We start from the raw sequence: 288,358 nt of genomic DNA, 5'->3' as shown, positions 1-288,358 counted from the left end.
TTATTTTTGTAAATAAGTATGATACTTTCTGGAATGAGCAAATCATGTTGTCGGCACATAAAATAAAATCCCTCTTAATGAGGACCGAACAAAACATTCCTGCAGCCTGAAACATTATCTTTAGTCATCAGATCCTCAGGCAGCAGGAGCTCTTTGCAGGTGATCTTGTTAAAGCTCTGCACATTGTCAACATTCACACTTTTCAGTGATACAAAGCACAGCATCGCCTCACAGAGAGCTCCTGTCTTTGAAAAGCCCCAGAGAATACTGGGAGCTGAACTGAGGCTGACATTACTGAAATCCATCAGGCTCAGAAAGATGCAGCTCGTAGTATCGGCCGGTTTGGGATGCTTAGACATTGTCCAGGGATTCTCCCTTCAAAGAAACAATAGACGTCCACTTTCAGTAAATATAACACCCTGCCCTGTGTTTTGAAAACCTAAGCCTGCTGTGATAAAAGCAGATTTAGTTTGAGCTGCAGTTTGAGGCAGAGAGACATGATGCAGAAGTGTGCACTCACTGTGAGTAGAGGGTCAAAGGTGAGTGGACAGGCTGTCGGTCCATTGAGTCGTGTTGCCACAGTTGTGATTATAACCTTGTATGTGAATCTTTTGGCCATGTAGACCTTTACCGTATTAAATCATCTTTTTTTCTTAAAGGGACAGTTCACCCCCATATCAGAAATGCACATTTTCCTCATACCAGTAGTGTTATTTACATATTTAGATTGTTTTGGTGTGAGTTATATTGGCTGTAGAGATGTCTGCCTTTTCTCAAATATAATACAACTAAATGGCAGCTCCAGAATATATAAACATTTGAAAAACTCAACAGCAATGTCTCTTTCCAGAAATCAAGACAATCCACAGACCTTGTTGTGAGCAGTTTCATGTAGGAACTATTTTCCATCTACTAAACTACAACTGCCAAATTTATGGCTGTGTAGAAGAACCCAAGCATCTTCCTCTACCTCACTTAGCAACACTGAGCAAGCTAACATCACAGCTCAGCTGAGGAGGACGCCATTAATGTTAACGTCTTACACTTTCACACGCACAAGCCCTTGAGTAGATTCATGCATCTTTCTGCGTGGTGATTTGGTTCGCTGGTTTACTTAGGTAGTAAGAAAATAGTCCCTACATGAAAACAACAAGGTCTGTGGATTACCTTGAGTAATCAGGTCATGATTTCTGGAAGGTGACTTTGCTGTTGAGTTTTTCAAAAGTATGTTTTTTATCCATTATATTGGATAGGGCAGACATCTCTACAGGTAATAGCTTAAAAACTTGGCAACTCACACCAAAACAATCTAGATCAATAAATAGCAACTGAGATAAAAGGAAAAATATGTATTTTTGATTTTGGGGTGAACTGTCCCTTTAAATCCACCATCATGACAGCGATATTGACCACATCACTGTTGACATTCGTGTGACAGCAGACTGTTTATTTCTGCTGGGAGACACTGCACTTGGTATTCAGGAAGCAAGCCAGTGACAGAGGGACACTTAACCAGCTTAGACAAGGTCCTCAGCCACAGTGAAGTCCATCACCAGAGACAACACTGAGACATCTGACACAATGAATCAAACTGCATTTTTCTGTTTGTTTGGTTTTTGCTGCTGGTCAGATTTACACTCAGGTTTATGGTTGCAGTCCATAAACCTTATTAAAACTATGACTATTATCAGCATGTAGCGTAGGTTTGAAAGGGTATATTACTAATTTAACTTAATGGAGGTGCACAGAATATAGCGATGATTAATTTCATTAATTTGTTACTGGTGGGTGTATTGATTTAGCTTTTTCATTAGCTCCATCTCCATTTTCCCTGGAGGAACTTTAAAATTACAATTACACGTTTCTGTTTACTTTATTAAAACAAATGTTTTATAGTATTGAACTTCGAATTGTAACCTAATGAATGTGCTCTGAGTTTACCGCTTCATCCATCAAGTTTGGTCGTTATTGACATCATGGCATTTTGGCCATTTACGTCATGTTTTACTTTTAAAACAAAGTCTAGCCAACTTCTAATATGAAGTATAATTAGCCAAACTGGAGTCACCCTTCTGCTGGTATTTACTTTGACCTAAACTTGCATTTGTCCTTGAGTTAACCTGTTCATGCATCCTGCCGCGTGGCCACTTGGATTGGCTTTCTCTCTGATTCTCAGCATGTCCAGATAAATCCCTTTTAAATTTCTCCTGTCACTTTTTCCATACAAGAACAGCCACATCAGCCTCCAGCGAAGGAGCCAAGGATCACTTAATCAACCTCTGACTTCAAGGTTTGCAATCTTGTCTGTCGTCAGTGTTTGTTTAGGAAGGTATTGGGGTCTGCCAAGCCCAGGAGCTACCACAGAAGTTGTACGTAAAAATCACCTTGGTATTTTTATTGTTTGTGAATTTTAACTTCTGGAGACCTCAGAATTATTTTAAGCGACAGTCTTAAAGGAGGAGAGAGTCGCTACAGAGTTCAGAGAGCTTGTAGGGCTGTTTCCATTAACCGTCACCACAAAGGACATTCTTTTGGACTGTAACAAGACACCTTGTCAGTTGTCTTCATCCTTTATTCAAGGACATCTGTGTCTGTGTGTGCATGTGTGTGTTTGTGTGTTGCATGTGTCTTAGTAGTCCCTAGACTGCACCCCCCTCTGGGTTATCTGCACTTGCCTGTCAACATGTCGCATCCCACCACAGCTCTGTTCCTGGAGAGCCAAGGCTGCAGTCAGTGCTGAGGGAGTAGCTTTCCAAGGTGTGTGTGTGTGTGTGTGTGTGTGTGTGTGTGTGTGTGTGTGTGCATATGTGTATTTGTAACATTGAGAAATTGAAATATCCTTGCATTATAGACATTTGCTGGCGATGACCCAAACAAGAGGCACAGTGGTCCACATGCATTCAGTCTCTAATATACAAATTTAGTGCAATTAGAAAAACAGACATTTCCTGTTAAGTCCATATATTTAACTAACACATGTATATTTAAATAAAACATTTTAAACCTCCGTCATTGATCAACAGATTTTTATCCTAAAACTGCGGGTGACCTTGTGGAGCTGCAGTTTTTCCTCTTGACATTACATATGACTATTTAATGAGACATTGTCCTTGGACTCGTCATTAGGTGTCACAGCTTGCTCAACACATGAATAAATAAGGCACGGAAACTGCTTCAGGGGAGATGACAATGACATGAAAATACAGAGGTAGCACTTGAACCAAATGGACTTTTCATGAATAAAAAAAGATGTCTGTGGGTAATTTAAAGTGTACAGGCAAAAGCAAATATCCCATCAAACCTTCTTCACCTCTGGTGGTAATGAGAGGCTTCAACAGCTTCAAGGGAAGCTAATCCAGGGCTCTTGATCAAAAGCAGCTAGGTCACGCAACCCAGATTTTGGCTGTATGAGCCTTATCTCCTCCAGAAAGGCTCTTCTTTAGTGTATGTTATCAGATTTTTGTGTGGAGGTATTGATAGTGAAAGGAACGATCTGAAAGAAATCTGTAATTTAAACCTGCAATGACACGGATATCTGGTGAAGTGTGCCAGACAGCAAGATTTGGTTTCCTGGTGGAGGCAGGAAAAATTTAGCTACAGCCAGCAGGCAGTTATCTTAGCTAAGCAAAAAGACTTGAAATATGGGGACTGCCTAAAAACTTAGTATTTCAATCTGTGATGGTACTTAATGTTTTGCATCGTGGAGTGTTGTGTGCCTGTCAGCTTGCATAGGGTCATCTTGTTGCCTTTGGATAAACTAGCAAAATCATAACCTAAAAAGTTATTTATTAACCCAGTCTTTGCCTTAAGTCCAAGATCAACCCTACGGGAGACCTGACACCTCACTGTAGCTTCAAACTGTGATTTAAATGTTTTTTTTTTGTTGTTGTTTTTTCAACTTATTGGCATCAAAGCAAAATAGGTCTGGATTTCTCTGCAGGAAAGCAATTAAATATATTCCCCAAAATGTCATACTATTCCTTAAATTTGACACAAGCAGTCCAAAAGCTGAAATGAGCCTGAAAAAAAGAGTTGTGGAGTATGTAGATGAGTGGTTTCATGGGATGAAATGTGGAGAGGCTGCAGTGCCAGCCAAACATAACCTCTGACAAGAGTATCTGTGTGATTCTCTCTGTAGTTTCACTTTGGTTGACAGCCATCTCCACCTTTCAGACTCACTATACGTATTTAATAATATTGGATTCCTTCCCTCACTCCTTCCTCCTTCTGACCTTTCACAGTGGTTACATCACAATTCCCCGTCACAGCCTGACATTTCCTTCCCTTCCCTCTGTGTTTCATTACAGGCCTTGTGGGAGCTAACAGCAAGGCCCGGGAGTTCAGGGGCCAAAGCAGGGGGTCGGCCTGCGTTTGAACGGTGGCGTTATTGTTAAAGGAAAGAGGAGCATCCGTTTGGCTGCCTGGGTTTGTGAAACTCTCTGACGCTCATGTCCTCAGTGGACGGGAGAACGCAGGATGACAGCAAGACATATAGATACAAAGGCCACTTTAGTGGCGACCAGCATGTCCAAAAGACTGACTTATGTGCGTAACCTTTTACTGCCAGTGTGATTTAATGTTAAAATAACATATGTGGTCTGTTTACAGAGGGAAGGGGTTACTGGTAATGAGTTATACATACAAGCTTTAACCCTTTGAAATCTAAGCATGTTGGCTGTCTTTTCAAAAACATGAGAAGAAGGCAATTTGCAATTTTATAAAGAAATGACCCCAAAATTTGCAATAAATTTTTAAAAAGTTACAAAAAAATAATCAGAAAATTAGCGACAAAAATAAAAGAACAAGAAAAAGAAAGTAAAAAAACAATAACAAATGTGACTTGAAAAAGTACTTAAAAACAATAAAGATTCTTAAGTATAACTTCAAATATGCTAGACTGATCATCTAAAATTTAGCTTTTGGGATTTTTTCCCAGCTTAAAAAATCCCCAATGACTAAAAAAATATACCATTTCTTGCAATTTGTTATGAGTTACAAGAAAATTAAGCTACCTAAAATTTAACAACAAAAGAAAAGGAAAAGAAAGCATTTAAAAACAAAAAAGGGTAAAAACAAACAAAAAAGAAATAAAACAAAATAATTAATAAATATTCAGATAAAATACTTAATAATAATTACTATGAAGATAGTTTTCGAGACAATTTGGCCCCTGGTTTTAGTTTTTTGTTCTTGAAATTTGCTGGACATCTCTCACCAAATTGCTCATTGCCTTTTGAACCAATTTTTCAGAAGAAATCAAACCAATTAGCTGCCTTTGTTTCAAAGGTTAAATGCATGTGGAAGGCATCTGAAAGAGGCACAAGAAAACTGATGTTGTTCCAGGTTTCAAAGGGTTAAATATGGCCAGATTATTAAGTTCAAACATTTTTAAATGTACTTTTACATTCATACATTTTTGCACCACTTAACAGCACAGATGGGAGATCCACCATTTGTGGGCTTTTGGCTGATTCTGACGTAAGTTCAAATATGTTGTTAAATGAGTCCCTGGCTTTGCACTGCTCTATTTTAAGCTGACTGTATCTTGTCAATCAGGACGTTTAACAGCTTTAGTTAACAAAACTGCATCTCAAACATGCATGTAAACAACAATTTAATTCTAACACATACTGCATTCTGGTTTTGGAAAAAGCTTCACATTTTATACATTGTCTGGCTCACACTGACTGAGCTGGTGTGACAGATGGATTTAAGGCGGTTACGGTTTGAGGTCTGATCACTGAAAACAAAAAAGTGTGTCTTTAACTTGACCTCACTTGAACAGTCATTTGGTACATGTTGGATGAAAAAATACCTTTGTCAGTTTCTGTTGTGGTATTTTTAAAGTATTTTACTACAGATGAAAACAAGAAAATCCAGTCAACACCAGCTTCCCAGTATGGAGGTGTGTATTTCTTTAGGAGCTCGGCACTTTAAATGCATAGGATCTTACTGCATCTGTCTGTATTATCACTCGTCTGGGAGTGCCTCAATCAGGGTTGTGCTGTTTCTCCCTTAGTGAGCTATTCATTTTAGCAAAAACACACATCACTGAGCCACTCAAGGTCATACTGACTGCATTTATCATCAAAATATTACATGATGACCATTTGAATCAGGAGGCAAAGCTGGTGTAGTGGCAATGATATAAAAACCAGATGATCAGTTTTTTGATAATGTTACATTAAGGGCATGCTGCTCTTTAGCTGAATTGAAAATGTAATTTTGATGACGCATTTGTCCCAGGCAATCATGATTGCTTTTTTTTTTTAAATAAGCAAGAGGGATTTATTCATGTTCATCCTTCCCTCCGTGACACTATCATGACAAATTCAAAGTATAATGCTAAGTCAATACAATATAAGATAAACAGTTAAAAGTAAAACTGTACAGCCATGTACAGTACAACAGGTAGTGTGTTTCATTCACAATCCAGACTTACTGTAGTTTTCAGTCCTGAAAAACATTGCGTTACCTACCACAGGTTTTTTAGGCTGCACTGCCTGCCTAAAGTTAAATACAGTTTGAATATATGGAACCTATAGAATAACCTTTGAATATATGAAATGAAAGTTTAAGTGTATAGAATGGAAGTTTAAATATATACTATGAAACTAGAATATATGGAATGAAGGTTTGAAGGTATGCAGCAAAAGTTTGACCTTGAATATATGGCGTGAAACTTCAGTATATAGAATGAAAGTTTAAATAAGAGCTGTCAAACGATTACATTTTTAATCACATTTTTAATCACTTTTTTTCAGTTCCATTATTGCGTTTCAAAACAGTTATAGTTCATAATGACAAGGCAAAGAAGTTCTTACTAGATTGTCTTAATCAGGGATCAAATAACAGCAAAAAACTGCACAGGACTACCATAAAGTAGACATGTCTGTAAAGTGGAGACTCCTGGGTACCCATTGAACCCATTTTCACTCAGATATCATGGGTTAGGAGGTCAAGGGACCCTGTGAAATGACCATGCTGTTTTTCCATCTGCAAAATTTAGCCTACCTTTGGAGCGTTACTCAGCTCCCTGACTGAAAAGCATGACATGGTTGGTACCACTGGATTCCTTTGGTCTTCTTGTTTCGTATGATACCAGTATCATCACTCAGCCCAGTACAGTCTCTTAAAGACAAGAATTTCAGCTAGTAATTAACATGATAAAAAAAATAGAAATAAAAAAAACTGGTTATGGACGGACCTTAATCGCATTGTGATTAACGCCTTAACATTGACAGCCCTGGTTTAAATATATAGAATGAAAGTTTAAATATATGGAGTGAAAGTATGAATATAACAAGGACCTGGTGTTGTCTTTTCTTTTTCGAACATTAGATAAAATAGGATGTTTATGAAAGAATTCATAGTATTACACGTGGTAACAAATTGGATGTTAAATATTAAAACAGTATAAATATTACAACCTCCAAATATGAACACATTGATAATTTGACTTTGGCGTGCAGCTGAAAATGCAAATGAGCCGGTAAGTATTTCCCTCACTGTGTCCTCAGGCTGTCGCTGTCCTTAAATGCACTTTGAAAACATTCTTCTGTTTATTTCCAATGCTGAGTGGTTTTGTGCGCTGACTTGGTACCAAAGCTCGGCTTATATTTTATGCCCTGTGTGGTCCATGATAAGGGTAAGAAATTTGAAGAGCTGATGGGATATGAGGCATGTCTGGAGAGAAAAAAAAAAAACAGCTCCAAAAATCACTCACGTCCTGTCTCTCTCTCACACACACTCACATAAATTTATAATGCATACACTGGAGCACAGTCGTACTATCTTGAGGAAGTCAGACGCTGAAGTGCTTGATTTGCCTGCAGTCTTCAGTGTCTTGGTGTCAAGGGTCACTCACTCATCCTCTGCGATAGACCAGAGAGAAATTGTGCGTAGCCGCTAGCTTGTAATGAAAAGATCAGTAGGCTTAGTGATAAGGGGAGTGTACTGAAAAAGCCAAGAGTATAAAGCTACTTTACATAAGGGCATAAGGTTACCAGTCATAAAACTTCATGAATTGAGTCGTGGTCCTGTGATGAGTTGGTTGGTTTAATATATATAATCTATGTAGCAGTACAAGGTAAAGATTTGGCCCAAGATAAATGGGTCAGATTACTCCATATTAACGTTTGATCCTTTTTTCTTAGTTAAAATGTAGATGCTCTTTGTGATTATCTGTGCCACTTTCACACATAAACACGGTTACATTAAGCACATGCAAAGAGAGCAGAAAGCACAGAGCCAGATGCTGTAGGACATTTTCAAATCTGATTTGTCTCTCTGTAACTCACTTTACCTTATCCCCAGTGTCTTACAAGTTTTTGACAGGCTAAACAAACAAATACACAAACATGCTTAGACAAAGGAGGGAGCACCCCTGGTATAAGCTCAGATTTGATGAACAAAAATAAAGCAATGTCAAAAGTCATGCTAGCGTCTGTGAGGGAGTCCTGTGGCACAGTGGTGCTTTAGGCTAAATGCTTTGTCATGTTAATCATCTAAGTTGTAGCATGGCATCATGCTAACATTTGCTAATTTGTACTAAACAAAGTAAAGTGGAGGCTGGGGATGTAATTCAATTTAAATGTGTTTGCTCATAAACCAAAGTATTGGACAAATTTAAATTTTGAACTGATGATGTGGTGTTTGATATGGAAAGTTATTACCAAAGTTATTACAATTCATCCTGAGTGTGACATGACTGTGTGCCAAATTTTAAGGCAGTCCATTCAATAAATGTCGGGACATTTCCCTCTAAGGAAGTGAACAGGGTGTAGGATTTAGTAGCATCTTGAGTTGAGGATTGCAGATTGCAACCAGCATCTTTCGGTTAGGATTCCTAACACTGCATGTTCATTTTTTCAGGAGGTTTTTATCTAAAATATGATAAGATAAACACTTTAGCCACTAGTGTGGCATAAAGTACACGGAGAGCAGCAGCTCTGAGAGCACAGAGATTGGGGTGAACTCAAAGGTTGGCACTGGATGTGCTATTCCCACAGAAAAGGAGAGGAACTCATTGATGATATTAACCCTCTGAAACCTGGATCCACATCAGTTTTCTTGGGCTGTGTTCAGACCCCTTTCACAAGCGTTTAAACCTTTGAAACATGAGCAAATTGGTTTGATCCCTTTTAGAAAAAGGCAAGCAGCAACTTGAAATGTCCTGCAATTTGCAATTTCTTGTTACATTGCTCATTGCCGTCTTTTAATGTTTTTTTTTTAAATTGAATCCAACACACTCACTCCAATATAAATGAAAATGAAAAATGTTCCTGAATCCTTAAAAGTGGATAACAAAAACAGTCAAATCGGACAGCACTCTAATTGAAACATATTTTTATTGCCACACGAATGTGGCAATAAAAATGTGTTTCAATTGGAGTGCTATCTGATTTGAATGTTTTTTCTAGAGAAATCAAGCCAGATTGCTCGGGTTTCAGAGGGTTAATGAGTAAAACAAATTAACATTTTGAAACGTCTGATGCAGTGATTCAATAATTTTCTTATATATATGAGCAGTTGGAGGAAATCTTGTCTTTGATGATCCTGCATCTGCAGAAATGTTGCAGTCCCGAACACTTTAAAATATATGTTTCTGGCACAAAGCTGTACACGTATACTTGACCGTACAACCAAGATATTGTTGCACTTTTCACTGTCTGCAGGATTCCGACTGTTTGGGATGTTGAAAGAGCCACAATGCCTCGCTGACTGAAGTGAACACACCACATGAAAAGCTATTCATTTTCCAGCTGAGTGGTGCAGTTAGCCTCCTGACAGGCCAGTCATCCACATGGTTAGAGAGAGGCTGAGAGCTGCAGGGCTGCACAGAGGTGGAGAGCCAGCAGGAGAAAACACAGAGAGAAAGCAAGAGAGGAGAGACCTCAGCTGAAGGGTTAATGAAATCCAGCAATCCTTGAGGGCAGATTACTCATCTCTTAACGAGCTTGCTCTCTCACCCCCGCCACCCCTCCATCACAACCCCCCCTCTCCTGTTGACTCTCAGTACCACCAGTCACAACTGATTACTGTTTCTGAGTTTACCGCCTCAGGTACCCAGTCTTTTGTCAGACTCCACATCCATAAGAAAAAGTCTGATAACTTGTGCTGTGTGGAGAGAGTGTGTGTGCAGAAAAGCTTAAAACGAGGAGGTTATTCAAGGCAACATTTGCTTTAGGTCTAATAGAGCTTTAGCTTAACTTTTAAGAAGGTGGAGAGGTTTATGGCCATTACTGTGACACCCTAAGCCCTGAATCTGCACCTGAGATGATTTTGGTGCCTTTTACAGGTCAGACAGTCGCAGAAAGTTTATTATGCCTAATCATTAGTGTGTGGCTCAGGAAGTAGAGCACATCGTCCACTATTGAAAGATTGGTGGTTCAAACCGCCTCCATTCTGCATGTTAAAGTATCCTTGGACAAGAAGCATTTTGAGAAGTCAGATGACTAGAAAGGTGGCGTATACTGTAAGTGCAAGTCCATTTACTTGTCCCCCATCACCAATATTTATGATTAGGACTGATGCTGGTTAAAAAAAACTCAATGAAATCAAACATGGCAAATAAAATAAGACCTCCTGATTTTGAAAAACGCATTTTGTTTTTAGAGTGTTATGAGTGTGAACATTTGACACTGCACAAAAAATAATGCGTAAAAATCAATGCTGCTACTAGTCATTGGTATATCCAAGGCTTTGACAGTTAAAAAAGTGGAAAAGTCAATTTTATGTGTTGTATTGGTCCTTTAAATTTGTTTAAATAAGTAAAAGGGAGTGGGTGGGCTATAATCTTTCAAAAATAATACTATGAATGAAATCAAGTCATTCTGAAACAGCTATTCAGTGACAAAATAAGCTGCAATCACTTTGTGCCAGGTTGAAAAAGTGCATTTTACGTGTCGTATTGTTGTATTAGTACACTCACACAGATAAAAAAAAAAACTCATTCATGTCACCTCCCGGGCTCCGTAGCTTTTGCTGCTGAAGCGGCCCGTTTAAAGCGCCAGTACCCGCCCCTCTGGTCCGCACTGTGGCAGCTGCTGCTCTCCTGCTTCCAACACTATTATGTCGCTCTCCAGGAGGTTTTGTGGAGAAATAATTGCTTGGAGTTTTATTTTTGGCAATTTGGGACCTTGGCTATTTTTTCCACAGAGGATTTATCTTCCACTAGACGCTGAGGACAACCACTGCCGCACTTTGGCAAAGTAAGTCTCTGCTAACGTGCTAACATGCATATTGAGAGTGTTATGTTTAGCTCTGTTCAGTCATGTTTAGCAGGGTTAGCTAACTAGCCTAGTAGCTGTACATTTGTACCAGCAATGTGGCTGCTAGTAGTTTTGCTAGTTGGCAGTGCCCTGGCTGCTAATGCTAGCTCTTTGCTGCTGCTGTCAACAGGTGAGCATGTTTCACTTTGCGGCTAAGCTAAGTTTGTCTTTGCTGTCTGGCACGCGCAGTATGATGCTAACCTGTGTTGTGGTAAAATGTGAGTTGTCTTGTTTGAGCATTACACATTGCTCATTTTAGGTTGTTGCTTCTTTGCAAACAGGTCTGTATCTTGTCAAAGGGTAATATTGTTTGCTGTATTCAAACTCAAAAGGAGTATTGAATGGCATTCAGCTACCAATACACGGTTTTGGATTTTTTCCCCCCAATATCCAATATGCCAAGCAACAGGCCTAATTTTGCTGACAACCCCCCAACTTAACTTTAGTGATCATTAAATCTTTTCTGTAGTCTTATATCATATTATGCATACTCTTATTGTGATGCCCCAGCAGCAGATGGTGTCTCCATCTGCTGGTAGGTTTGATGTTTTGTACATGTTCACTTTGTCAATTAAAAAAAAAGAGATATTGGTTTGTGATATTGGCTGAAATCAGCACGTTGGCTTATTCTGATATTTCATTTTAAAGCCAATATTTGCTGATACTGATGGCATGCTGATATTATTGCGCATCCCTACATTAAAACAAAGCATGGATGGCTTCATGCACCTATAGGACATGTTGTTCCCATTTTTTCCACACACAGTACATCATGTGCAGCTACGTTTATGTAACAGCTTGCCTTCAAATCATAATAACATCTAAATTGCTGAGCTCCTATTTTATACTGTGACGTTACGCTGCTGCTACACTCAGTCACTTTAATCATCAACCTCAAAATCACACCCATGATGGTCATGTACTTATCATACCATTTCATAAGAGACTTTCTGCCCTAAGGCATGGATTTTTGGTGATTTTAATATGCTCAATAGCTGAATTGTGTCTCAGCCTGCTGCTGCATATCAGCTGGATGGCCTGGTTTATTTATTTATTTTTTTAACCTCTTAATCTACTAGACTAGAAGATTCCACATAATAGCTGGCATCGCACTCTGTATCTAATGTGATTTTGACGGGGAAGTTGATTATGACCATCGCTCCCCAATCTCTGCTGTGCTGAGCTCGCTGTTTGCTGGAGGGGTCAGAGCCTCAACACCAAATTTAATCTCAGTATACACATTCTGCATTCATGTAATAAATCTGCTCCCTGTCAGTTGGTTTGCTGAAATAGTGAAAGACGCAAACAACAACACACCTTATTTACATCCATACACAAAGATAGAGAAAATATTGTTTTGTAAAAGATCAGAGATGAACAAATATGGCTTCCTGCTTTTTACAGTGTGGTTGACAGAGGCTATACAGTATGTTCTTTCTTGAGTGCAGAGAAAACGTCCTGATAACACAGTGTTTTCAGTTGTCTCTTCTAGGCTGTATGCTACTTCTTTTTCCCAAAAATTGATGCCCCCTTACTTGTTGTTTTGCTTTTGCAAGAGATGACAGAAATTAGAGAGAGAGAGAGAAAGATGCTCTTTGGAAAGCCAGGAAGTCACCACGACCTCTTTCCATTACTTTTTGATGTTTTATAGATTAATGAGTCTGTTAAATCAATCAGTTAAACAGTGCTTTGATCCAGCTCAAAGCACCATCCTACCTTAGACCAGTCTCAAAGAACGGCTAGAGTGGCTGTCAATAAACCCAACCTGATCCCATCACCACAGTAGTAAGTAGTTTCCCATGAGTTTTCTTTTCTTTTCTCTTCTTTTCTTTTACCAAACATGGCCATCTCCTGCATAAAACTCATTTTCCTGTTTCTGGTTGTTAACATGTAGACACGTGTGATGCTAATATCTCACATTTACCAAGAAGAAAGAAGATCATGAAGGCAATACCCCAATAATCTGCACAAAAGCAGGGGTAAAGTGTTTTGCACCATGTTAAAAAACAAATAAAAATGACTGACAGACATTTTTTTTTAGAAAAGCTGCCATGAAATCAGGCAATTTAAACCACAACACCCCCCCCCCCCCCACCTCCCCGCTGTTGCTATACATAAATATGAATAACAGAAAAAAATAATGCATAATGAAGAGTGCATATGTGTTTATTTATTTAAAGCAGCAAACAGATGTTCCTTAGTGTGGACCTACGGTTGTTCTTTTGTTGCTTTAACTGTGCAGCCACAAAAAAGTGCTTCAACTGTAAAACATATGAAAGATGCTTAATTCCACTTTGTCCTTGTTGTGGTTTCGCTCATAAATAAAGAGATTTGTTTGTCTCAAGGAGCTAAGAATGACACTGGGCAGTTTTTCTCTCTGTGTGTGTGTGTGTGTGTGTGTGTGTGAGTGTGTGAGAGAGAGAGAGTCACAGTAGATATTCAGTCATTATAGAAAGACTTTTGTCACTCCCTCACACTGAGAGACCCTTCTTTCATTTGTATTTTCCTTCTTGATGTGCTCATAAGAATGGTATAAAAATGAGTATGTACACAAACAGACACACAGTTCATTTCCCTGTATATTTGTTTATGCACAACATGTTTTTTGTACTGCTGGGCTTGTCCTGGTTTTTTAGAGGGTTAGTTTTCCTTCGCTTGTTTTCACAGCTTGACCCAAATAAGCCATAGAGCTGCTGGAAAGGTTTACTCAGTGTATGTTGCTCTGTTACGGTCAAAATACATAAAATATTTAGGCTATGTTTGGGGTGAAAACTGTGTGGTTAATTAGCAGGCATCAGGGGTGGAAATCTATGCAAGTCATTTTCCTGAGGAAGGGCAGAGGTTTACAGAAGCTTGTTGAAAAGATATACTTATGTAGACTTTTAAAAAGTGTTTACAGGTGTTTTTTCTCACTTTGGATACAATTTTGATTGAGAAATTGTGTTTTTCAATACTTTTTATTCTTCCCTAAATTCCTGATACTTCCTTGAGCAAATGTTGGCTCAGCGTTAATCCGTTAAAAAATATCTAAAATGCCATCTTTGGGATTTTGGTCTCAGAAGACTATTGTTTTTGGAAACAGTATTAAGTCACAGTCAAAACAGTATTCAGTTAATTTAACTGACGGAGGCTTTGTGTTGTATTCAGGCCAGCAGTCATGACACAGACTAAGCTCCAGTCCCTCCTTTCTCTGGATGGCAGAGAGGCTCCAGTTGCTGGATTTGTGATGAAATCCTCCGCACATTGTGAGGAGATTCACAGTCTTGATAACAGCTAACAGCTTGCATTTAGTCCCTTGGCCAGCTACTCTGCCAGCTGGATATCTGATGATTGTGTGTCTGTCCATGCGTGGATCTTGTTCTTTTTATGAAGTGACACTTGAGTAGCTATTGTACTCTGGAGGAACTTGCATGGTGTAATACTTTTAGTTGTGTAAGAATGTTATTTTGCCCCTCTTTTCTGGCATCTGCTTATACTTTCCTAGTCTTGGCTTCATCCTGATGTCATTGCTGGATATTTTCCTGCATAAACAGGATGCCACAGACACAGCATTTAGCCCCGTGAAACCTGGAGCGACATCACTTTTCTTGTGCTGCTTTCAGATGCCTTTCACAAGTATTTAACCTTTGAACCCGGGGTGAATTGGTGTGATTTCTTTCAAAAACATGAGGAAAAAGGCAATAAGCAACTTGGTAAGAAATTTTCAACATATTGCAATAAATAAATAAATAAATAAAATAAATAAAAAAAGAAGCTAGGGAAAAACTATATTTAAAATGATCATAATTACATATTTAAAATTCTGTTACAGAATTATTTTATATTTTAGAACTTTTTCCAGGTAATTTCCTTGTATGTTTTGTTTTAATTTTCAGGTAATTTTCACTAATTTCTTGCAAATTTTTGGGTCATTACTTTATTTATTTTTTATTTATTTATTTATGATCTGTTCTTCCTATGTTTTTGAAAGAAATCAAGTCAGTTTTTTTCACTGGTTTCAAAGTGTTAACCGTTTTGTGGTTTCTCTTTTGGTTTTTGCTCTCTCTTGAGCTTGTTTCTCTAACATCTGACATGAACCCCTTTTCATTCAGGTCACAGTCAAGCTGGTATGACTGTTATATTTTTGAGTTGGAGTATAGTGTGACATGTCATACCCGAGGACCCAGCTGTGTGCGCTCTGACAAGAATTTGAACCCAGGCACTTATTTTATGTACAGCAGGGTGTAATGTAGATGAAGAGGAAGAACATCACAGTGTGTGAAGGAGCTAGAGTCCCATTTTTGTGGAAATCATGAAAAGTGTTATATTTGCTTTTAATGCTCACTGCAGACCAAATCTAAATCTTCTAAAAGTCCCAGGAATTTGCTTCTTCCTGCGCAAACTAGTCATTTTAAACTGCAAAATGTTGTCTAGACACTTCTGCTGCAGTGTGGAACAAAATGTGTTTTAACTTGTATTGGTGTGGTGTCTGAGCCAAGTATGGGCAGCCTGCATAAAGAAAATACTGCTTTAATGCTTTGTAATTGCTCCTTGGACAGGATTTATCTTGTGGTTTGTCACTTTTGGGAATACCAATCCATGTTTCAATACAAAAGGACAAAACAGCATGGCTAATCCCGTGCTCCCTGCTGTGCACACCAGTGTGTGAGCACATGTTATAAAACTTTATTGGGTTGCCTCTACTGAGACCAGTGTGGGCTTATTGAGAAAAAAGCCTCTAGAACCGCAGACCCACAGGGAACGCCGACAGCAAGGTTAAGATGGGCTGTACAAGGTCCACGGAAAAGTCAAAATAGTTACAGAACACTGAACTGGCATCTCAAATATTTCACATCTTTGGGTATTTTTGGGGGGTGGCAACCTGCCCAGCTCTTTCATTACCATGTAACTATATCACTTTTCTAAATGATACGAGGTATCACCCTGCTTTTGAGGCCTCTACATAACATGAATGAACTCACTTATGGCCATCGCCAAGGTCAAGCTCCACCGTTATCTGCAGTGACTCGTTTTTTTCCCTTCTGTCTTATCCTGCGAGTGAATGTTTCTGTAACCAAGAGGCTTTGGGCATTTTATTGCTTTATTATTGGTGTGTGCCTGTGCTAAGTTGTATCCTTACATGTATGGTTCTCCATCACATGAAGAATTCTTAAGAAAATTCTGCATTTGAGTTTATGAATGCAAACATCTGAAACTGTGTCCAAGTTATTTGTACTGCCTACATACTAGAATTGTTTCTGAATAATTGAAACAGTTATAAATAGGGCTAGGCATTAGGCAATATGGCTATAAAATAATATATTTTAATATTTTACACGATATATCGATATTTTTTTAATGTCCTCTGAACTAATGTTAACTACTAAAATACAAAATTATTGAATGAACTGCAGTTACAGTAAAGTTAAATGAAGTAGTTACTGTGATATAGTAAAGTTGATCACATTGCTGTTATAGTAACATTTAAACAAATATGGTTATAAGGAGGTTAAATAAAATACTTTCATAACAAAATTTAAAAAGTATTGTTATCATTAAATAAATCAAAGCGGGACCCATGGTGCTTTTATTTTGAAGAACCTGGCTCGTCTCAGGCCGGAAGTGTCAGTGTTTTGCTGTGTGCATCAAGTGTTCGGTCAACATTTGGATATTAGCATTAGCATACCCCCCCCCGAAGTCCTAGTATCGTGACAACACTACTACATACAGTGATAATACAACATACTGTATATGCTTGTACTACCTACCCTTGGCAGATCATCACGTGACCTTTTTTAATACCCAACAAGCAGCTAACAAGAGATCACCTCTCAGGAGACAGGTGCTGCTACTCTCGCAGTCTGAGGTGAATTATCAAGCTAATTAATTTCAGCTTCCCTGCTAATAACTCTATCTGTATCCTGCACAGTGTTGTTTTTTTGTGAATAAAATGTCACTGTTAGACAGAAAGCAGGCCAGCACATCGTACAGACTCTCTAAATCGATGGTTAAACTGTGTGAGCTGGCAAATGTATTCTATGTTAATGCAAATGCTCAAGTATTTTTGTGTTAACTCATTGTGTAACACTCAAATGTCAAATCTGCCCTCTGTTGTTGCACTCTCTTTTTGTGCTCCAGTCTTCACTTTCTGGTCTCTCTTCTTCATCTAATGCTTTCTGCTGTTTTCCTTTTCTCTTTCCATTCTTTCCCTCTTCTTCACCTCCACTTTAGCTCTCCCTAAAGCAACACTCTGGCTCATTTCACCTTTTGACTTGTACTCTTAAGAGACTGCTATTTCACAGTGTGAGACTGCAGTGAAGGAGAATTCACTGCTGTGTCCTTAGCAGAGTTGAGCAGAGATGGAGGATTGATGTGGCATTTAGATTTTAGAGCCTTATCCATTAACTTGTTCCACCTCCAGGACGCAGCAGTGACTTCTTCTCCCTCTGTTCTCATCACTGTGGCCTTCATTTTCTACAGAAAAATGTCACGAGAGATCACACATTATAATTTGAAGTTAGCTCACAAAACACAGTTTTGATAAAGGCTTTACAGGTATTAAAAGAAATATGCTTAATTAAATATTTCCAAAGAATTATCAGAGATTGATTGAGTTGGCACCTGCAGCTTCCATCAACATTTCTGTCCATGTTGCACTCAAACTTGCACCATTTACATGCTCGTGCTGCATACCACCAGCCTCAGCACAGAGTGACCAAGAGGCCTTAGTAACCTTGCATACTGTGAGGATGTATGGGCAGCTTTTGAAGCATTTTGCGATAGTAAATGGACAGAAGCTGTTAGCTGGCTGGCATGTCTCCAGACAGTCTTATCATCAGCCACTCAGAGAGCCAGTTGCTCAGTGGATGGATGGCACATAACACCTTCTCCTAAAAGTGTCTCGTGATGAATGTTCCCAATTACGGCCATGACCTTCTTCTTTGTTGCTCACTCTTTCTCCTTGATTCCTTTCATACAGTATGCTTTCTGTTGGTCTGATTACCTTCCTCTCTCTTTCACACACTCGCTTTCAAAGATCCTGCTTCGTTTTGTACCTCTCCCTTGCTCTTTATTTCTATTTCACTTTTTTCCCGCATTTCCCTGCGTCTATCTCGCTTGAGCCTCATCTCGTGAACCTGGTTTTGCCCAAGCTATAAAATTTGTTAAAAAATCTGGAATGTTCCTCACAATATTAAGAGTAGAATTGGGCTGGTGTAAACGTTTTCAAATCAGTTTGATATTAAGAGCCAGAACAGACTGGTTAATGAATTTTATCAGGTGTCACACTTGACTCAGCAGTCACTCACGAGTACAAAATAATCCCACCGTATCCCAACAGCAAGTTTTCCGACTGTAACATTGCATTGCATAACCTCGATTTTTATTAGTGATGGTCATTTACCAGAAACGTTTAGCTGTCTGGCAATCTCCCTCAAGCCAGCTGCTACCTCATGTAGGCATTTGGGATGAAATAAGGAGGTTTTTTACAGATAATTCCTTCAACTTTATGAATCAGCCGTTCTTCATCCATTGCAATGCTCAAAGTGAGCGATGCATGAATAGAAAAACGGCGTCCCACAAAAGTTCTGCTCAAAACAGCTCATCATATCGCCCATGGCCACTTACAACACCTCTTTCATAGGCTCTAAAGTCAAAATAGTGTCATATTGGTGCAGCTTTAGTATTCTTTAGAGACTAACTCTGCCATGTTTCCTGTCACAACACAAGAACTTTCTAGTAAACAAACACAACGTGCACTGCTCTACAGACATAATATTATATGATGCAAGTTGTCATATTGCTTATTAAAACAAGTTGTATTTAGCCCCATGTTGCCAATGACTCTCCTGGCTCTCCTGATGTGTGGCAAAAAAAAAGCAAAATACAAAAATATAAATAAAAGCCACATTTTTAAAACCAATCATATTTTCACCTATGGTTTCCCTTTATAAATCACAGTGCTTCCCTGACAGCGTTTAATCTAAGAAGCACCTCCTCGCTGGTTCACTTCATCCAAACAGTTAAAGAGGAGCTCTGCTCATTAACCCACACAGGAGCAGTTCACCAGTCGCCATCCTATCTATCAGTCCAATTAGCCTCAGCTGTAGCGCGCTTATTTCCCCTCCTAAAGTTTGATGCTGTGTAAATTAGAGGCAGCTGTTGTGCATGTTGGAACCATATGGGCCATTAAGCGGTCATACTTCTGGCGTGACCACTAAAAAAAGTGGCTAAAAGTGACCGTGTGTCACAGCAGCAAGTTCTCATAGCCCTGAGAGTCGAGACATTTTAGGAATTAGGAAAATGTCAAGAGGTATCAACGCCAATGACAAGACACGTGTTGCTGACCAGTGGGGGTCAGGTCACTGGAGCTCAGTCCCCGTGCACAAATGTGTGGCTTCAGTAATAGAAAACTGCCTTGTCAGTTTTCCCATGGAGGAGAATGTGACTGCGGCCAGGCAATGAAAAAACCCACTGTGGATGCAGCAGTACAAAAGGCTGCTGTGTTAAGTTACCTTCCAACAGCCTTTAACGATTGAGCAATTTTATATGATTAGAGCAATTTTTTGAAAAGAAGAATTTTTAACATTTCTTGCCCTATTTTCTGAGCTGTTATTATCATATCCAGTACCAGGTAATTTCTTTCCAAGAAGTCCTTCACGATGCATCAGAAGTAGCGTGTTCAATGACTCATACAGCAACACCGAGGATTTGTTTGGAAGAAATAATACTGCAAATTGATCACAAAGAAAAGTTTGTACAATCAACAATACATGCCATAGCTACTTTAAAACATTCAAAACTAGAACTACTGCCTCCTGGTTGTGTGCCTCCACACACCAGAGAAGTTGCACTTATATTTACATCCATGCCTGTAAAATAAGGATGCTTCACACACACATCTTGCACTTGGCAGCACAGAAGACCTATACAACCTGCACAGTTTCAAGGTGTGCACCCAAGATTAGTGTCACCAGTTTAGTATCTGACCAAATTTTTCCCCTTCTGTTCCTGAGATATGATGTTGAATCATGGCCAGAAATGTGTTTTTGCAGAAAATGATCATGAAATTTGGCTGTTGACCTTTTGGATATAAAATATCATCACTTCGTCATTGTCTTCTTTGTGTGAAAATTTGTTATAATTACCTTACGAACTCTCAATTAATGGCCGAAAATATGTTTTGTGAGGTGTCAGTTACCTTGACCTTTCACCACCAAAATTCGAATTATTTGAATCTAAGTGGGCGTTTGTGCTGAATCAGAAGAAATCCCCTAAAGGTGTTTTAAGAATATCACATTCATGGTAATGAGACAGATGTAAGGTCACATTGACCTTGACCTTTGACCACCAAAATCTAATTAGTTAAATTTTCATTCTGAGCCAACATTTGTGCCTAATTTGAGAAAAACTCCCTTAAGGCGTTCTTGAGATATTACATTCTTTAGAATGAAATAGATGAGGTCACAGCGACCTTGGACTTTGACCCATGACCACCAAAATCTAATCAGTTCATCTTTGAGCCCAAGTGGACATTTGGACAATTCCCTAAGGATGTTCTAGAGATATTGCTGTCACAATACTTGGACGGACAAACCATAAACGTAATGCCTCTGGAAACTGCTACTGCCGGTGTGGAGACATAAAAACGGCTCTGAACTTGTGCAGCGCAGTGCAAAACCATCACAGCATCAGAAGTAGTCATTTAGGGCATTGATGATATTTGTTACACTGGCAACATCAGCAAAAAACGGCACATTGAAAAAACAGTCGTCCTAATTTTCATGTTTACTGCTTTCTGCTAATTTTATGTGCACTGTGCATAATTCTGGATTAATTTACAGTATGTGTGAGTGTGTGTACCCAGCTGCATTGTTGTGTTGCGGATGCTCTTCACCTTCTCTCCCAGTACTCAGTTGTCTCTCCCTGTGCTTTCCTTGTTTCCCTCACTGTCACTCCCTTAACTTTTCTTCCTGTGTGTGTTATCCCCCCGGGTAGCAGAAGACAGATGTCTGATAGGTTTTCTTAACAGAAAAAGACTGCGGGTGAGGGCAGCAGGAGATGAATTAGGCGATTGAGGTCGAGGAGTGTTTTGGTCTGAGTGTGGCTGTTTTCAAATGTTTCCTCCCCCCAGATTGACAAAAGTCATTCTTATTCCAAAGAAAAGAAATTAGATAAAAAGCCCGTCTTTTAACTCGCATGTCTCTGGTGAGAGCGGATCAATCAAATATCAAAAAAATCTTAATGGACCTGTCTGGTTAGATAAAGGGGGATGAAATAACAGAAATACACCTCCTTTGTGTTGACACATGCTCCCATTTGGATTGTCAGATAAGAGCGCCACCACCATGAGTTGTGTTCGTTTTGGAGAGATACCCTTTTTAGAGGGCGCCAGATTTTGGAAATATGATCTCTTGTCCTCATAGAGTAAAACCAAGGGTGTCAACAATCCATGCAAAGTCACCTGGGTGACACATGGCACCCTATCGGGGGCCAGATTTGGCCCGGAGGCCATAAGGCGAGTATTGCTGCTTTAGGCTATGCCCCTTAAATCTGTTCTTGCCTGATTGCTGGATGTCGTAATCCCATTAAAACAGCAAAAGAATCTGCATTCATCGTCTTCCTTTCCTCTGGCTATTTGGTGTGTGTGCGTGTGTGTGTGTGCGTGTGTGCGTGCGTGCGTGCGTGCGTGTGAGAGAGAGAGAGAGAGAGAGAGAACAAATATCTGCATCACTTTATGATGGTGAGGACTTGAGGACTAGACACACAGAGCAGCATAAATAATGAATAAGTATTTAAATTGTGTTTGTTCTTTTACATTTATGATCAGTAATTAGCAGTAACAGTTGCTGATTCTGATCCTGCTGCAGTCTTTTATTTTTATATTTTTTAAATATCTAGACATGGAATTGTAATAAATGAAGCCAGGCTTTTAAGGCAGCAGCTGAAGTTTTCTGATGCCCAGAAAACCCAGCTGCTCACAGGGCCAGGCATATGTGATAGTGGTAGGTAGCCCCCGGGTGTTTGTGTGCGTGTGTTTAACCCATCTTCACTCACTGCAAATGCGCTCGCAGTCTGTTGCTGTTAGTCAACAGGCCGGGTTGATCGAGGATTGAAATAGTAGCTGGCTTCTCTTTCTTGGGAAATCTGATAAATATCACATCATGTCCGCTCACAAATGGAAAACAAACAAACATCTGAAAACATAAGCAAAGGAAAACAATCGAGGTGATGTTATGATAATAGTTTTGGAAGCAGTTCATATTTGGATGTGTGAAATGATTGTACTGCTTGTGAACTTCTATGTTGATGTGATAGCCCCTGCTGTTTTTGATATCAAATAAGGATTTTTATGTGTTTGCAGCTTTTTCTGAAGCATTTGGTATATTCATGCGGCTCCTGTGTTGCTGCAGTTTGCTGTTGCTGAAGAGGTCAGATGTCTTCTTCAAGGACACACTGACGGGTGTTGTGAGAGCAGAAAGCTCTGCAGGTTCATTTTGCCAAGTCTGCTGTATCCTTTAGGTTATCACCATCCCTAAATGCATTAGCAGAGTTTGGCTCATTGTCAAGCTTTTTTCTTGTTGTCCTGCTCTGTTGGCCTCTGTGTCAAGGACTAGTCCTGTTAAGGGCTCATCATACTGCCCACTAATCTACTTAAACCTTTGTTTTGTGTGTGTGTGTGTGTGTGTGTGTGTGTGTGTGTATACAGTATTTGTGTGTTTGTATACAGTATATGTGTGTGTGTCTGTGTACAGTATGTGTTTGTGTGTGAGAGAGATTTTGTGTTTTTTAAGAATGTCTTCATCTGGAGTGCAGCTGGAAAAGAAACAAGCTATTGTTTACATCCTGTATGCTGACGTCCTTTACACGTGTAAAAATAAAGTGTCGTCAGCAGACTCTGTTCATGAGAAGAAAAAAAACGAAATACATCTAATTAGCTCCATTAGTATTCAGTTAGCTTCTTTACATAACATATAGTTTGTCTGACCTCATGGTGGCCTACTCTACTGTCCAACCATGTGTTTAAGCTGCCTCTGCTCCACCATGAAGAGCAATTAAAGGAAGCATATTTAGCAGCACTGAGGTTTCAACTCTGCCTCCCAGAAATTATTTGCATTTTACTACATTGCATTCATTGTTGTAATTGTGGTGAAATTTGCTTCCAGGATTATGTTCAGAGACAGTTATTTGAGTTAATACAGTTTTATCTTTTTCCAGGTTACATTTATTTTTTCATAAATTCTGTGTTTTCCATATCAATTTTTCTGAAGAGAGTGTCCTATCAAATTTCAACAACTCAATAAGAAAATGTTAAACATTTAATTAACATCAATGCATTTGATGCAAAACAGCACTGCACTATATTTTTCATTATTTTCTTCTTTTTTTTATACTAGTTTTTGGGCATTTTCCCTTCATTCATATACAGCTTAAGGGAGACCAGAAAGGTGCGTGGGTGGGGGAGCAAAGGGCCACAGGGTGCACACTCTACCAGGTGAGTGAGAGATCGCCCCATTTTTGCACTATTGTCTAATAGTTTCCTCACAATTTAGTGGGATTTCTTAGTAATCTAAAAGGCATGCAGGTAAGGTGTCTTATACATAATTTGATATTTATACTTGTGTAAATCCTTCCACTAATGTTATTTTCAGCAACATATTTGCACTGTATTACCATCTCATTTTGAAAAGTGCACATAGTATATGTGTAGCGGGGGCCGTTTAAATGCATTTAGGTGTCAGAATATGCCTACAGGTACACAGTGCACTCCCAACTTCAGTTGCACCTGTGGGTATGACCACGCAGATGTGAATGACTTCTAACATAATGCAGAATCAAAAGACGCTGCCTATGGATGACCCGAGAAGCAAAAGAGGACAGGATTTGACATTGTTTGGTTGACCAAGAAAAAGAGGGAGAGAATGGACTGACAGTGTCCAGGACTGTGGCACCATAATCGCGGGTTTTTGTCCAGACTTCTGTCTGTGGTTTAGGCAACAAAAGCACTTCAGGTTAGGGAAAGACCATGATTTTGGTTATATGTGAGTAAAAAGGGTCATGACAAAAAATAATGCTGTTGTCACTACAAGGAGATAAAGCAGGGTTGCATAGATTTACTTAGAACATACATGACATAGAATTACTTTTACTGACATGGCAACACTAAACTGAAAGACTACACTTTTAGACTGCTTATGGCTTAAAAAGACTGACAGTCAGCCCACTCTGCTCAGTCTCAGCACACAATGAATGTATGTGGACAGGCATGGGCATTAATTTGCATCTTAAATTAGTGTGATACTGTAATTATTAAGTATATGAGTTGATACTCACTAAAAGGTTTGCACTTGAATACAGAGAAAGGAGTGATACAATCCTGCAGGAAAATGTGGGCTACACAGCTCTAGACAAGGGCTATTTCTCGATTACTCAAGTAAATTAATTGTGCATGCGAAACAGTAATGATTCTGTAATGCTTGATAGGTTTTTAAAATGCTTAAAAACTAACGAGGACCCTTGCTGTCTGCCATCATATGCAAACAGGCCACCACCACAAAACAAATCCCAATTTAACCCCTGTTTTGTGTGTACAATTCCCCAGTGAACATTTGCTGCCTAGCACCCACTTTACTCAGCAGGGATTAGGCACACTAAGACACACATACACTCAAGCCAAATACCCTCTTTCCTAAGCCTCAGTGAGAGGTTGTAGCGATAGAAGCAGTGGGAGAGCAGGGACTGATTAAAAAAAAAAAAAAAAAAGGTACCATTTGTTAAGAAACAGAGATCGACCCTCATGAGCGTGGTGAGTGCTTTTGGCCATCTTGTAATAATACCTGTTTCTGTTTGATCTGCCTCCTACTGTCAAGGATATCAACAGTAATGTGGGTGGTGGGTGTGTGCATGTGGCTTTCATATTTATGTGTGTATGGTGTGTGTGTATTTATGTATATGAAAGGGTTTTTGTGATCAATACTGAGATTACTTATTTCTTCTTGCAGTAGTGACTTGGTTTAATTTGAGATATACAGGCAAATACAGCTTTGTTCAGCTTGAACTGATTCACATCTCTGCTGCATTGGTGTTGTGTTGGCGTATGTTATGCCAAACCTCATGGTTTTGCATGGTTGCATGGTCACAAAATGCTCCGTTTGCTGCAGGTCTAAAGCTGGATCAAAACACAACGCATGTTTTGTGCTCAACACCTGCCACAATGTACCTGAGTACCTTTGTTCCTTTTTTGGACATTATAGTTTGGTTTTCTTTGTAGATTGCAATGCTGTGCAACAGTAGTGGCTTCTATGCATAGACGAGTGCCACATTAAGTTTGCAGAATCAGAGCTTGTGAGACAGGCGAGCAGCTATCAGTCATGCTGATAACTCACTCTCTCACCCTCTGTCTCTGTGATAGATGTGGACATGTGGCGGTTGGAGTGGCGGCAATCAAAAGATGAAATGGCAGTGGTACTTCCCACACCTAAAATGTACAATCAGACCATCAGACATCTTCTACCACACCAAAGAGAGATAATTTCATCTTTCATGGTACAGATTCTAGTGCTTTATAAGAAATCTTTCCCAGTTTTGTTAGTATTTTTGACGCTGTGATCCATGTTGGAGGCATACTTGGATTGCATTAAGCTTAACTAGCAGTTTATTATTGTGAGTTTTTACTTTGAAATTTCTGTCTGAGCTTCAGTAAGAGACACAGACATCTTTGGCATACTAAGTAATACTCTTTTTCCAATCTTTATCTTTCACATGTGCTTTTTGCCTCTTGAGTCTTGTAGTGCTCTTCACAGATACTTGCAGGCTAATGAGAATAGCATTTTATCGCATAAGAGCTGCACCACAATTTCATACAACATACAGAACATGATAAACAAGTTTTGATTATATAGTTTGTTTGCACTGGAAACTTAAGTCCAAAATGTCATTGTCAAATTTCAACAAAAAAAAAAAAGCTGTAGGCCTATTTTACACTACTATGCCACAGGGCTGTGCAATATGACTAAATATATTGTCTGATGATAAATATCTATTGTTTCAAATTAATCTATATCATTTATTTCGTTTACGTCATCTGATAATGCTCTGAGTCCATCTGCATGACTGAGGGGGCATCTACACACTGCACGGCACCAAAACAAACAAACATGGAAAAGCTGGAAATACTGAACGTGCGGATTCAGCACAAGATACTGAGCTCCGATCGCGACTATTTAGTCACATTTTGCAACCACAAAGCACCAGTGGGACATGGAAATCTTTGTGAAATATGAACTGGAGAGCTGTAAGTTTGTTTCCAGCTCTCAGTGGATGAATCCTCATCCTGCGGTTACAGTTTAACTGTCTGCTAACGCTAACATGCAACTGTTGACCAGAAGCTTCAAGTCTGCAGCAAAAACATCAACACTTCTGGCCCAAGACGAGCCAGGTCCTACAAAATAAAAGCACCAGGGGTTCTGCTTTGATTTATTTAATTCTAACAATACTTAATTTAACTTTACTAAAAGAATACTTGATTTAACTTTGTACTTTACTTTATTAACATTAGATTGTTGATTCGCATCCCCATTTGTTTTTAGAAGTCTGTGTGCTCAGCTTTCAGTTTTTATGAAGCTTGAATCCGAATCTCTGCGGTTTGAAGTTTAGTCTCTCTCCTGCGTCCTGTCTGTACATTCAGATATCAGCTTTACTTTTACGATTTCTTGTTCACTTTCAGCTGTATCGTGTTAAGTTACTGTTGGTGAAAACCCAACCTTTCCTGATTTTGCTGCTTAATGATAAAGGCTATTAAATAAAAAATAACAGGGGCCTTTTATTGTGAAGAATTTATAGGAATTAGCAGAGCTTTCTTAGCAGCTTTTCCTTGATAGAAGTAAGTCTTCTAATGCCGCAGGGAGGAAGCAGAAATAGCCACAGTAGGATGTTGAAGAGCTTCGGAAAACATACTCTTGTTGCACCTCTGCAAACAACTCACCTCCAGCAGATGAACTTATATAACCTACCGTGCTGTGCGATGGAAAAACAAAAATAACAGAGCTACGGATCATTAAACGTCATTGACTCAAGACGAGCACGTCATTAGTTAAAGTAACACCTTTAGACTGGCAGCTCTGTTGTAATGGAGATGCAAATCCCTGCTGTGCTGATGCACTACGTCAAACCAAGCCAACACGAGTCCAAAAAACCCTATTACATGCTCACAATGACGGTGTAAACATGCTGATGTTTAGCACGTATAATGCTTGTCACATTCATAGTCAGCCTGTGTAACCATGCTAGTATTGGCTTATTTGCACTAAACACAAAGTGCAGCTGAGGCTGATGGGAATGTCTGTTTTTTCTTTTTTGTCTGTTATTTGGTCATAAACGGAAACACCGGACACATTGATATTTGGCACAAAGTCAGTAGGACTCATCGTCTGGGGTCCACCTTGTAATTTTATGGTACTATTATTGCACCTTCTTTTTTCATCATACTTGGCACCTTGTTTTTTACTATTCAATATTTTTATATTTGTAATTATTTTTTACTATTGTATTATTTTAACCTGTACCTTAATAGCTGCTGTAACAAAAATACCCCACCGTGGGACTAATAAAGGATTATTTTAGCTTATCTTATCTTGTCTTATTTTAGCTTATCTTATCTTATTGCTACATAATTTGATCTATCCAGTTGTTGTTGTTTATACAGTAAATGGGCCAAAAAACATTGCCCATCTTTGACTTTAAAGGTAGTTTCTTAAAGTCAAATTTAGTGGCCAAAATGTGTAATTACACAATCCCATGATGCCCTACAGCCCCCAAATACATTTAATTTACACAACTTACCTTTTGACTAACATGTCAAAAGAGATGCCTGTAAATTAGTAGATACATTTGTTTGTCACAGCAACCCTGAAATGACTCATTTCACTACTAAGATTTGATTTGGTCTGGCAACATTTCGAAAGTCTAGAGGAGCCGCACAAATAAATAACTTTATCCTCATTCAAATTAGTGAAGTGCCAAAAGGGAAGTTAACTGCTCAGACTGCGGAAATTGGCCACTTAGCTGCATTTGGTTGCTGCAAATCTCTAGTGCGCATGCTGTAAGGACCACATGGTGTTAATCATCCTGGTATCATCTGGATAATTTTATATACGACAGTTGAACCATTTTGCCTTCATGCACCACTGAATGAAGGAATGGATGGCGCCTCACGTTCAGTGCTATATCCAGTTATCTCAATGCATCGATGCAAAGCATATTGTATGTCTGCGCTGTTTTCAGGGGCCTTTGCAGTGTCCATGTATGACCTGAGAGGAGAGTGGATTGAATGTTTGTATGGCTGTTGACTGCTGTAACTATTTAGCACAAAGAGGAATTATGGGGGAGCTAACTGGATTAGTGTAAGGCGGTTTAGCTGGCTTGCTGCGGCTTCACAGGAGCAAACGCAGACACTGTCTTTTTATCTGCCTGTTTTTCACTTAAAAAATATTTTAGCTGTAACAGTAGAGGAAAAATATAATTATATTCTGTAAGCCTATTTTATTCAAATAATCTGCTCTGTTTAGTCAAAAAAAAAAAAAAAATCGAACATCATACAAAGAATGTAATACGTGGGGATTCGAAAAGGGATTCAGAACGAACGAGGCTACATCAAAACAAATCACAGTTGCATGATGTTGCAGTATTTTAATATATTAAATATTTTACTCAAGATGTGGAACGAAATTGACAAAACAATTCACGTAGTCAGAGGAAAAGAAAGGAGTAAGAAAAAGACATTTATTTTATGTTATTATTTTATGACAGAAAGCAGGAAAAAGGTTGTGATTGGCCTTTACTCAGCTGCCACCCACAGGACATCAGTAACACAGGGAAACAAGGTGGGGAAAGAGCTCTTTTAATTGAAGCTCCAAAAGGCCAAAGGTTCAGCTTGTTCACTTCAGATTGCCAATATTGTTCCTGTGATCTTTATCCAACCAAGGATTGCTTAATTTGCTGCCTCACTGCTGCTTTAGGAAAACTTCATTGCTGCAGCCCGCGCACACACAAACAGTCAAACACAGGCACAAATGAAATCTGACACCACAGAGTAAAATTAAATAAAGTACAGGCAAACACTATGGCTTATGACACACATCTGAAATGTACACACACACACACACACACACACACACACATACATATATGTTTATGTTAAAGCACCTGTCCACATCTACTTTCCAGCAGAAGATAGTTTGAGTTAGGAAAGCTGCTTTTCTTATAATTATCCTCATGGACTGCCCTGCCAAGCTCAAAATAAAGAACTTACTTTATTTAATTTCACCATTGTTTATTGACATGCTAACAACAGAGTGCAGACAAAATACTGCATACAATTCTGCGTCCAATAACGATGACTCTGACGCACCCAAAACATTTCTTACCTGTTCTGTTGAGGAATGTATATTTTGTCGTGGCAGAACAGACAAAGTTTAAAAGCATAATCCTTAAAATTTCAGTTGTGGTTGATTTTGCAGCACTTGTGGTAACTGGTGGTGATGCTGATAGCATCTTAAAAAATACAAGTCCCTCAGTTCTGTTTGAAATGAAACTGAGAGGGTTGTTTCTCCATTTTGTGGATCCTTTGTGCACATGCACAACATTTGAATCAGGTGCAGGAGTGGCAGAGTCCACCACTGGCAGAAATACCAGATAGAGGGGTAACAAATATTCGGAAATATTCTATTAACAACAGATTAATGTCCACAATGACAAAGATAAAAATGAGATTTGATTTGACAAGAAAATTTAATCTAATCTTAAAATCTAAATATAATAATTTACTCAGTAATGCTAAATATTGAAAACAAAAAAGGTTATTACAGATCACAATGAGAGATGCATAAATTGGATGATGTTCAGCCAACATCAAACTAAGTATATATTTAGCACTAATTTCAAAGTCCAGGTTTTCTCAAGTGCAGTTTTAACAAATAGATTTTCATCGAGGTTAATGGGTTGCTACTCTGGAAAATGATATTTAAATTTGGGAGATCTCTCAAATATGAATTAGATACCTTAATATAATGTACATAGTTGTTTGAAATATCAAGTTAATCATCGTATAATTTCAGTGCAGTTTTGCCATCCTCCTGTTTTCTAATACAATATCTCCAACTATTTCTCGCAGTATCAATATGAGTCAGTTGTGTATTAAGTTTTAGCCTCTTGTAACTGTGTGTTACACAGCTCTGTTTGTCTTGTGGGGTGTTGAGTGTGGGCCTTTAAACACGAGGATTTTGTTTTGCAGTGAAAACAAGGTGTTTGAACTCTGAGTTAAAGCAAGTTAATGTGTCTGACAGTGTGTCAGTGAAGCTGTCACTGTGAAGCTTCATGTTTGTGATTCTTGTTTGTATGTAATTGGTGGTCTGATTTTTGCGACAATCTTATGAATCATAACTTCAAGAATGGGGCTGGAGCAGCTTTTCCATGTGTCGGTTATACACATGGAAAAGCTGCGATTCAATCATCCAAAATGTGCACATAAATGGGAAGAAGTTTGGAGTCCATTTTTACAATATTTGGACTCAATGAGTGCATCTGAATGAGGACTCCATCTGGATGTACATATCAGCCGGGTGTTTTTGTTTTTATTTCCTTTTTTTGGTTTTCTTGCATATCCTTATTTATGATGGATTGTGCCTAATAATCACACATGGAAGATATGAACTGTTGTGTTGTATGAAATGTGCTTTTGTGTTAATAATCCTTAATTATGATGAATGCAGGTGTTAGGACCCCCTGTGTGTGTGTGTGTGTGTGTGTGTGTGTGTGTGTGTGTGTTTTGGTTGGGTTTGGGGTAGGGATTTTTGCATTGACTTGTATGTCAATATGGAAACATAAAATTATCAATAAAAATAATATTGAAAAAAAAAAAAGAATGGGGCTGGAGATCATTTTCACAACAGATGAATTTCCTGATTATATTCTTGGTCAATTAAGAACATTTTATACAAAATGTCAAAAAATTCCACAACACAGTTTACTAAAACCCAAGATAATGTAATCAAACTGCTTTTTATGGCTCTGTTTCGGCGATGGTTATGGCCGGCATTATGTTATAGAGTTGTCCGTCTGTCCTTCTGTCCAATTCTCGTGAAAGCAATATCTCAAGACTGCCTTGAAGGAATTTCTTCAAATTTGTCACAAACATCCACATGGACTCTATAATGAACTGATTAGAATTTGGTTGTCAAAGGTTAAAGGTCACTGCGACCTTGCATCAGTCTCATTCTCGTATGTGCAATATCTGAAAAAGGCCTTGAGGGAGTCTCCCCAAATTTGGCCCCAATGATCACTTGGACTCAGCAATGAACTGAGGAATTTGGTGGTAGAAGGTCAAAGGTAAAGGTCTCTGTGACATCACAAAACATGTTTTTAACCATAACTAAAGAATTCATTTGACATTTTATATACGGAAGTTCAAAGGTCAGCTTCACTGTGACATAATAATATTCTGCAAAACACTTTTTGGCTATTATTTAACATCATATTTCAGGAACAGAAAGGGTGACAGTTGATCAGATGCTGAACTGGTGAAACAACCCTTGGGTGCTCACCTTGAAACTGTAATGCTTGTATAGATCTTCTGTGCTGCTGGGGAAGATATGTGTGAAGCATCCATGTTTTCACAGACATGGATGTAAACTGTAAGTGCAGCTCGAGCTGTTTGTGGAGGCATACAGCCATGAGGAGGGAATTCTACTTTTGTATGAACAATACTCCAAACCTCAAAGATATTCAGTTCACTATCAAATGAGACAAAAAAGAGCGGCAAATCCTTACAATGAGAGGCCTAAACTAGTGAATGCTCTTTTTTTGTGCTTGAAAAACAAAAAGATTAATCAATATTGAAATATTTGCAGTAGTAGAAGACAGGGTTGGAACTTTGCTGACTTCATCATCACTTCAACAAATCTCAACGGCTAGTTTGCTGAACAACCTATTGATATCAAATAATTTCCCAGGTTTACATACCCCATCTACAGCACATTTGATTGACTTGGAGATTTTATCTACTCACACCGATGAGGACCAAAGGCAGAAAATGAGAAACCCACTTGCAGTCATTCTCACAATAATTCCCACAGTTTCACAAATCCCTACTTCACGGTCCGACGGCTCTCTCTCCCTCCAGTCTTTCTTTTCTTCATCTCTCCCTCTCAGTAACTAGTAGTAGTTCTAATCTTCACAGGAAGCACTAATATGCAAGTAGCTTAATGAATATCCTGGCACAATTATAGAGCGGGGAAATTACCGAGTAGGCCAATAACATGCTACAGAACAGGGTAATATAATGTGCCCTGCAGATCTCAGGAACAATGAGTTAATAATAGTTAGGAAGCAACAGCATCTACATCACCAGTCCACCGTCTCTGGCCAATTTCTGCTCTCTGCTGCAGCGCTCTATTATTGTTCTCGACAATGGAGGATAATCACGACAAGACACAACAACCCAGGACTCTTTTCATCTTTGTTCTGCTTTGTCTGGCACTGTTTTCGTGTCAGAATGTCACCCGCTGATGCTCTCGTCTGATTTCTCCCTTGTTGCTCTTTCTGATTACTTATCTCTATCCTCTTCTCTCCCTTGCAGAACACACTCTCACACACAATACTGGAGAAGATGGGGAAATGTGGGGTTTTAAATTATTCAAACTCCTGGCAGAAAGTGTCACCATCAATGAACACAAATGTACAAGCCTGTATTTACAAGTGTTCATTTTTAAACTTTTCGGGACCCAGTACAGAGGCCACGGCTCAGATCATTTCCTGTCCACTCTCATAGTGTAAAAGATGTTTTGATCCGTTTAAATAGCACTTAGAACTCCTCAATATTTGTAAGGAGTTGTCGGTGTTTGCTATGACTAAATTACTAAAACTGCACTGCTTTGATCCAGATAGCTACTGATTACACTAATTTGTGGCAGAATTATTTACATGTAGGCCTACATATTTTACTTTAGACACCTTTTGTCATAATTTGCATTTTTATTGTTTACAATGGCACGGATTAAAATGCAGTGCAAGTGATATGCTTCGGCTTTAGTATTTGTGCAAACATATTGTTTGTAAATTAATGTTGTAAGACATGAATGTTGTCCTATTTTTAAGGTGCTTTTAAGGAAAAAAAATGAAGTTTTGCTCCCTTGGCTAATTGTGACTCTTGCTGTATTAACATGGAATCAGGCAGACGGTAGATGGCAGGCAGACAACAACTTCTGGACGGCACTGGAAAAACAAACATTTCAACAGTATCGCAGCACTGTAAAACAAAACACGTATTGGTGATGCCGTATTGTTTACAACGACTAAATACAATACTTTATATGAAATAATTTTGTTTAATTATACATTTTTACATGATGTGGCTGTACATTTTTTAAACCTTATTTTAATGGAAAATAGGGTAGAAATGGGACAGTAGAAAACTTTTTTTCCCCCCAATTTTTCATAGAACAAATATACACCTCCTCATCCTCAAAATGACATTTTAAAAGACAAAACAGTAGAGGGAAACAAGCAAAGGCCTTGTGTTATGCTGTGAAGATGATTACAGTGCCGACGTGCTGCTCTCTAATGAGTACTGGCAGTATCCGTTTCCATCGTGTTATATCAAGTTATGGCTGGTAGTGCTGCTCCTCAAGCGAGCAGGGCTCTCTGTGTATTATAACGCAAAACAAATAGTGCCTCCAACAAACATGGCAGCACTGCAGAGTACTGCTTTGCTTTGCAGAATGAAGTTTATTCAATGACAACAAACTCTGTAGACTTTCTAACAAAAAGGCTCAACTGAAAACACGCAGTGTTTCCTTCAAATCAGTATTTTTAGAAACCAGCTGGAGGTCATCTTTTTATCAACCACCACTGACAGCAGTATGTTTACCACGCTCAGCATTCTCCTTGAACTCACCCCCATTACAACAGAAGAAAGCTGAGATTTTATTTCCATCTCTCTGTCACGCTTCTCTTAAAAGCAGAGGACGTTTTCATTTGCCATTAGATTCCCTGAGGTTAATTTTGCCGACTACCCAACAAAAACAAATCAATTGTGCTGCACAACTTCTACAGTTCTGCCCCCTCCATCTGTGATTATCTTTGTGCGTTCAAACAGCCAGCGATAGAAAACCACCAAACCAACAGAGATAAACAGCTTTCCAGATACTTAAAAAAAATTATGCCTGAAGGAGACTGTTGGCAATGCAAGATGAGAGCCCACATTCTGCACAAATATGTTATGGCTTGTGTCAAAAGAAAAGCTCACACAAAACTGCTTTCACAGATTTTTCCAATAATCTATTGAATTGATAATCGTTCAATTGATTTCAACGTTTCTACATAATAAACCTAATTAGACCTTTTCCATTTGACCCAAAGGAAAATCTAGAAAAACACAACTATATGAGAAGACAGCATACAAGTTCTCTCAGACAGTTTAATAGGTATTTACTGTAGATACATGTAAAATAAATATGGATACGTCTTTCCACGATTTTAAGAGTTTTGTCCGACATCAGCCTAAGAAACAGGAATCAATATTTATGTTTTATTTCAAGCATTAAGACCCACATCCAACAATGGTAAACAATAGGCAGTGATACAGAGGGCAGTTTATTTTTTTGGCAGCCCCTCAGAAGGACACATTTTTCACTGAAATGTTGCCAGCTGAGCATTATGTTGCTCAATTCCATGGTTAGTATAATCTGTCTAAATCCAGCATTTTAACAAAGCTGTATGGCTGCCTGTCCATGAGAATAGACAGCTTATTCCCTCAGGTATTTCCTTTGACCAGGAAGCTAGAATAAGCAGCACATATAGCACTGCTGGGATAACATTTTTTGGGTAGGCTGTAAGTAAGTGTTGCCCTGGTTCCCTGATCAAAAAAGCCTGTGGGATTTTTCCTTTGGATTATTGCAGAAAATAAACTGTGGCAAACTAACATTAATGATACTTACAGATGTTGTTCGGAAAGATACTGGTAATCCTAATGAATCACTTTTTAAATTTTGAAGCGTAAAAGCAATCACCAGAAGTAAGGCTGCCCCTAAAAACTGCAGATTTCAATCAGTTGTATATTCCTCAGTCGACTGAGATTGATTCAAGTTAAGCAGTCATTTTTTCTTTTTTTGTTTAGTTTTGTTTTTCTATTACTCGTCAGTGTGCTGCGCAGTGTGCTTCTGGGAACATTTTGGTCCCCAGATTTTGCTGCAGTGACTGCTTTTGACTTTTATGCTACTCTACAAGCAGCTGCGTGCATGATGGAGTGAGACAGAAGAAGAGAGACTCTGCACTGTAATGCTCGGAGATCACATTATGTTCTCTCTTCTGCTTAGAAGTGGTGGATTTAAATCTCACAGCAACTTCATACAACACAGTCTGTGGCTTTTGTTTGATATCTAGTGTCGCCAAAAGATGTTGCACATATCTGATCTGCTGTTGGCCCTGTTAGCTTGTTTACAATAATACGTGGATGCAGCTGTCACATTGAACGTCCTGCTGAACCCTCGTCAAACTTAAAGGCTTTATATGGAATAAAAAATAATTGTTGAATATTCAAATCTGATTCGACCGACTTACTTCTGAGTTTGGTACTGCCCTAACCAGTATTTCAGGCATCTAACCAAAAACCTCTTGTCTTTAAGACGAGGGAACAGGAAGTGCTAAAATACTAACTCATTTCCAGGACTTCCTCATACACCTTCCTCTGGGCTGCAGAAGTAGAGTTAGCTGCTAATGCTAGCTTTATGGTAGTATTGATATAATCCTGCAGTTTGATGTCAGTACTATGTTGTGTTTCAATACCATGGTGCTTTTTTACACATTAGAGGTGAAGTTCGTGTTGATGTCAGTTTTATTGTACTATACGACGTTTTGCACAGCGTGTGTGCACACAAGCAGTAAGCACACAGAAACTAATTTCTTGACAGCCACATTGATTTTTTTGTTGACAGATTTCTTTTTGAATTTGGTGTGCATGTGTGGTTAGCCAAGGCTTGAACTCCTGTATTGATTTTCTGATTATGCATCAGTTAATCTATATATGCCAACCGCCCAAGCAAAGAAATAAGATTCTGTGTAACTCCCAACTCATTGAATTTGACCAATTACTCGAAATTATTATTAATGTCTTATGTCATCTGTCATGCGGTTGGTGTGATTTTAACCCAATATCTGGTCTGCACATGAACACCGTATCCTGGCAACTGGGGGGAGGAGAAAGAAAGGGTGCGTTCAGAGGTGAAATGGTCCCTCACTGCACCATCCATCATATGCTCAACCACAGTTGGGCAGGCAGTGTGTGTCAGCAGCATATGTTTGTGTGTTACTGTTATGTTATGTGTCAGTGTTTGACTATCTGTGCGCCTGCTGGGGGCAGCACATTGCACAGAGGGGGCTGGGATTGTGCACGATGCTGTCAGGACAGTGGTGAGGATTCACCAGTATGAGCAGCAGTTTGACAGCTGACATTCTCCAGAGTGCAGGCGACTGGATAGGCAGGAATCAACAGGATACCAGCCCAGGCATGGTAATGAAGCATGAGTCTTAATTGTTTCGGGTTTACAATGCGCAGTATTAATTCCTGTCTCAGGCAAAAATAGTGCGCAGTAATGATGAGGGTTTTTACTCTCTGACTCATCCTGCATGTGGTGTAATAACCCCAAAAATAAAAGTATCAAAGGTTTCTGCAGAGGAATAATCTTAAGAGTTTATACTATTTTGGAAGCAAACAATAATTTCAAAAGTTATATAAATATAGTTATAGAAAATTAGATGTTAAAAAAATATATTTTATAAGCAGATATTTCAAATTAAAAGCCTTTTAGGAAAATATATCAAGGATATGTCCTGTGACCCAGAAAAAAGCTTTTAATAGGCTCTTTTGATATGAGCCAGTCCTGCGTAGAATCAATTACCAGTGATTGCTGCACAGTGCATGCTGGTTATATTTGTGTCCGACTTGATCCCAACTTACCCTGACGTCATGCAGATGTGGGCAACAATAACGTTTTTTTAGGGATGTCCTGAGTCCCAATACAAAACTTTTGTTTTCATAGATAATACAGCTGCACAGTTCACACTTTAAGAAGGCTTCTTCAAAGTTATTTAAAAAATACCTGTATCCAAGCTGTTCCTTTATGTTTTTTTTTAAACGTATTAGCCTAATATCTATTAATAATTAAGTATAAAATGACAAACCCTCCCTTTAATCTTGTTGGCCTCCTCACTGTCTCGAGAGAATATCTCTGTCCCTTTAAGAGAGCAGTGCTTGTTGCTGAGGTGCAGCCTGTTTCTCAGTAACCTGAATGATCTGTTTTCTGTTGAGTGTTTATTTATGTGGTCTCCACATCTTTTTAGGGAGGGGTTAACCTGCATTTATAAATAAGCCATGTTGGCTTTTTGCTAGCAGAGCTTGCATACTTGCAGTGGTGAGTGAGATTGTTGTCAGCTCTGCCTGCCGTCTGTCTCTCTTAGCAGGGCTGAGAAACAACGTGCGCTATAGCTGAAAGACAAACATGAGACTTTCACACTGAAAGTCATAGCAGGTATGAGGAGAGCCAAGGCCTGCAAAACATATTGGAGAACCAGAGAGAGGGCTGAAGGTCTGCTGGGTCTGCACCCACAGCCAAATGTCCATTGTTGTCCACCAGTGTCCACACACTGATGGATGTAGAGCCTCCAACATGCTCTGCAGACCCTGGCTCTCTGCTCACCTGCTATGACAGCCTGCCAAGCCTCAGTAAAAGCTGCCAGGTTTGACAAAACCAAAACATAAATGAAGAGTTTATAAAATATGATGTTTTGTACAGAGCTTGGGAGTTGCCATGGAGAAATAAATCAGGGTTTAACTAAATCAGAATCAGAATCAGAATCACGTTTATTGGCCAAGTTCAACAAATGAGGAACAAGGAATTTTTTTCGGGGTTGGCAATGCTCACAGTACAGGGGAGGGAAATAAGTTAGGGATAAGAAAAATAGAAAAAAAGACAGACATAGACATGTAATTGTATTTACAAAAGGAAGAGATAGAGAATATATACAAAATGTACAGTATGTAATTCAAAAATATACAGTATGAACAGTTTAGTGCAAAAACCACTGTGCATGAGGTAGTATAAATATATATATTTGTTGTTTGTTGTTTTTTGTTTGTTTGTTTTTGTTTTGTTTTGTTTTGTTTTGTTTTGTTTGTTTTTCTCTCCTGACACTCTGACTATTTACAGTTCATCAGAGTGACAGCCTGGGGGTAGAAACTGTCTTTGTGTCTGGTGGTCTTGGCATACAGTAGATAGAGCACATGAGATGCTATTGTGTGGCCTTTTTTTTAACTAAAACCTGGCCTCACTTTACTATATGTTGTGTGGCCTCATGATTGGCTAATTTATCCCCTCATTTTGGTTAAGTCATGCGCTCAAGAGATAATTCGTATTAGTTAATTTGTGGCCTCAAATTAAATAGGCTAATCAAATCATATACTTCCAACCACCAAATGCATATAAGGCAGTTTGGTTGATATCCAGAGACTAGTTTAGGGATGAAATTAGTTCGGGGGTCAGTTATAAAGACGTGTTGACAACACTTGCCTTGTAAATGATTATTATTAATAAAAGGCAACTATCGAGCTGGTGGATTGTATCGTAAGCAATATGCTGTCTTGATGGATGCTATTGTCTTTAACCGCAATTAACTTAGTTTCAGGTTGGATATTTGACATCTTCTTTACTCTGTTTCACACCGTGTTGGCATTGGAGGACTGTTAGTTCACCTCCCGGATCCTCATGTTTAACCACTTGAGGCTAATTTAGGGAATATCAATAATTTACCATGTACTTGATGCAATAATTGCAGTTTTTTTCAATAGCTTTTATATCATGTGACCCATTGACTCCAAATCAATGCTGAATTCTGTTTTACTACACTGGACAAATGAGACACAACTCTTTATCATTGCTTGTAGTGCTTCTTAAATTATAAAATTATCATACCTATAAAAAATAAATATGAAATATAATAGAATTCAATGAAAAAGAAGGCTAGTTTTGTTATAAATTAGCCAAAACTACCTACGATAGAAGCAGAAAAAGCTTTGTGGTTGTTTTTAATATCAACCCTTTTACACTGCCTTGTGAATGCATGGACAACTGATGAAGTAACAACCAATCATCAGTTCTCCCTCTCCCTTTCCTCCTGACCTTCCAACCCTAGTAAATAGCAACCGTTGTCATTTCAACTCTCAAAATTGACAGTCGCCTGCATAAAATGAGAAGCCTGCTTTTGTGGACCCCCTCTCTGAAATTAAGAGCTCATTAAAAAAACAAAACCCCAAAATAAAAGCCCACATATATGAGTAAAGAATTGATGTCCATTTTTAGGATTTCTATATCACAAGTCCACAGGGGATCATACCACACCCAGCATGTAGCCGCTGGTGTTCCCATTTCTCTTGTGCATTTTTGGTGCATCAACGGGTTGTTTATCCTGGGTCAGTGCTCCTGTCCCTTTGTCTGCCTCTGACTTTTGTATCGAATCTCAGGAGCTGACAGGAACATGCTGACAAGAATGAAAGGATGAGGAAAAAAAGAGGGAGAGTGTAGAGATGTAGAGGAGGAAAGGGAAAGAGGTTGTCTGGGAGAGAGGGTGATAAGAGAGGTGAATGAGCAAGAGGAGAAGACTGAGGGAGCAAGAGGGAGAACCGGAGGCATAAAGAGAGGCAGCAGAGAGAGAGGGAGGAGAGGAGGTGTCCCTGTAGTAATCCTGTTAGAGAGGGAGAGATCAAGTTGGCAGTTTGGTGCTGTCACTCTGAAGAGATTTCCCTCTCTAGTCTTTGAAAAACGTGACAACATGACATAGATTTCCTTTAATTGAATTCTTTTGCAGTGTCACTGTTAGCCTTGTCTTTATAAGCAGGTGTTTCTAAACTAATCTGCTGTAGCTCTCTGTAGAGCAGCATTTCTTACTGCAGGAGGAAAAGAGAAGAGACTTGTTGTCCTAAGACACTGAGTACATTTACATGCACAAAATAGTCAGTTTTTTGCCCTTATTCTGAAAAAGGACGATATTCTTACTAAGCTGTTTACATGTCTAACGAAAATGAATATTCCACTAACACTCCCATTTACATACAGCTCTGCAAACTCCAATAAACATACCCTAACATGTCGTGTATGATGTCAAAATATGATGAAGTAGAGCAGCTGGAGCTGCTTGTCATTTTGCTTCTTTGCTTCAAGATAGGAATTTTTCACAGTTGCTTACCGGTGGCAGACTTGTTGGACTATCTCTTTCCTTCGCCTTCTTGAAAATGTCAGTGCTGCTATATTTGTGCATATCCAAAAACCTACTGATATTGAAGTCATTTATAGAGTTTAAAAGCAGGTGTGTTTCTCCTTCCAAATAGAAATGTGGGATTTTCTTTTGCATGCAACTCTACCCCTCAGCTATGCAAAGTGTTGCTGGTTTGAGGTGGTTTGTGTGACATTATTATCCATGACAACACACATCGCAGACCGTTAACAGACATTAGGCCGCATGTTGCAAACTGAAGAGAAGAAAACCCCAGCTGAGACCAATATCCCGAATTGGCTGGATACATGTCCAAATAATGTTACCAAAACCTGAATAATACTGACATATCCCACATCTTAATCAGAAAATTCTAAATTTGCAAAACGGCCCGATTCTGAATATTTAAACAAAATATGCTGTTTGTATGACTGTATCAAAGCAGAGTATTTTCATATTTGTAATAAAATGGGAATATTGATGTGGATGTAACCTTAGCCAATGGCAGCAGCAGTGAAAGAAGATATCAAATAACCATATACATGAACCTAATCTCTCACCACAACTAAAACACTCCAAAATACTCCAAGACACTCAAAACAAGGGTAAATTAATAAGTTCCATGCACAGAAATTTGTATTTTAGGTGTATTTTATAAATGTAACTATATGAGTTTACAGTAAATGGAGATTGTCAGACTTTTGTTCTCAAAATGAGGTTTCAGTCCCCTTTTCTCTCCATTTCCTTCCTTCGGTCTTTGTCTTTCGGTCCTCTCTCTGTATTAAAGGATATGAGTGTGTGCAGTTTACGCTGAAAGGAATGTTTCTGTCTGTGACAATGATAATTTTGCGAGTTGGCAGTATCCCTCAGTGTGGAGACAAATGTATTTTCGGATGGCAGCCAGTGCATGAGCCTGAACCCCAGCAGGGGGATAACTGTGGCCTTATCATAGCCGGCCAAGGAGCCCCTGGATCCCCTGGCTCATCACCCAGCAGCAGATTACCTTTTCCCTGAATGTCTTCATCGTTTTCCATCACACTGAGGGGCCCACTCTGATAGAAGTGATGGAAATTAAAAACTCAAAGACAACAGGACTGTCAAATGATTCATTTTCTAAATTGCAATTAAATGTTGAATTTCAATAGTTGATCGGGATTAATTGCATTTCTTTTGCATGTTTACAATTCCATTATTTTGCATTTCAAAACAGTTTTAAAGTCAAGTAATTCGCACACTCCAAAATAGTGCTTTGTCAGCTTTGACAGTGCGGTTGCCCCGCTGGCATCAGTCTCATTAGCTGCGCCTGTCTGCTATGCTCTTAGGTTGTAGCAATTTCAAGACTGTTTGGGGACCCCAATATGCAGAAATAATTAAAGAAAAGAGGCAAAAATAACACATAACGCACAATAATATTTATCCTGAATGCAGAAATCTGCATGGCTTTTTGCCCAAAACTGCATGGGACTTGCAGAAAAATGGCCATGTCTGTAAAAGAGAGACTCATGGGTACCCATAGAACCCATTTTCAGTCAGATATCTTGAGGTCAGAGGTCAAGGGTGTCGTATTTTTAAGATAGTTTCAATTGTTGATCATAAAAAATAATCCCGGGGCACCGGTGGCTCAGTGAAAAGAGCAGGCGTCCCATATACAGAGGCTTGGTCCTCGCCGCAGCAGTCGTGGGTTCGTTTCCGGCCGTGGCCCTTTGCTGCATGTTGTCCCCTCTCTCTCCCCCTTTCATACTTACTCTCTGTCCTATCCATTAAAGGCCAAAAAAGCCCCCCCCCCCAATAAAAAAAAAAATATATATATATATATATATATAAATCCCCAACAGATATAATGGTTAGGTAAATGTTTATTTATTAAGACAAAGTGCTGAACACTGACTGTGTTCAGATACTCAAATGTTAATATTTACAGCTTTTTTGTGGTTTGACATCCCTGTTAATTGAATGTCTTCATGTTTTGGACTGCTGGTTGACAAAACAAAACAAAAGAAACGTGTTGAGTCGTGATGTGATATTTTGCCCAGCAAGCTGCACTCTGAATGTCGGAGTAGAGAGCAGGACTTTTTACAGTGTAGGCGGAGCTGCCTGTGCTTCTCCTCATTGCTTTCAGCTATCAGCTATCATAAGGCAGTGAGAGAGAGATGCGACCGAGGCTCTCACAAGTGTCCTAGATTAATGGATTATAGATGAATGGGATTTTTTTCACCACATTTGGTGATAAATGAAACAACTCATTCACTTATTGCTCAGTCCTTCTCTCTTGCACACAGTCTTTACCTCTGTGCATCACTCTTTTTCTGCTGTACTGAATTGGATTTTTATTCTTGTTGTATGGAGTGTGGTCTGTCCTCTCATGGATGACTGCTTCCAAACATATTGCATTAGGAAGGACTGCGGCCTATAACACCACGTTGGTGTTGGGTGAGGCATCGCACGCCGCAACTCTTTGCTGTTCTCACTTTTCTCATTGTCACCACCTCACCCTCTGAGGCACTCACGCTGTCACCTCGTCTCTCTCTTTTTATTCCCCGTCCTTATAGCTGGGAGACACCTGTCTGTCAGAGGAACATAACATTCAATTCTTACTGACGTGTCTGTGCTTCTTCCATGTCTAGCTAATATTAACTTTGGTTCAGTGTTCATTTAACCAGCCATTTTCACTGAAACATTCACATATAAATGATGAAAGAGTGCAAATGTGCTCAGAATTTGTTTCAGCTTCAAGCTGGGAAAGTTGACGTTTAGTTAATTTCCTTGTTTACAGCAACTAATGGCTATTATTTTCTCCATAAATGGATGAATTGTTTAGTATAAATGTCATAAACTGTCAATGTGCACACTTTGTAGACCACAAAAAGCAGTAAAACGATGGTGCTCAAACATGAATGTAACCATCAGCAGAAGAGTACGACTGCTCTTGAATGTAAAGTAGCAGCAAAGGAATTCAATTACTTCTGTCAAATATGTGTCTTCTTTCAGTATGCTTCAGGGCCGGGCAGTGTCCACACTCAGGGACTTGGGAGACATACTACATACACACATGCACACACACACACAACGTGTACAAAATGTATGTGTGTGTGTGTGTGAAGGGGAGAGTGATTGCCATTCTCCAGCTTCAATAGGTCAACAGCACTGAAGCTCCCACAGAGCGGAGAAATTGCTGCATTTAGCTGATGGGGCGATTGGAGAGATTGGTCAGAATGACGAGATGACAAGACCAATGTGAGGCCATATTTTGTTCCACAGGGACACACACGTTGCCCTCACATGGGACTGTTTACTGTCTGTCTTTTATTCTTTGATGAGAAAAAAACATCATGTCAGACCAAGAAAAATATATAACACATTGTAAATGAAAGTATGTTTTATTGCAACTTGGTTTGTTTTCTCAGCTCCAGATTTTGTTTCCATCACTTTACTTGCCAAAGTACATGCTCAGAATAAGTCCAAGGTGGCAACAAACAAGAGCACTCAGTCAAATTTTCCCAGAGCACATGGTGATATTTAAACCGTTTTTGTCGACTTAGAAGGTCGGGCTTTCTGTCCTGGGCCGTGCACGAACCATGCCAGTTGGTGATGTTTGCAGTCAGTATGCTTTCTATTGCTCCTCTGTAGAAGTTAACCAGGATCTTGCTCTGGAATTTGGCTTTCCTAGGTTTCCGTAGAAAGTAGAGCCTTTTCTGTGCTTTTGTAACCTGGGTTGTGATGACCAATATAGGTTCTTAGTGATAGTATTTCCAAGAAACCTACAGCTGTTCACCTGCTCCAAACTCAGCTCCACTGATGTAGACAGGTGTGTCTTTGCCTCCTTCTTTCTAAAATCAACAATCAGCTCCTTGGTTTTACTGACGTAATAGTCCAAAACTATCAACATACAGTGATATCGAACAGCCAGAAAGTGCATCTCCCCGCGTTTGAGTGGCTGAACCCAGCAAATATTTTACATTTTGGCAACAAAATTGTTATAATAATTTATTTTTTTTATATGCATTTAGGGGTTAGTTTTTTGGTGATCCACGACACCTGGACATGCAATGTATGATTGCTGTAGCAGTTGCAGGTTCGTTTCCAGCCTTGGCTCTTTGCTGCATGTCATCCGCTCTCTTTCCCTCTCCCCTTTACACACTTACTCTCTGTCCTATCCAATAAAGGCTCGAAAAGCCCAAAAATATCTTTAAATTGAAAAAAAAAAATCAAACTGAATTTTAGCTTTGTGGTAAGTTGTTTACTTTTCAGTGTACATGGAGAGCGAGTAAAGATCATGGCCCCTTCAGCTACTCCCAACTGGCTGTCAGATGTACGGATCAATTTTTGACATGTCAAAAATTTTGGGTCACATTCGTCAGGCTCACACATAGCAGAGCTAGGGCTGCACGGTGAATTGCAATTTTATCAGAATTGCAATATGGCCAAGTGCAATATGCGTGTTTCAGTGACTTCCGTTTTTTGATAAAGTGTTACTTCATAGCATTATAAATGAAGCATTTTGGTGCTACAAAGATTAATACAAATTATACTTAAGACTTACAGCAAAACGCTTGTGTGGTATAGACCCCAGCTAAAATCATATCATTATCACATTATTTTTTTCCATAAAATTAAAATGCAACAATTACCTTTTCCACTTAAAGTGGGACTCCTAAAGCTGCCACAATATTTGTAAAAATAAATGCAATATGCAGCCTTATGCAGAGGAACACGTTCTCCAAAACACACAGCTCGACTTTAACTTTCTGTATTAATCATTGATGTGTACACTCATGGTTTTGCAGAGCAAGGAGGGTTATCAGCAACATTATTGATACATCCATAACAGGTTTGTGTTCTGAAACTATTTTTTGGTTGAAACCAGTCACTTGGTGTGAAAATGGTGTGAGTCTTCTTATATAACTTAAAAAGCAAATTTGAGTATTTGCCTTAAGACAAAGTGACAGATTTTTTACAGTAAATAGCTTTATTATTCACAATCAGGAGTATAGCCTTTATGCTTGATGCAAAAATGTTGGCAAGTTTTTATTTTCTTTGCTAAGATGTCATGTATCTGCTACACAATAAATTTCAATTAAGAAACAACCTCAGTTAAGAGACAAATATACAGTACAGCAGTCTTCATATCCCTCTCACAGGACACTGAGGACTTAAAGAGAACTATTGTTCGAAAACGCGTTAACGTTAACATTTCTCTGCGGGGTTTATTGCCAGTGTCACTGCACAGGAACTGAGAGATGCAGATATAATATAAGTTTCATTCTTCGCAAAGGTTTAGAGTAATTTATCCTTTCTTTCTCTCTATCTTTTTTGTTCTTTTTCTCCGTCCTGTCTCTCTGCGGCATTTATGCTTCCCATAGAGGCGCGTACACTGAGTGGAGCAGAGGAGCATTAGGCTGGAGTGCATGGTGAAATAATGTTCATCTATTCTCCCGTGCATGAATTCAACAGAGAGGGAGTAAGCTCACTGTGGAGATTTATTTCAGATTGTGTCACATTATTTTCTTAGCCTTGCACCCGAAATAATAGCTCTCCAAAAGATTCTGGGAAATAATGTGTTGGAGCCTTTGATCGTCTTAGAGGCTGAGGGAGATTCTTTTGTATTAGGTCAAGCAAGGAGGAATGTTTGCCAAAATCAAGAAAGCAGATATTCTATGTTAGCAGTTTTAACGTATTTGCCTGTTAATTAACTAAGTTTAGAAACGTCCGCTTGGTTTGCAGTGACATCTGAGTTGTGTAAGAATTAGACGTTTGACCAATTAAGCCGTTTTCTCACATGAACTCATGTCAGGACATTGACCTGAGTTTCATTTCACACCTGCAGCACACAGCAGGTGACTGGCCATGTCAGACGTGCCGTACCTAGAGGAAACACGCTGTTTGGTTTAGGCGAGGGATCACACCTCAGAAAAGTGTCTAGGAGGCAGGACATGATGATTTAGATTACAATGCTGTCCCGTGTCGATTTGTAATTTGGTCATGAACAGCAGAGTCTCTCGCTGTCACTTACATTTGTCTACTATTTTGGCTTCAGTCCTTACCAACAGAAGTTCCCAAATCTATTTATCTGTAAATTTAGACATTTTTGTTGCCATTTTTGTGTAAATGACCCTTCTTCCGCGAGCAGCGGGATAGAAACATCATCAACATGCATATTAGGCTTTTCACACATGGGGCGCAGTCAGACAGCGTACTCGGGACCTGGCAGGGTAAAGTCTGAAATGTCAGATCCAACTGATTTGGACATTTGCGTTCTCACATTCACTTCTCTGGTTAATGTCAAGATTATTTCAAGCTTGCAGTGCATGTATGAAAGGGTATAGTTACAGAATATTGCTTGTTGTAGCTTCTTAAGTGTGTTATATAGTATAACTGCAGATAGAATGTTATAGAGTTTTTGAGTATTAGTTGGACAAAACCAAGTAATTAAAGATATCCCCTTTTGGCTGTGGGTGCTTCTGATGTGCACTCTTCATTGTTCCTTGACATTTTATAGATAAAATGAGTACTTGATAATTTGGAAAAACGAACATTGTATTAATCCGTAAAGAAAATCATAAGTAAGTGCAGCCCTAATGTATCAGCGCAGTTCTCACAAACTTAATGGTCGTCTTCTTTCTTGGAAAGTCTGCAGGAGTCATGTTAGTCTGTTTATAAGCTATTTTGGTGAGAAATAATTGTCTTTCACTATTCGTGGACTCACGGCAGGTAATTTCATGTTACACCACAGGAAGCTTGCTTTGCATTTACTGCCTGCAGCGTATTTGCAACTTTGACAAATTGCTTCAGTTACCGGTGTGCTAAAGTCATGACATAATGAAATATGAGCTATACGTCAACACTGTTTCTTGCTGGAAAGTGGCCTGATTTAGCCATGTTAGTAGTGCATTAACACCCAAGTCCACAGTGATTGTCATGTTTTTACTTTATTTGCTGTTTGAATTGGTTTGAATATAGTAAATGTTGCAGCTTTTTGATTGTTACTTTCTCAGTTCAGCTGAGTTGAAGAATCCTTGAAGATGCAGATTTCAAAAGAGTTGTTACTACATGTAGTCGTCTTCTTAGCAATGATGTTATTTCTAAAGGTTAAGCCCTTGTAATAACTGAGCAATCTGCATGCTCTTGGAGGAGTGAAACAAATGTAACTGCCATATCAATAGCTGGTGGTTCTTGTAGGACCATCACAGTCAAAGAGAATTAGGGCAGGCTAATAAGAAAACAAGCAAGCAAGAGACAGAGGAGACAAAGAGCAGACAGCGGCAGTGAATGTGCGGCTGATTGTGTGAATCCTGTAGCGCAGTGCTGCAGCACGTGCCACTGATCATTAATATGCACTGTGGCTCTACATGACAAAAGGCCATAGCAAAGGCAATTTCATTTCCTAAGCAGGGCCTCTGAGGAGTTCATTTCAAATGCCCTCCAACCACGACTCAGTCTGAATTGTATTTGGAGGGAGAAAGCGGTGTGATTGAGTTAAAAAAAAAAAAATCACACTTGCCACAAGTTAGGCAGAAATGACACGGCAACACTGAAAATATAAAATGTCATGAATACATGATTTGCCCTCCAGTGTGTACTCAATCTCTGTAAACCACGGCTCAATCTTTCCCTTCGATGAATCGTCCAGCCTCTGGCACTGGACATGGCTAGAACAAGAGCGTCACAACATTAGCTCCACTTGTTGCATTTTCACAAAGCAGACTTGTGGATCACATTGTTAGTGAATCCTGCTGCTGAAGTGGAATGAAATTAAGTGAGTGATTTTCCTTTTAGCTGAGCAGATGAGAGAGATTTCCCCATTTGAAACCTTAGAATTAATTCAAACACTGTCTTAGAAGATAAATTAAGCTCTGCATGTAGGAAATGCACATGTTTGCTTTTTGTCCTGTCTTTTTTTCCTGTCTGTGTATTCGGCACAGTGGAAGCTGTTTAGCCAAGCCTGGCACAAACATTGGAAGCAGAGGGCAGCAGCTTGCTTGGCTCTGTCAAAGACGCCTTTCATCAGCTCAAAATCAGTTGTAGTTAGTTACTCATTGTGTATTTACATTGTGCAAAAATAGTAAAACTAAACATTGTTTTTGGGATAGTTTGACATTTTTCAGGTTTTGCACATGCCTCCTCAGAGGACTTGTACTTATTGTTAGTAGCAGGCTTTGTGATTTTAGTCTGAACACAAACCAGACGATTGTTGGACATACTAGTGACAACATTGCTAAATTAATTTAGTATATTTTTAAAAAATTACATCATGTAAAAAGATTATTTTAAAAGTTGTTTGGAGGTATGTTTCTGCTCTTTTTACAGAGCTGCTCTCTTTCGACAGTCTTTGTGCTGAATTTGACAAATGATCTTATCTAACTCTCAATAATACTATGAATAAGAGACTTTCACAGTGTTTCAATGTTGGGGTATTCTTTTTTTGCCTAATTCAGATTTTAAACCATTCAGCCTACTTAATATTCACTACCAGCAAGAAAGAGCTCACTTGGCTGCAGACCTGAGCCAATATCTAATACAATCACACATTAGCCTTTGCTGTCTTTGTAATTATTCAGAATAATTATTAATATAAGTATGATCGTAGCACTATGGGAAAGTTAATCAAAGGTTGCCAAAATCATCAGCTCTCCTGTTGGGAGAATTCTTGTCCAGGACAAATTTCATTTTTGTCCGATCAAGGTTTTGAGATGCAATGGTTGTCATATAAGCCTAGTTTGCAATAGCTTCCCTCAACATGTTGTAGCACTTTCTGCTCTGAGCTGGGCTTAAGTCAAAGCCAGCTCACTCTTGATTGCTCTAATGAACTGCAGAAGATAAACTGCTAAAGGACAGCGACTCTGATGTTGAGAAGCTTCCACACTGTGTGCAGAGCTGGGTGCAGTTTGAAAGGGACTTAGGGGAGCAGAACACAAAAGGCAGCCACAGAGAGTGAGTCTGTGGAATCAATGGTATTTAATTAAATTGATATGGCGAGCGAACAATGCAGTAGATCACCGGAGCTGCTCTTCCTGCTGCAGATAAGCCGCCTTGCCTGCAACACAGGTCAAGAGCGGAGGTTGACTTATGTGGTCTTAATCCATCAGTCTCACACACACACACACACACTCAAACCCTGTCTCCTTCTTTGTGTAGTTTTACAGAATTTCACTGTAAATGAGTTTAACACATGAGTTTTCAGGCTGCACAGCCAAGATAGGTGAGGTATGAAGTGCTAAACAGGAGAGAATGAGGTATTTTGGCAATTACACCCTGTCTCTCTGCTTTACTTGGTCGCAGCACTCCTCTGATGGCAGGTAATCATTGCTCTGTGATAAGACATTGTTCAGTCAAATAAGAACAGCAATTGACAGACTTAGGATGTATTCACACCAGGTACGACTGATTCGTATCGAGTATTTGCCTCTTTAATTTAAGTCTTAAATGAATTGTCTTTTGCCTGTATCCTCTTTCCTTGAGATATTTTCTGAACCGTAAAATTAGCAACATTTACATGTATTTTTGGTGCAACCTGTCTAACCACCTGCCTTTAGCTTTCATGTTTTCCCATCCTGTCTGATATTAGTATGCAGCAGCAAAGAAAAAAAATTACCACCTGTCAAAACAGTCAGACAGCAAAGGAAATGCTATTTCTTTATTATTATTTTTTCCTTAACGTTTTTTTTTTTTCCTGAGACGAAGGAGGGGGTTTAGATGGGGGTGGGAGGTCTTGTTTGCTTGTGTGAGTGTGTCAAAGGAAAAAAAGAAACCAAAAGGCATGTCTTTTTAGTAAAAGGTCAGAGTGGGCTTTTCTCGTTCCCAGTGGATTCACCGTCTCACTCTGGAATAAAGAAAACAACAAACGCTCTTGGTATGATGACTCACCGGGCTTTAAAAGGAGATTAAATTCCTGTTTTTTCCTCCCTCCTCCCCTCCCTCTTCGCTGTGGGGGAGTAATGGTGCTATCCCCCTGCAGATGGGGGACATTGTCTTGGATGTCCTGAGGTGAGACCATCATCTATAGTGGGTAGAGGGACCTATGCATACAGTATATGGGCAATATTTAGGCACTGTGATGGAAACCCTGCAGTGTACTGTCATTTCTTCACTAAAAAGAAAGAAAGCATTGTGTTCCTGTGAGAGCAGCAAGGGAATCTTTTTATCTTCTTCATTACCTCTAACAGGGACTCAGATGGGGAGGCAAAGTAGGGTGGCGGTATATACACTGAAATAATGGTAACCACGTGGCAGAGCCAATACATAAAACAACAAGTTATCACCTCTGCCCATCTTGGCTTCTGGTCCAAAACTGATGACCCCAGCCTCGAGACGGAGCGTCTTTGGAAGCCTGAAGCCTCCAAAGATCCCCCGCAGATTGCTTATTTCACGGCCCATGTGTATGATTTCACTGAGGCCCTCGGGAGTGAAGGGTCTAATGTTAAATGCAGCTGGCTCCTCCATCCTCTGCCTAATGCTGCCTGCTTTCTGCCTCCCTTAACACAACCCAGAGACACTCACTATTAATAGCTCCAGCAGCTCCAGCAGTTACAGCGCTAGAATCAAAATCATTAGATCAATGTTAAAAAAGCATCAGAAGAAATTCAAAGCTTATGCATTTTTTTGGGGTAAAAGACAGTAAAAAGTAACTCTGAAGTTATTTCAAGCCCATCTTGACCCGTTCAGATTTAAAAAAAAAAAAAAAAAGAGTTTAGTATGCAAGAGCAAACTCAAAGAAATTGCAGTAATAAAGTCAGTTCATGTTCTGCAACAACACTTTGACAGATCCTTTATATGACACTCAATAGCGCCTCTGTCATTCCCACTCCATGCCCTGAACACGATGAGCACTATGAGTACTTTGAGCACTATATATGTTGTTGAATAAGTAAAATATTCCAGGAGGAGTGGGTAATATTTTATATAATGGGAAAACAACAGTAATCTGATAGCAGAGGGTACATCCTTGCCAATGTCTTGTGTTACCTATACATTTTTGCTGCTGGCCACAATATCATTTCTTTTTTAATTTTTTTTTTTACCATTTAAAACAGGTAAAATCTTATTTCACTGTAGAGCTGCGTGCACAGCATTGAATCTTCCTTGCCCAGCTCTTGCTCTTTCTGTTGACCAGACCACATATGTGATAAGAATTAAGTAGCTAGTGCACAGCGTGTACCCGCCATTTCACTCCCCACAGCTAGGAAAGTATTTTGCTGGGAACGAAGCAAGCAGCAGCTCCAAAGACGGACCTGAAGCCAGACATGAATTCAGCCAACGCAAATTCCAGCACCAGTGGTCACAGAGGGCTGGTGTCCGGTGGAAGGTGTAAACTGTGTAACAGCAGCAACAGAAAGTTTGCTGATCTCGTGGCGAGTCGGGCGGTCAAGGATCATACCCCTGCTGCTGGGGTTTGGTTGTTATTTAGTGTAGTATCACTCTGAAATTGTAGGGCTGCAAAATTACAAAAATAATAATTCTTGCATAATGTTGCTTTAAATTGGTTGGATTATTCAGTAAATCAATTTAATTTAACTTCTTAAAAAGTATTATCCCATACTTGCTGGCAATTACCAGTTTTGTATTTTACAGTATTACTAGATTATCATTTGATCACAATATATTAAATTAGATGTCCAGGGTGGTAATGCAACCAAACAGACAGGCATACTAAGACACCATTTTCCATACATTTGAATCCATCTATTAACAAAGTATCAGGCGAATTGTGTGTTAGTTCACATTTTCCTAAACTTGATTTAATGAAAAAATGACAGTCTCAGTGGCTGTGCTGAGATTCATCTTCACATTCTTATTTTTTAACTGAACTCATCATAAAAGAAGTAATTTAAATCCCTCTTCAAATCTTTCACACACAATTCATATTTTTTATTGTATATCTTCTGAAATAAATCTTCCATATGAGGAATGTAGAATTTTAACAACAGTAGAAAACTCTGAAACCTCAGAAAGAAGATAAATGTACTCTATCAACCATCTGTCATTTGAAGTCTTAACAGGCATTGAAAAAGTTCCCAAAGTTTAATTTAATATTTATTTGAGTGATGGTTAAATTCCATATAACATCAGAAGTCTCAGCCACCTCAACATAATTCCTCCGTCTGCATTTCAAACAACAACCAGGAGTCTCCACAGTTTCAGGAACTCCCTGCCGTCTCTTGAAGTTGTTGTCTTGTGGTTGTGCATCTCAATTAACGTCTTGTAATGCTCTTCATGCTCACTTTGTAATGGCTGTATCTGATGGGAAATTAGTACCTTGTTAATTGGTTAACAGTTGCTTCACGGTCTAACAATCTACTGTTAGACTAATTGTCTCTCAATAAAAATGAGCAATTGACAGTCAGAATACAGTGAAACAGCCAGTACCTCAGTTATTTGAGGCTTAAGAAAATCTGAGATTTTAGCAATAGATAAATGGTGCAAAAATGTTGTTGAGGAGTTCAGTAAAATCAATGTGCTTTTTCCTGTTCTCTGCAATAATTTCTATGCTTCATGACTCAATCTATTGCTTAGTTTTTTAGCCAGAGAGAGAAGCATACAAGTGACCCGTGCAGTACAGGTTAACTCTCCTAGTGGAGCGTGGATAGGCCAGTAAATTAGTTAATTTTCTCCCTTGCCTCTGCCTCTGAGGGGGGAATTGTACAGCAATGAAATCTGAGCATATGCTTCGTTTTACCATTAACTGTAATTGGCTTCTAGTTTCATTTTGAGCAGCTTGTGGTGACAAACATTCTTCCACCGGGAGCAAAGTAGACAGATGCTCTCATTCTCTCGTTCTGCCTTTGCATCTGCCGATCTCCGCTGTCTCTGCTCCCTTTCTGTCTTTCTCTCTCCCATTCTGTTTGGCTTTTTCCCACTTAAGTCTGACTATGCTAGTCATCTTTAGAGCGCAGTGACAGTAAACGGAGCGGATCATAAACTGTGCTGGAAACAGGGACGAAAATAAAGTCGATGAGGCAAACTTGAGATTTGGATTTTGACTTGTGACAGAATTTACTGTTTGCCCTTTGGTTCCTGGCAGGAGCTCCCTGCTGAGGGAAGACTGCATTAATATTGATTCTTTATTATATATTTATTGCAACAACTCAGATTAATGGCAAGAGTACTAACTGTAGTTATTTGAGAAGTAAATGTCAGACTGTCTGAGATACCATATTATAACTAAAACATTACTCATACAGCACAACCCAAACGCCAGAATAAATGTCTGCACTGTATTTTTTTATAAACCAAAGACATAAAACATTTGTATGTTTCATATACAGTATAGCTTTTTTAAAATTATTATTTAACCTTTATTTGACCAGGAATAGTCCCACTGAGTTTCAAAATCCCTTTTCAAAGGGAGTCTTGTCCAAGACAGCAGCATGAAGAATTTCTCATAGAGGACTAAACAGACCATAAAAAACAACAGCAAAATTAAAATTAGCAGCATAAAATTTCCACAAATAAAAACAGACTTAAAACAAACAGCCAGTTTACAACAAACAATTCAATTCAATTTTGTTATTTGTCATTTGTGTTGCAGCAAGTGTTAAAAAGCATAATTTAAAATACATAAAGCACAAACAAATAGACACAGAAACATATAGCAGATGACAGTAATTTGTACTCTGGGTTATTTGCATCTGTGCACATTAAAGCTCCATGGGAGCAGATTGATAAGTAACCACCATAACTCCATAGAGTCTATAATAATCCAGTGAGCATTAAAAATGACAAACCTCTCCAGATAACTTAACCATTTTCAGTGTAGTATACATCACCATCAACAGGTCAAAACAGTCACAATAATGCAGCAAATAATAGAAATTAGCAGCTTTCAGTAAACGGACATGTGATTTCAGTGGTCCAAAAGGCCTTAATCCTGTTTCTAAAATCTTCCAGTCTTATAATAAAATCTAAGGTGACTTGTAGCCAACACCAAGATGAGGGAGCAAAAACATTAAAATCATTTTTACTAAAGAAGAGTAATAACCTCCATAAGTTGTCGGCATGACAGAACTACTGATAGTTCTCAAATCAAGAAATGTTAAAGCTTTATGCTTCTTTACATTTCAGCTCATATATATGTAATCTAAACCACGTCACTGTAGAAATATTGATGACAGTGTGAAACAAATGCTACATATCCATAGTTTGCAAAAAGGTACAATGCAAAAATTTTCTTTAGGTAACTTGGCTGCATGCCAACACCATCCATTAAAATTTTTTGTTTGTTGACATGTAATCTGTGGTAGCACACTGTTTTAATAGTATAAACACAACAACTGACATGCATTCCCAGTTTTCTGACGTGAAAGTCAGACACTGATCGCACGCCCAACCACCTCTCCTCCCTACAACTTCTGTGTCTTTGTAGACGTCACACTTCCAGAAATAGAATAAAGCTTTGCCAGTGAACTTGAGTCAGGCAGCAACAGTCCAACAATCAAATGTATCTTCTAGGAGACAGTGCTGCACACAGACACGCTGAGAAACACTGACATTTCCATAAACACATACTGTGCATACTTGCACATGCACTTACAATCTAAATATAGTTAAAATCATTGCACTTTCGTTCCCCTTCTGTCTCCCATTTTTCCCTCCAAACAAATGCATCTTATTTCCAAAACCATGCCTCATTTGCATGCATCTGTTACGAGCGTCACAGCCTTTGATTTGTGTGTGCTACCACTGAAGTTGAGCAGTGCCACAGAAAGTCTAGTTTGCAGATCAGATGATAAGCGTGATCACAGTGTTTCAAGAAATAATTGAACAGCCCTTTCCTTGAGGAGCACACACTCACTGGAGATCTCACTGACAGTTTTTGCTCCCCAGCTAAATGCTCGCACAATTGATGAGTCAGCCATGATACAGAAATAGGGCATTTTTCACATTTTTCTTTTTCTTTCACTTTGAGCCAAACATCTTGGATTCATGCTCTGCACGTTGTAAGCGAGACACAAAGTGAGCCGCTGTCGCCACAGCCGGGAATGGAGAGGCTTTATTAGCTGTAATGCACATTTTACATTAATCATGCCATTTGTGATATAGCTTCATTGATATCTGTAATTGGGCCTCTACAAGTCTCAGCTGTAAATAGTGTAATTTAACTTGGATAACATGCTATTGTGTTGTGCAGATGGAGGCACTGATGGAGAGCAGAATAATAACTGTAGTCTCTACATACTGATTTCTGACCGCCTATAGTTTGGCAGGCTTTATAAAAATGAAGCTGATAGTGGATTTTAACTGGAAGGAGCTTCATTTCATTTCAATATGATGAAGAATTGCAACATCAATACATATCGTATCGAGACATGAAAAAATTCCTCCCAGTGATAAAAAAACCTAAAGAAAAGCAGATGAAAGCTCAATAAAAGCTCTTGCTTTTATTCTCCCACAATCATGATTCGTGATTTTTAAAAAAAATCTTTTCTCACTCTTTTTTTCTTCTTTGTAATTCTTTTATTTTTCTTCTCCTTTCTGTAACTCTTTTTAACAAAATTATCAAAGGAGGAAAAATGTTCACACATCACTTCACCCATCAATCATCGAGACCAAATAGAACTAATTGCATAAGGGGGGGTCAGATAAACTATTTTCCACTGAGAGTGGCAACATTTTGATTTTCCATTAGGGTAACCTTTCCCACATCACCTAGCTTGTATTGATGGGACTCTGGCATCTAATAAAAAACTGAGAGAGCAAGTGAGAGACAGGAAGTGAGAGGGTCCCAAGGGAGAGACATCTAATAACATCAATTTTCTAATGTGCCTTTGCCAAAGTTTGAAGCATAAATAAGACATTTTCTATAAAAATAAAGATTGAGATTTACATTTAATTCTGCGGCTTTTACACAAAAGCAGCATGAATGACTCACTAGTGTAATTAGCAGATGTTCCTGCTGTTCAGATGTCTGTCTTGTCACTCTTTATATAGTGTTTCTGTCTCCTTCTCCCTTTACGCCTACATTGCCCTTCTTCCCTTTTATCTTACAACCTGTCATCTGTGCCATCCCTAATTACAGCAGTTAATTACACAGTATTTCCAAAGACCAAATGGATTTGATCTGCACTGACCTCACATTATTTGCATCAAAAGACATGAGGGGAAAATCCGTTTTCCACACCGCCCGCTACAGTTGCTCTGCCTTTCTCTGCCACAGAGATTCGTCCATTTCTTATGCATTTAAACTTATAGATCTGACATCTCACACAGCGCTGTAAACAGACACTTACATAGACATGTATAATGCAGTCAGGGTACAAATACAGTCATAGCTATTTGCCATATTCACTTGCAGTCAGGCATAATTGAAGGCTAACATGGTTTTCAGCTCTCCACATGCAAACAGAATCAGAGGGAATCACATGAGTCTGGAACATCAATACAGATACAATCAGACACAGAATCTCCCTTTATAACAACAAGCAGGTACAAAACTGACACACACACACACACACACACACACACACACACGGTCAGAATTCAGGGAAAACTATGCCATCAGTAATATCAATATTACCTCGCAACTGGAGACAGGGGCCCATTGATTTGTGGGTAATGCTAATGTATGGGTTTGACTGGCTCCCTTCTGATTCACCTCACACACACAAATGCACGCAAACACACACGCATGAACGTTTAAGCGCACACACACACACACACACACACACACACTCATGTAGGGGAACATGAATACTGTGACTGAGTCATAAATAGAACAAATATCGGATGGGTTACACAGTTGGTGCCATGTTTCCTTTCTTTCTCATGAAACAAGATACAAGATTGTCTGCACACGATGCCACAAAAGAGTAGTCCAGCGATGACGCAAATATAGACGCCGGCCTCACTTAGGGTTAAGTGTCTCTAAATACAGTGTTGTAAATAATTTATGTAAACTACAAACTGTAGGCTTTAAAACTTTTATGGTCAAAATACAAATGGGTGTCATTTACGTATGGAGGAGTAAATTATACAATATTTACGGCTGCAACTAGTGATTATTTCCGTCAATGAGTAAACTTATTTATTTACTTATTTTTTAATTAACAATTAATAATTGAATTGTAGACAAAAGTGAGAACTTTGTTGTAAATGCCCATCACAAGTTCACAGGATCTTCAATAGCTTGTTTTTCTGATCAACAGTTCAAATGGACTGACTGAAAATGTATGGTGCTGTTATTTCACTGAAATGGCTTCTGTTAAAAACTGCAGTGAGGCTATTACACACACCATATGATCAACACACGTGTTTTAGTTACCAAAAGGAGATTTAACCACATGTATGATGCACAAGAAGTTGAACAGATTAGATTCATTGCAACATTAATCTGCAATAAATTATAAAACTTCAAAAAAGAAAGGCACAACTTTTCCTTTTACTCGAGTTCTTTAACTTCGTTGATGGTGGGGACACTAAATGCTTGAATAAGTCTTCATCATTGTCATTAAGTTACTCCATCATCTGTTCCCTCAGGTTGACTGGACAATTAAACTGCCATCTGATTAAATCTTGAGTAACCTCTGCTCATTACTCTGAAAAGGTACCTCATTAGGTACTCTGTCATTATAGTCCTACTAAAAAGGCTTTCATCGCATGGAAAGGAAAGGCCCAGCATGACAGGAATAGTGTACTGGTATTGATCTTACAAAGTGACTTAACGTGAATCATTTGAACATCACATTTTTCCAAAGTGCCCACTCTTACAGCTTTTTTTAATACACTATTTAGACATCTTTCTATTATTTTCTTTCTTTCTTTACTTTCTACTATTTCTGTAAAGCAAGTGAAGGGATCATCAAAGTTGCAAGTGGTACAAGACTGCTTGTACTAAATTTTTTGGCAATCTAATATTTGAAATATTTCCATTCATCCCTCCCAAGAGCAATGCTTATAGTGTGATTTAAAACTAGTTCAGAAAAGGTTAAGTACAGTAATAGTTTGGAAACTGCCTGGATAGTTTTTGGAAACAAATTGTTTTTGGACATGTTGAAGATCCATGGTTATCATGTTTTTCATAGTTAGCGATTTTATTTGTAATCGCAATGATTTATACATTAACCATCCATTGGCCTATCCATCCAATATCTTCTGCTTATCTGGGGCCAATTGCAGGGACAGCAGATTAAGCAAAACACTCCAAATGTTTCTCTCCCCAGCAACATTTTTCAGTTTTTCCTGGGGAATCCCAAGACATTTCCAGCCCAGATATCAGACATAATCCCTCGGGCGTATTCAAGGTCTTCATGTGGCCTCCTAACAGCTGGATGTGCCTGGAAAACCTCCAATGGGAGCCACCAGGAAAATATTCTTATTGGATCCACAAACCATCTCAAGTGGCCACTTTCAATGCAAAGGAGCGGCAGCTCTACTCCAAACTCTGGATGTCTTAGCTACCTTACCTCTCTGTAAGGTTTAGCCTAGCCATCCTATGGGGAAAACTCATTTCAGCTGCTTGTTTCCATGATTTCATTCTTTCTGTTAGTACCTAAAGTTCACGATGTTTGGTTAGGGTCGGAATTTAGATGGGCGGGAAATTGAAAGCTTTGCCTTTTTCCTAAGATCCCTCTTCACTAGTATTGCTGATACCTCAAGATACTTGTACTCCTTTGGTTGGAACAGTAACTCTCCCAATCCAGAGGCAGCAATCCACTGTTTTCTGGCAGAAAACCATGCCCCTATGGGGCGGCTGTGAGTCAGTCAATTGCTCAGTGAGTCATCCTCTAGTTAGAAGGTTGACTCTCCCGCTCCTCCAGTAAACAATTTGAAGTATTCAAGATACTGAACCCCAACATGATCCTGATTACTGTTCCATTGGTGTATTAGTGTGTGATCGGTTACTGAGTTGCAGGTGACACCTTGTACGGTAGCCTCGGCCACCAGAGTGCGAATGTTTGTGTGAATGAGTGAATGTTACTCGTAGCATGAAAGTGCTTTGAGTGGTTGGAAGACAAGAAAAGCGCTATACAAGTGCAGTCCATTCAGACTTGGAGGGGCCGACTCTTACCCAGACTGCTTCATACTCGGCTGTAAACCACCCCAGAGCGTGCTGGAGGTCAGAGGCTGATAAATCCATGAGAATTACATAATCTATGAAGAGCTGAGAATCAGTTCTGAGGTCCCCAAATGTAACACTCTCCTTCCCTGTGCTGTGCCTTAATATCCTGTCCATAAATATCACAAACAGCACGCTAACCACCTGCAGTTAAATAGTAAATGCAGTGAAAGCATAACTTAAATATTGGTCTAGTTTTTTCATCTCGCATGCATTTATTTCAGTTAAATTTGGATGTTTTACATGCAAGAATAATAGCTGACAATCTGGGGAAATTAAACAATCTCTATTCGTGACCACAGTGAAACTGCTTGTAAAGTATCGAGCTTAGGCGGTAAAGGTCTGCAAGGTGCAATTTTGGTCTGAGTTGCTTTGGGTCAGGCTATTTATTTATGTATTTATTTTAAATAGACTGTACCTGTACTTGATTGTATCCGTTGCCAAGTTATCAGTTGGAGAGAGAAGTTTCAGTTTCAGTTGTGTACATGGCAATGTGTGTGCTCTTTCAGTGTCTCTGTCTCCAAAATGCCAGATGATTTGCAATAGAAGCTTTGTAAAATAATTAAAATGACAAGTTTGATGTGCACATAAGTAAGAATGTTTCTGTGGTAATTTTTTGCAACAGTCTGGTGCTGGATGCAATGTAGGCAACCGTGTGAAATTGTGGTTTGATGGTGCAAAACATCACTCCAATCAGAGTCTGCAGGTGGAACAGACACCTGCTGCCTTCAGATGGCTGTAAAGAGAATCACCAGAGTAAAGGAAAGGCCTCCTGTATGGGCTACCAACTGTGATGGATTACCGAGCTTGTAAGAATCACTCATTTAGCTTCATTGGCAATGATCTCAGCTGGTTGTAAAATGAGCAAAACATGAACAAAAGGCTGCTTTCACCAAATCAAGTGACCATCGCAGTCAGAAATTTTGGGAAATGCCACTTCACCAGTGCGGCCTGAACACCATGAAAAAAGACCGAGGGCCATTCTGCGCTGCGCTGCTTCCTCTCTCTTTGTTGTGACTGTGATGGTCATGCCATGTCCGTCTTGTCCAAGTGTTTACACGGCCATATGATCTGTGTTCAGTGAAACTGTCAGTGTCCCTCTCTGCTTCTCGACACCATGTAAGAGCCTGTGACGGGCTAATGGGTTTTGACAGGGCAGAAAATTGATCAAGTGGCAGATCAAAAGCTCAGAAGCAGAAGGCTGTTAAGTGACAATCTAGGGTGATGGTCAGTGTGCTGTCTCAAATTAGAGCCCCAGTACCAAGACCAGGGCACAGTGTGGTGCACACTGTCAAAAGCACATTACATGATTCGATGTCCAAAATATAATTAGGTGCTGAAGGCTTGTAGGGAGAAGCTGGTTTTAAGAGAATCATAGCAGCTTTCAGAGGCAGTCTGGCCGTGTGTTTCGACCTCCTCATGGAGAGGGCAAGAAAACCTACGTGGGGAAGGTAAATTAAATCAAAATATTGTTTCAGCGGGTAAAAATGTTAAGTACAGTGGTCTTGTAAATGATGGATGCAAGTGCACAATATGTGGCTGGTATTTTCTTCAGCCGCAGACTGTGGTTGACGCGGTTAGCAACAAGAAGCAGTTCATCATCAGGAGGTGCGGCGGTCCCTGCTTCAAACGTGACCAATCAATTTATCTCTTTTCCTCCTCTTTATAAAAATAACAGTCCATTGTTCTCACATTTTGTGTTGGAATTGGGTGACATCCTGTCAGTGAGGAGATGATCACCTGGTTTGAGGTCCCTGAGGTTTGTTTGAAAAAATCCCTCTCGTTTACTGCAAAGTGAGGCTTTGAGTCTTTCCTGTGTTCCCCTTCATAATCAACCTCTGTGTTTTCCTATCCCCTTTGGTCTCAGAAAATGTGTTTATAAATTTGCGTTAATATCAGAAGCTTTGTATTTTAAATTAAGCTGAATATCTTATTGATGTGGTCGTGTATGTTTACGGTCACTTCTGTCAGCTCAGCTGAATTTGTGCAAAATTTTCGCTCATTTCCATTTTGCAAGTGTTGGTGGTGCGTTTTGTGCTTGGCTTTGGATGGGGGTGGCATGTGGTTGCGAGTCACTCATCACAATGAGGGTATCAACTAAACTGTCAATAAACTCTCCTTTTTGCAGCTAACTTGCCAGTTTAAGGTTTTCAAAAGTACATCAAGGAGAAGATGGGCATCAGCTGAACTACCATCATGCTAGCTCTTGCACAGGCATTGAAAATAGCTGCTATGAAGCTGCCATGTGGCCGTCTTGTTTAGATCTGAATGTGTGGACGGTTAAATCATTCCACAACCAGAAACCATAGATTACCAGAACTATCCCAAAACATGGACAATGATATAGCAACAGCCAGCAATGTAAGAGGGCACAAAAAAGGACAAAATTACAGTTGAAGGAGCTGATGGGATCACATTTCACTGGAGTTGTACCTTGCGTACTTTCATGTGATAGATAAATGATCGATTGACTGATTAATTGTACCTGTGTTAAATACACTGTATTACTGCATGTGGCCATCTGATATTCATAAACTGTTATGTAAAGCTGGTTTCAGTTGCTTTAATATGGTACATTTACTCCTGTTGTCTTTGGCTCGCCTCATACAAACCATTGGCCTACTTTATGGGAGGATTATGGGTAAAATTCCCAAGATGTTGTCACCTATTTAGCACTCCATTACATTTGGACAAGTAAAATATATATAGAGCTGATGAGCTATGAAAACGTATTGTAACATTATTCCCCCTCTAAGTTTGGAGTCATCAGTTCTGGTATTTCTCTCGATATCCTGTGGTTGTATCATTACACTCACATTTTTATGCTCGCTGTTTTTGCCGTCATGGGTGTATTGGCCTGCCTCACTGGTCTGATAGATATTGATCTGACTATACACACAACAGTTTAGTGGATCAACCTAAGCCTCCAGGCTTACCAATAAGAGATCTACTCAATGAATGTTTGTTGTTGTTTATGTACATAAAATTAACTTGCAAATCTATGGATTTAGAGTATTTAACGTTGTGATTGTTTTGTGGGCTTGTGTGCCGGCTGCTTTAATTAGGGATGTTGCATTTCTGAGGCCATTTTTCCTTTCTCTTCCTCCCCAGTGTTTTCTATTTGCTTCCTGCAGCACAAACACACGCAAACACACACTTTTGGAAGTGTTTACCCTTTCATAATTTAATATTTCCCTAATTTGTTGTCCTTCTTAATAATTTCCAGAGGGATGTAGTAAATCAAAGCTTGGTTTTACCGTCTTGCTTAGATGTTGTGCAGGGCAATACTAGGCTGCATAGCTCTGAAGGAGAAAACTTTAAAACACATGGCTTATTAATTGTCCAAAGCTGCTTCTTTTACCGTCTTACTCCTGTTTTTTAACAGCTCCTTAGGTGGCATTTTGTCATTTGTTGTTGCAGCTTTGGGCATAAATAAATCAGCTGTACAGGCTTTGATTCATCAGATCTTCCTGCTAATGCAAATGTGGCAGAATCGTCATGTACAAATGAGACTGCTGAGAGGTATGAATCAAAGTCACAGCTTTAATACGATTAATCCTGCAGCCCCGCAGCCACGTGTTATACAGAGGAACAGACTGTCATGTTGATACTCCTCCAACAGAGACCATCAGGCTGTCAGCAGCCTTCTTAAACTGCTATTAATTAAGTGGTCAGAGCAAAAGCTCAAGAGTCTAACTAAAAAGAGATTTGACACTGAGACACTTATTTAAACCTCCAGTGACACAGTTTATCTCAGAAACTCTGGTACATGTTAAATCAGAGATGAAAACAATACTTCCTATGGCAGCTGTGAATGTATTTAATCTGTTAAAACCATGGAAGTCCTGCCATTGTTTTTTTAAGCCATAGAGTTTGGCTCTATTTTTTTGCTTGGAAGACTCATTGTTGGCAGCAAAACAAAACTATAATTCACATTGAAACCACTGAGTTCCTTTAATTTTGGCTTGAATATATTGTACTGGATTAGTAACATTTTTTTCAAGTATAAACTGAGTCCTAAAAATCTTAATTTTACCCATCTGACAAATTGATTTAATTTTTTTTTTAAATCTAGGAAACCGACTGCTTTGAAAAAATGTGAGTAATTATAACTATAAGTCTTAATTAATGTTTACATTATATCTAATCATTAAGTTTATTAATAAGTTATACTTATTTTATTTTTGTAATGTTTTTGCAACATAAATATTAATATTACTGAGTTACAAATCTGTATTCTGCTGGTTGCAGAATACAGATTTGTTGTCACATTTATAGATTCTTAAATATGCTGAGAGAATAGTACTTGCAGATCTCCCAACGTCATCAATGGCAAAATCCTCTCTGTGACGATTAAGTTAGTCAGACTAACTTGGTTTACTGAAGTGGCCAGAACAAGGTAATTTCACTTGTCATTTTTAAGTTGCAACAACTTCACAAAATTTAGTAAGTGTAGCTCAATTTTAACTAAACTTAACACTTAGATACAAAGTAAACATAAATTAAGATTAACAGTTAAGTAAAATCAACTTGTCAGATTTTACAGTGCAAGTTGTAGCTTTCTTATTTTACATGCATGCAGGCAAAAATATATTTTTAGGTGTATGTACACGTAGTTTCCATTTCTATTTGTGTGCATCACAGCATATATATGTAAATGTATATTTAAAAATATGTGCAGATACATGTGGCTGGTGGTTTAGATGAGAGGCAGACTCTAGTGTAATATTGGGTTGACTCAATGAAGCAGCACGTCACCACAGAAACCGGACAAACACCGCGATGGAGCAATTAAGATGGTCCTTGACAAACCTTAATGAGCTGAGCCTGCGCTGCAGAGCTCGTTAAACCTCACATGTGTGGGCAAGTAGTCCGCTAATGAGCCAAATCTACAGTATGTAATCAATTAATCTCTTTGACGAGGGTACAGAGAGAGGACCATGATGCATTTGAAAGTGTTGGAGATGACAGCAAGGAATTACGGATTGTGTTTATCATGACACATTAAGTTGGAATAATGTTGACGTTGATTTTTTTTCCTCTGGACGCCATACAGAACTCAAAAACATGCACAAATGTGCAATTCACTGTTAAACCCTTTAAAACCTGAATTAACATCAATTTTCCTGTGCTGCATTCAGACACCTTTTCACAATAATTTATTCATTAAAAACACAGGAAAAACATAGTGAGCAACAACTTCATTTTGTAGCAACCCCACCACAAAAAGGAAGAAGGACTTATCAAAAGAGAGTCTAAAAGTGAGCGGGAGGAGAGCGGTCAGCAGCTTACAGATTTTTTTTTAAATGGCAGTTTCTTGAGGTTGTTTTCTTTTTTTTGTTTATTTTTTAATTTACCTTTTTTTCTTTTTTTGGGACATTTTATTGTAACTTCTCACTAACAACTTATTATTACTTATTATTACTTATTATTTTTGGGCTTTTTCGTGTTAAATTTCCGTGTTTATGAAAGAAATCAAGCAAGTTTGCTCAGGTTTCATGTTTGAAAGTTAAAGTTTTTAACTCCAGAGTGAGTGCACAGACCAGAGATATAAAACCTACATTATTTTTAGATAAACTTTTAAAGCTGGTGTAGGCACTTTAATTTTGGCAACTATTGCCTTAACTGCAAAGCAACCCCACCACAAAAAGGGAGAAGGACTTATCAAAAGAGAGTCTAAAAGCGAATTTGTCAATAAACAGTATTGCCAGTATTGGCAAAGCCTTTCTGGGACTGAAAGAAAAAGTTACCAGTAGTTCAACTTTCTGCTAGCCAGAGCCAAAGGCTTACAGCTGTGGCTTTATGTTCACGCTTATAAAGGCCAAGCTAACATTAGCAAGAGTCTAGAATCAAAGTGTGTCCTCTGCCTCACTTTCTGACACTACAGACCAACTCAGCGGGAGGAGAGCAGTCAGCAGCTCTGGAGATGGACCCCTGGTCAGCAGCTGACAGACATAGAGCCCCATTTTAAAATAGAGCTTAATTTAATTATGGTAAATGCCAGTCTAATCATAAAATTGTCAAGTCAAGACAATTTTATTTATAAAGCCCATTATCACAAAACAAAGTTTGCCTCAGAGGGTTTTACAGCATACGACTTCCCTCTGTCCTTAGATCCTCACCTCGCTTAAGGAAAAACTCCAAAGAAACCTCAGGAAGAGCGGCTGAGGAGGGATCCCTCTTCCAGGACGGACAGATGTGCAATAGATAGAATTGGGAAAACGTGCTCGCAGGACTAAACTGGCATCAATAAGCAAATACGCACAAACGCCCCCCAAGAACACCTCAATGCCCTCCTTTCAAGAATATTGCCTCCAGCGCCCCCAAATGTCCTCTGAATGCCCCCATGGAGAAACACTAAACAAACAGATTAGACCCTCTGTGACAGCAGGCTCTAGGGTGTTTGTGCTGGCTGCTGGCCCCTGACTGAAAGTCCGGCTCCTTCCAGGGAGGCAGTCCACTGCAGTGGGGAAGGAAGCGAACTGACAGTGGGGTGGCTAACATTAACTTGCTAAGGGAATGGGGCAAGGATGGGCTGAGTGAATGTGCTGTGTGCAACTCTACAACGGAGTAAGATGAAGTAAATTAATGTTTAGGAAACACTCGGCTACTGTATATGTAGCACGTGCATATGCCTGAGGGCTCTGGACAGAGAAGGAAGAGTTTCAGATGGAGGGTGTATTTTTTATGCCTTTTTTAGATTTCTGCCTACCCCAGCTTTAAAAGAAGCTATAGGACTTAGATTGGATCAACTTCAATCTGTCTCTGTCCTTCATTTTTATTCTCTCCCCTACTCCCCTACTCTATCGTCCCCTCTTCAACAGGCTTTTAAGTGATATTAAACATAAGCGCAGATTACTTTGAGCTGTTAGTATGCAGCACGCTGCTCTGCGGCACGCAAGTAATGGATATCTGTCTGTGGTTTACCGTCCCTTTCTGTCTCTCTCATCTGTTATCACTCATTATCAAAACACATTCTCACAGGTCAGTATTCCTTTTCATCACTCAGCCAATTTAATGCATCATGATTTTATGTGAAGTGGTCATCATATCCACCTCATTTAAGCTCAAGAGACTTGGAATATGCAGGATGTTGGCAAATGCAGCACGGATAACTGAGGTCAAATTCATTTCACTTCAGCCACATTAAAAAAGAACAAAATAATTCCTTTTTATTTTTTTTTTTAAATTGCACAATTAACTATCTCATTAAAATATATGGACAATAAAGTGCTATGCACTTGCCAGCAGCTCGATGCAGTTTGAAAATGGGTTTGAGAGTTAGAAATGAAACTTCTCAACTTGCAAGCAAAGGTTTTAAACAACAAGAGCAGGTTTACTTGAGGGCTGTGCTTGAAATTTTGAGGTGCTTGTAACTTCGCACTAAATTGCAGAGGAAAACTACCATTATGGGGTGGCTTTAATTAGCTTTTACACACAAAACACCCGTTATTTCCACAAAATGTGACTAAATGTCACAGATTTAAGTCATTCAGCGTTGTATAAAGTATTTATTCATGTACTAGCGACATCAAAATGCTTCTTACCAGATAACATTTTAAAAGAGGCCATTCTTGAGAGCTTTTATTTAACTTGCTTACTTTTCTTTTGATAGTTTTGTACATTATACTACTAGCCAGAGCGTGTGAGCAGAGCGGAGTGGAGTGATGAGAATTCCCGCTCCCCGTGCACTGAGCTGTACGTTCTGCCTGCTCGCCGATGCAGGCCGCTTCGCCAATTATTGTTCCACCCTTCACTCAGACTTCACCCGCTCCACTCAAATCGCTCAGCGCTCGCTCCAGGAAAAGAAAATAAAAATATCTGCCTTGTATTTTAATTTTAGCTTGTTTGACTCGTGAGAGCGCAGGTGGTCCCTCATCCTCCTCTTCCTCTTGTTGTTGGTTTCGAGCAGTGGTCTGCAGCAGGTGGTACGTGTCTCACCTTATCCGCCATCTCCTCCACCTCCCGACGAAAGTCAGGTCATACACTATGTCACTTTATAAATGTTGCTATGATATGTGTTGAAACTAGAGCTGTAGCCGACGCACAATTATGCCAGTGAAATTTGATTTGGTTGTTGATTACAAATATTTGAGTATTTATTTTGTTTTCCATGCAAAGTTTGAACAGGCTCTGCAGGAAGTTCAGTGTGACAACTGCATTCATGGGAAGCCAGTCGAACTAGTTGAGGAGTACAAATACCTGGGTACCATCTTTGACAGCTTGCTGAAGTTCTCCTCCAACACAGAGGAGATTCTCAAGAAATGTCAACAGCGGCAGTATCTCCTTAGGAAACTCAATTCCTTTGGAGTCAGCAGAAACATCCTGCAAACTTTTTACTACTCTTTCATTGAGAGCATCGCCACATTCTCCATAACTTGCTGGTTTTATTCAATCAGCCTCCAGAACAGAAACCGTCTGGAGAGCACCATCAGAGTCTGCTCCAAGATCACTGGTCTACCAATAAGAACTCTTTCCTCATTCTGTGAACAGCAAACAGTCAGGCTAGCAAACCGAATCCTGCAGGATCCCTCTCATGCACTCCATGCTGCATTTGAGTGGCTCCCCTCGGGACGACGTCTCCGCTGCCCAGGCTGCAGGACACAGAGGAGGAGAGCAACCTTTGTTTCCAAGGCCGTTCTCCTCCTCAACTCCTCCTAACCCCCCTCTCCCTCCTCCACACACAAACCACACGCGGACTTTCAAAGCTGTGGAAAGAAAAAGGGAAAGGGAAGGAAAAATGTCTACCTCCTCTCAGTCGCACCTTATCAGTGAACTCTATGTTCCTTTATTACTGTAAAATTGTACATACAGACATATTTTATTCTTATTGTATTTTTGTTTATAACAGTCACACACGCCACACAACATACATACACACAACATACACACAAACATACACAACACATGCACACACACACGCCACACGGACTTTCAAGCTGTGAAATTGTTTTTAAGCACAATTACCTCCTTTACATGCACCTTATTATTATTATTATATTATCATTATACTTTATTCACCTATATACTATATATACACAAATATTTAAATTATCTTTATTTTGATTTCTATTTTTTCTCTCCTTCTTACTTTCATCTTTACCTTATTGCTTGTCATGCTGCTCTGTGTGCCTTGAATTGCCCCCTGGGGACAAATAAAGTTTTTTGAATTTGAATTTGAATTTGAATTTACATAATATAGTAAACAAGCTAAATGCACAAACTCTGTGCTGCTGCCTGCATGTCTGCAGCTCCCTGTACTAAAGAGTCATGTTAAAGTCAAGAGCATTCAATCCGCAACAAAATCTGAAGGCCAAAACATCCCCAGAAGTACACTGCTCAGAAAAAAAACAACTGTGCAACTTAATTTAAGTTGTCTGAGGGTCTCGGACAGATAATTTGAATCTCACTCAAATGTGATTATGTGAATATTCTATGAAAGCACCTAAAGTCAACCCTACAGTATTGTCGCAATATCAATAACAAACTATTTGTTAAAAAATGCCTTGATATTTGATTTTTTTCATATCGCTTAGCCTTAACAAAAAGGAGAGTACATATTAACTACTTTTGATCTGAAGAAATTCTAATGTTGCTTTTTGTATGTTGGATATGTAAACTAGCTGAGGTGATTCTGTGCCAGTGTTGTGTTTTCAGCTTGTTGTGCTTTGCAAATACTCGGCGACAAACATGATAAAAATATACCACGCACTTGTCTTTGGAAAAATTGGCGTCTTTAGCTGCATTGTGCCGCAGCTCATCTCACTTCAGTTTATCAACTTCACTGACACAGATGTCAGAGATGTGATTCATATTTTTTGCATCCTGTTGCGAGCTGATAAGCAAGACCTTTTGCTCTTATCTGCTCATTGATTGTGCATTACTGTATTCATGTGTACGTTAAAAGAACAGCAGGGGAGCGCATTTAATCAGTGTAAGAGAGGAAGCGCAGCCCAAGCAGGGATAAATGTGCTATGATACAAAATGTAAGAGGGTTAGGAGAGGGTGAAACTGAAGGAAAGAGTGAGAGAGCGAAGAAGGGGCAGCCAGGGATTAAATGGATGAAGACACACACTAACAGCACGCCGGGCTGCTATAGTAGAGGCAGTCGGTTCCATGCTTATCCCAAAGGGTCAGACCGCTTCACTAATGGACACAGAGACGATTGATCTCCTACGTTTTACTGGAATGCGTGGCATCGGGCTGCCACACACACACACACACACACACACACACACACACACACACACACACACACAGAGGTAAAGATACTTACATACTTTACTTCAAAATGCATGCAAAACACATTGACTTACTCCACATTCAGTATTCATTTATGTATCCAGTCCCACACATCTGTCCGGAGAAAAAAGACAAAAGCAGCTGTCAAAGTATCTGGAACTGAACTCACGTGCGAGAAATCAGTGAATCTATCACAAACACTTCCTGGTTGCTGGCAGACTTCATTTAGATGCTGTATGTACATAATTCAAGGTGTCTGAAAATAGAACTGAGATATAAATAATGCAGAGGGGCCATTAAAAAAGGCTAAAACAAACGCACGGAGGGGGGAGGGGAGAAAGACAGAATGGATGGTGACAGGGGTGAATAGAAATAAGTGTAAACGTGTGAGTAGTTCGTCTTTTGAAACAGTGCATCTAAATGGATGAGACATTATTAAAAAGTAAAAAATAAAAACTGCCACTTTAAATGTATTTGTGGAAAAACCATACATATATCTATACATATATATGTATACATATATGATAAACTTGATGAGCTTGTTCCTCTTCAATATATAGGTTTAACCCTTTGAAACCTGGGCAAATTGGTTTGATTTCTTCTTTGAACATGGGAATAAGGCAATGGACAGCATAAGAAGAAATGGCCCAAAAATTAGCACAATATATAGAAAAATACAAGAAAATTACCCGAAAATTAGCCCAGTAGAATCAGCAAGGTCGGCATCTTCCAGATAGTCGGGAGCCTCTTAATAACATGCTAGAGGGCACTGATGTTTTACAAGTCAATACAAAAATTAAACATTGTTATGAAGCACAGAATCAAACATTTCTTTCTTGAAAAAACCTTCATGGTAGTGATCTAATTTATTTTTAATAAACTTTGTAGCACATGTAAGAGAGCAACTTAACAATTCATTCGAAATACACCATAAGTTGCAAGCCTACAGTGATAACAACAAATCCCTGACTCATCATTGAGGTAATTTCAGAAATGCCTAAAAACGCTGACGACCTCTGGCAGGCGTGAAGACTGACCTGCTGAGGGTCCTTTCAACGGCTGCTGTTCACTGAGCTCCAGAAGAGATGGAAAACTAGTGTTACATACTCCCATTGCCCTCCTTCAGGGAACAATGGCTGTCCAAAAATTCATGTTCCCTTTCATTGAAGCACTGGCACCACACTGAACTGCTGCCGTTTGAACTGCTGCCTGCTATCAGTGAAAATTTGAAAAAGTATTGATGAAAACCAGGTTTGAGCTCTATACACACATAAAACTAGCTCTAGCTCTCATTAGACCTTTTCAAGCTTGATTTAAAAGCAGCCAACTTGGAGGTCTAAAATAGACAATGCCAATGTTCTTCGTGCAGTGTCTGCTACTGCCATTTGCATTCACTCTTGCTTGTAGTATTTCCAAAGGGATTCAGTGTAATTTTCTGTCAAAGGTCCAGTGTTTAGGATTTAGGGGGATATATTCCCAGAAATTGAATCAAATATAATAAGTATGTCTTCCTTAGTATAAAATCACCTGAAAATAATTTTCATTATCTTCAAATGATCCGTTTATATCTACATAGTGAGCAAGTGAAAGAGACAAAGAATTGCAAACCAAACGCTGGCAGTTGTGTTTTCACATTGGCCACTGTGATCAGCAGCCCCTCCATGACGAGCAAACTCAGAAAAACACAGATTCTTCCACTCTGACACTTTTTAAAAAAAAATTTTATTTATTTTTTTTTACTAACTTAAATCCCTATGTCTGTTTGTTTGGGAGAGAAGGAGACCTCTATGGAAAATTCAACCCCCCAAAACTCTTCTAAACTATGAACACTGAAGGAATCCTAAGCGTTTGTTCACTCATGGCTCAAAGAAGTTTTAGCCTGTTGCAGTCTACAATCCACACTTAGAGATGCCACGAAATCCTACAAACTACCATCACCAGAAAGAAGTAGACCAAAGTGGACTGTGTGTCACTTAACTAACGTGAACATAATCAACCTGAGCAGGTCTACACTGGCTGAGCTAAAACAGGGCTGAATATTGCGCTCTGTATAAATAACCAGCTGAAGGTGACTTTACATTTAGCATATTTTACACAGCAATGTATTTGCATAGATCCAGTAGACTTTTTCTTTGAATAAAACAAAGGAGCAGAAGCAGGAGCTGTAGTCTTTTGTCAGTGACCACACTGTGTCCGTTTATGTAAAGTACTGCTTTGCAAAAGGATTGGACAGCAGTCACAGCCAAATACACCATCAAGATCAAAATTGGGAGAAACTAAACTTGAAGCTTGAAAAAATGCACAGTGTCATGTCTACCAGCTGTTTTGTTACAACTGTAGCTGGATATGTTTGTTCATAAAAAAAACATATTTGTTCTATCAGATAAAGATGAGACAGAAAAATTTAGCTGAAACATACTGTGGAGACAAGATGTAATTAGGGGTGAAATTGACTGGTAGAGAAATGCCCCTCGATTGTTCATTTTGTTTTTCGATTTCCTCCCTGATTAAAGCATTGTTCTCAGGCTTTGTTTGTTCCTAAGTGCCTCATGGACCTGTGCTGCTTAAGCCCCATGACCATAACCAGCAGATAAATACATCATCAGGTTGTGCTATAAATAGACCTACTGCTGCCTTTCAAACACACAAACACACACACACACACACACACACACCACAAAACCAGTGTGCACATACAGAACAGCATCTCACACAACAAGGAGAAGCTCACTTTTTGCACATAAACTGCTGGAGCAAAACACATTAATTACAGTTACACCTCCAGGGAGGGCAGAGAGCCCAAAATGCCAAACACAGAGTTGCCTTTTCTCCTGCCAGCAGATACACACAGTAAAACAGCCCGGCTAAGTGTCATGTACATTTGTATTAATGTGGACACGGCAGCTCAGAGGTATTCTGTGAGTGAGTGTAGTGATGGAGGCCCTCCAGTTTTTCACACAGATGCGCGCACACACGCACGCACACACGCCTGCATGCATGCACACACACCATCTCGATCACGCGTCTCTCGTGCTCTCTCGCGTCCACACCCTGCCCTTTTCCAGTAGTAGAAACAAGACTGCTGCATCCGTGTGAGTCACCTCAGTCCTCACCCACTGGGCACTGCAAGGTTGCACCTGACAGGCCACATCAGACAGAGAGACATTCATCCACCCATCCATCTGCACACACTTTCATTTGACCATATAATCACAAACAAACAAATGTGTGTGTGTCTGTTTGTGACACAACAAGAGTGCACGAGTGTGCGTGTGTTCATCCGGTGAACTGAGGTGACTCAGACAGATTGACACACAAATAAATGCTCCCTGACTGGATCAACTGAGTTTCCAGAGTTGAAGTGAACTCAGAATATTTAAAACATGTGAAACGTGTGGAAATTTCAATATCTTATTTTTAGATTTGCCATGAATCACCTCTCATTGCAAGTCACTGCAGGAAGTACAAAAACTTGCTGTAAGAGCAACCCTGAATTCTCTATTTACAATTCATTTTTATTGATTAGAGCTACACTCATATATGAGACATATCTAAATGATAGAAAAGGTTCTTTGCCAGTGACTCCTTGAACAATGTACATGACCCTTGAAGAGTACCAGCAATAGGTGCACTGTGCACAGTTGCAGTTTTAAACATGTAGTTAATGTTGTGAAACGGTTGCATTTAAGCATAAAAACTGCTTGGATAGGTTTAAAAACAGATCACTGTTTGGGTTAAGAGAGGAACATTTGTGACATTGACCTTTGGTTTAACACGGGACACAAACAGTGGTTTCATCTTTCGTTAAGTCTTCTGACTTCTTTCTCTGCTCCCATTGTTATTACGATGGCCACAAGAGGTCGCCGCCTTTAGTAATAAATATGGGTCAAAATAACCTTTTTTGTACAGACTACCGGTAACCTTTTTTTGGCTAAAGGAGGACAGAGTTAGAGCACTGATGTAGAAAGACCCGGATACAGTGTTGAAAGCAGGCCTGTGTTCATCCTTATGAAAGTGATTCAGTGGTGCATGAAACCAAAAAAGGTCAGAGCAGGTGCACTACAGACTTCCGCTGGCCGAGCCTGCTACTTCCAGTTTAGTGCTCTGCTAACTTGAATGGGGATAAAATGATTTAATTGTGCAGCTCTTCCGAATGGATAAAATGCAGATAGTGAAACAAGTTATTCTCAGGGCTTATGATGTTAAAAAAAAAAAAAAATAGATCCACTGATTTACAAACGTCCCTTTCACTATGTGTGTCTGGTAAAAAAAAAAAAAAATAATAATCTGGGGGTACAAAGCATCACATTGTGGATGTTAATACACTGTTGATTCTGCCTGTTGGTCTGATTCCTCATAGATTCCTTTATCAATTCCTGGTCAATATTCTGGGTTGAAAAAAAAAGTAGGCCTACACTATTATCTCTGAGACTGACCACAGTGTAGAAACAGAGTAGAAAAAAGGGCATGTATGTGACTCAGGTGTGAAAAAGCTCCACTGTTTTCTCAGTCAAAGAAAAATGTGCTAAGCCTGTCCGCATGGCACCAATGTTTCTAAAAAACAGGATATTTAACCTCTGTAACGGACACGGTGCTCAGTCAGAAAGCAGTGGTGTAGAGTGACAAACAGATGGCAAACCTGGCATTTAACCCCTGTTACATAGAGAGATTTTTCAGCATGTTGCTCTTCTTTCTAACCCGACTTGAAATCATCATTTTATAGAAATTACACGCAGCACTGTTGACATCCGTTTTCGTGAAATGAAGCCACATTTTGGACCATCTTGTTGCAAATTTCCAGCGGCACAGATGAGTTTGACATCAATGTTTTGCAATGTGCGGCTGTCAGAAAACATGCCAGTATTAACACACACACACACACACACACACACACACACAAAAAAAAAAAAAATAAGCTTGGAGGCATACTCATTCCTGTTGCGGTTTGAAACAGGTCTCAGCTGCACCCTGTTCTCGATTACCATCCATAGCAGGAAGGTATATCCGAGCACTAAATTATAATTGCACTTTTTTCATCTGAAAAGACAAATAGTTGTTACAGAGAGACACAGTAGATACACATAATTAGGGGTCGATTGATTGATTGATTGGTTTTTTTCAGGGCTGATACAGATATAGATTATTACTATTTAATTAGACCGATAACCGATATTTGGAGCCGATACGCATTTACAATAAAAATGAAAACATTTCAGTTGAAATTTAGAATTTGGAATATAACAAAGAATTATGCTATAATTTGCAGATTAATGAATAATGAAATTGTTAGTTTCAGCTCTGCTTATCACTAGCAACGCTTAAAAATGTCTAAAAAGGTTCTTTTCCTGGTTGAAACTTAGCACATTTAAGAGATGTTTTTGTTTGTTATAAGCAGATTTAGTGCATGTTGGTAAAATACAAACTCCTTTTTAGGGAAATGTGATATGGTGTAATGATGTCAAGCCCTGAAGCAGCAACATCCTTTTCAGACCAACTGTCTAGTTACATTGTGTCAACTTCTCCAGACATCCCAGGCTGAGCCAGCAAGATTTAGCTTAATCTTTAATTATTTCATAATTCAATAATGTCCATTTGTTAGTTGACTTGCAGTTTCAAGTAAACACTGACACTAAAAGTAACACCGAGCCAGCAGGAGCATTAGCTAAACAGTGTCTGTCCCTCCTCCCCGCTGAGAGAGTGGGCTGGGAGTGGGAGAGGAGATAAAGAAGCAGAGGAACACAGAAAAAACACATAAAGAAGCAAACGCAGGGCTTGTGTGAGTCAGAGTGTTGAAAGAATGATTTGTCATTGCATTCAGTTGACGTTTGCTCCTGATACAAAGGACTGAATAACTATGTCAGACACAAGACCTCCACCTTTCATAGACGATGCATCATTTCTGCAGTGATTTTGCTGCTTTAGCTGGTTTCCTTAAAAAAGTGGGTCTCAGTCTTTTGACCCTTGGTGATGAGCCGACATGCCTTGAGGCAAACTGCTGACATCCGAACCTACACATTTGTGACACGACACATTCATGTCCAACATCGCAACCGATGCACACATTTTTGTTTGATCACTGAAACAACATACAAGTTATTCCACAGACTGTGAGATTTTAACAATGTTATAAGTTTAGTGCAAGCTACACTGTGCAACATGTATCAGATAAACTTGGGTACAATATATAAAACAATATAATAAGAAAATATGTGTATATATATGTACTTCATTTCTGGCACTCCTGTTGCACATACTGTACATGAATATATGCCACGTGTATTGTATCCTTCATAATGTAGTGCCATTTACAAGACCTAAAACCTGTTACAGGCAGCACTTCTTTAAAACTTTCCCAGCGTACCGTTACCTCAGGTTGCTCCATAAATACATGCCCATTTACAGTCTGTCTGTATTCTACTCTGCTGCACTCTCCAGCCAGGAGCAGCAGTGTGTGGGCAGAGCGAGCGCGCACTCTGTGGACCATGGTAATGGGTGAGAAATGTCAGTGCATCTGTCCGTGCCCTCTACCTATCCTTCCCCCTGGCGACATCCTTCCTCCTTCTGTCCTTTTTGCTTTTTTCGTGGGGCTTTTCACAGCTGTTGGAGCCGTTTGCTCGCACCGAGATGGAATCACAGACCGTACTCTGTGACTCAGAACTCACCATCCCCTGACCTCTCATGCATGTTGTTTGTTTTTTCGTCTTATTTTGCTTTTTTTTTCTGACATCACTCTCACATACATATTTTTAAAAAATAAACTACCGTTTTTAGGTAGCTGAGAAAGCGATCTATGAAGACTCATTGTAAATGAGTATTTTCTTTTTGTCACTTACCTCCCACATACTTTTTCTGATAATAAGAGTGGGGAGCTGGCAATCACGCTGTTCTTTTGCATTGCTCTAATATGCAGCAGTAGCTGCAGTGGATCCAGTGTGTCTCTGTAGTCTCTGATAATACTTATGCAGTCACTCTGCAGCTTGCAGCCAATAATGAGCCTTTAACAAAACATCAGTGTGACAGTACCCAGCACTCCAAAGTCTGAGGAGTGACAACAAACAGCTTTATTCAGAACAAGCAGAGACTCTTCATCTTTCTATGTCTCTCACACATTTGCACAACAAACTGACAACGAACACACACTCACTGCAACTATACTGCTCCACACTGACAGGCTCAAAGGCTCCCCGTGCAGGTTAGTTTTCTATGACTCATTTGCCTGACACCATCTCCCCGCTCCATCCCTCCTTCCTGGAGCTACTTTGCCACTTACTGACAACCTGAGAAGATACAGAGCTGATTTTAGCACGTTACTGTACCACTGAAATCTCTAACGTAGCGATTGCAATAGAGAACCGGTTCCAGTTGAGAACCGGTTCCAAATTGTCTGATCCATCACAGTTGTATGCCTCCAAGCTTATCAGTTCCTTTTATTGATGCTGGCTGGTTTTTCTAACAGATTCATATTGCAAAACAGTGGCGTCAAACCAAGCGGCAACCTCCCGGTCTGAAAAATGAAGCCAATGCAGAAGTGCCAAAAAACTGCAGTTCCACTTGAGGTTGACTGCAAAAGCAAGTGAAACCTCATCGACCCTCGTGTTAAAATGCCCAACTTTACAGCAGAACTAAACATGTTTACAGCCCTGTACAGAAAGTATATCCATGATAATTGTACAGAGGGGTGAATTTTTGTATAACTCACCCCTCGCTCCTCTACAGCACCAGCCTCTCACCCTAATACAATCACTTTTTGCTTAAAAAAACAAGATCTCGATAGCCAAAATGGAAAACTCAAGGCTTTAAAACGGGATCAGGATGATCAGATGATCAATCGGAATCGTATGCCTCCAAGGTTATCGATTATCGCTCTTCCACAGCACCAGACTCTCACCCAAATACAGTTTCTGGCTCAAAAAAAAAAAACACAATACTGCTCCGCGAAATGCCAAAGTCCTCGTATCAGAAAGGTAGTCCACAAACCGGGGGGGTGACATCGTGGTGGCTACGTCCATTGTTTTTACATTCTGCGCATTAAACGTATTCATCTATATGGCTGGAAAGCTGCAAGGAGGAATAACGCTACAGAGGAAGACACAGTCCAAAGCACACTGTAAAGCCCTCTGAGGCAAACCATGTTTTGTGATAATGGGCTCTATAAATAAAATTGACTTGAATTGACCTTTATTCAAGCAGAGACATGACAATCATTCTGCTTTTAATGTTTGCAAAATTATAAATCAAGTTAAGGTGGAAACACCAGCAATATGCTTAAACATCTTTCTACCAGGGTTACCAGGGTTCCCACGATCATGAAAAACCTGGAAAAGTCATGGAATTTCACAATCACATTTTCCAGGTCAGGAAAAGCCATGGTTATTAAAAAAAAAAAAAAAAGAAGAACATTTTGAAAAGGTTGTGGAATTCTTAAAGTACTAAGTTTTGAAATTGTCATCCCTAGACCTTCCTTATAATGTAAACTAACATACATTCATACATTTTTGTTTTTCCCCCATGTTCTGTCACCGTCTTCATGTAAGCCAGCTAGCTGAAATCATGTTTGAATTAATTATGAATCTGTTATCTTTTAAAAAATGGCAGGCAAGTTTGGCAAAACAAAGAAAGTGTGTGGTAAAAACCTAGTGTGAATGTCATATGTTATAATAATATAATTAAGGTTAAAACTACATTATCAACATACAGGCAGGCTAAGCAGATTTTTCTTTGGGGCAAAAATGAAAACCAGTGCTACCAATATTCTTTCATTACATGATGCACATTGTGTTCAGACTGTGGGTTGTCCCTGAAAACCTTTGTAGGTCTACTCTTTTTCCACACAGAAAATTAATCAGGAATCGATGAAGAATCTGACTGATAAGCAGAGTTGATAATGGCATCGATGAAATCAGTCAGTACTCTAAAGTTGCCGACGAACATGAAATACAGTATGAACATGCCCTGACAGTCACTGATTTATGTGTCAGATGACAAAAACGCTGTCACTTGTTCAGTCTCAATCATCTTTTCTCAGACCTCCTTTTAGCCACTTTGACAAGGCGCTGAGTCTTGTTATTGCTCTAATAAAGCAGCTCAGTGAGGAATTATTAAAAATATAGCTACAGTTCATGTCACATACCGTATTTTGATTCATTTTTAAGCCAAAACAGCTATGGATCAATATTTGATTTAGTTTTAATTTAACAAATGAAACAATGCTGGAAATTAACAGAATGACGGATTACCAGTGTCTGCTCTACATTAAATAAATGTAATGAAGGATCATTTGTTTTTAGTAATGGTGAATTCGTAAATAGCAAATGAAAGCTACAGTGATCAATACAAATAACAAGAGAGAAAAAAGTCCCTTTAACTGTAATGACTGCATTTTCTGAATATTGCACACATGCAGAGTTTAAAGAGGCATCAGTATGTATAGGGCAGAAAATATCACAGTGATGTATGATTGTGGTTTTATAGGCGACAAAAAGAGCAGCTATGCAGCACATAAATGAGGTGAGAAATGAACGAGTGAGGCAGCGCACAGATGGAGGTGCATATGGAAATGTTAGCAAGGGGTAGAAAGGAGAGAAGATGGAGGGATAAGGGGTTATCAAACTTAATCAAGGCGGAGTAGTTGAGTCAGCAGAGGTTGCACAGCGAGGGGGGAGCCTTATCACTGGTGCTGTCAGTGGCTGGTGCTTTAACACATTCACAATTCACCATTCCCATTTCCATTTCCTTCCCCATTTTCTCTCCTTGTTTTCCTTGCTTTCATCAATTCAAACATAATGGGAGGAAAAGGAGAATCACTTTGATACAGGGAGAAAAGAAAAAAGGAGAGAATGTTTTTGGCAGGTACTGTAGAGAGACCTGGCCACATACTGAAGTCCAACTAGCACAAAAACTGCCAGAAGGGCTGCATGGCTGATTCTGTGACGCCAAGCTGCCATCCTGATTTCCCAGTGCCTAATGAAAAAGCAGAACAAGTGATGCTCACTGAAGTTGCAATGCCCCCCTGGCCCCACTTACCTCAAGCCCCCTATGTCCTCCTTAGTCCTGACAGAAAAATTATTTCAACGTAAATCTTAGTTTCCTGTCAGTATTCTTCATAGTCTTAATATTAAGATAATTCTAATCGTGCTATAAGCTATAATCACTTTGTAATTAACATTTACTGTAAACTGCATATCAACCTTAGATGTCCCATGTGACAAATTCTGCCCATTTGGTTCTCCAAGCATGTTAAAGCAAATTCAGAGAGCTATTTGCAGTTTCATTTCTTCTCAGCATGGTCTAAACGTCCTGTTGCGCGACTGCAATAAAACACCTGAGACAGACTGGGGGTGTCACGGCTGTGATGTGTGAAAACTCATGACATGAATAAGAACGTGCGTCAGTATTGTTGTAGACGGCTCTAGACAGTGAAAAGGCTCATTAACCCTGACATTTGCCTCGCGCTGAAACAATGGTGTTGTATCAGCTTTATTATGAGCAAGTGGAATCTGTAATCTTTCATTATAGATTATAGATTTGTGTTGTTATTGAAGGGCTAGTTACACAATCCCTGTATTGCCTACTTGAGGACTGGGGTGTTTTGCCTCCACAGGGATGTAAGAAAAAAAAACATGAATATGTAAAACCCTGCCATATGTTTGGTAGATCACGAGCCAGGTGTTGTCATCTGCGTTGGTGTAGTTACCAAGAGTATGTTTCAGATTCCACTTCAGCGGTCAAAAAGCTGAACTGAAGTGATTACCTATATTTTACAGACCTGCTTTTTAAAAAGCAGCTGTGCGATATTTTTATAATAATGCATCAAATAACAAGGTGAATGTTGAAGGACTCATAACAAGGAACTTTTTACAGTACATGTCACATTCGCACAGACATTCATACACTGGTGGCTAAGACATGCTATACAAGGTGCCATCTGCTATTCAGTTTTAAACAATCACATGCACCCACAATTTGGGATTAAGTACGGAGGATAGAACAGCTGGTCTTCTGATTGGTGGACAAAAAAACTGTACCTCCTGGGGGAGGCATTGTGTTTTGAAAGCCAGATAGACCTTATAAAATATTTCTTCTTTCACTTTATGGATGCATGCGCACACACCGGCCAATATAAAGCAAGTTCCCATCAGCAATGACACAGGATTCCCATACTGTACAGGACTGGCTACAGAGTACCTGCTTCCGAAATGTAACTCCTCACCTCAGCACCAGAAACCTCTGTTCAGTATCAGAATTCAACCATATTCTTACTCATGGCACAGCGACCAGCTCTGTTTCTGTTATCAATAAAACACACAGCTCAACTCAATATGAAGCCAAACATAAACATTCACTGACTCACTGATATGCAGATCTACTTTTTGATAGCATCCATTTGTCCATCTTTCCTGGTGAAAACATCAGTTACAGTGTTGTAAAACTGGTCTTTACGTGTGGGATAGCTGGACAGCAAGAGCCAATCTTCTCGTTTCCGTCCCATTAGTTGATGTAGCTTGGTTGAGGCTGTAGTCGTCCTCCCCATGCTGTAATTTGCTTTGAAAGTCCAATTTTGCAAAATCATTCAGTCCCGAGATGTCCAATGATAACACTGATAATGACATACGTTAGCTACAATGAGCTCTGACGTAGTGACGTTCAAATCCAGCTGTGCATATTTTCGGTGTGGCATGAAGGGCATTTGTAGCATATTTAGGTAAAAAAGCACAGACAAGTTCTGCTTTTAACATTAATGTTGTATAATACAGGATCAAAGTGTGCATGGTTAACATGCCCTTGTATTCACAGTGAAGGGGATTAAAAGCTTTGCCTTTCTCCATTATTTTTGTACTAGATGATGCGCAACTGCTACATTTCTCATTGCAACACCTTAACTATTGAATTAATACACAAACTAAACATAGAAATCACAAGAATAAACAGTAACATTACAAATGAAAGTTTATGTCATGACATTCACACAAAATGTGATTCACAAGCAAGACGGGGTAGGCATTGACTATCTTGCCTACCCTGATGGCACGTCATTGTTAAAAACCAGGAAGAGGCAAAACTTCCATTGTTAGGATATCCAGAATCTAAGACAATTTCCAGTCTCATATCAATAAAAATGATCTATCAATATGTAGCCCAGCCCTACTTTGATTCATATGTTGTACAGAAACTACAAACGAATGATAATGTTGCTCTGTAACTGCTGGATGTGTAAGCAATTGTTTGTATTTTCTGATGAGGCTGGCGTGTTTGTTACAGGCTCGGTGTGCTGCAGGAGGAGTGATTTGCTGCTGAGAGAGTGTAGATGCATTTTTAACACCTTCATCCATTGTTGGTAGAGTGGAGGCGAGGCCTGTTCTTTGGAATGAAAGGAGTTTGTTCTCTTTGTGCATTGATTTATGATGTTAAAGGGTCCAATAATGCTGTGTTTTTAGAAGTAGCCTTTGCTCCTTTGAGGAAGAGACGCTGGTGATGTAACATGTACTGTATGTTTTCCTCAGAGCTTCAATGCATCTCGTTCTTCTCAGAGTCAGATTAAACTGTCAAAGGTCCCCAGGGAAAACCTGAACATCCTGTTTTTCAACTCTCTTTGCATTGTTTATAGATCATCTGCGATGGTGTACTGCCTGGCCCCTAAATTGCTGTGTGATAATTTGAACACATTCATTCAGCAATATGCAACATGTAAGCTCTAAGCTAAAATAGGTTTTAAAACAACATTTTGAAAGGGCAGCTTTCTCCAAGACAATACTTCAGCTTGTCCTTGGATTTATCCACTGGCTATAAAAGCTCTAAGCCAAGCTGATGATTAAATTACCAAAAGGGTGAGCCATCTTGCTTCATTCTTATCTCTGTTGAGATTTGCACATCCACAGTGCTGATGGGGGAGTAGCAAGAAAATGTCGGTGAGTAAAGTTTATCAGCTGATGTGCAAACGAGCATTTCAATTATCCTAGGAACACAAAGTTTAGTTAGGTTTTGTTTGAGGATGTGGTCAAAAATCTATGTATTGCACAGTTTGCCACAAGTTTCAGAGCAAAGCGGATAAATCCTCTCGCTGTTTCTCTCCAAGTTTTACCGAGGGGACTCAGCTTCTCTCCCCACACACACACATACACAGGTTTATTTATTTGTTTTTATCAAGGATGTCATTCCAATCCTAATTTACAAAAAAAAAATAAATAGATTATGATTAACTAAGTTAATTGAACTCACATTAGTATGCAATTACAGTGTCATCACATTAATGACATAAAATGTCCTTAAAAATCACATTTGTTTATTTCAATTATTTGTGGCACAATAATTTCTTTTTTGTGGTGTGTCAGAGCTGTGGTTAAGACTTAGGGAAAGATCTGAGTTTGGGATAAGATAAGCCTTGTTTGGGTTTAGATGACTCCTTTAAGGTAAACGTGTATCATAGTTACGATGAAAAAACACTTGGTGAAGGTCGGGCATTGATCATGATCATGATTAAACAGCAGCAATGTTGCCTGTTGGTAACTTGTGTTGAACTAATACACTTTGATGCTGCAGAAAATGCATTCATAGAATTAACCAAGTTTGCATCCATCGTGCAGTCATCAAGAGGATGTTGCTTTACTGTGTAACAGGAAGCAATTAATGAGTGTGTGTGCGCGTGTGTGCGTGCGTGTGTGTACGTGTGCGTGTGTGTGCGTGCGTGCGTGCGTGTGAGATTAACTTAAGCATCAACACTAGTCTAATGACTTCATCATTGTGTGCTCTGACCTCATTAAAATGCCCAATAACTTCATTAATGTTTGTGGCAACCTCATTACAATTTGCCATGACCTCATCACACTGCTGTGACAACCACCGAGCTGTGCGACTGTGTAATCTGGAGTCACACTGACAAACTGAAGCAGACATGTAACTGTTTCTATGTGTGTTCAGTTCATTGCAGTTTTACAACATAAACTGCAAATCAAACATTATAGGTTTTTAAGTGAACAGTATTTGCATCTTGATGTCTGTGTTTTTGAACTGGTTTTGATACCATTGTAGCCATTGTAAGTTTTCTGCTTGCTATCTCGCAGTTCCCATGAAATCAAGATAGATATTTCAGTTTTTTTATTTATCATCACATATATCTTGTCACCTATATGCCAATATCTGACCCAACAATGACAAAAAGAGTCATTTTGTAGGTATTGATTGATTGATGCCTTTATTTTGAACATGGAAAATACAACAAAAACATTTGTTAAAAAACATATGAATGACAGAAGAAAGAAAAAGGACAATAAATTACCTCGATTTACGTGGAGAGGAGTAGGAAGAAGTATAAACTTATCTAATCCTACCCTTTTACATTCGTACTGGTATTACTGAGCTTTTTATTTCTAAGAAAAATAAAGAAAAAAAAATGTTGATGACTCAACATGTGACAGGGATCTAAATTTGCATAAAATGAACACCTGTAGCAGTGTGTTTATGTTTATTGTGTGAAATGTTTAATGTTCACTTTTAGACTATAATGTGACTAAAACTTAAGCCATTAGCTTTTCCAAATGATCCAAACTCCCATCACTCATTTTAAGCTTTATGTACACCTTTATTAAAAAGATAGACAATTCCGTTTTGAACGGCTGTTGACTTATACGAGCAAAATTATTGTTTTATTACTTAAAATAAAAGCATGTCCATCACATTTTAGACAAAAAAACTGAATACGAGCATGGTGTGAGCTAACAACAGTGTTCTAGCTTCATGTCCAGTGTGGTATGACCATGTCATGCATAAGGCTGATAAATGGAAAAATGTGATTATTTAATGAATAAAAACAACCATGATATGGAGCCTTCTAAGAGTGTCAGGAAAACAACCAAACAGTATTTAATACGAATGTCTTGACATTAAAAATATAACTTAACTCTGATGTATATAAGGGTCAACAGTTGACTTGCAAAAAGCAAAAAGCAACAAATTCACATTATGAAGTTAAACATTCAATATAAATGTTTCAAAATGTTTGTTTTCCTCTTTTGTTCTTGTTCATATTAAAGTTTAAGCCCTTGTGTCTTTGTGAGTTATAGTGGAAACTTAACAGAAGTGTATTGTTTGGCATTTTATCTAAATTGCTATCAAACACAACAAACAGGATCAGTGTTATCACCCGAGATAAGTCACATCTGTGCATTCTTTTCAGATGCTGTGTGTTTGATCGAGCATCACTTCCTTGCGCGTGCATGTGTGCATACACACTCTCACCTATGTGTGCGACTGTACAGTGTGTGAAGAAGAGGTGAAGACACACTACTGTGCTTTAAATTGCTTACATTTCAAAACACCTGCCAGATGATGCAGAGGAGAACTGCTGGACAGAGGCGTCCTCGAAGAAGAGCGGCCATCTGTTCCTACCTTCTGACACTGGCAGCGTGTGCCTGTATATGTGCTTATATAAGCCCTTTTATTCATTCAGCTTTCATTGTGTATTTCAGGTAAAGAACCAGAACTGATCACTTAGGCGGAGAATCGGACTGAAGATGCTGTCGTCACTGTTCACTGTGCTGCGGACCTTCACCGAGCTGTAAGAACTACACTCTCTTTTGTCAGTGTCATGTTATATATCGAACACCATGTTATCACTGCAGCTAAAAAGTGCTATTTTTTTGGTAAGAAATGATTTTGAAAGAACTACAAAATATGTTCCAAGCCTCATGATACTTTGTGTGAATTATGGAGTCCAGTTATTTTCTTCAAAGAAGTGTCAGCTACAGCTGTCTCCTCCTTTTCCCCCCAGTCTTTTCAATGAAATTGACCACAACCACAACATTATCCTGTTTAAGATGCGACAGACTGTATTTCCCCATCATTTATTTTACAAAAAGCTCAAAGAAAAGGGAAAAAAAACACAAAGTCGCACCAATAATTCACACAAGGTTTCGTGGAGCAAGGGGAAAACCGGATAAAGAAAAGCCTAACCTAGCCTTAAAATGAGCTATCATCGGCCATCAGCTCTTCTAAAAACTGTATTTGAGCTGTCAATGCAGTAAGTGGTATTATTACTATATCTTAACATTAATGTTAGTTAGGTAGCTCATGTAACACTGTTAACAGAGGATCGTCTACAAAGTAAACAACAAGCTTACAACAAGCCCTAACAAATGTTGAGTTTGTGCTTTTTGAATAGCAGTTATGTTTGATACATTGTGCTGTCTTGGCACTGTTGGCAGCTTTCATGATAAAACGACTATTATGGAGGGATCCGCAGTCACTTTTTCTGGTTGTAAAAATTTTCTGTTGAGTAACCCAGATGTTTAAAAAATACTATCCATTCTGCTTTTCTATTGTGTCAACATGCATCACCATTGTCTGCAACATACTCTCTCACATGCTCTACACAGGGATCATTAATTCTCAGTTTGCGTTGTCCAAACCCAACTTGATAAAAATCGCCATCTCTCGCATCACCAAAGCATTTCCTTCCCCACCACATAGGGGCACCCTTTGTTGCTCCACCCCACGAACATCTGTCTCCAGTCTCGGGGTGATTACAACACTTAATTGCAGCAATATATCATCGGATCCTCAGGCGGCGTCCTGGGGGGACCAATGTTAGAAAGAGAGAGCGGAAAATGAAAAGGCAAACACTTGTGCATGCACTGGGACTGCTGAGGCAGAGAGCTGGCCATAAAGCGCTAATGGATGCCAGGCTGCTGAGAGAGCACAGGCCTCTGAGAGACACCTCATCATCAGCAACAGCACCGATGTCTCAGCAGCATGGCCTGTGCTGTATAACAGGTGCCACAATCTCAGGGTCAGACAGAAAACCAAATGGGACAGATAGTGAAAAGAGAGGAAGCGTTGGGTGTTTTTTATGTAATATTAGAAGGAAGGTGGGAAGCAGAAAGACATAATTTGTTGTTGGGAACTTAACATTGGCAGTAGCTGAGGCTGAAATAATGTGCTGTGGGTTGTGTTGCTGTAGGTGATTTGTTTTCACTTTCTGGGGAAATTGCAATGTTCATTTCCCCCCCAGCTTTTTGTGTTATTCATGTGGGCCAGCAGTCAGATGAGAAAAAACAGAAAAAAGACTACAATGCATGTAAACATAGTAAAAAAAAAAAAGAGCATGAACACAGAGCATAGACAGCAGCATCTTGCAGATGGCTAGATCAAACTTCAGGGGAGCACTTTGAAGGACAGGGGTGATAAATGGTGGAGGGCATCAGAAACACCTACTTCAGATGCACGGGGTGATTGTGGATGAATCAGCTGGGACAGACTTAAGTAGGGCAGAAGATAATTGTGGGTCAAAATGTACTTTAGTAGAAGAACAACTTAGACAGAGTGGTTCATTTGTCATCTGCAGTCTTTATGTGTGTGGATGAGTCTTGGGCACATACACAATATTATGGCTGTAACCATTTTGTATCTGCAATAAATGTAAAGACAATCCATCTTCTTAACTCATGCACAGAAGAAAATCTGTCTGCTAACACATCAGGAATGCTGATATTTATAAAATAGTTTGTCTTCTTTTAAGTGACTGGCCCTAAACATTTACCGATTTTCATTTCTATTATTTACAATATGGCAAGTAAATATAATTGGCCACAAAGTGTTGGTAGGGTTTAGACTAGACTTTGCATTAGATTACATTTTGTACATCTTTTTTCTTTGTGACTGGTTACAGACCTCTGACACACCAACCCAATCACCACAATAGATGCTGAATTTTTTTTTACATTTTGCATTTCTGTAAACCACAGATATGCTACATTTCTATGTTTCATATGCAGTGTATATGTTGCAACTTGCAACTCCGGGACTTTTATTGGCGTGTACCCCCACAACATTAACAGTTTTTGGTCTTTTGGTCGCTTGTTGGACCGAGCTGTATCAAGAGCTCTATTGCTGGCCTTAGAGGTCTGTGGCTTTCTCTGTGCCATTCTTACCATAATGTGCTTTCAGACACCAACATTTGAGACTGTTGGATTTAATGTGGTACAGACATAATTCGGTCAGTACCCCTAAAATACTGAGTTTTCTACTCAACCCTTTTGGTCATAAACCAAAGTACTGGACAATTTAAAGTTGTGTCCTGTTATTGAATGAACTAAGGGATCACTGAGGGAAACATGGATGTGTGTATCAAATTTCATGGCAATCGATCCAAAAGTGGTTGAAACCGTGTGGCAGACAGACTGACATCCATACAGCAAGGGTGCTAGCAAGGCTAAAAACACAAAATACAATCCCACAAAAGCACATTTCAGACACAAGCAATAGATGTGCATTTCATCTTACTGTTTATGAGTAATGTCTGACACGCAGGTACCCACCACCCAGCCTCTGCTGCTGCAGTCTTAAAACATTTAAACCTTAATGTTGCATTTGCTAGCTGACCGCACGCTGACCCTTACCTGCTATGAGCCCAGGTTTATGGCACGTAAAGGCCTAACCTGCTGCACTGCCTGTTAGACAACACAAAGACAAGCTGTATCTGATGTAATACCACCAGCTAGACTGGAGTCAGCACTCTTTCTGTGTACGCAGCTTGAAATCCTGAGTCAAGCGTTTGGCACACAACCTTTGTGCATACACAGTCTAGCTTCAAAGCTGAACAGAAAGATGGTTGTACTCGGCAGTGATCCCATATCACATGACACTCCAGCTTGGTGATCTGGGAGCTGTCAGCTACCAGTGTTGGGGACAGTGTTCTCCCTTTGCCTTGTCATAAACAAGAAATAGTCTCAAGTCAAGAGCCCTTCACGCTAACATTGTAAGCAGGGTTCTAGTTGTTGCTTGTGTGCAGGTGTCTGGTGCTGTAAGCATGTAATCAGTGCTCAGGGGGGTTATGTCTGAAGCAGACTAATCAGAGGGAAGATGGGGCTTCTAACAGCAGGTGTAAATCAGCAATGATTATCTCTCTCTGTCTGTTTCTCCATCATTTTTAGCCTCTCTCTGTTCCTTTCTTGGCATGAGTGAGCTCACCATTAAGCAGAACAATGCTAATGGCCTGTGCCTTCCAATCATGCTGCCCTTGTTCGGCTCTGGCTTTATCTGGCTTCTTTGCGCTCAGCTTCTTATGTCCCTCCTGCATCTCCAATCCTGTCTCACTTGCCTTTCTCTTCGCAGTATATCTGGGTTAGAGTGTTGAACAAATGCATAAGAGTGAGATAGTTCAAGAAGTTGTATTTGTGTTTTTTCTCAGCTCTTGGTTTTACACGCTGTATTTCTGCACCCATGTCTACACTCTACCGTAAAATATTTTTCTCTAAAAAGGAGAAGAAAACATTGATTTTCAGCAGAAGGACAAATAGAGGGACTTTGATTTTTTTCGAGTCGATGGTGGGAGGTGAGGAAGGCTGTTCTGAGTGTTGTGCCAACATCACACCTCTCAGTTTGCCACCAGGTTCAAGGAAAGTGTTTGGAAATCGGAGCAGCAGATCAGATGAACTGAGTGAGATTTGTTTGTGTGAAGAGAAGCGGGGATACAGTGTCTTGCAGGGCAAAAATCAAGAATTGGCAGCCTCTCCACAGGAGAGGGTGAAGGGAATAATGTTGTAATTGTATTACATTTACTACCACGAGGAGTCTTGCCAGGCCAGTGGCTGCTGCAATTGCTCACATTTGCAGTCGTCTCTCACCTGTAACAAACTGCCAGTTTGGGGGCCTTTTTGAGCGAAGCAATGCTCACTAGGGTAAAATTGTGAAGGCAAGAGACTGGACATCAACATCTGGTCTAATAAAGAAAGACCAGGAGGGTCAAACAGCCTCACTGACCAACAGAGAAACTTGTGGAAATGGGTCTAGACTATATTAAATGAATGAAAACTTTAGCATATGTATATCTTTTTGCTTATGGTGAGTTAGGGGATGCATTTTTATCTTTGCCGCACACTTAGTTGACTTGTTTTTTTCCCCAACTGTCAGAATTTGTTAAAATCTTTTATTTTTAAAAAATAATACATCTTTGGAAAATGTCATCAAACTTGCCATGTAGAAAGGCCATACTTAGGCAGTCTGTAGCTCTGCATAAAAAAAATAATAAAATAAATCCAACCTACTTTTTCATTTGCATTGGGCCAGTCCAAATCTGTCACTTTTGCTCCAACTAGACATTAACAGGTAAGGTGCTTCATTAGCCAATCAAGGACGTGCAACTCACTTGAGCGCCTTTTAACGAGAACACTGTATTTCTACTGTTTATTTTACAAATGTGGTGAAATATAGAGTAATTTTCACTGTGATAATGAATGATTAGATCCTGTCATATAGCATTATAAACCTCTGTGCAGTGCTTTGGCATTCAGCTTTCAGATTCACTGATGTGTTGTTCAAACTGGAAGTCCTGAATTGTATTTCATGTCGCACCAGTACCTGGAGCAACATAACCTCACCAACACTGTGCTCTGTGTAATATGCAGTGACAATACTAATATACTAATGTTTTGCAAGTGTAATGTTTACCATAATCATCATCTTAGTGTGACATATTAGCATGCTAACCATGGATGTATAAAGAGAACTGGAAGCAGCTTAGTCGGTGGAGCCTATTCATTCTTCTGAAAGTTGCTCGGTGACGCATAACGCCAAAAAGGTCTAACTTTCTGGATGTAAAATTGCAAAGATGTTCTGCATCATTGGGCCCATAGAGCAAGCTCACTAGAGACCTCTGCCAACTGGGCTGGCTAATTTCCAGTTTGTTTCTTTTAAATGGCAATAAATTATTTTATTTGTACGACTCTCTCAGACTTTTGAAATGTTATCGGACTGAATGGATCAAATTCTAATAGTTAAATGAGTCATTTTAGGGGGTTGTGATGCTCAAAAAAAATCTATCAACCAATTTAAAAGTCTTTTTGGGTCTTTTGGCTTCAAAGCCCAGCACACTTCCTGGGGGCCTGAAGCTAGCATTTACTAATAAACATTAAATACAAAGTAGCAAACCTGCAAACCTTTGCAGGTATTTTTTGATAAAACAAAAAATTGTAAGAATTAAAAATGGCACTGAATGAAACCTTAACAATTCACCAAAGTGATTACATGTCATTCTGTAGGGTACATCAGTGTCAGTCATGCTTATCCATTCAATAATTGTTGAGATGTTTCACCCAAAACCACAAATGTGCAACTCATGGTGGCACTAGAGGAAAAGCAAAGTGATCATCAAAGTAATTGTGATACATCCTCCGTGGAACATGTGCTGAGCAGCAGCATAGCCCGAGCTTTCCACATGGAGGAGCAGAAATAATGAGATGCAGGACGGATGGTCATTAGAGGGTCTTTTTCGCACTGTTGGCTGAATGCTGCCATTAGAAGTTGCTTAGAAATGTGTGTGTGTGTGGTTGAAGGGGTGCTGTGTTCAGGGATGAGCAGGGGACAGATCCTGTATTTTTTTTTTATAGTGTAGTAAATTCATTAAGTTTATTGAGTGCTTATAGTGCTGTTCTGAAACACTTACGTTTTGTCCCTTCACTGCTTTTGTTACCTCACTTTCAGCTACCTTTCTCTCGTTTCATGTCCTTTGCTCTCACTTGCCTGTCGCTTCTCCAATTCACTGTCTTCTTTTGTAAGTTTAACCCTTTCTAAACCAGTGTGGATTGTCATTGAGTGGAGATTTTAATGTGTCTAATGTAATCTGCGTGTTTGACTAGGGGAGCATGGAGGAACATATGCACTTGTGTGCACAAACATGGGCATACTGCACATACTGTATAGATAATCTGTGCTCTCATGCATGAGCAACACGAAAAAAAAATGTGAAGACACACTACATAAGCAACAACACACCGAGCAGAATGCCTCAGCAGATGCTGTGTGGTTGTAGAGATCAGATGGACACTGTTGTATCTGTACTGAAGGAGACAACGTTGTGGTTGTAGACAGTAGGATGCCTGATTAAATCTGGCTTGAGCCATCTGTCCCAGCATCTCTCTGCACACAGACTGGCTCAGAGGCCGTTCTGCACACGGTTATGTAGGCATTTTGTTTATACAAGTTTACAGCACTCTGAAAAAATGCACAAAGTCAACAAAGTCTGAGAATTGTTTCATGGTTTTAGTTTGATCAAACACGCAAAGCAGCGTCACCACAGCTGAAGAGTTAGATAAAGAGATTGATAGTGCTCTCAGGTCTGTACAAACCGTTCATAGATTTGAAGCTACAGCAAGGAGGCAGTATGTTTATCTTAGCATAGAGACTGGAAGCAGTGCTGGCTGTGTCCAAAACCAGCATTAAAAACTATCACATATTAACTTGCTGTATCTTGTTTGTTTAATCTTCTTGTTGCTGTGTTTTGCCGTCGCCATGAGTTTGTCAGGTAACCAGCAGAGACTGCATTTCCTGCTCCAGACCAGGAAATGGTCATGTTACCCAAGATAAAACTACAACTTGTGATTTTTTTTTTACAGTTTTTGTATAGATTAAACTAAGATATAACATATTTTGTTTTAGAGTTGCTGACAGGTGTATTTGTTTTTTCACCTTTGAACTGAGCTGGCTATGTGTAGCTTCACAATTAGCATCTGGACATGAGAGTGGTATCAATCTCAAATGTGGAAGCTATGCACACCTTAAAAAAACGTGTGGACATGTGTGTAGGAGGAGATTTTCCATAGATGAAAACCTAGTGGGGGCCCCTTGACTAAACATGATGAAGTTCTGATGACCGAAACATTTACTGAATATTAAATGTTTATGCAAGTAATAGGACAGTGTGCAGGAAGTCTCCCTTTTTCTCCTCCGTGGTACCAATCTTTCCATTTAACTCTTGGCAATAAAGCCAGTTAATTTATTTCCCAATATGTTGATCTATTCCTTTAAGAGCACTTCATAAGCTGTAATATGTGGGCATGTCTGCTTGATCAAAAGCATTAGCACAAACTGTTAAAATATGTTAGTCATGTCACTTTTCCCAAAAATCAAGAGAGAGTGATTTTGAAATGGCGCACGGTTTGTTTAAATGAATTTGAATTGCCTCTCATTGTGGAGTGAGAGTCGACAAAGTCAACAAACAGGCTAGTTTTTGTTAGTTATATTCCTATCTACAGTATAGATCCCAAAACACTTCCACACACTGCTTCTAAGATGCGTTTGTGTCATTTCTGGCTTTACTCACCAGTGTTCACCTTTTCTGCAGCAAACTGCAATGTTAAAATCTTTGCTTAAGCTTCGTTTACTAAAAGGTCATGAGGACATGCATCAGGTCAAGCTGACAGTGAATTCAAAAGCAACTTTTGCTGGATCCCAAGGCATACTACCTTAAATAATTTGCTGCATTCATAAAATGTAAATTTTGAATTCAAACTGGTTATTACAGTTAGAAAATTAACTATCTTTGAACAAATGTTTAAACAGCACTACAGCCCGTTTCAGCAGCATCAGAAATTCAGAGCATGTGAGACATAGGCCTTTCTCCACATTAAACATTTAGGTGTTACCAATAACTTTAACTATGGCTCTGTTTTCTTCATGTGTCCCAGTAGTTATGACAATGTGACCAGCATTGACAATACCAGGACCCTGAAACTTTCGCAGCTAAATTAAATACGGCCAGCATTAACCGAATCATTTACGCCTGTGTTTTTCCCACTGTGACTTGTCAATGTGGGAAAAAGGCCTTTGACAGTAATTAAGACATGAAGACCTGGTGTGATGAGAGAATTGCAGTAATGTTCCCTCCCAATCGTATTTATAATAAAAGCTTCAAAAACGGTCATAACAAAGTCACAACAGAAAAAAAGGAAAAGTGCTGTGAAGGTCTCAAGCCAATTTAGTGAAACTACAGCTCAGAGAGTACCAGCTCAGTGCACCAGCTGACTTAGACAAACTGTGAGCTTACAGCCAACTCCCACAGTCATCTCATTCATGACCTTTCAAATGATTGCTGATTAGGAGCACTCAATCGCCTCCAGCGAGGGGAAAGAGGCAGCAGGGAGAGCAGAGGAGAGTAGAGGTGGAGGAGGGCCATCCTATCTAAACAACTGTGTGTGTACAGTGAGTGTTTTCATTCAGTGTTTGCAGTCTTTCCACTGGGCTGAACACACACTCTGCTGATAGAGAGGCATCAGTCACTCTGTTAAGTTTTTTTTTTTTTTCAGCAAACACTGACTAGTTCACTGTCAAGGTTTTCTCACTGCTTTATGATAAAAAAAAATGACCACTTGAAATTGTTTCAGTGGATCATTGTTGGTCTTCAGCCTAATATGTTTCAGAAAAAAACATAATTGCTGTGTGAATTATGGTCGGAGGCAATGTGAAGATTTTAGTGTGATCAATATTTTAAAAAAAGTAGAAAAGTTTTGTCAAACATAACAGTAAAAACGTGGCTTTAGTTGCCTCGATCAAGTATCATCAGATGAACAAATCAAGTAAATTGTTAATGAATGTCTCGCTGATAAATTCAGTGTGGATCTATTGCAATGTCACAGATATGTTCTTTTAAAAGTTCAGTGTTTTTGGATTTAAATGGACATATGGGCAGAAATGGAATATAATATACTAAGTATGTTGTCTTTTGTATTAATCACCGGAGGACAAGTATCATGTTTTTGTTCCCATAGAATGAGCCATCTGTATTTACATAGGGAACAGGTCCTTGTCTACAGAAATTGACATGTTGCACTGCCATGTTTCTGCAGTAGCCCAGAATGGACAAACCAAACAATGGCTCTAGATTGGGCCATTTGCGTTTTTGCACCGCCCGCCATACTTAGGGAGAAGTTTCAGCTGGTTGCAATCTGCAGTTTTTACATGTAAATATGACTAAATCCCCCTAAATCTTACACACTGCTCCTTTAAAACAGTTGACAACATGAGTGGCATTACTTTATTTTTCCAGAAGTATTTGCTTGCTGCTATATGCCAATATGTCAAGCACTTAAGTGTGTTAAGGTGTCTTTGTGTGGTGCATTTTTGCACAAAGACAAAGGAAACTCCAACCTGATCCAGTATCTCTAAACGAAAGTCATTCAAGAGTAACTAAACCCCCTAAACACTTTTTTCAGTTGAAAAGCAATAGATACTCACCGGCCAATTTTGCTAGTACTGCGTTGGCACACCTTTTGCCATCAGAATTGTCTTAAATCTTCATGGCATAGTTTCAGCAAGGTGCTGGAAACATCCCTTAGAGATTTTCTCCATATTGACAATATAGTATTATGCAGTTGCTGCAGATTTATAGGCTACCTATACCAGTTTGCAATGATTTGAGCTTTGTGACATGTCACATTATCCTGCTGGAAGTAGCCATCAGAAAATGGGTACAATGTGGTCATAAAGGGATGGACATGGTCAGCAACAATACTCATAGACTGTGGTCGGCTGTGGCATTTAACCAATGCTCAATTGGAGACCAAAGTGTGCCAAGAAAATACCCCCCACATCATAACACCACCACCACCCCCAGTTGATGTAATGCAGGATGGATACATGTTTTCATGTTGTATACCCCACATTCTGACCCTACCATCCGAATGTCGCAGCAGAAATCGAGACTCACCAGACCAGGCAATGTTTTTCCAAACTTCTGTTGTCCAATTTGGTGAGACTGTGCGAGTTATAGCCTCAGTATCCTGTTCTAAGCTGACAGCAATGGCACCTGGCGTAGTCTTCAAGGTTTGGCGTGTTGTGTCTTCAGAGATGCTTCTCTGCATACCTTGGTTGTAATGAGTGGTAATTTTGAGTTACGGTTGCCTTTCTATCAACCCAAACCAGTCTGGCCATTCTCCTCTGACCTCTGGTGCCAACAAGGCATTTTCGCCCAGAGAATTACTGCTCACTGAATATATTATCTTTTTCGGACCACTATGCAAACCCTAGAGATGGTTGTGGGTGAAAATCCCAGTAGATCTGAAGTTGCTGAAATACTCAGACCAGCCCGTCTGGCACCAGTGCGGGTATATGGGTATTTAGAAGTGCTTTTGATTGATTGAGGTCCAGCTCTCGAAATTTGAGCGCAAAGTACCTCACCAGCCGACTACTTTGTGTGTGTGCAGGGGGGCAGGAAGGTGCTGTGGATCAAGAGGCAGCATGATTTGATGACTGGGTGTGCCTTAGCCCCCCTTCCAGCCCTGCCCATTGTTTAGACTTTTTTTAATATTTCAGGAGGAGGCACTCGAGCCTGAAGTGGGGGATTTAGTTACTCTTTAAAAACACATCATGTGAGGCCACAGGTACACATTCTGGCCCTGTGACAACAGCACAGTATTATCTATAATCCTTATGTTTGCCTAAACATCATTATGAAAATGTTTTATGAAATGTGATTGAAATTTGGAAAACATTTGCAGAAAATAATTTCCTTTCCACTGGCAATGACATGCTCCATTTGGTGTGCGTGTTATATTTCCAGTTTATCTATGTTTTTAAAGGATGCAAATCTAGGATAAAGGCAAATAAAGAAGGCCAAACAAATTCATGCCAATACCCCAGATCTGATGTGTCTTTTTCATCCCTTTTATTTCCTCCTCGGCTCAAGGTAGCTGTTTTTGGACACACAAGACTTTACAAATCATAGGTAAACTTTGTGTGGGAGCATCAAATATCTGATCGCTGACTGGATGACTAACCCCTTTCCCAAGTGACGACTGTACAAACTACAGCCAAAATAATGTTATCATGATAATAAAAAAAAGGTCTCCAAGGTTTGCCCTCGTCCCACAACTGTGGCAGAGATGAAGAATATTGTACGCCCAGTAAGTGTTTACTGAAAGATGAAAGCACATTACCAGGCCGTATCAGATGGGAGCATTTAAAAACAAAAAAAAAATGGCAGAAACAAATGGAGCTGAGTAAAGAGGGTAGATGTGTGATGAAGCAGTGAGGAGGGGGACAGAAAGAGGGAATGAGTCAGCAGCAGTAGCGTTCACTCTCTCCCTCTCTAAGGACAGATGTTTGCCTAAGATTAATATTCCCGCTCAGAGTTTATTCATCTGCGTTATCCCCGTCCTCGCCAGGTGATTTCATGCCTCCTGAGCAGCCAGAAAGGCACTTCTTTTTTTACTGCAGCTGCGATGTCCGGCCTGTCGCAGATTTTGATAAATGATACTGATAACCCAGGCATGTGGGACAGAGTGTACGGCAGGGCTAAATTTAGCCCGCCAAAGAGCGAGCATTGATCACGCTGTTTACCCTCCTCCCCCCCGTGCCATTTATAGCTTTTCCATTTCTTCATGAATTTTTAAACGTTGGAAATCTTTACCATTAACGCCTCTTCCAGAACACTCATAATTCACTCATAGGTAGTTGTTGTGCTAAAGGCATACTATAAAATCTGACAAATAGATCTAACTTAAAATAGTCTTAGAAACTGACTGCCTTAAAAAAGTAAATATAATGATAGTTCTTAATTTATATTTGATTTCTGTCTAATTGTTAAGTTTACTTAAATTGTATTTATATGTACTTAATGTTGTCAAGTTATTGCAATTTGAAAATGACAAATAAATTACCTTGTTTTTTTAAGTATTAGCAAAATCGTCGTTGTGATGATCAAGTTAATTCAGACTAACTTGGTTTACTGAAGTTGCTAATTGCTAATGATTAAGTCAAGAGATCTGCAAGTTCTGTTTTCACAACATGTTTTTTAAAAAAAATAAAAACATGACTGACTAGTTTGCAACCAGCGAAATACAGATATATGGCACAGTAAACATAGTTACTGAAGTTGCTAAAACTTAGAAAGATTGACTTAATTAAACTTGTCATTTTTAAGTTGCAATGACTTCACAAAACTAAGCAAATGTAACTAAATTTTAAGTAAACAACGCACAGTTGCATATAAAGTCAACATAACTCAAGAATATTAGTCATGTTTACTTACATTTTTCAAGGCGCTCTGTTTCGTAGACCCTTTTAAGTAATATCAACTTGTCAGATTTTACAGTGCAGTTGTCACAGACAACATTCACTGTGGTCTTAAGTGGTCACTGATTTGATACGTTGCAATGAATTAATAATCAAGTTTCCACCGACGTCTAAACACGGAGTACTGTGACCTTTTTCTTAGTCCACAAGTAGTTGAGTGGATTTTAGTAATAAGCTGTGAGTCCATGATATTGATCTGCAGGAGGTCATTTCCTAGCTTCAGAACGGTTGATCAAATTTCAGTGTGCACACACCTACTCTACATCTAAGTGTGTGTGCATGTGGAAAAGTAAGACAGAGTGGTCACAGGTTAATCTTTAGTCATTGTCCTTTGAGGCTGGACCGTGAAATCCTTAGACTTGAATGAATCACCTATTGTCTGATAATTATCTTGTAAATCCAGATCCAGTTCTTGCTCTCACCTTCACCATGAACCAATTTCACCCACAAATCCTTTGTCCGGTGCCATCCGATGCTTCATTTAATTCCCTTCTAATTACCTTTTCCAACAAAGCTGAAAGGTTTTGTTGTCGTTCGTTTGTTTCCCAACAGGGTGCATGGAACTGTTATAAATGGATGTGGCATGAAGGTGGTGCTTTTTTGAGTAACTGGTGATTCAGGTCTCGAATTTTTGCAGTTATGCCATTTGTTTTCACATTTTCAGGTTGCAAAGTCTTTATCTGGCACTTCCAAGTTGGCAGTTAAAGAGCATTGGTGCTATTTTTATTGAATGCCTTTCAGTGTAGAGAAATTAAACTGCAATTGAACATCAGTGCCAAGGACATCGACAGCAATGAAAGACACATTTTATTTTTGTATTTGGATGATTTTACTCTGAGGCACAGTGAGAGGTATGGAGAGACATTTGAAAAGAAAACCAGTCATAAAAGCACCCTGAGTTTTATTAGCACTGACCTGCTACATGTCCGTATAATAGACAGATTGAAGACATAAACAAGACTAAGAGTCATGCTCGCAGGGCTGTGAGGCTCCACTTAGACACAGAGGTGTTTCCAGTTAACACTAACGTCAGCATGCTCACAGTGACAAAGTTGACATACTGATGTTTAAAAAATGTAATGTTATACATGATTACCACGTTAACTTCGCATGTCAGCATGCAAACTTTAGCTAATTAGCCAAACTCACAGCACATGCTGTATACATGTAATCAGAAGAATGAAATGTAAAAATTTTGCATATTGCAAAAACATACAATGCCAACATTTTATTTTGGCAACTGGGCTGAATTAGCACAGAACAAATGTGTGAATGTCATCAGTGTGATTATTCCTACAGCCACGCTACTGGCATAGCTTAAAGAAATTATATGCCGCACAATCATTTATGTTCATCACACACTGGTTCACAAATGTGGGCAGACATACACAGTAGACATTCAGTCATGAAAAACACACAATCTATTTTTATCAACATAAAGGTATTTCTTAACATGTGAGAGCATCTGTGAGTGTCATGATGATTAGATCACTATGACGTTTGTATCCTGTACTCTTGGCTCTGAGAGCTCCAGTCCTCCACAGTAATTATCTCCATCAGAGCCACATTTTCCTCATGTTTAGTGCCTGATGTTTCACAGTCCCTTAATTAGACAAACTCTGCCTGTTTTTGCCATGCTTATTAAACACTACCACTGATGACATAGTTAACCTTTTAAAGAGAGACCTTTGTCTCTCAATAATCCTCAGTGCTGTTACAGTGCATAGTGCTCAATAATTAAGGCACAGCCTTGACCTTCACTGAGTAGGTTGCCAGTAAGAAGCAATAATTGAATTGTGGAGTCACAGCACCTGGAAGTCCATTTGCTTTTCTTGTTAATTGTGAATGTTAATTAGGTTCTCTCTGTGTTGGCAGTGTTTGCTTTTTCTGTTTGTATCTGTACGGCCAATGGCTGCTGACGTACGAGGCTCACAGTGACCATTAATGACCAGGTTTGCACCCTCAGAGGCCTCAGTGTGTGTGTGTGAATGAGTGAGTGAGTGTATCTGTTTACCCACAACTAATCTTGCAAACTAGAGGACCCATAAACCTAATTTTTTTGTGTGCACATGTATGACTGTATGTTCAACGACCTTTTGCAGTTGCGTTAATTCATAATTACTGAAGTTATGAAAGTTTGTACCGCTATTGACTGCTGACTTCTCGGTCTTTTCAACGCACAGTAGTGGCTCAAATACTGATATCCATGGAAAAATTTGGTCTCATTTTGACCCAGAGCATCTGCAAATTTATTCCATAGCCGATATGTTATGATCCACTTAAGTTTGGCATGATATGGAACAAATAAGTCTACTACATTTGTTTTTGTTGCTATCATCTTGACTGCAATGGCGCCGGGAGGGACATTTCCACTGGGTGCAGCTGCGCCACGAACCGGCTGCAACCGGGTTTCAGTCCGTCCTCAACATGGTGTCATACCGCAGTGGGAGCATATCCGAAGCAGAGTGTTTTTTCCTGCCTGTTTTTGTAGACTTTTAGGTTTCGTTGATTTCATCTTCTTTTTCTTAAAATGATTTGGTTTTTATTTCCTACTTTGTTGTGCCGTATCCTACAAACAAAGTTAAAATCGTTAGAAGTCCAGCATGAATCAAGGATTTCTGGTTGTGTTTTACATGATAAAAATGTATTAATTTTCGTAATTATCATAAGTTCTGAATCAGCTCGGGCAGCTGAATACAGCCGCAGATCTGCACTTTACTGAGCGCAGCTTGCAAGGGTTTTAAATGAATCTGCATTCAGCAGCTAACAGGTCCACACACACATAGAAAATGAAAAATGGGTGACGCAGCTTTTCAAAAGAAAACTAAAATGTAGTGACAACTTAAACGAAGATCACAAGGGATAGATAGTTAAATACGGGATTTATTATCAATTATAAGTGCATAATTTGAAAGGTAATTAAATGTTGAACGAACATTTTATTGCAGTTTTTTAGTAGAAATAATCTCCATTTTATTAACATCCAATCACATAACTGTCAGATAATATTTAAGCCTATATTAGACTCAAAATGTCCTTCAAATATACATAAAACACTAATGAGTATTATTTGTATGTGTGTGCTCATCTTTGCTCTCCTCTGTTTTTCTGCCCACGAGATTAAAGGGTCTAAACAGAAAATCGGGAGGCCATTTCTCCGCCATGTGGGGAAGATTAGGGTGGACAGACGCTAATCAACTGCCAAGAGAGAGCAAAGTGATGGATGAAGATAATGAAAGAGAGATTTATTACATTCAGTGTGGGAGAAAGGAGGAAGAGTGGTACCGGGGCAAAGACAGGGAAAGAGAAACAGGGAGAGATATCAAGACAGAAAGGGAGAGATTATACTGAGTTTTCACAAAATCAATTCAACCTGCCGCTCAGGTTTTCAATGAGCTTTGCAGCTTAGTGATCTGACAGTGAAGTCTTGACTACAGCGATGTTGCAGTCCAGTACTCGATATAAAGCCACAAGAGGACATTGTGCTGCCTTTTCCAGCTTCTGTACATCTCATTGTGTTCAGATGTATTCTCCACTCAAGCTAAGCAAAGGTCACCTAAAGGAGTTTTTCCATGTCCATACATACATGCATGCACTGATATTCTCATCAGCATTAACTACAACTTATTACATTATTACCCAGCAGGCTTGTCACTGACTTGGCTTGAACAAGGCCACTGGCTGTTTCTGGTCCAAACCTGCAGGCATCCTCCCAGCAGCAGACCAGAGCGACAATCTGTCACCGCCACCAGCTCCAACTGTAGTACAGTGCAGCTCTGTGCCGCTATCACCACCTCTCCTGCCCTCCTCCATCTCTCACCAGCCTTCATCACTCCCTCCTACAACCTTCACTGCACCACCGTCCCATCATCCAACCTCCAAAACACTACATACTGCACAACCCTCTGCTTCCACACATCTTTCACGTCATCCATTCTCTTCCTTTTTAGCAGTGAGCCCAAGATTTACATTAGAATTGTTACTTATTAATGAAAGCAAGCAGCTAAGAGCAGTAGACCAAGAGAGTAACTAAAGAGTTAGAAACAGGACTTTTTGGAGAGACAAACTGAATGATGACAACAACAAAGATTTTATGTTGAAGTGACATATTTAAAAAGATGAGTTTTCAGTCAACAATCCGCCCTCCCTCTGCTTTATTAGATCATAACATGTTATTAAAATGCCACAGCAGATGGAAACGATGATATTGTGTCTTGATAGGCATTCAAAACACATTAAACCAAGTATTAGTGGTGTTTCACGCAATAGGCCAGTTTTTAGCTCATTTGACATTATTATTATGCCACGTCCTAATTGGTTATGGAGAGATTGGGGGCTTCAGAGTATGTCTATAAATCAAAATAGGGCTTAAAGGGGAACTTTGTGAATTTTATATGTTAAAGTCTGTTACATACAGGTCTAAAGGAGAACTACTGCATAAAAGTAAAAAAAAAAAAAAATCTTCTTGTAGCCTTAGAGGAAGATGTGTAAAAGTAATTATTTAACTTGAGTCAGCGTTAGTTGTCTCTGAGGAAGTTTGAAAATGAAAAAATAAAAATCTGGCAGTGTAGAGTTTACCGGACCTCTGTAGCCTGCTCCTCATCTCTGCTGGAGGCTAGAGGCTCAAGGTTTAATGAGCTAGCATTAAACACCTGACCTGGGCTTTCTGTGCTTAAGCTGCATTGTGGGTAACATAGGCAGCAGGTTTTGACATGGTGTAAGAGTGCACGGAATAAAAATTGATTTTCATACTTAAAAAAACAACGTAGTATATGATGTACTTTGATTGTGTGCTGAAAACATATTCTCGTGTATTTAAGGTGTAGAGGATTAAACTTTTAACTAGTAGAACATGAAACTTTCCCAGTTGATTACTTATAATAAGATTTTTTTTAAATTAAAATTTTCTGAAATTTTATGTTAAAGTGTGCAAATAAGTGATTATCTAATGAAATATGCACTTATTGCATACATGTCCACAACAGAAGTCTAAATAATAATTAAAATATTTTGGATTTTTTCTTTCCACTAGTCTGAGAGAAGACATGTAGGAAAGAAAAAATAATTAAAAGAATCTCAAAATAAACCAGTGCATGACACCTTATAATGTCTCCCTTAAAGTAAAAGCATTAAAAATAAATATACACATTGGTACACAAAACTGACAAGAAGTACAGATCAAAAGAAAATTCATTTTTAGTCTTAGGTGGAGCAGTACAGTAGATCAGGTTTACATAAAGGCACTTGAAGGGGTAGATCAGTGAGAAGTCACCACTGACAGCGAGACAACGCAGAAACATCACGTCTCATTTTTACTCTACACAAAGACAAAGAACGTCAATAAGATGTTAGAAATTGACTTAAACAACAGGTAATTACACCTGATGAATATGGTTGATTAGTATTCAAATAAAAGTATAACCCCTTAAATACTATGCAACACGGCATAGCCAGCAGCAGTCACATAGCCTCTTCTCTTACGTCGAGAGAATCAGTGTTTGGACATTAATTGAAGAAAAACTCCAGAATCTTGTAGAGGTGAATGTAGGAAAAGTATTAATATACAAACACATGAACACTGCAAAAACAGTCAGCAGGAGACATTTATTATGCTGATCAAGTCTCTGAAAAAGTTTTCCTCTCGATACAGAGAAAGCAGGTTTGCAGAAGCTGCCTCAAAGCTTGGCTGATGGGGAGTTTTATCCTGAATTGCAGCAATAATAAACATTTTATTATGAAATTGTCACCAACAGGTTTTGATGGGCAGGCTCCAAAGGTGAATAGGAGCAAAAGATTATTCTATCAGAATCAAATTACACTTACTGATGACAGGATTTGTGGTCCTCTTTATTCTGGTATTGTTCTAAATGTATACTGAAAAGAAAGCAGGAGCTCTATTAATTAGTGATGTCAAACCAATGACTTTGACCATCATTAACCTTTCATGCGATTATAATCACGATTCTTAATCATATGGTTACATTATGATGAGAACGCAGGTGGAAAGGAAGATAGATGAAAAGGTTAAACAAAAATAAATCTTGAATAACCAAGGTGAGCGGGGGCTGTGATTACCCTGATTAACAAGGCCATTACCTGTAATTGCTTCCAAGAACTGACTGTCAACTCGCAAATCTGCACTTCCTGTTCACAGCTGCCTCTCACTGTCCCGTTGATATGCAAGTGTAATTCTCACGTTTGGTTTTGTTATTTTTTTTCAGAATGACTCAGATCTCGATAGCTAGAATACCTCATTATCAGATTAGCGTTATTATCAGTGATCCATTGCCTTAAATAGGCATGTCAATAGCTTGATCCTTTATAAAATATACTAACATCAAGGTTCTGTGTTTCTTGGACGTCCTGTCACAACGTTTACTTTGTGACAGGATAATGCCTTACATATGCATAATGTATAATTATTTTTGCATCACACGACTTCTTATGTGTCTTTGACGTTCTAACACAACTGTAATTTTGGGGGGAAGAGCACGCAGAATATTTAGTAACATCATTATCATTGACCTGTTGCCTTATATGCACATTTAAACTTTGCGATTTCAGTAGCTTGATCATTTATGATTTATTGACATCAAAGCAGTTCCAGCGTGTCTTGGACATCCTGTTACAACTTTCACAGCTTTTAGTTTTTTTTACACAGTTCTTAGCAAATCTCATTATCAGTTCCTTAAATACGCACATTTAATGGTTTTAATTTCTATAGCTTCCTCATTTATGAATATATCGACATCAAACGACTTTTCATGTGTCTGTGATATTCTGTCGCAACGTTCACAGCTGTAAGATTGTGAAAAAGAGCCCTCGGAAAATCCCTTAACATCATTATCAGGTCAGCAGGCACAAACAGGCCATTTTCTCTGAATCTAGGCTTACTGGCACTCATTATGTAGGCTAACGTTCAATATTTTACTCATTATTTAGAACTACTAATTTCATTAGAAAGCTGAGAATTTTCTTTTTCTCACAGTGTATCACCTAAAACGTATTTTTATTTCAAATTAGATTTTTACTTATTCATTTTGAGGATATTCGAAAATTGGGGGATGTTACAATATTCCAATATATAGGGCCAAGAGTAGGTTAATCCCTTGTCTTCCCTCCTTCTCCACACTTCCTGACTGATGCAAATTGTGACTTAACTTCAAGCCAGTTGATGCTTTTACTTAATGCCAGCCAGAAGACAGGATTGTCTTTATCATCTTTTAATATAACACTCAATTAGTTTTACTCTCATGCACACAATGTTTTAGGCTGCTGTAACTTTTGAATATCAGCTTCTCTTGTATGTCTGAATTTGACCTCAGTTTGGCTTGTTTCAGAGTTTACTGGCGGAGTTTGGAGACTGGACACTGAAGAGAAAATCCATACAGTAGATCATATCTGAGTTTACCTCTGTTTAATCTAATGTATTTTTTTTAAATGCTCTATTCTAAAATAGTCTAATTTAAGTTAAAGATAAAATGTTATAAGAATACAGTCCATCCTTGTGTGATTACACAACATATGAAGCAGGTCTGATTATTTATTCTGGGATGACGACGAGATCTGAACTATTGTGATCCAGACATCAAAGCAGAGCTACAAAAACTCCAGACATGAACTGCAGGTAAAATTACACACTCCAACTTTCAAGCTTACCGACTTATTTTCATTTTGATTAGACCTGTTTACTTATTTATTAACTGAACCTTCACTGTGAACTCGCAGCCCTGCCAGCTCCGAGGTTGAACCCTTTTGCACACTTGATCTATAATTATCATCTCACGTCACAACCGCTCAGGTTCATCATCACATTTTCTTCTCTCCCTCTTCTCACGTGCCGTGTTTTTGTTTTGTAGTCGGTAACTAAATTAAAAATAGCCCCACTGAGACAGGGCTTTTGACAGTGAGAGAGAGCCTGTACTCCAGCTGATTCTCTCTTCATCTGGCTTTTTTTTCTGCCAGCTCCCTCAGATGTCTCTTCTCTGCTGATGAGAGCAGTCTGCACTTTCATCTCCACTTTACTTGTCCTTCCATCTTTTATTTTAAGAACGTGTGCAATGGATTAGTTCTCCCCCTGAAAAGCCTTCGGATTAGGATGTGTGGAGGGCAACAGAGTGGATGATGAAAAAGAAGAAGAAGAAAGAGAATAGAAGAAAGAGGAGGAGGAGGAAAGCATGATAAGGAGGAGAAGAAAGTAAGAGGAAGTGGCGTGAAGCGCAAAAGGGGGAAACACAGAGGGAGTTGAAGGAGGATAAGAGCATCATAATTTTGCGCGTCTGTTGGACTACACATCAGTGAAATGCGACTCCTGTTGGTGTTTGGCATTCAACATCTGTGCAGCTTCATGTGCAACAGTTTGTGTTGTATTTGTTGTATCTTATCTGTAAGCTGTTACTGGTTGTTTATTATCCGTCTGTCTGCCTCTTTGAAAAACACCAAAACTGACTCGCTGTTGCTATGCGACTGTTTGCAACAGTTTAAAACCAGTTTGAAGCCCTGCGATATTTTTGCTGGAACGCATGCTGAGCCTGGATGCTAAATGCAAGAATACCATGCAGAGCTGTCGGGAGACTTTTACTCTGTTAGAAACAAAGGCTGGAAGAAGTTGCTAGTACAAGAGGAACTCCTTTGTGAGCTGTCTATCGGTCCGTGATCTGTCAGTCACAACTGTCAGTGGTCACATCACATTGCGATCCTTTTTATACCTGGCGTTAAAATGCAGTCTGTATCTGGATACGCTTTAAAGAAGTGGCTGGAGTTCAAGACAGCGGAGAGAGGCCGTGAATTGAAGATGGCGGAGCACATGTTTGTACAGTCTCTCCCCACAAGAGTGACCCACAGATTTTTACCACTTTCAGAAATTGTCCTTAACATTTTTCCTATTTTCGTGACCTAATTTATGTAGTTTAACGTGAATACTAGGCCTACAGTATGAAGCGATACAGTAATACATTATTAAACACATACTCTCATTTGCGGATAAGCAAACTGCGAGCAATTGCTAATCTGCACATGCCAAAAGACCAGACCTGCACATGCGGGTACTTCCCAGAACATCAAGGCCACACCTCTTTTTGGGGGATAGAAAACCTTAGATCCTGAAGATGTCACTGCAGTTTGACATGTTTTGGGATTATAATTTTAAAAGTTTGTGTGCAGTTATTTCTTGTTAAACGTATCTCTTATGGACATGCGTAATAATTGTTTTGTGACCTTGTCTAAAGCTGAGCGTTCACAATACCATAATAAATAACATGGATTGCCATCATACCCTTTCAGTCTTTCCCCGTCTTTGTGGTTCAGTGACCCAACACAGTGGCCAGATATTGTTTATTCAGACATGTATAGATGTCTGGAAAATGACGCCTGGTGATTCAAGCAAATGTGTATATTTAATTGAATCACCAGCTATCGACGTTGTCTGTAAATAACATAGACTGTATAAAATAATAGACTTAGCTACTATGACATCGGCTATTGGCTTGTGGACGACTGTTTTGAAGACTTCGCCATCTTGGTTATTTGAAAGCAGTTGTGAGAATATTTGGACAAGAGGTTGGAGCTGTGGAGGAGTGAGGGGTGGATCCGACTGACAGACTGTAGCGACGCATCGCAGAAAATGTGTTATCAAAGCAGCCCCCACCTTAAATATGTGTAACTGTGGACCTTAATAAAATGTAAACAGATGAGTTATATAAAACTTCCCTCTCTTTAAAGTTGTCTTTAAAGGCAAAGTAAGCTATGGACCCAAAACCATTATTTCTTCCAATCTGTAAACATGTTTATTTCTGGTGTAAAGTTGGGCATTTTAACATGGGTGTCTATGGGAATTGACTTTTTTGGTGTCAGCCTCAAGTGGCCATTTGATGAACTGTGTATTTTGGCACATCCATGTTTGCTTAATTTCCACCCTTGTAGGTTGCCGCTTGGTAAATACCCAAATTGTCAATAGCAAACTGTTTGATAGGTTGTTGGAGCCGATAGTCTGATGCTGCTATGCTGTTTGATTGTTTCACTGTTTGATGTTACTGCAGCAGCCTCCCATTCAAGCTAATGTTAGCTATCAAACAGCAGTAACTGCCACCAGCATCATTAAGCAATTTACTACACTGACACCAAATATTCACATATCTTTTATGTGCCTAAAATCTCAGTGTGAAAACCTTGGTTAACCCACTACACAACAGCTACTCAGCATTTTCCTGTCTGGTAGATACTATATGTATCACATGATACCAATTACGTTTCAATGGTCAAACAGAGCAGCGCTATATTTTATATTTCATGTTTTGTGATTTTTGTGAACATATTTCAAACAGTAGCCTTTCTGTTAAAGTGAAACTGTGTCCAGGCCTGGAGAGCTGGTTTTCAGGTTTTTTTTTTATTATTATTTTAAAAAATTTTTCCAGGAATTTCATGACTGTGGAAACCCTAGACCAAGGTTGTTGTGTAAAGAATGACAGTAGTTTAAACTGTAGACAAGGCCAATCACTACAGAAAGTGACCTTGGTCTTCTCTGTAGGTGATTAACAAAGTAATCCACAAATTAAGTTCAAATCAATTTACATTAACCATGTCTATGTAAAATCAGTATATTCTACCTTGTCGCTGTGCAACTAATACAATTAATTATCTCTATTGTTTTTGCTGGTGATTAAAAGTGCTTAATCTTGTGCTGCATGATGCACAAAAATTACAAATCCGTGCAACAGTATAAAACCCAGCACATCATCCCATAAAAATCTCTGGCTTTGTGGTGATGCTGATATATTTTCTGCTCTTAACTCTGATCCTACATCTATATTTAGACAGTGCAGGTGATGAAGGGGATTGCATTTATATTCTATTTGGGTCACCTTTTAAGGTCACTCATGCACAACACCAAACAGCAAAAATCTGAGAGATGATGTGGGAGTTTCTGTTCTGCCAAAACCGAAACACTCTTCAGCTCCATACTTAAGATTTCTTCAGGTCTCATACACATGACTCTTATGCAGTTTGATCTAAATTTCAACTTGTAATATAACAGATCAACTTAAGTCAGTAACCTAATGATTTGATTTGATTGATATGTAGGACATCAGGAATATAAGGGCAATAACACTGCAGAGAGAGAGCAGGTTTACTGTATGAATATGGTTCATTTTATTTTTCTTACCCATTAACTGTCACACCGTTTTCCATGATATATAATGCAAGACATTTTTACATGATTAGGATGTGTTATAAATATTTTATCATTGCCCAATGCTGCAGATATATGTAAAAGTGTGCATACAGAACAGTGTGCACATGCAAGCCATGTCACATACAGCTGTTCACTGGTGAGGAACATCCTGTCAATGTTCTCGCATTTAAGGCAATTTTAGTATTTACACTCGATCAGAGAGTAAAGGCAGTGATAGCACTCTATTCAGTGCATCTGAAAAGGATTGTTAGACTTACTGTTATTTCTGAGAAACTGAAAACATGAGTGATTAAGTTTGTTACGTACTGCACACCAGTGCTTACACAATAAGTCTGGCTGTGGTGAGTCCGAAGCTTTTTTTCTTGTAAATAGTTTGATCTAAGTTACTCTTTTTTTTTCTTCGTTGTAGTATGATAACCTGAAGCTAGAGATGGCAATTTTGGCACTGAAGATCAAACTGTTTCAAAACATTTCGTCACAGGTTTTGAAACGTTTCGAAACATTTCAAAACATTGGTTTGAAAGTGTTGAAATGTGTCAAAGTTTCGAATTTGCCATTTCTACCTATAGCTGTGTTTTATCACACTTAAATGTAAAGGGGGTATTTGCTTTATCTTATGTTAAAGAATACATTTTGCTTCCCTATCACCTCATTTTTATCATTTAAAGAAGAAATCTGCTTGAGTAACAGTTTTCCTCAGCTGAGAAGCATGAAATTAGATGGTACAGTACATAACCACAGAGGGCATTAACAGTTGGTAAAAAAAGAGCTGGCTAATGCAGGACTTCTGCTATTTTTATCACAATCTGTTAGAGAGTTTTGGGAGAAACTGGCTGAGCTAGTTCTGTTCATATATGAGAACTTTGTAAATGTGCTTTTAGTCCATAATGCTCAAATATAATATGTATAAATGGGAAAAGGTTTTTCATCTCCATGTTATTGTTAGGCGAGGCCTTAGAAGTGTTCTGTAAACATGTGTTCCCTGTGTGTTGCATAAATACAACGAGAAATCACAGAAATTGGGTCTTGGTATTGTTAGGAGTTGATTGAAAGCAAATGGCATCCGGAGTGAGAGAAATCACATGGTACCTGATAACAGCATGTAAGAATATGTCTTCTCTGAGGTGCAGGGCACACTGAAAATAAGCATTCCCTTTGGAAGAAATGATCCTTTCAGCAGAGTGAAGGCGTACACTTTGGCCACCGTATATCCACAGAAATATTATTTCTCTCTTTATCTTGCTCACTCTCTCTCTCCCTCACACACACACACACATATATAGTTTTCATCATTCTCTATACTCTCTTTTCCTGAATATCCACCCCTTTTTTTTATTCTCTGCCCACTTTCTTCCCCCAACAAGTCTCACTGGAATGATAGAGAGCTGGAGGTCATGACTCCTTTTACCCCCTCCTGATTATATGTAAGTGTGCTATAGAACATAGATATTACTCTCAAGGCTCCCCTATTACTGCTAAGATGATGGAGATGACAGCTGTTTTGAGTGGCAATTGGGAATCTAGTCTGTGTGTGTGTGTGTGTGTGTGTGTGTGTGTGTGTGTGTGTGTGTGTGTGTGTGTTTCAGCATTTTTGCATATCTTGTATTTTAGCCGGTTTTGCAACAGTACCTGTAAATATATTCAACAACTCTACAATAAATGAACACGACTACCATTTCTTGAGTCGGTAGAGGTGTATATTTCATCATAAATACAACGTAACTCTTAAAGTGTATACTTAGTGATTTTCAGCCAGCTTTGCATCAAAATAATATGGACAGTATGTGTAGATCTAACCAGTGCCTAGATATCGCTCCGAAATCTGATTAAACAGTAAAACTAGGCAGTGCTGATTTAATATAAATAAAGATTATGTTACTTCACTGCCTATTTCTCACCTAAAATGTTCTCAGAGACGTATTTTAAAGCTCTGTTTTGTCGTAATGGAGAGATTTTGTGAACAGGAAGTGCCCGCCATACTGCTTCCTGCAAAGTGAAATAGAAGCTGAATAAACAGACATCAAACTATCAAACTAAGCAATATTGATCAGATGTGAATCAAGATTTGCTACAGTGTTGCAAGTTGCATGTTTTATCTTACCGTTTACCCGTAACACAACAGGCCACCATTGTAGCAAACGGACGAGGTCACTTTACGTCACCCACAAGTGGGAGCGTTTATTGGTCTGATGCATTCTGGTAGTTGTAGGTTTTCTACCTTCTGAGCAAAAGCAAATGCCACAGTCTTTTTGTTCTTTTTTCTCAGGTCATGTAGCACCAGTTTTAAAAGTATCTCCATCTTTCTGCTGCATTGATGGCCTAGTTTTATGTAAAGACTCTCTTTATATCGGCATCTTAAAGTTGCTGCCATCTGTATGGCATCTGTTTGAGCAGTTTACATTCCCAAGGGTAGCCGCACGATACTGTATTTGTATGGAGCGTCTTCATGATGAACACAACTTACTGACCATGTGCAACCACTAAAAAATCCTTTAATAACAACATTTAAGGCAGTATGGACTTAAATGTTTGGTAGTTATGAGTGTTTGTGCTAAATTGAAATAAAGAAAAACATACACGCTTTTATATTATGTGATATCAGTGTTGTACTAACATCAGTATGGGTGTTAAGAGTCCAGTGTCACCCAGGCTCTGTATACAACATGATTCATGTTCCAGTGTGTCTATTACTGTCACTCTGCAGACAGTTACCATGACACAATGTGACTGAACATTCAAATCCACTCACTGTAATTACACCAAAGAGGATACACTGATGACTTTGATATTTCCATGGAGACCGCTTAGCAAAAGTGTCTAAGTTTATCTCAGACTAGTGCAGTGCCTGCTCAAAACGTGGCTGTTTGGAACGGGCTGATTGCTTGGCTTACAATCTTTTTTAAAAACTGCTCATCCAAACAACTTCAACAACTCAACATTGAGTTTCCTTTGGTCCTGAGCAATACACCTGCCGTGACATAGTTGCATCCCATAGCAATGCTTTTTCAATGCCTTTATTTGATAGGACAGATATAGAGTGAAAGGGGGAGAGAGAGAAGGGATGACATGCAGCAAAGGCCAAAGCCGCACCCGAACCCACGGCCGCTGCAGCGAGGACACAGCCCCTGCACATGGGGCGCCCGCTCCACTAACTGAGCCACCGGGCGCCCCAACCTCCATAGCAATGCTAAAGTACATGTGTTATTTGGCTCACATGAACATTTTATGGCCTAAATGAAGTAAACGCCACGCTATCTCCGGAGAAGTAGGTATTCATTCCAAAATGTTACATTGAGTTTCTACAATGTACAATCCGCTCTCTCTGTCTTTATCTGATCTGGGTAGCTGCGGCTCAGCGGTTTAAAAGGGTCGTCCACTAATCGAAAGATTGGTGATTTGATCCCGGGCTTCTCCAAGCCGCATGTCTGCCAAGTATCAATCATTTACTACACATCATATTTAGTTTGTTCTAATATAATAAAAATATTTTAGGTTTAGTGCAATGGATCACTGCTCAAAATGTTCCTATGACCATAATTTTAAGTGGTTTTACATTACATAAGTGCATAGCCCAAATAATTTAATTGTAACACATTGAAAATGTCCATTTTTTAAACACTCATAGATTAATTTAAAAAAAAAAAATTGAAATGAAAAAGAAGATGTTTTTCTTCAGAGATTTCATGAGATTTTCAATATACTGTTCAGGACAACTCTGACTATGACCACGTCAAATTTTCTTGTTTACCTACACTATTTGAAAAATTAAAGGGGATGTCAGCTCAAATTGCATCATAACACATTTACATATGTTTACCCAATATTTGAACTGTTATACAACAGAAAATGAAGCAGCAATCTATGTTGGATTTCTTTAGGTTTGATCTGGCTGTGGCCATGGGGGAAGGGCTTGGAAAATACATATGCACCAAATGGTGCACTAAAAAAATAATGTAGTTAAATAAAATAGTGCATGCAATTTTAAAAATCACATGCACCAGTTCATGTACACAGAATAAAAGTATTTTGAGCCCTGCATAGACCAGGCACATCTGCTTTGCTCGAAAATAGGTTCTTAAAATGTACTGAGGGATATCATATCAGGCTTTACCTGCTTGTTCAGGGGGAAAAAAAACAGGTCAAACATAAAATCTGTTGCACGGACCTCATGATGTAACAAGAAGTAGAGTACCTGTCTGAACAACTGAGGAAACAATGAAAGTGTAATACACCTGAAGCTAAACAATAGAGACTTGCCCTATAGTGCCCTATCAGAGGGTGAAGGTTCTCATCTTTATAGATCATGTGAACACATTTGTTTCATATATGATGGATATGTTAATTCATATTTATTTATTAACTCAGTATTTCTCGACTATTGGCACTACTTTTAAGTGTATGTTTGAGTTTTAGGTGATCAATAAATGAGCGTACAGAGGGCAATACACTGGAAGTAGTTAACTTGGGTTTATAATCGGTGTATTGGTTGCAAAACATCTACGTCTGCGCGTGCATGTGTTTGTACACGTGCGTCGACATGCGCGCGCACTGTCCATATCCATGCCCTTGCCTGCGTCGTGCAGCTCATTACGTTTTGATCCACGCGGGGCTCCTGCGCCTGCACTCGGCACTCGGCACTTGGCGGAGAGACGCGCAGGGCAGGCAGTGGTGCTGCTGCTGCTGTTACTGATACCGCGGGTCTCACTTCATCACAGTCTTCCTCCAGTTACGCTGAAGCAGCCTGGGATTCCTTTAGTGCTCGGTCGGGGATGCGCATCTGGACGTGAGTGTCCCGGGGACAATCACGCGTCGAGGCGCTCCACTGTACCTCTCCCTGCCCCCACAGAGGAAATAATCGCATCGATTGAGGACAGTTTGGCTATTTTTGACAGAATGGCAGGCGCAGAGTACCTTCTGAAAACGCCGAGGTAAGAAACTGTTATTATCCCGGGAATAATAATTAAAAAAGAGCATATAGGCGCATATTCCCAAACAAAATCAGCGTGTCTTTGGGCACTTAAATTGTACGTTTGATGTGGTGAGCATCTACTTTACAGTGCTTTTTTTATTCATCTATGGCGCTGAGCAAATACTCCTATATTTCACAAATGGATTTGCTCTGGAATTTGTAGCATCATTTTTATTTTTTTTTCCCTCAAAAAGCACCGGGATATAATGAGAGTGGTATTTGATGTTGTACTGATTCAAAGCGCAGTGATCTTTCGACGGTTCAAAGTGTGTCAGTTTGTGTTTAGTGTTGGAAAAAGCTCACCAAAATCCACGCACAGTGTTGCAGTAGAGCCGCTTTCACAGTCGGCTGTCAGTGTGTCAGTGTGCAGTAAACAAGATGTTTCAGCACGCCTGGCATGAATGATAGAAATGAGTGGCAATGAAGAAAAGTGCCCAGAATGTGAATGTACAATGTTCACACCTAAATATGTTTTTAAATAAGCCGCTGCTTTTGTTTTGGGTTTTTTTTTAACTTCCGAGCTAAAATGAAAGGCTTTTGCAGCCCTCAGGACGCACACCTGCCGCATTTATTATAATGCGCAGGTGAACTCTTTCCAAAGACTGCCAACTAAAGTTGCATGTTTGTGCGCCTATAAATTGGCCCGCTGTCCTCTTAAGTCTAAGTCTTAACCGTCACAGTAAATTACAACAGTAACCGGGGGCAGTCCTTGGAAGCCAGACATTTCTGGGGTTAATTATGTCCTCTGTAACCGGCAGATGTCTGCTGGGTACCTGGAGGCCCCGGGAGCACGAGAGCGCACCATCCTGTCAATCATCAGCGTGTCGTGATGGAAAGGTCGTTAAGCGCAAAGATTAGAGAGGAGGTCGTGCGTGCTGAATCTGTCCCTTTGGTCTTCCTCAGTTTTCTTCAGGAATCTCTCAGCATTTACATGAACACCTATAGTGCAGGCTCTTCTTCTAATGTTTTTCACTCACATTTTTTTACAGTGTCCTTCACTTCCAATTTTCTGCATACATGCAATATATCACTGCAGGATCACTGCTTACGTGTGTGTGTGTGTGTGTTGGATGGGTGTTTTGAGGTATGCCTGGCAGATACAACAGCCTATTTAAACCACATCATATCCTTATTGCCATCCTTTTTTTTTTTCAGATTGTCCGGCCAATCAGTAAACTCGCTTTCCCTGTGACACAATTATTTACATCATTAACTGCAAATAGATACAGTTGTGTGATCCCATGGGGGCTTTCAACATGAAATGCTTTTTAATTTGCTTTGAAATATGTGGATTACAGAAAAAAAACAGCTGCTCCTATTTAAATATGCATCCCCAGCCTCTTTATTTTCCAAATTGATCCTCATTAATGCCATTTCAGATAAGCTTCGATTTGGCTTATCTCAGTCAAAGCATGCACGGAGGATGATGACGCCTTCCTGGGATTTTTGAGTTTGCTGTGTTGTGTTTAGGCTACTCTGACAGACATTCACATCATGACACATTGTTGAATAAATTTGTCTTATGAGTCAAATGAAGGTCACATGTTGTGTTTGTCTGTTTGTTCCACTGTAATCCTCTGTCGCCAGTCAGAATTTCATGGTTTGGCAAAGGGGCCATGAATTTTTTGCACTTGGTTGCATACAGTATAGCCTTCTGCAAAAAGCTACACTTTGCTGACGGGGTCCAACATACAATGGGCTTTGCTGTCATGCGAGAGAGAGTCTGTGTCATGAGTGTGTTTATCTATCGAGATAAGACCTCACAGAAAATCCCCAAAGAAACTTTTTAGCAGTTTCTACTATGGAGTCTCATAAATAATAATGTGATAAAAAGGTCTTGACATCCAGAGAGCAACACCTCAAACTCTTTGCACTCTTCAATAAATGATAGGAGGTGTCACCTTGATAGGTCATAGACTTGTACATTTTCTTGAATGAAATGCTGTCCTGCTGCTGCCTTGCTAGCCTGGAAATAGTCTCTGTCAGGGGTCAACAACCTTGGGCACACTGGCCACCATTGGCACACTATAGCTTAACTAATGGCAAATTAGCAATAAGTATACAAGAGAGTTTTTTTTTAAATGATTAAGTGCACTGTGTCTTACAAATCATTTATTTGTGGCTGCCCGCCACAATATCATCTGCCACCACATACTGATTTTCTATTTTTGGAGATTGAGCGTTCATTAGCAGTGCTGTGGGAATATACTGTTCAGTTGTTCATTGTATGTGTACTCTGGGCACAGAGGGAACAGCAGAAGTGAAACTTAACCATTCATCGCGCTGGTACTATGTTTTTCTTTAACTTGCAAGCTCCTCTCATCTATCAATCTGATCTCATCTCATCTCAAATATTCATCCTGTGATTTTAACTCCACAAACTGCTGCTAAGTAAAAAAATAGAGAACTCATGAAGAGATCCATCAGTGCTGTGTTCACAGATTTGCTAAAATGTCCGAATTTAGTGAGATCTCATAGAACGATACAAAGGGATGAACGCGCACAAAATGTGAAGTTTGCAACTTATACATCACGCTTGCTGAGAGCGTAGTTGTAAGCCTGAGCTCTGCCTCAAACAACAAAAGGTGAGGACAGGGCTGAAGTTGTTTCTGAGCATTTTTAAGAGCAAGGACTTGACATATTGATCGGGCACTGATTAACAAGAAAATTAAAAAATGGCACTTCAAATCAAAAGGTTGCAGCCGAGATGAAGGAATTAAGCTTTTGCCCAAGAATATTGACATTATTCTCCTGCTGTGGTGACAATAGCTGTCTGGTTGATTTATTGCAAAGGTGCCACAGCTGTTCGGTATAACCAAATGTGACATGCAATGGGGCTGCTTCCACTGATCCCAGACTTCTTTTTAAAAAACGAGAGGTGTTAAGCGCTTGACAAAAACTTGCTATGACAAACTCCGTACCCTTTCTTGCCTTGCAGTAACTTCCAGTCGTCTGCCATGTTTGAAGGCTCAGAGGTGGTGGAAGTGGACGGAGGCAGTACGGAGAGCACCGTTGGCTCGTCCATCAGCGCCTGCAAGAAGGTAAAACAGGATGGAAGTGTACATCTGTCTATCTGTGTGTCCCTCTGTCTGTCTTCTTTTTCTCTGCTCATCTGCACCTGTCAATCATATCTGCCTCCCACGTCAGTTTATCTGCAGTGCAAAAGATTTTCATTTCCTCCTCCTGGGGGTGCCTGTGACACCTAGGGGTTGTGCAATAAGAGGAACAGCCAGGCCTGCGGATCAGCGCAGTAGATTTATCATCCCCCAGCACCAGAGAGACGTGGGGGGGTAGCACAGATCAGTGGGCTGAGGTTGAGGCTAGATTGAATTTCCGTTGAAAGCGTGTGTGTGTGTGTGTGTGTGTATTTGTGCGTCCCTCACTGTGTGTGTGTGCAGGTGGCCCCACTCGTGTGTGTTCCTAATTAGCCCACTGCTCATGATCTTAACTAACTTCCTCTTGAGTGTCCTGTAGAGACACAAGGTGATGTCTTTCTCATAACCTGGCCCTGGGCTCCGCTGACCCGTGCCAGCAGCCTTTGATACCTTCGCTTTGGCGAGATCAGCTGAAGCTACGTCACCTTTACCTGGCCGAGAGCCTGCACAGATGGTCTCTTCCTGAGGGTGTGGGCATGAGGGGGCCTGTTTTGTCACTAAAAATACACAGTTAGGACACACGCAATATCTGTCATATGTCAAAGTAATTGCATAAGAATGATTTTATTTATAGCATGCCATTTTATTTATATCAGTAGTTCAGACTGAAATGTAGGCTTCAGGGATATCCTGATTGGACTGGAAAGATTGGTATCAGGCCTGATCAACGCATTTTTTAATTGATGGGGATCGGTTATTTTGAGCGTAAGCTCTGCAAGTTTTTTTGTTTATGTTCGCCGTTGCACAAGTGTCAGTACGATTTGCAGCAGATATTCAGGTTTTATTGTAATACTGCTACTCCAATGAGTTGATTTTTTTTTCATGTCCAACTTAAGCTGCGTCACGACTTTAAGTTGAATCGTAATTTTTGTTGCTCATTTTTAGTGACCTAAATTTACTATAGCACTATAATAAGCAGAATTGTAATGGATTTTTATTTGTTGTGACTGGGAATGTTCAGGTTCTTCTATAACGCTACTTTGAAGTGGAATTGTGATTACACTACTTATTTTTAGTGTTCTGTACTTTTATCACAATGCTACACCAAGTGGATTTCAGAGCAATTTCTAAAGACATTTAATTTGTTTACTTGGTTACTTTAGAAAAAAATTTTAAAATGCTGCATTAGGTCGGATTGTGAAATATGAAAATATCTTTAGTTAGTTTACTTTGTTATTTTGTAAAAAAAATAAAATAGAAACCCTTAGGAACTCTCTGGATTCAGACTTTTTTCTTCATTGCAGAGCTGTCAAACTGTCAAGCGAATACACTGGACTGAATTTCACAACTTTAAAGTACTTGAACTGTGCATTGTACAGCTGTATTATTGAAGTAAATACAAGTCTTGGATCGGGACTTGGTATAGGCAGATACTCAATATCAGGATCGGCATTGGGAGCAAAAAACCCTTGATCAGGATATCCTTAGTGGTCTTCTTCTTTTACAAATAAATAACTATAAATATACCACATGGTCATTGTGAAAAGCACCAAGGGAATCTTAAATTTAACTGAAAATCAATAGTTAATGACAAATGAGAATGCCAGTCACTGGGACGAAGACGCTTGTGTGTCATTGACAAAGCTGTAGGTTTTGTCCTGAAGGCTTCATTAAAATGGCCCTCCAGGGAGAAGGCAATAACTGTCGCATATATACTGTGCAGTGTCTGGTTAGCTGACAGATTGTTGATCCCGTGCAGTAGAGACTTAACCTGAAATAAAGGTCCTGGAGAAATGTCAATTGATCCCAACAACCGCGGGGGGGGGCATAGATGAAAGTGAATGTGTGACTCAGACAGCATTCATGTGTTATATGCTCCATGTATGTCTCTGTGTGGTGTGATTTTTCGATGCTGCTGCACCTGAGCAAAGGATTTGTCTGTGTGTTGCAGGTGCTATGCAGTAACAGTGTGCTGGACTCGTCAGAGTACTGGCTGAGGAATGACAAAGCTCTGTGCAGACTGGGCCTGCTGGACGATGACACGGAGGGCAGCTGCACCATGGTGAGTAGCATACTGTGGATGATGAAACACGCGCACCCTTTTGGCAACAAATATGGGACCAAGTCATCTGTAGTGTAGCGCCTCAAAGCTGCAGGACGCATGTGTTTGTGGCTTCAAACGACAGCGAGGTAATGGCTTGAAAAGACAGAAATGATGTGGCATGTAAATTTAAACTTTTTTTTTCAATCTGCTTTCTCTGAGTGGCTTCTGGGCATGGATGATTTTTTTTTCTTTTTGCAACATGCCCCCTTGCTCTATTTTAGTAGATAATCCTTGTTGTTAAGGTTCAATGCGTGACTTCCTACATGTTAAGTTGAAAAACTGGATGCAATTTAGGCTAATAAAGCTGTACTGTCATTACTAAGTCCTGGAATTGAAAGATTTTCTAACAAAGATATCACAATGGAGTGAAAATTTCACTCTTAACATGCAATTTTTTACTGTCACAAGATTTTTATACAGGTGATAATACTCTAGTAGTATAGAAGCAGACCACTCAACCAGCATTGAAGAAGTGAGAAAACAACATTTTGAGAGAATAGAGAAAATACAGATAGAGAATAGTGCTTCTTTCTCTAAAAGAAGCACAACCTTTTATCACTGTACTTATAAAGCATCATCAGCGTTTGTGAAGTGGTGCTTTGAAGATTCGAAACTTCAAAACCAGAGAAAGCAGCGAACCACTTATTTTCAGCCTGGTATAAAGCAATAAGAAATTTGCCAATTTTTAACACGCTATGTGTCATAACAATGTGGGTCGTATGTAGGGCCGCCCCTTTAAAGTTGGAGATTCAAATCATCAGTCGGAGACCCCTCAGTTGACTGAGATCAGCAGTTGTTCTTTTGGGGTTTTTTTGCTCGTCAGTGTGCTGTGCAGTGTGTTTATTGGTGCGGTGTGCAGTGCATTCTGGTAGCTGTAGGTTTTCTATCTCTTGAGCAAAAGCAAATGCCAAAGCCCTTTACTCTGTTTTTTTTCTGGTTATATAACAACAATTTTAAAAGGATTGTCTTTTTGATGCATAGACAGCCTAGTTTTACACAAAGAGCATCTTCCAGCAGTTAAATACTTCTTTAAGATGAAAATATTAGCATGCTTGGGTGCCAGGCTTGATCCCACAGTACAGTAGCGCTTGCACTGTGTCAACTTTAAGTACTGATTTGGAACGATTACTTTGAGTTTGTCCAAAATGTCTATTAGATAAAAATGTATTGTATGTATATATGTGTTGCTCATGGGTTTGATGGAAGATAAATATTGCTTTCAGTAACTATTAATTAATTCACAAATGATAAATCCATAAATAGTTTTTCTTCACATGTTGTCAGCTGGTGCTGATGCTGCCAGTTTGTATAATTGTTCCTCTTGCTGAGAGACATGTTTGCATTGTTGCCAGTTCTGTGAATGAGAGGAGGATTTGTGCCTTGTGCTCTGCAGTCTTGAAAATTAGTCGGAAAAGTACTTTTACATAAAATCATTTCTTACAATTATTTTGCTGTTTGTAATATACCATAGGATTTTGTTGGAGTAGATGCAATAAACTACAATTGCACTTCACTGAAAGATTTTTAAAAACTCAGTTTAGTCTCAGCAGGCAATTTATTAAGGAAGATGTTTTAGGCATCTCTTTTGTGTTGATTTTATCATGAAAAAATGACTAATTTCTGCTGTAACACAAACTCTGGAGGATTTCAGTAGTTTCACTCTCGCCTTTGATAATAAGAACTGATTGCTTGCTGCACTAAAGTCCTCCGTCTGCTCCACTTTCTGCTCTCTGGACTCTCAGCATGTCAGCTCAACTTCACATGGCCGTACATAGTTTATGCCTCTGATTTGGGTTTGACTGACAACTGGAAAACAACACAACTGTGCACATTTGTCGCTGTGGTTGTTAATGAGCCATTTCAGGCTCTCCTTGCCTTCTTTTTAAATGCATGCTGGGATAGATTTAGCAGAGATACAAATCTTGAAACACTGACAAAATCATAATTGTAATATGAGCTGACATGGAGGGGCAAACTCTTTCACATCCTGTGATCACATTTTATGATTCAAGCTACTGAGCTTTTTTTCTGTCACTATTAGGTTGCTATATATAGCTTTTAATCATGGTGCTTTCAGTCATTATGAACGCTGATCTACACAGTTTGTCAAAACTTCCTTTGCTTGCAGCATCATTTTACATTTCCGCACTTTACATGTTGTCATTACCAAAACACTTAGTGAGGAAAATGTAAAATTTTGAGGCAAATGGTGCAACAAAGAAGATAACATACTATAACTGGCTTTTAAGGGATTTCAGGGGATATATTAGCAAAAATGGTATAGAATATTTATATATTATGTTTTCATTTCTGTATAATCACCTAAAAATAAGAATCTTCATTTTTTGTTATGCAAGAAGGAGCCGTTTTTATCTACATATAGAGCAGATCCTCTTCCACAGAGTCCACCATGTTGTTCTACAGAAGCCCAGAACAGACAAACCAAACACCGGCTCTAGATAGGGCCGTTTGTGTTTTCCCATCAGCTGCCGTAGTTATCAGCCTTGGCACACAGGAGAAGTTTGAGTTTGTTGCAATCTGCAACCTCACCACAAGATGCCACTAAATCCTACACACTAGACATTTAAAAAACACACCAAAATATGTTAAAACTGAAAAAAATGATGGTAATTGTCAGCAGAAATTACTCATCTATATTCCTCCAAAAAATAACAACTGGATCTGTTAACTACTGAACACAGTACGTATTTGGATAACTAAGGACATGGTTGGTTGTTTAGGCACTTAACTTGGGGCTTAAGAAAAAACACCAAGAGAGAAAGCAAAAAAGTGAAAGTCTTTGAGCTGTAGAGGACACATGCTTAATCCTCTCTGGCACATAAGTCTGATGTGTCACCTTTGATCACTCACTCATTGTAAACTGCAAGTTAAGAATGAATTGCATTCATGATTTACATCTGTCAGTGGCTCAAAAGCACGCTATTGAGGTACAGCAGCTGTTCATTCTTAAAGTTTATTACTTCAAATTTTAGAACAGGAATGGCCAAATATAAACTGCATCACGCTAAATAAAATGTCCTAACACTGCATTGAAGCAAGGATTTTTATACAGAAGATATACTCCGCTCAAAATCCCAACTGTGGGAGGGCCTCATTAAAGAAAGTGCCTGAAATACATAATCTGTTTTCTCTAATAACATCTGAAATGTGGTCTCTTAAAATGAATGACATATTCACCCACGCTTCAGGAACAGCCTAATGATAAGTCTGTTTTTCATCCCCTCAGGGGTGTAATCAGTTTTCTCACCTTTAGCTGCACAATATCTCCTATGCTTCACTTTCTGCCATTTCTTGGGTTTTTCTGAAATTATACCTCTAGACTCTGAGAAGTGCTATCTTTGACCTACGCCTCACTGATCAGAGCCTCGGCGTACCAATCCAGCTTTAATTGCAAGAGCAGTGGGGTCAGTCTCACAGATCTGGATGAATGTTGGTCTTAAAAGTAATCTTCCCACAGAGAGATGCTGAAACAAGCAGTAATAATCACTTTCTCTGCAGACTAAAAGATGACTTTTAGCTTTAAGGGAAGGCAATCTCTCAACCTGTACTGGACAGATTGTCACTGAATTTGGTAAAGACATTCATGTTCCCCGGGGTGAAATGGACTAACTTTGATAATTCCTGAAAGGACTAATGTGTTGGATTTAGTGGCATCTAGTGGTGGGATTACAGATTGCAACCATCTTAAACGTCTCCCACATAGTATTCATTCAGTTACAGTTACAAATCACTGTCTCTTGGACACTATTTAGCTCGTAGCAATGGGCCACTAGCCCGGCACCTGCTATTGTGTTCTCACTTTTTTTCTCTGATAATTGAAGATCCCGATGTTCAAGAGGTTTTCAACAGGAGCCAAATTATCACGAGAGGTCTCCTCCTCTCCAAAGAAATGGATCCAGGGATAAAAACCAGTTAAAGCACCGAATAAAGTACTTCGATGTCAAAAAGCTGTATTTTTCCAATGCTGTTTGGTTTGTTGCAAAAGGGCAGCTAACTATGGTGGGTAACATAAACACATCAATTCTTCTTTTCTGGTAATTATACCCCCCAATCCCTGAAGAATATGCACTTATTATATTATATTATATTCCATTTCTTTCAATATATCCCCCAAATTCAACACACCGGACCTTTAACTTGGCTCTAGGAAAATTTCATTTTATCCAGTACTTTCACCTTTTCATCTCAGCTATGCTTTTAATTTAGGGCAAATTTTCAAATGATAGCATGAGAACATGCTAAGCTTGGATAGTAAACACGATACAAATATATCTGCTAAACATCAGCATGTAAGCTTTGTCATTTTGCAGATGTTAGCATGCTGACATTAGCATTTAGCCCAAAGTGCGCCTATGCCCGTGTGCAGCTTCACAGAGCGGTTACCATGGCAGTGGACTATTAGTGTTGTTTCAGTGCTTTGTCTATTTGTCTCTCACTTCATAGCAGTTATTTTAATGGGAGGTAAATATCAGTAATTATATATGAGAAAAGGGTGATTAAATACAGCAAGCTACCATAAAAGGGTTTTCAAGCCTTATTTAAAGGATGCAGTTAAAACTTCCCACAGTTTATCCTCACAATAATGTCATTACTTGAGCAAGAGTAACTTTTTTATATTTAATTCCTGCATTATGGACTTCGGCCAATTCGTCTTATGCTGAATAAATTCCAGTAACAAGCATAGTGTTTGGACATTTTTTTTCCAAACTCCTCCCTAAAACATGTCTGAGAATCATTACCAAGGTAACAGGAATAGCAGTAATTTAGCAGAGAGCACCGTTCTCACACACTCATGTCGCACTTTCCAAGTGTGAGCATTGAATGTTCCTGAAACCCCCAGACACCAGCTGTATTATCTAGGACAAGATGTACACAGCACTCAAACAACTGTGAGTTTTATCACAGAATGTTTTCTAATTTTTTTTATATCTGATTCAGCTCACAGTATATACTTATACTGTGATTATATGTTTTGGCAACAGTGCTTAATTATTACAGTTTGGTGGATTTTTGGAAGCCAATGGTCTGTGCATCAGCCCAACATGCCTCACCAACCATCACATTGAGTACTGTAGAGTGGATTGATGCTCTTTTCCTCATAATTTTTCACTTGAAATCCTGCTTGCAATGGCTGCCAACTTAAAAACAAAGAGACTCGCAAACATCAGTCTTTCCGCTTCCCAAACACCTACCTGAGTTTGGAATTATGCAACTGTTTTATCTTCATTGTTCTTTTGTGAAACTGAAAAGCAAAGCAGCCTCAACTTCACAGTTTTTGTTTCAACAAGACAATGGTCATTTGTTTTCTTGACTTTGTGCATGTTTGCTATGAATCAGAGGGAAGTTTAATGCGAGTGTGAACAGATGCGGCCAGTCATCCAACAGCATCGCTCTCAGACTCTGACGTGACAGATCGCTCCTCTGACTCGCAATTCTCAATTCAGCTTTGTTGCGACCGATCAATCAAAAGGGACCATACGATGGATGACACTGTGTGAGAAATAAATTCTTCTGTCCTGGCCTGAACTGTACGGGAAGGCGGAAAGGAGGCTGAGGGTCTGGAAAATGGAGAAAAAAAGTGAAAGAGGAAAAGGTAATGAACACTGATGCAAACAGAATTGAGAAGTGTAGCCAAACAATGGCACACAAACACTGAAAACCCCGTCAGTGAGGAGTAGTACAGAAAGATGCAGACCAAAGGGTAAAGAGGAGAGGAATTTGATTAGTTTTCTTTTTGCTGACTTTGACTTTTTAAGCTTTAATGGACCAAAGTTTTGTTGGCTGTTTTATTGTAAACTGACTATAAACTTGGATATGCAAATAAAGCCTATTAATCCATTAGGTTGAGTTTTCTGCGAAATGTGTGTTCGAGGGTAAAAAGAGTCTGTGTTTACATATTCAGGAGCAGGAATAATCCAAAACAGTGAGAGCAGAAGGCCAAAAACTGTGAGCTAAATAAAAGATAAAAGCTTTGGATTTCCTGCATTTTGCTCCATCACCCACCTCTGACTGCATCATGTTGTCACCTTTGATCACTCACTCATGTTTTAATGCATGAAGTCACAGAGAAATGTCATGTTGCTGTGATAGTCACACTGAATTTCATCACACCCCTGAGAGATTTAACAGGGTAAGCATTTTGAAGAGCGAGACGGCACTTCATATTTTTTCTTTCTTGAGGCAAATAGTTAAATAATCTCTGTGCATCTGATTTAGATGTATAATATCCTTTGATTGATCTGTGTTTCATGTGACACTTAAAGGTTAAAAAAAACAGCAGTTGTTTTGTAAGAATATGTTCCAATTTTTTTAAAATGCAGAAAAAGGGTTTTAGTATGCTCCCTTCTTAACATTGTCCATTCCTCTGGCTATCGGTCTCCCTGCTTTGAACCAGGAGTCCCTGGAGGCGAGTGATCCATTCATCATCCGGATTCAAACACTTCACACTCGGGTAGTGTGTTGTGTCCTGACCTGTCCCTTCCTGGCCCAGAGAGAGGGAGAACAGAATAAATATGCCATCAGGTGCAGCAGGAGCGCTGACTTACAGCAGGATCAGAGCAGGAAGATAAACCTTCTGTCTTCTCCTTTTACTTTAGACTGTCTATCTGACAGTATGAGAAACTACAGTCTTCAGTGCAGGGTTGTCCTCTAAAAATGAGACCTAAAAGCAGTAGCCTTTAGAAAGTGAATATCTGTAATTAGGAGAAAAATATGCAAAATTGGGAATCTACAGATGAGTTCATCATGCAGGCAGGGCCAGATTAATCTGTCCTGTAGCAATAATGATCTGTTGACCATGTGCACCAGAACATATTTTCACTTAGGGGTGCTGCATGTATAACTATGTATGTGCACATACTTACAGGAGCTACAAGAAAACTGCTTGAATGTGCTTTCATCAGTGGTTCCATCAGTCTAAAGAATGTGAGCTCACTTGTCTCAGACACAGTTTCTCTCAGGACTGCATGTGCTGAAATTTCTAGTATTTCATTGTAAATGATAACCTCTTTCCTGACATCTCACTCATGTCCCCTGGTCAAATCATAACATTACATCCGTTCGTTGTCCACTACATCATTAGCTGCTATAAAACGCCATCCCAGTGCTGTGCCCCTGCAGTGGAAGTCCCTTACATCAATGATATTTTATGGATCTAGAGGCTCCAAAATCAACTGTCATGGCAATTTTCCCATTTTTCTCAGCTTTTTCATCCTTTCTGCCCTTTTGATCAAATCCAGCGACCACAAAATCTCTCAAAATCTAGCTGACCTATGGATGACCCCAACGCTTGCTCTTTGACCTGGCTTAAAGACAGTATCATGTCAGATCATTTGAATAAATTTAATTCTTACATTTTAACCTTCGAAAACCTGAGAAAAATGGCTTAATTTCTCTCAAAAATATGGGAAGAAGGTAATGAGTAAGACAGGAGGAAATGACCCAAAATAACAAGAAATTAGAAAACGAAAGTGTACGAAAGTGACCTGAAACTTATTTTTTATTTTTAAAAAATAATTTTAAAAACAAAAAAAATAAGACGACAAGGCAAACAAGACTTGTAGAAGTTCTTATAATTATTCATTAGTGTGATTATAAATATGTAAATATGATCATTATAAAAACCTCTGAATTTCTTTTCTAAATTTCTTGCAATTTGTGGAACATTTCTTACCAAGTTGCTCATTGCCTTTTTTCCACAGTTTTAATAGAAATAGCATCAATATTCTCGTCATTCAAAGGTTTAAAATGTTATGTAAGAGGTTTGAACACAATACAGGGAATGGGATGTTGCTTCAGGTTTCAAAGAATTAAACATCTTATTTTTACATTTCTGACAGGTACCTTGTCCTACAATTTTAAAAAATTAAAACAAATGTTCAGCCCATTAGTTATGGTAAATAGCCAACTATCTACACACTGAGTTGTTCCACCCCTAGTCGATGGATGGTGCTGCATGGAATAGATCAGAGAACCGTTTTAAGGCTTCAATTTAAAATCCAGTCAGTTTATCTCTATTAAAGAGCAATTTAGCAATCTGTTTTAGCTTAAACAAAACCTGTTCACAAATTATAAAGATGCACACACACACACACACACACAAGCAACTGTTTCAGAACACTGAACACCACAATCAGGGATATGAAAAAAGCAGTTTCACAAGGAAAAAATTTTTTAAAAATAACTAAAATAAAGGTGGAATTCTCCATTCTAGCTGCCTTTCTTTAATACCGTAGATAGGTAAAGGTACACGATAACTTTCAGTTTTAATACTAAGGTATACCGCTGCAACCCTAGTTACTAAGTGGCCATGGCCCCTTCTGCTGAAGCACAAATTTCCTATGATAGAGAAGCATTTATCGACATCAGGAAAAGTTGTGTGGGTCTTGGACTGAAAGCAGCAGACCGCGAGAGGATCTGCACCAACGGCATACGCCAACTGCCAGTCAGACTAGGAGGGAGAAACGAAACCGAAAACGCACCAAACAAAGAGAGGGAGGAGAGCCTGCATCAGGGCAAGGTTGACCCACCTTGGACTGAGAGCTGTTCCTCTACCAGGCCATCTTCTGGCTAATGCCCGGTCGCAGAAAAAAAAATGTACAAGATGCAATTCTCACAGCAAAAAAGCTGCCTTTCAGTCAGGGGACAGAGAGGCAGAACAACAGCTACATCAGGATGCTGTTTGTTGACTTCAGCTCAACATTCAACACAATCTCTCCCATGAATCTGATTGGAATTCAGTATAACGCTCTGCAACTGGATATTGGACCTCCTCACATGTAGACCCCAGAGGGTTCAGATTGGCAGTCACACCTCCTCTATATTAGTGCTCAACACCGGAGCCCCCCAGGGCTGTGTGCCCAGTCCCCTCCTGTTCACACTGTACACCCATGACTGCACTCCCAGTCATCAGGAGAACTCTGTTGTGAAGTATGCTGATGACACCACCATCATTGGCAGTATTACAAACAATGATCAGAGTTCAAATCAACAATCTTGCAGAGTGGTGCCCAGGGAACAACCTACTGCTAAACGTCAGTGAAAACAAGGAACTGATTGTTGATTTTAGAAAGAGTGAGGCAAAGACACACACACCCCTGTCTACATAGGTGGAGCTGAGGAAGTGAGCTGGTGAAAAAGCTATACGTTCCTTGGAATAACCATTAAAGAATTTATAAATAGCGTGATAAAGTGACTGTGCATGTGAATTAATATCACAACAAATTCAATGTAGTGTGAAGTCACTCTTTTAACAGATGTCTTTGTTCATATGCACTTCCCTCTGAAGATAAAGCCAAAATGTTTATTATGATAATGACGAGCATTAAAAATGAAAACATATATTCTCCAAATGTGGAAAAAAGCACATTAAAATGTCTGCATGTTAACAACACAGAAGCTGATCAGCATTGACTGCTGCTGTCCTGTAGTGTTTCTTGTTCTCTCATATGAACCTATTAACACGTTTTTGTCTATATTTACTGACAAATGTGTTCTCCCTTGAAAAATGTATACATTGATTGACCCATACGGTAGTGTATGCGCTCCTATATGCCTCGCTTTTAACATTTTCCATGACATATTAATTTTATTCATGTTGTGAGAAGAAGCAGAAAAGCAACGGCTTCTTGATGTTTCGTTCAGCCCGAGGCTCCAAGCTGAGCATCTCACAGCTATTCACTAATTGTGTGTGTGTGTGTGTGTGTACTGTTTGATATTCACTACTCATAATGCTGCATTTGTCCTGTTTCTGTGAGGAGTAGAAAGGCACAGACGTTGATAAGCGCACACTGTATAGCTTGGATAACCTTAATGTTTAGCATGTGATTTCATTATGTGGAACTTCTTCCTGTGCTTTGTGAACAGTCGCTGTTTTGCATTTTATCAGCACGTACTTAAATTTCTGAACACAAAATAAGTTTATAGTCATCAGCATGTGAGAGCAGCATGCCTTTCTTGTTTCTACAACAGCACTGTGTTGCTTGTAGGTCACCTCACAAAATTAATATGGCAGAGTCACTGAGCCTTAATGTTGTCACCCCCCCACCAAACTTCATTTGAATTACATTGAACTTAGAATGGATAATAATTAAAGTTGCCAACCACTGAGATAAGTCACAACACTTCACAATTGTGGGGGCCTTATTTAGTTTCATAACCTCAGAGTGAGAGTAAACCTCTATTTTTGCAGCAGCATTTTCATTTTACATAGACCTTCACAGGGGTTGTGGTGAAAGGCAGCAACTAAAATTTGTTCAAATAGCCATATTTTATTATTGCATTTTGGAAGAAAGACCACACCAACAAAACAAGTGAACTGTACATAAAGGACTAAATGTGCAGTGTGACCAAAAGGAAAAAAATGTGTTTCAAGTCTTGATAAAGAGCAAAAAAAGAGCCACAGTTTAAGGAAAAGAGGGAGGCAGAAGGAGTAAGAGCAGCAGCTGTGTGTGGGAGGATCAGAGTAGTGAGCAGAGAGGAAGGGCTGCTGAGGAGGAGTGAAGCTTTGATGGACAAAAGAGACTAAAAGGTTTGTAATGGTTTACTGTATTGACCACGTCTGTGCACATAGTGTTGTATTGAAACTGTGGCCCAGTATCTGCACAAGCTCCAGTTGGCGAAGTGTGTGTGTGTGTGTGTGTGTGTGTGTGTGTGTGTGCGTGTGCGTGTGCGTGTGCGTGTGCGTGTGTGTGTGTGTGTGTGTGTAGTAGTAGGAAGAGAGAATTCTGCCATCATGACAGTTTTGTATATCCAAGGCCAAATGGGATTTTATGCATAAGTAAGTTGGGACAATTGAACCCTTGTGTGTGTGGGTATGTGTCCGCATTGTTAGTCTCAGACACACACACACACACGACCTCCAACAATAAAAAGTGGCATCACTTTTCCTGAAGTGATATTGCTGAATACTGACAACCAAATCAGTTTTTTATGGTAATACAATGTCTGCATTATTAGGATTAATTTATGGCCAATGCACTCATTGATATTGGATTATACTCATCCTATGACATATGTATATGAAAATATTATGCAACAGAGGAGAAAGACAGTGAAAGACAGTTGTTTAACCAATCAAGCACAAGGTTAATAATGTAGGTAATTGCTGGGTGTTGGTGGGTAATCCTCATTTAAAATGTATTTTGTCTGTCTTATATAGAAAATAGAGTAAAGGCCCAGACACACCAAACCAACATAATAGACCTACCAGCGGCAAAGCTGACTGATTCGTCTTCTCATGTTGTCTGTGTCACGGCAAAAGAATTGCAAATTAACACACCGCAAATGCTACAACCAGCAGCCAACCAGCAAGTTGGTTTCTGCTTAAAAGCTAAATGGCTAAAGAAAACTTTCTGACCTTATATAACGAGTCTGTTTTGATCTCACTCCTCCTTGACTTAAGGCCTTTGTTTTACTTTCTTCAATTCTGTTTCTCTTCCTTTGTGCTCAATTAAACCGTCAATCAGATTCTGAATTGGAGGTAAAAAAAGCTGGTGACGGCCGACATTGGCCAATGGTGTGGGACACATGACAGTGACTATGGCGACAGATGCTCACCAACGGGCCAACACTGACCGACAGCCGACCATCAAAGCTGCTGAACTGCACAACATAGACACACACATAAACACTTGGCATGACATGACTGAATTGATTAAATCAATAATAACATAAAAAAAAACAATAGTTGCACTTAATAAAACCAGGTAAAATCAGGCTAGTTTTCAGTATTCTGGTCCCTGAGTCAAAGTGACTTACTGCTTTTTAAGTATCTTTATGAAGGATGGAATGAATGAGTTGCCGGTTTAATCTATAGTTTTCCATCTCTGTTTTAATTGAGCGTAATCCATCTGTTCATGAAAACTGTGTCACACAGTTGAAAGCTTGGACAGAGAAAAGTTAGGAAATGGACCTTGGGGGAGAATTTTCAAGGTCAAGAATGAAGTCTCCAAATTTAATCATAACCAGCAATAACATTGACGTGACAAAACTGCAGCATTTAACCTCCCTATATTAACGGGAACAAAAATACCATGGCAAGTGACCTATATGTTCTTTTCCCTTACAGGTATTTTTAAACTTAAACATGCTATATTACACTGCTGTCCTTGAGGCTGCTTCCAGATTTCCCTTCTGGTTATTGCTGCCCAGTTTGGTCTAAGCAGTCCATCAGCACAGGTGGTCAAAGTCACCCTGAGTTACGCTTTGGTTGGCTGGACTGATGTAAAGCACAGCTGTAGAGTTGCATGGATTGGGCAAATGGTGAAGCAAGAAGACACCAGGATCTCTGCTGCATGTTGACACAACATGAGGCTGTGTGTATTGCATCAGTTGTTTGTTTAAACAGCTTTAAAGTTATATATGTAATATATGTTATTGCAAAGCAGGAAGTATCATGGTCTTGTACTGCCGCAAAAGTAATCACAAGGATGTTTGGTTTTCAGCCCTTACCGCAATCCTTAACCTTAAAGGGGACCTATTCTGTTTTTCCTAATTTTGTCATGTTGTTACAATGTCGGATGTGTATATTTACAGTGACCAACGTTTCATATAATGACATAAATATATGTAAAAGTAATCCCTCTGAGTAAAAACCCCAGGCTTCAGAAAGTTCTGAATGCTTTGTTTTCAACAGTTTTCTCTACTTCTGAGACAAGCTGTCGTCAACTTGTGACAGATTTCTTTATCTGTTCATGTGCTCCAGGCAAGCTACTGCAAGGTTTTACATTACATACACTGCTACATGTGCTTCATGATAGGATAGACATTCTTGCTGATTTCGGGGGGGGTGAAGGCTACGAGGTGAAGGCCAGTGAAGATGGTGAATACTGATAGACAGTAAAAGAAAATACTGTTGCTTTTTTTTTTAATATTAAAGCAGGTAAATATGTTCTAAATAAAAGTATAAACCTTGCAATGAGCATAATTGGTCCCCTTTAAAGTGTGTGTAATAATTACTTTTACAGTGGACCACTTGTGTGTGAATGGGGTAGCTTGTAACACTGTATCCAGGGCTCTGCAAGCTTTACAGTGTCTTTCAGTTGATTGGTTTTCTGACCTGCAACTTACCTACTTTGACTCAACTCACCACTCACATAGTGTTTTTTCCAGATACAGCAGGCAACAAAGCTGCTGTTTCGGCAACATGCTCCAAAAAACAACCATGTGCTACCTGCTCGGCACCACACAGCAAACAGACAAAGTTAGCGAATGGCTGGTGAACATAGTGGAACGTTTTGCAGCTGAAAAGCCCGATATTTCTCTTAGGAGTTGGTGGAGGTCAAACATAGAGTTCAACCGAGAGTGAATATCAATCCTAGATTCATCAGGCGGACAAAGACATGACTGCAAATTAATTCTAGCATGTGCTTAATCTGTAGCAATTTGTTGGCTAACAGATTACAGTTTATTTATGCTTTCCCCAAGTGGCTTAACAGTAGTTTAAAGCAGGTTTAACTGTGTAGTTTAACTTAAACTTAAAATTTAAAAAAGAACATCAGTCAACGCTACTTCTCCTAACATTGTTGTGACTGGCTGTCTCTCTTCCCTGGAGCACTTTTTAAGCCCCTGAGTGTATCACTAGACTTCTACAGTATCAATTTATCCCCACATCAAACTATCACTTTCACCCTCTTTATATTCCTTAACTGTTGTTTACCTGGTCAGACCTTTCGAGACAGGCTGACGCACAAGCACTCTGTCGTCTAGTATGTCTATGAAAAACTGATAGAATCAGAGCGTGTCCCTGGGCTCGTCTCACACATGGACACAGAGATGACTAGACGGTCCTCTGCTTCCCAAATTTAGAACAACTGCCTCTCGGCTCTCACCGTCTGATGGGGTTAAATTGCTTCGACCCCTCTCAAGGACGAAATCACGGATCACTTGCCTCGCCTTTTGTCAAAACTGTGTGTTATTTGTAGGAGATGTGTTGGCAGGTGGGGTAAGGTGTCTTTCTCCGGGATGATTTCCAGTATCGGTGCAAGTGAATATTGCTGAGTTGCTCCAGCGCAGGGGCGCCAAACCTCTTATTTTTATGTTTTTATTTGAAACAGAAATGTAAAATTTAGTTTGATACCAAATTAGAACTCCATGCTTGTTCATGTGAACTAGTGTAGCAGGAAAGCCATAAGGCGATTCTTTTTTTCGTAGCATATTACCATTTATATAAAGGACAAACAGATACAGAACAAAAAGAAATCATAATTGTATCATTATTATAATTATAATATATTAAAATATACCATTATTCCAAGTATATTGTCACCAACACAAACAATAGCATGTAAGAACTCTGCAAAATGATTAAAAACAGAATTTAAAGGCCATATTTTTTATCGCAATGGGTCAACAAATGGGAATATCAAGCTATTGTATTTGGTTTCAGTAAATGGTGTAGAATAATGTCAGGTCTTATGTGTGTGTTATTGACATTTAACAGCTATTCTGACAAAAAGGTCCTCATCATGCTCACTAAACTGATCCAAACAACGACAAGCAAGTGGACAAACTGTTTTGAGTAGATTGCTGTTATTTTGAAAGAAAACTAACAAAGGAGTTCTTGGTATTCAGATAAATGTTATAGGTGACACACGTGGTGCATGAAGGGCAGAGGAGAGAAAAAAATGTAGGGTTTGATCAGGGCGAGACGGGAAAACCTTTTCAAATATTCTGTCATTGTCTGCTATGATTGACTTCTCATTTTTTATACTTGACTGACTCCATTTTCAAGTGCCAATTTTCATCACATTAGACTTAATAGTTTGGAAAATATTGTGTTTGACTGGAGAATGGCAGGTTAGAGGCGAGGGGGAAATTGGTCTGTTTTGAATGTGCCGCATTAGCGCTGCAGCTGAAGGATATTTTGTTGTTTCCTGGTACTGCTCCTTCCTAAATTAAGCATTTACTTAAATGAAATAAACCAAGATTGTCTTCTAAAGCAGTGGTGGGTCACGGTATAAAAATGGATTGTCGATCCATTCTGAATGGACTGCAAGCGACTCTCGAATGTGTCAATACAGTCAATATCCAACACAGAGCTTTTATTTTGAAGTGCCAATTCTGTTTATTATTGCAGTTTATTTTATTTCTCTGATTTCCAAGCCAACATGTTGTTTGCATTTTGTGAAACAGAATTGAATATGTGGTAATTTAAATGTGGACCATGAACTTATGACCAATTAAAAATCTGGACCCTGTGACTGGACCGCTTGAGAATCACTTGACTCTTGCCCAGAAATCACAATTTTCTGCATTTTGGAGAAATTTTATGCACTAAACCATAGTGTAAATGTCTATAATTTTGTCAAAACAAAAGCCCACTGCTACTTACATGAATTTATTGGGGGAGAACAGTGCACATGTTCTAAATCCTGAGGAGGAGGTGTCCCAGGCTCCCCCTCTCAAAATATACGCCACTGAGTATATTGACCTATTTATTGCAGCAGCTCTTTGCTTCAGTCTCAGACTTGCAGTGAGAAAACAGCCAGACATGACATGGTTATAGAAAAAGAAATAGTAAGGTGTACACAGTATGCAAAGATTGATGTTGGATCTATTGTGGATTCCATACCTTGACATGATTTTTTGAGAACAAATCCTGTTGAATGCAACACAGATAAAAAGGATGAAAATCATGGAAAGTATATGCTCTCTCAAAAGCGCTGAGGCTGTTTAGAATCCTAGCCCGATGAAACAAGCGTGTCTCAGGCAGTTCAAGGGAAATCATATCACGCAGCGATATGTGTCGAAATGTGAATATTTGAAACTGTATATATTTTTTGCAGGTTTAGAGAGGAGAGAGGGGAAGGGGGAAAGATAGCAGCAGGCAGAGCGGATATTGAGATGGCAGAGTTAAAAGAGAAACAGCGGGATCCAACCTGTGCGTGTTTTGCATTGAAAAGATCAAGACTGTCTCAATGACTCATGTCGGGTTTGATTTGTAAAAACAAGCACGGTAACATTTAGTTAGGCATATTTAAAAATGCATGTGCTCGTGACTGAGACTCAAATATGTCACTTCTCCCAAAGCACAGAGACATGCAGTTGGTGACGTACTCTATCCTTTTAGCCACACAATACTAACTTGGCTCTGCCAGCGTAGATGAGAGGCTGTGTGCTGTTGAGTCAAACAGCAGCCGGCGAGCAGTCCCAGGCTGCCAGCTCTGACACGAGGACTCCATCACACACCATTAAACCTGCAGCCAGAGGCGAAGGTGGGTTAAAGGGGAGGAGAAGGAGGCAGAGGGTGTGACAGAGATGCAGTGAAGGAGTGGGGACAAAAAAGAGAGACAGAGATGGAAAGCAAATGACTGCTGTTGTACATCCACTGTTAGCAGCCCCTGAGAGACAAGAAAGTCTTCTTACAAAGAGATCTGCCACTGAGAGACAGTGCCTTACAGTGGTTGTTCAGACCTGCCAGACTGCTGCTGTAGTTGAGTCACTCAGAAGAGGTTTCATTCTGTCTGTTTTGTTGGATAGTGCAGTTGAAAAGGTACTGCAGTAACTTTCCCTTTATAGTACTTTCACATCTTGGACACTTCTCACCCTACTTTTGTTCAGCTTCTTTGGCATTTTCTTTGTGTTAACACTGTCACTCTTATGTGTTGTCTTCTTTTTGTCTCTCTTAGATCTGCTTTGTCAATCTCGACCCTCAGAAAACGGACTATCGAGATGACAAAAGCATCAAGGTGAGCAGAGTTCTCTCCTTCCTCTCATCTCTTCTCTGTCCTACCCACTTTTCATCTACCAGAAAGTCTGTTATCTGTATTTACATATAATCACTGGTTCAATGGCCATGAATTCATAATCATTACCCAGAATTAGAGGGTTGATTTGATTAGATAATATGTTTTTCAGCCTTTTGCAGCTGGTGGTGGCATGGTGAGCAATCTATAAGCATTACATGGCTAAAAAAAATTATAATTATGTGTTTCTGAGATGAAACCACAGAGAACACATTTTGTCCACTTTTGAAGTTGATTATATATATATATATATATAGAAGTATAGAAATATAGATACGTTTGGAATTGTGGGATTGTCCATAAAAATTGGCATTGTCTCTGTGCTCGGCTCTTCTGCAGAAATTGGCATCGGTGTCTCCAGATCTGCCAAAGCTTGCTGAATTACTGACTGTCCACCAGCCGAAAGAAAATGAGATCCTGCTGCTCGGTGGCCTTGAAGCTTCAGATACTTGCCAAACACGACCGCTCTCTCCCTCTCAGGTGAGTTTCTGGTGATGTCTTCAATTCTATGCAAGTATTTTCAGCCCTTGAATTCAATGTCTGGGAAAGCGAGACAGAGAGTGCAAGCTGCTCTTCTGTACAGCAGCGTTGTACGATTAGATGTAAACCTTTTATGCTTGGAAAAATCCAATGGAGGAACCTCATCCATTTTACCAAGTAATTTTCCCTCATTCACTCCAATAAAAAACATTTCATCCTCCATAGCACAGAACCTTGTGTTTCAAACCAACAACAGTGGATGACTTTTATGAAAAACATTTTATATTTTCTGTTTCACTTTTTTAAGCTCACCAAATACATCATTGTATAAAACCACTGCTCAATCAATACATGGCCTGAGGAGCCTGCACAAACAACAAAACTTGCATGAGTGGACCTAATGAGGTATTGAATTAAAAGAAGAAAAACAGGCATGAGATCAACATAAATTCACAGTGTATCAAGGTTTCAGATATGTATAATATTATATCTCTTATTGTGTTACTGTATGTATTGTCCAATGTGTGTTCATGCATGTTTGTTGTTTGCATGCACAGGCTTGCAGGTCATTAAAAAGTCTTAAAATGTCCTAAATTTGATTGTAGAAGTATTAGGCATTAAAAATTATTTTACTTTTACTTACATAATGTAGTTTGTGGCAAGTGTTGCATTTCTTGCCAAGTTTGTCATTGCCTTTTCCCCTTTGTTCTTGTAAGATATCAAACCAATCTCCTCATGTTTCAAAGAGCTAAATAGCTTGTAAAAGACATCTGAGCACTGATGTCAATCCAGATTACAGAGGGCTAAAGATAATTTCAAAAAGGTCTTAAAAAGGCATTAAATGTAAGTGCCTGATACCTGTAGACCCCCGGATGTAGAACTTTGTTTATTCATGGCTAGTGTGTATTTATGTCTCTCTTTGTGCACATGCATAATAGGTATCTGTCCATGTTTCATTCAGGGTGGGCAGCAGCAACAAAGAAGTTCAGGTGTGTGCCTGGTTCAGTGTTCAGGGCAAAGACGCTCCACCCAACCGGGCAACATCATCTTTGAGATCAACAAGTTTCTGATTGGTCTGCAGTGGGGAAAAGAGCGACAGCTTCAGCAAGGCCGAGCAGCCCGGCAGCGGGTCGATGATGACACCAATCGCTCCATCTCGTCCATAGAAGAAGACTTCTTGACTGCATCAGAGCACCTTGGAGATGACAGTGAGGATGATGGTTTTAGAAATGGTGAGCTGAAATACCTCCACCGTAGAGGTTTTGTTTTCAGACACATTTGTTGGTTGGGTATCTGAATCCAATATAGCATAGTAGCACACAGTGTTCCTGTGATACATTTGCATTGACTCACAGCCCGAGTCACCACCTGTCCATTTAAATAGAAAAATTACCGCATACTGTGCAGCATCAAGTAGCTGTTTCAAAACATGTTTTGATGTGATGTGTCGGCGTCTTTCACAAGCAACTGAGAAAAAAGGTAGACCTGAAAATGATAGATGTTTGATGGGTGACCTCTACCTCATGTGTTCTTTAAAAGCTTTAAAAACAGACACACTACCGTTATCCACATCCATATGAAAGTATGTCCTCTTCTCCTTCATTGGGATGTTGCTTTTTTCTATTTCTTGTAACCACGATGTTTACAGTGCTTGTAGTGTTGAGGCATGACTGGCTCACTGTTGGTTAAGACTTTGCCTATCAAATAGAGATAGCAGTGTGAGTGATGGTAGTCCTACTATGCCACTTCTCACACAGGTACTGTGGAATTTTAAGTCTAGCAAAATACGTTCAAAGTATGATACTGTGAAAAGCCGTATCGACAAAGTTTTAAAAAATATGTTAAGAACTGTTACATTATTTATGACATCGAACTAGAACTCAGTATTTTATAGTATTTGTCATTATCGAGTGGATGTCAAATTTAAAAACAAATAATGAGTTCAATTATTTCTGCATTTCCTTCTGAGGTTGCAGCAACACCGCAGAGGCAGTTGTGTAGCAAGCACTGAAATATTTTTATAGTGTTTGAGAATGTATAACACAAGAAGAAAATATGTATTTACTGCCTTTGTGCTACCATGCTACCACGGTGATGAATGACATATGTTAGAGAATAATTCTCTTGAATTTTGTCAAAGGGGAAACTGAATGGGTCAAACAAGACATAACATGGCTTCAGTGAAGGGTAAAACAGGATAATTTTCTGCTTTTACTGTGACACTTTGGAAACTGATGGAGCTGCTTTTTAATCATTGAGGACATGTTTCATCCCCTTTCTGCCTTTTTTTTCTTGGTCTCTTCACAGAACCAGAGAGTGGTGACCTGGCAGAGAGCTTGGTGGAGGCTGCGCAAAAGCACTGTGTCAGACTTGCATGTCAGAGGGGACATAATCAAAACAGGGAGGATGCTGAGGTGAAAAGGGAAGGGAGTCAACGAGCAAGCCTCCATACGAAGGAATCGGCTGGTCACTATGCCACCAATCTGGCTGAGTCAGTACTGCAAGATGCCTTCATACGCCTCTCTCAAGATGAAACCTCCTTTGTCTCTGAGGCTGCTGTTAGCGTCTCCCTCTCTAGTTGTCCCTCCACTGCTACAGGTCGCTCAAAGACCAAAGAGCCTTCCCAACAGCGCACCTGCTCTTTTGAACTCCCCAAGATTGTTATTGTTCAAAGTCCAGACAGTTCTGAAGGGGCCACAGAGTGGCCAGAGAACCAGGTGTCTCATGTGCCTGACCAGGACACCGCTGTCAAAGCCAGAGAGACACCAGAGAATGGGACACAGGCGCACATCCCCCACCACAATGGAGGATGCCCATCCAAACATGTGGAGGTTGCTTTGGCCTGTGCTGCCAGTGTCATCGGCACCATTACCAACCCACAGCTGACAGAACAGCTCACTATGGAATCAGCCTCAGAGGAAGACACAGAGGAGGAGATGGCAGAACCAGAGGAGAGAGGCAACTACTCCTTCCAGTCAGCTATATGTGGCATGGCTCAGGTAGCTGGTGCTGTAGCAGCTGTGGAGCTAACAGAGGAGTCAGGGGAATGTGCAGATTCTGACGTCGATTCAGCCGAAGTCTGCACAGCATCCCGTGGTCTGATGTCTGCTGCCGAAGCCTCTGCAGCCATCACACTGCACTGCAGCGTGGCAGAAGGTACCAGTGTTGAAGCGTTTCGTGCCAACATTGCTGAGGTCCTACACAGGGAAGCAGCTGAGGTGTTGGCTCAGCCGCAAGGCTACAGGAGTGTAGCCCACTTACTGGAGACCACGCATAACAAGATAGTAGATGGCATTACTTGTCCAAAAAAATCCTACATGGATGAAAGAGAGGTGGATGACTTGATAAATGAGGTGGCAGACAGCCTATTCAAGCATGCTTTAGAGAAAGCAAAAAAGAAAAAAGAACTGGAGGGTACTGGAAAAGATGCGCCAGGCCTTCAGGTGTTTCTGCAGGACAGTGTTAATAATTTGCTCTTTGATATCCTTTGTCTGACACAAAAGAAAATCAGTCACATCTCTGTATATGACCAAGGGTCATTAGAGACTCAAGAAGGTGATACTTGTGCTAGGGAGCGTGCTACCACCAAAGAGAGCAGGGATCCATTAAGTCAATTACAGTGCTTAGTTGGCCATGGCCAGTCCACTAATAGTGAGAGCCACAGCAGCATACTACATTGCACAGATAAGTTTACCATGGTTCCTGGGCTGAAGGAGAAATATGTGCTTGAGGAAAGTGATCTCATTGCATCTTCCTCAACAACGCACAGCAGAGAGCAACAGCAGCAGCCATGCAGACAGAGTCAATCGATATCCAACTCTTTGCCTGCCAAAGACTCCTCCGACCACCAGCAGATCCAGCAGGGCAGTGGTGCCATCAGAGAACCTTTGAGTGAAATCCAAGTTCATAGCACAGACAGGAGAGGACGGCGAGTGACTGGCGGTGACAGTAGACAGTCCTCTCTCACGCCCCAGTCCTCCCTCACACCCCAGTCCTCCCTCAACTCTTGCAGTTCTCTGCTCTCTTGGAGAATGGATTCAGAGTCCAGGACACCTATTACTTGCTATGCTGATGATTTGGCTGCTACAGTGGTGTCTATGGCCACAGAACTGGCAGCTATCTGCCTGGAAAACAACACTGGGAAACAGCCATGGTTCTGTTCCCTTAAAGGGACGTCACCTGAAGGGCCAGAAGCCTACTTGATTCCTGCTTGCCGTACAGTGCTCAGGAGGAAAGAGGCTCAGGGCAGCAACGCTGCCTCCAAGAAACATCGGGCGCCACGCCTGAGTGAGATCAAGAGGAAAACAGAGGAGCAACCTGAGCTGATGGAGCGGCTTGTGAACCGTGTGGTGGACGAATCAGTTAACCTAGATGAACCACAGGACCCATTTGCCCTCTTTGCCTCTGAAGTCACGGCCAGGATCATGAACTGTCCCGAGCTTAACGTGGTGGATACCTCCAAAGCAGGCCAGCCACGCAGCAGGTTGCAGTGTGAGAGGTGGAGCCGTGGGAAGGCATCTAGTTATGAGAGTATTCCAGAAGAAGACGCAGACCCCTCAGGCACACCCAACACCCTGGGCCTTGGCAGCCGGTTAGGTCAGAACTTGAGCCGTGGTAGCTCGATCTCTAAGCAGTCTAGCTGTGAGAGCATCACAGATGAGTTCTCACGGTTTATGGTAAACCAAATGGAGACCGAGGGCAGGGGCTTTGACCTTCTGTTGGACTACTACGCAGGGAAAAATGCCAGCAGCATTCTGACTGCAGCTGTACAACAGGCTGCATCGAAGAAAAATGGTCACCTTAATGTCAGGACCTCGTCCTGCCTGTCCAAACAGTCAAGCACAGAGAGCATCACAGAGGAGTTCTACAGGTTTATGCTTCAGGACATGGACAAAGAAAACAGAGAGTATGGCATCGCTAAGACCAAAGAGTGGAGCAACAGCCTCTTCCCCCCTTCTCCTAGAACTCCATTCTGTATACGGCAGTCGTCTGTCCCTGACCGGCGCTCCTCAGACTCGCGACTGACTGTCAACTCACCCATTAAAGCCAACTCTTTTGATGGATTTGCCCGCAATGTGCATGGAGACACATTAAATATCTTCCCCACCAACTCAGTTTCAGCCACAGGACTGTGTAAGTCAGACTCCTGCCTCTACCAAAGGGGTAAGACTGACCAGATTACGGATATGCTGATTCATGAAACCTGGTCGAGCTCCATTGAGTCATTGATGAGAAAGAACAAAATCATTGCCGATCCAGAGGACAGTATAGAACTTGAGGCTGCAGGAGACTCCCAGCCCCATGTGCAGCAGTTTGCCAATCGCCTGGCAGCTGATATTGTAGATATTGGCAAGTCTGCCTTGGGGGGCCAGCAAGATGTAGCTGGGGGTGCATCTGGGTCGCTCCCACAGCCGCACATGCCTGTTGTTGAAAGGAGGAGGGGGTTCAAACAATCCCATCTAAGCTGTAGTCGGAGTAGGTCCAGCCAGGAGCAAACTGGTAGTGGCGTAGGGTCTGGGACTAGCGACAGCAGTGCATCCCGCTTGAGGGGCCCCAGAGATGTGCCGCTGATCCACATTGAAGGAGATCAGAAGGATGAGGAGACTCATTTAAATCCTGAAAGGACAGGAGAAGAACCTCAAGAGGCATCCCAAGATGTGTCAGCTACCAAACGTACAGAGAGAGCTACGGCCAGCAGCAGCAGGTAGTACACTACTCACAGTACTTCTGTGTGAGAATCAGACCCCTCCCTTAGGCAGAAAGTGTTTTGTAGCTCAGTACCAGAAACATCAAAGTTTAGATGTGAAAAGTAGAGATTAATCTGCCTGACAAGAGCAATGAAGAATCACATGGTTTTCCTTAAGGTGAACATAAAAAGCTCTCTAAGAAAGTTATAAACAAATGAATCCCAGGCCCTCCAAGCTGTTTTTAGAGATTTTCTGATCAAAGAGTAGCAGGTACACAGATGAACTATTCACTGTGAAAAGGCGATCTATTTTAGCAGTGTGTGAGGTTTGACAAACCTTTGGCTAGGCGGTGACTCAGGCTGTCTGGGTGATGAACTGTGTGTGCAGAAAGCTTTTAGTGGCTTCATCTTTTATCCACCACAGGGCTGTTTGACTCACCTTGATCAGTACAAGCTGCACTCACATTTGGCTAACCCACTAAAACCACAACACACTCAATTGGTGTTTAGAGTACATTGACACAACTAAAATAGCAGAGAATTCAGGTATCACGTCAGGTTAAAGCTTGCTTGAGAGAAGTTGTTTGGCAGCGAGTTAGCTGAAGAATGGTGTTTATATTGAGTCATTTGGGGTCTTTCTGATTAATAGATATAAGACATGGTCGGTCTTTTATGTTTAATTCAAACAAGACATTTTAGCAAGACAGGCAAGGTTGCAAAATAACTCTAATTCTAAAAACTCAAATTGTCTGCATGGCCTTTTGGAGAAAGCAGGTGAGCGTACACTCTCCAAGGAGACATTTTAGTGTGTATTCTGGGGGTAATGAGGACTGGAGCAGTTCATAGTGCATCTCAGCCTGGAACAAAATGAACCAGCTGAAAATGCATAAGTTGTGCAAGATAGGCATACAGAGGGAAGGGAAATATAATATTACTATATATACTATTACTGTGTGTTTTAAAAACACTAAGATCCTCAAAGTAAGACTTGTTCAATAGTGAATGAGAGGAAAACAGCTGAAAGGCTCTGGTGCCTCAGGAGAGTCACAAGACACGCTCCTCTTCACTTTACAATACATGTAATCCAGGAACAAGTGGAGTGCATCTGTTTGTCCCTTGTGTAAAAATGGAACTCAATCACTCGCCTAGTCAATAAAACCTGATTTCCCTCTGGTATTGTCAAGGATGGCAGCCCTCAATCATCTGATTATGACTTAATTTAATCAGTTTCTGCAGAAACACTGAAAATCCAACAGTGTCGCCGGGGAGCACAGTTTGCTGATGCAGTACTGATACTGAAATGAATTGGCTTCTGTTTTATATAGTGCAGTTATCTCAAGTTCCAAAGTCTTGCCTTTTGTATGAAGTTACTCTACTGTATGCAAATTTGCCTTTCCTTGGACAGTGAAAGAATGACTGGCCTTACTGTGCCTTACTAACCCTGAACCTGCGTCTGACTGGCTTACCCTGACATTTTTAAGGCTGATTTATGCTTGAGCACGTGACAATTTTGAAGAGTGTTGCACGACAGAAAAAAAGAGCAGCGCTATGTTTTCAATTTATCCTTCAGCAAAAGATATCACTTGTCTCCATGGTAACCTATACCTATTTCTGTTGCATTTAGTGAAGTTTCAACTGTTTAAAATCTGTTTAAAATCACACAGATATCCTGCTGTCTACGTGTTTTTAGCTTAATGTCATCCATATTTTCATTAACTAATCAGCCTCCACTCTGCAAGTGCCAGACTGCCCTCACTCGCCATGGTGTGCTAGGAATCAGTAAATACAAACATTGTTGATTTCTTTTCATGGCGCTGGCACATAAAATATTTTAGTCCAGTAAATTTCTGCCAAAGGTGAAGGCAGTTTGTCCGGCCCATATACTATGTATGATGTGCCAGCCTCTGTCCTCTCAGCTGCAGAAGCTGCTGCTGACAGACCACCAATTCTGTGGACTGTAAATGCAGTTCAGAGTAAGTGTGGCTTAAGAAAAAAACATATCCATAGTGATGATAGTAACGCTACCAATCATATTGCCTAACAAAATATTACAGTGTCCATGACGTATGTGCCCAATATAAAAGAAAAGTGTAAAGACTTTTTTTGGTTGAAAATACGGCAATTCTGGCGTCACTCTGCGAAAGTGTAATGTGCTCATGCATAAATCAGGCTTTACCCTAACTCTAACCAGTCCTTCTCCTCTTGCCTAAACCGAACCAATCCAACCAACAAAGGCAACGAGTACTAGACAATTATAACGAGAGTAGAGCGGCTCCTTCGCTATCCTTTGATTCACCAATTTGCCTACTGTTCTGTATCTTTCAGAGCTGAAACTGTCACAATGCTGCCTTTACTCCTTAAAATGCATTTTAAGTTAAAAATGTTAAATGAATTATGAACAGAAGAGCACCACAGAAAAACACTCGCAGTAACCACACATTGCAGCAGACATTGTGCACAACTATTCGATGGTCACTCCCACCATCTTGTGGTTTGCTCTCCCCAGCAGTGAGAGGGACAGGCCAGCTGTGGCGGTGGCTGCAGTAGTGAAGAGCGACAAGCGTTCTATGAGTGCTAGCAGTGAAGAGAGCATGGGGAGCTGGTCCCATATAACCCCAGAGGATGACCCCCACGAGGAGACCAGTAGTTTTATCCAGCTGAGCGAGGGGTCAGTAACCGTTGCTCCGTGATACTGCTCCAAACGCTGCTGCTCCCACCCTCACCCCACTCTCATTGGCCCATTGCTGCTGACACTTGTGCTCTCCTGTGCCAGTGCCAATTTACTCCCTGCTGCTGCAATATCCACGCCTGCTGAGGCGATGTATGGCAGAGAGCTCACTCTACAAAGCCCTCTCCATAGCTTGCATACAGAGCGAGACCCTGCCTGTACCCCACGCACAACTACCTGCAGTAGTTGGCTGCAGTGCTACAGGGCAGTGACCTCTCACATCAAAGGCCTCTAGTTGCGAACATTTGCTAAACCATTTTCTTTGCTTCATCAAATTCTCATTTGTTTTAGCCAACTACACCAACTTTTTCAACTTTGAGTCACTGACCTGGGCTTAAAATAAAAGTAGAAAGAGCCCTGTTTTTACTTTGCCCTAAAAAAAACAACCTCATATGCTGTGATTATGGACCATTATAAACTGCATATTTAAATGCATTTATTTCAGTGGATAAGAGAGGGGAAGCTGTTAATTGTGGCAGTGATATCAGATATTTACCTTTTGCTTAATTAACTGCAGTAGTAGTTGTCTGCACCACCATAACACACACTGCTCCTTGCAACTTTCCATCTATCTGCTTACTTTAACTCCACCTCATTCCCTGATCCATGTTGTGACACAAGGGCATGGCTGCCAGTCCTGCCTGTCCACCCTACCCGCCTAAACTGCCTCCAAATCTCCTCATCCTCATATACAGACAGGCTTGCTGCCGGACAAAACTCACCAGCTCTCCCACCTTGAGCTCTGACTCTGCTGCAGCTGCTATTTATATGTTAATCACCAGCTAATGAACAACATGACCTGCATCGCTGCTCCTGGTTATTGTTCTCTTCACATGTCAGCAATCATGTCGGATGTCTTGAGACAACATGCAAAGGACACTATCTGTTTTTTTTTGTTGTTGTTGTTGTTGTTGTTGTCATTGGTTAACAGGAACGGAACCAGCAGCGCATCCAGCGTAGGCCTGGCAGACCTCGATGCTTTTTCTGATGTGCCCACTCAGAGCACAGTAATCAGGTAACTGTCACAGGCTGGTGCAGAAATATTTCTCATTAATATGTTTCTCTTATACCCGTAATGACATTTTTCTAATGAGACAGAAGAGTTTTAGATAGGATATTGCTTTTCCTCATTTTCTCACCTGCACAGCAATCAGGTGTCATGTTACTGTGACAGGCTGCTAAACTAATTCTCATGCACATGACTGGTGACTGATGTCATAGCTAGCACAGATAATAATGTCTGTTTTAATAGACATAAAAGCCTCTCCAGTCTGCTGCATTATCTGTATCTCAACTGTAACATTTGAAACACATTCAGATTAACAGTGAACATATATCCTGTATATATATATATATATAATATATATATATGCTCATTCTGAATCCAAGTTTCTCTTTTTTACTGGACAAAGACACTAGCTTAATTTCCTTGTTAACTCACCCTGAATTCAAACTCAACAGAGACAAAATAAAACTCATCAATACCGTTTCTGCTTTTCTTGTTATTTTGTTAGTTTAGTCCACTGTTCCAACAATCACTACTTCTTAATTTTGGTGGAAATAAAGTGTTAATCCACAGAGTTAGGTGTGAAAATATGCAGTGTTTCTTGCAGTCTCTCTCTGCTGTTGTGGTTCAGCTGTTCACAGTCCTGTAGCGTTATCCCCACAGCTGGCAGTTGCTATGTCTGTCACCTTAGACCTCTGGTGGCATGTTACGTGTGCTACATACAATACATCCTCAGTACAGCCGCTTCATTTGAGTTTAACAGGAAGAAGAGCATATATTTTTTGACAGTATTGAAAATCATATTGTCGGGATCTCTAAGTACATCTCCCTCGTACATTGTGATACTGCCAAAGCAGAATGCTGATTGACTTTTTAGCTGAATGTTAGGTGAAATATTTGGCACATATTTACCTGTGAAACCACAATGTCGTTTGTGCACTTAGTTTAGTTTTAAGTATGATTTAAACAAACAAAATATGAACTGTTGATAGGTGAACTTAAGTTGCTGGCAGATTTTGTTACCATTGGACTGAGACGGTGTAGCTGTTTCCCCTTGTTTCCAGTCTTAAGGCTAAGACAAGCTAACCAGCCGTTGGCGGTAGTTTCATGTTTTTCGTACAGACTTAAAAGTATTAGAATTTTTGATCTAACTCTTGGTAAGACGGTGAATAATCTCTCAACATGTTGAACTATTTCTTTAAGTGATGCTGTATGTTACTGTATTTGAGGTTGGTATTGTTTTTTTCCTCACAGTGGGGAGACAGAGGAAGAACATCTAGCAGGAACAAAGGAGCATATCTCTGGTAAGTGTGGTGATGGATTCTCGTGTCATCTAATTGTTTTGAACTTCTGAATTATTCACTCTAAAGCTTTAGCATCTCTACTAACAAAGAGCTGTTGAGTAACTTGACTACAGTATTCGCTGGGTCTGTGATGAATCCCTCAAATGGATGTGCTTGAATCGAGGCAATTCTCCTTTCTGAATTAAATATGGTCATCCATAATTGAAAAGAGCCCATAGTTCCAGAAGTGTCTCTACACAAAGTTCATCTTTGTTTAATGACTTCAACTCCAACAAAGATCATCTGTAAGCAAAACTGAGTTCAGGATGTTTCTGCTATTTTGAAGCTAAACATGCTGTATGAATACACGCAATGGTTTGGCATGTTGGCTTGTGCTCCCCCGGCAAGCATAGTAAATAATGAAATATCTGTGTATTAATACAGTGCTTTGATGGAGTAGGCAGCATAGTGAACATTCAAGGTTTGTTATGTAGGGATTCCCTCCTGCTACAAAATAAAGGGATATTTATTGTTCATTGTACAACAGATGGTTGCACAACAAAATGCAGTTGTAGTCACTTTATTTTACAAAAAAACAAAACAAAAACAGTAGAGCTTTCCTGTCACCTTTGATTTTTCAGAGAGCAGTTCAGCAAGGACAGCAGGCGGCAGTAGCAACCTCAGGGTGCTCTTGGTGGTCAACTGTGACCTTGAACCTGAGCGCGTGGACTCAGAGCTGAGAGTGGCCCTGCAGTGGATCGCCGCTTCTGAGCTCGGCCTTCCTGCACTCTACTTCAGGAAGTCCAAAGAGAAGAGGATTGCAAAGGTAGGCACAACAGTTATATCAAAAACATGAAAAATGGAATGGGAGGGCGTGCATGGGTGAGCTCTGCACTAAGACCTGTCTGTCTATGTTGTATTGAACTATTATTGAACTTAATTGTCATTGAAATGTGGTTTTTGAAATAGGAAATCTAATACATAACTCGAAGATTTGACATCAGTCTGAGGATCAAATCCTGAAAGGAATCACTGAAACTTTATGACGCTGGTGGCGTCTCACCAAGTGACAAACAATGGCTGGAGACAATACAATGAAAGAGATGCTCTGTGCCATAGATGACAGTAAAAAAGGAGGTCTTGTCAAATCTGCATGGAATAAAAAGGAAAGTTGATCAGCTTAGCACTGACTTGAACAACTTAGCAGAGAAAATTATTGAGATGCAACAGAGAGTGAGTAAAACTGAAGACGATGTGGCTGATGCGCTAAAACGCATACAGGTGTTGGAGAAAAATACGGTGTTGCTACAATTAAAGGAGGACTACCTGGAGAATAAGAGCAGACAGTCAAATCTGCATATCGTGGGAGTTCCAGAGGGATCCAAGGTAGCTGATATGATGGCTTTCCTGCGGTGCCTGATTCCTGATCTACTCGGGAAGGAGAACTTTCCAGAGCCGCTCTGCATGGAGAGGAGCAACCGGATTGCCATGCGTAACAGGGCCGATCTACCAAACCATCCTCAACCCATTATTGTGAAGTTCCTCAATTACCAGGATAAAATGAAGGTCCTGCAGCTGGCACGTGAGAAAAGAGACCTCCGGTTCAGAGTTAAGAAAGTACACCTTTTCCCCGACCTCAGTGAAGCAGTTCAGTCCAAAAACAAGGCTTTCATGCTGGTGAAAAAGAAACTCCAAAAACTGCGAATAAGTTATACCATGCTCTTTTGGCAACTCTTAACTATTGACCATGATGGGTGTTATCAGAAAATAAGCACATACCTAAAAAGATTTCTGCTCTATGACCAAAAGAGAACTAAACATGTTTATCCTGGAGAATGATAATGAATATACAGATCCCTCAAAGTTATGGGAAACAATTAAAGCTTCTTAAAGGGGCATAATTATATCATACTGTTCAACTAAAAAAAGAAAAGAAGGCTACAAGAACGGAGACGCCTTGAGGTAGCGCTACAGGAAGCTGAATCTGATCATAAACGTAATGTGTGCAAAGCTAACTGGGACAGAGTTATAGGAACAAGAACTGCTCTAAATACACTCCTATCTCAAAATGCAAAAAGGTATTATTTAAACAAAAACACAAGGCATATGAATATGCCAGGAGATTAGGGAGGTACTTATCCAGTCCTATAAGTAACAAATCTTCAAATAGATCCATTACTTAAACTAAGGATAAGGATGGGAGCTTACATTATACTGACACAGAAATTGCCAAAATTACTTTTATTCATCCTTGTAAACCTCTAAAACATTGGACATGGAAGACCAAATGAATTACTTTTTTCAACGTATTAAACTTCCAAGTGTGTCTGAAGAAGAGAGTGTGATATGGATTTAACTTGTAAAGAAGCTGAAGAGGTGATATGTGCCTTAGCATCTGGAAAGGCTTGTGGACCAGATGGTTTCCCTCCACAGATTTATAAAGCCTTTAAAGGTGCTCACTCATCAACCAAAACACTCAAAAACTATACAATGACCTTTTTTTTTCAACATGTAATATTACAGCTTTTTCTTCAACGTGCTTTGCTTTGTTTGTTTGTTTGTTTGTTTTTCATTTTAATGACATACTAAACTATTTTTGTCTTTTTTTTCAGTTCCAGAGGGTGGTTCATCTGATGTCTCAGAAGGCTTGGCGGATTGCAGACTTGTTCAGAGCTGTGCTCCAATACTGTAAGCTACATGAGAAAGAGGAAGAGGAGGGCCGGTCTCTGTCCAGCCTGTTTGATTGGCTTTTAGAGACCCTTTAAGGCTCTGTAGTCTCATATTGCAAATTAATTCTCTCATACTTCTTACGTGTTCTCAACCGTTTGCCTGATTCTGTCTTATCACAACAAGTGTCTCCTAATGCAAACTGAGAGCACTATGTGATTAGCATACTTAAAAAATTCATACACCTCACTCTGTCCATTGAAGTTGCATAGTTTGTCTGTTCACAGCCATGAATGGACCAGTCTCCCTTTAATCAAAGCATGTTTTTGTTTTCAGATTCGTCTGTCTAGTAAGACGCAAAACAGAGAGCAAGACATTCCTGAAAGGAATGAACTAGCATTCAAGAGATTAAAATCAGCAGGTTTTAACTGCTCCAGATTATATAAATATATATATTTAGATTCTCACAAACCAATTGTGTTTATTTATTTATTCCACATGAACACACATGAAGCAAAGTACAAATAGAAGAAAGACAAAACAGTCTAAATCCTTCTTGCAACTCAACATGCTCAGACCTTTAATATCAAAACTACCTTTTAAAAGAGGCTGTTGAAACGAAAGCCCACAAAAAGCTCTCACTTTCTTCTGATATCCACTTAGAAGTGCAAATTTGCTGAAAGGAAGCAAAATGCCCATATCTTTGTTGTGTTCATTGGCCAACATACCACCTCTGTTGTGACCTTGAAATTCAGTTTTGAGTAAGTCTGTTATTTTGTTCATGTTACTTGGGAATTTTGGATAGCTGTACTGTATATACTGTAGATTTGGAACTGCTGCACCTTGGAGTAGTGGACTGCTCTCTTTAGCTTTTACTATGTCAGGAGAAGACAGAGTAAGGTTTGTAATGTTGAATTTGTATGTGAATTTGGTCTGTTTATTTCTATACTTAGTGGTACTCTAGTGTTACATCAGCATTGGGAAAAAAGCACACAATTCAGCTGTAAACTCTGTCACGATAGAACTGAATGTATTTATCTTTTGACATCAATAAATTTCTGTGATGTGAAATACAAGCACCATTGATCATTCATAAAGACAACTGAACACTGTTTAGAAGCACATTTATCCACACCAGACACCACAATAAAATAGATAGGAAAAAGAAAGAAAGAAAGAAAGCACATTGTTTATTTCATCTCTGTGAAGATAGGTGCTGTCCCAAAGCAACTAACTTTTTACTGTAAGAAAAACAACATTGTGAATATATCCTTTTGTCTCATACTGTAGACATGCTGTTCGCTTCTTGACGCCCAAAAACACTGCAACACCCGCCTAATCATAACCAGTATCTCCATGTTACTTTTATTAAGCTTATCGGACATAGCAACAGTAACTAGCCGGGCAGGACTTAGGATCTGTCAATTATTTCATCCTTGCATAAAACCTTTAATTCTCAACACAGACAGAAATGTAAAAACAACAAATTGTGGTCATACGGGGGGTTATGTGCTGTAACTATGTTGCAGGCTAAGAACTTTAGCAGGGCTGGTAGGCATATTTTGGGTCTTGGAACTCCAGTCTTTATGCTAAACTAAGCTTTTGTCTTTTGTCTCCTGGCTTTGTCTAAACATTTGTCCCGAAATATTGAACTATTCCAACACAATAGAAGACTTTAAACTACTTGATGGCATTTCATGAGCAAACGTACCACACTGTGAACTCCATAGTAAATGGAAGGTCTACAGGTAAAGACCAGTACAAAGTTAGTACAGTCAGGGAACAAGTGAAACTTTCAACAGATTGAGTAACAGGAGGAACATCACAGAGAATTATATAATCAAGCAACTATGAATTGCAATGGCACTTTAACCTTACACAGATGTCGTGAATCAGACTTTCACCTTTACAGGACTAGATTTTTTAGTTGGTATTCCACAATCAGAAAGATACACAGTAGGTCAAACTGATTATTATGAGCCTGTCTGAGCCAGTTATGGGTCGAGGGAAGGGTCAGTACCAGATCCGGCATGTGTTATCCTTGCTTCCTGCAGCAGAGCACAACAAAAGCAGGTGGCTGCACAGACGGACACAGCTGCATGCTTTTCATCTAAATATGAAATTAAGTATTTGTGACGTCTGCCGAGGAGCATTACATTTGCTGCCCGAGGCTACATTTTAACAGTACGTGGTTGTCAAATGTCTGTGTGGCTGTCAGATGTGGTGCGTGTTAGTGTGTGCTAGTGCGTACCTGTAATGATGGTGTCACCTTCATAGTTGAAGACGCAGGAGAAGATCTCGTCAGTGTGACCCTCCAGGACTTGTAGGCAGACTCCAGACTGAACATCCCACAGACGAGCTGTCTTGTCTGAGCTGGCAGTTAGGACCCTGCTGCCCTGGGGGCTGAAACAGATCTACCAAAAGAGGCAGGAGAGTTAGTCTTATTCAGACGTGTGTGTGTGTGTGTGTGTGTGTGTGTGTGTGTGCTCGTGTGCGCTACATGGGCAATGGAGCAAGCAAAAAGAGAGTGCTGAATAAGAGATTATGCCAGAAGTGGTCGAAATGACAAAGAGGTGGGAGAAAATGAGTGAGTTCAGAACATGTTTACCACATCAGCAACATTATTTCACATAGGCCATTCAACTTTTAAATACTTAAGGGGATAAGGCATCAGTGGCACTACTCAGTGATAATTCTTTCAAGTAGAGTTTATGAAAATCATGGCTGACGCTGATTGTGTTAGAGAGGAGGTTTATCGTTCCCTGAATGGTTTTCTTTTCCTATAGCGAGGTCAAAGAAGCGATGATTAAATGAGCCTGGATCTAGTGGCCATCAGAGTAAAGAATGTTTTTATTAAAACTGTAAACTGAGCACCAAGTAGTGACCCCAGACAGGAAATGGAAAGTGAAGAGAGAAGGAGCTGGCAAAGATAGAAGACCTGAGGAAGAAGATGAAAGTGGAAGCCATGAAGGGAACAGTGACGGAAAGAAAACAGTTTAAAATTAACACAGATGAGTAAAAATCATCAGGAAACGACAAGGAAGAGGTATAAATTAACAAGACTAAAGCCCAATGTCCCAATTCCACATAACATACTAATTCTAACCTGATTTCATAAATAGTGGGTTCACATTGCAGAAGTTTAAAATCATGTATACTCAACATTTTACACAGTAAAACTACTTGATTTTTGAATGTGCTGTTGATGGATGTAACGTAAGATACCATGATCTTTGGTACAGCTGCCTGATGGAGTCATTATCCTTTTCAGAAGCTGAATCGTTGATTTTCCCTCCACTTTTTTTTAAAGCTTATGTGTTTCATTGTGTGTCATTAATGAAATCTCCAACTTCAGACTTAAATCCTATTAAACTACTATGACTTTTTAAATGAACTTTTCCGTGACATATTATACAATGACTTTGTATGACATTTTCTATGACATACCATAGTATGACTGTTTACAACATTTTTGACAACGTATTTCAGAATCACTTTTTTATATTTTTGATGACATACTATACTATAAAGTTTTATGACATTTTTCATGATATACTATAGTATGATCTTTTTATGACATTTTTGATGACATACTATACTATCTTTTTTTACATTATGGAATACTACCTCTATAATAATATTCTGGTCTGAGTTACGAGCAAGAAGAAAGCTAATGGGTTGTTTAAGATTGGAACAGTGACAAAACATTTAAACACAAAATGTTTTGAAAAATTGCTGACATGAAATGCAATATGTAGAATCCACACAGAAATATGCATTGAGGAGTTTGGAATCGGTCACCGAGACACTGAAATAGGGGGATAGGCCAGTGGAAAATAAAAGTTGGTCATGGTTAAGAAGTATGGAGGAGAGGGGGAGAGGTGCCCTGTTAGGGAGAGATTAGTCTCATAATCCCGTCGAATAATCCCCCATCCAGCCTACTTATTACTGGCAGCCTGATGTTTCAGTAAATACAGGTAACTTCTAAGCCCCTCATACACTGAACCTCTCTGAGCCAAAACCTGCAGGACACACACTGATGAAGATCAAGGCCCCTGGAAAGCAGTTAACGGGTAAAGTCAATCCCAATTAGGTACTAGGTCAATGCACGGTCAAAAAGACCACACACCTTATTCAAGAATATCTGTATGTTGGACTCAGGAAATGCCAGATAATGTTATACTAGTGCATGTTCTTTTCAAGGATGTGTGATGATGTGTAATGTCACAGGTGCAACATTTAGAATTGAGTTCAAAGGCTAATAAGACAAGGCCAGACCACGCTCAATCATGGTACAAGGATGACAGCAGGCACTCAGGATTTCTTATTGTGACCTACCTGGAAAACATGTAGTCTAGAAGCTAGAGAGTCAATTAATCAGATCAACAGAGGCTTCACTACAATCCTTTGTCCTACTTGCCAGGTTAGTTTACCATGTCACACAGTAAGCACAAAACAGCCTGAAGCCTGAACTGAAGGGGGAACTGCCGCTGCCGCTGAGCCACCAGGCGCCCCAATAGTCCAATGACTTACCTTTGAGATCTCTCCTCTATGGCCCTCCAGCATCACAAGACACTGATGTGTGGTTGCACTGAACACTCGTGCTGTACCTGTCAGAGGCAGAAATGGGAAGGATTGTTAGGGTACATGCACTGTGCTTTTTTATATGTCAAATATGTTTGGACCTAATGAAACCAGAATATACACAAAAACGGCTGTTTGACAGTAGAATTTTAGGGGAGTTTTGTTAACTTTTTTTTTTAAGTAACCTCTTTGTTCGGTGCAATTTTTAATTAACGTTAGACATGTGATTAAATCAACATACAATTGCTAGAGAGAGTGAGGTAAAAGTTGAAATGTGTAAAAATCTGAAATTTTAATAACATGAACTTACATACCACAGTATTAGTAGTAATTTTACATATACATATACATATATCTCCACTAGTAATGTAAACTTTAGGCAAATAAGTCTCACCATCAGCAGAAGCAGAAGCAATGAGCTGACCACTTAAATCAAAACACACATCTAGAACTTCTTCTTTGTGTCCAACTAGGGTGGCCACACACTTCCCACTGACTGCGTCCCACAACTGCAAATACACACACATAACACAAAACCCTCATTGGTTAAATTAAACAAAGACACAGACAGGAAACACATAAGTACAAAAACTAGGACACACACACACGTGAACAAACACAAATACAGTCTCATAAAATATACTTGCATGCAGCTGGTAGCTGTGTTAACTGGCTTTACTTTAACTATCTCCCTGGAGGAATGCAGTGAGGTGGATAATTCGTCAGAGCATGACTCATCTTGGCATAATTAAGATATTAGGATTCAATTTTTCTACTTTAAATGGTGGAGACCTTAGAGACAGCAGATGGGGGGGTGGAGAGTGGGAAATGCAGGAGGGTGAATATGAATGACAAGAGCCATCCATCTCATATACTGTGTTTTGCATTGGTTTAATTTCTTTAATAAAAAACAAACATTTTCTAATATAATCCAGTCTGTAAAGAGACCTCTTGGCAAAATAACTGTATTTGGAAGAGTGAAATGAAACACACACACACACACACACACACACACACACACACACACACACACACACACACACACACACACACACAAGTTGCAAGGCTGGTTTACCTTGCAGGTTTTGTCTATGGAGCCTGTCACTAGGAGGGCGCAATCCCAGCTAAACTGAACATTGCTGATTTCCCCAGTGTGACCAATCAGGGACTGGACACGTCTGAAAAAAAACAGAAAAAGCAGCAATGAGTCAGTTGCACACTCGTGTATGCAGAATCCATAGGTGTCATGCATGTATAGTAGAGTATCATTAATGAGACTCATGCAGAAATCAGTGCATACACTGCAATAACAATGATGATGTCAGACCTTCCTGAAGCGACATCCCATATAGCAACGGTGTGGTCAAAGGAGCCAGTGACGAGCTGATTTCCTGCTGAGTTGAAGCACAGAGAGAGGACCTCTGCAGTGTGACCCTGGATTAAATCAAAAAGAGAGCGTAATCCCTCACTCTCATTTCTTTTCTCTTAAAGAAATCTTCTCTGTCTCTTCCGCTATGGATGAAAATGCACATCAGACACAATGTAATTCATTCAAATAAAATACTGACTTAAGCCTTACAGGATCATCATCTGAATATCAAACACTTACACTGTGTTACGTTGAATTCATTAAGAAAACTTTGCTTTTCTAACACGCCTCCATGGTGAATAAAGAATTTAAAATTCTTGATTAATTGGAGTAAAAGGGGTCCGGGTTTAACAATTACATAACTATATAAAGCATCTGTTCACAAACTCACACACAACTCATGCAGTAGCAAAGTCTTATTTATCAAGCTGTGTGCTTGGTGCTTCCCAAACATGTGTATTTTCATTAAAACTTTACTATTTACAACACTTCTGCATAAAAAGTCTCATACACAGAGGGGTGGCGCACCTAGGCACACACGTGTGTTTGAACACACACACTTACCCAGATGTGCTACTCGTATCCTAAAGTGTTAGAAATTGCAAGGTTTTAACTAAAATGCATGTGTTTGTGAAGTATTAAGGATACAATTGGATAACTTAAATTATACTGCATAAGTTAATTAGATTTAGTAAACAGATGTTTCGATATAGTTTTGCTGTTGTTAAATGTCGCCCCCCTTAAATCCAATTCAATGAGAATTTTCACAGTTTCACCATGGAGGTGTTCATGAAAAAAAAACTGTTTTCTTCATGAATTCAATGTAAAATGGGGTGAGTAACTGATGTACAATTGGTGATTTTATGGGTGAAGTATTCCTTTAAAAGTAAAATCTTAAATTCTTGAAGTAAATAATCATGAGCGCGCGCTTAAGATTCTATGCTCAATTGACTGCTGTCAGAATGATTGATTCTTTGTGGTGTGAAGTACTGAGAACAGAGAGAGCTGCAGAGATTTGCTTCTCACTGGGACAGAGCCAGCCAACCAGCCAGTCACACCACAGACCCACGTGCAGTCTGCACATCAAAGAAAGCTCGCTACTCCCCTCAGAGTGGGTTATCAGTGGCCTTATTAAAGAGCTACGGTTCTATTCGCCATCAGATCATGGGTAGATATGTGGGGTAGAAAAGGCACTAACCATCAGCAGGGATAACAATATTCAATTCAGGAATAATTACTTTAAAAATGAATGAAAGTGAATCAATACTTTCTTAATGAAAAGATGCCAGACTGGCTTCCAGACAAAATAGATCACGAGAGGCATTTGGATATAGTGAGTAAAGAGAAGATTACTCACAGTCAACGTGGCCACCTCCTCTCCAGTCTCCACATCCCACAGCTTGGCAGTAGCATCCATGCTGCCTGTGGCCACCAGCGTACTCTGGGGGTTGAATGCCAGGCACACCTACACAAAACAAAACTCTCCTTTACAGTTACTAGTGCTGGATTCTGCTGCAGAGCCAAAAAAGTTTTGGCTAACCTATTTTTACTCGAGAAAAATACCAGGACAACCATTAACTACATATTTTATATGCTCAGTTGGCTTTGGAAACTATAAATGGTAGCATGCAAATTTGCATAAATACTGACTATGTGCAGTAGCCTACAGTATATGAGGCAAAACATTACCAAACACAGACCGAAATTGAAAAAAATTCAGTTAAAACAATTATCATACATACTATTTCTGCAGTGTGTCCACGAAAGGTATGAAAACATTTGCCCGTCTCTGCACACCACAGTTTGCATGTCTTATCAAAAGAGCCTGTGGCAATCTTGTCTCTAAGTATCAGAAAGATAAAAATAAACAAAATAAATATTAACACAGTCAAATAGAGCAAGACTCTATGAAAGTTTTGCTGAAACAGCTCATTACCCATAGGGGTTGTTGAATGCAACTGCAGACACCACGTTTCTGTGACCCTCCAGCGTGTGCAGCTCTGTGCCCGAGGCTGTGTCCCAAACTCTGCATTTCCTGTCGTAGCTCCCAGTTATAAACCTACAGAGTAACACAGGGTAAAGACAAAAACAATAAACAAGAATACATAGCTTTTCCTGAACTCCAAAGACTTTTGTGTGGTGCAGACAAACCTACCTTGACCCCGATTTGTCAAAGGCAATGTTTGTCAGCGGCAGTATGTGTGGCTTAAGCTCCTTCAAAAAGAGCAGAGAAAGATTTTAAAATATAACCTTGAAGGGAATACATTTATTTACTTCATTCATCTTCAAGATTCCCCATGTAATACCCATATATAATACTCTGACTTTGATCTAATGGGAAATCCTCTTCCTCCTGGCCCACCAGTGATGAGAGGATTTTCTGTCCTTATGCAGAACTGCAGTCTCCCCAGTTTTAGACCGAAAACATTCATCCTCTGACCTCCAGCCAGATAACCAACCTTGTCTTCTTATCAATTAAATGAAGTGTATTCCGTGTGCAATGAGACACTCATGAAGCAATTGTTGTTATAATGTGATTAGACTGTTGGCTTGCTTACTAGGCCTGTAAATTTAAGATTTAGTAACCTATTCACTGCTGCCCTCTAGGGCCTATTTTGGGCATTGCCTGATATCGCAACTCAAACTCCCAGTTTGACACAGATTTACATTACATTCACAAAGATCACAAATCAGAAAAATAAAAAATAAAAAAAATCATAAAATAATATCAAATATCAAAATAAATCACTGTAATCAGCTGATGTTGCCATCATCCGATGTGTTTTCAACCACCTATGTGTCATACATTAAACCAGCCTTACAGAGGACAAAATCCATTAATGATCTCAATGTGAAAAAAAAATACATATGCCAAAAAATGTTTGTACTGTTGATTTATTTATTATTCACCAGTAATGTATGTATGATCCAGTGTCTGACCTTGAAGTAACAGAACCTGTGGTGGTCCTGTTGGCCCTGTTTCTCCTGGAGTCGAAGGATCAGCTGTCTGACCTGATCGGCCTGGGACTCTGACCTGATCAGAGGCTCCAACAGCCTGATTTCTGCCAACAGCTCATCTGGATTTGTTCTGCATGGTTGGAAAAAAACATTTTTAAACTTCAAATTATATAAGGATAATTTGAAGAGTGATAACATAGGACAAACTATAAATAAAATAATAATTATAATTACAGTAATTTTCAGAAATATTCAGTAGAACAAGAAGAAGATATGGTTGAAGATGAAAAGCTTAAAAATAAAAAACTAACTTTAAAAAAAATCACTTTTAAAATATAAAGTCTTACACACTGTAAAAAAAAATAATGATATTTTTTACAGTATGGGATAGCTTCAACTCACGCACTCTGGGGTCAGATCCAAAAGGTCGATCGATTTGGTCCTCAAATATCCCCCTTTCTCGTATTCCAGGATTATACCTGAATAAAGAAAATGGATTAACGTTAAACCAGGTGAGGCCACTTATGCCGGCGGACGGAAACTGAATTACGCAGCGGTGACCTCCGCTACGTTAACCAACAAAAGTAGAAACACTCCTCTACAGCAGCGGCTTAGTCTTTTAAAAAAAACAACTAATGTTACAATTATAACAAATACAAATATTCGTATTACCTGGTGGATAATATCTGAGAAGGAACCGCTTGAGTTTCATTTTGTCATGTATTCAGGCCACATCAACGTTCAACAAACCGTTGCCATGGCGACAGACTAGCGGAACCAGAGCCCTTTAAGAGTTTTGTAGTGCACTACGTCACGTTAGGAACGAATCTGCTGGCCGGATGTTGCTTCTTGTTCTGTCACGGACCGTTTAAGCTGCTGCACACCGCTGTCAGTGGCCGACATGGCGTCCGGGTTGATCCTAAATCGTGGTGTGCTAACATTAGGAATTCACTGTCAGCGTGTCAGCAGAAACATATCATTATCTCAGGTTAGAGAGAAGAAGCGATGGATGAGAGCGTACACATACCTCATGGCAAAGAAGTTAAAGCTCGAGGGACCTCCGCCACCGAAGCCACGGTGAGGCTAACGCTAGCTAGCACAAGAGCTCACTGGAGAGCATCTCAAGGCCATTGATACGTTGGATATGTTGGTCTGTTTAAACTAGCGGAATAATTAAGATAGGTATAAAAAATATTACATCACACACGTTGTCAGTGCGGACTTGTTTAGCTGCGAGCATGTTGTTAGTGTTTCCAGTTTGTTTTTTTAAGTGAACCCAGGACGTGAGGAAGCATTCATGCTTCCTTTGCACAGGTGAAGGAAAGTCTTGCCCCTCTCTAGCCCAGTTTATACTTTTTATTTTATCATCATTTTTCATCTAAGAATCATTTGAACCATGAAGTTGTCTCCGTAATCACCAAAGACAATTTTCTCTTGATAGTACAAAAGCTAATGATCGTCGTGTTTAGTAAGGGACTGTTCTCTATTTATCGGAGGAGGGAGGTGGCTGGGATGTGATTGTATAGCTACAAGCTACTAATGTTTTTTTCTTTGATCTTCTCTTGGATTAGTGACTTTGGGGAAATGCATTATCCTTTTCTATCATAAAGTGATTTTTAAAATGTACCCTTTTAAAGTTTAAATGTGAAAAGCTGAAGGTGATATTCTTTAGATTAAAGAAAAACCTGCTGGTTAGTCACTGCAAACGGTTTGTATTTGGAAACAATTTAAACGAAACATGTAGAATAAAGTTGCTTTCATGGCGTATCCCTATTTTAAGCTAAAAATTGTTTTTTTAATTTTTTGATTTTGTTCTGATGGAAGTGATCGTCCCACATAATGTGTTTAAGGATTACTGGAAATTTAAAAAACTCCAAATATATTTGCTGTTTCTACAGTTTCTGACTATGATAATTGGCGTAATGTCTGCAGAAAACATGCCCCGTTTGGAAGGCATGTTTTCTATGTATTTCCATGTTTTCTATAAAAATCAGTGGTACAATAATCACACAATACAGACAAGTTTAATTCTTGTTAAAAAAAATGCTTCTGTTTTGATTAATCTAAATCTGTGGATAAATTGTTTTGTCATAATCAAGCTATTGTACATCGTTTCCATTTTTTAACCCTCCATTAACACTTCAGATTTGATATCATTCTATTCTAAATTGGGATCTTGAGAGTCCTTTTTTGATATCCAATGTTGAAATGTTTTCCCAAAACATTTCATTAAATAACATGCAAAACACAGTTATTTTATCAATGTTGAATCTTTATATTAGAAACACATTTTAAGGTTAAATATGATAATATTTATCATTTTAAAATGACTTTGTAGTTTGATTTGGTGAAATAGAAGGAGTGAGGTATCTTATGCTGATTTGGATTATAATTTCTTTAAGAGAGTCTTTATCTTTCTTTTTTTTATAAACTATTTCTTGCAATCATATAAGACCCAGTTTGCAATCACTTTGTAGAAGAGGTCAGGTTTCAGAGTTAACTCCATTTTTGACTTTCTTTCAGCTCTCAGCAGCCTCACTGGGATTACCATGCCGAGGTTCAGGCTTTCAGCACGCGCCTCCATGAGAACTTCTCCCTGGAGATCCTGAAAACAGCCTTCGTCAATCCCTGTTACCTGCAGGCGGAGCAAGAGAGGAGACTGGCGTTAGGCATGGGCTCTGAGGCCACAGCTCTTGTTCTGAAAGATAATATTCAGCTGAGTAAAAAGGGAGCGGATTTCACTAAAAGCTTCCTGAGCGACTGGTGCAGGGCCAGCTTCCCGAGCCTGCCAAGTGAGGGGGTGGAGAGTATCACAGGGCACCTCACCAGTTCAGCAGTTGTGACCTATGTAGCAAAAAATCTCGGCATTGAGGACCTAACCATGAGTGCAGAATGCCCTGTTCCTGATGATGTGCTTTATTCAACATTCATGGCAGTGATCGGAGCACTTGAGGAGAGCAGCGGTTCAGAGCAGACTGGGTTGTTCCTCAGGGTGAGATGCTCGTTGCAGAGTTTCATTGGTACTCAATATTTACTGTTATTTGTCCGCATTGAGACTTTTGAGTTAGCTTTATTGTTTTCACAGTTGTACAACATTTTCTTGTTCTTCTTTCCCTCTCTCTCTGCAGGATTTTCTGGTCACTCAGCTGATTGGGAAGGACCTGTTTGATATGTGGACAGTTATCAACCCCATGGGGCTATTGGTGCAGGAGCTTACTAAGAGGAACGTTCCATTGCCAGAACCTCGCCTCATCAGGTCTGCTGGAGCCAGTACCGTCCTGCCGCTATACTTTGTGGGCTTGTACAGGTACGTGTGCTGTCGTGGATGCTGTTACCCAAATCACAGTGATTAGAGTCCGAGCCAACATAGACACATTGCAAGTTACGCTTTTGAGTTTTGAGTGAGGTGCAGATCACTCATAACAGCAGCATTCCTGCAGATCCTTAAGTCTTAAAAGGCATTTAAATCATGAATACAAAAATAAGGCCTTAATCGCTTTTAAAATATCTTCAGTCGTTTTTTCAAAAGTCTTAAAAATGCTCAGACATTTGAAGCAGGATTTTATGATTTGCTTTTTCTGAAGTGGCATTGTAACACCTTAAAATAATTGTTTTTTTAATTGTTTTTTTTTAAACAAAAAAAGTACCAAATCTTTCTTTTTAAATCTTTTTATACGTAGCATTTATTGGTACACTTCTATTGCCAATTTTGTGTGTCTCACTCTGTATGTGGGGTTATTCCACTGCTTAATTCCCATCATGAATATTTTTTAAATGATTCATGATGGGAATTAAGCAGTGGAATAATCCCACATACAGAGTGAGAAACACTAAATTGGTAATAAAAATTTACCAAGAAATGCCAGATATTTCTACTTCTAACCAGATCTAGTTTTTTCACCGGACCAAAAATTGAATGTTATATGTAACAGTAAATGTTTTGGCAAAATTGTTCTTAAATCTGTGGTGTAAAATTAATCTTGAATTATGTCAGTGGCATTAAAATAACACTTTAAAAGTATTAAATTGAATTTGCCTGAAGCTGTAGGAACCCTGTAATGGCCTTGATAGTTAAAAGAGAATTTGTGTACGATCTGCCTAGTATACTTATTGTTTTGCATTTATTTGTGTGTGTTAATGCAGCGACAAGAAGCTTCTGGCTCAGGGTCCAGGAGAGACGCTTGTAGCAGCCGAGGAAGAGGCGGCTCGTGTGGCCCTCCGGAAACTCTACGGCTACACTGAGAACCGCAGACCCTTTGACTTCTCTCCGCTGCAGCAGCATCAACAGCCATTAATTCAGTCAGTCAGCAGCAATTAATGAGGTGACCATTCATACAGCAGCAGAAAATTATTTAAAGGGGCTGCAGAGGGACAGGAAAGTGGCATGAATCTACCCAAGAGATCATTTGAGATATATCGGATAACAGACTTGCTAAGGATTAAAAGGAGAAAAGAAGTGGACGTAAGGTAATCATCTGCCTTATTAAAAATGTGTCTGGCAGTGCATTTGTAAGGACTGTGTCTATTGAGTATATTAATGTCAGTTCTCCAAGAAACAGGAGATTAAAATTAACCTTACTGTCCACATGAATGTGTGACTATGGTGTAAGATCCAGGTTTCCACTGAATCAGACAGAAATTGAAGTGCTTTTGAATTAATTTGATCACGTATTCAGAAGTAAAAGTTCCCATCGCTTACCTTGGCTAATATCCTGCAGGCTCTGCAGTTTATTGTACAAAATCGCTCCAATATCTGGTTGTCCTTGTAAATAATACAATTGCCAATTTATTCTGTTATAATGTTTTGTTCATCTGTAATAAATAGTAAAGAATGTGTACACCACAATTTTTTTTCGTGCATAGTGTTTTTTTGGGGGCGATGTAGATTTTCTTCCACATCGTTGTATATGTTTATAGGAAAGGTGAGTGTGTTTGGATATAAACTTAAAATCTAAGTTTATCTTCCAGCATGTGGTTCATCACTTTAGTTTCATCTGAAGGTTATTACTTAGGGATCTGAAATTCCTTTTCAATCAGTCCCGTCATCCTCTGCAGTTTGTAATTAGTCTTTCATCAAGAGCCTACCGTGTTTTTTATTTGTATGCTTGTTTCACAGCCTCACGCTAAAAGACAGTCTTAAACAGCGTTGTTAAAATCTGCTCCAAGACCTCAGATTTCTACTACTTCTACTACGAGAACTACTTCTGCCACTGCTGCTACTGCAACTATTCGTAGTCCTAAAACTCATAGAAATACTGCTGTATATTCTAACACTACCACAACAACCACTACTACTATTTCTACTACTGCTATTTGTACTACAACTTCTGCTACTGCTATTACTACTAGTAGTAGCAATACGACAACTAGTTCTACCCCTTTTACTGCTATTACTACTACTACTATTAATACTCCTTCTAATACAATCAGTAGTACTTATCATGTACTTTCTTGGATCACCCACTACTTCTGCATAATTTCAGCTACATAAACCATTCAAATGTCAAAATGTTGTGCTCTTTGTGGACAGTTATTTTTTTCTACATTTTATGTGTGAAAGGACTAAAAATGTCTATTTTAAAACCATTTTGGTTTATATCAACTTCTTCTTTGACAGTCTTTTGGTTCAAGTCGTAGCTTCTTCAGTTTAAAGCAGTTCAGCTTTCATTTCTGTCAGTTTTTCAAATATTTCTGGCAATTTGCAATACATTTCTGCATTTTCAGCCATGGTTTTAAATAGATTTCAGCTTAAAGCATCCACATGCATGTTCCACAGGAAATGCATTTTCTTGTTATTATTGTTATTGTTGTAATTTTTAGGGTTTTAATCTGTTTTACTGATAATAAAACTCAAATCATTCTTTTTGTAAATTTCTCTATTCAACTCCTGAACTCCTTGGCATATATTTATTTAATATATTACTAATCTACTTATGTGTCTACATGTTCCCGTATGTGTACACAACAAGCCGATCAATTAAATTGTCCGCGCCGTGATTAATAAAGTTGTCTGAATTTGCTGAACACGCCAACACAATTTCCAAGCCCCATAGTGTTGCAGTGAGCACGCTAATCCGCATAGTGGCGCTAATGTGTTAAATAAAGACTACTGGGGCTCTGTGCACTGTCATAAGTACAACCAAAGAGATTTAATTTAAGAGACAAGATAATTCACGTCCTTTTCTAACCTTCGGAATTCACTGCTGTGCACGTGAAAATCACCGGCCAATTCAACTTGCGTTTTTTGATAATATGAACACTTTAGATAAACGTGTATACAGTAACCCGTAACTGCAAGAATAAGAATAAAATCTTGTCATCGACACCGATCAAAAGTGGATACTACGCTCCACATACACGGCAGGAGGGCATTATTATTGTGGTAGACCACAAAGTGGTAATAACGGATTATTAGATAAGAGTGGTTTAACAACCTATACTATGATAAATGTGTTGGAAACGTAACGAATGGAAGACACATTATTTGGAGCTGAGCCTGACCCAAAAAGAAGGGGTGCATTCTGCATAACGCGATTTAAGCGAAGGCGGAAGTCGACGGCAGGAACTATCTTGCTCTGTTAATATAGCTGCTCCAACGCCTCAAACTCCTTGTTCTAGGAGACGCAAGGCCCCCCCTTGACAACAGAGCCATCAACCCCTTTCCCTCTCTGTCTTTAGCACGAGTCGGCACTCGTTAAAAAGCACAGACCTTTTGTTTTAGCTGTAGCCGACCCTCCTAGGTTTTATTAATCCTGCTGTACATCTCTAACCATGGCGGCGAGTGCGAAACGAAAACAAGAGGAGAAACACCTGAAGATGCTGAGAGAAATGACGAGTTTGCCTCCCAACAGAAAGTGCTTTGACTGCGACCAGCGCGGCCCAACCTATGCCAACATGACTGTGGGCTCCTTCGTGTGTACCTCCTGCTCTGGCATCCTGTAAGTTTTAAGTTGCTGAGTGACCTTAGCTTAAGCATGGCGCAAACGAGTTTGATAGCGGCATACGCTAACCTAAGCCACATAACCAACTAACGGTAGCTAACGGTGGATATGTAACGTTAGTCAGCGGTGCCAGCGGGAGACTAGCTGCTTTGACATTGTCTCTCTGCGCTGTGTTGGGCGGGGTACGTGTTTCACAGAGGTGTCAGTGCTCAGCGTAGCAAGCTAACGTAGCAACCACCCCACATGCTAGCTAACTGTAGCCTCCGATGCTAGCCTGTGAACTTATCTGACACTTACAAGCTAGGTCCTCAGATAAGCCAGGAGCCAGCTGCTGCTACCAGTTGCCGGCAGCGTTTCGAGGCACCACCTTTTGACTGAGCTAATTGATTCAGTTATGGTGTATAGACGATATTCAAAGACGCACGAATGCATTACTGCAAATTGTCTGTCGGGTGAGGTTTAGTTTACTCCATAGATCAGTACTGGAAATTATGAGTTTGATTTTAGTGACGTGTTATCTTTGCTTGTGGTTAATTGATTTTTTTTAATGTGATCTTTATTGCTCCAGGTGTATGATCCACCATTCGGACATTTCTCCCTCCATATATCACTTCAACCTGCTTAGAAGTAGTTTTAAGGAGGGGTCGACAGATATTGGCTTTTCTGTGCCGATACCGATACTGATTATTAGTTTCTAATGAGACTGATAACCGATGTTTTGAACCAATATGCATTTTGATAAAAATGGAAATCTTTCAGTTAATATTTAGAATTTTGAATATAATAAAATCCGACACCAAACTGTGTTTAAATGCCTCTAATAAATGTTTAATAATAACTGAGACTTTTGATATACTAAACAGCAAATTCCTAGCAATTTTTTGTGATGTCAAGTGAAAATTTAAATAAGTAATGAATTAATAAAAATAGTTCTTGGAGGTTTTTACAAAGTAAAAGTTTCTCCTATGCTAACACAAATAAAACACTGATACAGATAATCAGGAAAATGCCAAATACCAGCCCTAATAATAAGCTGGGCCGATAATCTGCCGACCCCTAGTTTAAAGGTGGAATTTGAGTCTGAGGGATGACCTGGAGGCGATTTCATTAACCTCATCCATAACAACAGTGAAGTCAACCCCCTATATCAAAAAGTAAAAAAAGTCGTTATTAATATTACAAATGCAAATGAAACTTTTGGTTGCCTACAAGAGTATTATAACAGATGTAGCTTTATTACACTATTCAGTCTCTAAGAGATACACACTGACAAAATTACTGGTAAGACTTTCAATCTTTGTCCCAGTAGCTGACCTCAAAACATTTTGTGTGAGTTCACTTGTCAGGAGTTTACCTCCTACAGCAGTTTGGGGAAAAAAAACACTATCCACAGCAGCGATAGTTTCAGCGTTGCTGGGTGTTTTGACTTACGATAGCATTTGCCTGACTTAAAGCTTTGCTGTGCAGTTGTGTAACCAAGCATCTGTAGCTTGGGATTTGGGATTAGTGAAGCATTCCATTTCTTCTTATTCAGCTAAAGATATCCCACTTCTATAAAGCTGTCAAATGTTGCATGTTATAAATGTTTTATTCTATATATTTGATGCTGGCCACATTTAGAAAGAAACCTGAAGTGGTATGACAGTAATGACAATTTATTGCACGATTCTCTAAAGGTTTATGAGTTATTGCATAATTAATGGAAAATGGGTTTACAGTGTGTTTGCCTCATATTCTGTATATTGCATGGCATTATGCTAATCTGAACATAATCACTCTCCTTTTAGGACTTTTGAGGATTATGCTATTTTTCTCATGTATTGCATTGACAGTTGGTCCACTGAAAACCAAGTTATGCCCTGATACATCAAGTGCTAAAAACCGTACAGCTCTGTTTTCTGCCCGAACGCCAGTCTAGCTAGGACCTTTAATGCTCATGCTTTTCTTTTGCTTGGATCTAATTTCAAACATAACATCACAGTTATGGTGTCAGTAAGGGATTTCCTGATACGATCTTAAACATGGGATTGGGGGCCGATCAAGGCATTTATCTACTGATGGGAATCAGTAATGTTTAGCTTATAGAGCATCCAATCTTTTGTGTATGTCAGCTGTCACACAGATGTTTTTATTTTCATGCACAGCAACGTGGAGCATAGCTTTTGTCAACTCTGCTTCCCTAAGCTATCTCTCTGTGTCTCCTCTCTGCTGAACTAAAGGGCAGAAGCTGAGCAACACCACACAATATAAATGAAAATGCAGTATGAAACTGCTTATGTACGTTACTTACAGAAGTTATGAACACTCATTTTATTTCAGCTAAGTGTGAGAATCTCGTGTTTTGCTTGCTACAATGCCTGGTGTGTCTCTTTCCCACGCGGAGAGAGCAGAGGAGACCAGTGCACAGCTTACTACAACCACACCTGCCACTGCTAAGTGAATCAAAAGCCCCACGAGCAAAAAGCCAACATGGCTCATTTATTAATAAAGGGTAATCTGCCCCAAAAGATGTTCAAAAGACAAAAATAAACACTCAACAGATGACAGATCATTCAGGTTACTGAGAAACGGGCTGCACTGCAGCAGCTAACGCTGATCTCTTAAAGGGACAGAGATATTCCCTCAAGACAGCTAAGAGACCAACAAGATTTAAGAGAGGGTTTGTCATTTTGTGCTTTATTTTGTAAATATTTAAAAATAATAAATAAATAATAGGCTAATAAATAAAAGAAGAAAACATTAAGGAACAGCTTGGATGTAGGCTTTTTCTAAAAATACCTTTCAAAGAAGCCTTCTTTAAGTGTGCATGGTGTAGCTGTATTATCTAGGAAAACAAAAGTATTGCATCAGGACTCTGTATCAGCAGATATTCAGTATTAAATGACTTGGATTGGGATTGGTGGGAAAAAAAATGTGATCGGGACATCCCTAGAGAATTTTGATCCTCTCTTTGCCAACAAGTCCCATCTTTGCTCACAAACAGTTTACCTGGGGTTTTGTAAATGTATCAGTGTTTACTTTTCACAAGCCCTTAATAAGTGAAAACATTTGAGCAGTGTAAATTAGCTGAGGGCCCTTAGCAGGTAACTCAATAAGTTGTTCATCTGCACGTCCAGTTCATCTGCTCATTCAGACAGGCAGCAGCTTGCACTGGTCCTTAATGCTTTATGGAAATCGCCCAACCATTCTCCTTTTGTCAATACTGGTTTTTCTAATAATGTTGCAGGGGAAAGGGAAAGTACTAGTTGCTCAGTAATTCCCCACTGATGAGCTTTTAGTTTTATTAGTCGACAGGGAAACAGATGACTTCATTGATACAGTACTGTGCTGTATGTCCCTCATACTTTGCCTAAGATACAGCCCTGGTGGTTCGTGACCTTTATCCATGCAAACTGTTGCTGTCTCCACTGAACGTGAAGGTTATTTACTGTAACATTGAAAAGAGTGAGATTAATTGTGTGTTTGCTGATGGGCATAGTTTGCCCTCCATTTCACTTCACCAGTGTGTCTGTGGGGACTCCACTGTGAATTTCCCATCTGCTCACCCTATGGTATTAAAGCCTGTAATGTGAGTTAATTGAGTTCTTTAATAGCTCAAGATCGCAATTGCTCCTCTTCCTCTCCTGCTGTCTTTCTCGCTTGCTTTTAATGAAGATTAAACGTGGGGAATATCGGTTGCAAAAATCCTCTCTCCAGAAGAGTATGGGCTCGAAAGGATTGCTGTCTGGCTGATGTATGCAGGAAGCCTGGTGTGATTGTAGACTCAGGAAGTGGTATGGCCCCACCGTGCTGCTTCATCAGCAGCATGTGCTGTACTATGTGCCACAGGAAGTGGCAAAGAGGTCACTGTCTGCCGCTCTCTTTCCTTTTAATTCTAGAGAGGCGAAGACTTTGATATTATGAGAGAGCGCCTGAGTGTTCGTGCTCAGACTTGATATATTGTTTTGACTAGTTTCTTGACTACTCACTTTGTCTGTTTAACCCTTTGAAACCTGGGCATATTTGCTTGTTTTCTTTCAGAAACATTGGAAGAAGACAATGAGCAATGAAAGGAGAAATCACCCAAAAATAGCAAGAAAAAAGTAAAAGAAAAAAGCACAAGAAAAATAACTAAAAAATAGCTTAAACATGAGAAAAAGTTCAAAATAAAACAGGGAATGACCTGAAAAAAAGGAGCAAATTTATAATAATTTTGTAACATAATTTTAAATATCTGATTAAGATAATTACTAATATTTTTCCCAAGATTTTGTCATTTCTCCCAAGACATTTTTTCCCTTGCTTTTTTATTTTTATTTTATTTTCTAATTCTGCTAAGGTCTTGCAACGGCTTTCGAGAACATTTCTTACCAAGTTGGCTCATAGGCTTTTTTGCCATGTTTTTGAAACAAATGGCACACATTTCCTCAGGGTTTGAAGATTTCAAAAATTGTGAAATATATTTCAAAAGCAGCACAAGAAAAGTGACGTTGCTCCAGGTTTCAAAGGGTAATAAACAAAAGTAGTGTTTGCTTTATTTACACTAGAAGGAAAACAAACTCTTGTTTACATTTTGCATACGCTGGAAAACATTTATGTTGCTGGTTCTAAAGGACTCTTTAAATGTTTAAACAGCACATTTGACTGGCGGAGACATTTGTGAAGAAATAGAAGTGATTTTTGATTTGAGGAAGTTGTTTGCACTTTCCTTCTTTCATTTGCAATTTGGGTACTAACAGTGCCAGATTGTTTAGGGGTGATAGCAGGGGCACAGCTACCTAACAACCTTCTCCACCATAGTTGTGGTTGTTAAATGGGTGGAGTTGGAATCTGCTATGTAAACACATTCCTTGTGAAGGTGGAGACCCTCCCAGGAGGAACACCACTCACAATGTCTCTTTCTGGAGGATTGCCCGTGGCAGGAAATAACCCCACTTGGCCCTTGTGCTCCTGAGTAAGCAGGCCTCTAACAGTCACGTGCCAGAGGTGGGGAGGTGTCACTGACACCAAAAGTATAAGATAATATTTATCAATGGCAAGTTAAGAGATTTGAACTTTAAAACTGAGAATGCTTGGTTTCCTTGTGCCTTTGACATTCGCTTTCTTAAAAGGGTGCAGTGTGTGAAGCTGAAGCACCATCGGGTGACAAATTGATAATAGGTTAACCCTTTAAAATCAGTCAGCCACATCAATTTTCTTGTATTATTGTTTAAACTTTTGAACCCTGATCAAAGTGGTGCGCTCTCTTTCAAAAACAAGGGGGGAAAAAGGCAATGAACAACTTGGCAAGAAATGTTCCACAAATTGCAAGAATTCAGTCGATTTACAAAAGATTTTTTAAAACATCTCAGGGAAAAAACACAAAGAAGAAAAAGAAAGAAAGAAGTTATAAATAAAAAGTTAAAAATTATCATATATTTTTAAACACTTTTCAATGTCATTTCCTGCTGATTTTTTTTAAAAAACAGTCATAATTAGTATTTTTTTTTACTAATTTTTAGATAATTTACTAAATAGTTTATTCTTTAATTGCTAATTGCTTTCTTCCTGTGTTTTTGAAAGAGATCAAGCCTGTTTGCTATTTTTTTTCGGGGTTAACTTTGGATAAATGCTGATTTGTTTTGTGAATCATAGAAATTTGGCATTTTCTGTTATAAAAGGTCCTTAATGTAAACTTTGGAAGAAAGGGTAAAATACATCCTTTTTGCAGGGACTTAAAGCAGCAAAGTGAAGGATGATGCATAGCATCTCCTCTCTTTTGAGACTCAACAGTGCCAGTTTCTCTTACCCTGGAGCTGTTGCGGTATGCAAATGAGCTGAGTTTTCTCGGCTGAGCTGGTCTGATGTACAGTAGCGACTAGGTCATGATTATTTTACTGTGCAATATGTGATACTATTCTCTGATACACTATGCTACCCAGTAGACATGATCTGAAAAAAATGAACTTGACAAGTAGGACAGTGTTTTGATTAAATCATTAATCTTGGTTTCACACAGTATCACCATGTAAGAGGCACTTTTAGTATTTTTTTTTTATTTATCCAATTGGTAATTACTGTTGTCATTTAATTATCCCTGTGGGATCCTACTGTCCCTGAATACTGTCACGAATATTTGCTTCTGCCTGTTTTGTCTTAAAACACCCATAACTTTGCAATAATCCAACTATGACTGCAATTAGTTAGTATTTTTAAGATATTTTTAATATATTGGATTGATCTTAAGAATCCTAAGTGATGTGTTGTGTAATTTGTCAAACCAATGGCCTCAAACCCCAAATTCTCAATTTTATAATAAGAAAGAGAAAGGTCCATTTAACAAATGTTTATTTTATTCTAGATTACAGAATGTGAGTTGTTAATTTTTTTTTATGTGGCAATAAAGTAGCTTTTTTTAGTTTCCATGGTTGATCTTGTAAATGTTGAAACATAGCTGTAGTGTTAAGGTGTTTTCTGTTAGGCCTGTGGCATTCTTTCAGCCATAACTATCATCTCTGAAAATGGGGTCAGTTTGACATAACTGGGCAGAAGTTGATAAAGTCTTGCCCCCATTAATAGTCAGTGGATATATGGACTGCTTCCCAATAGAAGCATGGTTGCTTGTGTCATTGTATACATCTGTTTTCTGTCTTGTGTTTTTGAATGTAAATCAACACAGCTGTTTGTAACACTTTACAGAACAGTCAGCTGATGGTGGATGTGTAAAGAATGGGTGGAGATGAGGACTGTTCTGTAAGGGGTAACATTAGTGAATAATTTAGCAGTCTTGTCTAATGTTTCACTGCCTTACAATCTGACTCCTTTATATGTATAACATTGTGTTTGTAATTGTGACACTGTGGATCTAATTTCTTAGAGCAGTGGTTACCAAAGCAGGTGCTGCAGCTAAGGGTGCTGCAGGTTTTCACCACATTAAAAATGGGTGTCATTTCAGTAAACTACATTTTATGCTTTTAAACATATGGCAGAACTATGGTTTCAGTTTAAATATTTTGCTTGCATGATAAATGCTGATTGGTCACCTTCACAGACAAAACATGTGGTGACATTGAAGCCAGCACTGCATTAGCTCTCAGATACTGCAGAGTCCAGGAAAATACTCAGGCAAGCAGCCCTGGAACTTAATTTAACAGCCTAATGATGGTTCATTTCAACTATAACAGTTACAAGGCATTTTTAATTTGGGCCGTTGTGGCATGAGCTGTGACCTTCTCAGGAAAATGAGCAAGGCTTGTGTAGGCTAATGGGTGTTAGTCCATAATAGAAGATTCTATATTAAGGGACATCGCTCGTTCTTTCACTGTACTGACAACCTCTGTTCAGTCAATGGCCGTGTTAGGAGAGATTTTCAACCACTTCCTTTGTTCTGTTCTATCCGCCATCTTTTTCTGTCAGTATATGTCTTTGTAATTTGTCTCTGTAATGCGGTCTTTCTCGTCCCAGTTACACACACCAGCCAGTCGGCTTGTTGCTAATTAAACGGCCCCGTCCTGAGAGGTTGAATCCTAAGTATGTCCGGATGAGGTCGTCATGTAGTGACTTCAAATTAAATTGACCCCTGTTTCCATTTCTCCACCTACAGACGAGGACTGAATCCACCCCACAGAGTTAAGTCCATCTCCATGACAACCTTCACACAACAGGAAATCGAGTTCCTACAGAAACATGGCAATGAGGTAAGCATGGCGACTGTGTGTCCCGTCACAATTGTTAAGGTTGAGGTCAGCTTTTCCACTGCTTTGTTATTAGAATTAGAATCTGCACATCATTGTAATTCATCATGCAAGTATTTTGGCCCGTCACAAGTAACACTGTATGTGCCAGCCTGGCAACAGGGAAAAAAAACAAGACAAAATATTTCAAATTTAGAAGGAAACACATGTCACCGTTAAATGACTATAGCAATATTTTGGTGCCATCTGGGAACATTAAGCATTTTTAAAAATATTACAGTATTATGAGTATTGCTATTTTATTTTGTAGTTTTAGGTTCTTACTTACAAATGCAAAAAAAATAATGTGCTTGAAAAAGTGTTTATTTTGAAGCCTTATTATCAATGTTTTATATCAAAACTGGATCTAATGACAGTGTAGTGTGAAATGGGTTTCCCCACAGTCAGTTTTAATGCAACCCTGCAGCCTTACTCAGCATTTTTACCGCCATTAGTTTTTACGTTTTCCAACTGCGTAGTTGGGTTTTCTCATTGCTCGTCAACCCTTGTGAACATTGACAGTACGCTCCCTGCCCATCACAAAACAGCAGACAAACACAATTAGGACCAAGCTGGTGAAGAAATCTGCACAAGATTTTCAGATATTTTCTCTGGAGTTTGTCTAAACACATCCAAACTTGAAGGCAAGTGACTTTTTTGACAACTTTGCCATTAAAAGGTGGAGTGAATTTCAAAGACCTACTTTTCTCTCTTACCCAAATATTCTGTGCATTAGCATTATTTAAATACATTTATACTTTTCATCAGTGCAAATCAACCATTTTGCAGCAGATTTGTTTCAAACCGACTATCAGTAAAACTCATTTATTAGAAATGGCATACAATGTGATAAATATAATCAGTATATGATATGGCATTTTTCATAACATTTGCACTGAGTACTAACAGAATTATTAATAAAATGTCAAATTGTATTATGGTTAGAATTCCTATAAAATGTATGTCATTCAAATTCTGACGCTCTTCATCATGATCAGATAGAGTAGCACTGCATTTGTACTGCACAGAGGAACCAACGTGCATCATCATTCACAAGCTTTTTCTGGTCAACGGAATATGAAATAGAGCAATGCCACCTGGGAAGCACAGCCTATTAAAAGCTGTAGCAAAGTGGCAGGACGGGCAGACATGCAAGAGCCTCAAGGTTGAAGCTGATGCATACATCCTTCAAGGCTGCTAGATTCTGTAAATACTTCTGGCCTCAAGTTGCTTTTTTTTTTCTTTCCATGGAGAGCACTTGACACAGAACTTTATCTTGTTCTCACTAGCAGTTTTAAAATCTTACTAATTAAGGAGAGACATGCTTGCGAGTGCTGAAAGTTTGTGCATGTGAAATCCAGCTAAAGAAAAAGCAGCAGCAGGAGCTTGCAACTGAGGAGCCAAACTGCCTCTTGCAGCACCATTACTTCATTTGCAATGCAGCACCCTATACTGAGTGCACACATGCATGAAGCTATAAATCTCTCATTACAGGATTAGACAAATACTTAAGGAATGCTGTCCAAAACCCAAAGCCAGAGAAAGGTGAGACTCCGAGTGATTTTCACCAAGTAACTATATTCAACCTGTGCCTTCAAACATAGAGCCAGCTCATCCTTGACTCTATTAGGGTTGCAGCGATATACCGGTTTCAAGGTATACCATGATATTAAAACTTACAGTTATCATGCTGTATACATTTGCTACATCTATGGCAAGAAAAATTGCAACTGGTCAGAGAATCTCACCGTTATTTTATTATTATTACTGTTATTATTATTTTTTTATTTTTGTTGTTATTGTTATTATTTTTTTATAAAGATAGATATAGATATATAATGTAGTATATTGTCACACCATGATATTTTCTGAGATGGTAATTGCACCATGAAAATTTCTTTCTGTTGCAGCCCCAGACTCTATACAATACCTAGCGGAGATGTTCGTCCATTTATTGCTCTACATAAGCACACCATCTGCAAAAAGTCTTGTCGAATGTGCACGTTTACACTTTTTCAAAACATCAGTAAATGCTCTTAACCTGCACTTAATCGCTTAGGTGATCATCACTGTTTACCTGTGGCTTTTCTTTTTATTTCCTTGTGCCTCTTTTCACTTAAGCATGACAATTTAATGTCTCATAATAAAACCTGACAGCTGTGTGTGCTACAGAAATGTTTGATCAAAAGTCATTTGCTCTGTTAATCCTGTGTATTCCAGGTATGTAAACAGATCTGGCTTGGCCTTTATGATGACAGAACTTCCTCAATACCAGATTTCAGAGAACCACAGAAGGTCAAGGAATTCCTACAGGAGAAATATGAGAAGAAGAGATGGTAAGTCAGTTGTACAAGCTGGCAGAGCAAGATATGAACAATCCTTTGGCAGTGTGCACTGCACAGACATGTAGTTTTTCTTTGTGTTTTTTCTTCGCTCTGTCTTGGAATGTCTCGCAGGCAGCTCTTAGCAGTTAGCCTTGAGCAAGCCACCAGATACCCTTCTTTAAATGCACACTGTAGGTCATTACAGTCAAGCTGCTTTATGCACTAGACCTAGTTGTTTCACAAAGTTGTATGCTTAATTTTGTTAAAATATGCATGAGGCTAAGCACAGTTGTTACTAATGAATTGTGACTTCTGGTTATGATGACTAATGAGAGCAATTATTTCTGACAAATAAAACTAATGGCAGAAAGCTGCCTGTCATATTGATACTTGCGAATTAGGGAATGGTCATCAAAAGTAAATATTAATTTAGTGAGACTATTGGTTTGTACAGTTAAACTGTTACAATACAAAACTGAGACGCATCATTAACACAAATGTAGTTCTTTTTCCTGGATATTCAGGTATTCATTTAGCAGTAGCCTTTAGGTAGTAATTCGTCTGTCTCCTTTCAGTGCTTAGTCTGTGACGTCTGACCAAAATGAAGAGATGAGTGATGCTTGTCTCAACCTGCCCCACCATTTACTGCAGACGGGCATTTTTTCACTCACATAGGCCATTCTCCTCTAACACATGGCTTCTCTGCTAGCTGTTAAACATATTTGCACCCAAATAAACATTTTCTGTTTGGATTTGCAGAACGATTTTTTTTTGCCAAAGACAATTTATTGACTCATATAAAAGCAATCTCTCTCAGTCATCACTTATGACTTACCAGATGTGTGTACCGGTGTATTTTTTCTGCTGAGACTCTGCCCTTTGCCTGTGTTTTCTTATTTTTGTCTTATTGTCTGTGCTTGGGACACTTGGGTGTGTATCTTCAGTGCAGTCAGGTGAGGTCAGGGGCTTCGTAAAAAGGAAAAAGGTAGCAATCAGGTGCCAGACCACAAGCAGCAGCAGGCATCCAAGAGACATGTTGAAAAAAAATGCCATTGTAGTGAGACAAGAGTGAATCTCTGGTTCGATTTTACTCGAGCTTAAATTGGCGAGCTTGTTAGCAAATACTTGTATACGTTTTTAGCCAGAAGCATATAATGTAATGCATGTGATGTGAAATGTTTCCTAGGTATGTACCTCCTGAACAGGCCAAGGTAGTGGCATCCGTCCATGCTTCCATCTCTGGCTCCTCAAACAGCAGCACCAGCAGCACCCCAGAGGTTAGACCGCTCAAATCCCTGCTGGGGGAGTCAGCCCCCTCCCTACACCTCAACAAGAACACCCCACCTAATCAGGTGAGATTCATGCAGTGTACATACATGTACATGTGATGAATTTGTAATTGCTGCCAGAAATGTTGGCTTACCTATGATTTGCTGATTAGGTTTAACAAAGTACTTTCAAAATAGTAACACTTTGATGACAAAAGAACGGATTATAAATTGAATGGTCAATTACGAAATTTACTCAGTTTTCTCACAAAAGCTTTTACATGAACAAAGACATATTGTAGACATAGAGGGACAGTGACACTGCCTGTCAAAGGCTTTTTTCTCATTCTCGCGGAGATTATTCAAGGACTCACACAAGTGCACACATTTATGCATACTGACCAACACATACCTGCAGTTTTTTTCAATTCCATTTCTTGTCTCCACCAGTCTCCAGTGGTTAGCCGTGGACAAACCCAACAGCAGCAGTTCCATGACAAGAGGTTCGACCTCCTCAGTGACTTGGGCGGAGACATCTTTGCTGCGCCGCCCAACATGAATGCAGGCGCCGGCTCCAGTTTTGCTAACTTTGCACATTTCAACAGCCACACAAGTAAGGAACAGACGAATAACTGATTGAACGTCTAACATTGGGCAGTAAGGGAATGCAGGAATTGAGCAATAACTCCCGTCACAATGGGATTCTCCTTTTAAATGTGGAACTCGTCCCACATTGTTTTACACACTGTAACCAGGAACATCACTTTATATACCAAAGAGGGCTGAGTGCAGATGTGTTTTCATTCACCAGTTTAGGTCTCATCTATTGGTGAAATAACCTCAATTTTTTGAAAGGAAAAAAATCATTAATTTAAGATTTTTATGTGCATCTAGGAGTGCCTGCCTCTTTCGGGGGAGAACAGGGTAGCAAGTTATGGGAACACTAAATATCAAGTAATGTTTTTCATGATGTATAAAATGCTTATGGTGTTTTAAATAGGCAATTTAATGGCGATTGATGTTGCATTCTAACTATGGCCTTTTATAAACTGTGGAAGATGTTTGAGATCATGCAGAATCTGTTAAATGTCAGCAGCCACAACCTCCATAATTGCAAAACATGCATAAATTATGGAATAGTTCCAGAGGTGATATTGACTGACACATCTCCATGGTTACTAATGAGAATAATGTATTCATTTCCCCCTCAAAGAGGTATCAAGACTTAATGCAGTGACTTAAGTGGCATCCTTACATCTCCACAAACTAAACACGAGCACAAATGCACATCTGACTTTTTTATGATGTGTGCAGTGCCACACACATCCATACTGTGCTCAGAAGGGAATCCAGACAGAATCTCATGGGAGAGGCGGATCTTGCCCACCTTTAAAGCTGCTGTGCATTTATTGTCATGTGACACCACCCTATGATTATTTCTCATATTTAGCACATAATCCATTGTATTTGCTTTGTAGTCTGTTATCCATGCCTTTTGTCATCCGTATAAATCCATTCTATTATTATCTCATCCTGTGTTTTCCTCTCATTGTGTTTTTTTTTTTTCATTTGTTTGTCTGAACCTCATCCTGACACCACCTCAAGCAGCACAGAATGCCACCGCAAATGCAGACTTTGCTAATTTTGATGCATTCGGGAGCACTTCTGGGTCGACAGGTGGTTTCCCCTCCGCACCCCAAGCCCCATTCCAACCCTCAAATACAGGTAGAGCACGTTTTCTTTATTGGACAAATGACACATCCGAAGTCACTCTCACATGAAGGCATTGGCTAGTATTAATATGGAAACGCACGTACTGGGAATGTACATTTAAGCTAAACACACCTAATGTAATTACATTCAGAAGATTTTTTTTGTCAAATCACCAGTTTTGTTGCCATTTGTAATTTAACTGTTGTAAATATCCTCTGCTTACCAATACAGTGTGACAGTTGAAAGACCTCTGTGCACACGATGGTCGCTTTACTTTCCAGTAGTCCCAATGAGGTTTTATAACCAAGAAATGAAGCAAAAGTTTGGTTTATAAATATAAAATAACCCAAGGCAAATATAAATGCTAAAACATATTTCTGTTTCCCAGAACAACAAATTGTCCTTGGCCGCAGTTGAACACATGATGCTATGTGCACATGGTATGTGCCTTAGGCCAAAAACTCAGAGGTCACAGTTCATGAAAGACCGTGAACACCAGTGCAGACATGAGAAGCATTCCCTCTAAGCGTCACATAGCGTATCTCTATTTTGGAATACTTTAAAAGCTGCATTTGCATTAATAACTGCCAGGTTCATAAAGGTAACTCACTTGTGTGAAAAAAGTCCAACAAACTCATTTTTAAAAAGCAAGTGATGGTTGTACACTGGAGTAGTCTACACTTACTACACATAAAAATCGAATGCTGGGCTATAGGACTGATACATCTCGAATATGTAAATCATTTGTTTTTTATGAGATAAAATATACAATAGTGAAACACCATTGTGCACTTATTAGGCAGATGATTATAGTGATATGGGATTTGTAAAATGGCAGATTTATTTCGCTGCACTACTGCAGTTACCCTGTTTATGTCCCTAAAGGATATTTTGGGTTTAACATTAGTGTAAATATATGCAATGTGGATTCTATGCAGTTATTTAGTTGGATCTGAGCTTGTCTCCTAAAGCAGTTTCTTTAATTACATATACTTTTGTCCTTAAGTAAATAACCTAACCACACACTGTCATACTGTTGTCCTAGTCTCACCTTTGTTTGTCATTCAGCTCAATTTTCCCTAAGTCCTTCCTGCAGCATTATGCACATTTCATGTGAAACTCATGTATTTGCCCAGCAGTAACTGGCTGACTGGCTTTTTACCTGAGCTCTTTGCCTTCTCTCTCACATGCTAATATAAAAATAATGACTCTCAACCATCTTTTTAAGCCTCCTCCCCCTAGTCTCAGGAAATGTTTGTGTACTACAATGCCCTCTGCTGGAAGTCTGCATTGATAACTATCTTAGTGTGGCGCTGCATACTGATCTCTTTAGTATGCCTATTGCTTGATGGATAAAGCTCCCCTCTCTCTCATGGCTTTGTCAGATAATCCCTTTCTCACAGACACAGACTCACTGTGCTTTCTGGCCTAAGCTGTCCTTTCTGTCTCATGTGTTTTTCACCCTTTGCTTCAGCAGCAATTGATTTGCTTTGACTTCATGCTTTTTATTTTTTGTCCCACTGGTTTAGTTGATGTCTTGTCTTTTGTGTCTGCGCCCTATCTTACATTGCTCATTGCCCCATTTTTCCCTCCCTTTTTGATTTTTGGCTGCCAGCGTTCACTGTGCTCTCATCCAGCCGCAGTATGGGTGAGTTTGCCACTGCTCTGCCTCTCCAGGTTGCACACAGTAAGTCTCTCGCTCTCTGGGCTTGCCCTCTTAACAGCTTTCGCCCTTTCCACCTTCTCTAATGTGTAGTCACTCTGATCCTCCTCTCGCCGGATGTGATGCGTGTCTTAGCATGTCTCTCTTTTTGTGTCCATAACCCTGAATCACTGAACAATCACGCTGGGATAATAAGCTCTGATTGTTTCTGTCACTGTTGTGAGCCACTATGGAGAATAAACCAAATGAAAGATTGGAAACAAAAAATTCAACAATAAATTCAACAATAAAAAAAAAACATTGACGGTAGTTTTGTCACAATACTGAAATGCGAAGTTCAGTATAATCCCATGAAAAATATTGATATTTCATACTAATTCTGATGCCACGGGGTAAATTTACATAGAGGGGCATAACAGTTAAAATTGTTATCAAAAGATAAATAAAACATGACAACAATGATATTTCTTTTCCTGGTTTTCAGCCGAAAACAGCAGAATGACTGTAATAATTATTGATAATAAGAAAGTGATAAAGCGCAACTGGTACTTGTTACGATAGTTTAGAAAATGAGTATTGAAACTTTCAAATTCAATTCAAAATCGATATGTATCAATAAATTGATTTTTTTTTTTACATCACTGAAAGAAAGAGAATCGCAGAGAGCTGACAGATGAAAACAGAGTAGAATCATACGGTCACTATACAGTCTTTAACATATCATTTCCCCTCAGCAAAAGTATGATGCCCAATGAGTCCTATAAGAAGTTACTCCAGACTTTACTTTAAAAGCATCATCATGAGCATGTTTAGGTGTTGTGCTAATAAATATCAGGATTGTCTGATATTCTCAGGGCTCTCAGTTTCATGTTTACAACTTCAGCTCCTCAGAAGCGTTTAGACTACTGTTCAAAGATGGTTTATATCTGCTAATAGCAAATGCTTCTTTAAAAGGAAGGATGTCCCAGTATTTACTCGTAGAATCTCCTCACTATTCAGTAGGCATTTCTTTTACATTATTTACATTAGCAGATAAACCTTTTCTTTAGATTGGTTTGTCATATGCATGTAAGATTTTACCTAGACCTGTGCTCTTTTTCCATCTCCCTGAGCTAAAGGTAGTCGTACAAACAATATTTCTTGGAATGCAGTTAAACCACTGGTTGAGATTTAACTGGAGTGGTGGTTTCAGTGTCAACACTAAAAATAACCTTTTCTCCCTTTCAGGATTTTGAAGAAGTTAGCTCTGTTTTACCTCAATATCCAAAAACGTTTGTTTTGCTGTGTTAAGCATTAAATATTGTGGTGTATTAATGCTTTTATTGGACTGCAAACACATCAGAGTTCTTGAAATCAGAATATCTGCTCTGTAACAAAAGTTGAATTTCATCTCCAGGCCTTCTTAGACACATTGAATATATAGTATGAAACAAATAACACATATTTGTATTTAAAGTGGTAAAGAGTGGTAGCTGGTATGCAGCTCTAATATATTATTAATTTTTTGGCAGAAGAAAGGTTGTACAATTCTGTTTTTTTTTTTTTTTTTTTAATTTCTTTTGGGATCTAAAAAAAGCAATGACTAATCTGTAATGGTTTGTTTCCCGAGTAACAGTCTCAGATCTGGTTGAAAGTGACAGTCTACACATTACAGTCCAGTAATATCTACAGGATGGTTGGCAGACTAAAGATCTCTTCCACAGAACAGTCAAATTGTTTACCAATGTCACTTTTACAATATATTTTGGATTGGTTTTGTCTGTAACTCCGTTAATCCACAGTATGGGGCTGGACTCAGATGTAACCGAGCCATTTAAAAAAAAAAGGTGCTTTTCTGAACATCACATGCTTCTAACACAAATAAATGCAAACTGTATGCATTTCTTAGACCCATAGGCTGATGGAGAGACAGCATAGTTAAGTGTTGCAGAGGTTTAGAAGTGTTGCTATCTATCCTGTAGATAATGAAGTAAACCCAGCCCCAGCCTGAATCCTCTACGACATTACCCTCCTTGCAGCTTCTTCTCTCCTCCTCCATCGTGTTTTGCTGTTACTCAGCCAACAATCAAGGTCCCCCTTTATGACTTTTTAATCTCTCTCTTTCATGCAGGTAGTGCCTCAGGGGGACTAGCAAATGCCAATTTTGCAAATTTTGACAACTTCCCCAAATCGTGTAGTGCTGACTTTGGATCCTTCAGTTCCTCCTCCCAGAGTAACTCCACAGGAGCTGGCAGAGATGCAGTACAGAGTACTAGCCTCCCTGCCGATAGATACGCAGCCCTGGCTGACCTGGATAACGTGTTTAGCTCTGCCAAAACAGAGCAAGGTAAACTTCTCCTGCCTAGCCTGTTTCATAGATCTCAATCGTAGGGATAGAGGTTGACCAAAAAACTGATTTTGAGTTGACAAAAAACATTCTGAAATCAGCCACAGAGATTTAAGCTTCTCCTTCCCAGTGCAGGAACAGACATAGTCTCTATTTAACATGGCTGATTTACAATTCATAGCAAACATCTAACTCTGTATCTCTTAGTTTTTGGCTTAGCCAAGGCTTGGATGTATTTTAAGGTGGCCTAATGTTTTCTTTTTTTTCTCAAAATCAGCCCCTGGCTTCAGTGCTACTGAACCAGCCTGTATTAAAACAGCAGGCCACTGCACATGCTGGAAATAACATGTGCTATGTATTGGTTTCATTGGAGAGTTTTAAAGTCACATGGTCAGAATTCTGGCACTCGAGCATCTGTGAATTGTACTGGGCTGGTACTAGTTTATGTTGTTCGTATGTCTGTGCTAGAAATGCAAGTGCAAATTTCCTAATGATTGAACATTTATTCCCCATTATTTTTAATAGGTTGAATATGGCAGCCATATCCGGACCTTTTTTGTTGTTGTTACAGTCGCCTTTGAAATTTGACTTTTCCCCCTTGATAAATTGAATTGAGGTGGATTGAACCTGGCTCTGCTGTCATGTGCCTCTATTCCAGGAGGTGGTATTCCTGGTGGGGTGAGCTCAGCCGCAACGGCAGCAGCAGGAGTAAGTGGTTTGCCTCAGAAGCAGCCAGCAGTGCCTGCAGGGGGGGACCGCTATGCTGCTTTAGCTGAGCTTGACACTGTCTTCAGCCCCTCAGTCCCTGCTACCAGCGTTTACAACACCACCAGCACCTCACAAGGGTGAGACACACACACAGTTAGCACCCTGTTATAGTGGGGACTAAACATTTAATTCTAAACACAGTTTAGAATTTTTTAGCAAAAATGTTGGTGGCCAATTACTTATCCAGTTGTTGAAACATGGGTGTGATGGCTGATGGATCTGAAACATTGTGCCTGAATACATTTACAGCTATCAGTAACAAAGTGACTTTTATTCAAAGCAACTTGACCTACAGCCATGCATTGACCACAATCACTCAGGATCGTTCAGCGGTCCCTGGTCTTCTTTTTTGCAGACTTTCCTGATAAGCTTAATGTGTTGACTTTGTTTCACTCCAGTGGTGTGTTTGGCCCAGAGACTGGGGTGTCCACAGCACAAGCACAGCAGGCCCTGCCAGGCATGGCTCAAGGTTTTGGACGTGAGTGAACCGTTTTCTGATGGTTTGTGCTAATTGTCATCTCAAGTTAAAATCAGTAATGATTTAGACATTTAAAGTAATGATGGAAACAAGGGGCGATTCCAGGGTGATATAGAGTGTCCCTTTAGTATTTGGGGTTACTGTAGATTCAAACAGCTTTTCTGCCCTTGTGGGCTCTTGAGTGCTCTCCTGGTTGAAATGTCAAGAGCTGCTTGAAGATTTGATCAGAGAATGAGGGAGGATCATTTTTCTTTAAACGTCATCATCTTACAGATACAGACTATACACAAATTTTAATTTGTCAGCAGGGACAAGCCAGGATCAGTTTTGTTGTTTGAAAGGGTTACCAAGGAGACAGTTTGTGTTGCAGAGATTTGAAGTTGGAGTGAGGGGAAATCACTGACGGAGGGCATTTATATGTTCAAATGGGGCATACTCCATGAATCAATACTTTTGTTTTTAACATGTTAAGTTAGTGCACATTATGTTTATTGTTTGACACTCTGTACTTGTTTGGTGACTCGATACTTCTCTCTAACAGCTCAATCAACTAATCCATTTGTAGCTGCTGGAGTTGCCCCGGCAGCAGCTCCAACCAACCCATTCCAAAGCAATGGCAGAACAGCAAATATGGCGGCAGCAGCAGCAGCAGCAGCAGGTGTGTGTATGTTTGTGTGCGTCTGGGTAGTGTACTGTATATGCTACAAATTCACGGTCAACTTACTCTGTTATTATTCTAAGTGCAGAATAAAATCCTTTCACGTGACACCCTTTACCCAGGCTCAGAAAAAATATGCCTCCCACCACAGAGGCTACCAATCAAGGAAATAAAAGGGAAAGTTTTAACTTTTAAAAACTGCTGAATTTCGTTCCCTATGGAAATGGCCAGAATGACTTACATCGCCATTGTCTTGTCTGATTGCTCTTGTCATGCTGTACAGACTTGATGAGGGCTCTTCATGGGCAGGGTTATCCTCCCACCTTTGGTAGGTTCCCTTGTGCTCTCTGCTTCCCCTTTGCTCTCCTGTGTCTTTCTTTTGCAGTGCCTTCTTGTCCCTTCAGCAAATCTATCAGGAAAATGTTGTTGAAGTAAAATCAATCACAACATTCAGATAAAGGGGCGTAAGGTAACAGTAACCAGGAGAAGATAGGACATGTTCAGCCTGAGTGTAAAATAAATGCAGCTCTTAGGAAATCTTGAAAATGGGAAAGTTATTGATTAAGAAGCTCTAATTATGTTCATATGGAGAGAGCAAGTCATAAAATGTATTTCTTCTGATTTAAAATGTCATGTAATGTGTTGTATCTATCTAAGGGCAGCGCCCTCATGCCCTCTATTGGGACCCTGTAAATTCATTAATGTTGGCTTCTTCAACATTTTCATTTATCAGGTACCAGGAGGCACGACGTCGCCTCTGCCTTTTTAAGACATTAGCTTATTAACCTCAACATGCACCATAACAAATATAAATGATCATTTTTTTAATTCATGAACTCCGTAACATCATAAAATGCTCATTCAGTGGATAAAGACAGTAACCCAGGATTTGAAATTAATTGTAACTCAAGTTGTTGATTTTGCTTAATGGCCACTGGATGTAGTATTTTTACCAGGTATCAGATTTCTCAGTTGCCTGCTGACTGTCTTACTAACTGCAGTTTGATTCCACTTGTTGCAGTGTTGTGCTCCTGTGTGGTCACACGCTGGTGCTACACTTGCTGCACGTGTTAAAGCCTCATGTCTGACTCTTGCTCAAACCTTTTTCCTAAGGCTTGTCTGGAGACAACCTTAATCTAAACATGCATGTGTTTCAACTGCACAAACACATGCAGTGTGAGATGCTGAAGATCTCAGAGTTAAATGGACGGTTTGGACATTGGGAGCCACACTATGGATTACAGACTCACCTGTGCAGCTATGCCCCTGCTTAAAGGACCAAACCTACTGCACAGCGTAGTTGACATATTTCTGTTCCTTAGTCATTGTACAAAAATGTCTCTTTGTGTTCTCTCGTTGACTGTCTGTAATCTGTAGGTGTTCATCCTCTCATTTAAGTTCACTTCCAGTATACTGCTTTCTAACAAACTACTGATATATAGAAGTAGGTCAGCATATTTTATGTTCTTGCATTATTCTTGCACTTTTTGGGTTGTACCCAAATTGTTTAATGCACTTATTGTAAGTTTCTTTGGATTGGAAGAAAAAGCCTCAGTTAAATACATAATGTAATGTCTGATATTAATAATGTCGTAGTATTTGCAGTTGTGTATGTTTTTTTATAGGTGTGTGTGTGTGTGTGTGTGTGTGTGTGTGTGTGTGTGTGTGTGTGTGTGTGTGTGTGTGTGTGTTAAAAAACAATGAAGCAGCTACTGCTAACCATGTCATTTAGACCTAATATTTCATGCCTGTAGATGTCTTGTTTAGGCTTCTTTAACCGGCGGCTTTCCTGCTGTATTGCAGCATCGTTTGGCACAGGGTCCATGAGTATGCCAGCTGGATTTGGGAACACTGCAGCCTTCAACCTGCCCACCAGCTTTAGTGGAACCTTCCAGCAACCCTTTCCTGGCCAGGCTCCCTTCCCTCAGCCTCCTGCCTATCCCCAGCAACCAAATGGTGTGTTTCTCTGTGTAGGTTATGTAGATGTAGACATATACGCTTTAATAGCCATTCTGAAATTCAGGCTTGCATGTGCATCTGACTGAGTGGTTATCACATTAGAGCACTTACGTCCCTTAAAATTGTTCAAGTTATGCTATTCTGTTCGGTGAGGTTTGTTCTCATGAACATGGGTAAAGGAGTTTTCCTTTTTTGTTGTTGAGTGACAATTTACGTGTCTTGCAGGTGGAGGATTTCCAGCTTTTGGCCAGGCCAAGCCTGTTGTGACTCCTTTTGGGCAGGTGATGGCTGGACCTATGGTCTCAAGCAACCCTTTCTTGGTAAGAGGGATATGTGGCTGGACGTCTTGTTGAAGAGTTTAGTTTTATACAGAAGAATGAAGAGGCTTTCTAGTTATCTTGAATAGGCCATTGATTACATTGTCACTGTTTTGTCAGTTATAATAAAAACAAAAAAAAAACCCACCAGTCATTGAATGTACATCATCACATCAAATTAATGGATTTCAAAACGTCAGCAATTAGTGTCCTCAGTTCTCAAACACTTACTGAGAAATGTTAGAAGAAAAGGTTATGTCACACAGTGGTACACATGCTTTTGTGTTGCAGGCATCAAATTCAGAATGAGTGTATATTTACAAAAAACAATAATGTTTATTGGTTTGAACAATTAAATACCTTGTCTTTGTACTGTATTTGACTGAATATAGGTCAAAGGATTTGGTCGTAGTAAGCACTATTTTCTGATTATGTGTTTGTGTATCTTTTTTCCCCTCCAGGGTGCAGCTCCATCTGCACAATATCCTGCAGGAGGCTCTTCAACGAATCCCTTCTTATAGCGATCCATCCAATCAGCTCTGATACAGGGTCAACTGGCGCGCTTGCACCTATTGCACTGTTTTGTTTCACAAGTAGCTTTAAACACGATGTTTGTAAGGATTTGTATTTTCTATCGCAGTTTGTCACAAATGGAACAGTATGACAGACGGTCATGTTGACTCTGTCTACGGCTACAAAACAAAGTGATGGTGTGTGCAGAGGGAGAGGTCTTTCCCCTACTCTCGATTTAACCTGTGAACTGGCCTGGCCTCTGCTGAACTACAGTGTATAATCAAACTGGCTGAAAACTTAAGTTATTGAGTACAGAACATCCCATTCATTATGCTGCAATTCTGTACATATTCGTTTTCTTTTTAGGAAATTAGCGCTTTGTGCATATCAGTATTTGTATCTAACACACAGGATTTGTTAAGACAGAACTTTTGCTTGGTAAAGCTAAAGGGTACTGCCACTTTCTGTATTTGTGAAGAACCAAACTGTTTATTTGTGCAGGTTTCTTTTAAGGTAAACTGTTCTCACTAAAGAAAAAAAAGCCTATTGTGTTGGCGAGAGATGAGAGATGAGTGACTGTTGAATCAGGGATGGGCAGGGGACTTGTTTCTCTGCCATCCCCTGTCCTGCTGACAGAGGCCCAGGTCACAAAGCTTGTGAACTACACTCAGTCCATAAGTAGGTGAAGGCTGATGAGCCGAAAACACTTACATTGGGTATTAGAGAATTTTAAGTTAATGTGTAAATATATACAGTATATATATTAAAATGAGTTTTAAGTCAGAAGAAATGACCAAACCATTCATTTATATTGATGTATGAAAATCTTGTATATTTGTTTTGTATAAAAAAAAAAAAAGGATTTATATTCTTGGTGTTGCAGTCAGTAATTTGAAGCTTTTCTGCTTTTAAATTGGCATTTGTCCACTTGGACACAGTGAGGACCAAAAGCACAAGTGATTATCTTAGCTGATGGTGGCAAAGTCTTTGAATTCAGAGTCTGTGTTCATCAGAATCTCGAGGTTCATTTTTTCCTGGAGGGTCGGACTCTTTGCTGCTTCTCTTCTCTGCTTTCCAAATAGTAAACAGTCCCCGAAGTGAAAAAACAACAGCGATGATTAAGTGGTAACTGGCATAGATGGTGAACTGTAAAATAATAATTTCAAAGCAATGATGAGTGGACACATAAACACTTCTGCTACATCTTCAAAAGACATTTTCTGATCAGACTGCTCACCTGAGGAATGATGCTCAGGCCCAGCCCTCTACTGTCAACCACAATGGAAGTGAGGATCGTCTGTAGAGCCAGTGCTCCAAAGTTGTTTGCTCCAAACACAAGAGCATATCTTTCCATTGACAGGTCAGCTGCAATCTGGTACCTAAGACAAGAATTGTTTATTTAAATGTTCTTTCATGTTCTGCCTGCAATAAAATAAGTCTGAATTATGAGGTAAAATAACCTGTGTTATCTTATCGTATAACACTCTTACATGGCTATTGTTATCAGCAGCATGTACAGGCACTTGAAAATGACGTAACTAACGTAGCAGACCCAGATGTTGCCGATGAAAGTCATGAGGAATAGTGCTGTTGCCCCGAGTCCAGAGAAACCACCTAGGGCCAGCTCTCCCCACAGCTCCCATCTCACCTCAGTGAAGCCTATACCATAGGCTGTTCCTGCACCTGCAAAACACATTGATTTAAGATTACTGTAATAGAGATGACGGTAAGCACCAAGAAGAGGGGTTGTAATCAAATAACTTTGATAATGGTCGAATGCAACCTTTTTTTCCTTCCTAGTCTGTATTATTCACTGGAAACCTTTATATTATGTTGCTTACTCAACAGGTAGGACACTGCCTCCACACCTCCATTGTAGATGCTGAAGTTCTGAGAAGGCTGCACATCCTCCCACAGCATCTGCAGGGTACAGATCATTTAGGCCATATGGAGGTACTAATCTCACACATTACACTGGCCCTCACGCAAGAAAAAAACATACACATTCACCTTTTTTTGCTCATGTCCAGGATTTGTTCTTATTTTGTCAGTACCCATTAAAAATCCCATCTTGTTTTCACAGTCCACATTTTGTTGCCCAGTGCAAGGAAAAATAAATGTTATGTTTGAGTAACATTTACAAAAATGCACAAATATCATTTAATCAAATTAAGATAATGTTTTAGAGTAGTTGTTATGACTGGATTATTAAATTTTAGAGCTAAAGAAATATACTCTGTTCATTTATCCCAATTATTGTAATTTCCCTTACTATGTGTCCCGCTGCTCACTGGTGCTAGATTGTAACAAAATACATTTACTCAAGTACTGTTCTTGAGTACAGTTATGAGGAATGTTTAATTTACTTTACTTGAGCATGTTAATTTCATGCAACTTCCCACTTAAAACCCACTACACTTCAGATGGAAATATTGTACTTTTTACTTTGCTACCACTACTGAAATACTTCTTTACAAATTAAGATTTTTGCACACAAACTTATAAAAATGTACACATGTGCAGCTAAAGCAATTAGTTGACTAATCAGAAAATAAACTTCCATCTAGTTTTGTAACTATGCGTGTCCTTTTTCATGCAAAACACGGGCCAGCTTTTACTAAATGTAAAAGGACTTGATGCTTTTTCTTTATTATTTTTTATTTATTTAAACTTTTTGCATGCTTCCTTTTACTTTAATATTTCATTACGTTACCCTGACATTACATACTTTGTTAAATTTTATTTAATAGTTTCTCAGTTTCACAACTAAGTTCTTCATCTTACAACCTTTTTTGGTGTCATGTCTCCAGTCTTGGCCATATGCCAAAGCCTTTGCACACGGCACAACTCTTATATAGTGTTTAGGGGTCTTTACCTATGCTAATAGATTACTTAAGATCAAGTGGGATGCAGCATTCAGCACACTGATCAGAGCAAATTTGCATGATTAAGAACACTAGGTGCACTTGGAGCTCTCTTATTTTATACTTTCTCTTACCGTAAAATGAGAAATGTAAGAGAATGATGCTGCATGAGGCTCAATAATTACTTGTTGAATATGTCCAAACAAAACAGGTGTGTAGATTTTCATTTTTTTGTTGCATTCACAACTGACCTGCACATAGTTGACAGTCTGGTTATAACCGCAGGTGGCCATCGCCCACCACACTGACCAGTACAGCAGCTGTCTGGAGGAATAGCACTGGCGGAAGTCTCTCCACAGCTGGAGGAGGACTTGGCTGCAGCTCTCTGCTCTGACCAACTCCTCAAGGTCATCAGCCTGAGGCCCTTTTTCATTCCATTTTTCTCCTGCATCATCCTCTGTTTCTCCTTTCTCCACCGTTTTATCTTTAATATCTTCCAGGGAAACTTTATCTCTGATTGTGTGTTCTGTTGCATCCCCAGTCCCATCTACGTGCCTCTTTGTTTCCTCTGTTGCCGTCTGCTTTCTGCGATGGAAGAACATGCTCTGCTGGGGCATTGGCAGTAGGCATGAAGTGACGAGAGCTATAGCGGTGAGAACTAGAGTAAGCACCAGGATGTTGTTGTAGGACATGAGGTTGAAACTGACAAGCAGCTGACCCAGCACAGAGCCCACCGTGTACCCCAGGAGCTGGACGCTGCGGCAGTAAGAGGTGGCCTTCCGGTACCTCTTTAGATCCACCACACTGTAATAAACAACATATTCAAAATGTAAAATTCAAACCCCTGGCAGTGCTGGTCTCTCTCTACCCTTTTTGCTTCAGTACGTAACCTGTAGATGTAAGAGAAGTAGGCCACCTCGCTGGCTGTCACCACCCCATAGAAGAACTCCATGGCCTGCAGGGCTGGTACACTTTTCAGCCAGAGTATCATCCCTGTGGTGATGAAGAGGGTGACACACTGAAACACCACCACAGGCTTGTAACGCAGCCAGTCAGTCAGCAGGAACACCGGGACCAGCATTGACAGGTAAGAGTAAGTCCACACGGGTAATATTTGATTGACAACCTGATGAGGAAACACCAATAGGTAAATAAATAAAAAATTAATAGCTATTACAATCAAGATAGGAACTGCATTACCTCATAGCAATAATTAAAGGTTTTCTAATCGTGATTGGATTTTTATCACACAGGTAACTAAGACTGTATTTAACTCTTTACTGTCATTTGTAATAACTTAACATGAACATTTCTCCAAGTACAAAATAATAAACATGTTAGTTATTTTAGGTTTTGGTATCCGAGCTGCAAAACTGATGAGGCAAACGGAAACAGTGTCAAGCTGTGATTGCTCTTTTGATTTAATTATATTTTTCTGGGTTATGGGTCACTGAAAGCAGTTTTTTTTCAAGGTGGGCTGTATGGGGTCCTTGTACCACTGTGAATGGGGGTCAGCAACAACACTTACTTCAGCCACCTAAAAAAAAATAACAACTAGTTTAAGTGTACACTATTCTGAGAGTATTTCCACTGCTTTACCTTTGCCTCAGACAACCACTTTGAACAGGAAAGCCATTAATGGCTTCAGTTCCCCATCTGTGCTCCCATTCAATCCACCAGACTCCATTGAGAAAAAAAGTAATTTTAGCTTGCTGAACATAGGCCTGCTTGTCTACTGCTGCTTCAATCAGTTAGTTAGTTTGTGTTTTTGTGAATCCAGGCTAACCCCTTTAAGTGCCAAAGTATGACAATAAGACAAATAAACTAACCAACTGAGACAGCGGTAGACCAGCAGCTCCTGTGTTCAGTGGTGTTAAATCGCTGTTTTTCTCAATGGAGTCTGGCTCTGAGGACAGCAATAAAACGGCTTCATTTTCCCTTGATAATCATTGTGTGATACTAAGATAAACCAGTGAAAATACTCTGAATATAGCGTACACTTACATGGCAGAAAAATGTTTAATTGCTGCCCACATTAGTACATTACTTAGCTTCTATGCTGGATTCCTGCCTGCCTCTCCACACTGGGGGCATGCTGACTGACATACTGTTTTCTATCAAGTGTCTAAGGAAAAGTAACGCATACAACCCCACTTCAAAAATCTGAATTATACCTTCAAGTCATTTGTCCGTTCTTTTGTACCTGTTCAGTCGTCAGATTCTTGTCTGGTCCTGTCAAGTACGGGATGAGGAAAGGCTCCAGGGGTTTGACTGTGCTGAAGAATCCATAAATGCAAAGCAGAGTAGTGGGATACCTCCAGCCTGCTCTCCATCTCCTTACTGCCTCCATCTTCTGCTGTTCTTCTACCTGTCTCAGGTGTGTGTATATGTTCCTTTACTCTGTCTGTCTTGCCTACTTGTTGAAAGCACTTCAGGTTGTCTAAGCATCGAGCTTGTTTTGTAAATCAACAACCAAGATAAAAGAGCAGCAGCACCATGGTGAAGGTTCAGCTCTAGCCCAGATACACATGTAACAAATTAAACAGGCAGCCACACCAATCTAAGGACTTTATCTTTAATATCCTCACTAAACAGTAATAATTTCGGCTTTATTGTGCTGTTGAGATTCTTGCAGAGATAACAAATTGTAGAGGTGATATGAGAAACACATATGACTTTCAGTCAGCAACTAAGGGCTATTGCTGTATCTAGGGGCACCATTTGGCAGGCAATACGATGTTTTACACTCATTTACACATGCACTCAGAAGATTTTTTTTATTCCCCATCAGTAAATGGAACAATCACCTGCTCATTTAGGTTTTTCAAGACTATAGCAGTTTATTGAACTAGGTCAGAAACGCTCAGCACAGATCACCTCCACCCTGGACTCTCGGTCCTTGGTTCCTGTGTGCTCAGGATTGTGCTGATTCACACAGGCAGTGTAGGTCCCTCGTATCAGAAAGAGCACTGAGATAATGGCGTAGTAGCTGCCGTAGATGATGAACTGCAGACAAATCCCACAGTTAGTAATATTTTAGTCATGCTATGGCTTGATCATTACCAAACATGTCTGCATGCAATAGTGAATTACAACCAGAAGGTGTTGCTCTCTCCTCATATTTTAGTGTTTATCATTCAACAGAAATCTTATGCTGCTTTCATTCTTGTTTCAGAGAGAGCTCACCCACAGATTGTGAGTGATAAATTCCTTGTGCTCTTACATTTCATAAAATTTCAAAAAATAATAATAATTTACTGTTTACGCACATACCTGTGTCACAATATCCAGTCCCAGTGCAGCTTCATCCACAACTATGACTGTTATAATGGTCTGCAGCAAAAGGGCCACAAAAGTGTTGATTCCAAATGTTAAGGCGTAGCACTCCATGGAGAGGTTGGATGCGATCTGAAATCTAAAATAACAAAGCAGTTATAATTTGTGAAAGAACTTTAGTGTATACTTATCAGTCACTGATGCTATATTTCTAAGCAATGCAAAATAGAGCTGAAACAATCAGTCGATTAACAGAAAATGTATCTACTGTTTGGATGGTCAATTAATCATTTGGGTCACTTGCCAAGCAAAAACTTCAAATATTTGCTGATAACAGCTTCTTCAATGAGCATGTTCTGCCTTTCTTTGTATATCATTATAAATTTAATATCTTAGTGTAGAGGATTTTTTGTCAGAATAAAGGAGCGGTTTTAGTATGTAACTAATAGATGAATTATTAATTGTTTGAGAGAACAACCAGCAGATTAGTCAGCAATGAAAATAATCTGTGGTTGCAGCCTAATCCAAAATTTGCCATCTTTGTCAAAAAAATATCTTGATATTTGATTTTCTCCAAATCAACCACTCCTAAGTGGGGTTTTATTTGTAAAATAAGCTTTTTAGACAAATACCTCATATTGTTATGATAATGAAGTGTTGACTTTTGGTGCTTTCACAAAATATTTACGCAATGAGATTTTTTGAAAATAATTATCGAGTGTGGATATAATGACCAAGAAGGTAAAGGCAAATAATGGCAGCCAAAACAGTTAGATAAGTTCAGAAAACAGGGACAGTTTTTAAAGGCCCACAGTAAATATGCAGAATGAAAAAATGAGATATTTTATGGTGAATTTACGTTGTTATGGTGATGAGGAGCATGTAGCAGGACTTGAAAATGACATAACCAGCATAGCATGCCCAGATACTGCTGGTGAGCGCCATCAGAAACACAGCACCCGTTCCCACAGCTGAAAACAACCCTAACGCCAGCTCTCCCCACACGGCCCAGGTCACCTTGATGTGGCCCACAGAGAAGGCTGCTGCAGCACCTGGCCCATGGAAGAGAAGGAGGAAGTGATTAATCTGTCATTCCAATGGAAAACACCTCCACTGTGCCTATACATCCTTTTTATGATTCATTTATTAACCCAAACAACATCTCTTTCCTGGAACGGTGATACAAATAGTAATGTGGCTTCAAAACAAAAACTCATGCACCACATGCCTTAACTGGCCTCCGCAGCACCTGCCTGTTATGATGAACCTTTTAAAACCTGGCTCTTGGGATCAACTATCAGCAATAATCAGAGAATCCATTACCTCCTAACTCTGTCTCCTTAATTGAATCAATTACTCTTCTTCTCGTCGTGCTGAGCCAGGTTGAGCGTAAGCAAGTGAGACCACGGTGTTGCTATTTCCTTTCAAAATCAATACACATTTTCCATTTAATCATGTCTCTCTTATAACCTATAACAGCATGGTTGTTTTCTTTTAACTGCAAGTTTTTATAGGTCTATGCACATCAGACATGGCGACTTTAATGACATTGTTAACATTGTTTAATTTCCTGTGTCCAAAAGCAGCTTTTTACTCTTTTCACTCCTTGATTAAATGTGGTTTTGTCCACATTATTCTTAAAAAAAAAACCTCAAAACCTTAGTTTATGAGTGCTTTGTCCTGTTCCCACAATATTTTTGAAAAGTTGTTTTTTTTAAAGCTGGCGATATTCTGTACATTACTGTGATTGTCAACAAATCACAAGAAAATACCAAAACCAACAATATGTGAGACTGGTTTTCCAATACCTACCCTAACCTCTGTTTTTTTTTAACTTCATATTTTTATGAAAAAGCTGGAGGTGCTAGTTGTAACTAAGGAGCATGTTATCTAATGCAACAGTGTGGACCATTGTGTTTTTAATAGTTTTTGGACAACAATGGAGGTCTTGGCACAGAGGAGTAAACATTATCGAGCTTAAGGTACAAAGACGAGACTTAAATGTAGAATCAGTTCATCACTACTTTGGTCTTTTCATGAGGTTTTCTGACACTGAGAAAAATATAGGTTATTAACAGACTTATGCTCCAAGAACTGATGATACTGAAACAAATTTGAAACAAAGTTGCTCAAGTATGACTTCACCAGAAATAGGAACCTCTAATATTTCTTCATGTTATCTGTAAAAGGTTTTCTCTTTTGGGCACATACACATAGAGCCAGTCTTACCTACAAGGGAACACGCAGCCTCTACTCCTCCGTTGTAGATGGACGATGTGGCTGATGGTTCTATATGGTCCCACATTAACTGTATGTAGTTGAAAACCTGTACGTAGCCAGCTGTGGCCAGAGCCCACCACAGGGACCAGTAGATTAAATTCCTGCATGGTGGAAATGATTAAAACAGATTATAATCATGATTATAATGAGAGGACTATCGGAGTTCTATATGAAGACATTATAGAGACTTGCTTATTTGTTACAGTAAATGACAAACTATAACACAGACAAAATGTGCTTAAGGTGTGTGCTCAGCAGATCTGTATTTAAAGTATGAAATGTGCTGATATTTAATCAAAAAAAGAAAATGCCTGGAAGAATATGACTCCCTGAAGCTTTGCCAGAGTAGATGGCCTGCACTGGCTGCATTTTCCCTGCTGCACCAGCCAGCACTGCCATTATGCTCCATCTTCTCTTTCACAGAGCCAACATCATCCTTATCCATCACCGGTCCATCCGCTCCCAAAGGCCCCCCCTGCTGGGACTGCAAGCCCACACCCGCAGCCTTTTTCCCTTTGAAGAACAGGCTCCTCTGGGGCATTGGCAACCAGAAGGAGATGAGAAAAGCCATGCTTACAGTCCCCAGAGTGATAGCATTGATGTAGAAGTAGTCCACTCCTGTTTATTAGAGTTCAGACTTTATCAGTGCATGCTTAATTTACACAAGGTGTTTACTGGGAGATGTTTAGAGTCTATATTTAAGAGAATTCTTGATTGTTATGTGGAGAAAATACAGATTCAAAACTCATCTATTATTTTTAATTTACTCCATTTATATAGACAAAGAGGCCCTACCTGCCAGGGAGATCAGCACTTGGCCCAGGCTGGCACCAAATGTATATCCAGCCAGCATGGCACTGCGGAGGTAACCAGTGGCTCTTTGATAATTCTCAACTGGAATTAAGCTGTAAATATAGGAAAAATAGGCCACCTCTGTGGAAGTCACTACAGCATAGTTGACCTGTTGGTGTGATAGAACAGTTTAAAAGAGATTTCAACCTTGTACCAGTACTGCATAATGTCCTGCAATCTTTCTTAAAAAATTATCCTGAGTAATATGCAACAGTGCAGTACTACTGTAATATGTCTGTTCAAAGCAGGATTATAGTCTAATTTAATTGTGACATTTTTGTAACCTTTTTTGTCAGGACACAGGAGTGCTGCAGCTTTTATTATTCTGAATAAAACAAATGTGTGACATACATTATCTCTGTTCAACTATTTTCAATCATATTTCTCAATTTTTCAGTGGACCTGAAGGAAGATCATGGCAGGCAGACCGGGGACAAAGCAGAGCAGGATATAGTTGGTGACCAGGAAGAGCCCCTGCACCACAATGAGAGGTTTGTGCCTCAGAAAGTCAGTCAGGAGGAAGACGGGAAAAAGGAAGGCAAGGTAAGAGTACGTCCAGATCGGGAACAGGTAGTTGGTCACCTGTGGGGAAAACAACAATCCTGATCCAGGCACACTGTTTATCTCTCTTGTCCTCTGCATTCATATCTCATTTTTAATCAAAACAGAAGAGCAGCTGCTAAAAGGTTGTGTACACGCATGTGTTTGCCATGCTTACCACTTCTTCAGAGATGTTCTTGTGCGGTCCAATTAGGTATGGTGTGAGGAATGGCTCTGCTACTCTGCAGTTAGCAAAAAAGCCATAGAGTGACAGGACTGCCGTAGGATAAGCCCAGGTGGAGGACCTCAGCTTGGCCCAACAGCCCATTCTTTTACCTCAGTAGACTTTCCCAGAGATCGTTTTTTGTTTTTATTTTCAAGAACGCTGCCAGAGCACCTTTAACATTATTTGAAGTCAGACTTCCCAGACTATCCCTCAGTTCGCTGACTGCTTTTGAAACAATAAGTATCAGTAGTAGCTAGAAAATACACACATAATCTTTATGGCCTGCATGTGCTTGAGTCAAAGTTTATGAGCAGTAGACTTCAACCTGACAGGAAACAGGGGGATAGTTTCAGGTTTTGCTGTCAGTGCAAGCCTCAAGTCTGTGAAAGATTATGTCAGTCAAGATAGGAGTGCATTTAACAGGGGTGAATGAAACTTCAATTGTAAGGCAGAGGCAGGCAAATTGAGCCTGTGCATAAGATGACCCCCCTCTGCAACATAAAAGCAAATATATTTATTCATTGCATCAGAGATTAACCAGTTCTCTAACTGTATGACAGAGTTAAGTAAACAGATGTATGAATGAGAATGCTGTATAACATGTAAGAGGAAAAACAGAACAATTAGGCTATTCAACATATAAACCCAAACCCAAGTTATGGATGCTATGAGCCTCACTGAGCAGCAGGACCGACCTTGGCATAAGGAATCTATATTATTATCCTGTTTAGTCCTCGTATATTCCTCACTTACCTAAAATAACTCACTGTCTAAGCCTACTTGCAAAAACCTCAGAAATACAGGCAGTTCCCGAAATGATGGAAGGCTCAACATTTCAAGACATTGCCAAAATTCACTCCTGCCTCGATACTTCACTGTCACAGCCTCCTTGTAAATGACCCCAAGATGTGATAGTAAAAGTGGCAGCACTACCATTCGTTACTGTTTAATTAACTAGTCGTTCAAGTTCTGGACGTTTTGTTTACATCCGTGCTGCGCATGCGTCTTGGGTGCACGCGGGCATGTTCCGCTCAGGACTCTGACGTAACCACAGACTTACCCAGGGGGTGTTACCATGGAAACAAACATAAACGTTTGCTACTTTAGCCGACCGAGCGGGCTGTCCAGTCAAATTTAAGGGACTGAACGTCTCAAAACCTGCTTAAATACACATATAACATAAGAATATATAGTTTCTATTTCTTCTGCGTGTTATTTTGCTATATTTTTGGCGATGTCCGCTTCTGAAGTCCAGGAAACGATGCGGAATGAAGTCAAAGCGACTCAAGAGGAATGTGGCGATGCCTCCGTAAAGGATGGAGCTCAAGAAAGCAAGAAAAACGATGAAAAACAGCAAAACCCACTTCAGGAGACAAAGGGAAAATATTCAGGTCCAAGAATGACCAAGAAGTTCCTTAAGGACCACTGTAAGGAGAACAAACTTTACTCAACACCTTGCCTGAATGACACATTGTACCTCCATTACAAAGGATTTTCCACCATTGAGAACCTAGAGGAGTACACAGGACTGAAGTGTCTCTGGCTGCAAAGCAATGGGATCCAACGCATCGAGAACTTGGATGCACAAGTTGATCTGCGTTGCTTGTTCCTTCAGCAGAACCTTATAAACAAGCTGGAGAACCTCGAACATCTGCAAAATCTTGGCACCCTGAATGTCTCCAACAACTACATACACACCATAGAGAACCTCTCAGGCCTTCCTAATCTGTGCTCTCTGCAGATTTCCCACAACAAGCTGGAGACTGTGGAAGACATACAGCATTTGAGTCAGTGTTTGGAAATCAGTGTGCTGGACATGTCTCACAATCTGTTACACGACCCTGAGATCCTCCTTGTACTCGAGGCCATGCCAGATTTGCGAGTGCTAAATTTAAGTGGAAATGAGGTGGTGAAAAAAATCCCAAACTACAGGAAGACCATGATTGTGCGTCTCAAGCAGCTCACCTTCCTCGATGATTACCCCGTGTTCCCCAAAGACAGGGCATGTGCAGAGGCATGGGCGGTTGGAGGTTTGGAAGGGGAACAGAAAGAGAGGAAGCAATGGGAAACTCGAGAGAGGAGGAAAATTCAGGAAAGCTTGGACGGCATGGCGAAGATTCGAAAGGCAGCCCTGGAGAGACAATGCCATCGAGAGCTACAGGAGAAGGGTGAATGGCTTATGTTTACAACCCTAGTGCACATACGTACATAGAGTAAATGTAGATTTGCTTTTTTTAGACGGTCTCTTTCATTTCAGGAGCGACTGAGGCTTCCACCTCTCCAGAGACGCCATGTGAGGACAACCACATCCAGATTCTGACTTCACCAAAAGGAGAGACGATCCAAGCCTTTGTGCAGGACTGCCTGGATGCACATGAAGAGTCCTTGCAGAGTCAGTCAACATATGAGCGCGATGAATATCAGCCACACTGTGAACATCAAGAAGCAGAGCAGCCAGGTCAAGGTTCACAGAAGAGGCTGTTAGAGAAAGATGACCAGGAGAAATTACAGATGAAGCAGCCTGTGACAGAAGAGAAAGAGGATGTGAATCCAGAGCACGCTGCACAAGAGCAAGAGAGTATTACAGGAAAGATGCTCGAGACAGAAAAATTAGAGGACAAACAACAAAATGAGTCATGTGGAATCCAGTGTATGAGAAATGAAGCGAAGAGAGAGCAGGAGAGCACAAGTGAGCGGTGTGAAAAGAAACAGCCGTCTCTGGTCAGGGCAGCTCCTCCAGAAGCGGACCACATTGTACCAGCACACGGTCCTGGACCACTGGTTACAGAGCTGGAGGAAGAAGAGCAACTGGAAACAATTCACCTCCCACACCGCTCACTGTGTGTCGATGACCTCCCTGATCTGGAGGATATAGACACAGAGGATTTCACAGCACTTTTCTCCTCTCAGCAAGTGTTCAAACCTAAAATAGAAGTCTTATCAGGAGGCAGTGATGAGGATGAACCAATCGGGGATCAGAGTGAGTTCATCCCCACCTTTGGTCCGGAGGAAAATTCATTGTTCTTGATCAATGGCAGCAACAAATCAGCTGGGATCTCTGACATGTCTTCATCATTGGTGTATCCAGGAGATGGGGATACCACAGAGTCACTAATGTTTGAACCAGTGGGAAAATCCCAAACCAAACAAACCTCTTCTCCACCACGCTGCCTGATTGAGGAGCTTGAATGATGCTCCTGAGGTTTAAGGCATTTTTCTGTCACATTAAAGTGACAATCTAGTCTCACAGCACATAGCTTTAGGGTAAATGTTCTTATGCTGGCCATGTGGGGCCATAAAAAGCCCAATGAGGGTACAGTTTTAATTTTAAAAATTAATATTTAGTGGTTATTATTCTAGTGGATTGTTTTTTGTTGAGCATATTTGTGTTACAGAATTTTAAAGCCGTCTTATATGGTTAATTGTTAGACTTTGAAAACAGAATTAATATTATCTGATCTATTAATTTTTCTTATATAGTCTTCTTCCTTATTGTCAATTATAGCTGCTTTATTTTAAAAAAAATAGTCATTATTGCGAAATGTAATTCATCATCTAGAATATTTGTTTAACAATTTCAAAAGCATTTGTTCATTTGATTTATTGTAAGACTGTGAAAACAAGAAATTGTTATGCATTTCAGCATCAATAAAAATACAGGACAACGGGGTCATATGTATGGTTTTACTAAATTGTATTACATTTCCCCATTCAAGTCACATATTCCTCTCTCCCCAATAAATATTCTCCACATTGCAGCTCCTCTTCTGTTTTGGTAAACTACGCTTTACTGTATCTATGGATGACTTCTTTCCAAAGAAGTATGACATGAACAAATATTTACAACAAGTCATGCTTAGCATTGAGGCAAGAAGATTTGTAATAAAAACAAAACATGAGGAAACATGAGACAGGATGAAATAAGAGTAAAAAAATAAAACTGTACATGTATTAAATAAACCAAATCAAAATATAAGCCCTGTGGGAAAACAGACCTTGCACGTGTGTGTCATGGTCTTCTTCACACAGGGACTGAGTGCAGCGAGTAGCTAACATTTGACACATAGAATAAGGTAAAGTACGTTCTTCTGTCACGGTGATGGCAGAAATACGGGCCGGCTCTAACGTCGCAACCACACCCAGGTGTTGACGAGCCAGAAAGCTACAGTGACCGAGTACAGGATCATCTCTCGCTTTGCACGCTCCTTGTTCTCTTCTTCCAAATGTTGGAGTCTCCGGTTCAACTTGATAAGCTATAGATTTAAAAAAAAAAAAAAAATTCTCAGTGACAAGGCTTTCATGATTCACTTCTGTGCCACAAGATGGAGATAATAATTCAAGTAATAATAATAACTTTGTTTATGTAACACCTTTAAAAACAGTTTACAAAGTGCTTTGACGGACAGACAAAGCAGAAATTGGATGCATAGACAGCAATGTAACAGCAAGCCAAACAGTTTTGTTGAACACAAGCGAGAACAAACTAGGGCAGGTAGAATGTAATCAGAAACAGAGGACAAATAATGCAAGATGCAGGGCACATAATGTCAATATAAAATAATAAAAAAGAAATAGACCAAAAACAAAAGTCAAAATAAAAAGACAAAAAGATGGTGATGCGTTGGTGTATTTATAAAGAACTAACCTGACGCCGAAGCGTTGTTGCATCAACCACAGTCATGTCATCAGGCCCTCCATCCAGTGTGGCTTCATATGTTGATAATGCAAGCCTGGAAAAGAGAACAGCCAGTTTGAGAATGACATAACTCAACCACAACAGAGTGTATAATCACCATTACACTTTGTAGATGTATAAGAATAGCAACCTAATTTTAACAGGTTTTTCTGCAGAGGATTAACCTTATTTCTTGACCCGAAATGAGAATGGAAGGTAGAAAAGGAAAAGGACAAAGAATCAGAATGAAAGTGAAGTGCCAGGTGGAGTTACCTGGAGTCATGCAGGGGGTTGGAGCTTGAAGCCGACCCCCCTCGCAGTGATGGTTTGCTACAGAGGTGGGGGAAGATGGGGTCGGGAGGAGGGAAAAATAAGAGAGATAGAGCATACTCATGGCACAGTGTTGCATACATGCACACACCTCGCATGTCCTTCACATAAACTAATCCTAGTCTTTTTTACATGTCACATAACACGCTTTTTCAGTGCTCTTATATATTATTATTTCCCTACCAGACATGAGGCTAAGAATGGTTGGTTGTAGCTTTTATCTGTGATTTTTCATGGTAGAAAGTGCAGCTATTACAGTCATTTCCCACCTGCAAGTGTGCTAATTTAAATAAGCCACAGATGCAAAAGGTACATAAGGAAAAATTGTAACATTTTACATCTTGACTAATACATGCTGTATTAATATTGTTATTTAATGTTAGAAAAGGTCGTGCACTGCTAGAGCCAACTACAGAAACACTCCCAACTTCCCAACATAACTGAGGGCCAAACAACAACTGAGAAACACCACCACCTTCCCCTAAGAAAAAGGGTACCGAGGAACAGAATTTCGAGTCAATTTAATGATATTTTAAGGGAAAAAAACAACTGATGAAGTCTGTATTGCTCTTTCTGACCAATATCTTTTTTTTTTAAAGGCTGGTAGATTGAGAGGTCACCTGCGAGGGTTCTCATCCAAGACCTCCAGGACTTGCTGGTAGGCCCGACGTGTAGTGGACTGGATGAAAGATAGAACACCGCTAGCGCTGTACAAGTTGTGTTCTTCTTCAGTCACGGTGAGAGGGGGGCAAGGGTGGACAGTGGCAGGGGGGGACGGGGTCGCACTGCTCAGTGCCCACCATTAAGAGCAGCCAATTCAGAGGGGAAAGGGGAGGAAAAGACAACAGAGGAAAGAAAGGAAGAAGGAAGGAGAGGGAGAAAATAAGGAAAAGAAACTGTCCTCAACCTTACTGGCTTTTTCAAAACTGCAATCAAGTTAAAAATAATTAATAGTAATGAGTTTTAACCTGCCAATCACTAACAGTGGTTTACTAACATATAATGCACTTAAAAAAAGAAGCGGAAACGAAGATGTGAACTACAACCACTGACGAGCACATGATTCCAGTCTTGACTACATTACTCAAGAACACTTGCTTGCTCTTGTGGCGACTTTAATCAATAGTACCCGGATGTCACATGCAGTTGTGTTGAGGAAAGTGATATGGACATGAGGTGTTTTTTGCTGCATTATAAAACTGTAAATACATGCATACGCCAATCTCATCATTTTCTACCCAAACAATAAAGCTACAGAGCACATGTAGTGGTGTACATTCAAATATGTAAAACTAGTATGCTTGACATCTGAATAGCTTTGCATTCAAAATGTACAGCTTGCATCTAAATTTTCTTTTGTTTTCTGTTGTGTTTCATTTTGTGTCCTGCAGTGTAGCTAAGAGGAGAGTGGGCACTTTAAATTTGTTTATACACTTTAATAACATTTTCTCATTTTCCAGTAATCCTGACATCAATATACATTTCAAAATCTGGAAATGACCATTAAAAACGTATCAGTACATCAGTTATAGTGTTAATGGATTAGTGTCAGCAACAAAAAAAGCTAAATTCTGGATTGACACAGAGCAGCAGAAGTTCTCACATCAAAACCGCTCACAAAGGCAGTGACGACAGACAGACACGAAGAAAAAGGGAAACAGAGCTAAAAGAAAGATGCTCGTGCATGCATGTAGGAGATAACATGGAGCCGCTGCCAAGCTAATAATGACATATCCAGTACTCACGCAGAATCATTGCGCATCAGTTGACTGTTATGCCGGGCAGCTGCATTCTCACTGGCTGAACGCTCACGCCGTATTCGTGCGTGGGGCCGCAACTGCAAAAAATAATGACAACTGGTTTATTCATGTTATGGTTTACTGTAAGTAGATGGTTCAATTTGTTTTTATGCGGCGTAGAGGACAATTTGTTGCATCATTGCTTACCACTTCCTCACTGTCTGGAGCTGCCCGCTGATCCTCTTCCAGGAAGTCCAGGGGCCGATCACTAAGGGTGAGCACTCTGGGTGGAGTCTTCAGGGATAGGGTTTCTAGTGGTGTTGACTGGATTAAGTCCAGGTCTCTGGGTCTGGGGAACTGAGGGTCATTACTGTCTCCTGTTAAAGGAAGGTGACACTTAATTTAAACAATGTACTGAGATTTGAATGCTGTGGTTGAATAATGACTTTAATCTTCACATGTGTAGTGAAACAAAACATGAGTGTGACCAAAGACTTTATTAATATTTGTTTGGATTTTATTTAGGATCACCTTAAATTTAATTTCTTCTTAAACTATGTTTAAGAAAAATGACAAAGTTACTTTGTACCTTTATTCTTGGTTTTGGGAGATAGTTTTTCATGTTTACTAATATTTTTGGACTGTCTTAGACCATAAGAATAACATGCATGAATTTTGAAAATGGGCGTAGTTCCCATTTATATAAGTAACATGACAAAGTCCTGTGCTGCTGATTAGAGGGATATCCATGTCAAAGCCACATAATAACAGTCAGCTGACAAGCCCCAATGACACACAATTTGTTTGTAATAACAGACTTCGAATAGCACTGAAAACACCGCCCTGTATTGACAGAACAGCATACTAACCTGCAATCACAATTCTCTCTGGGACTTGCATTATGACACTGTGGGGGACCTCCTGAGATCCAAGATTAGGGTCCTCGCGGGCCTGAGGAGCCACTTTGAGCATCTCAGGGATGCGCATCCTCTGGCTGATCCCTTCTGTGTACTCCAGCTCATACTGGATACGGTTCATCTCCGCCATCTCTGCCGTGGGGGAAGGGAACGCTGCTCCATTCATTTTGCTGTGGGGAAGGATTTGTTCAGGATCACACAGCTAATTGTCAGCAACAAAAAGGTCACAAAGGGCAGAGAGCATGCCAAAATGAGAGACCTGTAGGTACTGATGGTTTCAGTTTTAGTCCTGTTGAACTTGTCATGCTGCATACTTGCTGGTATGTCTTATTTAACTGCAGCTACTACACATAGATCACAAAACAATAATATCCTCTGGGAACTCCTCATTAAATATTGAGGCATCTGATGAGCTAGAGGCAGGGGTTAGAGATGGAAAATTTCTCGTGACACAATCATATGATTGTAACTTGGTGCCCTATGACTTTGCAGAAGGACACAAAAGGATGCTACATGGGTACATTTGACAGCACTCTCGACTTGTATGAGATCAGAGCTGCTTCAGCGGCTACTCGAACTACAGGATAACGATAAATGTCTTTAAATGAATGCTAACATGATGCTAATAACAATGGTGCATATTATTGACTAAAACTAGCCAGGCTAATACAATGGCTATGTGATTACAGTTAAAACAAGCTCGGCGATTTCAGAAAGTGTTAAATCTAACGTTAACGACTATTAACCAAAACCTGAAGCTGACGCTAGTTTTTATTTGAAAGCTACACAAAACATTAGCGCCATTTCCAGCTAGCGCGGCAGTTTCGGTTTCTTACCGCTTGTTTTGTTGTGACGGATAACTGCCTCTCCGACGAAGAATTTATTTATCAAATATTGAAGGAAATGAAAACCTCTAAATATACCCAGAATGGTACGGTTAAGTGCAGGTATTACAGATGATTTAGCTGTCAGGCATCTCCTTGTGTTGACACTAGAGAGGAACCTCCTCTCTTCTTCCGCTGTCTGTCCTCTAAACAGGAAGTTCCGACGCTCAGGAGGAAGTGACGTTTATTTACCGAGCGCTAAAATTAAAAGCAGATCACATTTAATTTTGTTCGCATTTTTTTTTTGGTAACTTAAATTTCGCCTACTTTATAGGTGGAAGTTTGAGTTTGTGAAGACGTGAACTTGCAGGCCATGCGTTGTCGAGCATTTGTAAGATGAACATTTTGATGTTTAGCCTATTTTGGGTCAGGTTTTGGACCACATTTCCTGCAGAAGATGTCGATTTTTTTGTGTTCCTGCCAAACATCAGAGGTGGGTACTCTTTTCGATTGTAAGTCATGGAAGTTTTTTTAAGAATCTACTGTAAATGTCATGCAATTATTACCTGCCAGTCGCCCCCACACAGAAATTCTCATCCTTAATTTGCTCCTGTAGAGGGGGGTCAGGTAAGGTAGGATGGTTGGTTGACTTGGACAAACTCAGCAGTCGGTTGTCTGCCATGAGAGGGCTGTCAGCTGATTAAGCTCAACTCTGCCCTTACAGTCCAAAAAAGCTGGTCCATGTGTGTCTCTTTTTGAGTTGACATCCTGGTGTTTGTGGTCATTTTGTGTCTATTAGTAGTCATTTTGAGTTTTTCTGTAGTTGCTTGCCCTCTCTTTAAAGTCATATTTTGTCTCCTTGTGGTCATTTGTGTCGCTGAGTAGTCATTTTACATGTCTTTGTAGTCATTTTTAATCTCTTGGTTTTGTTTGAAATTTTTTTTGTGTCTTTTTGAATCTCTTTGCAGTCTTCTAATCTCTTTGGAGCTGCTTTACGTCTCTTTGAAGTCATTTTGTGTCTCACCATGGTTAGTTGTGGCTCTTCATAGTCATTTTACATCTCTGTGGTCATTTTAACTATCTTTGTGCTCACTTTTAGTCTCTTTGACGTCAAATTGTGTGTCTTTATGGTAATTTTGAAAGTCTTTGTAGTCCGTGAAGCCTCTTTGTAGGTGGTTTGCATCTCTCTGTAGTTATTTTGAGTGTCTCTGTAGTTGATTCCTGTCTCTTTGAAGTTATATTGTGTTGCTGAGTAGTCATTTTACATCTCTTTGTAGTAATTTGTAATATCTTTTTAGTTGCTTTGGGTTTGTTTGCAGTTAATTTTTGTCTTTTTGGTAATTTTGAATCTCTTTGCAGTCCTCGTCATCTCTTTGTAGCTGCTTTACATCTCTTTGTAGTCATTTTGTGTCTCTTCATGATAATCTATGTCTCTTCATAATCATTTTACATCTCTCTTGTCAAAATAAATCTCGAACTTGCTTTCCATCTCTCTGAAGTATGTGGGGGGAAGTCTGTGTCTTCATGCTCATTTTGAATCTCTTTATCTGTGTAATCTCTTTGCAGCTGTTTTGCACCTCACAGTCGATTTGTGTTTCTTTATAGTTGTGTAACAGTTATTTGTGGTCATTTAGGCTTTTTGTAGTTGGTTTGCATCTCTTTGTTCTCATTTTGTGTCCCTCCGTGCCCAGTAGGCACAGGTCTTGTGCCCCTGGTCTTGTGCCCAGTAGATCTGTTCAGTAATTCATCTATGCTTGCATCATCTTGTGAACCTTGAACATATTCAAAGCACATGTTCTACACATGCACGACTTGATATTGCTGACCTACCCACTTAATCGTGGATTTCATTAATTTTACTTCAATAATTAATATTTTACGTACTCTTAATACTCGTTTTTAAACATAGAATTCATTAAACAATATATTTAGAAAACCTTTTGTGAGAATTTATTTTTTGATATACCTACAACAATATGTAGGCTATTTAGTCAAGGGATCAATTTGTTTATTTATTTATTTTCTTATTTAACCTTTATTTAATCAATAAAGTCTCATTGAAATTATGGATCTTCTTTTCCAGAAAGACATGGCCAAAACATGCAGCATGAATAAAAACACAGACAGAAAACACAAAAAGAGACTAAATGAAATAACATAAGCTTTAAGCCTGCCTGGATAGTGAATGGACAGGTTGGTGTCGCTGGGGTTTAGGGAGGTGGCCCCTGGGTGACTGTGGGTGGTGCGTTTTCTCGGAGCCATTCAAAGGCTGCAATTGACGTGAACAAGTCGTCCTCCTGCTCAACCGGTGAAGGGGAAATCAGGTCTGGATCTCTGGAAATATCACCTGAACACAAACAGCAAGTTTTGAGTCATGTCTCGTGGCGGACCTCCATCATTGTCAGGATGCTCTTAATTTGATGGATTTAGAGGCTGCGCCGATTGATTACATCTCTCCGTGTCTGTAACTGGCTGAAATGATGTTCCCAGATATTTTGTGTGTGATATTATTCGGCACTGTACACATCGTATCATCTTTGGAGCTACAACTTGGCATGTAAGTGAAGGTTTTTAAATTATTTATATCAACTGTTTTTAATTTGCATTAGATTTTATTGAATGAACGGGTGAGTATGAGTTTTATATTTAGCCTACATGTTTCACAATAAGATACCAACATATCACCATATGCCACTATTTTATTTTATTTTATTTTTTTTACAAAGACGGTTATGCTCACAGTCCACATTTCACACGTTGTTTTTTATTTTTTTTTAACTTTTGTCTGTTACTTTATATTGTACTCTGTTCAATACCCACTAGGCGTCGCTCTTTCAGGTCCCCTATGAGGATGAATGTCTGTTTTATAGTACTGTTGAAATGTGCTTCTGCATAATAGCTTCAATAGTTTTTGTGTAGTCCTCCAACAAAGCTCTACCAATTTAAATAGACTGGACTGAAGGAACAGTTTTCATTACAGGAGAAGCTAAATGCTTCCTCTAATAAACTTCAGGCTGCTCTGTATTGAAGCCAGATGTGGAGAAAGACACTTCTGGATAGTTGAGGATACCTGCACTGACAACACATGCAGATACACACTGCTCATCACAGAGTGCTGTACAGTGCAAACCTCGGGGTTGTGTAAGGACCTTGTACACATCAGTGCATACATGCAGGCACAGGTAAACAAATCTGGAGAAGAAAAAAACGTAAGTTCCTGTGGTATTTAATTGGTTGTTTATGGGATGCTGTGTTCAAATCATGTCTGTATTTTCTGGATCTTATTTAAGCATACTGCACCAAACAGGAAGCTGTAGATTTGTTGACAAACAATGTGTCCATGGTGAGCTGATGTTCATGCACCTGAACATGTGTAGAATTTCCATATTTTTATTGTTATTTTTTAAATATATTTTTGACTGCTTCTATCCATGTCTTTCTTGTTTTTGTGTTTCCCATGCACAGGCCAAATGTTTGTGCTGACCAGGAAATGTCCATGTTGGGGGCCCGTCAACCTTGTGTCCAGGCTTTTACACGCATGGTTAAGGTGTGGAAACAGGGCTGTACCAGCCACAGTTGGTGTATGGGCTATGAGAGAAGGTAAGATGCACAACTATTGGTGCAAAATCAATCAGGCTATCTTATTATTATATATCTTACAGCTGCAGTAAACCTAGTTGTGATGGACTGTTTTACTCTTACTTGCTCATTAACCCATTTCATAACTTTGAATTTTCTCTCTTTTTGCCTACTCTGTGGGATTGGAGATCATAATCTAAGAACCACAATACTGATTCACCTTTATCTGAATAAGAAACATTGCAGCTTTGAATATGCTAAACTGGTCTCATTCTGAAAATGACTGTTAATTTAAAATAACAATAGTCCTATACAACTGTCAATGTTTTCCCATCATGACACACTGAGATACTCTTGAAATGTAGGAGACCAATAACTATTTTAAGTTACAATGTGCTGAAAAAAATTAAAGGGACAGTTCATCCCCAAGATCAATCACCTGTAGTGCTCTAGATTGTTTTGATGTAGATTTTGGTGTAAGTGCTAGAGATACTGGCTGTTAATAATATGTATAAACTTATAATGTTACTTCCAGAAAATCCTATCATGTGACTGTAACAGAATTTCTCCTCCTCAGGACAGCATACTACACAGTGTACCGGCAGTTGTACAGCATGGATTTGCACACAGTGTATAAGTGTTGCCCTGGCTGGACTCAGAAGGGTGAAGAGATGGGCTGTTTGCACAGTGAGTAATAACATTATACACACATACTGTAGGTATCATGTAGGTCTAATTTTCATACTGCTGTGAAGCTGTTGCATACATCAATTTGATATTTATTACAATGGTTGATCTGGAAAAATGCCAGTCACATTAATCAGAAATAAAGTCAGCCTGCTGAGTAGAGGCAGTGCTCCATCATCCATACATAGAAATGCACATATACATCAGCAGCCTTATATGATATGATATATCTGCAGGGGTGTGTGATGCCAGTACATGTTTCAATGGGGGCCAGTGTGCAGAGACTGAAGACCAGATATGTCAGTGTCCACTGGGCTTCAAAGGGATGCGGTGCCAATATGGTAAGTTTTTATTCCCATCTGTTAAAAAGAGTCGACCATGTTAATAAATCTGCAAATGCCATTGCCTTGCATTGCAGGAATTCATATACAGTATACAGCAATAAGACTAGTGCAGCTCAGTGAGCCTGTGAACGAAACTATATTCTCAGAGGATAGCATGCTGTTTAAGCTTTAATAGGCCCAGTTCAGACGTTATGCTTTCACTTTGCAAGAGCAGAACGGGCCTGTCGTGAAGCTGTGATTGGATGAGGCCACTCTGTGAGGGGTCTCTGGGTAGTTAAAGGTAGAAGAAGTGCTCTCTGGGAGAAATGGTTTCCTTTGAAGGCTAGAGCCTGGAGTGCTGTGGCTAACCCAGCTGAGCCTCCACTCAATAAAAACTGTATGTTAATGAGCATATATGCAGTTCTGCTTTCATATGGCTGGGAAAGCAAAACCCTATTTAGTAACCTTTGACTACCTTTGATTACCAAAATTAGTTTAAAGGAATAGTTCAACAATAATTCAAACACTAATTAATATGGTTTTTTTTGAAATATGGAAATACAGTTATTTAGTGGAACGTTAGATAACAAGACTGATACCACTTGTATATCTGTACGCTTAATATGAAGCCTTTATCAGCGACTTTTCTGTAACATCATCTTGAGTTTACATAGACCTACATACAAGCAGCATGCTGAATCAATTCATTAAAATGAACATTTATAATTGTGATTAATGTAAACTTACAGGAGGGACTCATTGAAGAGAGGTTTTGTGGATCGTGCAGCACCAGCTGTCAAACGTGCACATACTATATAGTGTCACAGAGAAACTGGCACGATATTTTGCAAGAAGTATTAAAACTTAAAATGTTCTATACAAAACTTTACATGCATCAACTTGAAGGAATAAATACTGTGAAAACAGTCACTCTGCCCATCATATTAGATATGAATGTGGCTTATCTAAACCTCATCTCATCTCTTAATTGTATTAAATACCCAAATGCTTACTAACTTGAGAATATACAATGACAGAAAAGTCCTGTATTTGAGGAAATCCCTTAGAAAGAGAAAAACAAATGGGACGTAATGCCCCATAGCCTCAGGTTCAGACTTTTAAATAAGGCTTTTCCCCCTACTGAACAGTCTTGACTTGCACAGCAGAAACCAAGGATCTACCATCGTCAATGGTAAAAATGTACGGTTACTTTTATACAAAACTTGGTTGTCCCTCTTGTCTCTGAGCGTTGTCTCGTCAGTGTGTTTTTCTGCTGCTCAAACCCCTCTGCTCTACGTCAACACACAAACAGGAGGATGGTTGTTAGTGTTTTGAAGGAGTCCTGCTGAGACAGAGTGGTGAACAGAGGATATTTGCTTCCTACCCCCCACATGCTTAGACACACACACACACACACACACACACACACACACACACACACACACACACACACACACACACACACACACACTGCAGAGTTTCTCCAGGGCTTTTAAGCAGTTCTTCCTCTTGCTCAGACATTTCACAGGAACGTGTCGTTGTTTGTTAGAGGCAGCTCTCCCGTGTGTTTTGACTTGGGCTGTTTGGTTTTCACACATCACAATGACACAAGGGAACAGATAGAGATATTAGATGTTATCAGAATTCCTCTAGGTTTCTCTTCCTCTCGTGAACATCCTGTGCTTCGAACTCATCTCGCATTTTGTAAAACGTTTTTCCTTCTCTCATCTCTCGAGACAGATTTATCCCCACTGCACTGCCAGAATCATTATACAAGGAGAGAGCCAGCCAAGCGCTTGTGTTCAGCCAGGTTCCCTCACTGAACCTCTGCTCGGTGCAGAGACATATAGACCAATAATCCTGTGTTTTAAGGGTCTGAGTCCAGGTGTTACATTATTGTAGATGGATTCCTTTTAAGGCCCAGTCATAGTTAACATTTGATTTGTTGTATTTCTTTCAATCCACAGTGATTCAAAAGAAAGTCTAATCAGTCTATTGGCGAGATTTGACTATAGTCACAGATACTTCTGTCTAAACTGCATCTGTTATTAAAAAGGCAACATATGCTTTTGCCATGCTTGAACTGGAGTTAATACTAAGGTTTACAATATAATGTAAGACTACAGCTCATGACAGTATTTTGCAGAGGAGTAATGATGCCATTCAAGTTTGTTCCTTAACTGCTAAAACAATTACAAGGATACACAGAGCTTTTTGGAAATTTGGAAAACTCATCTGTTAAATCGTGAGAGCATGTGAAAACTGACCCTGGTAGTTTGATCGAGGACTTTCTGTTAACATACAGGGTGTTGAGCAATTGTAGGACACTAGCATTATGTTAAACATGAAATGCAAGAACTTGTTCAGCCCATAACTGAGATTGTAAGGAACTAAAATTCTATGTTGATAAAGCAGCCAAACATATAAGCACAGTACATGGTAAATTTACATAGACTGTAAAAAATAATGGTCATAGCTATACCGTGACAACACTCATGGTTTATGGACTTCGTTTTGAAGCCGTGAGTGCGGCATTTCGGCTTTGCCATCTTGGATTTTAGAGCCAGAAATACCATATAATAGCATAACTGGCACTGTGGAGGAGTGAGAGGTTGATCTGACTGAGAAGTCAAGGACACTATCTGCAGACAGCCTGCCACTCAGAGTGACCTGCCCTTAATTATGCATAACGTTAAACCTCAGTAATATGTAAATGGTACAGAATTAGCTATAGAGACAAAAACTATTTTTGTACCAGGCTGTAAACATGTTTATTTCTGCTGTAAAACTGGGCATTATAACATGGGTGTCTAAGGGGAGCCAGCCTAAAGGAGCCATTCAAAGAACTGCAGTTTTTGGTGCTTTGGTGTTGGCTTCATTTTTATTAGCTGTGGAGGCTGCCGTTTGGGTAAATATGAGAAATAACATACTGTTTTGAACCATGGACTACATCCCATAAAGGAAGGCACAAGTCTGACTTTTCCCTATACGTTATGGGTGAAACCTTTGTAGTTAAAACTCACTGGAAAGCAGATGAATTTGTTTTTTGTATGTTAATGCTTCACCAGTAAATGGAGCAATGGGCCATTCACAAAAAAAAAAATTCCTCAATGGACAAAATTAAACTTGCTGTGTGCACAAATGATATTAGCCATGTATTGAACATCCCTGCATCACATAATTATCAAGAGATACTGCAACTCTAGCTCAACCTGGGAACCTGGATATCTGTGCGTGCACACTGATCCACAGCAGTCTCACCCGGGAATCCTCTCCATTATTAGATTTGCATCTTGAGCTTCAACATTCCACAGTGACGGAATTATTACTGTCCTCTATGTGATTCATGAATAATGGAGAAAAAGCAGGTACTGTAGAGAGGCAGGAATGTTGACCACTGCAGATTTATCTTGGAGTAATAAGTTAAAGGCAACAGGACTGCAACTGTTTGGACATGAAGACGTTTCACAGGGCTTCAACAGATTTATTATATGATGTTTCCTGCATATTTTTATGCTTTACCATGTGCTCTGAATCCGACTGCATGTAATGGCTGTTGGAGCGTGTCAGTGTTTGGCATTTCTGTCTTTCTTTCGGTTTCCTGGTCAATTTTCTGGTTGTTGGTCCATCTGCCAATTAGCCTGCCTCTCAGTTTGTGTATAATATAAACTGCACCTGTGCTGAACATTTCCTCAAAAGAAGAACTTTATTATGTTGAATTGTCATAGTATTGTATTTGAGCGTTTGTTTGGGTTTATCCCAAATTGAAACCTCCGTTGCTGAAAAATGCAGATCCTTAAATGGCCATTTGAGTCCGACTCCAACAGTCAGTCCCCATAGACACCCATGTTAAAACTTTAAAAAAAAAAGGGTAACCATGGCATTTCTTGGGGGCGCGTCATGTAGGCTTCATTACAGATTGTGTCTGTATACATCTCCTCAACCTATTTTTGTTCGCTCCAATATATCCAATTAATGTTGTTTTTATCTTCAGCAGGCAGCTGTTTTTAGGAAAAAAATACCACACAGTACTATATAATGCACAAAGAAAAACAATGTTAGCAATAGCTGGTGAACATAGTGGAGCATGTAATGAGACAGTTGGTGGAGACAAAAAACCAAAGCCGAAAGACAAGTGAATGTTGGACTGAGGTTTGTCAGGTGGACAGAAACAGGACTCCAAGTATATACTCATGTTGCTCTATAAATGCTAAAAGGAACTGCAACTGTTTGGTACTAAGTGTCTTGTTTACAGCTTGTTTCCAAAAATGCTAAAATAACAGATGGTGCTTAGCCTAAATTGGAAATAAGTATATGAAATGTGTTTGTTGCTGACAGCTTCATGCATTTTTTGGATCACTAGTGGTAAATGATCACTGACTATCGCTATTAACACTCATGGTGCTTCAGATACTAGATAATTCACAAAGATGAAGGATGAGAGGGAATGTTTCAGATATATCAGGCATATCTGCCTTGCCTTTTCAGCACAGTTCACCACAGTTAGACTTCAGCAGAGGGACAATGCACACTGAGAGCTGTGTTAAAGCACAGTCTGGCTCTGGTAATAGTTCAAACTAGAATCCGTGCTCTGCTCCTTCGCCCTTCCTTTCAGCACTCATAATCAATTGGCCTCTTGAGCGATTCTCTCTTTGGTATCGCTGCCAAGTTGTGGTGGTAGAGCCCACTGAGCATTGTGGGAGCCGACCGGCCACCTGCTTCCAATCTCTGATATGAGACAGAAGGCACCGTCTATGGAAATGTATGTCAGCCACTGACACCAAGGCCGTGGTGTTGACACTGTGAGGTAATAAACAGCCTGGACAAAGCCCAAGCATGTGCTGAGACACTGGAGCCTGCTCTGTAATCGTTGCATTGACTCCTGCTTGTGAATGCCACTCTGTCTCACTCCATTAAGCCTTCGATTAGGCTTTGCTTTGGTTAAATTGGCGCATGGGTCTGCATAAAATTAAGAGAGCACAGGCACATAACAGTGCGAGGACAGAAACCATCTGGTCCTCACTAAAGAGGCCTGGCTGTTTTCAGAGCACTTTGTTGTAGAGTGGTCACGGATTGTGCCTGGGACTGGATCCTGTTGCATCCTGGTTTTTGCTATGTAATGAGATGGCTAATGACATCAGCCGATATTAGGAAAAACGGGTTATTTTTGTTGTGATGACACAGTATTAGAAACTAGAAGCAACTACAAGAACCTTTTGACTTTGGGGGGAAACTAGATTTTTTTTCTTTCGAACATCCACACACTTAGATGCAATTATCTAAACCAATAAAAGTGCTGTGGACAGTGTTATTACCAAGTGTCCACTCTGGGGAACACTGAAGAGAGTTTACAGTTGTTGCAATGCAAATCACATTTCCTCACATGGGAATCATCTTTCTTCATATGAACTCAAGTGTTTAATCCCCAGGACCTTGGGCTGTCTCCCATATAGGCTTGGTGGCCTTCCCCATTAAATTAAGCACACCTGTCTTTGTCCATATATGTAAAACTCTGTACATGTGTTTGTGCATGTGTGTGTTTAGTCGTGCTTATAGTTGGAGAGTGTAGCATTTATTTGTGCATCTGTTTTGGGGCATTGAAGCTTGGTTGAGAAATATTCGCAATTAATCGATGCATTGAGAGGGGGTTTAAGATGAGTGGGCATTTTTTTAACGTGACATTAACCTCTTTGTTAGCATGCAAGTTGCCGTAACATTCACCTTCATAGCTAGAAAAAAGAAGACTTACAGTTTTCAGGAGATGCTTGACTTTTGAAGATGCTTGACTTTTTTGACGTCTTGCTGGCGTACCTGTAAGCCTGTCACGGGTGTTCAAACTGTCAGAGTGACAAAACTTGGCTTATCACCAAGTTTAAATGTCCTTGTTTGAGAATAACTAATAATGTTGATGCATAATGAATTAGGGTGGATTTCTATTTATTAATTTATGGGCTTTTGGGATTTTTAGGGTAATGGTATAGAAAAACAAAGCATTCGAATATTGAGGTGGACATTGATTACCATGGCAATGATTAAAGGTTCACAGCCTTCATGTCAGCCTTAAATAAATGACAATGTGTTTGCTTCTATTGGATAAAATATTGAAAGCAGGTTCTTCTTGAAAGATACCTTCTTAAATCCTTCATGTAATGATTTTAACACTGTGACGCTATCTCAGTTTATAGTAGACTGGGATGTGGTCAGGACTCAGGGGTGGCCTCAGGGAGAGTGAGTGGCTCCTTAGTAGGTAGCTGTAGGGAGAATGAGGTGATTAAAACACTTTGGGAAAAGATGCTGACTCAGAGCTCTGGGTTTAAGTCGTCAGGGCATTCCTACTCTTCAGGGGCATAGGTTTCATTGCAACATTGGGGAAGATGCATATGAAACAGGGGGTTTGGGGATCCTTCACCAGAAAATTTTGAGAAGTAAATACTTAATTTCTTGCATACTGGTGAATTTTTATACACTAGTTTAGGCTGCCAGTGTCTTTAATTTTGTCAAAATAAGTAATGGAAGTCCTCTTCTACTTCCTTCTTTTTTTATGGGGGGGATGAGATCACATATTCTAAATATTGAGGGGGATGTGTCTCCTGCATCTATGTCTTTGTTCCTGTTCCTGTGAACATTATCATGCCCCAAACATTGCGTAGAGCTGTGTCACACTATAACATATCTCTGCTGAAGCTGGGGGTATAGTGACCAGGATTCACCCTTTGTACACTACTGTGTCCAGATTTTAAGTAGGCAGATTTGGGTTTCCTGAATTAGGCCTATCTTTTGCTCAATTCTCAGAATAATTTAAGACATGTGCTTCTGAACTCCCTTTGAATGTTGCTTAAAAATATTTGCATCTTGGGAAAACTCTGGAAAAATGATATGGTAATGTCCTCCTTAAATGAATCTTCAGTCTCTTTTTGATCTCCTCTCTTCTGCTGCTTTGTCTTAGTCAGTAATATCATACATCCCTGCATGTGACTCTCTGTATTGGACAGAGGGGAAAATCTGTCCTGAATTCATTTTACTGGTATGGCTGCTCCTGCATTGAACCCTAACTACAGAGCCTGTGAATGAATCTAAAATGGAAAGAGACCATATTTTCTTTCAGATTTCTGGAAGTAATTAAGCTCAAAGATGCAGTCAAGTCAAAATTTCAAGGTGTGGTTACAACACGCAAAATAAATACACAACCCAGATTCATTTAGGTGAAAACTGTGGCATTAAACCCAATTACGACATGAAAAACAGAACATAAAAGATGATGTCTTAGTAATTCCTGTGGTCGGTCGCTTTACTTTAGGGAATAGTGATGTCTTTTACAAGTTTGGAATGATCCTTCCACCTTGAGTTAACTAACATACCATGCGTACAGTTTATCCTCTCAGAGTCTTTCCATGCAGTTATTTCCACTGTAGAGCTCCAGGCCAATTATAAGTGTTATGTTTTGACTCCTGAGTAACACGAGTCTACTGAACATATATTTCCCTCTGTATTTCCTTGTCAGACAAATGGGTACATGTATACTACTGACTGTTAAAATTCCAGGCTAAACACTATCAACAACTGAGGTGAGGACATAATCGCATTTGTAATAACATTTATGCACTAAAATCACTTGGTCTTAACACTGTTTAATCCTGGATACTGGACCCTAATCGAAAGGACCAGTTAACATATAAAAGGTCTTGAATTTTGTCAAAAGTGTGCAGCAGACTGTGTTTTGAATTAAGATATGATGGGAACCATATGTCTGTAATGACGGCTGGCCTTACTGTTTGTTTTGGTCTTGTTTCAAAGATTTCTTTAACCAAAATGTAGTCGCTGTAGAAGTGTGGATGTCATGATGATCTTTATTTTCATAAAGAACTGCAGTGCAGACCTCATGATTACCTCTGACAGGTTGGTCTTTGCTTTGGCTAGCAGCTCTCCCGTTCTGTTTATTAGAGGTTAACGAAAAGGTTCACTGAAAACTATATTAACAATGTAAGCCTTCAGAGATGAACAAATCCCTTTAAAGTTGGCTGGACTGGCGTAATTTGAACTTAATCGTTGAATAATCAGTACTTTTCTTCTTAGACATTTTCTTTGGACACCCAGGATTGTACATGAGCAAAAAAATGCAAAGATATTGCTTAAGGCAATCATTTATGGTAATGATCAGCTGTTGAAATCAGACTTAAAGCTGCTGCAGCTTCTGGCAGAATACGTCAGACCTTACGGTAGGAGAACAGCCTTACTGAACCACTGCATTTAGTTTAAACATTACACTAACAATTACCAAAAAATGTCTGTCAAATGTATTTTGTCTTTTTTTTTAACCATGCCTCGGAGATCTTTTGCCATACTGGAAATAGTAGATAGATTTTGAAGTTCAAACTTTTTTCTCTAGAAAAAGTTAAAGGCCAGGTGGCTCATTGTTCCAACCAAAGCTGCTGAGAGAAAAGTACAATAACATATTGTTTTTTTCCACTTGCAATGTCAGCCAGAGCTGTTCCACTTTCGGTGTTATTATTATTTTTATTACAGACAGGAAACTGAACTCTAAAGTTTTGTGACTAATAGTAAATCCACCACACGGACAGGTTGAGGATGTCCAGGATTGACAAGGAGAGGATGTATCATAGTTCAGTAGATGATAAAGACGTTGGATATTTTGTGTGACTCTTCCTGTAGATAAATATAAGTCTGTCTAGAAAAACATTACGAGCAGTACTCACTTGTCATTTGCTAACAATGTTTTCTTTAAGCCCTGTGTACCTTCCTGTTTTCATTCTTTAAGTCTGCTATTGACTGTGTGGATGTATGAATCATATCCAAGAAACAGGCTTGAAGGTAGCTCTCCTGGCAGGAGTACAGCCTGGGCAATGCTAGTGCTACACGCTTAGCATAGCTATTGGAGGAAGAAGCTCATTAGAGCCCTAATGGCTGCCATATGGCACGACGGTTCTCTCACACTAAACAAGCAAACCCTCATCTCTCCAAATGCATCAAGGAACCATTGTTTACCAGGTTAATGCTGAGGGCTGGGGCTAATGGTCTGTGTGATTGTGCTCCCAAACCACACTTTGAGATTCCTACAGTAGCAATGGAGCACTTTTAGATTATTGCAGCGTTTGCATTAGGAAACCAAAGGGAGGTCACTGGTGGGGATCAGTCTTCTCTACTTTACCAAAGACTATTGATAATAGCCTTTGAGAAATATAAAGAATCATGGATACCTTGGATAAATATCTGACTTTTGGACCAATAGTGCAGCTTTTTGGCTACAGAAAAAGAGAGTGAATGTGATTGTTTTTCAGTGTGAGCTTTTTGGAGTAGGTTTTTTAACATTATTTGCTCTTTTTAGAACATGCTGTTTTTCTCTTTTGTTTTGTGGGAGACTCATATTAACCTGAGCTAGCTTATTTTCATTTTGGGGTAAACTATGGCTTTGACAGGCACCCCCAACATGCATCAGGGGAACTGCTTAATGGTCAAATTTATGACAATGGCAAATAATATCAAAGCTGTCTAAATGCGTACATGTGTTAGACGATGTTTCTCAGAATTGACTTAGATGTTGTTTCTAGGTTAGCTCTGTCTAGTCTGAGGTTAAAATCAATTTTTAATGGTTATTTTTACAGAGCATTTTTTGCTATGAGATGCCAACTCGTCCTGTTAAATCTACAGCCACATTTCATGCTTTCTGTGGAATGCATCTTCTGTCTTATCTACTGGCGAATGACTTTTCCAGATGTAGAAGTTGACAGAGGCTTTTATGGCGATAAAGGGCAAAAGGTTAGACTTTTAGGGTGTCCAGGTGTTGTTTCAGAATACAGTTGTTCATTAATGACTTAAGTCTGGAAGGATCAGCTCACTCACAGACGTAAGGGTTATCAAGACTGCGTGATTAATAGCTGTGCAGACTAATGTGAACATCCCAGTGACTTCACCCTCACAATGTTCACGTGTGAGTAGACACTATCTTGCACTTCATCGTAACCAGACTCCTCAGCTGGTGTGTCACAGTCCATAATTGGGTCGTGGGTCCATTCTGAATGGACTGCAAGTGACTTGTGAACATGTCAAGTATTTAGATAAACACACTTTATTTTGAAGTACAGTGAATTTTCAGTACAGAGCTTATATTTTGAAGTGCAATTTCTATTTATTCTTGCAAAACATTTTATTCCTTTGTGTTCTAAGCCAAGGTGTTGTTCACATTTTGTGAAGTAAAATTGAATATGTGATAATTTATTTAATGTATGGACCTTGAATTTATGACCAATTTGGAACCACTGTTCCAAACATCATTGAATCTCTTGAATGGAGTACCATCTCAGGTGTTATACTGGCCATGTTTTTTTGTTTTTTTTTATCAGTTCATGAAGCTTACTATAATTTTACTGTAATATTAATATTGCATACTTAAGACTAAAATTGTGTGGTGATCACTACAGTTCTGTTTAGGACTGGAAACCACCTTAGATCATTCAGTTCTCGTGCCAAGTGATGCATTTTACTGAAGTTTATGGCTTTAGTGTGCAACCTTTATCCAAAGACTAAAAGTGTCTGCTTACAACAGCACCCAGTTGTCATCATCAAGTCATTTGTTGGGGATAAAATTAGATTTTACTGATGCCATAAAAATAACTAAAGAGGGGAAATATGGGCACAGCAAGTGACGAAATTGTCCCACTAAGACTGTCTCAGCACAAACTCTACAGTCTCTGAAATTCCCCATTATATTACAGCATAAATTTTGTGTTGAAGGGGCAAATGGGAAACATGTGAGCTGCTAGTGTGAAGGCGTACAAGCATGCGACCATGTGTACCAAAATGTGCAGGATTACTGTTTCATAGACACTGCAGCGAGAAGAGAGTGAGAAATGTAGTTTTTCCATAATGCCAGTTCCCCTCTTGATCAAATTGAGTCAAACATTAGATCTATGTCTCTTCACTCTATTACTGTGTGCTTGGATGATCTAATGGCAGCTAGTATTCTTCCCATAGATTCGTGTTTAAAGCCATGATTGATTGTATCCCTTTCTCAAGCTGTCTATTTCATTCAATGCAACTGAAAACATCTTGAAAACAGTCTCACTTTTGTCTTGTCTTTCTGCTGAGCTGGTTGTTGAACGTCCTTTTCCTCTCCATGACAGGTTTCTTAAAGCTCCTCAGCTGTCTAAGAACAACCTTTGACCTTTGGTCAGTTCACAGGATCTTGTTTTTTTTCCTTTTTTTTAACAGCACTTGATGGACCTTTCTTTTTTTTCATCTTAATTACTTTAAATCTGTCATTGTAGCCAACTTTTGTCCCAAGATGAATGTTGGATTAAATCTGAGTTTATAGAAATAAGCATATCTGAAGTTGTGCAGCGCATGAAAATATAGCTTGCGATAATAGAGCAAAGTTACAGTGTTTGAGGTGTTTGCTGCTGTAGCAGTGTATTCATTGGCTTCAGTGTAGCTGATGAATAATTAATAATCATAATAAACAATGAGTTTCGTTGCTCTGCATTTTCATCTTGTAGATTACAATGATGAATGCGTCACTGGCTGTGATAAGGTCAAAGAAGAATTCAAAGAACTGATGGAGCAAAGGAAATGGGAGATGGAAGTGAGCCTGTCACATATTCAGGTGCGATATCTCAGCATTGCAATATTACAGCTCATGGCCAAACCACAGTGATTTCACAGCCTTATTAGCTGGCTCTGCTGCAATAGTCCCTCTGATGTTCAAAAGAGCAGTCAAAGGATATTTCCTGTTATGACAGCTCTCACTTGACCCCCTGTGGTTTATTTGGAGAGTGGATGTTGCAATATCAAATGTCTTTTACTTTTGGTAATGTGTCATTTTTAGTTGAAGAAAAAAGCTTTAAGAATCAATAGAGACATGGGTTTATTAGATGAGCATTGCAGACTCTCTTCTTAGACATAGATAAGTTGTTTGGTAAGTTGCATTCCTTTTTTATGTCCATTTGTCACAGTAGAAATGTGGGAATAGAAGCTTAGAAAATGTTGGAAAAATGAATAATTCCTGCCAGAGAATCAATTTCCATCTAGAAAGGAATAAACAGTAAATCTCTTCAGGTTTGAGTATCACTTCCGACCACTGTGGTCTGAGATCCTTCCACATTCATTGAACAGCGTTGAGAGACATGCCTTGCAGCTGAGGCCTGCTGATTCAGTTATTGATCTTGACTTTCTTTGCCTTATGTTTCTAACATGAGGAAAATGGACACATGGTCGAAGGTTTGTTGATTTATTTAATGTCAAAGTACTTCAAATAGTTTTTTGCACAGGGAGGATGAGTGTTGCTCCTTGGAAAAATTTGACCAGGGAGGTACTGTACTGTAGGGGACAAGTAATGTCAATAACACCTAATGAGATAAGCAGGATTAGGGACTTTGTGGCTGATGTTTGTCTGAAGAGAGCACAAGAACATCCAAGCAGCTGTCTGTTCTCTCCGTTTCCTGATGGGAGACGATTATCACCACCATTCATAAACCAACAGGAGACCAACACTTTCCATTCAACTCAGAGAAATGAATTTAAAAGATACAATTGTGTTTCAGGATTATATCTAAGACATTTTTTTTATAAAACTGCACAAATAAAGCATGCATCAGAAAAAGACTGAGTTAAAAAGTAATAAAGTAGACAGATGTGTGTCCAAAATGTATTAACGAATAACTCGGTGTTGAGGTAAGTGGTATGTGTCATCTGTCCCGTCAGTCCATCAGTGAGATGCAGATTGATCATCCAGATATATAGGTACAAGGCTTAGAGGCCACATGAGGAAATCCGGTCTGGTTATTGAGGAAAAGACAGCAGGTGTTGGGTATCAGAGGACTTGAAACCAAAAACCTGAACCAAATGGTCTGGTTCAGTTCAGTTCAATTTAGTTAACTTAACTTGTTACACATAAGCTAGTTATTAGAAGTTATTTTTGCATTTTCATTGTCAAAGGTTATGGGTGGTGACAATAGAACCTCTTCATTCTTTCCTGTTTTTTTGTCAAGGTGTCTAACCCACCGATCCAGTACTAAAAGATGGAGCTGGAAATACTGCAGTCCGTTGACTAGGAGTATAAAACACAAGTTTCATCATGATATGAAGCTATATCTATTCTTTGGACAATGGTATATTTGCTTACAGCACAAGGTCTGTGGCGATACAGTTTCGATTTGATTTAGTTCGGGGCCCTGCGATCAGTATGAGACAATATCAGAAAAATCCTTACTGTCTTTTTCGTGGCTGCGTGCCATTGTCTGCCTGGCGCCAGGCCGCTAGCAGTGTTTTAATGTTAAGAATGAAGGTGCACTCGGTCCTATTTGGAGATGCAAACCAGAACGAGAGTTTAGTTGCATGTGTGTGCAGGTTACATACAGGTTCTAAAGGTAAAATACCATAAGTGTTTGGTTGAAACATGGCTAAAAGAAGGGCTGTGTTTTAGCTAAGGAGGGTCACAATGCTTTATAATATTTTTAATAAATTATGTTTTTGCTTATTTACCTAAATAACATTGGTAACCAGCTTGTTTCTTGTGGGTTTGCAGGGATGAATGATCTGTTGTCCTTGAACATGAATGCTTGACAAGAATACAATCATGAGAGAACTTTCTCTTAGTGCCACAAGCATTTTTGCTAAAGATATGAAGATTATGTGGTGTGTTAGATGCATTGTGAAAAAGGACTCAACTTCTTGTTTTGATAATGTCCTATCTTGTTTTTTGAGACCTTTTATCTTTGAGAATAAAAGGTCCCATAGTGACATTTGGCAGGTTTGTGGAGACTTATAGAAATAATTGGATGCATGCATATGTATGAATGCGGGTGGCCTGTGTAATACATTCAAATGCACGATAGCTGAACCACGGCAGCGGTTATCTTGAAGTCTTAATGCCAACATGTGTCAAGAGTAACACTGTTCAGATCCAAAGTCAGATGGGATTGTTTCCATGATTACAGCCCTCCGGCATTGTGTTGGTCACAGTTAATCTGATTGTCTGAGTTCTGAGAGACAGCAGAGCCTTGAGATGTACTGGGTTAATAAAGCAACAAACCAATAAAGGTTGTGGTTCGCAGTAAGTATCTGAGAGGTGTTGTTATGCGTGAGGTGAAGGTTTAACACAGTGCCCCATCTGGAACTATTTATGACTACTTTTCTTCTACTTTTTTCCAGTTTATGAACAACAGTGACGATAAAAGTAGTTCAGTATGAGAGGTCAGGACAACGTGGCCATAGACTGTAGAAAACCAGCATCTTTGACTTCAAATTCCTGAAGACATGTTTTTAAGATTGGATTTGGGTCAGTCACTTGCCACCTTCTTTGTTGGTTGTTGGAGCAAAAAAATCAAATTTTGCAAGCCTGGATAGCTCTCTTGTCAAGGATTTTTTGTAGGTATTAAAAGGTCTCAAAAGTCATTTAATATGTGCTGAATAAGTGTGCATGTGGATTCTTCTCAGTTTTGTTTTCAGAGCAGTTCTGTTCATCTGATCTCATCCAACAGTGTAAAGTTTTGTATTCCTGCATATTTTAGTAACATTTTAATGAATTTTCATTCTCCGTAGACCTGTAGAAAAGTGATAATTGTCCTACTATTAATCTGTTTTTGCTATTAATAAGCTCTCTTCTTCAGCTTTCTTTCACTGATTGTTGTACAAACTACTAGAGTATTTTTTTGGGCTGTATCCACAACTTATGGTCAGTGAATCTACTCATATTTCATTTTATCTTCAGCTCAATCCCTGAAGTCTCTCATATGATGATACATTCTAGTTTAATCTGGCCTTGAAGGTTTGATCCAAGAGTCATCGCACTAAGAAGTCAGCTATTCTTGATCATATGTTAAAATACTTTTACTCCAGAATTATGTTCATTTGACCACTGTCAGGTTTGGCCAGAGATGCAGACTGTGACTGATGACTGTGAAAGGCCAAGCCACAAAGACAAAAATAGCAACTGTCGGAAACCTGGATCATGAAACTCTGGCTTCTGTCTTTGAGGTTTAATTTGGGCTAAAAGTTTTGTTTGCGGTTACAGTTTGAACAGGGGTTATAATTATGAATGGTGATGACGAGTTCTTGCAGTGCTGTTAGGTCAGCGTGTGGTGGGCATTGCTAATTTATCACATTGCCCAGAACCTTCTTAAATGCCCTGACAGGAACAGAATTAATGTTTGTTCAATTTTGTTTTTTCTCTCTGCTTGGCATCTTGATGGTGATGGCAAACGACCCTGAGCTGATATGGAGAGCTCATTAGTACTCTCAGGAGCTGTGGGATCAAAGCGGGGATGTGTAAGGGGCAGACCCTGAGGTTACTGGGCCACGTCACTCTCCTTTAAGTTAATGAAAACTGCAGAGCATGGTTATTTCTGTGTGCAACTATGTGTATTTGTGTGCACATTTTTCAGGGTTAGACAGAGGTTTTCTTAGACCCCCCTGGTGAAGGGGAATGTGCTGAATGCTGGACTACTGTGTAAGTGAAGGCTTGTAAAGGTCATGGCAGGGCAATGCAGCCAACTGCAGTGAGCAATGTCACCCTGCCATTTCATTATCCATTGCTAAACAGGAAAATGCTCATTACAACTGTTTGCATGCATATAATCCTAAAAAGCCAATTGCTCCTTACTTTGAATAGTAACAACCAATGCCTACCATACACTTGCTAACTCTGTATTTTGCAGTGTCACGAACTGCAAGACTACACCTAGATTCTTTTTGAGATTATTTCCCATCCTGCTTCTGGTGAAAAATATGATGCCAAACTCCCTATAGGAAATATGACATTTTAACAATTCCCTACGTGCCTGCAAAAACACATTTCTTATGGTCCTCCTAATCTTGGTTTGTCTTGAACAACTTTGATGTTCTGCAATGTCTTATGTGTGTCTTTGTCAATTGGTGTTACTCTTTCGGCTATTACTTGTCAATTTGTTATTACTAAGCCTATACTGTTACTTCACGCACTGAATAAGTTGTGACAGTTGTTCAAGTTTGTTTCTATGTATTTAAAATCAACCTGCCATGGGACAATGGAAATAAACCCCTGGCTAAAATCTTGCATATTTACATGTAAATTTTCATTAATATGCCATGTTCCATATTATAAATAAATAAATTGAAATTAATATTGAAAACACATTACTCTAGAAACAAAAGACAAAAGATGTCATATGATGATAGTATTCCTGTCAATCCTGAATCACTGTAATCTATGAAGATAAACTGCATTTGCACACAAACTTCACATTTTGGATTTCGACGGCTCGATTGACCATCCCCACTGGTTAGCCGCACCATTTCAGTGGGAGAAGACCCTGAGAATGAGAGGCAGGCCATTTCAAAAATTAAGATTTCTCATGATTAATCTCATTTTTTATTCCGACAATGGAAATTTGTCTGCTACAGTAAAATCACTTAAAAAGTTGTTTGGTGTCAGGCTGACATAAGATAGTAAGACAGTTACAAAGCTAAACCTAAATCTGCAAAAATCTGCCCCAATAAATTTTTTTGATTGTTATGTGGAGCTGTTGGTTATGTGGTGCTTCAGTGCAATGTGTGGAATCCCGCAGGACCTCAGAAACCAAGTGTGGGTGTGGCCTGAAAGACAAAAATGGCGACCCATCCTTAGTTTCTGAGGTCCTGCGGGATTCCACACATTGCACTGAAGCACCACATAACCAACAGTTCCACATAACAATCAAAAAATAGCCAAACATTTTGCAGTGTTTATGTGCTACTTAAGCAGATTCTATTACATAAGAATTGTAGATCAGGAAGCAAACAGTCAATAACCTTTTCAAAATCACTGTAGAAGAGAAACATTTGCACTGTGAGCTTGTTTACCTCAGCCGCTGTTCTCCTCCTATTGTTTGTTTCACTAACTGTAACAAATGCAGTCATCGCTCCATCTTCATGGGGAAGATGTGTGGGAAATATATGGTTGTAATAATCTAGCACCCCTTGTCCAGACTACTGTGCTTTGCATCCCATCAATTACAACGATCTGAATAGGAAGTCAATAATGCATCTCATATGGTCAGCTGGAGACAATTTGGTCTTAATGGACTGCTGTGGTTTTTTGCCATTTTGTGTCAATATATTTTCTCTACATGTTTATTTTTGTGCACACATATGGAGGCATTTTATCTGAGCAACAGAGTTTTTTTATAATACCGGTCAAGTTGTCTATGGTACATTGGTGTCTTCCTGGTTATAGAAACGGATAAAATACAGTGCAGACATAACTAGGCAGACCCTGAACGGAAAAACCGGAGAAAAATGGCAATGCTTGGAGTCTGCTTGTTATGTTGAAACCTAAAACAGATTGTTTACAGGTTTTTCACCAGAGGGGCCTTGGAGTGCCTTTATGTTGGCTTTTGTTTATTGGAAGTCTATTTAACTGTATGTGCTTTAGATTAACCTTTGCATAAATACCTAAACAGCAGGGGATTGGGGGCATGGGACATTACACTGCCGTTATTAAAGACTAAACAAATATTAAAAACCGTAATTACAAGCTTGGTAATGATCAGATGCACTTCCTTGTTTAGTGAAGTAGAGCCATAAGCAACTGTGGGTGAACTTCATAGAGTAACAGTCTTTAGTTTGATACACCAAGATTGTATAGGCAGACCTTGATTTGTCATGTGCTCTTTATCTACCCAGAAAAGCTGGCAAACGTCTTGTTCCTGTAAGGCATGCTGCTCCTTACCTCTCGCTCACTCCCTTTTTCTTCTTCCAAATTGTCTAGCCTGTTGTTCTGTTTCTTAAATTTCCTGTTATTCAGAGATAAACAAACTATTGCTCAACACACAGCCAAAGGGTCCCATTAAGTCTTTTAACAGATGGAAGATACGACTACAGCAAATAACTTTTCCTTCCCCCTCTTTTACCTTCCCCTTTGACAGAGGATATCCATGCAAGTGCAGTGCATTTCTCTGTTGCCATATCCTTTTTCTAAACCAATCACAAAACACTGTACCATCTGTAAAAAGATTTGGCTTTGTTGCTGCCACTAAGAATACAACCAACTACAGTGTTATTACAGCAATTAAATCAGGTTTTACAAATATCAGGATAAAGTTCATGCAAAGATATTTTTAACATTAAATGCAATACTGTGTACAAGAAAAATTGTATTTGCTCTTGCTTTTCACAAAAGGGCATAATAATTTCTGTTGGTTATTTCTAGTATATTCTTCATTTACCCTCATGTGGCAGCAGAGATTCCTCTTATGGCTTAAATACATGAGGCAAGGACCAACTTCAGACACATCTTTTCTGCTTTAAAATTTTAGTCCGCTATCCAAATTTAAAATGAAATAATTATGTCTCATATGCCACAGATCGATGACAGGGTCAGTCATATCAGTACATGTATAGTGAAGTATAACATGTATAAAGATATTGTGGCACAGCTGAAAAAAATCATTTTATAGGTGTAGGACAAGGAGACTGAGGGTTTTGATTGGAGTACAAGAGCTTAACAACAAACAAACCTGGAAACATTTAAGACCAGGATTAGCTGAAAGGGGTGTGGAAACCTTTCTGTTTATTATGTTAGTAATGAATCCTTTTTCTTTCAGATGTTAATGAATGTGAAGTGGATGATGGTGGCTGTGAGGGGTACTGCTGCAACACCATTGGCAGCTACTACTGCAAGTGTCCTGAAGGCAGTCGACTGGGGCCAGATGGCAAGGCATGTCACGGTAAGATGGACATCTGAAGCTATACTGGTGTGCACAGTCACAGACTTATACCCCTTCATCATCATCAGCTCACTTTCTTAAAACAGTTCTGTTCAGGACTTCTGTTACCATCAAGTGAAACACCACCACTTTTGATCAGAACAATTGTAATCACAGAAACAAACGCTAAATTAAATCTCCTCACTGAATGCTACAACAGCTTTTCTTTTGTGTTCTTAAACATTTATTGTTTATGTTGGCTTTAGGCCTTAATTCTCCCCTTAACAATATGGGGACCAACTCATTTAAAAAAAAGTGTTCACGGTGCCAATAGTGTTTCAAAACCCTACAGAGTCCTTTTTTATTCATGGTTTTCCTTCAAAACAGAACTTTCCAGCTATTGGAATTTAGATGAAAATCCAACATTTCTATGCCGCACAGCTCACATGTTGTTGTAATATTTCCTAGATGCATAAAATAAATGTGTACTTGGATAATATCTAAAAGTCATCCATTTGAATTCATTTAATGGCCCTTATGATTGTGCTGAAAGGTCAGGTCATTAAACTTACAATCACCAATCAGTCCACCAACTGAAGACCCACTGAGCGTCTAGACTTCAGGCTGTAAGTCTTAACCAACCACACAGGCAAAACCACTTTCTTTTAAGCTCCTTTTCTCAGACAGCGTGCTTTCGCAGTCTGGCCGTGTCATCTGACAGAAATATGCTGAGTTGCTCTTGGGCACTGAGGCCCATTTGTTTTTTAAGAGCTACAGGTGTACAAGTGCCCCTGACCTTTAACCTTTAAGACAGAATACTGTCACTTAGTAATGATTTAAGTCAGTGGAGGAGACAAACAGAAGCAGCTTCGGCAGCTGTGAAGTTCTTCTTTTACAGGCTTTTGTGTGTCTTATTTATGGGGAAAGACAGCGAGTTTGACTTTGAACAATAAACCTGTGAACAACTTGGTTTTTAGAAGTTTTTTTTTGATTTTGGAGACTTTCAAAGTTAAGCCCTTTTCCCACCGGATGAGAAACCCACCAACATCTTACTTTTGTATTTAATACTAAAGGTTTCAATCAACAGCCAAATGACTCTGCAGTGGTCATGGGTATTTATTGCTTCCAGCTCTGATTGTTTTCAATTGGCAGTAAAAGAAATACAATACCCAGGTGTTGGGCGCCCTTTGCTGGTGCAATGCAATGATGTGCTCAAACATTATTGAAAATATGATCTGCAGTGAGTTTGAGAGATAAACTGAGTAAGAGATATTAAAAAGATTAGGTCTGTCAGCATTATCACGTTAATCACAATGCGTTTTAAAGCTACTAGATGATCTGAGGAATCCAGTAGTACAAATCATGTGATGCCAGCTTCTCAGGAAGGGGGCTGAATAACACTTCAAAGTAAGGCTAAATTTTGATGATGGAAAATGGCATGGCCATTTCACAGGGGTCCCTTGACCACTGACCTCATAAAATCTGAGTTTAAATGGGCTCTATGGGTACCCATGAGTCTCCCCTTCACAGACATGCCCACTTTATGCAAGTCCCATGCAGCTCTTTGCTGTCACTTAATTCCTAATCAAGACAATCTGGTTAGAATTGCTTTAACTTGTCAATTTGGACTTCATAGCTGTTTTAAAATGCAAAATAATGGAATTGAAAACATATGATTAAAATGCAGTTAATTGCAATTAACTATTGAAAATGTGTTATTAATCACTAACATTTTCAAGGGCCTCCATGCTGCTTTGTACTGTTTATGGACCTGTGTTCAAGCTGGTCCATGTCGGACATTGAACAAAACAAACAAAAAAAAAAAAAGAACAGAAAGGCATACTCATCTACTGCAGAGACGTGCTATCCTGGTCTCCTGGCAGTGGGCAGTCTACCGTCTTTTTTTAATCGGTTTTCCCATGTTTAAAAATGTGCATACACATACTAATTTTGGGGGAAAATGGGTTCTGGAAACTGATGTGTGATTAGTGAGCTCTCTTCCCCTGGCAGAAGGGTCTGTTGTCTAGAGATGTCTTGTTTTTAACGTTAAGATAATAACATAGTCAAATTAGAATTATTTGATCATGTTGGTCATACTAATCACTAAAGCAAATAAAATACATTAAATCCTGTGTTACAGGGTGGCTGATCTGATCCTCTTTTGTTTTTAGTAAATCCAGTTCCTGTGGAGCTCATTCTTAAGACCACCTGTTCATTTCTCTCTGCCACTAAAGCAGCGCTCCCAAATGTTTGGTCTGCTACATTGTCTGGTTGTAGATGCTAGCTCAGCAGCTTCCTTTGGAGCCAGACGGTGTCACACGATGCCATTCAGACCTCGTGGCCCTCGACCCCCAGCACCACCACTTCCACTCCCGCCCCTCACACACACACCACCTCACCCACCGGTTAAAAGCAGCCATTGTGTGTCTCCCATTGAAATCCTTTCACATGAGGAGACCAATAAGTATATTAACCTTGACAAACCTCCCCCAGCTTCTTATTGTTTTGCATGTTAGGCATCCTCTACAATAGCTGCCAATATGTTAAAGCACAAAAGGGCCCTGAGTGATGGACAGTTCATGAATATGTGATTCTTCATTGGTAGTGATTATTTGTGTCATTGCTCAGTCAGGCGGATGTTCAAATAAACTGGTTGAACAAATATGAATTCCCTAAACCCGATCACACTAGTCTATGTACGGGGTATGAAAAGGATTATTTTACTGGTGAAAGGCCGCCACTCTAACACCCCCTCCCTTTAGCTCCTGTTATTGGAAACAAGTCTTGAGATAATTTTGGAGATGGTTGTTCCCACGGGTCTACCAGAGTGGTTAGAGTGCAGAGAAAGAGACACACACGCAAACTATTTGAAAATTAGTTCCAATATTTACACTTCTCGGGAAGTGCTTTGACCTCTGAGGAACCTAAGTGATGGTAGCGTTGCAGGCTGAATAAACTAAACCAAATGCTCTTACTGTTTAACACCCACCCCCCCACACACTAACACACACAACCCTAAAAAAGGGAAATTGCAACATTTTTTTCTTCTCTTCGCGCACGTCTACTCTGTCATCACTCGTGCAAGCTGAAAAGCCCTCATGAGTCAGAGATGACAACTGGGAAGAGGTTAGGGAGGGTGTGTGATGTGTTGTCCAGATGTGTAGTTAAGCCTGATTGTCCTTGAGTGTTCAGGTATGTTGTCTTCTCTGCTTGCTTCTGTTTCCGTGGAACGTAAGCTTCAATCTGACACACATGCAGCCAGATGCAATTCTCTGCTGTGCAGGAAACAAATTGATTGCACGCATGCTACTGCACGAACAGCATACTAAGCCATTCATCATTCACCCTGAAGACATTATATATGTGTTTTCTTTTCCTAGAGGACTCAGAGCACAGAGTCAGTGTGGTGTCCTGTTGGTGGTGATTCAGTGTCTTACTGAAAGACACTCTGAACTTTAAAAAATCCTTTGCTCTAGAGTAGTGGAGGGATGACTTTTATTTTTATTTTTGTAGGCGTGTGCAACAGTTAGCATTGCCCTGGTTCCCTTATCAAAAAGCCTATGGGATTCTTCCACTGGATTTTGGATTGCAGCAGAAAATAAGCCCTGTGGCAAACAAATGTTAATAATACTTACACATTGTATTCAGCATGATCATTTTCACAAATGAACACAGCTTTTATGATTCCCAAAGCTAATGTTAGGCTGTAGGCCTAAATGAACTACACTGTGGTCTCATGACATTCATTTTGCCACCACAACAAGGCTGTAAAGCTGTGTTTGGTGTGGTGATGCTCTGTAGCCTCATTTAGCCACTTGTTAGTAACCGCCTTTGTCAAGACACCCGGAGGCTTTAAAATTTGTGAGTTGGGTATATACTGATGTATTTTATGTTGCGGAACAAAATGTGAAAGTCTCTTAAGCTTGTTTTAACCGCAAACCTTATTTCAGGTGTCTAAAAAAGCCCATTCAAAAAGAGAACCTATTGACTTCAAGACAAGGGAACCAGGAATGCTAATATGCTAGCTCATTTCCGGGTTTTAGGACTTATCAATGGGAATGATGTCACATCCGAGTTGATTGCATTCCAGTACAAGCTGGAAAACAAAGATGTTGTTAGCATGCCAATTCTAGCTAGGTTAGCCATTGTTAGCATCCCAGTTGATAACACATTTTGCTAAATTTGCACTTACAAACTGCGAAGAAATTTGTCTACAAATAGTATAGACAATACTGTGTGTACGACTTTTAATGAGACATAAATAAAACAGAAGCACTGATAAACAGTATATTACCGCAGCTTTCACCACTGTTCATTCAAAGGGCAGTCAACTTAGACTTTGAGGTCGGGGTTGGTGAGGTGTCTTTGCATCTTTTCTGTTTCTCTTTTATGTGGTATCTGAGTAATCAGAAAAATTAGTTACCTGTTGGGAAAATTCACATCCCATGAATGCCCTGTTAAGTAGTAACAACAAATTTTTATGAATTCATATAATGCATATTCATTTTTGCTCACATATAATTTGTGATATGGTGTGACCTAGACAAGTTAGATAAGTTATTTATTAGCATTAGTCAGGTAAAGCAATATTTTAGTAGTTGTAGGGAATGTATTGGTGCAACAACAAGTCTGGGACAAAAATACCTTGTAATATAAAGTTTGAGCTGTGTCAGTATACTTGGAAATCAATATGAATCTTTACTGGGAGGTAAAATGCTTTAAGCTATAAAATACAACACATCTTCTTTGTAGTGTCCATGTTGCTTCCACATTACAATTTAAAAGCTCATGAACACACCAAAGTTGTAAGAACCACTTCCCAACTCGGGAAATGGGACCATCCGAGGCCCATGTGAATGCAGCATGACTTTGGAGCGTTTCAGTTTAAATTTCCAGCTCAGAAACTCCAACTTCCCAATGCAAATTGAACGCACCAACAGTAGGCCTTAAAAGTTGACAGCTGAACTGTACATGCAATGCTTAAAAATAGATCTCTGCATAAAACAGACTGGAAAACAATTTTGAGATCTGGTCAGAATTATACAATTGCAGCTCTTTAATTTTGCAATACTGAAAATGTGTTCTTCATTTTCCTCTATTTGGCTCACTGCAGATGGAATGTTTAATTAGACCAACTCATAGTTGGATGTAAGATTTTTTACAAAGGATGCAATAAATGCCTTGTTTCTTAACTAACCGCTTAATTTAGCTTCCATTTATTTCAGCATTTTTTTCCAATAATCGACCAAAGCTCTCAATCTGTCATCGTTCTGCCAAGCAGAGAGGCAATTTATATGGGTTTCTAATTATGCCATGTTAATGACGAGCCTTCTTATAAATGAAGTCCTTGACACAGTCAGAAGCAGACTGACATTCCTAACAATTCTGATGTTTTAATGTGAAGTTATTGTGCAGTCTTGTGGTTTATGGTCATACTCAGTTATATGAATACATCATTTTCCTAATGAGCATTTGTCTCTGCCTGCTTTTGAGTGTATGTATTTGTGTATATATGTGTGTTCAGATTTAGATGAATGTGAGGAGCTCAATGGAGGATGTCAGCAAACATGTGTCAACACACCGGGCTCTTATCACTGTGAGTGTGGCGAAGGCTTCCGCATGCACACTGATGGTCGGACCTGCATTGGTAAGCACTAATCAGTATTTATTGCACTTGTGGTAACCATTTTAAAAGTCTTTCCACTTCTTCCCACGCACTGCATTTTTCCCTCACTGTTGGATTTTTGCAAACATTTCCTCAATGGTACAGATGAATAACACCAATACAATGCAGATAAAAAAATAGGTTTCCAAAGTTAGAGTTGCTCCTTAAGGGAATAATTTTGAGAAATATGATTAATCTTTTTCTTTTTTTTTTTACAAGAGTTATATGAGAAGATTAATACCTCTCTCACATCTGAATGACCTGTAAAGATTGTAGAAAATGAATGTATTAGAACCATAACTACCAACTTGGGAAAAATATAAGATTGTAAAGTACTTTTTCTTCATTTTAGCACCATAAAACCTGTAAGCAATGAGAGAATCTGCTACTTGCTGATAATCAGTACTCCTCTGTTGCTTGTGGTTTTATATTTTATTCTTAATACTCCCATTTTTTTGACTGCAGCTTTGCGGTAAAGGCTAGGGATAAAGGCAGAGGGATAGCTAATTGTGTCTGTTGAAGTCATCAATGTTAGAAGCCAGCCGTTCTCTCCGTTTTACAGCCCGTCTGTGTCATCATGTCTGTGTTTAGAGCCCCCAGAAGGCACACGGCTGATATTCATATTTGGCACATCATTAAATCACAGGAGTAATGGGATGGAAAGATCATTAGAAAGTAACAAGGGGTACCCACTGGACCCAGTTTAAATATCATTTTCCAGATTCTAGCCTTTACCCAAGAGTTTTCCATAATTACACGGCTGCAGTTTAAAGTGTGAAAGCCATTTTAGATTGCCAACAAATTCAATTGTACCTGTCGTCCCATATGAGTTCAGATTTTAAATATCCTGTAAGTGGTAACAGTTTCATCCATTAATCCTGACGGGTATTTATGCTCATTTATCATGTGTGTTTCTGTGTCTCTCTTCTTTTTAAGCTGTGAACTCGTGCTCTGTGTTGAATGGCGGATGTGAGCATAAGTGTGTGGACATGGGGAACAATCACTACAAATGTGAGTGTCGAAAGAACTACCAGCTGAAGAGAGATGGGAGACACTGTGAACGTAAGTCATTTTGCCAGAGATGTTTTCGCATTGTGGGAAGATAGAGGTCATTAGAGTAGGTTTTCTTTCTGATGTGAGTTTGTTGCTTATAGTGTTAAAAATTGGACTGAATTGCAGCAAAAATAAGGATTTTTGTGGCTACTGCTGATGTGTAAGGTATGACGATGTAGAGAGGAAAGGAATTTGAGAAGCAGCTTTGGAAAGAGTCACTGTACAGTTAAGAGCAGTTTAGATTTCTCCTCCTGGGTTTTAAAATACTTTTGCTTTTGCTGCTTCTGTGTATCTGGATGAGAAACTTTTTTAGATTGTATACCTTGTTTATTTATTACCTTTTTATTTGCCTATTTATCTTAACGTGATTATTTATTACTATAAATTTGATTTATTACCACTGCACAGCACTTACTTGACCTGACAATGCATTTATTTGTGGTGCTGCTTTTCAAACGCTTTCATTGTCTGGTTCAGTGTGGCAGGAGTATCTTTTTTTCACTGAGCTGGGGAATTTCTGTATTTCTGTATATATTTCTGATGTTGTCCTTTATGTATTTGTTGTGTTTTGATGCCTGCTGCACCTTAAATTTCCTTCAGACCATAAGGTTGAAGTTGAAATGTTTTACTATCTTTCAAATATCATAACTGGACTCACCTTTGTGATGTTTCTGACTAAAAAGCTGCAGGAGTCAAACTTACATGTTAATCTGGAGTCAAGATTTCCATGCTCATGAACTAACCAGCACGGTCAAAGCATCACCTGCTGGGCTGACCTGGCTTCATTTGTATGTGTGTGTGTGTGTGTGTGTGTCTGTGTGTGTGTGTGTCAGTGAGGGACCCCTGTGAGGACAGGAATGGAGGCTGCGCCCAGCTGTGTCTTTCAGAAGGCGGCCGGGTTCACTGCAGCTGCCGACCTGGTTTTACACTGGCTGGAGATGGCAAGCACTGTGAAGGTGAGGAATCACACACCCATACATTCATGCTATACACACAAAAAAATAGAAAGTGGATATACGAAACAAGCTCAAAAATACCTTGCCCTGGAATCTGCTTCAATTCAAGCGAATGACATTTATGATTTTTCCATAATATGTGGCCACACTAAAGCTCCTCTTAAAGCAAATCTGCACTACAGCAGCCCTGTATTGATTTAAAAGGCTGATGTTGGAAAGTGTTCTCACTAACATCTGCTCCTCCTATGGAGGACAGGAGAAGCCAGAGAAATTTGAGACCTGACAGAGCCTTCCTGCTGGAGGAAGTATTTGCTACATTGTTTGGAAATCTTTCACACATCCAGATTTTTTATGGGAGCATAGTTTTGTAGTGCTCACTTAGCTTTGTGACAGTCTGTGTGTGGGTGGGTGCGTGTGTTTGTTTCAAAAGTGTGTGTTTCTGTTGCAAGATGAACCATAATAACCCGGCTCATTCTGGTCCTAAACGTAAACTGCTATTTAGCCAAAAGGGTTAGGTTACTTAATTTTACTAGCAGAGGACAAGAAGACATATTTCAGCTCTGGAAGGCTTTGGACTATGTCTCATTATGACCCAGAAATTTAAACTTATGTTTTACAACTTTGGAAAGCAGATATTTCATATGAATTGTTGGCCGTCATGACTTTCTTATGCTTGTTTGATATTGTTTTTTTTTTTGTTTTTTTGTGTGTGTGTGTGTGTCTGTGCGCGCGTGTGTGCGTGCGGGGGTGTGTACATGTGTTGGTAGACATTGACGAGTGCAGATCAGGCCACGCCAAGTGTTCCCATGGATGTGTCAACATGCTGGGCTCCTTTAGCTGTGTGTGTCACCCGGGCTTTGAACTCGGCGCTGATGGCAAACAGTGCTACCGTAAGGAAAGAACTGTTATATTTGTGCAAAACCCACCAGTGTCTTTTATTTTTTTGCATACTATTGCTTTAATGTGTCTAATGTACAACAATTTGTTGCCAACTGATATGTAGAACTGGACAGAGCAGACTTGTACTTTAAAAGACCAGTTCACCCCAAAATCTAATTTGTCAGTCTAAATTATTAAAGTGTGAGTTGCAGAGTGTTTGAGACATCAGCTGTAAAGATGTCTGCCTTCTCTTAAAAATGCTTGCATCTACTGCTAGCTCACCAACCACCACTGAGCTAGCTGATGAAACAGCTCAGCTGAGGAGGACGCCATAAATGTTTACATCTCGGGCTGTCCCGAGCACGAGCTTGTGGTCCATGAGTAGATGCACACTTAGTTCTGCATTGTGAATAGTTGACAGGTTTAGACCAGTAGAAAGAAAACAGTTCCTAAATGTAACTGCTAACAAAAAGGTCTGTGAGTGTCTTGGGACAGTTGAGTTTGAGTTTTTCAAATGTATTTTTTGGTGCTTTGAATACCACAAGCCAAATGCCATTTATTTCCATTATATTGGAGAGAAACCAAGCATCTCTAAGGCCAATATTTCCGAAAAATCAGCAACTCACTCCAAAACAATCTAGACTGATAAATAGTGCTACATGTAAGAGAAAAAAAATATGTTTTTTTTTTATTTTGGGGTGAATCATCCCTTCAAGGTAAAGACGTTCATAGAATACATCATTACCATTATAAGATCGTGGACTTCACATTAGTAGCTAAAAACCCTTAAAAATGCATAAATAAATGTACTTTGCCTTTCTAATTTCATTGCAATGTAGACTATATCCATGCTTTAGAATGGATCATTTTTTTGTTCTAATTATCTGCTGTAGGGACAAACAAAAAAAAGTTCACAAAAATGTGTCTTAACGTTGTTCTTATGTTTCAGCATTTTAATTGTGGTTTTGGTCCTCCAGGCATTGAGATGGAGATCGTCAACAGCTGTGAGAAGAACAATGGAGGTTGCTCTCATCACTGTGAGCACACCACCAATGGCCCGCTGTGCTCCTGCAACCATGGCTACCACCTGGACCGGGACAGGAAAACCTGTGTGGGTAAGAACTTTTCTTCTTCCTCCGAGTGTAGTTTGCCATCTTTGTTTATTAATTCCTCTTGTTTCAATTTCATCCCCATTGTGACTGTGCGTCTATACTTCTGGCCATGTATTCAAATCAACTCTACCACTGCGTGCCTTCCTCAGATAGTGATGAGTGTGTCAGTGGGGAGTCGTGCTGCCGTCACTTTTGTAGAAACTACCCGGGTGGCTATGAGTGCAGCTGCAGATCTGGCCACAGACTCAATCCAGACGGCTGTGGCTGTGATGGTAAGAGAACTAGATTGTTAGCAGTTTACCCAGTGTGGGGCTTTTAAGTGTTTTCTGTGTTGTGGCAGAGCTGTGCAGGAAACAAATTCCCAGTGGACACTTACTGATTGCAAATAAATGTAGTGTTCCAAGGGCATTTTAGAGCTGAAAACATTTTTGCTCTCTAAGTAGCAAACTTTATACAGTCTCGAGGAACTGCTAGATGGGTAGAAGAAGTCAAACTCTGAAGTGAAGCCAATGTACTCTATTTCGGAAAAAAAACTTACAAGGCCCACCTGAGCTTGACCTGTCTGTCATTGCATGTATGTATCACCAATAAAAGCCTATTGCGTGCATCCTGCGTTTTGCTATTATTACCCTTTCATTTTCTCAGCTGTGCATTGCTTATGTATTCTTCTGTTAGACATTGATGAGTGCTTAGCAGACACTTCGGGCTGTGAACACCACTGTGTCAACACCCTGGGAACATATGAGTGTTTTTGTGAACTGGGCTACCGCTTGGATCAGGACCAGCACTCCTGCGTTTGTGAGTGACATTTGTGAAATAGCTCTAAGTGTTTCAGTCATTTAAAGTGGTTCAACTCTAACTGTTCTTGGTGTTTTTAGCTCTGTATGGCAGAGAGCTGGACGAGGAAGATGAGGAGGGGGAAGAAGAGGACGAGCAGCTGGAGGTCCACAGATTACCAGACCTGCTGTTCCGCAAGGCTCCTCAGCTCCTGCAGTACACAGCAGCCTTGCACTCCCGCTATGATAGTGATGATGACTATGATGGTGGTGACAGTGAAAAAGAATTAGAGATCCAGAGGGAACGTCGAGGAGAGCTTCGACTGGACAGCAGCATAGGTACAGTAAAAGTGTGAGTGATGACACTAAGATGTATATCTGGTAAAAAAACAACAACATATAGATATTTTTTATTGTGTTATTAAATCTTCAGACCAGGTTATGAAAAGAAAAACATATTTTCTGTCATCCATGTTTTTTTTTTTCCAGTGTGTCTAGATGGCTCGTTTGGGGATGACTGCAGTGTGAGCTGTGAAGACTGTGTGAACGGAGTGTGTAGTGAAAACAAAGACCGATGTCAATGTTCAGCTGGATGGACCGGGATCATCTGCAATGAAAGTATGTATGCTCAATAGCACATTCAACAGATACATCCGTGCATTGTGTCTTAGAACTTTTTTTAGCTTCATATTTACAGACCAAAACTGTTTTTCATTAATTCACAAAATCTGCTGAGCAGCATCTTGAAAGCTCACTAATTGACATGTTATTTTGTTTGTTGAATCTGCACAAAACGTGGTTATATGGACCTATATTTTGGACCGGACCTCCTTTGTCTCTACTGATTGCCCGGCAACCTTACAAAGATGAAGGCTCAGGTTGTTGTTCATGCACTTTTGTTTTTGTATGGATCAAACAAGCAAAATATAACTTGTTAAACTATAAGCTTTAGAGGTGCCGGTGGGCAGATTTTGCTACCTTTGAACAGAGCCAGTCTGCTTCACCATGCAGTTTATACAGCATGCTAAGCTAAGATAACTAGCTGTTGAATGTAGCCTCATATTTACCATGTGAGTGGTACACATGGGAGGTATCAATCTCCTTCTCTAACTTTGTTTAAGAATGTGAATATTTCCTAAATTTTCAAACTCGTTCTTTAAATGTTTGGGCACCTGATTATTTCATTTTGTCAAGTGTAACGAAAGAAAATGAATGACTCTCTGGTGAAGACATGCTAATGGATGGGAAACCTAAAATTAATTAAAGTTATTTTTTTATGTCCAGATCATATATATGACAAGTAGATCATGTTAACAGTCCAGCACACACACGCACACACACACACACACACACACACACAAAACCTGGCTTTTCCCCAAAGGTCTATTTGAACTACCTACAGCAATGTGGTCTAATTTTAGAGAGAGATGAGATAGCTCCCTGCGTGCATCGATCCACGGCCATGTATCAAAACCTGTCGGCTCCTCGGTGTGGGAGGCTGGGTTGTTTATGGGCTCCAGAACACAAGAGCACCGGGGGAATCAATCTGTCTGCCTCTGGAGCGGGGCCAGGGCCCACAGCAAGAGCACAGCCCGAGGCCAAGGATGTCCACTACTGGGTTAGAAAGCAAGGCCCCGTTGTTCCCATCCAGCTCCGTGATTAATGGCTGTCTGAGGTCTGAACCAGAGTCAGGCTGGTAATCATAAGAGGAGAGACACATGGGACAAGTCCATTAGAAGCAATCTGTCACCTTTAGAAACATGCTCCTGAGTTGGTGGTATTCAGATGCACACCCTGGAGGTGATGGATCTGAACACGGGTAGCATTTCAAATGAAGAAGATCAACAATATTACTGCCTGAGGCAAAGATAGTAATTCTTGCAGCAGGCAAAAAACATAGTGGTCCATGAGGGGAAATAGCTGTATTGGTCAAAAGAAGTTTGGACCCTTTGTTGCCTAGAGTGAACTATTGTACAAATTTAGGGGTGGTAGAGCGGGCACCTCATATACAGAGGCTCTGTTCTTTCCGCAGCAGCTGTGTGTTTAACTTCAGCCTGCGGCCCTTTGCTGCATGTTTTCAGAGGGGGGGCGTAAAGAAACAGGTGCGAAGACGTGTTTGAGACAAATGGTGAATACATGTATATTCTGGCAGACATTATGAGAAAAAAAGGGTTTTTGAACTTTAAAGCATGTAAACATGTCCTAATAGAAACCCCAAATACAAGTATTAACCTAAAAATGAGCATGATACAGGATCCTTAATGTGCCAGATGAACAAAATTCATCATCGCACTGGCAATATACTATGTTGTACTTTAGACCCTTTTGTGCAATTCGCATCTGAGTTCGACCTCAAAAATTTAAATAAACATAAATTAATGCTTTAAATAGGCTTGGATCATGAAATAAATGTAAAATGATTGTAAAATAAGTTTCAACCTGAGCATCCTGGTGTGTGCTGGAACTTTAATTTACTTGATTAATGTGGGTTACCCTGCAGCGGCTGGCACCCAGGAGAGAGGCACGGGAGTCCCATGTTCTTTAAATAGACTTCTCTATCTTGTCCAGCTTCATCACTCTTAATGACAGATCATACTTAACATGGCAACAAAGTTAAAAAAATAATGGTTTTCACTTGGATCTATCCAATCAGTGTGCTTTACGCTAGCGCTCTGTTCATACATAGACCTCTATCTGTAAATTTTTACTATTTTGTTAGCAAAATTGAGTGCCTTTCTAATCACTGATGAAATACTTAACTCAGGCTAAAAAGAAAAGCAAATATACGAGAATCATATCACAAAGGCAACTTGTCACCTTTTCATATTTTGGTGGAGAAATTAAAGTGTTTTGTGCTATTTAAACAGCTGTTGCCTCAACATGCCTCAGCATGCCTTATTACCCTTCCTGCTCCTTCATTTTTATATTCATTGTGATGTATTTGTAGTGTCTGAATGCCGTTACCTCCATAGATTATTTTCAGCTGGATTATCTTCCCACGGAGTGACATAAAACTGTTGTAAAGAAAGTGTGACATGAAATTCAAGCAGACTTTCACTTGATGGATTGTAACACTTTAGCACATCTTAAACAGCCAGCTGGTCCGTGTTGTAATTGCTAACAAGGCCAGAGAGATTAAGAGTGTCAGGAGGGCGCGCACACCATGGGGAATGACAGGGTGGAAGGTGGAAGTGTTGACTGACTGCATACCCCTTTGTCTGGCTGCATTTACTCTCTCTCATATACGAGTCTGTTTTAGCGTCCAAGGTACTCCTACAGTTTGATTCATTACTTTATACTGCGATTGTTAAGGTGTCAATGTTCTTTCCCTGTGTTTACCTCTTCTCCCTCGCCTCTCTCTCTCTGCAGCTTGTCCACAGGGGACCTATGGACAGGCCTGTAACGGCCTGTGCCGTTGTCAGAATGGAGGTTTGTGTGACCCTGTGACTGGGAAGTGTTTGTGCCCCCCTGGGGTACAGGGCCAGCTCTGCGAGGATGGTTTGTACACACACACACACACACACATTCTTCTAAAGACACATAGGTGTGAATACAACAGCCAGGCTCCCAGGCTATGCTCACAGTTCCCAAGAGCTCACATCAACATTTATTGCTCAGATCTGATTTCTTGTTTGGCTGTTCACACTTAAAAAAAAAAGTGGTCAATATCACCTTCCAGTGTGAACTGCTTACTACTTACTGATCTGACCTGCAAAAGAACTATTACAAACTATTACATGCAAAACATGGAGGCCACTAAAGCCAGCATTTACAGTTTCATATACAAGGTACAAGGCAGATTTATTAGTATGTTTGTTTAGTAGTGTTATTAAATGTAAGTTGATGTGTGGAGGCCAGCAAAGTTGTGAGTAGATGATAAAGAGGATGAGGGAAAAGCAAGCCAACATTTCACTATAGCTTTCTGTAGAGCAATGGCTACTACTTGTGCACGGAGGTATGTGTGGATGCAGACTGATAGGATTGTGATGTGATTGGCTTCACTGGAACAGACTTCATTGAAAATTTCAGGATGTCAAGAGTTACTTCTAAGGACATCTGTCAGTACCTCTCTACAAGACTCTCAGTGGCATTTGAAAAGTTGCATAAATTCTGATATGAGCGTTAATGCTGAGGTTGCATTGCCAAAAAGCAGATTTTTATCTAATTTAATGCCACATATGAAATTGGCCAAACACAGAATTGAGAGGATCAGATTCTGTGTGGTTTATGTTGTTCAGACTGTTATGAAAAAAAAAATTAAAAATAGATCTGAGTCATATGAATCACATATAAGCAGTTAAATCAGATTTGGGCCACTTTTGCCTGCAGTTTGATAAAATGAAGGTCCTTATGACCCTGTTATAGCTTGTACATATGTTATGTGTGCACAACTCAATAGAGTAGTAATTTTATCATCCGAAGTTGTCTCGTTTGATAATTTTCAGTGGTCTGAATAAATAATACCTCAGTATTTCAAGACAGAAGCAATTTTGTGTTTCATAATGCTCTTATTCCTTACATAGGCAGTTATGTTGTGGCCACTAAATTTATCCTGTGACTCCTTATAAGGGGTCCTGTAACCTTTGCACTTGTCACAGTGGAGCTTCTTTCATTCAAGTGGGCACCCAATGCTGAAGTGGCTTTATGCATATTTACAGGTTGTCCAAGGGGTTATTTCGGGAGGCACTGCAGAAGAAAGTGCAACTGTCCCAACAACGGACATTGTCATCGTCTGTATGGAGGCTGCCTGTGCTCTCCTGGACTATATGGCCGCTTCTGCCACCTGCGTGAGTACCAACCTGACCTCGTCACAATACCCAGTGCCAGGGTTGCATAATATATTGGTTTTTTTATCATTGCGATGTCAAACAGCACAATAAACACATCACAAAAGACTACAATATTGCAAGATATTGGGATATTTTGAGTTGGGTGAAAGAGAGAATTAGCAGAAAGCTGAACTTTAAAATGTACCTTTTGTGTTTGGTGCAAAAATTTCCTTTAATTTTTCTAATTCAAAAAAATAATTTGTTGTATTTTAGCTGTATTTGAAAGCAGTAGAAATGCGAAACTGAGTACACTTTAATATCTGTTTATTTATCACAAGCAATAACATCCAGATTTTCAACATCGTTATTGCATATTGCATAATTACCTCATATCGTGCAGCTCTGCCGAGTGATATTACTGATACTGGTGATGATACTACTATAAACAGTTAATTAATACGGGCTAGTCATCTTTACAAGTTTAATACCATTGATTGAAAAAATACATTAGGATTATGCAAGATATTCCATCTATAACTGCTGTATTTTTTTTTTCTCCAATGGATAATTTGCTGAATGCAGATGTGAAGTGTGGAATATACTTTGAAATATTTGCAGTGGCCAAAACCCTCAATGATAATCTTCAGGTCCTGGCATCATGATAATTAAAATAAAAACAGGAACATCTTTTCCAGTTCTTGAATACACACTGTACATTTTGTTAGTTTTTATAAACATCAAACTGGTACTACCACATTGAGTTAATATTTCATAAATTATATACAAAAATTGTACAGAGAGCCTCCTCATGTTTACTCTTCTTCGCTGGCTGTACTCAGCCGTTTTGACGGTGGCACCAGGTGAGACGGAAGCTCTCTGGGGAGCCAGTGGCCCTCCAGTTTTCCCTCAATAAGGTGGACTGCCAAAGCGAACTCCTCATTGTCCAGCATGCCATCCCCATCAACATCAGACAGCCTCCAGATATGAGCAAGCACAGAGTTTGGCAGAAGAGTGGTCGTCATCCACTCTTTGACTTTGGTGCCGCTCAGTTTACCGTCGTTCGGACTGAGGTTGTAGAAAATCTCATCGTACTTTGGCTTGTATTTTTCCACGGCCCACTCATCAAAATCTGCCTCACTGCTCTCGTCGTCTCTTTTGAGTTCCTTGAAAGGATCGCTCCTGTAATGGTCACGCTTAAATGTTCCCAAAAATTCACCATCCAGCACACCAGGGAGGGATTTCTTCCTCAGTTCTTGTTGTTGAAGTAACGGCACCAGGTTTGCTACGTCGGTTGTCAGGAGTTTGTCCAAGGAGGCCATCAGGCTTGGTTTCAGCATCTTGAACTTTGAGAAATCTTGACCCAGGAGTTTCTCCTGAAAAGGTTCATAATCACACGTAAGAATACAGTACATTTAGGTAAAGAATACAAAAAATATGGCTTTTAGAAAGCAATTAAAAAGTATTGTTCACCTGCATTTTGGTGCAGTCAGGGAAGTCCCCGGCTGGGACTCGATGCTGTTGCTGAATTTTGGTAAAAATCACAGGAAGCTGATAAATCAGATTGTGCTTCTTGCTTTCTTTGCAAAAAATTGTTGGCATCTCTTGCTTCAGATAGCTGATAATGTGGGCATGAGCCTAATAGAAGAGGAGAAAAGAAAAGACTTTATCAGTGCATCGTCTTTAAAAAACATTTCCTTAAAGGATGGGTTAGAATTGTAGGCCATAAAATATAGATCACAACATGTAAACTTAACAGCTATGTGCGCCAATTAGTGTCCCCTCGATCAATGGGGCCGCTCGTAATTTGTCAGATCGCTGGAATCACTACCACTGAGATCACTACTGCGCAAACTCTGGCTCCAAATGATGTCACTGGTGCAAGATGGGAGGGGCCATATCCAGGATAATTTGGTTTCATTTGTGTGAAGTGAGAGGAAGTGGAGAAGCATTGTCCATATTTGTATAGAATCATTGGTTGTTATTGAACATATGAAATCTCTTACCCTCACTAAGCGTGCCCTCTTCACCAGGTCATTCAGCTTGCGTACTGCAGCATTGCGCGGCAGGTTCCTTATGTCGGCCAAAAGATCCTCCTCCTCCAGCTCTATCAGCTGGTAATGGTCACACATCAGCCTGGGCTCTGACCAGAATGATCCGATGTAAACCCGCAGGATCTCGGGGGTTCGAAACACTTTCCCTAGAGACCACATGAGGGCACCGTACACTCTCATGAGCTGCTGCGAGTCAACCCTGTCAGCCTTGTTGAGAACCACACGCAACTTGTCCTCATGGCCACACAGGGCCCCAAAGGCCCGAGTGAGCTCATCAGAGAACTCTAGTTTATGTGCATCAAACAGCAGGATGATTCGATCCACACGCTCTGCGAACCAGCGCAGCACTGCTGGGAAGTCGTAGCCTGGGGACAAGGAACGAAAACACAGGGTTTTCATTAAGGCTGTATGTAATGGGGCAAGCCTCAGTGCCTCAACACCTAGAAGAAAATGTGACATATCCCAGTGGTCCTCACGGGTTGCAAGCCAATCTGAGTTACACCCATAGATTAATGTGTTCATAAAACAAAGCAAAGACTGCTCAGTTACTTACTGCTCGTCCCCTCCCAACTCGGTCATATTACTTTCATCTGCTGTCCATCTGACTTCAAGAGTTTGAGTTATGTTGGGCTGAAATATTCATGCTTCTACCATGTCTTCTCTGTTACAAGAAATTTAAATCTTCCTGACAGCAACAATGCTTTCCAACTCTCTGAAACTGAATATAAGGAAGTAAAGACCCATAAATTCCTCCTGACATTGAAAACTGAAATTAGAAAGGCATTCTCTCTTACCTCGACTCAGTTTTCTTTTAGCAGCAGTTAAGATTCCCGGTGTGTCAATAATGCTGATGCTCTCGAGGACTTGGTTTGGCATCTGAACACACTGAAATCTGCAAAGAAACATAAAGCATCAATAAAATCTGTACTTTTTCTTACTATCCTCTATATAAATAGATATAGGAAAAGGTTCACACTGCAATGCATACAAGCATTGCTTTTTTGCAAATGAAGGCAAAACACTGACAAAAAACGTCAACTATCCCCAAGTAAAAGAAAACAAAATAGGAACACCTCCCCTTCCACCTCTCTCTTTCTTCCTCTCTCCCTTTTCTTATGTTGATTCCTGTCACCTGTTCAGAAAGGCATTTCCAAAAGGGTCAAGGTGGCGAAAGGGCTTTTTCGGGTCCACTGTGAGGGCATTGCCAGGGATGATTCCTTCCACTTCTCCATGCATAAGGGCAGTGAAGCAGTCGGTGGTTGGCTCTGGCCCAACTCTGCTACCAGGAAAATCTTGTTCTATCAGATACCTGAAGTCCAAACAGCCATTAACATCATTACATTTAGAAAAACACATGCACGAATCTACAGGTTTAAAACAGCGTGAAGCGACAAAGTTACCTGATAAAAGTTGTCTTTCCTGTTGAGTATTGTCCCATCACCAAGACCATTGGTTTGTTGTCAAACTCTGCGTCCTCATAGCTCGGAGAATGAAAGTGATGGAAAGAATAATATTTCTCTATAGGCAGCAACCTCTTATAATACAGATTCTTGAGCTCCTCTGTCACCATGTTTACATCCCCCAGTGTTTTAGGGTTGCTCCTAAACCTCCGGAAAGACATCTTTGCTCTTAATTTCTCAGTGTGGAAGCTGCTCACTCTTCTAAGACCAAACCGAATGATGGAAGAATGTGCACAAGGAATATTATCAGTTTCTCACAGCTGTCTGCTCCATCCTGCAGCGGGACAGAGAGGGTGGAGAGGGTGTAACCAGAGCCTGCAGCTGCATCTAACATAAAGCCAATGTCGAGAGGGACAGGGTGGAGTGAAGTTTAGCTTTTCTGTTGCTGAGTAGGGAGAATCTTGGCAATATTCATGCAGATTGTTCTGAGTGATGATGTGGCAGGGCTTCAGTTTTCAAAGTCTTACGTAACCTAGTTCTTCTGTTCAGTGCTCCTGTTAATATGACAATGTTTGCAGTAAACTACAGGCAACACAGAAAAGCTTGCAGGAAATTGCTTGCTCAAATGCTCAGCTTGGTCTCACAATACATTTGTAGTTAGACAGTAGGATGAATGATGCATCACCATTTCTTTAAAAACTTCTATAAATCAAGTGAAGTAGGAGGCAGTGGTCACATGACTTCAGCTTCCAAATGTCGAATGTTGTGATAACATGGTGGTTGGGTGTGTTTGTTCTGCTCATACAAAAATGTAATCTGAGAGCAGTAAAAGTTTCGTTTCTACATTCTTTTCTTAATGAACTAACACCACCTTCACTTTATCAAACAAACGTTAATATGAGAATTTGTTTTTCTTTGCTTAACCATAAGCAATAGTGCAGTCACACTGTAGCTTGTTCCAGCACAGTGGAAAAAGAAGTATTCAGATCCTTCACTTTAGTGAAAGTAATAATACCACAGTGTATAAATACAGTGTGTAACATTCCTGCATTCAAAACCTTATTGAAGTAAAAGCATGCAACACTTCTCATCTCAACTCGTCAAGTAGCTCAGCTCTGTCAGTGGACCTTCATGTCTAATTTTATGAACTGGGTACCCTTCTGCATCTGTTTTGAATGTGCCGGGACCATCTGTTAATTTTTCCTTGTCTGCCTCATCCCTGTCTTTTCATGAAACGCTCCCATTTTAACAGGAAATGTACAGTTTCCTTTCCTTACATGAATGCAGTCTTTTTTAAAGTACACTTACAACATAAGTTACACACTTAGTTTTATGTTTATTTGCTTAGGTTTTGGCAACAAAAGCATGTGGTTAGGTTTAGTAAAAACGTCATGGTTTAGCTTAACATTCAGCCATGTCTGATGCCGACATCCACTGACAATGCAATGGTATTTGATTGGGGTATTCCCCACTGCGCCTACAACTGACACAACCGGTGCATACCACACCACTGCCAAAGGTGACTAATGTCGGTGTCTGATGGCGACATCACTGACAAAGCAGCACTAATTGAGGAGTTTGGAGTAAGAACGGGCTGTATTTTCATCAAAATCATACTTAAAGTATCAAAAGTAAAAGTAATCATTGTGTAGTAAAATGTTCCCTGTCCATGTGTTACTAATATAAATAAGGTTTTTGGAATAACATTACACCTGTTTTAATGTGGATGTTGCACTTTTTTGCTGTAGATGCATATGGCTGTGCTAATTTTAACTTCTGTATACTGTTGGGTAGTTTAATACACAACAATACAAAGTATTTGACAGAAATGCATCACATTCTATAAGATCATCATGTGTTTGTAGTGTTGCTGTCTTTTGAAAACTATGTGTCTCTAAAACTTTTCATGAAAGACAGCCTTGTTTTCAGCTCCATGACAATGCATTTTCCAGCTAATTCAAGAAGGGTTTTAGGGAGTTATTTGGCTTAAGAAGAAGGAAAGTTTCTCAACACATAAGGGAACACTTCATACTTAGTTAATCCAAAAAAAAAAAGCTCAAATTCAAAATCACCAAATGTGGAGATACATGTTTTTTATTGGACAGGAAACTTGTGAAAAATTGTAATCTGAAAGCTAACTAATAAAAAACATTGAAACTAGGAGTAAAAGTTAAGTATTAGACTCTGAGAGGTAGAGGTATAAAGTTAAATACAATGGGATACTCAAGTAAGTACAAGTACCTTGAATTTGTACTAACAGTACTTGAGTAAATGTACCTGGTTACATTCCATCCCTGATCATACAAACATAGATATGTGTTGAAACACTTCATCGCTGTATGTTGACCTAACTCTTGCTTTTTGTCTGTTTTCAAACTGATCTCGTGCGCCCCTCAGCCTGTCCCAGGTGGACGCACGGTGCAGGCTGTTCCAAGGAATGCGACTGTGTTCAAGAACATTCCACTGGCTGTGACCCCAAAACAGGGAGCTGTTTCTGTAAGGCTACATACCACGGCCCACAGTGTGAGAAAGGTATAAGCACTTCACAAAACATCCAACTCATTTATTTAACTCCAGCGTCAGCCTGCAGCTTAAGATCCTATTGGTGAAATGGTGAAGATTCGTGTTGAGTTACATTTTTTCCACGCAGTGTTGAGCATTTCACAGCTTCAAACATCATACAGATCTGAGTGTGTTTCCTGGTCCAGTAATAGGACTATAGTTGCAGTAAACTTTGCAATACCATTTTTATGTAAATTGTATATAATGGAAAAGTAGTTTAAGAAGTTGCTGTAATTGCTCTTAGAGTGATCACAGAGTCAAGTTACTCACTGGTCAAGAATTTAACACCTTTTCTGCATAGAAAGAACTATTCTACGTACCATTACCTAATGTTTTAAAATGTGCTTTGAGGTTAATCTTTGTTTGTCTGCGTTTATGTCTAAATGTAGAATGTGAGCATGGCTTCTTCGGTGCAGGCTGTGAGCAGCCATGTGACTGTCCAGGGGGAGGGTCATGTGACCCCCGGACTGGAGAGTGCACCCCGCGATGTCCTGCAGGACTTCATGGAGATAAATGTCAGCTGGGTGAGACAAAAAGCTGCTTTAATGCATTTAAAATGGCATAGTGCATCAAACTATGATGTGTTAAGGGGATAATTCATCCCATATACATATTTTGCCTCATCTGTAGTTCTATTTATTATCAGACTAGATTGTTTTGGTGTGAGTCGCAGTGTTGCAGACATTGGCCATAGAAGCGTCTGCTTTCGTCTGAATGCAGTGGAACAAGATGGCACTCAACTTGTGGTGCTAAAATTGCCCCCCCCATTTTTTTTTTTTTTTTGTGAAACTCTCCACCAATGCCTCTTTCTAGGAATCATGACCTGGTTACTCAAAATAATCCACAGACCTTGCTGTAAGCAGTTTCTCATAGGAACTTTATTATTTCTACTACAACCTCCAACTGTGTCACCTTGCAGAAGGAAAAAAAGTATCTGAACGAGAAGCTCATGCTCATGACACTGTGAGATGTAAACATTAAGGGCGTCTTTTTTGGCTGCAGGCTTCCTTCTGTGATCTGGTTGGTGGGTGTAGTTCTCTAGAAAGAAAATAGTTCCAACATGAAACTGCTCACTACAAGATCTGTGGATTATCTTGAGTAACAGGGTCATGATTTCTGGAAAAGGAACTTTGCTGTTGATTTTTCAAAATTTTCTTTTTTTTTTTGGCACTTTGAGCACTATAAGCTGAGTGCCTTTTAGTTCCAATATATTGGAGAGAAGGCAGACATCTCTACAGCCAATACCTCCAACACTTGTCAACAGTCACATCACAACAGTCTAGTTTGATTAAGTAGCATTACAGGTAAGAGGCAAAAAATGTATTTTTAATGTTGAGGTGAACTGTCCCTTTAAGGTAGAAGTGAAAAGGGGTGTCAGTGTAAGGAGCACAGTGAAGTATATTGTAATTTTTGTTTAAGAGTTTCTTTCAAACATCTGGCATGCATTCATAAAATCATTTTACCTTTCAAATATGTTCAACAGTGAGCTGTTCATGTATGATGCACTCTACCTGAGAGCTTGACTCCACAGCGCTCTCATGTGGCCATAACCTTTATAGTAATGTGTGGGTATGAGAAGTGCGTGGGCTTGCACACTGACATGTGTCTACATGTACGTTTACTGTTTGCATACTTAATGCTCATACGAATTCCTGCCCTTTCTGATGTCCACATAATTTGTAATGAATGACTTTCAAAATTTCTTCACCTTTGTCAGTCTTTTTCAATTCACCTATCAATCTTTCTTTATTCTTTTATTCCTTCTCTATTCATTCCCTGCTGCCTTTGATGGATCAAGTGGATATGGTTGGTGAAATAAACAATGCTTTCTTTTTGGAGCTCACCTGGTCAGTGCAGGTGTTCTTGTTATTACAAACTGTACAACCAAAAATATGATTCTTCCTCCACAGCAGGGTGTCCTCTGGCTGTATACTCTGCCGCTTGACGGAAAGCTCAATCCTCTGTGTTGTGATACTGAATATTGTTCGGGAGCCTCTGGTAAAAACATGACTAAGATAACAGAGCAGAGTTACAGTATGTCAGCACTAATGAACAGTCCAGGCCTAGGCTTGCTGGTTTTGTCAAAGCCAAATAATAAAAAAAGGAATCCCCATTTTTCTGGAATGTATTTATCTTAGATTGCAAGCCAGGTTATGACAGGGGTAATTTACTTCAGTTACTACTGCAGAGGCTATTGGCATGGGCTGAATAAATAAACAGAAAATGATTGAGTATTTCTAAAATTTCACTTTTGCAGCTCTCTTTTTGCAACGTTGTGCAATCTTGCCTTGTGTTTTTATGTGTTCTTGTTACGCTGTGACTGTTGATGCTGTTTTTAATGTTTTAATCTGATGTGTGTTGCAAGCCTGCCAGTCATTGACCTATGGCGAAAGCTGTCGTCTGACCTGTGACTGTGGAGGAGCTCCATGTGATCCTGTGACTGGACAGTGCATCTGTCCTGCTGGGAAAACTGGCCACTCCTGTCACGAAGGTACTTTATTTTGTGTGCTGTCTATGTTGTGTTGAATTTATGTATTCGTTTTAGGAAATTTTAGCCCAGTTATGTTGGAGCCGACTGTAGAAAATGACATGATTAACATTGAGGACCTGTTTGCACTCACTGACCTCAGTGTGATCAATGGCTCAATGAACCACCAGGATCTTTGTTTATTTCGGGACCTCTCTTTTCAAAACTAATTCCTTTTCTTTGTAGCTTACTTCTCATTTAATGCTTTTTTCATCCCCAAAACATCTGAGTGCAAGTGGCTTTAGGACTTAACTGAGAAATAACAAACATAAGGGGCTTACTGCTCACTTAATCTGAAAGATACTTGGTGCTCCCCAGACTGCCCTGATGGATTCTGGGGGTTGAAGTGCCAGTCGCCTTGTCCTAACTGTGAGAACAAAGGCTCCTGCAACAAGCAGACTGGTGTGTGTGTCTGCAAACCAGGCTACACAGGGAACCTCTGCCAAAATGGTGAGTTTAAATCAAAAGGAACAAAACATTTTTAATGATAGTATATTTTATTGCCTTTACCATTAATTCAAAACTGTTTGTCTCAAATAAATGCAATTAAATAATAGTTGAACAATAGACTGAACTAATATTGAGCAATTCATTTGATATGATTTGCTGTATATGTATTTTTTATATTACTATATTATATATTTTTATATAATTACATATTTTAGTGTTTAAAGGTACTGTTGATAACTTTTATTAAATTTGCTTAAACAGTCACTATATTCTGAAAGAAGTAGTTGAGACAGATAATCTGTAAAACAAAACAAAAAAAACCAAAAAAAAAAACCTCCAAACTATCTCTAATGGCATTTGCAAGAGGTGACCATGGCACACCAAAACCAACCAATCAGAGCTGAGGGGTATTTAACGCAGTTGGCGAACTAGGCAACACTGATCAATATGAATCAGGATTCTGTTACGGCAATGCCTGTTTCTCACCTCAGATGTTTTCAGAAACATATTTTAGCGTACTGTTAAACTGTAAAATGAGAAAGTTTATGACATAGCCGACAAGCACCACGCACCAGCCGAGCCAACTTTCTCATTTTACAGCGAAACAGTACATTAAAATATGTTTCTAAAAACATTTGAGGCAAGAAGCAGTCAATGCAGTAAGAGCATCTTGATATATATTTGATCAGTGCAGCCTAGTTTCATGAGCAGTGATTGACAGCTGCGTGAGAGACTCCTCAGCCCTGATTTGTTGTCTCGTTGTGTAAATGCGACAAGGCGATAAAGTAGGCAGTGGAATATGTTTTTTTTCTTCCACAGATTATTTGTCTCATTAACTGTTATGTAAATGTAGTGTCTGTTTTAGCAATTTTTTTTAAGTTATTGTCAGTAAAAGTTACCAACTGCAGCTTTAATATGATCTAAATTCTCTTTCAAATTTAAAAAAAAATTAGTTCCTACTAACCATATGCCAGACAAACAGAGTTGTTTGCTAAAGCATGTCCGTGTGAATGTCATGTTGTGTGCAGAGTGTCCCGCAGGTCTCCATGGACCAGGCTGCTTAATCCTGTGTTCATGCCACCCTGATACTACTTGTGACCCACAGACTGGACGCTGCGTCTCCCCTCCTGGCAAAAGAGGCCATGACCGTGCAACACGTAAGAAGTGCAATTATCCTGAAAAAAATTATAATGCAGATTCAGTTTATTTACTGTAGTACTTCTCAACATTAAACATAGCTCTCACTGCAACATCTGCTGACCTCCAGCATGTGAATCTGGTTACTGGGGCAAAGGGTGCCTCAGCAAATGCCAGTGCAGAGAGATCTCTCTGGGCTGTGATCCGGTCACTGGTCAGTGTGCATGTGAGGCTGGCTTCACTGGAGACCACTGTGAAAAAAGTGAGTTAATTGCAAGCTTCAAGGATATAGTCTGTTATACACTGCCACCGTGGGGTGATTGTCACTCATTACAATAACAAATACAACAAGGTATTTTACAATCCTGAAAGAAAATTCCTGGATATTTTATTTTTGTCATAATATGTTTTATTACATTCATTTCAACATGTTTTCCAGGAACTTGTAATATACTGAGAGATTTGAATAGCTCATGTAAAGCTCCTACAGTTCTGGGTGAAACCTCCATGAACTAGATTTAGTACCAAACATCACATAACACAAGACTATTCCATGTGAACTGTGACTGAATTTCTTAGCCAGCTACATTATTTTAATATTTAAGATGTTTTGCTAAATCACCACTGATCTGCTTTGCTCTCGTGTTCATTGTTAGAGTGTACGAATGGCAGTTTTGGGCAGGCGTGTGCCCAGCAGTGCCAGTGTCAGAATGGAGCCGTCTGCGACCACGTGAGTGGAGCTTGCACATGTTCACCTGGATATTCTGGCACTTACTGTGAAAAAAGTAAGATTTATTTTTTCTCTGGTGAGTGGTTGTTGTTTATTCCCTGATGATATATCCACCACCTTTTCTGGAATTTTTGGAGTTATTTTAACTTATAATCAACATCATAAACAAAAATAGTTAGAGACTAAAATGATTGATTTAAAGGTCCATTTAGCACTTTCTATTAAATTCATGGGAACAACAGGGTTAGAATAATGTAAATGCGTCTTTTGGTTTCCTTACTCGAATATAAAAATTTAGGAAAACATACAGCTGGCCACCAGCATTGTTAGACATTGATATTTGGTTGAATTCAGGTTGTGATATTGGGTAACAAACTTTAATGTCAGGTTAATGTCAAATGCCAGTTTCAATCTGACGTAGAATACTGATGACAGATTACACTGATGTTATGTTGGTTTAAAGTTATGTTGTTAAGTAACCAAAATCCAACATCTTACAAATGTCTGATGCCAACATCATGTTGATGTAGAATACTGGCATTTAGTCATGAGGTGTGGAGACAAAAATCAACGCCTGCAAAAATCAACATAAAGTGAAATTCTAATATCATTGGACATTTAAAATATCATCAACCCAATTTACATTCCAGCCTTAATTTAATGTCTGTCCAATGTTGTTCCAATGTCATATGTAGGTCAGGTGCCAGCTGGGACCATAGTTTTACTTTTATTTTACTTTATTTATATACTTTTTTATAGAGTTACTTTTTTTTTTTTCTTGGTGTATCTTCCGCATATCTTGCCAATCTTCATCTGAAATTTCCATATTAATTTCTTTCTCCCATTTCACCTTGATATATGCTGAAATTATTCTGATGTTACTTTCGTGATATGCTTTAATTATGATCTGGATAACATCATTTATCTCCCTGGAAGAATCTGATTCTATTTTCTTTTTGGTTTTTAGATGAATGTGTCTATAAAATAGTCCATTAGTTATAGGTTTCTATAAAATTCATGCATTCCCAAGTTGCATTTTTTTATCAAAGTTTCAAAACAAACTGTCTGTTTTCCTTTTGCTACCCACTGTTTAAATCCTTGATCAAATTTTGCATGCTTAATATTTTAAGACAAATCTAGATATTATTCTATCTGAATTTATAAATTGACCTTGGGGGACCTCTAGTGGTAGAGACTGGGAAAGACAAAGAAATCTGGACAATATGTTCATATTAACTATTTCAGTCCTTGAATTAAAATCCAGCGGTAAGGCAGACCATCTTGTTTTATCTTTTTGTATTTCTTGATTTAAATTGCTTTAATTTGCTCTCAGGTCAGAAAAGTTGTGATGATCAAAACACAATTCATTCTGTCAGAGGTGTGCCTGTATTTGTCTTATAGTCAACTAATTATTTTTGGTGTGGGGCTGTTGTTTGGACAAAACAAGCAATCTGAATATATCAACTTAAGCTTCTGAGAATTTGAGTGGGCATTTTTGTTACTGTAATCTGCCTTTTTTCAGACCAAATGATAATCCAGAAATCAGAAATTAGAAAGTAATGGTCTCATTAACTTATGAAAAAAAAAATTTTTTTTGCATCCCTAAATTTCATGTTGAGTATTATTTGTATGGAAAATCTGACACTAATCTGGATTGCTGACAAAATTTAAAATCCTGAATTTAAGATGTGAAATCAAAAATACAAAAACCCTAAAAGCTGTGAATACTTTTAGGGTGCTCAGCCAAGTTTTATTCTCAGATTCTTCATTAAACTTTCCATGCTGATCTTAAGCTTTATGTAATGTGATCTCACCCCCACTGAAGGCATTACTGCTTCTCTCCATTACAGGTGACATTATAGTCTTAAAACGCTAGAGGGCGCTGCAGGATATTCTTTGGATTTTCTCTTTTCTTCCATAGTTTGAGTGAATCATCACACAGATTCAATGAATCATCATATTGTCCATGTAATGTCATGAGCAAAACCATTTTAAAACCACACAAATCCCAAGATATAATTTGTATTAGTCATTCTCGGGTAGATGGCCTCTATTTCATGGGCTGCAGTCTTTTCAAGCATCCTGCCATAGCAAATCCTTCATGTAACTAATGTTCTTCTCATCATTGGGATATTTTTATTGAACTGCAAGACATACCAACAGTCCAAGAGTCTTAACAATGTAATAGATTTGTTCTTGATTATAGTCTTTTGACTTGAAGTGGCCTCATGTTATTACAAAGTGTAAGATTTAGTGTAAGTGTACTACCAGGCCCAGAAATTCATACCACCTCTGTAGTACACGGGGTATCGTAAATCATGGCTGTGTCACACTAGAACAGAGCTTCACATCCCTAGTCATAACAGTCTAATGGCCTCAGACAGAGACGTCACTCTGATTGGACGTCGCTGTGGAAATAGGGCTATCGGTCTGACCGGATTCTGTTTGCTGAAGGCCTTTTCTCCTCAAACAGAGGTGTCCAGTTTCTCAGTCTTCTGCTGGGCCTCTTCCTTCAGGAGAAGTCAGGAAAAGGCCTGCGCTGTGAGAAGGACCAGATCTCTCTGAGTTCATCTGTTTCACAGAATTAAAATGGAAAGAGATCACTTTCCTTTCTTAGCGTTTGATTCTAGGTCCGTCCACACTTTGGTTTTCATAATGTTATTCATAGACATAACAGGGAGACTCAGAAGGCTTGTAACTATGGCAAAATGCATAGTTTCATTGAGCATTCTTGTGGTTGATGCTAAACATCTCAGTAGAGTTTTGTCGGAGGAAACAAGCTATTGTGCTGACATGAGTCCTACACACCAGACCACTTCTTCAATTAGCGTGAATTGTGCTCTGTGTTCTGGTCCGCAGCTTTGATGTTTGCATCAAAATAGTTCATTTGGTTGCAGTAAAAAGAACTCTGGTTCAGCTGGCATCGAACATCCGCGTTATTGTCGAAGAAACTGGGTTGTTTTGTTGTTGTTGTGTTGACCTCTTTCAGGGTATAGACCCTGAACGGCACCAGGAAGTTCTATTCTATGTTCTCTCTATCCGCTCTATTTCTGTGGTCTGCTCTCCCCGGCTGTGTGGTCCCTGGACCTGCTTTATGGGCTGACAGCAGTGGCTCTTACACAACCAGGGATCTGGAAATAATCCTCCTGTCTTAAAGAGCTCATTTAGTCTGGAGATGGAGTCTTTCAGTGATGGCACACTGTGTGTGTCTGTGTGTGTCTGTCTGTGTCTGTGTGTGTGTGTGTGTGTGTGTGGGGGGGGGACTGAATCCCCTGTACCAACCCATAAACAAAGACTCGGACGGGAAGAGTCTCCACCTCCAAACACTTGCAGACACTGTCCTAATATTAGATTACAGATTGCTGCTCTGCAGTTAATATGGAAACCAGTTGCCCCCTGCTGGCATAAACAAATAATAAACTTTGCCATTCAGAGGTGTCGGTATATCCCCTGAAGATTTACTGTAGAGTTTGTGCTGCAGTAAACTTTTCCTGCTGCATTTGAAAAGGAAGGAAAGCGTTTTAACATGTTGAGGTGATTACTTTGCCTGGCATGAATACCTCATTAAAAGAGAACATCACTCATCTGAGATGTTTTATGTTTATCTGTTTCTAAGGCTGTACCCAACTGAGAACTATGCAAGGTGATTCAGATTTGGCAGTTGAATATGACTATTTTATGAAATGTTTTTTTCCATATGAAGTTTTAAAATTTGATTGGGGCTCAGTGGGACATTTAGTGTGACAGCGATATTCATGGAATATAGCAAACAAGCTTACAAAGCTGACAAAATATTGCAAATGCGCAACATTTTTTGCAGACACTAGTTACTAAACAAAAATCAGAGACTGTATCATATTAACTTGCTTAGAGTTGTAAATTCACCACTTCTTCATGTAACAATGCTAGAGAGACTGCATCGTAGCATGAAAGTCAAGAGCACTCATTCTGCCGCAAAATCTGGGGACCAGACTTCCCCAGAAGCGCACTGTAGAGCACACTGAATAACAAAAAAAAAACCACCAAAAAAAATACTGCTTGACTTGAAGCAATCTCAGTTGACTGAGGGGTCTCAGACTGATGATCAGAATCTCTGACTTTTAAGGTGCAGCCCTATCTGTTTCACATCATAGATGCATCAAGCCCCTTGGGTCATTGATAAATTGACATCAGATTCCTGAAACATTCTCGCATGGGACAGAAAGATGTTGCCATGGTGTGAGTAACTGACTATCATAATAATAAACAACAGACAATAAAACCAGGGATTTTTGCTACAGTACTACCACAGACCTAATGTACAGCTGGGCTAAAATGACAGCATCCTCAGCGGGCTGGCTTTAATAACATCGCAGCCTAACCACTACAGAGGCAGGCAAAGACGTCATGCTGTCAGCGTGGGAACACAGTGATGGTCATGCCAGAAACTGCTGAGCAGGAAGGATACTTTTCCCAATTTGAGGCCTTGAGGGAGAAAAAAGAGAAGTGGACAGCATCATCAATTGGAGCAGGAGAAGGAGTGTATGATGCATTAACTGTCGGGAAACACCCTGAGCACTGTGGCATTTAGAATACACAAAACCACCAAGTTACACGTTTCTGTCGCACTCCCAATTTGTGGTAACATGGTCCACTGCTTTCTTATAGATAGAAGAGGTAGTACATAAATGAAATTGAAAAACTGCAGGATACTGAGATAATTGGGACCCAAACCTTCACCAGATCTCACGTCACTGCAACAGAAAACAGAAGACGGAAATGTCCCCACCGGCTGTCAATCACTCAAAATCTGGCAGTGCAAAGAGCAGCATTCCTTTAAATTTAACCCAGAATGGAAGAACATTTTATTTTGCAAAATACAACTATTATGCTTGAGTCAGGCTGTGATCTTTTCAGTGACAAATTGAGCTATCAAAAAATAGACCGTGAATAAACAGTGTCATTCTTTCCTGCTCTGGTGAAGTCATGCTTACAGACAATATTTACATCCCAGTAGTGGAAAGGCTCATTCATCCAGCTGCCTCTGGCTTGGTTCTTGTGGATGCGAGGCACTATGTTTACCAAACTCTCTGAGTGTCAATTGACTCTGCGCACACTTAATCTCTCTGGCGCTCCTTGAGAATGGGAAACAGACTCTTACACTGGCATCTCATCACATCAGCAGCAATACTGTAGGCATGTGTGTGTGTTAGGGGGGCACAGTAACCTGGCTTTGTTTCACCATGTATTGGTGAAGCCTGTTGACTCAGCAGGTGCTCTAATTACCAACTCTCTACCCCCGAAAGGGAACGGCCTCTGAGCCGCCGTCGACTTTGATGTGGCCCAGATCCACCACACATGTGGGACATGAGCTCACTTAACGAACGCAGACGCTCTGCAAATGAACAGCCGCAGCGTGATACTGTAATTTGATATTGGTATTTTCAGTAGGTGGTAAGACAGAGAGGGAAAGTAGGAGGACGAGAGTGAGAGATTCGGAAGGGAAGAGAAAGAACTAAAAAAGTTGGCATCAAAACCTTTTCCTCTCCTCTCTTGTGAAGCTGCCAGTTCTAACCAGTTGGATGTTTTATCTCGGCCCACAGTGTGCCCGGACGGCTTTTACGGTCTTGACTGTGGCCAGATGTGCGAGTGCAGGAATGGTGCCCGCTGCCACCACATCACAGGAGCCTGCCTATGCACCGCCGGCTGGGCAGGACCACACTGCATTCTGGGTAATGGAAGCCACATCATTAAAACGGGGTGTGAGGGAGGCCCTCACTGCAGCCCATCACGACGTCCTCTCCTTAAACACAACTATGTGTTTGTGAACAATTATCTCTATAATGAGACATTGCCAATGACTTTTTTAGGGATGGGTAAGGGTGGAGAAAGGAGGGGGGACAAGGGTGCCCTCTGGCATACATGCTTTTATTGAGGTCTATTCTGGATAAATGCACCCTCGTGTTTATAGTGATCAACATTAGGAAAGGGAGAACATAACTCTTTAGTAGCTAACCAATCAGTGTTCTCATGCTAAAGTTTCATGCCGTTGTTTTAATGAATCCAGTGAAATACCCACTAAAGTTCTTACTCTGTCATTCTGGAGTCTTATTCAAGACTTTCCTCTTGCCACAGCCATTTTGTGGTCCTAACTACCAGAGCCAGAGTCAGCAGAAAGCCACTAGCATGACTTAATGATGCATCTCTGTCATTAGCGCACTTTTCTCTTTCCTAGACTCCAAATGTCATCTTGGACTTTGATCATTAAGGAAAAGTTTACAAGATGTGTGCTGAAAATGTCTCAAAATGTCCTTTAGCCCTGTACACTCATACATTTGCTGCAGTTGCATTTTAAGTAAATACTGAATGTGTTTTGTATGTGCGTGCGTGTGTGTGTGTGTGGTTTGTGTGGGTAGAGTGCCCAGAGGGACATTTCGGGGAGCAGTGCAGTCAGACCTGTGAGTGTCAGAACGGAGCCAGGTGTGACCACGTCACTGGGCGCTGCAGCTGTGCGGCCGGGTGGACTGGAGTCAGCTGCCAACTGCGTGAGTAGCTCATCACTCAAGTAGCTTAGCAAAGCATGACAAACCCTGTCAAAAGTCCTGCCGCTATTTTCTTAAAGGGCAATACCAGAGGGTTTGCATGCTTTAGCTCATTTAGTACAATGAGTTATTATACGCTACGTCACAACTATCCGTGTTTTTGGAAAGTTGGATGTATTTTAGTCTGCTGCTATAGGCATCAAGCAGTTTTCATTCATTTTTGTCTAATATGAATATATCAATTAGCAGTCTCTTAAAATTTCTTTGAAAAAATTGAATTGAATTGAAAAAGACTTGATGTTGCAATTTACACAACTTGAGCAAGTTTTAACGAGTCTGATGGTTTGTTTTTATATTGTACATAAATTAAAACATGACAGCCTGGAAATGTTCAAAAACTACTCTCAAATAGAAAATCTGCAATTGTATAGCTTGTAATTAAAAATGGTCAGCAAAAGCTGTAAACTAGACATTTATAGCTGAGAGGTCATATTTTGTAAAAACACTGCTGTGGTCATTTAAAGGCACTATGAAAATCATTTTGTGTAGAGCAGAAAGACCCTCCTGGTTTCTAACATAGGTGTAAACATTATGCACATAGCAGTGCAAAAACACAAACCTGAGGGGTCAAAATCTTAATGTTGATTGCGATTTCCTTACATTTGTCTCTTAATGAAAAGAAGCTAATATATGAAACGTGAATTTGACTGTGTGTGGGGTAATTGTTGACTTTCAGCTGTTTAGTACACACCCGTTGAAGAACATACATAACACATAATGATAATAAGTGATTAATCGATATAACCTTTGGTTTTTGTGAAAGAGAGATGGACATAGTACATTAATGTTATTACAATACTGGAATTTCGAATTTTGATACAAAATCTTGAAAAATATTGACATTCAACACCATTTTCGATACCAGGGGAAAAATTGACACTGAAGGCATAAAGTCAAGAGCGAGAAAGCGCAGCTGGTACCAGTGTATCACTACTGCGGAAGATGAGTATTGAAGCCGTTGCCAGATATATTCAAAATTGATACCGATATACACCACTATTTCTAAGAACAATAAATTGCATAATGAATAGTCTTATAATTCATGTTATATAATAATCCAAATCATGACTATAAACTTTTGTATTCGTCTACATAGTTATTTTATGTTATTAACTCTTATACTGTACTGTGTGTGTGTGTGTGTGTGTGTGTGTGTGTGTGTGTTTGAGTTCAGCCTGTCCTGCAGGACAATATGGAGAACACTGTTCGGGACTATGTATGTGTCAAAACGGAGGCTCTTGTAATAGCGTGAGCGGCCAGTGCTCGTGCCCGCCCGGCTGGACTGGAGCTGCCTGTGAGTTAGGTGAGTCCTTCAGTGCTATTTATCACATTGTAAGTAAGCTAAGAAAAACACACCTGAGACTTAAAAGCCAAAACTCTAAAAAGTACCTGTTTTTGTTTAGGTAAAACCCTTTTTATATTTTTTAATTAACAAATTCTCAAATGCAGCTGAGGTTTCCTCTCCCTCTCTCCTAGAGTGTGAGGAAGGACGTTATGGAGAGAACTGCAGTCAGGCCTGCAGCTGTACAAACGGAGGGAGATGTGACAGAGTGACAGGAAGATGTGTGTGTCTGCCTGGTTGGAGGGGAGAGCTCTGTCAGTCAGGTGACTTTCTAATCAGCACTGTTGCATTACAACCTTTTAGTTCTTATTCAGCATTTTTAGTTTTTCATTGTACACAGAATATTATCTCTAATCTGTGTTCCCTCTGTTGACTGCTAAAGCATCTTAAAACACGTAGAGAATTTTAGCCTCTCTCACCTTGCATCTGCACAGCATTTGCTAGCTTTTTTTTTTCAGCAGTTGCGAAATAAAAGTGAAGCTTTATTTACTCATGAAATCATAAAAATTGCCATGTCAAAACAATTTGCGCAATCAGCCTGAGGTAAATAAGCATAAAATGAACATTTCAATGTTATAATGTCGCACGCTGAACGTGAATGCTTGTGTTGTTTGTTTGAAGCCTGTTCAGAGGGATTCTTTGGAGAGGGCTGTGAGCAGAGGTGTGACTGTGTCCATAGTTCGAGTTGCCACCACGTGACAGGCCACTGTGAGTGCAAGCCAGGCTGGAGGGGAGCCAGGTGTGACAAACGTGAGTGTGTAAAGGACAGAGGAAATTGCAACAGAATGGAAATAGAAAAACTTTGAACATGAGAGTAAACTGACTGATGTGTGCCTGCACGTGTGTGTCGACTCCCAGCCTGCCTTCCGGGGTCCTACGGCGTTTCCTGTGCACAGCCGTGTCAATGCCAGGCTGGAGTGTCCTGTCACCATGAGACTGGGAGCTGCGGGTGCCCAGCTGGACTCACGGGGCCTGGCTGCGAAAAATGTAAGAATGAAAAAAAAAACTATTTGATTTGCTTAATTGTAAAAAGGCTAATCCTTGACAACATTGTTGGAAGTGTAAAATCTCACAAACCCTTATGTATAACTGTTGACTGAGAAAGCCTTGGCACAAGGCTAATATCAATGCCATGCATTTAGAACCATTTGGCTGACATATGTGCCTTGTTGATGGAAACACTGTCACCCCGAAACACAGTAATCCCATCAGGAAGGAAAAGCATCATGGGAATGAAGTGATCACCAAGAATCATTCTGTTAATACTGATTAAAATTTCTTTTTTTCCCCTGGTCCTCCTGGGAAAGATTACCATTCATCCCATTCCAGGAAATGCACTCTACACTGGCATTAAACCCTCACTGTCACAGGACTTTATGCTAATGTTTCATTATTTAGACCATACTCTTTAGGACTGTGTACGAGCTGCTTCACTACTCAGCACGCCGTCTACCCCCCCGCCACCACCTCAGCTCCCTTCCTGTCCTCACACACTCCTCAGACATCTGATAAATGTTACACACCAGTTGCCAAGTAAAACAGAAGGCATTGTTTTTGTCTCCTCTGCGGCGGATAAGGGCCTTTGGAAGGCAGACATGCATAATGACAGCGCCGTAATTGCCTCTTTAGTCTGGAGTCCTTTCTTATCTGTCCCCCACGCTGCCTGCTGCTGCCTGACTGAGTAGCCGAGCGCTGCGGTCTCACTCGAAAACATGCTCAGTTCACAGATTCATCTTGTTGGCTATGACTGATTGTCTGTGGACTCAATTCATTATTGTGATGTGTGGATGCGTGTGTGTGCAGAAAGGGTGTGTGAAAGAATGGCGCTCTGCGACCATTGGGGTTTGGGCATCAGGGAAAGATGGTGGGAGTTTTGGTTTTGTTACCAGTCAATACTGAATGTCACAGTATGTTCAAAGAGCAGGGAAAGGGAAATGGCATTTCTGTTTGTTCCCACAAACTACTGAACAAGTGTACGTTGTCATAAAGGTCCAGTGTGTAGGACTTACGGCGATATATTAGCAGAAATGTAATAAATGTATTAATGTAAGAAATATGCTTTCTTTAGTGTATAAACACCTAAAAATAACAATTGTTTTGCTTTCATTACCTCAGAGTGAGATGTTTGCATCTACATAGGGAGCGGGTTCCCATCAACGAAGATTGCCATGTTGTACCGCCATGTTTCTACAGTAGCCCAGAATGAACAAACTAAACACTGGCTCTTGTTAAGGTTATTTTTGTTTTCACATTTTTGCTTCGATCATCGTAGCTAGCAGCGTTTCTGTGATGAGAGCATCAGAGAAACAAGGATTTTTTATGTGAAACTTCTTTATTCAATGTTTTTACTATTTTTGATTATTGGGTTGACATTAAAGAGGAGGTGACCTCTGCGGGTTATTCAGCTCAAGATAAAAATCTCCTGGAAAATGAACACTGAAGAAATTCAAACCAGTTTCAACTGTTGCAATCTGCAATCCTCACTGCTTGATGCCACAAAATCCCCCTAAATCCTACACACTGTTCTGTTAAGTTAATCAAAAGTACAAGTATACTCTACCGCTCTTCCTGAGGTTTCTTCCTCTTTTTTTTTCCCCGTTACAGGGGTTCTTTTTTGGGGAGTTTTTCCTTGGGTGATGTGAGGGTCGAATGGGCAGAGGGATGTCGTACACTGTAAAGCCCTCTGAGGCAAACCATGTTTTGTGATAATGGGCTCTATAAATAAAACTGACTTGACTTGACTTGACTTTCATTCATTAATTAATTGATTTTTGGTGTTCAATATATAACAGCTGTATTTTAGCACATTATAAAGTTTGACTCCTTCGAATTTGGTCAGTATCCGGAAACATTACTCCATTTTTACCTTCTAAAATAACTAGTACAGGTCATTTTTTAATTCGGAATACAAATTCTCTCAGGGAAGCCATTTTTGGGGGAGGGTTGGTAATTTTTCTCACTTGTTTCTCAATGACATAATATTTCCACTGTTGTGTATATATGATGTATTCCTGAATGTTTTGTCCCAGCCTGTCCTGCCGGCATGTTCGGGCAAAACTGCAGCCAGCTTTGCCAATGTTCAGGAGATCAAGAGCAGTGCCATCCTTTGACGGGGAAATGTAGCTGCTTACCTGGTTACTACGGAGCACGCTGTGAGCTTCGTAAGTACACTGTTAGTCTTCTGTTGTCAGTGTGTTTCATGAAGAATATACTTTTAGTTTAACAGGATGCTGGGTGGGAGAGATGTGTTAGCATGGTGCATAATTAGCCCAACTCATAGCTTTGCATTGGAGTCAAGGTAAAGTAAACATAAAATGGTCATATTTTTACATACAATTTCCTTCTAACTTGTCTCCTGTATCCTGTACGTGAAATTACCCAATAATCTCAATTAAATATCGTAACAATGACCTTTTGCCCTTTATTTACATTCTCTTTCTTTTTCTCCAGGATGTCGAACAGGGACTTTTGGGCCGAACTGCAAGTCCAGGTGCAGCTGCATCAATGGTGGTCGCTGTGACTTCAGGACTGGGACTTGCTATTGTCCTCCTGGCTTCATTGGAGCTGACTGCAGCTCAAGTGAGTCAAGAAACCCTGCACTTATTTGTCCTTCAGAACCACTCCAGAGTTTGTGTTGCAGTGGAAATTTCTGGTCAGCCTTGACTGACCCGCAAGGCCTGTAAAATAAAGATATTTATCTTTACTTTGATTTGTACTTTGGTGTGAATGCAGATGTGTTTATTTTCGCAGGCTGTCCGAGTGGGTCCTATGGGAAGGACTGTGCTAAGCTGTGCTCCTGTGGGGAAGGAGGGCAGTGCCACCCAGCAACTGGGAGGTGTATCTGTGCCCCTGGTAGGATGGGACAGTCCTGCCAACAAGGTAACACTAACACTTTTTTCACTGTTTTATTTTAATGAAATAGCTATGACACACCAGCACCCATTGCAGTGTTCGTACAAGGTACTCAATGTGCTTGAGGTACTTGAATTCAACATTTGGAAATGTAAGTCCTAGAATACCTGGAAATTTAGACATTTTTCACCTTCGTCCTTGAAAAAGTTCTATATTGGGGCGGCTTCTAGCTCACCTGGAGAGAGTGTACGCCCCATATGCTGAGGCCTTTGCAGCGGCCCAGGTTTGATTCCAGCCTGCAGCCCTTTGCTGTGTGTCATCCCCCCTCTCCCACATTTTCTGTCATTCTACAGCAATCCTATCAATAAAGGGAAAAAAGGCCCCAAAAATAATCATAAAAAAAGTTTCATATCAATATTATTGAGAAGAGAACAGAATACATTATTTTATGAATTATCATTATTATTATTAATACATTTAACTAACTATAACTATGAATCAAAGAACATCTGTGGTTGTAGTTACTTGCTAATGTCATATGCACGCCAATCGGTTGGTAAGCACAAGTAAATGGTCATTTTGCTAGCCTGCAAAAAACTTACACTGGAGCAGCGTCAGACGGTAACATGAGTTTTGAGCTGTAAATATGCAGTAAATAAGCAGCATTTAATTAATAACAAGGTGATTTTAGGTCCTGAAAGTGTGTTTGCTCCATTTACAAATTTGCATAAGTTAACGGGGTTCCCATTCAGTAGTGAAAATGGGGTTAATTTTTCCATATGGTTCATTGAGTTCAATGTATGTTCTAACCTTTAAATGTGTTTATCTTCTCAGAAATGTCACTTATAGTAAGGGAATTTTGTGGTATACCATTTGAAATGACTCAAAGGGTAGAACTTAAATGCATCTCCTAGGATTGTATAGGTTTACAAAAAACAAAAGAAGTTATGAATAAGCTGAGAGACACAGACTCAAAAATTGTCTTCTTACAGGAGACTCACACACAGAGGATAATATAAGAATAGGCTGGAGATGGCAGAGGAGCATTTTATGCAGCATCATTCACATCAAAAGCTAGGGGAGTTATGACTCTTATTCACAAATCAGTACCTCTTCAAGTCTCTAATGTAATTAAGGATAAACTTTGGAGATATTTGATCATTCAGGGATCTTTGCTGTCAGTACACTTGAATTTGGTAAATATACACAGCCCAAATATGGACGAGCCCAGCTTTTTTACAAACCTATTCCTTACACTCACATTCCTTCCAGGAGAACATATTATTGCAGGGGACTGGCACTGTACACTAGACCCGGTGCATTTGATACAAAGTATTTTATGTCTGAGAAGCTATTCTTTGTGATTTTTTTCTTTTTTGCGATTTTTTTTGGTTGTTTGTTTGTCTGGCTGTTTGTTTGCTTTTGCTGTTAATTCTACTTGGTTGTTCACGCATATGTAACAGCATGTGTTTTTGGTTGACAAGACACATTTCTACAAAGTAGTTGGTTCATTTTTTGAGACATGAAGAAATCTTAAAATCTGTGTCCTAAATTACAAGGTAGCATGTCCAAGTTTTAATAAAACAGTATCAAACGTGGTTTGTACTGAGCTCTTTATTTTTTTACTCTTTTCTTCAATAACTGAAAATCACCACTGAGGCTGACATGCATCAGTTGGAACCACTGGCCTTAATGTGTTCTTCAGAAATAGGGGGTCAAGCTAGAAAGTGAGAAACAACCACTAAAATAAGGGAACATTTTTCACTGTATATTTAAGTAACAAATTCTCCACTTCCTCTGTGTGAGGCCTCTGATGATCACAAGGCCGTTTTCCCGGGAAACAGAGGCAGAGTTTGGCTTTCTTAATCTATCCCTTTATCAGCAATTCAGCTGGATTGCGAGCGGGGATTTCCATTGCTGCTTGTGTTAACTGTTCTCTTCTTTGGCCTCCTGCATGTACTTGGATGTACCACCTCTTAAGTTCCTCTTGTTGAATGTTTACAGAGACCTATAAGTAGCTCGTTCTCTGTGTTCCGTGTCGCTGGATTTGGCAAGGAAGCAAATAAATAAACAGGAAAATCAAAGACTGCTTGCTTATTGTTTTCCCAATCTAAATTACCCAGAGAAACATGATTATTCTTTTATATCAGTGCCAAATTAGACTACTTTGCCATCTCTTTAATGAACTGTTGCTTAAATAAACATGAATGTGGTTAGTGCAATCGTCTGTGTGTGTGTGTGTGTGTGTGTGTGTGTGTGTAACAGACAGTCAGACAGAGCATTTGCTGTGCACTGCATATTGTCTATATGTTACACCAGTTGGTGTGGTTTCGTACTTGTCTTGTCCTGATATCTCCTGCATGTTTCTCCAGCGTGTCCTAGGGGGCGCTACGGCCTACAGTGCAGACACACATGCAACTGTCAGAACGGGGGTCTGTGTGACGTTGTCAACGGGTCTTGCAAGTGTGGACTGGGCTGGACAGGACGCCGCTGTGACACTGGTACAGCTTCACAGGCAGTAGACACGACATAAAATAATCACAACCTAAATGAAACGTTTGGAGTTTGAAAACATAAAAAACAAGTGATCCACTTGAGTTTACTTTTCTTTCTTTCTTTTTTTTTGTTTTTTAATAAACGTACTTACGACTTTTTTGAACTATCAAATGGTAAAATAGGCAATCAGTCATTTTTACCCAACATTATAGTGGACTTTATTGATCATATGCAACTTCATCAAAAGTTGCCAAATATAGACCATATTTGCAATACATAATAAGATTTGTGCTGAATCAGTTTGAATCAATTTTTAATTGAAAATGTTCATAGTCTGTGTGTGTGTGTGTGTGTGTGTGTGTGTGTGTGTGTGTGTGTGCGTGCAGCCTGTTCACAAGGGAAATTCGGTCCTGATTGTGCACAAGACTGTCCATGCCTCAACAATGGGACCTGCGACCGTTTTCTTGGCACCTGTAGCTGTACTGCTGGATACTATGGCCACTCCTGTCAACACAGTATGCAAACGCTCACTCATAATACAAAAAGAAACTTGGTGATAAGGTTACCTGTCGCCTCACTAACACTTTTGTGAAAATACTCCTAGTGAAATATTTGTCTTTGACAAGAATGAACCAGAATATAACATGATTACATTTTAATAACCATATGCTAAAACAAGTAACCGTGACCTAAAATTGGTGTCTTGTGTCTCTCATAGGTTGCCCATCTGGGTTCTTTGGAGTGAACTGTGCCCATACATGTGACTGTAAAATGGGGCAGACATGTGAACATGTGACAGGCCAATGTGTATGTCCACCAGGCTACTATGGCCCACATTGCCAAAGAAGTGAGTATATAGGCTTTCACGTATTTTATAAGCTTTCTGAGATACTTGGAATTGAGCAGCACCATGAAGACAGAAACACTATTAAGCACACATACTCACAAGTTTGCGCACATTAATAAACCACCACCTGGATGCCCAGCTGCAATGGGACATGGGCAGATAAGCATACATGAATAAGAGATTTCCATAAAAAAGGAAATGAGTCGGTGTGAGTCTGTTCTGGCAGGCAGACAGACAGGCTAGTAGGTAGGTGGGCAAGCAAGCAGCCTGGTTATTTGATGAGAGACAGGTGTTTCCTGACTGCTTAATGCGTTCCTGTTACATCCTTGTGCCCTCCTGCCTGCTTGCGGGGCTTTCAGCCGCAGTGTGAGCGCCTAAATGGCCACTTCAGTCCCAGCAGGAGATATGACTGAGCATTGCAGAGCAGCTGTAAGGCAGCCACAGGCTCCAGAGACAGACCTGGCTCTTATCTCTGTGTGTGTGTCTGTATTCACTACATGCACTTGTGCAGTTGAGTGGATCTGTTTTCTCAGCTACATGTACTTGCACTTATGTCTTTTTATGCTTTTGTGTTAATTCTTTTGTGCTTTAATTATGTGATTTTGCACACTCATGTGCACATGGTCTTGTATTTTAATATATAGGAGACCTAAAAGTCCATAAGGACTAAAAAGTGAGTATGTGTTTTTGGATGTAGTCTGGTTTGCTAACTTGTCCTTTATATGAGTGGAAGATTAACAGAATTCTAGTTACCTACGTGCACTCAGTTCTTAATTTTTCTTAAGTTCACCAGCGATTCACCCTTGTTGTAGTATGTGGGTAAGATAGATATTTAATTGATGAAGAAAAAAGTGCTGATAATGATATTTCTGTCTTCAGGGTGTGAAGCTGGCAGGTTTGGATTTAACTGTGGACGGTCATGTGACTGTGCTGCTGAGGCCCCATGTGACCCATCGACTGGACAGTGCCTCTGTCCCACAGGAAGGACAGGACAGAGATGTGAAAAAGGTCAAATAATCTGTGGTATATTAATTATTCACCTTGTGTTACACTGAATTTATATCTCCTCCACAGTAAACAAAGACTTGAAAAACTGAAAAAAAAATTGTGATAAATTGGAGTAAAAGAGGAGCGTGTTTAACAACAGCAAAACAATAGCAAAACATCTGTTCACAAACTCTGACAAAACTGGTGTGGTGTAATCCAAATGTCATATCCAGTTGTATGCTCAGTACTTCTCAAAGACATGCCTTTTTTACTAAAAGCGTATGTGTCTGCTTAGTGAAATGAACAAGAAAAGATCAAACAAATGTTTTCCCAGGCATTGTCTTTATCCGTGCATGAAACTGTTCACATGTAAGTGTTATAAATAGTAAGGACTTAGTGAAAATTCCCTTTGTCAGGGAAGTGCTGAGCATACAACTGGAGAAATGAGACTTTGATTATTCTGCACGAGTTGTATGAGCATTTGTAAATGGAAGTTCTGATTGTTTTGCTGTTAAACATGGCCCTCCTTTGTCGCCAATTTAAGAATTTCTGATTGTGGATTCTTCGTTTGCTGTGGAGGCATGCAACAAAAACAAGGTCTTTCTCATGAAATGGGGAAATAAACTGATACACAGATAGTCATTTTGTATGTCACCGACATAATTGATGAAAAAAGAGAAAATTTGTAATAAAATGCAACTTGCAGAAATTCTTAAAACCTCCCCCTTCACCTTTTTTTAAATCTCTCCTTCCCTTCCACTCTGTCTTTTCTGCCTCAGACTGTGGTGGAGACCATTTTGGCCCTGACTGCTCCCTGCAGTGCCAGTGTTCCCACAGGGCCCGCTGTGATGGGAAGAGTGGGCGATGCATGTGCCCACTCACCTGGTTGGGTCCCACCTGTAGTGAAGGTAAAGTTAAGCTCCCATGTTCACACATGCACACACACACATATGCATGCACGCATGCATGCACACGCGGGCACCCACATATGACTTGGGCTGTCAAGCTAAAGCAAAATGAACACACACTCACACACACACACACACACACACACACACACACACACACACACACACAAGGTCGTGGGCTGTAAAGCTGGACCAGCTTTAGTGAAATACTGTGTCATGAAGTGTGAGAGGCTGAGCCCCATCACTCTGTGTGTCACCCTGTCTCCCTCAATAGCTGCTCCTGTCTCCTGACAGTTATTTTAATCTGCACCCAGCATGGAGCCAGGCTCGAGGCTGTCTTCATTTTACCTCCTCAAAGCCAAGCACACGGGAGACTACGTACCATTTACTTCTCCTCCAAAAAACCCCAGAACATTTGCTTTTGATTTTCAAATAGTGCTGATGTCTTCTTGCTTTTTTTTCTCCTTTTCAGCACTGCTTCACCAAACCCCAGGACCTTTGCACTTTTCTGTGTCCCAAAGAAAGAGAAGAGCAGGCAGCAAAACCACATAACCCAAGCAGAGGTGCAAACTCCTGACTGGACGTTCAAACACGGGGCTTGGCTCTATGGAGCAATACTCAGATCATCTTGGTAAAGGTGATGTTAGTAATATTATGTTTTTTATGAAACTGGTACTCAGCTGTCAGAAACTGGCACTCCATCAGCGAGCCTGGAGCTCGAGGTAATCACCCAGTGGACCTGGCATCGGAGGGGCCCTGAAAGGACCATCAACTCTAAAACGACCCCAGACTGTCTAAGATTTAAAGTCCAGGGTTACAAAGACTTGTCAGCAATGCACACAAATACCTGCATCACATTTGCTGCTGTTGCTGATGGAAAGTGGTTAATATGCTTTCCAGTTTTACATTTAATGAGCTGTTTAGGTTTCTTTCTTAAGGGCATTTGGACAAGACGTAACTGAAACTGAGACCTTCTTGTCACTGGAGAGCCTTTACAACCTACATTTATTTCTTTTCTGTGCATCTGTCCACAAAAAAACTTGGTTACCATAACAGTATGGCAAGCATATTTCTGGTGAAAATAAAATGCCTCTAAAGCAGTCTTAGAAAGATAGGAGTGACTTGTTCATCAAAATCCAAGATCCAGACATAAGCCGTTTTTTAAAATAAAATTCTAGACAATGTCAGAGGAATCAGTTCTGGACAATGTCTGGAGTTTACCTTTCATTCGTGCACACAACGAGAGATTGTCAGACATGTACTCACCTACTGGAAATACTTAGTTTAGGAAAAGGGTGGCACCTTGGTTGAGCATGCAGGAGACAGGACATGATGTGTATTACTACGCAGTCATGTAGCAAATTCACAATATGGTCATAAACATTTGTTCTTTTGCTGTTCCTTGAGTTTGCTTGACAATTTTTGCTTTGGCCCTTATTGACAGAAGTTCCCAAATATCTCCAGTTGGACATTTTGGTTGCCATCTCTATGTCTATGTATCTCTTCTTCCCCCTTGGATGTTTGTTTTCTTCCGGTTTTGCACGAACCGTGTGATAGAAACATCAACTCATCCGCTTGCTCGCTGTGAATTCTCTCGATGATAACCTGCTCAATTTTCACATGGGCTCAGTCGGACATTACACAGACTTTGTAACAGGAAGCTGGCTGGGTAAAGTCTATTTAATGTCCAATCCAACTAATTTTGACATTTGCCTTTTCACATGAAGCTCTTTTGAGTAATGTCTAGTTAATTTTAGGTTCGCAGTGCATGTGTGAAAGAGACTATACAGGGACTGCAGGGAGATGAGCTACAAAACTATAATCAAAGAGTAGCAGGGGAAGTGATCTCCAGAGATATTTGAAAGAACATTTTACTACTTTAAATTATCATTTTATCTGATTTTTCAACAAAAAAGATGAATTGCCTTGTTAAATAATTCACTAAATGACTTTATGATAAATAAAAAAAGTTTATAAATAACTTAAGAATTGCATCCTACTTGTTCTCCAGAAATCCAGAGTCAATCAGAGGACATCAATCCATTACAGTAGTTCACCTCCATCATAGTAATCCACAAAACACTTAAATGGCTCTTCATCATATGCAGAGGGGATTTTATTTTTTCAATGTGTGTGTGTTCCTTGTTTATAATTGGTTGATATAATTTTATATTTTGATTTAAAACAATTGCCATATTTTCTTTGTGAAAATGCATAATTTCTCAAAAAGAAAGTTTGGAACAAGCAAGGCGGGGGGCACGCACATCATACACATTTCTATGGTCGCATATTATCAGAAGCCTTTTTCAGAACAAGATAAGTCCCATATCACTACAGCTATCTTTTACCATACATGTGCATTTGATGTAAATGAAGATGCAACTTTAATTGTATTGTATCTCAGGTCAGTTCCAGTTATATCAGTCTTAATCTACTGTGTATTTGCTGGCATACCTTTGTCAGTGGTGCTACATTGGTACATTTTGTTTGTGTAAAGTTTATAAATTCACTTTCGCTGTTGTCCTCTTTTTGTATTCGTGTTTTTATCATATGCGGTTGTATTTTGACAAAGAGAAAAAGAGCTATGAAGCAAATAAATAACAAAAACATCAGTGGACACCTGCCTTTAACCATCCATTTTTGAACTGTGTGCTTTGAATGCAGCGTTGCATGGTATTGATTTCTGTGACCCCTGAGTGGGGTGGGAAGGAGCAGTAAGGTTTGGGAGTAGAAAAAGGGGGAGAGAGGTTCCTGCTGTCATAGAGACCTATGGGATCCTGTGTGCATGGATGTCAGTGTGCGTTTTTGTGTGAGGCCAATACCAGGCATCTCTCATCAGCCAGAGAAGGGTCAAGCATTAAGGCCATGCCTGCCTCCCTGACAGTAGTCTAAAGTGAGTGGGGGTGTGAGAGGCAGCTGAGCAGGGTACACTGGTGGTAAAAGGTGTGTGTATGTAGCTGCTCTTTTGTGTGTTTGGGGGTGGGGGGTTGATGGGTGAACGGGCCGCTAGCGGAGGATGGAGCCCCCCACACCCACTCTCCGGTGTGGCTGATGGATGGGGGGCCGCTCCTGCTCGCTCTGTGTTGTGACAAGCAGCAGATGTTCTCCAATAATGTTTATCGGCCGGGCCTTCATCTTTAGATGACACACACCTGTTTTCAGTCAAACATGCCCAGAGAGGCCATCCATCCACAGAGCTCTGGGTGGCCACTGCACTGCTGGATCAGCTCTCCACATACAGTAACACTGGGTGCCACAGCATACAGTGCTGCCACAAATGAAACATTGGCATGCACTAAGATATCTCATTTGGTAAGAAGTAGCTCTTTCAGATGGCACACCTGAATTGTGTTGCACACTGCACAGTTGCTCCAATCTTGTAGTTATTTATTTATATTTTGGTGAGGTTGTGGGTGGGGGGTCCTTTTATTGACAGGACAGCTATAGATCAAAAGGAAAAAAAGAAAAGAGAGAAAGGGAATGACACACAGCAAAGGGCCACAGGCCAGAAGTGAACCCAGGCTGAAGTAAGGCCTCAGCATATGAGGTGCACACTCTCCCCAGGTGAGCTGGAGGTTGCCCAGAGTCTTGTAGTTTTAACAGCATATAGCTGCAGTTTGTAGCAGGTAGGGGTGTGATGGTACACACCAAGGTCTTGGGGTCACGCTTTGATACAAGTTTGGTACAAGGAAAAGAGAAACAAATCCCAAATGCTAGGGTTCTTTTCTTAAATTTTGAATAGACAGTGGTGCAAATTACAGTTTGTTCCCCCTAGTGGAATTATGTCCCCCATGCGGTAGTTGGTACAGTACAGCCTCCTGTAGTGTAGGGCAGGGACCAAAGTCTGGCTTATGGGACAGTGTTACGTAGGGGTGTAACGATTCATTGATCTGTGTTGAGATATCAATTAAATAAGCAACAATCACATAAAATCGATCCATATCATAATCTTTCAGGCACGCTCTTATTTTGAAAGTCTGTGTCACCATCACACAGCCTCCAGCAGATGATGGTGAGCAGCTGAGAGAAAGATGATGAGGATAAGACTTTTTACTAGAGATGGCAAATTCTAAACTTTGAAACGTTTCAACACTTTCAAATCATTGTTTTGAAATGTTTCAAAACCTGTTCGCTCAACATTGGCATCCACTGGCAGAGGCTGGCATATATATATATATATATATATATACACATATAGATTTTAATATAATTTTCTACATATCTTGCTCACTGCCTTTTTTCCCATGTTTTTGAAAGAATTCACACATGTGCTCAGGGTTCAAAGGTTTAAATACCTGTGAAAGGCACTTGCAATGAGTGTCTGTGTAACTTTCTGTGACCACACACAGGATAATAATAATAATAATAATAATGATAATAATAATCTATTTATACACACACACACACACACATATATATATATATATATATATATATATATATATATATATATATATATATATACTGTAGCACAATCCTCCCAATCTCTCTCAATTTAATCAACACAAAACCGCATTTCCAGCGGTCGCTGTGTTGTCCGGATTTGTCATGATCACGTGACTTTTCAAAAAGTCTCGAATTCCGTGCTGAAACCGGAAGTGACGAAACGCTTCGAAACAGTTGGACTGTCATGCCTCCGTGCTTCGGTGCCGAAATTGCCATCTCTACTGTTTACTCGGGAATAAATCGTCAGTGTGGAAATGTTTTGTTTTCGGAGAAACTGCGAGTCGACAGACTAGGCGCACGTTATAAATAAACAAAAGCAATACTGAGGAAACACAATGTACCTGCAGGCCCACTTCACTGACTTCTTGCTAACATGTTAGCTGCTCTGCTTCAACACTGTTGACGGAAAAAACGTTCATGCAGACTGAAACTCATCCGCGCTGTTCTGTCAGGAGATGCAGGGACTTAAACCAGCGGTGAGTAAGAGAAATCAAAAATAATAGTAAATTGATTAAGTTATGTGTTGAGGAAAAGTCCGCTATCTGCTAAGCTAATTCATGCAATGTAAATTGCCATAGGCTTATGCTATTGACGTTAGCATGTTGTGTATGTGGGGGAAATGTGACCAACAAAGATGTCTGTGATCATAAACAGTTATTATTGTGTTTTATAGTTAGGTGAAAAGATGTCGTTGTTAATCCATGTTGTGAGGTTGTTGGGAGAAGTCTGTCTTCAAGTGAGACAGCCCTGTAGATTTGAGGAAAAAGATGATGGTTTGAATTGAAAGGAAAACATTTTCAAACAGAATTAAACTGTTTTAATTATTTTCAATTATTTATATGTTGTTTTTCTCTTTTTCTGGCCAAAAGCAAAGACAGGGGTGACAGCCTCTCCTGTAACCTACTGTGTTAAATGAGCATATAATATTGGCCCGTATTGATTGCAGGTCCCTAAATTGAATCAAATCATAATCATTTTTTGGTGGACTTTGTTGTCCAGTGTATTGTTGTAATATCGTATTGTGATGAACCCAGTGATTTACACCCCTAGTTCTACGTGGCTCGAGTACTTTTGATAAATACTTGGAGCTGGGCTCCTCTACTTCTGCATATGGAAGCATGGCCGATGAAATGTATATACAAGTACCAGCTGCCTCGGTAATGAATTTGGTCCTTTGTCCTCTCACATCTAGAGGCTGGTTAAAAGCTGCAGGGATAAGTTTTTGAACTCCTGTCATCTTTTTCTGCATAGCTCCAGTGATTGGCACATCTGTGTGATGTCTGATATGTGTTAGCATGTGGGATGTATTTCCACTCACATTGTGTACAGCTGTCTTACAACACTGATACACTGTCTTTGTCCTACCCACCACTTGCTGTCCACTGCTGCCGTAGTTCACTGGGAAACCCAAACCTTCCCACAATGCTTATTTAAAACAAGTATGTGTCATCTGAACTTGCCATTCTTGTTTTGGGTTGGTACATAGGTGTTGTCTTCTTCTTCTGCTCTTTTACTGTTGTGGCAGTTGGCAAACAGTGTTGCATTACTGTGCACGCCCCCCTCTGGGTTGGAGTGTGAATTGCCTGTGACTGACAGATGAATTCTTTGCACAATTACACCATTATCAACATGGGTTTTTCTTTTTATTCCTTCATGCTGAGGGCAGTCATGGCCAGAGGCGTTATCTTTTCGGGTTGTCTGTCTGCATATCCGTCTCATCCTTGTGAACGTGATTTCTCAAGAAGGCTTTGAGGGAATTTCCTAACATTTTGCACAAACTTTCATTTGGACTCAATGAGAAAATGATTAAATTTTGGTGGTCAAAGGTCCCTGTGACTTAACAAAATGAGTTTTTTGGCTGTAACTGTGAAATACATACACTAATTATGACACAAGTTCACACAAGTCTTTATAAATGTCTTATGACATTATATATCCAAAACTGTCAGAGGTCAGTTTCATTATGACATAATGTTCTGCAAAAACACTTTTTAGGCCATTATTCAGTGTCATAACTCAGGAAAAGAAAGGGAGACATTTAGTCAGATATTGAATTGGTGACATTTATCTTGGGTTTCTCATGTTGAGACTGTGGTGATTGTATAGATTCTCTGTACTGCCAGGTTAAAGGTTTTTGTAAAGCATCAATGTTTTAGAAAATGTAGCTTCTTTGTCTGGACAGACATGAGTGTAAATTGTAATTCCTTCTCAACTGGTTTGTAGAGGCATGTAGTGGCAGTAATTCTAGTTTTATCTGAGATGCTCACAGGAAAAGGAGCTGATTCACACATTATTTTGGTTTACTTAAAATGATCTCAGCACTTTAAAAAGCCACTTTTGGTTTATTACAGGCGCGTGAACAAAGATGCTCTTTGTGCTAAAAGGCTTTTGGAGGGAAAAAAGGGCTTGCTGCCGATGCATGCTGGCTCATCAGGAGTGAGGGAACTGCAGATGAAATAGCCCGTAAAAGGTGAGATCGCATCATGGGTACTTTTTCGCCGTAATTAAGCACCAGCCACTCTTTGCAAAAGAGATTCTATCACTTAAGTGCTGAAGCTTCAGGTCCCAGAGATCATTTCTGCCCCTGTGCGTTGAACCAGATCTCCCAAAGGGCCACAGTGTTTTGAACTCCAGCTGACGAAGCTGTCGGCTTAGATAAAAGAATGAGAGGGAAATCATTTCAGCTCGTCCTGCACCATTTGTTAGGTTGTTGCCTGGAAAAATAAATGTTAAATGTCGAGGCTGCAAAAAGATGTGTATCAAGGAACTCTCCCACACTCTGAAATCTCTGTGGTCTAAAGAAGGAATCTTTGGTTTGACGTGTCAGCATGTGTGTGTACTTCAGCAAAATCATCTTACAACTAGAAACTATATAGGGTATTTTGTTTGTTAATTTAATAGGTGGAATGTTAAAGTTGAACTAGATGTAGGGAGGTGTATTTTAGTATTTCACCACTGGATGGTGCTCAATATGGAATAACGCCTGTAAGTGAATGCATCTCTGATTCAAGTGAGTCTGCATGAATGGATGGCTCATGCTATAATAAAATGAACATAATTAAGTTTATATATTCAGATTGTCTAATACTGACGCAAACATTTTATGTTTGAATTGCTCCAGCAGTATCTAAACCCAAGCTGTACCCACTCCCTCAAACACGCAGCTGAGGGCCTTGATGAGCTACTTTCTAATCTACTCCATGAGCAAAGAATGAGATGATTTCAATAACAGGCTCCAAGTGGTTCTGCCACCACGCCTGTCCTGATTAGACTCGTCATATTAAAACCATGTGCACGACTGCTCTGCTCTGTCCTGGTCTGTGCTGAGTGTCCATCAATAACACTAATGACCCGTAGCCTCCAGGGGAAAAAACAAACAGTGTAATGAAACCACAACCTTAGGCTCTGCTTCTTTCGAAAAGGGAGAGGCCAGGGGTGGAGAAAAGACACATAGATAAGCAGAGAAGAAGAAGAAAAGGAGAGGCTGGCCTGCAATCATTTGCTTTGCATGCGCGTGCACACACACACACACACACACACACACACACACACTCAGGGGAGTTCACAGAGGAGGTGCTACCATTATTGTAAACACAACAAAAACTTGATGTGATGATTTGTGGAGTGTCTCCACCCAAACACACTTCCCACTTATGCCAACTGTTAGCAAGCACTAACACCCCCCCCCCATACTCCCCCACCCCATCCCTGTTTGAAGGCTACACTCCCACACCCATCCACCTCTCCAAAATGTTTCCCCTGGCGTCTGAGTCAGCACGGGTGCCAAGTCAATCAGTGTGAGAGCTGCCAGCTGTGATGGCCTCTCTCTCTCGGGGTGTGATGTATGTTCCAGTGAGGGGGCAGTTACATGCCACACAGGGCTGGCTGCAGTGGCAGAGGAGAGGAAGGGAGGGTTGGGGTGAGGAGAGAAAGAAGAAGGGGAGGAAAGAAAAAGAGGACGGTGGCTGAACAGGAGCTGTAATGAGGCCTGATGGATTCTGAGGCTGTGCCAGCTGCCCCATTAGCTGAGTGGCTCCTAGCCCCACCAAGTGTTGCCCACAGTGTGCCCACCCATCCACACACACACACACACACACACACACACACACACACACACACACACACACTGTAGGGACACAGCAGCTTGGGGATCCAGTCCCTTTGACACACACACTTCGCATTTAACTAAAACAGATTGCACTGACTAATGCACACTCTTCTGTCTGACTTCCTTAGCTCTTTAAACACACACTTACACACACACCCATTCAGTGCCTTGCCAGCCACACTTCAATACACACTGAGCCCTTTATGAGAAGCTGTGGGTTAATGATGGCAATAACTCGTCCCAACGTGTTGATTAAGTGCGAGAGGATACATGGGTGACATTGGCATGTGCTAATCAACACTGATCAAACCAGCACACGCACGACAGTTAAATGTGAAGCTGCCAAACTCACCTCGGTGCCCTCCTCACACCACTCCACTGCCCACACACAATGACATTATACACACTGATGTCTATTCATAATATTTTGGTGTTCTTTCAAGAGGCAGTGTCTTTGGACTTTTGTCTGGGGGAAGTTCTTTATGTAGGTGATGTAATTACATAGGCAATTTGAATAACAGTGGGGGCGTGGCCACTGCCCACTTAGCTCCCAGATGCAGTCAAGGTATGATTGCTCTTTGTTAAAACGCTTGACATGCAGTTGCTTTTGGATATTTTTATTAAGCCTGCAGAAGGATGAGATGTTTAGGGAAAGAAAAAGGTAACTGTATTTTTTCTAATGATTTGAAATGGAACAAATACTCCTAAAGTAAAACAAAACTCTGCTGAAAAGGCCAGCTTTACCAGTTTAAGGTGATTAAGCTGGTTTACCAGCTTGTTTTACCAGTTTACGGTATGTTTTTGCATAATTGTTGCTGGTTTAGCCAATCATACCAGCTTGTAATGGTCACCCTCCATAGCTGGTTTAGTGGTTGAAATTCCTGTGAAAGTGAAATCAAATCAATGTCCTTGAGTAATGACAATAGGTGGGTTTCCATTACAGATTTGCGTAAAAAGTAAGCAATATTGAAATGTTGATAAAACACAATTGCACGTGACAGCGTTTCCGTTGAGTGATGTTATGCAACTTCTCCTGTCGCGATTACATTCCAAGAAGCATGGCGATGGATGTTTAAAACATTAGCGGGTTTATCTCTATTGCAGCAGCCGCGCTAGCCAGCATTACTTACAATTAGGGCGATATAGGCATGGAATGCAAGCAATAATGGAAAGGCAAGCCCCTTACAAATATTCACAGCGGAATTGTGGATTGCAAACTTCCCGATGGTCTGCTCATTATTTGAAGTTATGCCATGCAATAACACCTCTTGTAGCTCCTGCTGCATCATACTCAGGAGGCCAGTTCCTACAGACAGGCGTGTAGCCATAGCATCATGTGACCTATAAAAACAAGACAACTGTTTCCTTTGCAGTTTTGCTAAATATGGCATTTTTGAATCACCTGAAATACCACCTCGTGTCACCTCATTTTGCTCATGATTTTTCACAACATGCTATACTATGATATGGTTTTGTTTTTTTTTTAAGATTTTTGAGGATGTGCTAAACTATGGCGGTTATTCATGAATATTGATGGCATGATAGACTGTTTTTTCATTGTATATATGTGTAAATGTATAATTATTATTATCATTATATCCTCTAAATAGTATTGTTATATAATATTAATAATACAATATATGATATTATTATCATTACTATTTTGATTTTTTTAATATATGTATATATTTTTAGAAGTAGAATAAACTAATTGAAACTATTTCTTCTGCAATCAACACAGATAAACACTAGCAATGATACTCATTTGCAGTACTGCATGGCGCTCATCTGCTATTTCACAGAGGAGAGCTCACGGCCCAATCAGTACACCTTCTGTTAATTATTTTATTATTTGGTTGAATGCATAGAAGTCATGATAAGGAATTATATAACACAGGTTCATTTTTAAACTATTGTGGCTCTAAAGAACCCCATAAAAAGTGCACCAATAATGTATCTATTAACATCCTTGTACATTTGTTTTTTTTGTCTTCTAATTTTTACTCTTTGTAATCATCATGTTGCAATATTTCAGGTCCTGAATGATAGTGCATTGATGATTCTCCCGCCTGTCTGGCCAAGGTGCTGCACTCATAACAGGTATGGTCAAAACTTGCAACTTAATTACTATTAATCTAGTTTTTAATCTATCTTTTTTAGATTACTTTATTCTCTTGCTATTGTTCTGAATAGCTTATTTATGAAGGGACTTTAAACTGTTTAGGTAAAATAGCCACACACTGTATTGTTGATCTAAAAGCACGTAATGAATTTCATTTGTTTATGGCTTATTTTGAATTTCAGATCCTGGCTGTGATAGTTTTATCTGCTTCCTACTTCATTGCTGTGCTGTAGGCGACACTGCTGACCTTGCATGTTAAACGCGTAGTTAGGACATAAGATCATTTTATAAATATGGCCTCTGTTTGTGTCATTTTCCAGTTTATTTATTTTCTATTTGATTTTATTGATCATATTATCAAAGGCAATTGTTGACATTACAAGTTTAATTCTGTTATACTTTTTTTTTTTTTTGTAGACTGAAGCATTTGGATAATGGCTGCATCCGTAAAACTCCGGATTATCCTTGGTGACAACAATGCAGAAAATCAAATCAGGCATGCCGAAGTCTGTGGAGGATCTGTCAAATGAGATCAAACGTCACTTTGATATAGAGGGGGATATTAGACTTCAGTACATGGACGGTGGCTTTGATAATGAGTGTGTTAACCTTAACAAAAGTAGCGATGTTTAAGAAAAAAGCACGGTGAAAATCACCTGCTTGTCAAATGCTCCAGACCTGAACAAAGACCAAATAAACCAAAGTGGGGAAGGAACCTCTTTGTCATCCTCTGACACAATACTGCTGTGTTCCCATGAAGCTAAAGTTTCCATACGATGTGGAGATGCAACTTCAAAATGCAAACCAGGCCTTCAGATCAAATGGAGAAAGCCCGACTGAGCAAGTCATTAAGCTAAAGACATATCATTCAAACTTGGAAAAAGAATCTGTTGCTTAAGCCTTAATTAAGCACCGTGTTTGAGCGAACAGGGATCTGCCAGTGGTTTCTACGGATGGAAAATAAACCTAAAGTGCAAGATGACAAACTACAGGACAAAGCTTCGAAACTTGGGTTGGCCAGAACTGAGCATTTATTCCCTTAAGCAAACCAACAAATAGATGTCAGCCTGTCTCAATGTAAAAAAAAACCCAGAAAAGCAGAGGTAGATTTTGGTTCTCCCTATCCTGCTGGAGAGACACAGGACAGTCTTGAAGGTGAAAGACCAGCATTGTTATCTGAAGTCACAAAGAGACATAATGATGAAGTTGTCAAAGAGAAGATAGCCAAGACCTTTGCATACAGAAGGCAAGAATTTGTCAGAGACAATCCCATAATGGTGGAGTTCAAGAGAAGATGACCAGGACTGATCACTGTGGCAGAGGTATGAAATGCATCTCAAATTGGCTATAATCAATATCTTTTGTCATGTGCTACACGACAATGTTTTAATTGTAAATGTGAAAGAGTGAAAACGTTTGATGCAGGATTCGAGTAGCCTATGAGAATGACTACGTTTTGTGTTAAATATGCATCACTTTGTGTAAAATGAAAACTGAAAACACTTTTGAGTTGTTTAGAGCATATTCTGCTTTATAAACAATCTTTTGAGAGCATCTCTACTGGAGTCTCTCAGTACCTCAAGCAGTTACAGGATTGTACTGAAATTAGAAAAATGGCAGAAATTTGGAAATCCCTTATATAATGTTGAATGTTTTCAGGTACCACTAATATTTTGTTTGTGGACATAATGTTTACAGGTTGAAGCAGACTTTGTCAGGATTACCACTGCTCCCCTCGTCTCAAAGTTCCTTGCACAACTTGACCAACACAGTGACCAACTAATCAAAGTGTTCAAGAAGAAGGGAGGTTCTGCAGGGAGGAAAAATAGACTGCTGTTGTCCCCAATTGCAGAGGTATGTTTTGAACACATTATGGGATTTGAATTATATGTTGATGTAGTCTGTTTTAACAGGAATAGAGAATAGTTAACACAGAAACCAACAATCACACCTGTGAACATGCCCAGTAAGTGTAAAATTGTGATCTGAAAAATAGAAATTCCTGTGAAGTCCATGTGCAGTCCTAAAGTATAACTGCTCTTTTCTTTTAGAATGAAACCATCGAAAAGAGGAGGGAGTGCATCCTCAGGGCACTTTGTATCTACCTGAATGAAGACCCAGACATCCTGTTCAAAGAATACCTGGTTAGTCATTTTTATTGTTTGGTTTCTACAGTTATATCAAATCCATGCAGTCTAATGCAATCCAGTACAACAAATCTGCCATACATTCTTCTTTTACAAAGCTTACATATTTGAGTTTTTGCTGACACTGTCAGAAAGGTGATAATTCTGTTAGGGTTGTGCCGATTAAAACTAGTTTGATTTGAGGCCTAATACCAGACCAGAAACACCAAATTTCACCACTGGATGTCAAATGTGACTCAGCCACTCCCAAGAGGAACATTATGAGTGAGCTAATGGGCTATCCTATCCTGTTTACAAGCCACATTCTGCTAGTTCTCTCAAAACCACTGAATTGACGTTCTGTAAAATAGGCAAAATTACATTTATGGCCGAAACAGACTAAAATTATTGGCTGTTCGAAAATAGAAGAGCAGGGGAAAATTACACTTATAAAAATGACTGAACTAAAAAATAGTTTTCAGTATCAATTAATCTATCAAGTATTTTATATATTATTCAGTTAGTCGATTTGGCTTTGGGAAACTGACCATGTCCTGACATTTTATACACCAAGGTAAAACCTTGAGTGTCGTGCTTTGTCCCGACAAAATCCACAACCTAAATATATTTAATTTACTTTTGTGGAGGACGAAAGAAACCAAAAAATATTACCATTTAAAAAAAAAAAGACTCAACAATTGAGCCATCAAAACAGTTGGCATTTCTGTGTCAATCAACTAATCGCTTTGTTGACTTGTAGATACAGTTTTATTGAAATGCCTTACATTCCAAAAATGTTGCTGAACTGTTTGTTGGACCAAGTGCACCAAACTGTTAAAATAAATAAAGGATAGAACAATATATTAGATGTATCAAATCTGTTTGTGTGGAACCGGTTGACAAACTAGAATTAGTTCAAATCAAATAATAAAAAACTAAATTAGATGAAAACCTAATGTTTTCATTAACTAAACTTAAATCTATTATTTAACAATAAGAAATAAGAATTCCAAAGTTGAAAAAACGTCGAAAAAAAGGGGCGAAAAAGTCACCCTTACAACAAATGTCAAAAAAAATCATAGTATAGCATGCTGAAGAAGATAAAAATATAGCATGTTGAAAAAATGGTACAAAAAGTCAGCATTCCAAAGTTGAAAAAAGTCATAGTAGATTATGTGGACAAACGCCATATTATAGCATGTTGAATAAACAGGCGAAAAAGTCATCCATCTAAATTTTAAAAAAAAGTCATAGTAATGCATGTTGAAGAAGATTATAGTATAGCACTGGGGTTCCCAAACCTTGCCATGCCAAGGACCCCCAAATTGTATTAGCTTCTGGCGCTGACCCCCTGCTTCAATTTTAAGCTGTTTTTTTTTAATTACACGTACATTATTATGGCAAAAATCAAACAAACAACTTCTTAATATATTTTCCTTATTTTATTAATAATGATCAGTCTTTCCTCTGTTATAAACATTTCTTGTCATTTTATTCAAAAGTAGTATTAACAGCAAACACTTTTTTTCTGTGTTGTTGGGCATTTTTATTGATACATTCATTACATTCAGTCTCGTCAGTCATTTCCATCTTAACAATATTCAACAGTAATATTAACAGTAATCCTTTTAAGAAGTATTTTTCTCTTTTCATTGTTTCTGTCTTCTGTTAAAAACGGTCCCTGTCATTTCTTCCTTAACAGTATTCAATAGTAATATAAACAGTAAGCATTTTTTTCTCTTATTTATTCTTTCAAGTCTAATTTTGTTAAATAAAAATTAAAACATTGGCATGAAAGGACACAGATTTGGATAAACAGTGATGAATAACATCTAAATACTGAGAGAGGGGTCTGTGGTGTCACCCAATATATCCAGCGTTACAAGTACAACATGTCAAAGAAAAAATACAGAAATTGACATAGTATAGCATGTCAAAAAATGTAAAAAATACATCATTTCGGAAAAAAACTGAAAACCAAATAGTATAGCATGTCGAGACAAGTCAAAGCGCAGCATGTTAAAAAAATGTCTAAAAACATCATAATATAGCATGTCGAAGAAACTACCAAAAATGACACAGTATAGGATGTCAAAAAATGTCAAAATATGACATGTCGAAAAAACTGCTGTCAACCACATAGTATAGCAAATTAAGAAACATTATAGTAATAAATGTTAAAAAAATGGACAAAAACGTCATAGTGCAGCAGGTCGAAAATGCATTTGAAAACCACATAGTATATGTGAAATATGTCAAAAAAATATGACATGCCAAAACAACAGCTGAAAACCACATATAGCATGTCAAGACACTTCATAGTATAGCATGTCAAAAAATGGCCAAAAACATCATAATATAGTATATCAAAAAATAACTGAAAACGACGTAGTATAGTATGTCGAATAATGTCAAAATATGACATGTCGAAAACATGGCTAAAAAAAACACATAGTATAGCATGTTAAGACACGTTATAGTAATAGTTGTTGAAGAAAATGACCAAAAACTTCATAATATACAATGTCAAAAATTCAACAAAAAACGCTATTGTATAGAATGGTGAAAAATGTCAAAATATGACATGTTGAAGAAGCTGCTGAAAATCACATAGTTTAGCATGTCTAGAAACGTCTTCGTATAGCGTGTCAAAAAACAGTCAAAAACATTAAAGTATAGCATGTGGAAAAATGTAAAAAAAAATATAGCATGTTGAAAAAACGACCAAAAACAACATAGTATAGAATGTCATGTCACGGCCCTGGCTGTGATGTTGTTTTTTGTCGTTGCGTGTGTGTTCCTATAGGCTTTGTTTTCCCCTCCGCTTGTCCTCTGTTCTCTTTGTGTTTGTTTGTGTGTGTGTTGAGGGGCCACCTTTTTTCCACTGGACCCAGAGGAGCACACCTGTTCCACATTTCACTGCAAACACGGCTTCTTCATATACCCTGGCTGAATCTCATGTCAATTGCATCCCTGCTTCCCTCACTTGCGTCTTTTCCTTGAGTCTAAGCCCACCCACCAGGGATGCATGGAGAGACGCAAGGAAACCATGACAGGAAAGAGGAAGCGAGCACAGACGATTTTAACAGAGAGATGAGACGTTTTTTCCTTTGAAGCCTCACATGAAGCGATGCCCGTCTCTGATGAGGGCAGCAGCCAATCAGCTGATTGGGCCACTGCTGGTTGTTTGGGTGCTCTAAGCATAATGTGATGCTCACATAAAACAGAGGAAAAGTCACAAAACTCTGACAGAGCTGTGCACTGATGACTGCAACCACTGATGTTTCTGTCTCACTGATGAATGCAGTTATGTGTCAAAAAAGTGCCTCTGCAGAGGCAACAGACTGTATAGGCCCAAATAACTATAATAATATTAACCAAAAATGGAGCTGGCACTGTAGCTGCTGTGTTCACTAAACCAGTGACATTATTTTGTCTGAGAGGGTCTTCTCTGAGACTTAGTGGAATACTTAAGATTACGATTGATGATGAT

The 288,358-nt window shown here is 39.6% G+C and overlaps 10 protein-coding genes across 16 annotated transcripts; 5 read left to right on the top strand and 5 right to left on the bottom strand.

Moving 5' to 3' along the window:
* The first annotated feature begins 113,524 nt into the window (after nt 1-113,524).
* LOC121942772 (SPHK1 interactor, AKAP domain containing) lies at nt 113,525-150,786 on the top strand. Its single transcript, XM_042486022.1, has 12 exons — nt 113,525-113,811; nt 116,791-116,893; nt 118,899-119,009; nt 135,701-135,760; nt 136,157-136,297; nt 137,259-137,529; nt 138,605-142,001; nt 144,490-144,651; nt 145,643-145,726; nt 146,972-147,021; nt 147,642-147,826; nt 149,613-150,786. Exons 1-12 carry the CDS (start codon nt 113,777-113,779, stop codon nt 149,763-149,765), a joined length of 4,752 nt encoding a protein of 1,583 aa, XP_042341956.1. The 5' UTR covers nt 113,525-113,776; the 3' UTR covers nt 149,766-150,786.
* A 774-nt stretch (nt 150,787-151,560) lies between these two features.
* Nucleotides 151,561-159,290, bottom strand: daw1 (dynein assembly factor with WDR repeat domains 1). The gene is made up of 13 exons (XM_042487252.1): nt 159,251-159,290; nt 158,985-159,057; nt 158,561-158,708; nt 157,776-157,834; nt 157,557-157,679; nt 157,363-157,462; nt 156,978-157,085; nt 155,579-155,685; nt 155,327-155,429; nt 154,646-154,760; nt 154,201-154,277; nt 151,919-152,081; nt 151,561-151,715 (listed from the first exon to the last, which is right to left on the bottom strand). Exons 1-13 carry the CDS (start codon nt 159,288-159,290, stop codon nt 151,681-151,683), a joined length of 1,251 nt encoding a protein of 416 aa, XP_042343186.1. The 3' UTR covers nt 151,561-151,680.
* A 148-nt stretch (nt 159,291-159,438) lies between these two features.
* Nucleotides 159,439-163,424, top strand: mrpl44 (mitochondrial ribosomal protein L44). The gene is made up of 4 exons (XM_042486818.1): nt 159,439-159,655; nt 161,102-161,570; nt 161,707-161,885; nt 162,722-163,424. Exons 1-4 carry the CDS (start codon nt 159,480-159,482, stop codon nt 162,894-162,896), a joined length of 999 nt encoding a protein of 332 aa, XP_042342752.1. The 5' UTR covers nt 159,439-159,479; the 3' UTR covers nt 162,897-163,424.
* Nucleotides 163,425-165,176: 1,752 nt separating this feature from the next.
* Nucleotides 165,177-187,231, top strand: agfg1a (ArfGAP with FG repeats 1a). 6 transcript variants are annotated; one of them, XM_042486358.1, is made up of 14 exons: nt 165,177-165,516; nt 173,081-173,174; nt 175,431-175,546; nt 176,721-176,886; nt 177,253-177,415; nt 178,411-178,527; nt 182,289-182,504; nt 183,163-183,349; nt 183,671-183,750; nt 184,292-184,408; nt 184,692-184,736; nt 186,212-186,364; nt 186,593-186,687; nt 187,146-187,231. In XM_042486358.1, exons 1-14 carry the CDS (start codon nt 165,350-165,352, stop codon nt 187,203-187,205), a joined length of 1,776 nt encoding a protein of 591 aa, XP_042342292.1. In that variant the 5' UTR covers nt 165,177-165,349; the 3' UTR covers nt 187,206-187,231. The 6 variants fall into 6 exon arrangements, with proteins under 6 accessions (XP_042342292.1, XP_042342290.1, XP_042342295.1 ...); XM_042486356.1 differs by having other exon boundaries at nt 178,408-178,527; XM_042486361.1 differs by lacking the exon at nt 182,289-182,504 and having other exon boundaries at nt 178,408-178,527.
* On the bottom strand, nt 187,145-192,411 carry slc19a3a (solute carrier family 19 member 3a). The gene is made up of 7 exons (XM_042486363.1): nt 192,265-192,411; nt 190,952-191,187; nt 190,313-190,865; nt 189,039-189,117; nt 188,688-188,880; nt 188,435-188,576; nt 187,145-188,343 (listed from the first exon to the last, which is right to left on the bottom strand). The coding sequence occupies exons 1-7, from the start codon at nt 192,409-192,411 to the stop codon at nt 188,191-188,193; spliced, it is 1,503 nt and encodes a 500-aa protein (XP_042342297.1). The 3' UTR covers nt 187,145-188,190.
* A 503-nt stretch (nt 192,412-192,914) lies between these two features.
* On the bottom strand, nt 192,915-197,340 carry slc19a3b (solute carrier family 19 member 3b). The gene is made up of 8 exons (XM_042486364.1): nt 197,188-197,340; nt 196,872-197,051; nt 196,413-196,578; nt 195,929-196,235; nt 195,567-195,718; nt 194,197-194,389; nt 193,335-193,476; nt 192,915-193,067 (listed from the first exon to the last, which is right to left on the bottom strand). The coding sequence occupies exons 1-8, from the start codon at nt 197,335-197,337 to the stop codon at nt 192,915-192,917; spliced, it is 1,443 nt and encodes a 480-aa protein (XP_042342298.1). The 5' UTR covers nt 197,338-197,340.
* Nucleotides 197,341-198,469: 1,129 nt separating this feature from the next.
* dnaaf1 (dynein axonemal assembly factor 1) lies at nt 198,470-200,427 on the top strand. Its single transcript, XM_042486128.1, has 2 exons — nt 198,470-199,403; nt 199,493-200,427. Exons 1-2 carry the CDS (start codon nt 198,470-198,472, stop codon nt 200,425-200,427), a joined length of 1,869 nt encoding a protein of 622 aa, XP_042342062.1.
* Nucleotides 200,428-200,905: 478 nt separating this feature from the next.
* On the bottom strand, nt 200,906-205,919 carry mffa (mitochondrial fission factor a). Of its 2 annotated transcripts, XM_042486614.1 has the most exons (8): nt 205,733-205,919; nt 204,849-205,066; nt 204,187-204,356; nt 203,986-204,077; nt 202,861-203,025; nt 202,184-202,240; nt 201,881-201,965; nt 200,906-201,488 (listed from the first exon to the last, which is right to left on the bottom strand). In XM_042486614.1, the coding sequence occupies exons 2-8, from the start codon at nt 205,060-205,062 to the stop codon at nt 201,357-201,359; spliced, it is 915 nt and encodes a 304-aa protein (XP_042342548.1). In that variant the 5' UTR covers nt 205,063-205,066; nt 205,733-205,919; the 3' UTR covers nt 200,906-201,356. The 2 variants fall into 2 exon arrangements, with proteins under 2 accessions (XP_042342548.1, XP_042342549.1); XM_042486615.1 differs by lacking the exon at nt 202,861-203,025.
* Nucleotides 205,920-208,197: 2,278 nt separating this feature from the next.
* On the top strand, nt 208,198-273,666 carry megf6 (multiple EGF like domains 6). Its single transcript, XM_042486634.1, has 38 exons — nt 208,198-208,277; nt 209,186-209,320; nt 209,877-209,986; nt 210,223-210,327; nt 228,882-229,004; nt 234,508-234,630; nt 235,585-235,710; nt 236,535-236,657; nt 237,425-237,547; nt 238,514-238,651; nt 238,798-238,920; nt 239,324-239,446; nt 239,527-239,763; nt 239,914-240,042; nt 242,794-242,922; nt 244,083-244,211; nt 250,042-250,176; nt 250,596-250,730; nt 252,572-252,697; nt 253,052-253,183; nt 254,212-254,340; nt 254,451-254,582; nt 254,977-255,105; nt 260,633-260,761; nt 261,446-261,574; nt 262,806-262,934; nt 263,108-263,236; nt 263,595-263,723; nt 263,832-263,960; nt 266,003-266,134; nt 266,424-266,552; nt 266,724-266,852; nt 269,198-269,326; nt 269,708-269,836; nt 270,040-270,168; nt 271,048-271,176; nt 271,935-272,063; nt 272,536-273,666. The coding sequence occupies exons 1-38, from the start codon at nt 208,198-208,200 to the stop codon at nt 272,613-272,615; spliced, it is 4,863 nt and encodes a 1,620-aa protein (XP_042342568.1). The 3' UTR covers nt 272,616-273,666.
* On the bottom strand, nt 244,790-247,982 carry LOC121943181 (EH domain-containing protein 2-like). The gene is made up of 6 exons (XM_042486635.1): nt 247,645-247,982; nt 247,377-247,553; nt 247,039-247,136; nt 246,197-246,609; nt 245,664-245,828; nt 244,790-245,566 (listed from the first exon to the last, which is right to left on the bottom strand). Exons 1-6 carry the CDS (start codon nt 247,863-247,865, stop codon nt 245,006-245,008), a joined length of 1,635 nt encoding a protein of 544 aa, XP_042342569.1. The 5' UTR covers nt 247,866-247,982; the 3' UTR covers nt 244,790-245,005.
* Nucleotides 273,667-288,358: the final 14,692 nt, after the last annotated feature.

The sequence above is a fragment of the Plectropomus leopardus genome, chromosome 5 (genome assembly GCF_008729295.1).
Source record: "Plectropomus leopardus isolate mb chromosome 5, YSFRI_Pleo_2.0, whole genome shotgun sequence".
In the NCBI taxonomy this organism is placed as follows: Eukaryota; Metazoa; Chordata; class Actinopteri; order Perciformes; family Serranidae; genus Plectropomus; species Plectropomus leopardus.
This window is presented reverse-complemented; position numbering and strand designations above follow the sequence as displayed.

Coding starts and splice junctions, on each gene's coding strand:
- LOC121942772 (XM_042486022.1), top strand. CDS start 113,777: ATGGCAGGCGCAGAGTACCTTCTGAAAACGCCGAG. Junction 116,894..118,898: donor CCATCAGCGCCTGCAAGAAG/GTAAAACAGGAT, acceptor TGTGTGTTGCAG/GTGCTATGCAGTAACAGTGT. Junction 136,298..137,258: donor GACCGCTCTCTCCCTCTCAG/GTGAGTTTCTGG, acceptor TGTTTCATTCAG/GGTGGGCAGCAGCAACAAAG.
- daw1 (XM_042487252.1), bottom strand. CDS start 159,290: ATGAAACTCAAGCGGTTCCTTCTCAGATATTATCCACCAG. Junction 154,278..154,645: donor TGCTTCTGCTTCTGCTGATG/GTGAGACTTATT, acceptor TGCCTCTGACAG/GTACAGCACGAGTGTTCAGT. Junction 151,716..151,918: donor AGGTGACACCATCATTACAG/GTACGCACTAGC, acceptor GCTCTGCTGCAG/GAAGCAAGGATAACACATGC.
- mrpl44 (XM_042486818.1), top strand. CDS start 159,480: ATGGCGTCCGGGTTGATCCTAAATCGTGGTGTGCTAACATTAGGAATT. Junction 161,571..161,706: donor AGACTGGGTTGTTCCTCAGG/GTGAGATGCTCG, acceptor CTCTCTCTGCAG/GATTTTCTGGTCACTCAGCT. Junction 161,886..162,721: donor TACTTTGTGGGCTTGTACAG/GTACGTGTGCTG, acceptor GTGTTAATGCAG/CGACAAGAAGCTTCTGGCTC.
- agfg1a (XM_042486356.1), top strand. CDS start 165,350: ATGGCGGCGAGTGCGAAACGAAAACAAGAGGAGAAACACCTGAAGATG. Junction 177,416..178,407: donor ACATTTCAACAGCCACACAA/GTAAGGAACAGA, acceptor CACCACCTCAAG/CAGCACAGAATGCCACCGCA. Junction 186,365..186,592: donor CTATCCCCAGCAACCAAATG/GTGTGTTTCTCT, acceptor CGTGTCTTGCAG/GTGGAGGATTTCCAGCTTTT.
- slc19a3a (XM_042486363.1), bottom strand. CDS start 192,411: ATGGAGGCAGTAAGGAGATGGAGAGCAGGCTGGAGGTATCCCACTACT. Junction 191,188..192,264: donor AGAATCTGACGACTGAACAG/GTACAAAAGAAC, acceptor TTTCCTCATCAG/GTTGTCAATCAAATATTACC. Junction 190,866..190,951: donor TACTTCTCTTACATCTACAG/GTTACGTACTGA, acceptor TGTTTATTACAG/TGTGGTGGATCTAAAGAGGT.
- slc19a3b (XM_042486364.1), bottom strand. CDS start 197,337: ATGGGCTGTTGGGCCAAGCTGAGGTCCTCCACCTGGGCTTATCCTACG. Junction 196,236..196,412: donor AGTGCTGATCTCCCTGGCAG/GTAGGGCCTCTT, acceptor TCTAATAAACAG/GAGTGGACTACTTCTACATC. Junction 193,477..194,196: donor CTCCTCATCACCATAACAAC/GTAAATTCACCA, acceptor TTGTTATTTTAG/ATTTCAGATCGCATCCAACC.
- dnaaf1 (XM_042486128.1), top strand. CDS start 198,470: ATGTCCGCTTCTGAAGTCCAGGAAACGATGCGGAATGAAGTCAAAGCG. Junction 199,404..199,492: donor TCGAGAGCTACAGGAGAAGG/GTGAATGGCTTA, acceptor CTTTCATTTCAG/GAGCGACTGAGGCTTCCACC.
- mffa (XM_042486614.1), bottom strand. CDS start 205,062: ATGAATGGAGCAGCGTTCCCTTCCCCCACGGCAGAGATGGCGGAGATG. Junction 204,357..204,848: donor AGAGAGAATTGTGATTGCAG/GTTAGTATGCTG, acceptor TTCCTTTAACAG/GAGACAGTAATGACCCTCAG. Junction 203,026..203,985: donor CTGATGCGCAATGATTCTGC/GTGAGTACTGGA, acceptor GGCACTGAGCAG/TGCGACCCCGTCCCCCCCTG.
- megf6 (XM_042486634.1), top strand. CDS start 208,198: ATGATGTTCCCAGATATTTTGTGTGTGATATTATTCGGCACTGTACAC. Junction 254,583..254,976: donor TGGAGACCACTGTGAAAAAA/GTGAGTTAATTG, acceptor GTTCATTGTTAG/AGTGTACGAATGGCAGTTTT. Junction 255,106..260,632: donor TGGCACTTACTGTGAAAAAA/GTAAGATTTATT, acceptor CTCGGCCCACAG/TGTGCCCGGACGGCTTTTAC.
- LOC121943181 (XM_042486635.1), bottom strand. CDS start 247,865: ATGTCTTTCCGGAGGTTTAGGAGCAACCCTAAAACACTGGGGGATGTA. Junction 247,137..247,376: donor GGAAATGCCTTTCTGAACAG/GTGACAGGAATC, acceptor GTTTCTTTGCAG/ATTTCAGTGTGTTCAGATGC. Junction 245,567..245,663: donor CTGACTGCACCAAAATGCAG/GTGAACAATACT, acceptor GAACCTTTTCAG/GAGAAACTCCTGGGTCAAGA.